This window comes from Tachypleus tridentatus, chromosome 12, assembly GCF_004210375.1.
Source record: "Tachypleus tridentatus isolate NWPU-2018 chromosome 12, ASM421037v1, whole genome shotgun sequence".
In the NCBI taxonomy this organism is placed as follows: Eukaryota; Metazoa; Arthropoda; class Merostomata; order Xiphosura; family Limulidae; genus Tachypleus; species Tachypleus tridentatus.
The window spans coordinates 114,313,980-114,602,337 of NC_134836.1; the positions used below are offsets into that span (position 1 = coordinate 114,313,980).

The 288,358-nt window shown below is 33.9% G+C and overlaps 3 protein-coding genes and 1 long non-coding RNA gene across 20 annotated transcripts in view; 3 read left to right on the forward strand and 1 right to left on the reverse strand.

Annotated features, from left to right (window-relative positions):
* Positions 1 to 21,105: 21,105 nt before the first annotated feature.
* On the forward strand, positions 21,106 to 55,470 carry LOC143234401 (cocaine esterase-like). 3 transcript variants are annotated; one of them, XM_076471754.1, is made up of 11 exons: positions 21,106 to 21,220; positions 21,859 to 22,012; positions 33,149 to 33,289; positions 34,245 to 34,401; positions 39,308 to 39,493; positions 41,394 to 41,584; positions 47,294 to 47,459; positions 47,824 to 48,014; positions 50,210 to 50,366; positions 54,137 to 54,266; positions 54,682 to 55,470. In XM_076471754.1, the coding sequence occupies exons 2-11, from the start codon at positions 21,896 to 21,898 to the stop codon at positions 55,070 to 55,072; spliced, it is 1,827 nt and encodes a 608-aa protein (XP_076327869.1). In that variant the 5' UTR covers positions 21,106 to 21,220; positions 21,859 to 21,895; the 3' UTR covers positions 55,073 to 55,470. The 3 variants fall into 3 exon arrangements, with proteins under 3 accessions (XP_076327869.1, XP_076327867.1, XP_076327868.1); XM_076471753.1 differs by having other exon boundaries at positions 21,178 to 21,618; XM_076471752.1 differs by having other exon boundaries at positions 21,176 to 22,012.
* A 6,167-nt stretch (positions 55,471 to 61,637) lies between these two features.
* LOC143234402 (nuclear factor NF-kappa-B p100 subunit-like) lies at positions 61,638 to 159,897 on the forward strand. 7 transcript variants are annotated; one of them, XM_076471756.1, is made up of 19 exons: positions 61,638 to 61,815; positions 121,083 to 121,371; positions 131,493 to 131,626; positions 138,780 to 138,934; positions 146,730 to 146,854; positions 147,254 to 147,424; positions 148,499 to 148,603; positions 148,899 to 148,993; positions 150,065 to 150,203; positions 150,492 to 150,644; positions 151,292 to 151,402; positions 152,546 to 152,984; positions 153,316 to 153,445; positions 154,251 to 154,473; positions 154,694 to 154,860; positions 157,144 to 157,368; positions 157,818 to 158,025; positions 158,444 to 158,622; positions 158,898 to 159,897. In XM_076471756.1, the coding sequence occupies exons 1-19, from the start codon at positions 61,801 to 61,803 to the stop codon at positions 158,985 to 158,987; spliced, it is 3,153 nt and encodes a 1,050-aa protein (XP_076327871.1). In that variant the 5' UTR covers positions 61,638 to 61,800; the 3' UTR covers positions 158,988 to 159,897. The 7 variants fall into 7 exon arrangements, with proteins under 7 accessions (XP_076327871.1, XP_076327873.1, XP_076327874.1 ...); XM_076471758.1 differs by lacking the exon at positions 61,638 to 61,815 and adding an exon at positions 99,473 to 99,803; XM_076471759.1 differs by lacking the exon at positions 61,638 to 61,815 and adding an exon at positions 99,759 to 99,866.
* On the reverse strand, positions 159,712 to 206,471 carry LOC143234404 (uncharacterized). Of its 9 annotated transcripts, none has more exons than XM_076471766.1 (23): positions 205,991 to 206,471; positions 200,972 to 201,382; positions 198,648 to 198,720; positions 191,029 to 191,221; positions 189,873 to 190,053; positions 188,677 to 188,863; positions 187,042 to 187,175; positions 186,621 to 186,664; positions 185,668 to 185,858; positions 184,038 to 184,283; positions 182,248 to 182,704; positions 179,487 to 179,583; positions 174,889 to 174,942; positions 173,823 to 173,882; positions 172,509 to 172,570; positions 172,304 to 172,362; positions 171,931 to 172,012; positions 171,220 to 171,407; positions 169,675 to 169,920; positions 168,114 to 168,250; positions 167,902 to 168,000; positions 161,767 to 161,821; positions 159,712 to 160,405 (listed from the first exon to the last, which is right to left on the reverse strand). In XM_076471766.1, exons 3-23 carry the CDS (start codon positions 198,705 to 198,707, stop codon positions 160,337 to 160,339), a joined length of 2,901 nt encoding a protein of 966 aa, XP_076327881.1. In that variant the 5' UTR covers positions 198,708 to 198,720; positions 200,972 to 201,382; positions 205,991 to 206,471; the 3' UTR covers positions 159,712 to 160,336. The 9 variants fall into 9 exon arrangements, with proteins under 9 accessions (XP_076327881.1, XP_076327878.1, XP_076327880.1 ...); XM_076471763.1 differs by having other exon boundaries at positions 171,199 to 171,407; XM_076471765.1 differs by having other exon boundaries at positions 198,648 to 198,723.
* Positions 206,472 to 278,726: 72,255 nt separating this feature from the next.
* LOC143233265 (uncharacterized) overlaps positions 278,727 to 288,358 on the forward strand; it is a 9,957-nt gene continuing 325 nt past the window's right edge. The window contains exons 1-2 of the long non-coding RNA XR_013018075.1: positions 278,727 to 278,805; positions 283,255 to 283,332. This is a non-coding gene — a long non-coding RNA (uncharacterized LOC143233265). The remainder of the gene's footprint in view (positions 278,806 to 283,254; positions 283,333 to 288,358) is intronic.

Below are 288,358 nucleotides of genomic sequence, written 5' to 3' on the forward strand. Positions count from 1 at the left end.
TGTAGAGGGGATGATTGTATGCACCATACTCCTCACCTAAAATGAAGAGGGATGTATACCCCATTCCCCCAGGATCTACGCCCCTGATTATTGATACAACTTTAACATCGCAGTGGGCTTTAGCAACTTTTAAAATATTTACTGTAAACACTCGGAATCAAGAAGGAGTATTAAATATACATAATATTCAACAAAATAATATTTCAACTAAATGTTATGTAAATGTCTAAAATGCTTGTAATGTGAAGCCACATCGCTAAGCCTAATGTAGGCTTAACTCAAATAGCGTCTATATTAAACCAGCAAAATTCGAATAAACAGTAACACACACAGATTTTGGTTGTGAATAAGGTTCAAAGTTGCTCGTTGGTGAAATGTTCTACAAACTGCAGATTTTCTTACCTGTATTAGAAACTAATTTATTAAAATATCCACTAATATCAAATTGTTTTATCCTTATTAAGTTAACTGGCTCTATACCTGTACTTTCAGGAATAACTACTAACATGCTGATGAATTTTATTGTTGTTTTGTCGACACCAAAGAATTTTCTAATTAATTTTTGAGAACGGCCCATATTTGAAATTAAAAACAGTATAATAATTCTTAAACTTATTTCCTCTCGTTATATCTTATGTATTTCTCTTGGTCTTTAGATAATATTACTTGTTCATTCCAACAGAAACCTAACCTAAACAAAATGATTAGAAGGTAATTTACTAGTCAACGGAAAAAAGAAGGATTGAGTGTTATTTGTAATGGAATTACCATATGTTTTGGGGGAGGGGAAGTTATATTAAAGTAATCAAACTTTGTCAAAATGATCATAACACTATACTGTGATAGTTTGCACTCGAATTACCCCTGTCTTATTACGAACTTGGAATCAGAAACGACTAAAAATAGAATTTCCGATATGGAAGTTCTTTCTGCAACAATTCACAGCTCGGGAGGCAATACGTTCATAGGGTTACTTTCCACCCACCCACTGAAATCCGAAAACATATTTGAATTATTAAATATCAAGGTAAAATTTTATAAGTGTAAATAAAAAAGGACTACTTGTCACAACACGAAGTATGTGATTCATTACGATCGTTGATTAGTTAGAAACCACTAAATGAACCTAAAAGTCATACTACGAATTTTTAAAAATTGTCCTTACCTTAGATTTTCCTAGTTTAATATGCTTATGCGAAATGTTTATGTTGAGAAAACATTCATTCTGGTTTAATATTTAACAAGAGTGACTAAAATCACACTATAGTAAGAAACTACTAATAGATGCTATACATAATAATAAATAAAAATCACGGTTTTCTAATACGTCCGTGTTATGAAATGCGGCACGCCGGAAACGGCTTATTCTTGTTTAAAACGTGTAATATCAATGAACTGTGACACAGAAAAACATTAATAAAACCGTGTTTCGAAAGGGAGTAAATCGTATAAAATGTTTACATAATAATGCATAAGACATTTACTTGATATGAAACATTGGAATAAAAAATAATTTACTAAAGTAATTCGAATTTACCACAGAGAGAAAGGCCTGAAACTAAAATATGATACTGGAAGGTGAAATATATTGTTTTAAATAAAAATTATGTGTACGAAACACCATCGTTATGGTTTCGTAATTTCATTTAAAGGAAATATTTGGCATTAGAATATTATCATGATACACGAGATGTATCATATTGTTATTGACTGGTGGTTAGAATACCATCATGATCCATGAGATGTTGTTAACTGGTGGTTAGAATATTATCATGATGCATGAGATGTTGATATTGTTGTTTGGTTAGTGGTTACAATATCATCTTGATGCATGAGATGTTGATATTGGTGTTTGGTTAGTGGTTAGAATATTATCATGATGCATGAGATGTTAATATTGTTGTTTGGTTAGTGGTTAGAATATTATCATGATGCATGAGATGTTAATATTGTTGTTTGGTTAGTGGTTAGAATATTATCATGATGCATGAGATGTTGATATTGTTGTTTGATTAGTGGTTAGAATATTATCATGATGCATGAGATGTTAATATTGTTGTATGGTTAGTGGTTAGAATATTATCATGATGCATGAAATGTTGATATTCTTGTTTGGTTAGTGGTTAGAATATTATCATGATGCATGAGATGTTGATATTGTTGTTTGATTAGTGGTTAGAATATTATCATGATGCATGAGATGTTAATATTGTTGTTTGGTTAGTGGTTAGAATATTATCATGATGCATGAGATGTTAATATTGTTGTTTGGTTAGTGGTTAGAATATTATCATGATGCATGAAATGTTGATATTCTTGTTTGGTTAGTGGTTAGAATATTATCATGATGCATGAGATGTTGATATTGTTGTTTGATTAGTGGTTTGAAATATTATCATGATGCATGAGATGTTAATATTGTTGTTTGGTTAGTGGTTAGAATATTATCATGATGCATGAGATGTTGATATTGTTGTATGGTTAGTGGTTAGAATATTATCATGATGCATGAAATGTTGATATTCTTGTTTGGTTAGTGGTTAGAATATTATCATGATGCATGAGATGTTGATATTGTTTGATTAGTGGTTAGAATATTATCATGATGCATGAGATGTTAATATTGTTGTTTGGTGGTAGTTAGAATATTATCATGATGCATGAGATGTTGATATTGTTGTTTGGTTAGTGGTTAGAATATTATCATGATGCATGAAATGTTGATATTCTTGTTTGGTTAGTGGTTAGAATATTATCATGATGCATGAGATGTTAATATTGTTGTTTGGTTAGTGGTTAGAATATTATCATGATGCATGAGATGTTGATATTGTTGTTTGGTTAGTGGTTAGAATATTATCATGATGCATGAGATGTTGATATTGTTGTTTGGTTAGTGGTTAGAATATTATCATGATGCAATAGATGTTGATATTGTCCTTTGGTTAGTGGTTAGTATATTATCATGATGCATGAGATGTTAATATTGTTGTTTGGTTAGTGGTTAGAATATTATCATGATGCATGAGATGTTGATATTGTTGTTTGGTTAGTGGTTATAATATTATCATCATGCATGAGATGTTGATATTGTCCTTTGGTTATTGGTTAGAATATTATCATGATGCATGAAATGTTGATATTGTTGTTTGGTTAGTGGTTAGAATATTATCTTGATGCATGAGGTGTTGATATTGGTGTTTGGTTAGTGGTTAGAATATTATCATGATGCATGAAATGTTGATATTGTTGTTTGGTTAGTGGTTAGAATATTATCATGATTCATGAGATGATGATATTGTTGTTTGGTTAGTGGTTAGAATATTATCATGATGCATGAGATGTTAATATTGTTGTTTGGTTAGTGGTTAGAATATTATCATGATGCATGAGATGTTGATATTGTTGTTTGGTTAGTGGTTAGAATATTATCATGATGCATGAGATGTTAATATTGTTGTTTGGTTAGTGGTTAGAATATTATCATGATGCACGAGATGTTGATATTGTTGTTTGGTTAGTGGTTAGAATATTATCATGATGCACGAGATGTTGATATTGTTGTTTGGTTAGTGGTTAGAATATTATCATGATGCATGAGATGTTGATATTGTTGTTTGGTTAGTGGTTAGAATATTATCATGATGCATGAGATGTTAATATTGTTATTTGGTTAGTGGTTAGAATATTATCATGATGCATGAAATGTTGATATTCTTGTTTGGTTAGTGGTTAGAATATTATCATGATGCATGAGATGTTGATATTGTTGTTTGATTAGTGGTTAGAATATTATCATGATGCATGAGATGTTAATATTGTTGTTTGGTTAGTGGTTAGAATATTATCATGATGCATGAGATGTTAATATTGTTGTTTGGTTAGTGGTTAGAATATTATCATGATGCATGAAATGTTGAAATTCTTGTTTGGTTAGTGGTTGGAATATTATCATGATGCATGAGATGTTGATATTGTTGTTTGATTAGTGGTTAGAATATTATCATGATGCATGAGATGTTAATATTGTTGTTTGGTTAGTGGTTAGAATATTATCATGATGCATGAGATGTTAATATTGTTGTTTGGTTAGTGGTTAGAATATTATCATGATGCATGAAATGTTGATATTCTTGTTTGGTTAGTGGTTAGAATATTATCATGATGCATGAGATGTTGATATTGTTTGATTAGTAGTTAGAATATTATCATGATGCATGAGATGTTAATATTGTTGTTTGGTGGCAGTTAGAATATTATCATGATGCATGAGATGTTGATATTGTTGTTTGGTTAGTGGTTAGAATATTATCATGATGCATGAAATGTTGATATTCTTGTTTGGTTGGTGGTTAGAATATTATCATGATGCATGAGATGTTAATATTGTTGTTTGGTTAGTGGTTAGAATATTATCATGGTGCATGAGATGTTGATATTGTTGTTTGGTTAGTGGTTAGAATATTATCATGATGCATGAGATGTTGATATTGTTGTTTGGTTAGTGGTTAGAATATTATCATGATGCAATAGATGTTGATATTGTTTTTTGGTTAGTGGTTAGTATGTTATCATGATGCATGAGATGCTAATATTGTTGTTTGGTTAGTGGTTAGAATATTATCATGATGCATGAGATGTTGATATTGTTGTTTGGTTAGTGGTTATAATATTATCATCATGCATGAGATGTTGATATTGTCCTTTGGTTATTGGTTAGAATATTATCATGATGCATGAAATGTTGATATTGTTGTTTGGTTAGTGGTTAGAATATTATCTTGATGCATGAGATGTTGATATTGGTGTTTGGTTAGTGGTTAGAATATTATCATGATGCATGAAATGTTGATATTGTTGTTTGGTTAGTGGTTAGAATATTATCATGATTCATGAGATGATGATATTCTTGTTTGGTTAGTGGTTAGAATATTATCATGATGCATGAGATGTTAATATTGTTGTTTGGTTAGTGGTTAGAATATTATCATGATGCATGAGATGTTAATATTGTTGTTTGGTTAGTGGTTAGAATATTATCATGATGCATGAAATGTTGATATTCTTGTTTGGTTAGTGGTTAGAATATTATCATGATGCATGAGATGTTGATATTGTTGTTTGATTAGTGGTTAGAATATTATCATGATGCATGAGATGTTAATATTGTTGTTTGGTTAGTGGTTAGAATATTATCATGATGCATGAGATGTTGATATTCTTGTTTGGTTAGTGGTTAGAATATTATCATGATGCATGAGATGTTGATATTGTTTGATTAGTGGTTAGAATATTATCATGATGCATGAGATGTTAATATTGTTGTTTGGTGGTAGTTAGAATATTATCATGATGCATGAGATGTTGATATTGTTGTTTGGTTAGTGGTTAGAATATTATCATGATGCATGAAATGTTGATATTCTTGTTTGGTTGGTGGTTAGAATATTATCATGATGCATGAGATGTTAATATTGTTGTTTGGTTAGTGGTTAGAATATTATCATGATGCATGAGATGTTGATATTGTTGTTTGGTTAGTGGTTAGAATATTATCATGATGCATGAGATGTTGATATTGTTGTTTGGTTAGTGGTTAGAATATTATCATGATGCATGAGATGTTGATATTGTCCTTTAGTTAGTGGTTAGTATATTATCATGATGCATGAGATGTTAATATTGTTGTTTGGTTAGTGGTTAGAATATTATCATGATGCATGAGATGTTGATATTGTTGTTTGGTTAGTGGTTATAATATTATCATCATGCATGAGATGTTGATATTGTCCTTTGGTTATTGGTTAGAATATTATCATGATGCATGAAATGTTGATATTGTTGTTTGGTTGGTGGTTAGAATATTATCTTGATGCATGAGGTGTTGATATTGGTGTTTGGTTAGTGGTTAGAATATTATCATGATGCATGAAATGTTGATATTGTTGTTTGGTTAGTGGTTAGAATATTATCATGATTCATGAGATGATGATATTGTTGTTTGGTTAGTGGTTAGAATATTATCATGATGCATGAGATGTTGATATTGTTGTTTGGTTAGTGGTTATAATATTATCATCATGCATGAGATGTTGATATTGTCCTTTGGTTATTGGTTAGAATATTATCATGATGCATGAAATGTTGATATTGTTGTTTGGTTAGTGGTTAGAATATTATCTTGATGCATGAGGTGTTGATATTGGTGTTTGGTTAGTGGTTAGAATATTATCATGATGCATGAAATGTTGATATTGTTGTTTGGTTAGTGGTTAGAATATTATCATGATTCATGAGATGATGATATTGTTGTTTGGTTAGTGGTTAGAATATTATCATGATGCATGAGATGTTGATATTGTTGTTTGGTTAGTGGTTAGAATATTATCATGATGCATGAGATGTTGATATTGTTGTTTGGTTAGTGGTTAGAATATTATCATGATGCATGAGATGTTAATATTGTTGTTTGGTTAGTGGTTAGAATATTATCATGATGCACGAGATGTTGATATTGTTGTTTGGTTAGTGGTTAGAATATTATCATGATGCACGAGATGTTGATATTGTTGTTTGGTTAGTGGTTAGAATATTATCATGATGCATGAGATGTTAATATTGTTATTTGGTTAGTGGTTAGAATATTATCATGATGCATGAAATGTTGATATTCTTGTTTGGTTAGTGGTTAGAATATTATCATGATGCATGAGATGTTGATATTGTTGTTTGATTAGTGGTTAGAATATTATCATGATGCATGAGATGTTAATATACTGTTGTTTGGTTAGTGGTTAGAATATTATCATGATGCATGAGATGTTAATATTGTTGTTTGGTTAGTGGTTAGAATATTATCATGATGCATGAAATGCTGAAATTCTTGTTTGGTTAGTGGTTGGAATATTATCATGATGCATGAGATGTTGATGTTGTTTGATTAGTGGTTAGAATATTATCATGATGCATGAGATGTTAATATTGTTGTTTGGTTAGTGGTTAGAATATTATCATGATGCATGAGATGTTAATATTGTTGTTTGGTTAGTGGTTAGAATATTATCATGATGCATGAAATGTTGATATTCTTGTTTGGTTAGTGGTTAGAATATTATCATGATGCATGAGATGTTGATATTGTTTGATTAGTGGTTAGAATATTATCATGATGCATGAGATGTTAATATTGTTGTTTGGTGGTAGTTAGAATATTATCATGATGCATGAGATGTTGATATTGTTGTTTGGTTAGTGGTTAGAATATTATCATGATGCATGAAATGTTGATATTCTTGTTTGGTTGGTGGTTAGAATATTATCATGATGCATGAGATGTTATATTGTTGTTTGGTTAGTGGTTAGAATATTATCATGATGCACGAGATGTTGATATTGTTGTTTGGTTAGTGGTTTAGAATATTATCATGATGCATGAGATGTTGATATTGTTGTTTGGTTAGTGGTTAGAATATTATCATGATGCAATAGATGTTGATATTGTTTTTTGGTTAGTGGTTAGTATGTTATCATGATGCATGAGATGCTAATATTGTTGTTTGGTTAGTGGTTAGAATATTATCATGATGCATGAGATGTTGATATTGTTGTTTGGTTAGTGGTTATAATATTATCATCATGCATGAGATGTTGATATTGTCCTTTGGTTATTGGTTAGAATATTATCATGATGCATGAAATGTTGATATTGTTGTTTGGTTAGTGGTTAGAATATTATCTTGATGCATGAGATGTTGATATTGGTGTTTGGTTAGTGGTTAGAATATTATCATGATGCATGAAATGTTGATATTGTTGTTTGGTTAGTGGTTAGAATATTATCATGATTCATGAGATGATGATATTGTTGTTTGGTTAGTGGTTAATTTAAACAATGACTACTGCCAACTTATTCTGGGTTAATTTAAACATCAACTACTGCCACCATATTCTGGGTTAATTTAAACATTAACTACTGCTAAGTTATTCTGGGTTAATTTAAACATCGACACCTGCCAACTTACTCTGGGTTAATTTAAACATTAACTACTGCCAACTTATTCTGGGTTAATTTAAACATTAACTACTGTCAACTTATTCTGGGTTAATTTAAACATCAACTACTGCCAACTTATTCTGGGTCAGTTTAAACATTGACTACTGCCAACTTATTCTGGGTTAATTTAAACATCTACTACTGCCAACATATTCTGGGTTAATTTAAACATCAACTACTGCCAACTTATTCTGGGATAATTTAAACATCAACTACTGCCAACTTATTCTGGGTTAATTTAGACATTAACTGCTGCCAACTTATTCTGGTTCAGTTTAAACATTAACTACTGCCAACTTATTCTGGGTCAGTTTAAACATTAACTACTGCCAACTTATTCTGGGTTAATTTAAACATCAACTACTGCCAACTTATTCTGGGTCAGTTTAAACATCAACTACTGCCAACTTACTCTGGGTTAATTTAAACATTAACTACTGCCAACTTATTCTGGGTTAATTTAAACATCAACTACTGCCAACTTATTCTGGGTCAGTTTAAACAATGACTACTGCCAACTTATTCTGGGTCAATTTAAACATCAACTACTGCCAACTTATTCTGGGTTAATTTAAACATCAACTACTGCCAACTTATTCTGGGTCAATTTAAACATCAACTACTGCCAACTTATTCTGGGTTAATTTAAACATCAACTACTGCCAACTTATTCTGGGTCAATTTAAACATCAACTACTGCCAACTTATTCTGGGTTAATTTAAACATCAACTACTGTCAACTTATTCTGGGTTAATTTAAACATCGACAACTGCCAACTTACTCTGGGTTAATTTAAACATTAACTACTGCTAACTTATTCTGGGTTAATTTAAACATCAACTACTGCCAACTTATTCTGGGTCAGTTTAAACATTGACTACTGCCAACTTATTCTGGGTCAATTTAAACATCAACTACTGCCAAGTTATTCTGGGTTAATTTAAACATTAACTACTTCTAACTTATTCTGGGTTAATTTAGACATTAACTGCTGCCAACTTATTCTGGGTTAATTTAAACATCAACTACTGCCAACTTATTCTGGGTCAGTTTAAACATCAACTACTGCCAACTTATTCTGGGTCAATTTAAACATCAACTACTGCCAACTTATTCTGGGTTAATTTAAACATTAACTACTTCTAACTTATTCTGGGTTAATTTAAACATTAACTACTTCTAACTTATTCTGGGTTAATTTAAACATCGACACCTGCCAACTTATTCTGGGATAATTTAAACATCAACTACTGCCAAATTATTCTGGGTTAATTTAAACATCAACTACTGCCAACTTATTCTGGGTTAATTTAAACATCAACTACTGTCAACTTATTCTGGGTTAATTTAAACATCGACAACTGCCAACTTACTCTGGGTTAATTTAAACATTAACTACTGCTAACTTATTCTGGGTTAATTTAAACATCAACTACTGCCAACTTATTCTGGGTCAGTTTAAACATTGACTACTGCCAACTTATTCTGGGTCAATTTAAACATCAACTACTGCCAAGTTATTCTGGGTTAATTTAAACATTAACTACTTCTAACTTATTCTGGGTTAATTTAGACATTAACTGCTGCCAACTTATTCTGGTTCGGTTTAAACATTAACTACTGCCAACTTATTCTGCGTCAGTTTAAACATTAACTTCTGCCAACTTATTCTGGGTCAATTTTTATATCAACTACTGCCAACTTATTCTGGGTTAATTTAGACATCAACTACTGCCAACTTATTCTGGGTTAATTTAAACATCAACTACTGCCAACTTATTCTGGGTCAGTTTAAACATTAACTACTGCCAACTTATTCTGGGTTAATTTAAACATTAACTACTGCTAACTTATTCTGGGTTAATTTAAACATTAACTACTGCCAACTTATTCTGGGTCAGTTTAAACATTAACTACTGCCAACTTATTCTGGGTCAATTTAAACATTGATAGCTGTCAGCTTATACTGGGTCCGTTTAAACATTGACAGCTGCTAGCTTATACTGAGTCAATTTAAACTACACTCATATTGTAATGTTCATCACACTTACTGTACTAATAATGTGTTTATTTATTTCTTATTTTTGAGGATATCGTTAAAAGATGTGATGTTATTTTGGATTGTAAATATTAGTTGATTATTATTGTATGTGCTGTGAGTCTTGGAGATAAATGAGAACACGTGCTTATGGTTAATTTACTGTTGATTAGACTAAGTTATCCTGCCAGGTTATTTTAGATTTATGTGTTGTTCAGTGCAAACCTGTACGATGAGATATTTGATCGAAATAAAGTGCCAAACATACATAATTATATTAGGCTTGTTTGTTGTTAAATGCAAAACTGTGCAATGAGTTATCTGTGGTACTTCGTTCATCACAGGGATCGATCCCCAGGCTTTAGCTAAAAGCCCTCAAGATTACTGCTTGAGAAGGCAATTTCATCTCAACAATTTGTTTTATTATATCGTCTTCACTAACAAAATAAAAAAAATAATATTTTATATAAGTAAACTTTTAACTAAAGAACAGGTATGGATGTCTAAATAGAAGGTAAAATGTAGTGAATTAGCTAATTTTTTCATGCTAGGTTCAGCTACATGTATTCAAACAGAATACTAAGCGTACTTTAGAAGTATAATCGGGTTAGAATACATGTTGCTAACATCGAGTAAAAGATGAAAGGTAATGCTAATGACCTGAATATGTTTAGCTTAGAACCTAATTTTCCCTAAAGGGGGCCAAAGGCAGCCTTGAGGGTTCACCTATACAACCACTTGCGCTAGTAGACAGTAATATGTTGTCTGTCTGTCAGTCAGTAGACACTAAAATAACGTCACATAAGGTACGTTTAATGATGCAGTTTGTACTGTCATAAGGTCAGTAAAATGTGCGCTTGCCATGAATCACGAGAAGAATTATGCACTCTGACATGTGAACTTAAAAAGCAAGAGACGAAAATTTCTTGCTCTTAATTTTGGTTTTATTTACTCCTGAAACAGAAATAATTCGGGGATCCTACAAAAACAGATCCGGTATACGATGAGTAAACAGCATTTCAGTTGATTGAGTTTGTTTACATAATTCATGAATTTTGGTTTCTGTAACAAGAGTCACATGACAGTCGGTTATAATATTATCATCATGCATGAGATGTTGATATTGTCCTTTGGTTATTGGTTAGAATATTATCATGATGCATGAAATGTTGATATTGTTGTTTGGTTAGTGGTTAGAATATTATCTTGATGCATGAGATGTTGATATTGGTGTTTGGTTAGTGGTTAGAATATTATCATGATGCATGAAATGTTGATATTGTTGTTTGGTTAGTGGTTAGAATATTATCATGATTCATGAGATGATGATATTCTTGTTTGGTTAGTGGTTAGAATATTATCATGATGCATGAGATGTTAATATTGTTGTTTGGTTAGTGGTTAGAATATTATCATGATGCATGAGATGTTAATATTGTTGTTTGGTTAGTGGTTAGAATATTATCATGATGCATGAAATGTTGATATTCTTGTTTGGTTAGTGGTTAGAATATTATCATGATGCATGAGATGTTGATATTGTTGTTTGATTAGTGGTTAGAATATTATCATGATGCATGAGATGTTAATATTGTTGTTTGGTTAGTGGTTAGAATATTATCATGATGCATGAGATGTTGATATTCTTGTTTGGTTAGTGGTTAGAATATTATCATGATGCATGAGATGTTGATATTGTTTGATTAGTGGTTAGAATATTATCATGATGCATGAGATGTTAATATTGTTGTTTGGTGGTAGTTAGAATATTATCATGATGCATGAGATGTTGATATTGTTGTTTGGTTAGTGGTTAGAATATTATCATGATGCATGAAATGTTGATATTCCTTGTTTGGTTGGTGGTTAGAATATTATCATGATGCATGAGATGTTAATATTGTTGTTTGGTTAGTGGTTAGAATATTATCATGATGCATGAGATGTTGATATTGTTGTTTGGTTAGTGGTTAGAATATTATCATGATGCATGAGATGTTGATATTGTTGTTTGGTTAGTGGTTAGAATATTATCATGATGCATGAGATGTTGATATTGTCCCTTTAGTTAGTGGTTAGTATATTATCATGATGCATGAGATGTTAATATTGTTGTTTGGTTAGTGGTTAGAATATTATCATGATGCATGAGATGTTGATATTGTTGTTTGGTTAGTGGTTATAATATTATCATCATGCATGAGATGTTGATATTGTCCCTTGGTTATTGGTTAGAATATTATCATGATGCATGAAATGTTGATATTGTTGTTTGGTTGGTGGTTTAGAATATTATCTTGATGCATGAGGTGTTGATATTGGTGTTTGGTTAGTGGTTAGAATATTATCATGATGCATGAAATGTTGATATTGTTGTTTGGTTAGTGGTTAGAATATTATCATGATTCATGAGATGATGATATTGTTGTTTGGTTAGTGGTTAGAATATTATCATGATGCATGAGATGTTGATATTGTTGTTTGGTTAGTGGTTATAATATTATCATCATGCATGAGATGTTGATATTGTCCTTTGGTTATTGGTTAGAATATTATCATGATGCATGAAATGTTGATATTGTTGTTTGGTTAGTGGTTAGAATATTATCTTGATGCATGAGGTGTTGATATTGGTGTTTGGTTAGTGGTTAGAATATTATCATGATGCATGAAATGTTGATATTGTTGTTTGGTTAGTGGTTAGAATATTATCATGATTCATGAGATGATGATATTGTTGTTTGGTTAGTGGTTAGAATATTATCATGATGCATGAGATGTTGATATTGTTGTTTGGTTAGTGGTTAGAATATTATCATGATGCATGAGATGTTGATATTGTTGTTTGGTTAGTGGTTAGAATATTATCATGATGCATGAGATGTTAATATTGTTGTTTGGTTAGTGGTTAGAATATTATCATGATGCACGAGATGTTGATATTGTTGTTTGGTTAGTGGTTAGAATATTATCATGATGCACGAGATGTTGATATTGTTGTTTGGTTAGTGGTTAGAATATTATCATGATGCATGAGATGTTAATATTGTTATTTGGTTAGTGGTTAGAATATTATCATGATGCATGAAATGTTGATATTCTTGTTTGGTTAGTGGTTAGAATATTATCATGATGCATGAGATGTTGATATTGTTGTTTGATTAGTGGTTAGAATATTATCATGATGCATGAGATGTTAATATTGTTGTTTGGTTAGTGGTTAGAATATTATCATGATGCATGAGATGTTAATATTGTTGTTTGGTTAGTGGTTAGAATATTATCATGATGCATGAAATGTTGAAATTCTTGTTTGGTTAGTGGTTGGAATATTATCATGATGCATGAGATGTTGATGTTGTTTGATTAGTGGTTAGAATATTATCATGATGCATGAGATGTTAATATTGTTGTTTGGTTAGTGGTTAGAATATTATCATGATGCATGAGATGTTAATATTGTTGTTTGGTTAGTGGTTAGAATATTATCATGATGCATGAAATGTTGATATTCTTGTTTGGTTAGTGGTTAGAATATTATCATGATGCATGAGATGTTGATATTGTTTGATTAGTGGTTAGAATATTATCATGATGCATGAGATGTTAATATTGTTGTTTGGTGGTAGTTAGAATATTATCATGATGCATGAGATGTTGATATTGTTGTTTGGTTAGTGGTTAGAATATTATCATGATGCATGAAATGTTGATATTCTTGTTTGGTTGGTGGTTAGAATATTATCATGATGCATGAGATGTTAATATTGTTGTTTGGTTAGTGGTTAGAATATTATCATGATGCACGAGATGTTGATATTGTTGTTTGGTTAGTGGTTAGAATATTATCATGATGCATGAGATGTTGATATTGTTGTTTGGTTAGTGGTTAGAATATTATCATGATGCAATAGATGTTGATATTGTTTTTTGGTTAGTGGTTAGTATGTTATCATGATGCATGAGATGCCAATATTGTTGTTTGGTTAGTGGTTAGAATATTATCATGATGCATGAGATGTTGATATTGTTGTTTGGTTAGTGGTTATAATATTATCATCATGCATGAGATGTTGATATTGTCCTTTGGTTATTGGTTAGAATATTATCATGATGCATGAAATGTTGATATTGTTGTTTGGTTAGTGGTTAGAATATTATCTTGATGCATGAGATGTTGATATTGGTGTTTGGTTAGTGGTTAGAATATTATCATGATGCATGAAATGTTGATATTGTTGTTTGGTTAGTGGTTAGAATATTATCATGATTCATGAGATGATGATATTGTTGTTTGGTTAGTGGTTAGAATATTATCATGATGCATGAGATGTTAATATTGTTGTTTGGTTAGTGGTTAGAATATTATCATGATGCATGAGATGTTGATATTGTTGTTTGGTTAGTGGTTAGAATATTATCATGATGCACGAGATGTTGATATTGTTGTTTGGTTAGTGGTTAGAATATTATCATGATGCACGAGATGTTGATATTGTTGTTTGGTTAGTGGTTAGAATATTATCATGATGCATGAGATGTTGATATTGTTGTTTGGTTAGTGGTTAGAATATTATCATGATGCATGAGATGTTGATATTGTTGTTTGGTTAGTGGTTAGAATATTATCATGATGCATGAGATGTTGATATTGTTGTTTGGTTAGTGGTTAGAATATTATCATGATGCATGAGATGTTGATATTGTCATTTGGTTAGTGGTTAGTATATTATCATGATGCATGAGATGTTAATATTGTTGTTTGGTTAGTGGTTACAATATCATCTTGATGCATGAGATGTTGATATTGGTGTTTGGTTAGTGGTTAGAATATTATCATGATGCATGAAATGTTGATATTGTTGTTTGGTTAGTGGTTAGAATATTATCATGATGCATGAAATGTTGATATTGTTGTTTGGTTAGTGGTTAGAATATTATCATGATGCATGAGATGTTGATATTGTTGTTTGGTTAGTGGTTAGAATATTATCATGATGCATGAGATGTTGATATTGTTGTTTGGTTATTGGTTAGAATATTATCATGATGCATGAGATGTTAATATTGTTGTTTGGTTAGTGGTGAGAATATTATCATGATGCATGAGATGTTGATATTGTTGTTTGGTTAGTGGTTAGAATAGTATCATGATGCATGAGATGTTGATGTTGTTTGGTGGTGGTTATAATATTATCATAATACATTAGATGTTGATATTGTTGTTGACTGGTGGTTATAATATTATCAGAATGCATTAGATGTTGATATTGTTGTTTACTGGTGGTTAGAATAGTGTCATGATATATGGCATGTTGAACTATTGTTGGGGGCCTGGGGTAGTTGGTGTACATTATCAAGATATTTGCTTTATCTATCATTGCAAGGTAATGCAAGGTTGTCCACTTTGAAAAGGTAGTTAATGTTGTTATTGTTATTTTCTCAGGAATCGTAATGTACTCTGGAAAATACCAGTCAGTTAAAAATTATACGAAATACAACTTATTACTAAGAAAAAAATTATAATGTTTTGTTATATTAGCTTTATATCATGCTGGCTTAAACTAATACTTAAAACAAGGAGAATCAAATAAGAGATTTGAGTAATTAAAAAAGAAAGCTTGTCTATTTGTTTTTAAATTTCGCGCAAAGCTACATGAGGGCTATCTGCGCTAACCGTATCAAATAAGACTAGAAGGAAGGTAGCTAGTGATCATCACCCATCGCCAACTACTTGGCTACTCTCTTACCAATTAATAGTGGGATTGACCGTCACATTATAATGCCCTCACGATTGAAAGAGCGAGCATGTTTAATGAGATGGGGATTCGAACCCGCGTTCGAATTACGAGTGGAGGGCCCTAACCACCTGACCATGCCGTGTGAAAGAAGAACGTTTCAACACTTTCATAATAATATATACAAACATGTAATTTATCATTCTTTAATTCAACAATACCCAAGTCGATTATCTCAAATATTAAGTGCAGGGAATTATGAAAAGAATAACGAGTCTGTTCACGATTGGTCAGATTAAGTCAAATGGAACCACACTGTTATCTTTATAACCAATAGGTAGTCGTTAACTACGGTCTTCCTCCACAGTGACTCCATCTTGAAAGGTTATTTGACCTCTTCCAAGGAAGAGCAGAATAGCTGAAATACTTCCATATCAAAAAAGGAAAGTATGTAACGGAATCCTCGTGGTGTTCACATGATGATCGATAACTCCCACCAATCAAAAGACAGAAAAATAATTTCAGAAAATGGTAAAAAGAAACAAAATTTTGGGTTGAGATTTCTGAGAAAAATAAATATTTTTTCCTAAAGCTGGTCTGAATCTTAGAGTGGTTTTTGTTTAAGAGAAAACAGAAGATAAAAAGAAAGTAAAAATAGAGATTCACACATCGTCAGGTTTTATAAGGATCTGTCACGGCTAGAGAAAGAAAACGTCTTCCGTTTTATTGTGAGAGTGTATGTGTGTGTTTTAAGGGGGAAGGGGGTGCATGGGAATAAGTTGATTCCAAGATCGTCAATATTCCAGAGTGAGGTTGGTGATCACAATCCAGAATCCTCAGCACTGTAGATTGGAGTGAACTGGACAACCTTTAATATTATCGTTACTCTGGGTTACAGTAAACTACTCGAGTTCCAAGATCCTTAGGAGTTTAGGAGCAAACCCACGGTGAAGTAAACAAAGCAAAAAAAAACGTTTCATTACAATGGCCAAAATGAAACAGGATGGCCAAAATTTATAAAAAAAACTAAAACAAAAAGTGTTTTTTTGGAATGGTCAAAATTATAAAAAGAATGTTTTTTTTAATGACCAAAATGAAACAGGATTACCAACATTTATAAAAATATTTCTTGACAATGGTCAAAATGAAACATTATGACCAATATTTATAAATAAAATATTTATAATGGTCAAAATGAAACAGGATTACCAAGATTTATAAAGAAAATATTTATAATGGTCAAAATGAAACAGGATTACCAAGATTTACAAAAGGAAAGAGAAAAACGTTTCTTTAAAAAAGTCAAAAGTAAACAGAATAACCAATATAAAAAGTCACCCTAGAATTATAACACATGACAAGATAAGCGAATCGTTTCGTTTCAGTGGTCACATAAAAAAGCAAAACGATTTTCAGCTTTGCAATAAAGCAACTCCCCATATCACATCACTTTGACTGCAAGTTAAGTAACAACTTTTAAATTAAGACCAAGAATTTTAAGTGATTCCATATATCAGAAACTAAACCAATAAATAAATATATATATATATAAGAGAATGTTGTAATTCACTACAGTCTGTGAAGCCTGGTTGATTTTATTGAAAACAAAAAACTGCCAGAACACTTACTGAACAGACGTCACGATAAATGTAAATCATGTTGGGAATATATTTGAACCGAGTTCTTTGTAAGTAAAACAGATTTTCAACCAAATATCAAGAAGTTGCTCAAACACGTACATCGTGACAGTATGCATGTCCAACTGTTTGAAACTACTGGTTCTTGTAAAGACATTCATTGTGACAATATACGTGTTTACCCACTTAAAACTATTGGTTCTTTCAAACACACACATTGTGACATTATACATGTCCATTTTTTCAAGGAGAGTCACTTAAAACTAGTGTTTTTTTTCAAGCACACACAATGTAATATTATACATGTCCATTCTTTCAAAGAGAGTCACTTAAAACTACTGGTACTTTCAAGCAGATTTTTCGTAATAATATGTCTTTATTAACTTAAAAACTATTGGTTTATAAAAAACGTTCATCTTAATAATACACGTGTTAAGTCACTTAAACTACTAGTTACTGCCATTTCTTTTCCAAATAATCTTTGAACAAATAGTAATCACATTGTGAGTCTGTGAGAAAAGTATTAGTTTCTTTTCTCTGAATATAGGAAACTTGTGTATGACTTATTTATATGTTAAGGCTGGTTGGTAATACAATAATTTGTTGAACAGGTGGCATTATCTTGACACATGTTCATTCATTGGTTTGATTTGAATTTCCTGCAAAGCTACACGAGGTCTATCTGTACTAGTCATCCATAATTTAGGAGTGTAAGACTAGAGGGAAGGCAGCTAGTCATCACCACCCAACGCCAACTCTTTTATCAACGAATAGTGGGATTGACCGTCGTTTTATAACGCCACCACGGCTGAAAGGGCGAGCATGTTTGGTGTGACGGGAATTCGAATCTGCGACCCTCAAAGTTCGAGTCGAGCGCCCTAACCACATGGCAAAGCGGGCCTACAGATCTTAGACGTAAAGAAGGGGCTATATATTTTGTTTGTTTGTTTGTTTTAAATTTCGCGCAAAGCTATACGTGAGCCATCTGTGCTAGCAGTTCCTAATTTATCAGTGTAAGAGTATAGGGAAGGTAGCTAGTCATTACCACCCAACGCCAACTCTTGGGCTACTCTCTTACCAACGAATAGTGAGATTGACCGTAACTTTATAACGTCCCCAAAAATCGAGCATGTTTGGTGTGAAGGAGATTCAAACTCGTGACTCTCAGATTATGAGTTGAACACCTTAACTACCTGGTCATGCCGGGCCTTACGCTCATTTAAAAATCTCTTAGAATTAGTCGAGCTGAATTAAACTTTTGAAAATTTGGATAAGTTTTAAAATTAATGTTCTAGCTGTTCACGTGACTAAATATCGTATTAATTGGTCACCTCAGTATAATTTCAAGAGTGTTTTCTTGCGATAATTAGAAACGTGACTTTGAAATATCTATGCATGCAGACACCACTAATATGTGAAAATGTGTTGCTTTAATCTAATAAAATCGTGTCCTAAAGTTAAACACTGGAATAATCGCATGATCATAGTATTATAGATAATATTAGGTTACTATATACACATATGAAAAAGACAGTAGATGGTATTGTTTTGGTTTCGGTTTTACAACATGTGTTTCTCAATACTCTTATTGAACGATAATGTGGAACACATTATACGAATAACGAAGCTTTTCAATTTTGTTTACCTTTATATGACAAAAAAAAATCATTAATCAACACTAGGCAGAAATTTTAACGATAAACATTCAGTTTATATATATATATATTCCGTGTATATAAAACTGTAATCACGTGTCCTTATTCTGCCCGTCCTTCCAAGCATCCGGGAAGTACGGACGAAGAGGTTAAGCTTCCTTTTTGGATTTTGTAAATACATTTTTTTTATTAAAACAATTTACCGAAGAAGTTTACACAAAAAAATAACACTATGGAAATCAACAGTTAGAGAAATAACTATGAAATAATGGGCGGTTTCAGAACGTTAGTATTAGAAACGCTAGGCCAGCTGCGTGTGAAGGTCAGTTCTGTAATCAATCAACTGAAGATGAGTTACGTAACCCTTGAAGAAAAACGATCTTCAGAAAACACGTCCTGTTTCATAAAGCTACTTTATTTCAACATCAGTACAATTAATCAATTTTCGGTTATAACATATTTTTAAAGTCTGGAACGTAAAAGTGGATGCGAAAAATGATACATTTTTCTCACTGAGACACGTGTGTATTTCTTTTATGTTTTAACATCAAGATTCACATTGGGGTATTTGCACGATATTACACATTGGGGTATTCGCACGATATTAACTCGGGACTGTAGCTTTATAAGTGCGTAAGTTTTACCATATTATGTCAGAAATCTGGAATTCTTAAAAGACTTTCACTTGTTTCATAAATATTAGTGTTTTTACATATTATATATAATTTTTACGTCCCCCCCACCCCACCTGGTGGCTGAGCGGTAATATTGGGAACTAAATCGAGACTCGATCTTCGTGATAGGCACAGCACCAACAACTCATTGTGAAGCCTCATGCTAAACAAAAATAGTAAAGAATCACTCTTAATTTGTTAAGGTTTTCAGCTGACAGTCGTTTCCAGGTTTAATAGTTACTATAGATTTGTTTATAACATTATTAGTTGACAGTCGTTTCCAGGTTTAATAGTTACTGTAGCTTTGTTTATAAGATTATTAGCTGACAGTCGCTTCCAGGTTTAAGAGTTACTGTAGATATGTTTATAAGATTATTAGCTGACAGTCGCTTCCAGGTTTAAGAGTTACTGTAGATTTGTTTATAATATTATTAGCTGACAGTCGCTTCCAGGTTTAAGAGCTACTGTAGATTTGTTTATAACATTATTAGCTGACAGTCGTTTCCAAGTTTAATAGTTACTGTAAATTTGTTTATAAGATTATTAGCTGACAGTCATTTCCAGGTTTAATAGTTACTGTAGATTTGTTTATAATATTATTAGCTGACAGTCGTTTCCGGGTTTCTTTGTGATTTATAAGAGGTGATATAAGGAATGTGAACATTACCAGTTCCTTTGGGTGTCTATTGTTTAAATATTAAATTCATTCTTTAAAAATATCAGTTACGAAATGTGTTTTTATTAGCATTTATTTTATTTTATTAAATTTTAAAACTTTACATATTTACAAAGTAGGATCACAGAGTTTAGTGTTTCTATGACTACCGTATAAACAAAATCACTTATAAAAGTGATGCCGTACATGTGGCAAATCGGTCATTGTACGATCCCTTGTATTATTTACCGTACACTGTTTTATATATATAAGAATAGAGTGAGTGAGAGAAAAGGTTATAGACCTTCTATGTACACATATCAACAATGCAAATACGTTTTCATGAGATTACACGAGCTGGCGAAAATGACCATTAACAAATATGCCTGGATGACAGGAGATAAAGTCATAACTGAGTGACAATACGTAACTGGAATGCTCTTGGTTATTTTTCAACAATGTTACAAACACGTATTACTGTTATTCACACGTCTGTAACTGAAAGCGGTTTGATTTTGGTTTTTGTATTTAATTTTCTAGTTACCCACTTTCACAACCTAATAACCACAATATACCGCATATCATCTACGCAACGTGTTTACCCTTAGAATTAGTTTATCGCATCGAACAAAACCGTTTGGCAAATACGCATATATTTCGCCTAAACACACAAATGTATGCGTGAGTGAAGGACATTAATACATTATGGGCGGCAAAAGGCGTCAGTTCCAAAGAGGAAGCGGCCGGTAGTGATTTGGAAAGTCAAAAGGTGTGTATCCTGTGTTACCACTACCTAGCTATATATCAGTGTTCCCGGTAAAGCACACAATCGCACCATTGTGAACACCATCATTTCCGATGGCGTACTGATGTACTTGTAGAGTCTGCATTTTATTAAAACGTTTCATCTATTACTGGTCTTGTCACTTCTATACCTTCCTCACAATCCCTGAAAGTCGATGCTTTAATAAATGTTTAAACCTCAGAATGTTCTACGGACTGTAGTAAGTTTCGGACTTACGTTTCGAGGTCAGGAACTGTAAACAACGACAATGGTGTAAATAATATAAGAAATTTTTTTTTTCGGATGTTGATTCTTCACTTTAACCGTTGACCAGTTTCAGTAAGGAAATCTGATGACGTGATATATATACACACACACATTTGGTAAGTTAGAAGGGATGCATGTTTAATTGAACCTGCGACATTTTCGAAAAGTTACCAGGTCATTCAGTGACTGTTCGACCTTTACTGGACCAGGGTCTAGAGGTCAGACAGCGAAAAGTTAGAAATAACCTTTAGGATATGCGCATATTTAGAGTGGTAGGAATACCGGTTCAACCACAAAACAATGCAATCAATGTTTTTATTAACGCACTTTGGCTTCATCGGCGTTTTATTCCTCAGCTGGACATCTTGCCAAAGATTTGACTCCTCAGAACTGATGCTTCCTCAAGGACACATTCGTGGTAGATTGTTACAGACCAAGAGTAACCGACGGATCCATGGGTTTCTAGGGATTCCCTATGCTACGGCTCCAATTGGTCCATTTAGATTCAAGGTAGGTTTCTCTCTCTCGTCTCAAAATAAACCTATGCGTTTGCAGAATCTTTGGTTCGGGGTTTTTGCATTACCTTTATTAACTAAACTTTTATACACTCTAGGTTGGAGTGATGACAGAAAATGAAGAAGTAGAAAAAAAGCGAAATATTATATAAATTTAATAATTGTTATCTGATCCATGTTACAATGCAGGTCTCAATAATTACATTGTTCATGGTCTAAGGTGTTACACGTACTGCTCTTTGTTCATTATTTTTTATAGATATAACATTGTTTTGAAATAAGGTGTTATAAGTACTGCACTTTGTTCCTGATTTTTCTATAGATAGTACATTGTTCATGTTCTAAAGTGATGTAAGTTCTATTCCTTGTTCCTGATTTCTCTACTGATATTACACTGTTTATGATCTAAGGCGTTGTAAGTGCTGTTCTTTGTTCCTAATTTTTCCATAGATATCACATTGTTCATGATCTAAGGTGTTGTAAGTACTGCACTTTGTTTACGATTTTTCAACAGATATTACATTGTCCATGATCTAAAGTCATATAAGTACTGCTCTTTGTTCTTGATTTTTCTATAGATATTACATTGTTTTGATCTAAAGTGTTGTAAGTAATGCTCTTTGTTCCTAATTTTTATATATATTACATTGTTCATGATCTAAGGTGTTGTAAATGCTGCTTTTTGTTTCTCAATTTTTTCATAGATATTACAATTTTCATGATCTAAGTGTTGTAAGTACTATTCTTTGTTCCTTATGTTTAAATATATTACATTGTTCATGATCTAAGGTGTTGCAAGTACTAGTCTTTGTTCCTGATTTTTATAGGTATTACATTACTTATGATCTAAGTGTTGTAAGTACTATTCTTTGTTCCTGATTTTTCTACAGATATTACATTGTTCATGATCTAAGGTAATATAAGTTCCGTTCTTTCTTCGAGATTTTTCTACAGATATTATATTGTACCTGATCTAAGGTGATATAAGTACTACTCTTTGCTCCTGGCTTTTCTGCAGATATTACATTGTTCATGATCTAAGGTGTTGTAAGTGTTGTTCTTTATTCCTAATTTTTCCATAGATCTTACATTGTTCATGATTTAAAGTGTTGTAAGTACTATTCTTTATTCCTAATTTTTTACAGGTATTACATAGTTTTATGTAAGGTGTTGTAAGTACTATTTTTTGTTCCTAATTTTTTATATATATTACATTGTTCATGATCTAAGATGTTGTAAGTACTACTCTTTGTTCATAATGTTTCTACAGGTATTACATTGTTCATGATCTAAGGTAATATAAGTACTGCTCATTGTTCCTGATTTTTCTTAGATATTACATTGTTTTGATCTAAGGTGTTGTAAGTACTGCTCTTTGTTCCTAATTTTTCTACAGATATTACATTGTTTTGATCTAATGTGTTATAAGTAATGCTCCTTTTTATTCATAATTTATGTATATATTACATTGTTCATGATCTAAGGTGTTGTAAGTACTATTCTTTGTTCCCGATTTTTATAGATATTACATTGTTCATGATCTAAGTGTTGTAAGTACTGCTTTTGTTCGTGATTTTTCTACAGATATCACATTGTTCATAATCTTAGGTGTTGTAAGTACTATTCTTGGTTCCTCATTTTTTTATATATATATCACATTGTTCATGACCTAAGGTATGGTAAGTACTGCTCATTGTTCATAATTTTTCTACAGATATTGCATTATTCATGATCTCAGGTAATATAAGTAATGATTTTTGTTCCTGATTTTTCTACATGTATTACATTGTTCATGATCTAAGCTAATGTAAGTACTGATTTTTCTACAGATATTACATTGTTCATGATCTAAGGTGTTGTAAGTACTATTCTTGGTTCCTCGTTTTTTATATATATTACATTGTTTCTGATCTAATGTGATATAAGTACTGATTTTTCTACAGATACTACATTGTTTCTGATCTAATGTGATATAAGTACTGATTTTTATACAGATATTACATTGTTTCTGATCTAATGTGATATAAGTACTGATTTTTATACAGATATTACATTGTTTCTGATCTAATGTGATATAAGTACTGATTTTTATACAGATATTACATTGTTTCTGATCTAATGTGATATAAGTACTGATTTTTATACAGATATTACATTGTTTCTGATCTAATGTGATATAAGTACTGATTTTTATACAGATATTACATTGTTTCTGATCTAATGTGATATAAGTACTGATTTTATACAGATATTACATTGTTCTGATCTAATGTGATATAAGTACTGATTTTATACAGATATTACATTGTTTCTGATCTAATGTGATATAAGTACTGATTTTATACAGATATTACATTGTTTCTGATCTAATGTGATATAAGTACTGATTTTATACAGATATTACATTGTTTCTGATCTAATGTGATATAAGTACTGATTTTTATACAGATATTACATTGTTTCTGATCTAATGTGATATAAGTACTGATTTTATACAGATATTACATTGTTCTGATTTAATGTGATATAAGTACTGATTTTATACAGATATTACATTGTTTCTGATCTAATGTGATATAAGTACTGATTTTTATACAGATATTACATTGTTCATGATTTAATGTGATATAAGTACTGCACTTTGTTTCTAATTGTTCTATGGCTATTACATTGTTCCTTTGATCCTGATTTCTTGTACACTGACCATGCTCTATGGTGTTACAATACCTGCATTTTCGTCCTGTTTATGCTACTATTACTTCGTTGGCCATGCTCTATGGTGTTGTAATACCGGCATTTTTGTCCTGTTTATGCTACTATTACTTCGTTGACCATGCTCTATGGTGTTACAATACCTGCATTTTTGTCCTGTTTATGCTACTATTACTTCGTTGACCATGCTCTATGGTGTTACAATACCTGCATTTTCGTCCTGTTTATGCAACAATTACTTCGTTGGCCATGCTCTATGGTGTTGTAATAATTGTTCTTTCGCCTTCAGTATAGTAAGGAATCTTCTTTGGCGTCGTTGTTTGTGTTCTGTGATTATTATAAATTACTATACGAGCTGTGCTGTTTGATGTTGCTTATAAAGGAATTAAAAATAGTTTTACAGAGTGAAAAGTTGTTATTTGTTGTTAAGCACAACCCCTGTTTCTAGCAGTATCGGTCCGCAGTCATCCGTTTGTTTCACTGGGAGAGCGGAGTGAAAATAGTTCAAACTGAATTCGTGTAGTTAAGCCAATCTAATGCCATTGGTTTCACTATTTCAGTCATAATCTATATTTACATATAAAAGCTATGGATTTGTTTATACAGTTAGTTTATATCAATCGTCATAGCTAAAAATGATATTTCATATAACTGTGTATATCCTTAAACTTCACTGAATTACTAGTGAAGCTGATAAAACTTAAAACAAGTGGTTATAAAACCTTTCTTATTATTACTTAAGTGCGGTTATTTAATAACTTGTAGATTCTTGATAATCTGGAACATAAACACATAGATTATATATATTTATTAAATTATTCTAGAATGTTATCTTGAAACAAATCATTTTGTCCAATATTGCGTATTTCCTGAAATTACACATGGTTTAGTGCAAAACGATTAATTAAACTTCAAAATCCAGTGTTTGTTTTTTAGATATAAAACGTATAAAAAGTGTGTATCGTTTTGTAAAGTAGAACGAAGTTGGAAGAAGATAATTAGATGTTTCAATGTCTGTTTCACACTTTCTGTTTCATCTCCGAAAAATTGTTTTATTTCATATCAATCTGTTTTAATAACACAGAAAAAGAATTCTGTGAATTTACTTGTTTTACCTATCTACGAAGCTGTAGCAAAACTGGCGTGTTTTTTTTTTTTCGAACCACCATTTTAAGAACAAAACGAAAAGTGCGATTGTATAAGCACCCTTTGTGGGTTTTTTTGTAGGAATCCGGTTTTAACCTCTCTATATCATGTTTGTTAACTTGTTTGTTGTCAGGCACAAATCTATACAGTGAGTTATCAGTGCTCTGCCCGCTGCAGGTTTTGAAACACGACTTTTAACGGTATAACCTTCAGGGTTACCCCTGGGTCACGGGGGGGGGGATGTAACCAGTTACAGTTCATTTATCGTATCGGTCGGCAAGATATTTCGTCTGAGAAAATTGATGTTATATAAACGGGAATTTTAAATAACAACTGTTGACTTACAAACGTTTTATAACTATTTTAATTAAAAAAGTTAAACATGCGGATACTTTTTGTTATCCCCAAAATTAACCATTTTCATTTTTGTTAAAGAAACTTGTCAGATTTTTATTATTCTCTCTTTCTTCCTTTTTTTTTTTTGGTTTATTACCTGTTTGTTGCTTAGTCTTTGAAGAAACTTTTCCCTATGTTACGTGCCTTTTCCTTCTCAAGACCGTGAACAAGGCCTACTGTTGTTACTTATATCAGAGTAGTGGAAAACCCACGGAACTGTTGCCAAGCGTGAAAGTTGAGCAGTAATACGATGTTGAAATAACCACCCAAATACACGAAATGTGGGTTTTTTGAAGGACTCGTCGAAAAGAGCAAATATTACTTTTATGAAGAGACAGCTGTAGTTGTCCTGGTAAACAGGTAGATTACTGAATAGGAAAGGCACTGAGAGATAAGACGGATAACCAGATAAATGTTATAGAAAAAAAAAAACCACAAGATAGAAAGTTTCCCTTCCGGATACTACAAAACACTTATTTCAACTTAACGTGATAATAATAATAAAAAAACATGTAATAACCTTAAATTTCTTTCCAAATCACGCAAATTCTGTATCCCAGTAGGACTTACAAGTCATAAGGCCTGCTTTTAGTAAGGTTCCGTGATGGAAGTGACTTTGCTATACTTGAGAATGTTATCATGTTTGAAACACTAAACGCGATTATTGGTAATTAAACCAATCTAAAAATAACATTCCGGAACCTGAAACAGTAGTTGAGTAAATTATGATTACAAGTTACCTTTACAATTCCCCCCTTTATTTTACTTCAGAAATTAAGGATAGCGTGTATATTAAAAGGCTGTTGTATTTTTTATTCAACAACTCCCATTTAATCTATCTAACGCTTTGTTCACCACGGGGAATCGAAACCCAGATTTTAGTACTGCGAGTCCGTGAACTCACCTTTACCTGTTGGTATACGTAAGTCAGGGAAACGAAATTATTTTAATACTTTAACAGCAAGACACACGCACAGACAAACCTATGGTATATATACTTATGTGAACTCTAAACATTAAGTTCAAAGCAGAACAGCGGGAAAGTTAGAACAGTTTAAGAACGTTGCTTGGAATACTCCATGTTATTATATTCTGATATGGTGTTATTAATATTAACCTGAATAACTAGGATTCATTAGTTTCTTACAAACTGACCAACGTTTTGAATGGATTTGCATTGTCATTACTTCTTTGTCTCTCCATTTTTTATTTTTCCTTTTTCATAACACTGCCGACTCTGAAAAATAGGATATATATATACACATACGTGTGGGTGGGTTCAGTGCTATATTCTGTTGGTTTTTATTTTTGACCTTTGACCTGCTAGAATTCGGTTTAAATCCTTATACTGTGTACACCTACCGTTTTACATTTCCGTAGACACCCCAAAACCCAAATACACATTATAGCTGTCCACACTATGATTTGTAACATTTTCTTTGTGTTTTGTTTCCTGTTAAGTTTTTTGGCCTGATTTTTACAGTTTACACACAAAACACTCATACATACGTATAGATAAACACACATACAAACACATACATATACAAACACACACATATACATACACACTCATAGAAACATACACAATATACATATACAAACATACACATACATACACACACACATATACAAACATATACATATGAAAACAAACACACACATATACAAACATATACATATGAAAACATACACACACACACATATATATATATACACATCCATACACACATTAACAGCCAAGTTAAATGTTCACTCTTATAAAATTTAAGAATCGCTACAGATGTCTTGTCCAGTGATACGTTTTAAACCATCAAGAATCAGGTAACTAACAGAACAATAGCGACGTTTGGAAGTGGAATCTACATGAATTATCCTTACTGAATATTCAGTTTATAAATCTATTTAATAAAGTGTTTTTGATGAATTTGTTGTTTTAAGAAAACAAGGAAGAAAAACATTTAACTGGACAACACAAGTATGATCTTGTGAAATATCATAACACATCAAACACGTTTCAGAAGAGACTTCAGCTATAACTTTCTGTTGTTTTACAGTGACAGTTTGTTTGTTGTTTGTTCTTTGAATTTCGCACAAAGCTACACGAGGGCTATCTGTGCTAGCTGTCCCTAATTTAGTAGTGTAAGACTAGAGGGAAGGCAGCTAGTTATCACCACCCACCGCCAACTTTTGGGCTACTCTTTTACCAACGAATAGTGGGATTTATCGTCACGTTATAACAACCCCACGGCTGAAAGTGCGGTCATGTTTGGTGCGAGCGGGATGCGAACCCGCGACCCTCAGATCACGAGTCACACGCCTCAACACGTTGGGCCATGCCGGGCTTTAAAAAGAGTTACTCTGTGTTTGTGTGTTCTCTTATAGCAAAGCCACATCGGGCTATTTGCTGAGCCCACCGAGGGGAATCGAACCCCTGATGTTAGCGTTGTAAATCCGAAGACATACCGCTGTACTAGCGGGGGGCTTACGAAATTGAATTTTTTGTGTGTTTTTTTTTGTTAATGATAACCGAAAAACAAATCAGCCAGGGCAGGAAGATTCTCCAAAATTAATAATCGTACAAATGATTACTTGGAACATGATAGTAGCCTTTTGTTTAGCCTATCACTTCTAAATTAGCGCAGATAGCCCCCTGGTAGCTTGGTGCAAAATTCCAGAAACAAAGAAACAAATAAAACTCATCGTAACCGATATAAGGTACCTAATAAAATCAGTTACCCGGAAAGTTTTTACAGACCCGGAAAACAACAGACGATGTACCATATCTAAAAAGAACATAATGGATTCAATTATGTTAAAGGGTTAAAAAACAGAAACAAACACGATTCAGAAAAGTCAAAGAGATTTTGCGGCTGATAAGCAGTTTCTAGGAAACTCAAACGTTTTGACCGAGAGGGACCATTGCTTTATTTTAGTTTTCATATACTTTTTGTTATTTTACTTTTTCGTGAAAAAAATATCTTCTATACAAAGATTATCCTTTCTAAGAAGTGGAAGAAATAAATGAAAGTTCATTCGCAGATATTTGTCTTTTAATGGTACATAAAATATAAAAAATACTTTACTGTAATTTCATCCACTAGTTGAGATAGCTGTGAACGTTTCATAATCACGGATTCAACTGAGACATTGGTCGCTTTCAAACTGTGTATTTGAACAAAATTATTCTGGTATAGTTTGTTTGATTTTTGAATTTCGCGCAAAGCTACTAGAGGGACATATGCGCCAGCTGTCCCTAATTTAACAGTGTAAGACCAGAGGGAAAACAGCTTGTCACCACTACCCACCATCGACTTTTAGGCTGCTCTTTTACAAACGAATAGTGGTATTGATCGTCACATTATAACGACCCCACGGCTGAAAGGGCGAGCATGTTTGGTGTGACGGGGATTCGAACCCGCGATCCTCAGATTACGAGTCGAACGCCTTTACCCCCGTGGCCATGTAGGGCCCACTGGTATAGTTTAATTGGACTACAAATTTAATAAACGAGACCACAGACTTCAGGCCTTGAGACAGCTTAGAATTTAATCCCACAAACATTCACATGTGCTGATGTAGGATGAAGAAGGCAGGTCTCACATATCATAACCAGAGATGTAATTGCAGTGATTAGATTCTTGTTTTCAAAACAAAAATAATTTTTGAAAGATTTCCAAACATCAACATTATTCTAGTCCTGTACTTTTGTATCTACTACTACTCTTGAAGATTTTCTCTAGTGACTCAGTCCTAAAGTTATGGAGTTACGATAGTAGTTTCTCACGATAAACAAAGATCTCATATTCCTCTGTGTAACTCCGCGCTAAAGAAAACAAAACACCAACCATTTACATATACTTAATTTGTAATTTTAACTCAAAAACAAGACGAAACAAAAGCAAATTAAACAAAGAAACGTTGCATCAACTGAAAAAATCCCAGGATACAAGTTACAATGTGGGATTATAGTTAGATCCAAGGGTACAAGTTACAACGTGGGATTATAGTTAGATCCAAGGGTACAAGTTACAATGTGGGATTATAGTTAGATACCAGGGTACAAGTTACAATGTGGGATTATAATTAGATCCCTGGGTACAAGTTACAATGTGGGATTATAGGTAGATCCCAGGGTACAAGTTACAATGTGGGATTATAATTGATGCAGCTTTTTGTTTAATTTGTTATTGTTTTTGAGTTTGGATCTGCTGTTTTTAACGCAGTGCTTCCTTCTGATTTTACTTATTTTACTGTTTAACTTTATTAAAATGTATTTTCACTAACATACATACATATATATTATGTACTCCAATGACAAACCTTGCAGATAAACGTTTCTGAATTTGCACATAAATACCGTATATAAGATGTTTTATTTTTTTTAAAGATTAAATCCGTAGAGCAAGCGTTTTGGAAATCCGGATTCAAACGATACAAGCGGATGACAATGGTAACTCATTCACCACCACCCATAGAGAGGGCGCCAATCCATCGCATGTTAACTAACTCCCCAAAGACACGACGGTATGACACGAGCCAGTTTCGAATTCGCAGCTACTCGATTACGAATCGAAAGAGCGGGCCACTGAGTCACGTTGTGTTTCTAAACATCTTCATACATCGGGTTTTGTCTGGTGTCTCCTAAAGTTTGTATTACTACGTTCTGACAGAAAACACCAGCAATATATATTAAGAGCATAGAACACATAAGTAAAATCTTGTGTGTGTATGTGTGTGTTGAAATATAATTTTAAACGTGATAAGTAGTGAGAGTACAAGGTTACCTCTGATCCAGTTGCGCGTGCGCTCGTATGTGCGTACGAAAAATGAAATGCACAAATAGCAACTACTCTGTGAAACTGAACATTATGTCTTTTCTTTCAAAACTCTCATTTACGTCGCGAAATACAAATAAAATACAACGGCAAAAAAATTCATCCGTCGGTCGTACAAAATGTAACCTGTTTCAAGCAGGACTTGTCGGGTCATGCACCACGTTGTTTCCCTGTTGATTCTTACAACACAATCAAATAAACCCACTTTATTTCTCGTTAAGAAGTTAAACAGGATTGTTCTGACTTTGACAGGGCCCGGTATGGCCAGGTGGTTAGAACGCTGGACTCGTAATTTGAGGGTCGCGGGTTTAAATCCCCGTCACACCAAACATGCTCGCCCTTTCAGCCGTTGGTCGTTATAATGCTACGGTCAATCCCACTATTGAACTTCACGACACGTGTAACAGTGTTTTCTATAGATTACACAAATTTACAACACAAGGATCCGATATTTCCTACAAACTTTAGAATTTTACAGTACAAGGACCAGATGTTAAGTATAGATACTATAGCTTCACAAGACAAGGACTTATGTTATCTACAAACTTTAGAACCTTACAGTACAAGGACCAGATGTTAAGTATAGATACTATAGCTTCACAAGACAAGGACTTATGTTATCTACAAACTTTAGAACCTTACAGTACAAGGACCAGATGTTAAGTATAGATACTATAGCTTCACAAGACAAGGACTTATGTTATCTATAAACTTTAGAACCTTACAGTACAAGGACCAGATGTTAAGTATAGATACTATAGCTTCACAAGACAAGGACTTATGTTATCTACAAACTTTAGAACCTTACAGTACAAGGACCAGATGTTAAGTATAGATACTATAGCTTCACAAGACAAGGACTTATGTTATCTACAAACTTTAGAACCTTACAGTACAAGGACCAGATGTTAAGTATAGATACTATAGCTTCACAAGACAAGGACTTATGTTATCTACAAACTTTAGAACCTTACAGTACAAGGACCAGATGTTAAGTATAGATACTATAGCTTCACAAGACAAGGACTTATGTTATCTACAAACTTTAGAACCTTACAGTACAAGGACCAGATGTTAAGTATAGATACTATAGCTTCACAAGACAAGGACTTATGTTATCTATAAACTTTAGAACCTTACAGTACAAGGACCAGATGTTAAGTATAGATACTATAGCTTCACAAGACAAGGACTTATGTTATCTACAAACTTTAGAACCTTACAGTACAAGGACCAGATGTTAAGTATAGATACTATAGCTTCACAAGACAAGGACTTATGTTATCTACAAACTTTAGAACCTTACAGTACAAGGACCAGATGTTAAGTATAGATACTATAGCTTCACAAGACAAGGACTTATGTTATCTACAAACTTTAGAACCTTACAGTACAAGGACCAGATGTTAAATACAGATACCAGAACTAAAGATCATAAAAGCTGAGGTTAATATGCACTTAAGAACTTCACAACACAAGAGACTTGTGCTGTCTACAGACTAAATAAACGCGCAAGAGAGTTAAGTGTAAGCAATCCTAAACTTTCAAATAAGACCAAAACCATCTATGTCACGAATTACAAACAGTAGAAAAACACAACGATGAGAAATAACTTCTCAATAAACTTTATGCAATTCCTAAAAAATTAATAGAGGTAAGACACAGATGTTTAATTTGGTATAACACACGCAGGACTCTTCGGGGAACCTAAGAAAATGAAGGAATATTTTTAAACACATTTCCTATCTAAAACTTGATACGTTTTATAAAAGTTGTGTTTCTATAGTATGTTCTTCTGTTCTGCCTCATTAACGTTGTCGGTCACTGAAGCTCGGAAATGGTATCTTTTATTCACTCATTTATTGGTGTTTGTTTTTTGTCCACTGTTAAAGTGCATCTTTCACAAATGTCTATTTTTGTCAGAGGAAGAATAGATGTCACAAGCCCTAATATTATCGCTCTCTTTATTTCCTGAACATAAACTCTTATAAATTCATCTTCAGCATTTTAAACTATTAAATGTTTATTAAACTTGGATTTAGGCTTCCGTCCGACACCCAGGCTGGAGCGACACACTCGACGCCACAGAATACAGATCCAGTTGTCCACAGGTTGATCCAAGAGGGATGCAGACAGGAGGTGAGGACTGCTTGTTTCTCAACGTCTTCACTCCTAGGCTTCCGGTACGTAGCATTTTCTCTCATTCAGTAACGCCACCTATATTCGTATATAGTGTCACAGAGACAAACTGAATGGCTCCCAGATTTATTTGATTAATGTTAGCTTTCGCCGCCATATTTTAAATTTTTTGTTTGTTGTTGAGCGCAAAGCTACACAACTGGCTATCTGCGCTGTGTTCACCACAGGTATCGAAACCTAGTGTTTACCATTACAACTCCATTGACTTAACGCTGAGCCATTTTGGGGAAAGGTGGAATATGTTGCTCAATTGTAATAGTTTTAACATATGTCACTAGATGTCGCGTTACTCCGTATTGGTTTATAAAAAATGTGTAGTTATTTCGGATATTTTATATAATATTTACAACGTTTTTGAAGGAATCTTAGAAATACGAAAGAACTATAACTGTTTTTGTCTTTTGAAAATTTTAATTAAATATTTCTATTGTGTTAACCAGTGCCGTAGTTATTACATATAATGTTCAATAACATATCTTTCAAAAAAAAAAGTTGTCGTTTTACGTGTAATATGTTTCAGAAGAAGGATGGCTGTAACAAAAAACACACAATCTGAAATATATAAAGATACAAGCACAAGTTTATGTTCTACAACGCTAATGAAGAGAACATTCTGAAAAAATGTTGAAACATCAACATAAATCTATGATCCACAATGAACATGAAGAGTTCACACAATGTGAAAAATACTGAAGCATCAACATAAATCTATGATCCACAATGAACATGAAGAGTTCACACAATGTGAAAAATACTGAAGCATCAACATAAATCTATGTTCCACAACATTAATGAAGAGATCACACAACTTGAAAATTACGAAAACAGCAACTTCTCTGTTGTTTTTATTATGTAAATTTCGAGACTGTTTTTATTCAATAAATATACATTTTCAATCCCATGGACTAAACATCAATTGTTTTTTTAATATTTCTGAAGAACGATAACTACCGTGGGTCGTCTACAAATTACCCGGTAATGGTCTTTATTCACGGTGGATATTTCGACAGCGGTTCCAGCAGTCAGTATGGGCCAGAGAAGCTAGTGGACAAAGGTGTGGTTCTGGTAACCTTTAATTATCGTCTGGGGATTTTGGGTAAGTTAAATATTCCTACAGAACTTACTGATAGTAATATATCGCTATTTCAATTTAGTTTGTTTTGTGATTTTTACACTAAAATGAAAGGACGAGTGGAGGAAACGTTTTACTCATTCTAATAAAATAATAATAATTTTCCAGCTACCAATTGTAGGCTGTGAGGAATTGAAATGTGACTTACCATTCAGTGAAACTATTCATCCTTGTATTAAGAAAATGATGTTTTAAAAAAAAATCTTTCTCGGATTCCTTTCTACCAAACAGTCATTAGATAAGAAGAAATCATTTGTTCAGCGCGAAAATTCAGGGTTTGTTTCCCTAGAGTGGACAGAGAGCATTGTGTAGTTTTACGCTAAAATAAAGAAATTTTTTCCTCGGTAAAACAAAACAACGGTGATATAGTTAAAACATAAACAATAACAACAATAATATGGTTAAAACATGACAACAATAATATATTTAAAAATAAACAATAACAACATTAATATATTTAAAACTTAAATAACGACAACAATAATATATTTGAAACATAAACAACAACAATAATATATTTAAACCATAAACAATAACAACAATAATATATTTAAAAATAAACAATAACAACAATAATATATTTAAAACTTAAACAACAACAATAATGTATTTAAAACAATAACAACAATAATATATTTGAAACATAAACAACAACAATAATATATTTAAACCATAAACAATAACAACAATAATATATTTAAAATATAAACAGCAACAACAATGATATATTAAAAACATTTTCTCTCAGGTTTTTTATCTCATAAGAATATTTTGGTTTTTTGGTTTGTTTCGGAACTTCGCGCATAGCTACGCGATGGTTATCTGCGCTAGCTGTTACTAATTTAGCAATGGAATTCTAGAGGGAGGGCAACTACTCCTCACTACATGCCGCCAACTCCTGGGTTACTCTTTTACCAAGAAATAATAGGACTGACCGTCACAATATAACGCCCCCACGGCTGAAAATGCGAGCATGCGAGTCGAATGCACTAACCACCTGGCCATGTGGGGCCTCTAAAGAGTAACCTGTGACGGGAATTCAAACCTGCAATCTTTCAATTGGAAATCGAACGCCCTAACCACCTGTCCATATCGAGTCTCTAAAGAGTAATCAGACAACAAGAGTCGTAGCCTAAATCTGACGCAGTACCACCTCTCCCCCAGTAACAGTGGTATGTCTGCGGACACACACCGCTAAGAACCAGGTTTCAGTACCGGTGGAGGGTAGAGCCCAGATAGCCCATCGTGTAGCCTTGTGCTTGTTTCAAAGATTGATTTATATTTTGTTCTATATTATCACACGTGTCTGATATTAATTACATTTTCTTATTTTTCATCTTTAACTAATAAGTCGTATCACATTGTCTCACAGTGGTACAAAGTTATGTCTGGGGATTTACAACGCTAGAAACCGAATTTCGATACCCGTGGCGGGCAGAACACAAATAGCTCATTGTGTAGCTCTGTGTTTAACCACAAACAAACTAATAAGGCTATGTTCATTCTAAATGTTTTTAGTTGTTCTTTCTCGAGTGCATATTCTGAAATTATTTCTTTCAATAACCTGTTAACAGGTATCAAACATCTGATATCAAACTCAAATTGCACCCTAGCGGCTCAGCGAAAAGTAAGAGGGCTTACAGTTCTAAAATATGATTTCGATACCCTCAGTGGGCATAGCGTAGACCGCTGTGCAAATTTATACTCAATAATAATAAACATTTTACCACAGAAACAGGTCAATCAATTGTACCACGTACCTATGACATAACGCCCTCTGTGGGAAAGTTCTGAACTATATTCTCATGACACATAACATGCAGTTATGGTACAGTGGCTCGTCTATTCGTGATTTTAGCGGTTGTACTTACAGAGTCATTTCTATTGCATTAACTCGGACATCTTTAAACACTAAACATCTATTTATTACATACTATAGTTTTGGTACAGCCCATGTAAAAATAAAGTTCAAACTAGTCATTTCCTTTACGCGTAATAAATCATTTAAAACTGCTTCTATATGTATAGTTAAAAATAGTTAACAGATAAACATTTAGAAACATGATGAATATGTTACTCTCTAAATATCAGGGGCTTCAGTGGCTCCGCGGTAAGCTCTGAAACCTATGAAGTTACAATATTAGAGTACCCACGTTGGACACAATGCTGTTAGACCATTGTGTAGCTTTGCATTAAAGATAAAACAAAAACCTAAATATCGAGTTTAATAGGAACCTAACCCTAATAGAATGAATAAATAGACGTAATACAACTAAACATAATTGATATTTTGTTTTTCCTTTCAACAATAAAAATAGTTTCTCGAAAAATAAACCGTTATACTTTCATTTGCATTATTTCTTTTGATACAGAACGAACTATCAAGAAAACAGCGTAAGTCCCGTGGTAATATGCTATTCTACACTACAGCTCCCTCTGGTTTCAGACTGTCTTAATGTCAATAAATACAAAAATAAAATTGTGATTTCTCATTTTTTACAAGCACAATAGAAGCAAACTCTCTGCCCCCTAATTTTAGCGTTGTAAATCCGTAGACTTACCGCTCTACTAGCGGTGGGCTCAGCAGATAGCCGGATGTGGCTTTGCTATAAGAAAACACAAACGCACGCAAACCCCCAACCAGTAAATACAGCAACATTACGTTTCTTTTAATTACAGTATTTTATTAATGAAAACTAACAATTGCAGATATTGTCAGGCTAAAGTGCTTCAATTATAAAAAGAAAGAAAATCTTCATTTTTATCAAAGTATTTTTCAAACTTTCACAAAATTCCATGCTTATCAACCCTTTTTCTTATAAACTTTAGAATGATTAACTTTGATCTTATGGCATTCTATTGACCTGATTTTATAAATAATTGCTGCACCGTCCATAAGTTTGTAAGTTACGAAACGCCTCCTTCTAACCCACTAAACAATATCATAGTACTTTATTTATGAATAGCTTAACATAAATGATTCAAAGTAAATGTCGATAATAAAGTTAACTTCCATGTGTGGTCGCGTTTCAAATTCTCGTCACACCAAACATGCTCGCTCTTTCAGCCGTGGGAGCGTTATAATGTTACGGGCAATCCTACTATTCATTGGTACACAAGTAACCCAAGCGTTGGCGGGTAGTGATGACCAGTTCCCTTCCCTCTAGCCTTACACTGCTAAATTACGGACGGCTAGCGCAGATAGCCATCGTGTAGTTTGTGTAAAATTCAAAACAAACCAAACCTTCGGGGGTGGGCAACATTACGAAACATATATATTGTTCCACTGTTGTGTAGAATGGTAATTGTCAGTTTGCCTACCATTTTGTACCAAGATCCGAGTCACGTTAACGGTGAGAGTGACAACTGACCTATTCACAGATCCTTAAGTAAAAACCTCACCTTACGACAATTTCCAAACCAAACAGAACCACTTCTAGACTCTCAACCGGAAAGCGAAGTGACATCAAGTCACGGTCCCACTACATCTACCTGAAGTTTTATTTTCCATACTTAACTTAGTTTATTCAATTTGTTTATTAGACTAATTAACTTCTTAAACTTTTATGAATTTTCTTGTTCTTGTAAAGAGATAAAAAATAGTTTTAAGATAAGAAAAATCTCTGACATTAGATAACAAGACAGATTATACGGACACATGTCTGAAGAAAACCAAAAACGTGGGGGCGTTATAAAGTTACAGTCAATCCCACTATTTGTTGGTAAAAGAGTAGCCCAAGAGTTGGTGGTGGGTGGTGGTGAGTAGTTGCCTTCCCTTTAGTCTTATACTACTAAAGTAGGGACGGCTATCACAGATAGTTCTCGTGTGGCTTTGCGCGAAATTCCAAAACAAACAAACAAAACAAACGTTTCGACCACTTTCGCACAGGATACCATTCAGGTTGAAAGTTCCGGTTATTTCTAGTTTTCGCATGACTTCTAATGATTGATAGTTAGTCTTAGAACTTGCGGTCATGCTGTTAAAGTTATCAAGTACTTTTTGAAAAGTTCTTTCGTTTTTGTGTTTTTTTCGTGTCGACAAAACAGCAAATTGTTAAAAATGCCATTTCTATTGATTAGATCTGTGTCCATTTTAAAACTGTGTTCAAACAGTTTTTGAATTCAGATCTTTGAGAACTGACATTCATTTCTATGACTCATTAAAAATAAAATAAAAAGGTATTTATTATTTAAAGTTACATAGCTTCATTTAACTGAATTTCCGAATTCAACAACGCTCATCTCTGAAGTTCACGTAGAGCCCGGCATGGCTAGGTGGTTAACGTACTCGACTCGTAATCTGAGGATCGTGGGTTCGAATTCCCGTCACACCAAAAATGCTTGCCCTTTCAGCCGTTATAATGTGTTCGTCAGTCCCACTATTTCATTGGTAAAAGAGTAGTCCAAGAGTTGGCGGTGGTTGGTGATGAATGACTAGCTGCCTTCTCTCTGGTCTTACATTGCTAAATTAGGGACTTGTAGCGCAGATAGCCCTCGTGTAGCTTTGCGAAAACTTTAAAACAAACTAAGCCAAACTGAAGTTCACAGCTTCCCGGATTTAAAAGAGGTTCTACTTTGAAAATAACCAGAAATGTAACAAATCTTACTTTTCGTATTCCATCTTAACCGTTGCGGATTCTTCTGGAGTCGTAGAGTTGAAGAACCGAGCACGGGGCCCGAAACGTCATCCCAGAAACAAATAAAACCAGAAGTGTATGTCCATACAAATTTCAAGCAACAAGACGCTCAGATCCATTGAAGTTATCTGTGTCCAAGTTTTAAAACAGTGCTTCAAGTAATTTAATTCATTAACTCACTTTAAGATCTACGACCAATTCTTATCTTCTTGTTTAAGTATGTTTCTTTCTAGGCTTTCTTAGTACTGGTGATGAGGCCTCATCTGGAAACTGGGGACTCCTAGATCAACGACTGGCTCTTCAGTGGGTTCAAGAAAACATTGGAAACTTTGGAGGCGATGCTACTTCAGTAACACTGTTTGGACAAGGAGCTGGTGCTGCCTCTGTTATATACCACATTATATCTCCAGTTAGCCAAAGTAAGACTGTTATATACCACATTATATCTCCAGTTAGCCAAAGTAAGACTGTTATATACCACATTATATCTCCAGTTAGCCAAAGTAAGACTGTTATATACCACATTATATCTCCAGTTAGCCAAAGTAAGACTGTCATATACCACATTATATCTCCAGTTAGCCAAAGTAAGACTGTTATATACCACATTATATCTCCAGTTAGCCAAAGTAAGACTGTTATATACCACATTATATCTCCAGTTAGCCAAAGTAAGTCTGTCATATACCACATCTCCAGTTAGCCAAAGTAAGTCTGTCATATACCACATTATATCTCCAGTTAGCCAAAGTAAGACTGTCATATACCACATTATATCTCCAGTTAGCCAAAGTAAGACTGTTATATACCACATCTCCAGTTAGCCAAAGTAAGTCTGTCATATACCACATTATATCTCCAGTTAGCCAAAGTAAGACTGTTATATACCACATTATATCTCCAGTTAGCCAAAGTAAGACTGTCATATACCACATTATATCTCCAGTTAGCCAAAGTAAGACTGTTATATACCACATCTCCAGTTAGCCAAAGTAAGTCTGTCATATACCACATTATATCTCCAGTTAGCCAAAGTAAGACTGTTATATACCACATTATATCTCCAGTTAGCCAAAGTAAGTCTGTCATATACCACATTATATCTCCAGTTAGCCACAGTAAGACTGTCACACTGTTCTTAGTACCTCCGTAACTTTGAAAGAGTTTCTCTATCATTTTACATTTCGTACGGCTCGGCGGTAAGCTACAGGCAAGGTGATGTTAGAATTTGAGGTTCGATACCTGCAGTGTTTATCCCATTGTTTAATACTTCATGCTTAAACGAAACAAACGATCACTTGGAAAACATATTCCTATCTTTTAAAAGTTGCCGAGATTTATCCATTACTAGGTTCAGGTGTGGGAAACGAAATACTTGCATTTCAAGTTCTCTGCTTCATTGTCAAGTGGTTAAGGAGCTCCATCCGTAATCCGAGGGCCGTGGGTTCGAATCCTCGTCACACTAAACATGCTCGCCCTTTCAACCGTGGGGGCGTTATAATGTGACGGTCAATCTCTCTATTCGTTGATGAAAAAGTAGCCCAAGAGTTGGTGGTGGGTGGTGATGACTGGCTGCCTTCCCTCTAGTCTTACACTGCTAAATTCGGGACGGCTAGCGCAGATAGCCCTCGTGTAGTTTTGTGCAAAATTCAAAATAAACCAAACCAAATCTTGTTTGCTTCGTCTCACTTCTCAAAGTTCTAGAGAATTAGCATCACTCAGGTAAAATCGTGAGTTCAGACATACTTGTAGGATAGAAGAGCCACTCAACCCGCTGGAATTCACCACTCAACAATTTATCTTTCTTTACATGAGCTACTTACAATAGTCTGACAATTATAATTAACGGACATCCCTCCTGGAGTTTATAAATCTGAGTTATCCATCACCAAGCGCTATTTATTGCATTATGTACTCCAGTGTTTCTAATGATTGGGGACAGATATATGATATAAAACCAATGAAATTCGAGAGATTGGTATAGAAAACTATAGATCAAAGATCACACGTAAACTTTTTTCTCGTAGTAAATTGAACACGAAAATATTAAATATTTGTCAGTTGATTACTTTTATTAAACTATTTTAAAGTGGGTGTATTTTATTCAGTATTTCTAATTTGATAAAACATTTCTAAAGTAAGTTACATTTATTAAAGAATTCTGTGATAACATGTTTCTATTAAATATTTCGAAGGTAAATTGTTTTCACATTTTAAATACAAGTTACATAATGACAATGTATCTACTTCTGATATTACTCGATTCTGATGAGATAAATGCGTCTATAATTCTATAACTAAAACAGACATTTTTAACAGGGTTATTTCATCGAGCTATAGCAGAAAGTGGATCAGCTTTATGTCCGTGGGCTTTAGAGCGTGAGCCTCTTCAATACGCCCGTGAGGTGGCGCTTCTATTGAAATGCCCAACTGAGAGTTCTTTCCAATTGGTGGAGTGCATCTCTAGAAAATCTACGGGGGATATACTGAGAGCACAAACGGAAGGAAAAGTATGTTCTTGGATCATTTGTAAATAGGGCCCCGGCATGGCCAGGTGGTAAGGGAGATCGACTCATAATCTGAGGGACGCAAGTTTGAATCCCCATCACACCAACCATGCTCGCCCTTTCAGTTATAATTATAACTGAATGTTATAATGTTACGGTCAATCCCACTGTTCGTTGGTAAAAGAATAGCTCAAGAGTCGGCGGTGGGTGGTGATGACTAGTTGCCTTCCCTATAATCTTACTCTGCTGAATTAGGGAAAGCTAGCGCAGATATCCCTTGTGTAGCTTTGCGCGAAATTAAAAAACAACAACAAACAAAATCAAATAATTTATAAATAATTCATGCTAGTCGTCTGTTACGTAAGTGACATTAATTTGTTGTCTTCCCTCTGGTCTGTCATTTCGAAATTCGGGACGGTTAGTACGGATAGTTCTCGAGTAGCTAGTAGCTGTTCGCGAGCTAATATTTTACCAACGAACAGTAAGACTGATCGACAAATTATAACACTCGCAGCAAGCCATGTCAGACTGCTTTCGAAAACTAAACTTTCGACTAAAGTTATCTCGTTATTTTTTAAGTAGATATTAGTGGTCAACAAAAAACTAGAAAGGAGGAGACGAAGGTTTAGTAATTTTTACGTCTATTATATTCGAATATTTCTATTTCTACCAAAATGAAAGAAATAATTTAATAATATTACTAAAAAATAATTCGCCGTCCGTCATACGTTCAGCATACGATGGAATTGGAGAATAGGTTTCTCGATAGAGCTGTCGCGAGATTCAGATAAAGTGTAAAATATAAAAACATTTGATGTGTAAACAACAGTTCATAACAAACATTTTGATATGTAAGTAACACTCCATGACAAACATCTGATATGTAAGTAACACTCCATGACAAACATCTGATATGTAAGTAACACTCCATGACAAACATCTGATATGTAAGTAACACTCCATGACAAACATCTGATACGTAAGTAACACTCCATGACAAACATGTGATATGTAAGTAACACTCCATGACAAACATCTGATATGTAAGTAACACTCCATGACAAACATCTGATACGTAAGTAACACTCCATGACAAACATGTGATATGTAAGTAACACTCCATGACAAACATCTGATGTGTAAGTAACACTCCATGACAAACATCTGATGTGTAAGTAACACTCCATGACAAACATCTGATACGTAAGTAACACTCCATGACAAACATCTGATATGTAAGTAACACTCCATGACAAACATCTGATATGTAAGTAACACTCCATGACAAACATCTGATATGTAAGTAACACTCCATGACAAACATCTGATGTGTAAGTAACACTCCATGACAAACTACTCTTCATTCTCAAATGTGTAAAGTCATGCCACAGAACACTGTCAGAGATCAAGACGAAATATGATTCGATCCCTTTGGAGGATACAGTACAGATATATTATTATGAAGGTTTATATTTAATAATTAACAAGGAAATTAATTGAATTATATTATCAAGAATACAAATATTACTTAATTAGCAAGAATATTGTTGGTTATTAATAACATTGCTATTATTTAATTATTAATATTGATAGTATTATTATTAGTAACCAGCATTATTCTCAATTATTAAATAATAACAGTACTATTTATAACTAACATTATTCTTTATAATTAAATAATAACAGTACTATTAATAACTAACGTTATTCTTTATAATTAAATAATAACAGTACTATTAATAACTAATATTATTCTTAATAATTAAGTAATATAAATGTCATTATTGAATTAATAAGAATATTGTTGGTTATTCATAACGTCCCCCGCTAGTACAGCGGTATGTCTCCGGATTTACAACCCTGAATTCAGGGGTTCGATTCCCCTCGGTGGGCTGAACAGATAGCCTTTGTGGCTTTGCTAAAAGAAAAACACGCACAAGTTATTCATAATACTGCTGTTATTTAAGTAGTAATAATATTGTTAATATATTATTAGTAAGCATGTACCAACGACCTCAATACCTATTGTACTGTTGGCTGTGGGGAAAGCTGGCTACAGATAGTCGTGTGTTTACTATGTACAATGGTTAGTTTGGCTATAGACAGAAAGTAATGTGTTTGGTGTGTCCAATGATGCGTCTGGTTATAGACGGATAGTCATGTGTTTAGTGTGTCCAATTGTGAGTCTAGTTATAGACAGACAGCCATGTGTTTAGTGTGTCCAATTGTGAGTCTAGTTATAGACGGATAGTCATGTGTTTAGTGTGTCCAATTGTGAGTCTAGTTATAGACAGATAGTCATGTGTTTAGTGTATACAGTTGTGAGACTGGCTGTAGACAGACAGTCATGTGTTTAGTGTATACAGTTGTGAGACTGGCTGTAGACAGACAGTCATGTGTTTAGTGTGTACAGTTGTGAGACTGGCTGTAGATGTGTTGAACAAGGTAGGTTGTAATTGGTCAAATTTTACATTACAGTAAAACAGTATGGACAGTAATGTGATTGTTTAAAGATAGACGCGTGTTATTCGCTAGAATAAAACTCAGATCTACATACTCAAAATAATGTTACCTTTATATTCTAAAGTTTTAACTATATATTATACTGTTTTACCCTTATATTCTACAGTTTTAACTATATATCATACTGTTTTACCCTTATATTCTACAGTTGTAACTATATACTATATTGTGTTACCTTTATATTATACAGTTTTAATTTTGTATTATACTGTGTTACCCTTATATTCTACAATTTTAACTATGTATTATACTTTGTTACCTTTATATTCTACAGTTTTAACTATATATTATACTGTTTTACCCTTATATTCTACAGTTGTAACTATATACTATACTGTGTTACCTTTATATTATACAGTTTTAATTTTGTATTATACTGTGTTACCCTTATATTCTACAATTTTAACTATGTATTATACTTTGTTACCTTTATATTCTACAGTTTTAACTATATATTATACTGTGTTACCCTTATATTCTACAATTTTAACTATGTATTATACTTTGTTACCTTTATATTCTACAGTTTTAACTATATATTATACTGTGTTACCCTTATATTCTACAGTTTTAACTATATATTATACTTTGTTACCTTTATATTCTACAGTTTTAACTATATATTATACTGTGTTACCCTTATATTCTACAGTTTTAACTATATATTATACTGTGTTACCCATATGTTCTACTTATTTCTACTTATATATTCAATAAATCCCAGTGAAGTGACTAACGTGTTGTTTGTAACGGTACCGACTGGATTCTGTCAGTCTTTTGTTTTCATTGTGTTTTTTTAGTGATTTTTTAAAATCTAAAGGTTTTTTCTTTCATATCAATAGATTGTTCTAACAGTTAGCAAATAGATTGCGTAGATTTTGTAACAATCTTCGCTGTTTGTAAAAAAATAAAGAAAAGAAGAAAAAACACATAAAAACATCAATGTTGCCCCGTCACCCCACGTGCGTTTAACGTGTACCACAGGCATCCACGCTATTCACACACCTGTTCATCTTAATCTCACGTTTTTTGGTTTTCCTAGAAGTTTCCCTCTGCTGAGTGGTAAAACAATTCGCCACTTTTGGTAATGAATGCTTTGCCACACAGAATTTGTCTGGATAAAGGGCGGGTAATAAAAGTAGAAAGTTAGATAGTTTCTCTGGCATCATCGTGTCGGATTTGTGAGCAACATAACAGAACATGTTAACATAGTGTGAACTGGTGATCTAGATTATACAAAAAATGAAACAAAAACAGCATATGCCAACTAAACATGTCGAAGTCAATAAAGGTTATTTTTCATGTTCTGGTTTCCTTTGACGTTAGAAAAAAAAAACATCAGAGAATGAATGATACGCGAGTTTATTGAATTAAAAAAAGAAAAGAATTCTGTAAACCTGAATTTATTTGGTTAATTTAAAAAGGTTGTTCAAATATGGTGTCAGTCCGATGAAAAAGTTAGGGCAAATATCAAACTGTTGTTTAAGAACCAAAACCTTTAACCCTTGATTTTCAGACTAGTTTCTGATCAACAGAAAGGGAGACACCCTTTCAATATTTAACTTAGAAAGAGAATTGTTTTCCATGCCTAAAATTCAAGATGAAGAGTCGATATTCTGACACTTTAGTCATGGAGGAGAACTCCTTCCATGCCTAATATGTAGAATAGGACATTCATCTCATATCTAATATGTAGAATAGGACACCTATTTCATACCTAATATGTAGAATAGGACACCCATCTCATACCTAATATGCTGAAGATGACAACCTTCCAATCCATAATCCAAAAAGAAAGGCACACCAATGCCTAATCGATTTAGAGTTTCTATATCCTTTGATACTTTTGTAACTTTGGTAATGATGGTACTAGTAGACCATCTCTTCTAGCTGGTGACGTTGTTTAATGTAACACGTAGTTAATGCGGAACTGTTTTTAATTTATTATACAGATACACATTTTACACTGTCCACTGTTCGGATACTAAACCAGTTGAACGTGGCCCAGTGTTTATCGCATCGGGCAATGAACCTGTGTGTCCAGCGTTTAAGTTCCGTTACTAAAACAATAAACGCACTCCGCACTTTGGGGCTATGGATGCATTATAAGGGTAACCGTCAAATTCCACTATTCAGTCAGACAAGAGTTACCCAAGAGATGACAGAGGATGCTGTTGAAGATGATTGGCACTGACAACCTTTGAGTAACTTTGCACAAATATCAGAAAACAATCACATGTTAAAACATTACGTAATTACAGGTTTTAATAGATGGTACCTAAGAACATTGTGAAGAAACGAGAAGACACAACAAATACCTTCATATAATAACGGATAAAAATTGTTTCGCTGTTCCAGGAATGATTTAGCGACTTATTTGCTCTTTAAACAAAACAATAAGAAATGTGAGGTGAACTCGTTCATCTTGGTTTGCATACTGGACTTCATTCAGCTGTGTTGCACGTGAACCTGGACACTAAATGGTCATAATAAATCGGCCATCTTCTCGTAATTCGAAAAGTTTAATCAGAACGTAATTGACTATTTGAATGGCGAAGTTTGTTTTTTATTACTCGTGTATTAATAATTGATATATTTTAATACGTAGTTTCATGGTTGTAAGGCATTATGGGGAGTTAAGATTTTATATAAGCTTTTGTTGCAATAATTTAAAGTTTATATTAACAAAACTCTAATTTAATATTTTAAGGTCAATACAGAGGACCTCAGGGTAATCCATTTAAAAGAATTATTAAGTAAGTTGAACTGAACCGATTGATCACGGGGAACATCTGTTTGTTTGTAATTAAGCAAATAGCTACACAATGGACTATCTGCGCTCTGCCCATTACGGTACTGAAACCCGGATTTTAAAGCTGTAAGTCCGTAGATACACCGCTGTGCCACTGTGGGATCATAGATCATCTGTAACTAGCTTTAACAATAAAAATGTAAAAAGTTGAAGAATCTGTACTGCTTGTAAGTTGTTTTAGTTGACTGCAGGAATAGACCAATCGTATCTCTGTAGTTTCAGCTACCTGTATCCATATAACCCGTTATTACTGTTGCACGTCTTATCTTTACGGCCTGCAGTCCGCCAAAAGTAATGATTATTTTTCCTTATTTCTTCCACTTTTTTATAAATTTAATTATGACCCCTAATGGAGTTTTTTTTTGTATTTTTTACAGAGCTTAGGAAATTTTCCAATTCGTGCTGTACCCGTGATAGACAGACAAGGAACAGCCAATCCGGTTATCCCAGACGATCCTCTTAGCCTCCTCCAGCGAGGGAATTTTGTAAGAGTGCCGTTGGTGATTGGTATTAATAGGGAAGAAGGTGCATTTTTTTATCCATGTAAGAAAAGGGTTAATAATTTTTAATTTTTCTTAAATTAAATTATTTTCAAATACGGAAGAAATTACAAAACATATGATGTAAAATTAACAACAGAAAATGGCGTAGCTTTGAATGCTTTAAACTCAAACTGCTAAACTTGACACTACGGTTATATATTCAGCTCAAAAGTAAATAATGAGGGGTCTGTGCTCTGTTTACAGTGGGAAATCAAGACCTGTATTGTGTTGTTGTTGTTTTTCATTAAAAATTCAGAAAAGTAACGCTGGCCTACAGAAACACTACTTGAAACTTTTAAAAATGCAGTTAGGCTTAACTATCTTACACATTTAATAATGTTTTGTTTGTTTTTTGTATCCAACAGTGCTAAGAAAAGGATACATGGAAAACTCCCTTCGAAATTCGGGTTACCTCCGAGACATTCTCATACCCAGCTTTCTACAGTCAACCTCTGACCTTGCGATAAATTCTGCTGTAGTCGAGGCTATTATGTTTGCTTACTTCATCGGAGTTGATACTGCTAACCTAACTCAAGTTCTTAAGCCTTTTATTAACGTAAGTAGCTTTGACATAAGTTGTTATCAACATCGATACGTAAACTGCTGTTGGTTATCAACGTAAAACAACTTGTAATCATGACAGTAAGTTCTGACAGTCATATGTTACTTTGATGATCACAATAGTATGCTGTAAACATTTTTATTCTTTTGTTGTTGTTAAAAACATCACATAGATTAAATTAAAACTCGAACAATGTACAAAAGCAGTCGGTAAAAAACTTCCCCTGAAAGGGGCCCGGCATTATCAAGTGGTTAAAGCATTCGGCTCGCAATTTGTGGATCGCGGTTCGAATCTTCGTCACGCCAAACATGCTCGCCCTTTCAGCCGTGGGAGCGTTATAATGTGACAGTCATTCCCACTATTCATTGATAAAAGAGTAGTCCAAGAGTTGGCGGTGGGTGGTGATGACTAGTTGCCTTCCCTCTAGTCTTACACTGCTAAATTAGGGACGGCTGGCACAGATAGCCCTCGTGTAGCTTTGCGCGAAATTCAAAACACAAACAAACAAACACAACAATGTATTTAAATAAACAAAATTTTTAATTGAAGGCCACGCGTCACTTGCATTTTTAGAAAACACAAGAACAAGAATGTATTATAGCTAAAACAAGTTTGTCTTCGAGGGAAGATAATCTTGTGAAATAACGAATCTTTGTACTAACTTACAATACAAATTTCTTTTCTAACGATCAGGAATTATCAACAAACATAACCGTACAGAGCTGAAAGAGATCAATAAATAGACATCTCACAAAATGTTCTTTTAATTGTTTTTGAATTTCGCGCAAGGCTACATGAGAGCTATCTGTGCTAGCCGTCCCTAATTTAGCAGTATAAGACTAGAGAGAAAGCAGCTAGTCATCACCACCCACCGCCAACTCTTGGACTACTCTTTTACCAACGAATAGTGGGATTGACCGTAACGTTATAACGCCCCTACGGCTGAAAGGGCGAGAATGTTTGACGCGACGGGGATTCGAACCCGCGACCCTCAGATTACGAGTCGAACGCCTTAACCTACCTGGCCATGCCGGGCCACTTTTATTTGTAATTGAGCACAAAGCTACACAATGGGCTATCTGTGTGCTGCCCACCACGGTTATCGAAACCCGGATTCTAGCGTTGTAAATCCGCAGACACACCGCTGTGTCACTGGTGGTCTTACAGAAATAGGTTTTAGCTGTTGAAAAACAATTTAATCAAAAGAAAATCCAGAGTTCTGCTTTAGCTGAAGCGGTAGATGTTGTAACATATACACGGAAAGCCATAGCAACTTAATGTTACTCAAATTCTGTCGTTTTATTAGCTTGTTGTAAAACGAAACTTACATTGAGTTCAGCCCTTACTTCACCAAAGAATCATCATCACCAACCGATACTGGATAAAACGTAATTTGATGAAGTAGGGGCTAAATTGAACATAATTTCAGTTTTACAGTTAATTAATACGGTCATGCAACATAAATAGTACCAAGTTTCTTTAATTTTTTATGTTGATATATCATTTACTCTTTGAGCTAAAGCAGAATATTCTTGCGTTTCTGGTTAAATTTCTTATGTTTGTTTACCATTAAGTCAACCAAGACACTTACGCTGTAATTAGTATTGTTTAACTCGACCTTTAAGAGGAAGCAACTCATATAGGGTGGTAATATGTAGACCAGAGTATTGTTAAAATTGCACGAATTATCAAGTAATTTACATTACATGGGGGCGAAGAGTGCATTACTTTAAGGATAACATGAGAGAAAGAACCGAACGTAGCTGTAAATCCTGGTGACTCTCCCATAGGGTTGAGCTATGTGGAAAGAATTCTGAGAACGAGAATGACTGGATGTTTATTTAAGTTCAAGCAACTAAGAAAAAGCGACACCTGCACCAATATTACTGTTGCACCGAAAATGTTTTAAAAATTTCTGGAAAACATCAAATGGCTCCAGAATTAAAAGATGGATGATCTTTAGAAATAAAAGTTCGTATACCTGTTGGGACAGGACATGATATTTAGAATGATATAAAAATAAAAAAAAGGTCACTTTTCATTCTGTAAAAGAAGTACAAACCAGTATATTTAGGTATAATAATCAAACTGTCCAAAGAGAGAAAACCACAGTTCTTTTGTTTTGCTTATAAAACTACCGTTTTTGTTGGGCTTTCTTTTTTTAACACTTTGCGTGTTGATTCGAACAGATGACGACTGATGCCATGTACGTGGCGTGTAACGACTTGACCTCCAAAACTTACTCCCAGTTGAACATACCTACTTATATGTATGTGTTTGAACACCGTGGGGTGAACAGCATGACTGACCTCCGGCTGAATCAACAAATGTCAAAGATCGATGCAGGTAATAAAAACTGACATCTTCCTAGTTTTAACGTATCTACCTAAAGTGTCTTTCGAATTAAACTGTAAACTTATAATTTTCTTTTTTAAAAAAAATAACTATTATTGTATGTAAAATGATATTTCTAAAATATTTATATAACGTTAGGCTTAACGAATATTATACATTTTCTTGATGTCGGCTGTAGCAACTGATCCAATATGGATTTGCAATCAAATACTTAAATAGTTACTGGTATATTTAAAAGGAATACTACGTATATAAATCATCGTAAAGACTGAAAAATATTAATACGTGAATACATACAACGTTTAACATTTACACGCTACATTAAAAAAGTACACAACAGATAAAAAAACGCATACTAAGTTAGCAATATAGAAGTGTTGTCTTACCTGAAAATTGGTATTAATGACGTTTCTTTGCTACAATAAGAAATAAATAGTCGCATCAGCGCCACCTTTGTTAAGTAAGAGAACTAAATATTCAGTACCAGAATCTGAGGAATAATTGTTTCTCATAATTTCACCTGTATCCGATACAGTTACATAACCTAGCATCTTAAGTTTTATCAGAACTTTAACATTATCACTCTAGTAATAAAAAACGATGAAACAATACTTTAACAATGTGCTTGTTTAGTTTATGGCAGTGGACAATGTGCAAGAATCAAACTATGTATCTTAGCGATGTAAACACTTGAATTTTTCGTTGTTTTAGTGGGAGATCATCTTAATAACCAAAATAATTTGTTTAATACATTATGAAACCAAACTTTAATAACAAAATAAATATGTGAATAAGTTACGAAACAACGCTTTAATAGTAAGAAATAATTGTTTGAATAAATTATGAAACCATGCTCTGATAAGAAAATTAATTGTTTAAATAGACTATGAAACAACACTTTAGTAACAAAAATAATTATTTAAACAAGAGGTCTGAATAATAGTGTGAACAAGCTTATTAAAAAAAAATGGCAGGAGAACCAATTGCTTGGAAACAAGTGGTAACAAATGTCAAATATTTTTTAGCTTATTGGAAGAGTTTGTTTGTTTGTTTTGAATTTCGCACAAAGTTGCTCGAGGGCTATCAGCGCTAGCCATCCATAATTTAGCAGTGTAAGACTAGAGAGAAGGCAGCTAGTCATCACCACCAACCGTCAACTCTTGGGCTACTGTTTTACCAACGAATAGTGGGATTGACAGTAACATTATAACGCCCCACGGCTGAAAGGGCTAGCATGTTTGGTGCGACGGGGATTCGAACCCGCGACCCTCGGATTACGAGTTAAACGCCTTAACCAACCTGGCCATGCCGGGCCCTATTGGAACAGAATTTCCCAAACATTATCAGTACAAAACTTCGTAACATTACGTACCATGATTAAGGACTCCCACTCAGTGAGATTCCCGGATTTACAACGATGTGGCTTTGCTATATGAAAACACACACATACCCCACCCAATGAATTAGTGGTTGTTGAGTGCCTTAAGAGTATTGTGTAATTTGATACTTTCCTGAGACCCCTCGGGGGATCTTCACCCTCAATATTGAAACTGCTGCAGTAGTGAAAAGTAGTAATCATGCCAATCTGCGTATCGGAAGATCCCAGGTTAGAGTCGCGATGTGTTGCTAAACGCTCTGCGGCCTTATAGCTGTGGGAGTATTATAACCTTGGCAGTCAATCCCGCTATGTAAACCACGTGTGTTACTAATTAGTTTAATTTCCTCTAGTTAGTAGCTCTAAATTACTGGCAGCTATGCCTCAACATTGTGAACTCTTGACGTAGCTTTTACCTCTCTATATCACACAGCATATCATTCAAGGTAAGAACACAAGTGTTTGGAATAGAAGCCCAGTAAATGCGCTTCTTGTTCTTTGTTTTTTTACTTTGATAATCTAATAAATTAACTAACTGCTTCATCTCTGGTGCATTTTTAACCCAAGACTAATATCACCAGTATAGTCCGTTATGTTTTTTTATTTTTTCAGCCGCGGTATAGTGGCTCATTGAACGGCTCTGAGTTTGTTTGTTTTTTGTTTTGTTTTTGAAGTACAAACTTTTAGCTCTTAATCGATGTGAGATATAATTAGTTTTGTATTCACAAGATCAAACCCTTTCGAATGATATATTTGACCATGCTCAAAGTCTCGTATATTTAATTTACTCTAATCCTGCTTAAAAAGTGCCGCGACTATTGAAGATTCTCTCTTGTTTCATTTTCAAAATGTCTGTTTTCTATGAACAGTTAGATATATTAGTTAAAGGTTTTTTTTAGTATTGCGACGTACTCTAGGTTATCTGATAGTATTGCGTTTAGAATTAATCTGACAATAAATTAGACAGTAGTCACCAAAATAGACTATTTATTATCACCTGAGGCAGGAAAACGTGTTTTACGTTATCAAAGTTCGAAGTTTAGAGCAACATTTCTCATTGATATCAAATGCTATCTGTTTGGGAGGTGGAAAATGAGCCTGTAAATGGTTTCAGTTTCAGTTTTATATTCGTGCGCTGTTCTTTGTTCAGTGACAAGCGGCTGTCTGTTATATGTCAGAAACGAAACAACGTGGTATTCGGAAACTTTTTGTTTGAGTCATTATGAATGAAATGTGTTTTTGAGCGAATTATCAAAGTGACAAATACTAGTTTTGTGACTTATTCGTCTGAGCTGTTTCATAGTACTCATTGTCAGAAACTTGAGCTTGCGTTATTCCTCCAAATCATTATAAAACCGTACAGTTTTAAGCAGCATATTTGGAGCCAGTTTATAGTTCCACTTTGTTGGCCCGGCATGGCCAAGCGCGTTAAGGCGTTTGACTCGTAATCCGAGGATCGCGGGTTCGAATATCCCTCGCACCAAACATACTTGCCCATTTAGCCGTGGGAGCGTTATAATGTGCGGTCAATCCTACTATTCGCTGGTAAAAGAGTAGCCCAAGAGTTGGCGGTGAGTGGTAATGACTAGCTGCCTTACCTCTAGTCTTATACTGCTAAATTAGGGACGGCTAGCGCAGACAGCCCTCGAGTAGCTTTACGCGCAATTCAAAACAAACATCCACTGTGTCAAACGATTTAACTTCAGCTGATCTTCTCAGACTATTATAGATTTAGGCTTCGTTAAATATTGAAGTTTAAATCTGTTATAAGCCTAAACGTTTCGAATACTTCGGTTTAGTGTTGCACATCCGGGAAGTTGAGAATATAAATGAATCATCATTCTCACGAAGTATTACTCCGTTTCTTTCTTATTAAGCACGAAGCCACACAACAGGCTATCTGTGCTTTGCCCATCTAGAGTATTGAAACACGAAGTTTAGCGTTGTGAACGCTGAGACACTGGTGGAGGCTGGAGACGCATGAAATATTAAAACCACACACAAACACAGTGGTCATTTTAGTATTCTACTGTGAAATTAGAGAATGATTATGTATTCACTATCAACGCCACCTTCTGTCTTATGTACATATTAAACCAATAGAATAACAAGAGACATTAGAATACAATAACAAACAAATACGAAACAAAAGTGTCAAAATAAACAGGATATTACAAAAATTAACGTCTGCTACCCGAATCTTACATTATAAATTACCACAAAGACATTTCATGCATGCATGAAAGTCTCGATCAATTTTACGTTTGTAATAATTTTATTTCATTTTACGTTCATTTCATTTTAGGCCTCTAACATAAATAAACATGTGCGATAAATTACTCTCAGAAAAACGGTTTTCCTGAGGTTTTTCGTAATTTTTCTGCAGGTGTTTCACATGGTGATGAACTATTCTATCTTTTCGACTTACAAGTGGATGGAATTCAACCTCTTTCGCAACTGGATAATTTGATAAGTAACCGGATGGTAACATTATGGACGGACTTTGCAAAATTTGGGCAAGTATTTGAATACGTGTGTATCAGCACGTAAGACACATGAAATTGTAAACCTTAAAATTTGAAAAGAAGTATTTCCTTAAAATTGATAGTTCTTGAACAGTACAGTTTAACAGTCTAGGCCTTTTTCAAATAGTTAAACAAGCAGAACAGTCATTTTGGGTAATTACTTTTTACACAGAAAGATGGCGCATTTAAAAATAAAATTTAAAGTTTGCTTATTTTCTTTTGACTGAGCACAAATTACATGTTCATATTTACTTACAATAAACGATTAATGTTTGTTGCTTTTTTTTTAAAAAAAAAGACCTTAAGTTTAATACGTAGAAAAATGAAACTCTCAAAAATTGTCGAATGTTTGTGACGTTTTTTAAAGAAACGTTGAGTTCAACAAAAAAATGAAATTATTTTTCAGAGTTGCGCCGCATTTTGTGAATTACGAATACCCTGCAAAATGGCCTCGTCTTCAGCCAAACAATCTCTCATATTATCGTATAGAAGGACATCTGAGAATAGCCCGAGATTACCGCCAGAGGGAGTCCGATTTGTGGTTGCATCACCTTCCATCTCTGGCAGAGATTCATACACTACCTCCAACAACAAGTCCTCTGGTTGAAGAGAAAGTAGAGCCCGTGTACCGGACTTTGGCTTGGGCTATGGTGGCTGTTGCAATAGCTCTATTCATTCTTGTAATCGTTCTCTTAGGTTTCTTGTACAATCAAAGAAAAAGTCAAAGTTTCAAGGCCAGTCCAGAACTGGGACATTCCAGGATGTCAGGGTCCATGTCTGGTTCCACGCTGTATTGACGACGCGCCGAGCCCACTCACTTGTGATCCATCGTGGATTCGAATTAAATGTTCTTGAGGTTGTCTTAGTTAAAACTGTGGTAAAAGAAGACCACGTGGTTGCGTCTTGTAATCTTTCTTCAGAGGTAATTTCCAGTTTTCCACTTGTAAGTCGTCGTAACATAAAAACGAATATTACCGTCCAGTTATTACAAATAACGGTAAAATTACTGATGTATTATTCTATAGATCGTATATCCTGTAAAAAGTGTGTTGAAATAAAACAGAATACTTTATTACGACTTTTCTGCTATAAGCAATGACTAGGTGACAAAACAACGTTCAGTTGAAATATCGTAATAAGTAAACGTATTTTATCTCAACCATCTTTGCTGTGAGTAATAAAAATCAAACTCCGACATTTTGTTTTATCCTTTGATACATTTTAAAAATTTCATTTCGTTTATAATCTTGTGTTATCAAAAAACGTACATAAATCCCCGTTTCTTGTAAGGTGTATAACTTGTCTGCTTCACACCGCGCCACACTTTCACACTTTGACTATGAACACTACAGAAACCAACTTTTCATGCTGTTTTACCTACACACTACTTCACTGTTCTACTTACACACACACACTACTTCACTATTTCACTTTCATACATACTGCTTTACTATTCTACTTACATACACACTACTTCACTATTCTACCTACACTCACACTACATCACTATTCTACTTACATACACACTACTTCACTATTCTACCTACACTCACACTACATCACTATTCTACTTACATACACACTACTTCACTATTCTACTTACATACACACTACTTCACTATTCTGCTACTTACATACACACTACTTCACTATTCTACTTACATACACACTACTTCACTATTCTACTTACATACACACTACTTCACTATTCTACTTACATACACACTACTTCACTATGCTACCTTCACATTGAACACTCCACTATCCTACCTACACAGAGAATAGTCCACGTTACTGTTCACACATGAAAAAGAAAGGGATAACATCCGAATGAGTCATGCTACGGAAACTTGAAGCTATAATTTAAATGCAGTTTAGACACATCTGTCATCGGCCATCATTTTTGTTATTGTTTTCTAACTATCTTATAGCTGTTGCGTGTTTATTACACGTGCACAATTCGTTCACAGTTACATATTATATCTGTTAATTTCTGAATGAAAAGAGTGATTTTCGTCATGGCGGGCTTTCTTTTCAGAGTTATTTCTAAATGCGATTCTTTAAGTTTTTGTCTAAATAATTAAAATTAATTTAAATCCTTGTATTTTTGAAGCGATCAGAGAAAAATAAAAATGTTCAGATCACGTACCCTAAACTAGAAAGCCGTGGAAGGTTATTCAAACACATAACACGTGGGTGAGAAGCATGGTTAGAGAAGCAATAATTAGTTATTTCAGTATAATTTTCTGTAATACTGATAGCTGTCCTATCGTGGAAAGATACTTCAAAATACCGGTATTTCACTTCAGTTTTGTCTATCATAATACAACGCTTTCACTCCTATTACGCACATACACACACGCGCGCATATATATATATATATATTACATTTCCTACAATAATAAACATACAGTGGAGCGCCATTAAGCCGCGGACCAGTAAACCGCGAAATCGCTTAAGCCGCTGTAGCAAGTCTTGTGAGCGAGGATTATCGCGGCTCACCGCTAATTTAAGAACGTGTAAAAACGAGGCTTACGAATTTAATCCTGGCTTTATAACTTTAAGGGGATATTTAAAAAGGATTTGCTTTAATTTGGGAAATAAATAAAATATATTACAATAGAAATCGACCATTAATCTACCTTATCCGCTCTCTATGTCAGCTTTATGGAGGCCGCCATTGTTACCGAATCACACCTCTCCATATATTAAAGTTAATCCGCGGTAAATCCGTGAAAAAAGTGATCAATAATTAAAGTATTATTTTTAATTCGATAATCCGATATAATGATCACGCAATGGCCCGGATGAGGCTCCTCGGCGGAGCTGTTGGTGACTTCGGCTTTTCAGTCACAAAGGTTTAAGCCGCGGACCACTTAAGCCGCGGTTAAGCAGGTTGACCCCCCAAATACCGCGGCTTAACGGCGCTCCACTGTATATTGCAAATCCTGGCTACTTAACCTTTAAGAAGACATTGTTTAATGACAATGATCTAACGTAATGAACTGTTCACTGTTTGTTTTATAGGTATATATATATGATATGTATGTTGCATGCTCAAACCTTTTAATGTAATATTTCCAATCTCAAGACTTGGAATGTAAGGTCAGAGTATCATGCAGCATAAAAATGAATATATTCACTCTTATATTACCGCTTTTATTTTGACTATTATTTATATGATTAATAGGTTATAAACCCATACAAGTATAAAAAACCATACAGATTATCTTATGTTTCTTATAAAGGCCACATATTATTTTGTAAGATATAAAACTTACGGATGGTCTTCTAAGTTATAAGTTACACAGAAAATTTTTATTTGTTAAAAACGTACAGGTAATAATCCTGGGTGTTGGTATGTCATAAAACGACAGATAATCGTGTATGTTATAAGACGATAAATAATCATAATAGAATTATGTTAAAAATTCTAAAGATTTTGTTGTTGTGTGTTATAATTAATGCATATATTGTAAAACGTAAAGATCATTGTTTAGGTTCAAAATCATAAAAGTTATTTTGTGTGTTATTAAATATATAAATAGTCCTTATATGGTGAAAGGCCTACAGGTGATTTTATGTGTTATAAAGCATGTAAATGATTTTGTATGTTATGAAAGATACATGAGACAACGTGGTTTAGAAGCCACGTAAGAGATATTTTTAAAACCAGGAATAACTGAGAATGTTATAAGTCATGTGTGAGTTAAATACTTCGAACAACATTTGCAATGTTATGAACAGTAAATACAAACAAGGCTTATTGCAATGTTATGAACAGTAAATACAAACAGGGTTTATTGCAATGTTATGAACAGTATATACAAACATGGTTCATCACAATGTTATGAACAGTATATACAAACAGGGTTCATTACAATGTTATGAACAGTATATACAAACAGGGTTTATTACAATGTTATGAACAGTATATACAAACAGGGTTTATTGCAATGTTATGAACAGTATATACAAACACGGTTCATCACAATGTTATGAACAGTATATACAAACAGGGTTCATTACAATGTTATGAACAGTACATACAAACAGGATTCATTACAATGTTATGAACAGTGTATACAAACAGGGTTCATCACAATGTTATGAACAGTATATACAAACAGGGTTCATTACAATGTTATGAACAGTATATACAAACAGGGTTCATCACAATGTTATGAACAGTATATACAAACATGGTTCATCACAATGTTATGAACAGTATATACAAACAGGGTTCATTACAATGTTATGAACAGTACATACAAACAGGATTCATTACAATGTTATGAACAGTGTATACAAACAGGGTTCATCACAATGTTATGAACAGTATATACAAACATGGTTCATCACAATGTTATGAACAGTATATACAAACAGGGTTCATTACAATGTTATGAACAGTATATACAAACAGGGTTTATTACAATGTTATGAACAGTATATACAAACAGGGTTTATTGCAATGTTATGAACAGTATATACAAACATGGTTCATCACAATGTTATGAACAGTATATACAAACAGGGTTCATTACAATGTTATGAACAGTACATACAAACAGGATTCATTACAATGTTATGAACAGTGTATACAAACAGGGTTCATCACAATGTTATGAACAGTATATACAAACAGGGTTCATTACAATGTTATGAACAGTATATACAAACAGGGTTCATCACAATGTTATGAACAGTATATACAAACATGGTTCATCACAATGTTATGAACAGTATATACAAACAGGGTTCATTACAATGTTATGAACAGTACATACAAACAGGATTCATTACAATGTTATGAACAGTGTATACAAACAGGGTTCATCACAATGTTATGAACAGTATATACAAACAGGGTTCATTACAATGTTATGAACAGTATATACAAACAGGGTTCATCACAATGTTATGAACAGTATATACAAACAAGGTTTATTACAATGTTATGAACAGTATATACAAACATGGTTCATCACAATGTTATGAACAGTATATACAAACAGGGTTCATTACAATGTTATGAACAGTATATCAAACATGGTTCATTACAATGTTATGAACAGTGTATACAAACAGGGTTTATTATATTCTGAAATATTCCATTCATATTTCAATTTGTAAAATGAGAATTTGTGTTTTTAAAATCATAAAGACGATTTTGCGTTCCATAACATGTTAAAAATATTTCGAGAGTGAGAAACGTTAATGGTAATTGCATATTACAAAGTGCACCTGGATACAGAAGCTTGCGTCAGTTTCTTGAGGCCGAAGTTTTACGTGGACAAAACTCATGGTGAAGAGAGAAAGGCTTTATGAAGGAAAACTGACACTTTTCAGTGAAGATATAGACTTAAAATCTTGGTCCTCTTTTAAACTTTTACCGGCTTCGAAAGTAGGACAGGTGAAATAAATAGTTACATGTTTACTGCCAGCAATGACAATCATATGTTTATGGAGGAACGGATTCATTTCTAAGCAGAGGAAAAAGTGATCTTAAACGGAAAGTGTAGTTGATTTTTCTAAGCATGAATATCTTAACTTTTATGTGCTGATCATAACTGCATGAAATGAATACAGAAGAGTAAGAAATCACATATATTAAAGAAAACTCAACTGTTTCTGTCTCTGGTTTCGTTATATAATGTTCTTTAGCCAACATCCATTTTAACTTTCTGAAGGGTAGAGTGTGCTCTAATGCTTAACATGTCAGCTTAAAGAACAGAAGATCCAAGGTCAGAGCCTGTGAAAGTCGTTAAATAAACTCTATCATATCAGCTAGGGCTCGTTGTAAGAGTAACAGCCAATAACTCTGTTCTGTTAAGAGCAGCCCTATACATTTAAAGATCACAGCACAAAGTCGTTATAAACTCTAACCCGGATCATTACTCTGTAAAGCAGCCCGTAACAGCCGTCATTACGTAACTGTTCGAAATGCTATTTACCTATCGTTTGAACTGAGAACAAAAACTTTATTACTTTGGTATTAGGATTGAGAAACGTTATTACTTTGGTATTAGGATTGGGAAACGTTATTACTTAGGTATTAGGATTGGGAAACGTTATTACTTTGGTATTAGGATTGAGAAACGTTATTACTTTGGTATTATGATTGAGAAACGTTATTACTTTGGTATTAGGATTGGGAAACGTTATTACTTTGGTATTAGGATTGAGAAACGTTATTACTTTGGTATTAGGATTGGGAAACGTTATTACTTTGGTATTAGGATTGGGAAACGTTATTACTTTAGTATTAGGATCGACAAAACGTTGTTTGTTTTTGCAGAGTCTCAGTTACGTCTGTTTTCTTTCTTAACATATTTTGTTTAAGAACACATTTCTCAGCTCTTAATTTGTTCTCGTGTTTCTAAACTACAAATATACATACAACAACAATTTTTATAGATTTGTGTTTCACAGAATTCTAAAAGTAAAAAAAATTAATTTGTTTTAATTTTTTAATAATAAACTTACTTTAACGTTATTCTCATAGCAGTTTATTTAAGTGTTATGAAGGTGTACGTATTACAATATTTCAATGCTAATAAAATTTTGTAGCATTTGCTAAAAAAGTTTCATGGCGTGTTCGTTTCGGCACGTAATAAAATGTTTATTAGAAAAAGTCACTTGGTAAATCAATAATAAGTGTACGGACTTGTAACGCTAAGACTGAGGGTCCGATTTCCTGCGGTGGACAGCGCTAAAAAAAACACAGAAAAAGTAAGGACTGTGTTAATATGGCATACGTTCTTTCTTAGTTTACTCTTATTTGCCGGCATGGCCATGGAGTGGAGTGCTTGACTCTCAATCTGAAGATCGAAAATTCGAATCCCCATCACACCAAAGATGCTCGCCCTTTCAGCCTTGGAAGCGTTATAATTTAACGATCAGTCCCACTATTCGTTGGTAAAAGAGTAGCCCAAGAGTTGGCGGTGGGTGGTGGTGACTATCTGCCTTTCCTCTAGTCTTACACTGTTAAATTAGGGACGGCTAGCGCAGATAGTCCTCGAATAGCTTTGCGCGAAATTCAAAACAAACAATTATTCTTATTATAGCATTAAAAACGATTTCCACCGTATATTTAAGTTTATAATAATATTACAAATTAGCTGGTTAGATTTTCCTCATTTTAATATTCCATTCCCCAAACCTAATCTTCAGATAATAACAATAAAAATAGTCTAATGCACAAAAGGTTTACAGACGTGACGAGAACTTGTTGAATAATTTAATAAGTTAAGCTCGAAGCTTCTGCCACCAGATGCCGCTGTTACGTTATACCTGTCTCAGCAAGCACGTGCAGCCAATGACTCAACGGCAAATACTGACAACCTCCGCGGCTTTGTCACACCTGATTTTAAAGCAGTTTTATATACATAGAGAACTTCAGAAAGCCAAGTAAATGAACTGAAATGAAAATAGTATTGAAGGCACATTTTTAAACAACTGATAGCGAGAACTGTGACAATAATTTCCTTTCGCCGTGCCTAATTGAGCTTTCAGTAATATAATGGAGAACCTAAGGGTAAGTGTTTCTAAATTTGATTAATATTACTGTAAATGTAGGCGTCTATCTACGCTGAGTCAGATATTGAAATTCCGGATGTCTTACCAGAAAACCCACTTCATTATTTAAGTATATATATGTTACACTGACATCTGACTGCAAAAAACTTAATTTATTGTATTATGTTTGATCAATTCAAAATCCATAATGTTACGAACTACGAATGATATTTTCGTTTGAGTTTTTGTATAGCAGTTTTCATTATTTTGTCACTTCCTCAAATTTTTTAAGAGAGTTAACACTTTCCGTAATATAACATGTTATAAAGTAACACTTTCCCTAATATAACATGTTATAAAGTATATATATTTGTAAAAATAATCAGTTTAAAAGTTTTAATATGTTTCTAGACATTTTTATAGATGTTAAAGTTCCTTTTAAAATATTTATATTTTAAATTTATTAATATTCCATAAAGGCCCGACATGACCAGGTGGTTAAGGCACTCGGCTCGTAATCTGAGGATTAGAATCCCGTCCCACCAAACATGCTCCCCCTTTTCAGCCGTGGGGGCGTTATAATGGCGGTCAATTCAACTATTCGTTGGTAAAAGAGTAGCTCACGAGTTGGCGGTGGGTGGTGATGACTAGCTGCCTTCCCTCTAGTCTTACACTGCTAAATTAGGGATGGTTAGCCCAGATAGCCCTCGAGTAGCTTTGTGTGAAATTCAAACCAAATCAATATTCCACAAACTATTAAAATTCCCGTTTAAACCTTGATTGAAATAGCACTTTTTTAAATGTAACTTTAAAATTCAATACAAAGCATATTCATTTTAGGTTTTTATTATTTACCATTTTAGATTTTACCATAAACTTGACAAAAGAAAAACATGCTTTAAACTAGTTAGTATTTTCTATTAAAATTCCTGTTTCAAACCTTCATACAGAGTAGATATTTAAATATAACATTTTGCAATAAATAAGGTATCAAAAACTTGATGAAAAACAATTATTTTAAGCCCTTCGTTGTTTTCTTTTATACTACTTCCTATAAATATGAAAAGAAACACATTTCTAAACATGTTAACATTTACTATTAAAAATCGTTTAGGACTGATACAAAACTTTATTCAGATCTTGCTCGGTGTGTTTGACAGTGAACATATTTTTTTCTTTTAAATAGGTCAAACTCTTCAATCATCTGACATGTCATAATAGTGGTACAAAAAGTACATATTTTAAACATTTTTTATTATTTACTATTATATAATGTATCACAAATTTAACATAGAAACCAGGAAATATTTGATGTCTTGTTTACATTTCCACTTCGTTTTGAAAGGTTAAAACTTCCCTAAGAAACTTTTAAAAAATTCAAACTATACAACAGAAATGAAACTTGAACTGATGTAAATACAAATACATTATCAAAGCCTAAACTCAAATACTAAACTCAAGAGAACAAACAAAACAACAAACTCAAATACTAAACTCAAGGAACAAACAAAACAACAAACTCAAATACTAAACTCAGATAACAAACAAAATAACAAATTCAAATTCTAAACTCACAGATAACAAACAAAACAACAAACTCAAATACTTAACTCAGAGAACAAACAAAACAACAAACTCAAATACTAAACTCAAGGAACAAACAAAACAACAAACTCAAATACTTAACTCAGATAACAAACAAAACAACAAATTCTAAACTCAAATAACAAACAAAACAACAAACTCAACTCAGAGAACAAACAAAACAACAAACTCAACAAAGATAACAAACTAAACAACAAACTCAAATACTTAACTCAGAGAACAAACAAAACAACAAACTCAAATACTTAACTCAGATAACAAACTAAACAACAAACTCAAATACTAAACTCAAGGAACAAACTAAACAACAAACTCAAATACTAAACTCAAGGAACAAACAAAACAACAAACTCAAATACTTAGCTCAAGGAACAAACAAAACAACAAACTCAAATACTTAACTCAGATAACAAACAAAATAACAAATTCAAATTCTAAACTCACAGATAACAAACAAAACAACAAACTCAAATACTTAACTCAGAGAACAAACAAAACAACAAACTCAAATACTTAACTCAGAGAACAAACAAAACAACAAACTCAAATACTTAACTCAGAGAACAAACAAAACAACAAACTCAAATACTTAACTCAGAGAACAAACAAAACAACAAACTCAAATACTTAACTCAGATAACAAACTAAACAACAAACTCAAATACTTAACTCAGAGAACAAACAAAACAACAAACTCAAATACTAAACTCAAGGAACAAACAAAACAACAAACTCAAATACTTAACTCAGATAACAAACTAAACAACAAACTCAAATACTAAACTCAAGGAACAAACAAAACAACAAACTCAAATACTTAACTCAGATAACAAACTAAACAACAAACTCAAATACTAAACTCAGATAACAAACTAAACAACAAACTCAAATACTAAACTCAGGAACAAACAAAACAACAAACTCAAATACTAAACTCGCAGAGAGCAAATTAAACAACAAACTCAAATACTTAACTCAGATAACAAACAAAACAACAAATTCAAATACTTAACTTACAGAGAGCAAACAAAACACATACGCAAATAGTAATACACGAAGAACAAATAGAACATAATACTAACCTACAAACACAAACATTAAATTTGCTTAGACCAAACATAAAATATCAAACAACAAACATTAATATCGATACTAAACTCACTGAGACCAAACAGAATCAAATCACACACGACACAATGAATACGAAATCAATTATAGCAAATAGAACTCAGTAATTCACGACAAGCAAACAAAGAACAAACGCTAAATTTGTCGCAAGCAAATACAACAAAATAACGTTAGACAGAACACAAATACCAAACTCAATTAGAGAAAAATAGAAGAAATATCTCCCATTAAAACTTGAGACGTTCATAGCCAAAAAAAAACCGTAAAAATTCAGAAAAAAAACTCTTCCAAAGGATGGATAAAAGTTTGTTTTTAAACTGTAAGCCAGTACAAGAGTCACAAAAATATCACATTTTGACTTAGTGTCACAAAAAAACCAGTTATACTCTAATTTAAAACAACCTGCTTCAAGTATTGCGTTAACATGCCTTATTGTTTTTCTAAGTTTGTTTTTTGAATTTCGCGCAAAGCTACTTGAGGGCTATCTGCTCTAGCCGTCCCTAATTTAGTAGTGTAAGACTAGAGGGAAGGCAGCTAGTCATCACAACCCACCGCCAACTCTTGGACTACTCTTCTTAGCAACGAATAGTGGGATTGACCCTCACATTATAACGCCCCCACGGCTGAAGGGACGAACATGTTTGTTGCGACGGGGATGCGAACCCGCGACCCTCAGATTACGAGTCGCACGCCTTAACCCACCTGGCCATGTTGTGCCGCGTTGTTTCTAAGATTTTGTTTTGAAGGTCGTATCATGAGACATTAACACAAATATATTAATACTTATATCTAAATATATAAGAGAAAAAAAACAGACTCGATGGAAACCAAACTAGAAAATGATGTTCGATTTCACGAGAATGTTTTTTTTCTTTCTTGTCGTTTGTGTTTTTAAACATCACTTTACTTGTTTTTTTATTTTCCGTGAAATATTGACTCTCGTTTCGCGTTCAGTTGATCGCCACTAAATCACTTCATCACCTGGAAACGAGACTATATAGGCCGATTGGAATACGACAGCAACATAACGTGTCAGGCAAAGCTAAACTGAATTTAATATTTTGTTAGGACACTCTTTATAACTGCAGACGTCGCAGTAAACATGCCAATACTTTAGCTGTTTTTTAATTTCATCAATTTATTAGTTATATAGTGCTTGATGATAAATCCGTAATTTGTCTGTTAACCGTTATTCTTACCTTGTACATGACTTTGCGCTTTTACTGATTGACGCAATACTTAACACAGCGGTGAAAATGGCACATAAAGTTCTTACGACCCAATTAATGATACCAAAACATAAAAAAATGGTGTTTTCATAATGTTAAGTCATTGTGGAATGATTCATCTATCAATTCTTTTCATCGTAAACATTTGTATGGAAACATTTTTTTATTCGTTGTTATGTTACGGTCAATCCCACTATTCTTTGGTAAAAGAGTAGCCCAAGAGTTAGCGGTGGGTGGTGATGACTAGCTGCCTTCCCTCTAGTCTTATACTGCTAAATTAGAGACGGCTAGCTCAGATAGTCCTCGTGTGGCTTTGCGCGAAATTCAAAACCAAACAATTATTTACATGAATATTCTTAAGTTTGTTTGAAGCTAAGCACTAAACAACGTAATGAGGTACTCAAATTCCAATATAAAGTGACCGCTGTGACCACTAAACCCAAAATGCGTTAGTGAAATAGCAAATCTCAAAATACTGTGTATCTTGGAAAAAAAAGTTTTTTTTTTAATTTCGAGAAAAGCTACACAAGGGCTATCTGCGCTAGCCATTCCTGATTTAGCAGTGTAAGACTAGAGGGAAGGCAGCTAGTCATCATCGCCCACCGCCAACTCTTGCGATACTCTTTTACCAACGAATAGTAGGATTGGCCGCACATTATAACGCCCTAACGACTGAAAGGACGAGTATTCTTGGTGCGAAAGGGATTCGAACCCTCGACCCTCGAATTACGAGTCGAGCGCCTTAACCACCTGGCCATGCTGGGGCCCAGATGATTGAATTGATACAAACACGTGAGGACATCTCTTCCTACATTTCTGCTTTTATACACGCTCACTTGTTTCAAATGTTAATTGTTGTCTTGTTTTGTTAATTTTGTAATATGTCTGTTGTTATTTGTGATTCTAAAGGCAAAGCAAAACTGTGTTCTTAGAAAGTTGTTACAATATGCATTTGGAATTATGGAATCGACTTAGAATCGTCTGAGTATTTGGTTAAAAGGAATATTTGTCGTCTGACGAAATAAAGTAATGATTAGTAGACGATATGTATTTCGTCAGATATAACAAGTTAAGTTTGATAGAGACCTAACTTACTTTGTTGGGCATATCTAAGTTCAAGCTAATAGATTATATATACTTTGTTGGATATATATTGTTGGTCAATAGTAATATGTATCTCGTACTATTTGTCTTTAGCGATTCCTACGTATGTGTTTTTTGTTGTTATTGTTTTGTTTTGTTTTTGCATTTTTAAGTACGGCAAAGAAACTCCTTGGGATATATGCAAGACCAACAGCCATATTTCATAAAGTATGTTTCACAATTAGATTAATTGTTTGTTTTAGGGCAACGCTACATAGGCTATCTAAATTCACTTAGGGGAACCTAACCCTGGAATTTAGAGACGTAAGCTCGTAAACCTATTGCTATCCCATCGGGGACCGTTACAACAAAACAATTTCGATATAAAACGCATTTTAGCTGGTTAGTTGGAGTCCTAAAATTCTGTACCCTGATCCTTGGAAATTTGTTTGCTTGTTTTGTTGTGAAGCATAAAGCTAGAGACTGGACTATTTGTGTTCTGTCTATCGCATGATCGAAACTCGATTTTTAACCTTTTCGCATTGCAAGTCCTAATACTTAGCTGCTGAACAACCGAGTGAACATTTTTTAAAATTTTCATCTCTATTCTGATATTTAAAAACTGTTGAAAAATGTAATTTTGTATTTGTTTATTTTCACAGGATGAACTGATAAGTTTGGTCTTTCATTCGTAATATGATTTCAATGATAAAAAACACACCTTAATTCAACCACTTCAGTTAAGATTTTGTTGCTGTTTTTGTTTGTTGAATTTTGCTCAAATCTACTTGAGGGCTATCAACGCTAGGTGTCCTTAATTTTGAAATAATAGACTATAACAAAGACAGCTACTCTATACCACATATCACCATCTCTTGGGCTACTTTTAATCAAATTATACTGGGATTTGACCGTCACTCTTATAATGCACCCATAGTGCAGAGTGTTTTTATTGTTTTTATTTTATGGTAACGGATCTCAAAACCACAGAACCCTAGGACCACAGCCCGACACGCTAACAACTAGGCAGCACTCAATTCCTCGAATTGAGTGGTATCATAATGCGGTTTATGGTTGCAAAACTGTTGTAGCTTTTGTGGACAAATAATTAATTAACAATTAATTAATATTTATATAAATAGAAACATTTAAATATTCCTTGACTTCATTCTATTTTAGCCCCCTAGTGGCACAGCGGTATGTCTGCGGACTCGCACCGCTAGAAACCAGGTTTCGATACCCGTGGTGGGCAGAGCACAGATAGTACTTTGTGTAGCTTTGTCTTAACAACAAACAAACAATCAAAACATTCTATTTTAACTAATATGAGAATCGATCGGCTGGTTATTTTAAAGCTGAGCCACATTAGATTATCTGCTGTGTCCACCATGGGAAATCGAACCTCGAATTGTTACGTTGTACATCCGTACTCTTAGCGCTGTCTTACCGGAGGACAATACGAGGATGCACCAGAATTAATCAACAGAAAGTATTGAAATAGAGATGTTGGTCTAACGAGATATTTTGTGTTTTGATACAAAAACAGACATTAAGAGCGGCTCAATTTCAGTTTCTCAGAACGACAAGTGTGTGTTTTTTTTCTCCTTAGAGATCGTAACATGCACTATTATCGTTGAAAATAAGGAATTTCAAGTTGTTATTATCGTATTGTTTTTAAATCCATTTTTTTAAAGATTGTTTGCAACTTACACAACGTTTTATGATAAAATAACAATAATATTAGCCACCAGAAGAATAAGTTATTAAGTCATTGGCCTGGCATGGCCAAGCGCGTAAGGCGTGCGACTCGTAATCCGAGGGTCGCGGGTTCGCGCCTTCGTCGCGCTAAACATGCTCGCCCTCCCAACCGTGGAGGCGTATAATGTGACGGTCAATCCCACTATTCGTTGGTAAAAGAGTAGCCCAAGAGTTGGCGGTGGGTGGTGATGACTAGCTGCCTTCCCTCTAGTCTTACACTGCTAAATTAGGGACGGCTAGCACAGATAGCCCTCGAGTAGCTTTGTGCGAAATTCCAAAACAAACAAACAAAACAAATTAAGTCATTAAAAACTAACAAGCATTCGCCTTGTACGATTTGAAACTACCGTTGGCAAGAGACGCAATAGAATTGCACATTATCAGTATCGTGTCTCAGCGCCATCTACCGGAGCTATGTAACTGGAAATATCTCTTTATATATATATATATATATATATATTGATTATTGAGTTGTTTCATTTGGCTAATTACTGCGTCAATCGTGGAAGCTCGAAACCACAATTTTATAGCTGTAAATTCGTAAACTTTCCGCCGACCCAGTTGGGGGGATAGTGATTTACGAATATCGCTTTAGTATTTGTGTATATTTAGATTCTACCAATAATACCTTATATCGAGATTTATCAGAAATACGAAACATTAGTCACCGCAAGCAACGTATAAAAGAAAGAAAAATAGACAAATAAACAATTCGAAGATCGTAGAACAAAACACGTTTGACTAATCTTCAGAATTCATTACTGTTTTGTGTTTCAAAAGAACTGTTTAAAATGGTTTCTCGAAGGCCATACGTAATTACAAGCAAATATCAAAATTATCATAATCAAGTTAAATCACAGACGTTCTCAGGAGAAGTTCAAACCTGATAAAGGTGCTGGACTCGCCCAAATTCGTGTTCAAATGTGGTTCCGTTTGGCGATTTCTTTTTGTTTGAAGGTTTATGACATCAACTCCAGTTTTGATACCCAAAACCGTGGAACCTACCTTGCGAATACGACGAAGTAAAAACAAACCTTATTTCATTTTACGACTTTTCCTGAACACGAACCGCGATAGATTTATTTACCAAAACAATGTGTAGGTTTGTATAATCCAATATAATGATTTTAAAGCTAAAAACTTGTCCTACTTTTGTTGGAATTTTGCCTCACTGGCTTGTCACCTGTACGGTATATAAAAGGTTAAGGTTTACTGTGGATGTAATTGAAAATATTAGAAAATAACATGAATTTTTATGTAACATAAATTACTTTAACTTAACACTGAAGGGGGTTAACTCGGAGTTCGTGTACTAAACAATGCTTTTGTTGTTGTTGTATTTTTTATTTAAATCTACGACATTTATAAACTGTGAACGCGACATCGTGTATTTAAAGTAATTATAACAGTTAGGCCACTTGTCTAGGTTAGGTGCATAGAGTTCTGAACGAATCTGGTGGCTGAGCGGGGCTTCTCAATAACTGCGAAGTTAAACCTGTTCCACACCAAGTAATACCACCAAATATCTCTGTTACAAAAAACATTTTTAGCTGAATAGTCTGGTCAAAAATGAAAAACCGATTGGCTTGTCTATTAAAAGACACCAGATCGAACGAACGCTTTTGAAACCTGGATATTGACGGTAAGTGTTAAGACTGAACGTGGTACTCTGTGTTTATAAACAAATTACACAAAAACCTTAACACATAAATACTACTGTCTGAGATGGGAATCTGAGGGATGACAGATCCATTCCCCAAATGCCTTTAACTTTGCAACACGTTGTACTATCCACACCCGTCCCTTCCTTTCGTATATGATGACGTCATCCGTACTTCGCCACTCCTATTTTCATTTTTAAAGTTTACTAAAGTTTTAAAAAGCTTCCCAACCACGCAGTTTTTATAGATACACAGTTTTCTCTTCTAGGAAATTAGTACCAAGAGGTGAACGTACTACACGAGTTTTCGTCTTCTATTTCGCTACTACGGTTTTCATGAAAAGGAAACTGAAACCAAGCGGGATTTAAATCGTCCTGGTTTCTCCAAGTAAACTGACGAAGTGATAAACTGTATTAGTACTTATTATTTGTCTATCCAGCTGTGTATATAGATATACATAGTTATACATAGATAACTATATAGTATATATAGTTCCATAAAAAGGATGTGCGTTGCGATCTTTCAGCGTAAAGTAGAGATGGATAGAAACTAAATATCGAATAGTGTCTGTGAATCTACGATGGACATTATTACTTCGTGTAGAAAGACATCTTGTTGAATAATGTGCCATTACAGTATGAGTGATTGTGAGTTACGACATCATTCGATCAGCTTATTTTTGCTCGAATCACTAGTTATCATAAATATACATCGACAGTCCATGCATGACTAATTCCACGTGATAAAAGGAAAGTATTATCTCGTTTAATTATCCAATATTCGTGATTCATCTAAATTTATAACCACAGAAAGAAACTTCGGTCATACTGACCAATTTACACAAGTGATATTCTTTCTCTAATAAGTACGCAGTATTTTGTTCTGGATATCTAACTTGTAGATTGTGTGCCTGTTTATAATGGTAATATGAAGAATTTCTGTTTAATTACGGAATGTTTTGCGCTCGTTCTAGTCAAGTGTGATTCTTAATATTTTGATAAGGGATGGAACAGAGGAGCACTGGGGATACCTGCCCCCCAGATTTTGGTATCTTACCAAGAAAAGTCTCTTTCAAATCCGAATTCAATGGTCACGGTTAACATAATAAATATTAAAGTGTTCCCCCACAAAACAAAATTATAATTTTTTGTGTCGCCTATGAATTTTTTTCCAATACTTCGTAAAAATATGTTTAAAAAGTATTCATAAACTGATTCCACCCACTAAAAAATAAAACCAGTTAATTCTCTTCAAAATATATTTCTTCTGGGGATTGTTTTCATTACTTCAGTGACATTATACTGACGTAACCCTAAAGATTAACGAATTTGTCTACCATAGACTCTATAGTTATAATGCCATATAGCATTGCACAATCACTTTGTAGGCCTTTCCTGAATTAACACATTGATACGACACGTTGAAACACACTAGTCATCTACAGTCGGTGGACTCAGCAGATAGCTTGATGTGGTTTTGCTATAATAAAAACACGCACCCACACTAGTCATCTATACCAGTATTTGAGGTCCAATTAATAAAGAAGCAGAGTTTAGTCCAACATTTAGTTTGTTTGAATTATGGAGCTGACGTTCTTTGCTTTCGTCCCGTTAATGCTGAAAAATTACGCTGCGATATTTTGGTCGTGGATGCATTATAAGAGTGACAGTTAAATCCCAATACTTCGTATAATAAAGTATCCCCATGGCTGGCGGTGGGTGATGCTGAATAGTTACCTTCCCTCTAGCTTATCACTTTAAAATTAGAAATATATTAACAATGGTAATGATAAATAACACAACGGTATAGTTCAAAGACAAATCATACAATGTTGGATGTTAACAGTAAAGGAAACAATGGTATATTTTAATGCTAAAGAACATCGCGGTATATAGATATATTAGCGGTGAATAAGACAATGTTGTATCTTAAATGTATGTTAAAGGTATAGTACACGACGGCATATGTTTACCGTACAGTAAACAATACTATAAAGTAACTGTAAATAAAACAACAATGAATATTAAAGGTACAGTACACAATAGTATGTGTTTACCATACACCAAACAATACTATAAATTAACTGTAAATAAAACAACAATGAATGTTGCAGGTACAGTACACAATGGCATATGTTTACCGAAAAGCATACAATACTATAAATCAACTGTAAATAAAACTGTACACAATGGTATATATTTACCGTACAGAACGCAATACTATAAATCAACTGTAAATAAAACTGTCTGTTTGTTTTTGAATTTCACGCAAAGCTACTCGAGGGTTATCTGCGCTAGCCGTCTCTAATTTAGCAGTGTAAAACTAGAAGGAAGGCTGCTAGTCATCACCACCCACCGCCAACTCTTGGGCTACTCTTTTACCAACGAATAGTGGGATTGACCGTCACATTATAACGCCCCCATGGTTGAAAAGGCAAGCATGTTTTAAAACTGTACAAATGGTATATGTTTACCGTACAACAAACAATACTATAAATCAACTGTAAATAAAACAACCATGAATGTTAAAGGTACAGTACACAATGTTTTAGTGTTCAAAACAAAGCTCTGTTCACCTCAAATCATGTAGCTATGAACATAATTAAAACAAACTTAAACATTCCAAATAATCTAAAAGTAATAAAAAATCTTGTTGTAGTGTTTTGAGAAAAACTGTATTTAATCAGTTCAAACAGTTGTTTAATTTTGAAATTAGGAAAAAAATTAATAAACGTACCATTTAATGAGAAACTAATTTTGAAAGAGTTAGGGACGTACGTATTAAGTTGTGATACACTTAACTGTTTTTTTGTTGTTGAGTGCAAAGCTACACAATGTGTTATCTGTCTTCTACCTATAGCAAGTATCGAGACCCGAATTTTTAGTATTATAAGATATAAGAGTGGTATTACACTTGATTTGTTTGTTTTGGTGGTAAGCACAAAGCTACACAGTATGAATTATTATGTTGTTCTCACCACGAGTATCAAAACCCAGTTACTACGTTATAAGTGTTCTGGCTAACGGCACAGCCACGTATAGTTCCTTTCGAAGAATTCCAGATCGGGTTTCATTATATCGCATATTTCTGGAAATATAATAGCTTATCTGCTTTGTTATTTTATTTAAATTATCCGGAAGATAGTCAGAAATGGAAGGACGAGCTAAGAAGCGAATAAACACAAATTTAGTGTGTGCTGTTAGCTATACTGTTCAGATCCATATTACTTTTCCTTTCAATAATCAATAATTATTTTTATCGGAAAGAAACAAGTATTATGTAATAAATATTTCCTGTTCTTTCTGACGCAAATTCTCTGAATAAATATTTCCAACTGCTCTACAACGCTCACAAGTTGCTTGGAACAGGCGTAAAGAAAGAGTTCTTTGAATCATAATAGTTTCAACAGCTGTTTTAAGCTAACAGATAAGTTTAATTTCAAAGAACTGGCTCTATTGATATATACCGGGAAAACTCGCATGCACTATGGCGCTAAACTCATTTCCTTGAAAACTGAAAATAATAAGAATAGAAAAAAAAATGCCTTGTGTTGTATTCCCACTACGTATATACTTGTGAGTTCTCACAAAAAGGCTTAACTACGTGTACATTGCAATCTTCAAATTGATTATTTTAATATATATTTTTATACAATTATATTTATACAGAAGCATAGTCTTTTAATTTCATCGTTGGGTTCGTAGAGGAAGTTCTGTCGTTTAGAAAACAACTTTCGCTACAAAGAGAGCATTATAACAAAAATATTACAATATTAATTATATGTCTCGCTCTTTTTTATGACTATTTTTATATATTTAAAAAAGAACATATTCTAAGTATTTTCTGTTTGACCTATGAATACGAAAAACAATTGTATTGTAGGTAAGCAATTGACTAATAAAACATGTTAAACTTGACTCTCTGAAACGACAAATAATTCTACAGATAAAATCCTTTGCATAGTTAGACTCGAAGGTTCTTTCCACACTTAACGGTGACTAGACAGAAGAGAAGATGGGGAATTCCCGGATTAAAAGCCGTGGTTTTCGGAGGTCATCTGAAGCTTGCTAACTTTGTTGTTGATTTAGTAAATGTTCATGGGTAATTTTCTGTAACAAATATGCATGGTAGCGAACACTCTTTTGTACTAAATGAATCTCCCTGCAGGAGAGACCTACGAGTTTGGTACAGTTTCATTGTTTGTTTGTTTTTTCTAGAACGTGTACATTTAGATCCCAGACGAGACGATATATAAACAATTATAAGCCATGCACTTTCATGCTTAGCCAGTTTTTACACGTCCTCATAGTCTGTAGAATATTAATAAGTTGCCTTCTATAAATTTGTCTCTGCAATTGTCTGTCATGCAGTTTCGGTTCGGCTCGGCATAGCCAGAGGGTGAAGGCGTTCGACTCGTAATCTGAGGGTCTCGGGTTCGAATCCGCGTCACGTAGTGGCGGCGCCCAGGGAGGCTTGGGGGAGCTTGAGCGCCTCAAATGAGCCAAGCCCCCCTCAGCCCCTCAATATTGCTACCTACATATATTCATCAAATATGGAAAACACAATCGTTATCGTTGCTTAACAATTAACATATTAGCTGGCCTCTGCAGAGGACCTAGTACAATCTGTCATCTCTGGTATCTCAGAAATGAGAATTGAAACAGCATGGAAAGACTTGGAAGAGTCTGCTGAGGATATATGTAAGAAAGTGGGAATACGCACTGAGACGTCAAGATGGACAGGGATTTGCCCCCAAACACCTGGACGAATTAATATCACATCTAGTACATGCCAAAAAGATGAACCAACACCAGATGCCAGGAGACATACCTTCTACGCCATCATAGACAGGATGCTCAACGAGCTGAATAGAAGATTCTCCTCTGATGCCTGCAGTGTTCTGATGGGTGCAACTGCATTGAACCCAAAACACTCCACATTTCTGGACAATCAAGCACTCTTAGGAATGGCAGCAAACTATGGTGTGGCAGAGGATGACCTCGCAGTGGAGGCCCACCAGTTGAACCGGCTAATTGCCAGGAATAAAGTATCCACACCATTGGAGCTTGCAACCATGCTGGAGCCATACAGGGATGCCTTCATGGATCTCCACAAACTTTTATGCATCGCTGCGACCCTGCCTGTCACTTGAGCTTCCTGTGAGAGAAGTTTCTCATGTCTGAAGCTTCTCAAGACATACTTGCGCAACAGCAGTGGTAACAACCGCACCAGTAAACTACAGGAGGGCAAAACAACCCGATATTAATACTGTTATAGACATATTTGCTGCCAATCACCAGAACAGGCGCATTGTTTTGAAGTAATATTGACTATAAACACAACATGATGAAAGATAGTTAGCCTGATAGTGACCTCACTTTTCCTCAGAGTGTATTAACTTCACATGGGATAATTCGTTTCTGCTATGTAAACTATGTCTTTATGTCATATTTCATTGGATTTGTAGCTTTACTCTTAATGATATATTAAATCTTCAATCTAAGCTAATCTTGATTTTTTTTATTATTACGTATTACCTTGGGTGGAATTTAGGTGAACTTCCTGTTTTACATATACACATATTTTCATAAACAGATTATTTCTAATTTGTAATAATGAATTATTAACCAGAGTATGAATTTCCAATGAAAACTGCATTGAAAACGCAGTTCAAAATAGTACACCTTTCTGAAATGTACCTTGGTATTTACATTATTATAATTTACCATCTATACTTCATATTGATGACATTTTGGGAAGCCCCTCCACAGTTTATCTCAGCCCCCCCCCCAACGAAAATATCCTGGTGCCGCCACTGGCGTCACACCAAACATGCCAGCTCTTTCAGCCGTGGGAGTGTTATAATGTGACGGCCAATTCGTTGGTAAAAGAGTAGCCCAAGAGTTGGCGGTGGGTGGTGTGATGACTAGATGCCTTCTCTCTGGTCTTACATTGCTAAATTTGGGACGGGTAGCGTAGATAGTCCTCGTGTAGCTTTGCGTGAAATTAAAAAAAAACAAACAAGCAAACGGACAAACTGTTTAGGTTCTGCAACAGAGAAGATAATTTAAAAAAATCATTATATGAAGATGCGAACTTCCAAAATATTTTAACCTCTCTAAGAGGTACTTTGGCCCCGGCATGGCCAGGTGGTTAAGGCACTCGACTCATAATCTGAGGATCACGGGTTCGAATCCGCCACACACCAAACATGCTCACCATTTCAGCCGTGGTGGCATTATAATGTTAGGTCAATCCCACTATTCGTTGGTAAAAGAGTCGCCCAAGAGTTGGCAATGGGTGATGATGACTAGTTGCTTTCCCTCTAGTCTGGAAAATTAGGGACGGCTAGCGCAGATAGACCTCTAGTAGCTTTGCGCGAAATTCAAACAAACAAAAGAAAAAACAGTTTGGACTATGCGTACAGAGCGTTCGGCATCCTTGAGAGTGAAGATATTCAAATATAATGGGTGGTGACTTCGAAATGTCAAAAAAATTAATTTTCAGTTTATGGACAAACAAATAGTAGTGCTGGTGAAGGAGTAAGCTACATTCGATATCAGTAATTCCGATAGTCAGTTGAAAGCTTGAGGCTTATAACGTTAAAATGTGGGTTTCGATACGAGCAGTGAAATGAACACAGGTGGCGCTTTTAAAGCTTTGTGCTTAACAACAAAAGGCAACATGGGACTCTAACACCGGCTGAACTAATCCACTTTATTGAGCATCTGAGCCACAGTAACCATCCCATCAGACTACTGGCATGTGAATAACCACTATATAATGTCAGTAACCATCCCATCAAACTACTGGCATGTGAATAACAACTATATAATGTCAGTAACCATCCCATCAAACTACTGGCATGTGAATAACAACTACATAATGTCAGTAACCATCCCATCAGACTACTGGCATGTGAATAACCACTATATAATGTCAGTAACCATCCCATCAAACTACTGGCATGTGAATAACAACTATATAATGTCAGTAACCATCCCATCAAACTACTGGCATGTGAATAACAACTATATAATGTCAGTAACCATCCCATCAGACTACTGGTATGTAAATAATCACTATATAATGTCAGTAACCATCCCTTCAGGCTACTGGCATGGAATAAACACTATATAATGTCAGTAACCATCCCATCAGACTACTGGTACGTAAATAACCACTATATAATGTCAGTAACCATCCCATCAGACTACTGGTATGTAAATAACTACTATATAATATCAGTAACCATCCCATCAGACTACTGGTATGTAAATAACCACTATATAATGTCAGTAACCATCCCATCAGACTACAGGAATGTCAATAACCATCCCATCAGATTACTGGTATGTAAATAACCACTATATAATGTCAGTAGCCATCCCATCAGGCTACTGGTATGTGAATAACCACTATATACTGTCAGTAACCATCCCATCAGGCTACTGGCATGTGAATAACCACTATATAATGTCAGTAACCATCCCATCAGGCTACTGGTATGTGAGTAACCACTATATAATGTCAGTAGCCATCCCATCAGGCTACTGGTATGTGAGTAACCACTATATAATGTCAGTAGCCATCCCATCAGGCTACTGGTACGTGAATAACCATTATATAATGTCAGTAACCATCCCATCAGGCTATTAATATGTAAATGACCACTATACAATGTCAGTAACCATCCAAGAACTTTTCGCTCTGTGGCACTGCCATTGTCATAAATAATATCAAGTACAGTGAAATGAGTCATCACGTTTATCTCAAAACACAAAGACGTCATTGACGTCCATTTCTAGGAGTACTTGCCTCGTCTTGACCATTACGATGGCAACCATCTTCTGTGGACTGAGGAAGGTCAAGCAGCCTCGACTAAACTGAACACAACAAGTTAGGTCATATTTTTTCGGGTCATTTGTTACGGTTGACACATTAATCCGGATGCTGACATTACAGAAACGACCTTTGGATGCTGTTCTTTTCCAATTTCATTACGATGGGTTTTATTGTAATGTAAGATACTTCTCGACTATTTAGTACTGGTAACGTTAGTGCTTATATTAATTAGGAAGCTGTAATAAGAATGGATGAACCAATATTAAACCTTTCCTTTCAGCGGAGAAGCGTTTCTAGTTCTCGTTTAGCACATTTCTTTTCAGTGGAGAAGTGTTTGTAGTTCTCGTTTAGCACATTTTTTTTTCAGTGGAGAAGTGTTTCTAGTTCTCGTTTAGCATTTATTTCAGTTTTTGTAGTTCAGCGGAGAAGTGTTTCTAGTTCTCGTTTAGCACATTTCTTTTCAGCGGAGAAGTATTTCTAGTTCTCGTTTAGCACATTTCTTTTCAGTGGAGAAGTGTTTCTAGTTCTCGTTTAGCACATTTATTTTCAGTGGAGAAGTGTTTGTAGTTCTCGTTTAGCACATTTTTTTTCAGTGGAGAAGTGTTTCTAGTTCTCGTTTAGCAGAAGTGTTTCTAGTTCTCTTTAGCACATTTCTTTCAGCGGAGAAGTATTTCCAGTTCTAGTTCACGTTTAGCACTAGTTCTCTTTATTTTCAGCGGAGAAGTGTTTCTAGTTCTCGTTTAGCACATTTCTTTTCAGTGGAGAAGTGTTTCTAGTTCTCGTTTAGCACATTTCTTTTCAGCGGAGAAGTGTTTCTAGTTCTCGTTTAGCACATTTCTTTTTAGTGGAGAAGTGTTTGTAGTTCTCGTTTAGCACATTTTTTTTCAGTGGAGAAGTGTTTCTAGTTCTCGTTTAGCACATTTCTTTTCAGCGGAGAAGTGTTTCTAGTTCTCATTTAGCACATTTTTTTCAGCGGAGAAGTGTTTCTAGTTCTCATTTAGCACATTTCTTTTCAGTGGAGAAATGTTTCTAGTTCTCGTTTAGCATCTTCCCATTCAGTGGAGGATATTGATTCCATATGGTACGAACTCCTTCTCCAAACTGGCAAAGCGCGAGTGTGACTGATTATTCTTGCCATAAGACACTAGCAGTAGGTACATCATAACTTCTTATCCTAAATCAAGGAATTATTTTTGACGTTTTAACAAATGGCCTACACTACACACGACAGTGTGACAGGAATATTATGATTATACACTTCTAATTATTTAAAGTCCCTAAGGAATCACATAAAGAGCGCAGTGTTAAATACATAATCTTAACACAAACAAGCATATAAAAGTAATGTATTACTACAGTAACAAAGTGTATACATAGAAAGACACTTTAAACTTTCTAATAACTTATAAAAATATTTTAGAAAGTATGTTAGCAGAAGTGATGGAGAAAAGATAGAGCACCGTATGTGTGTACTGGTTTGAACTTGAAAGCTGAAAAACAGGTATGTTTTTTAATGGCCTTGATATGATATATAAATAATAAACCGTAATATCTAACTGTACCTTACGTTAATACCTCTAAAAGTTGTACCTTAAAATCCCAAGCTTTGGAACATTATTTTGTGTTTGTGTTTCTCTTCGTATGTTTATTTATTGTCTGTCGTTCTTCAGCAAACTATCACACTTTAGAGTAATACCACTCCTGTCACCCCTTATCTTTAGTTCTTCTAAATACATCGCCACCTTTTATCTCTTTACCACATTACCACTTGTGTTCATTTTTTGAGTATGTCAATAACCTGTTACTTGTCAGTTAACTGCAACCGATATTTTGCCTAACGTGTTATCTGTTCTTATGCCTGTAACTGTTTTACATTTTTTTCGCCTTACTACCTTTCCACTTCTGCTTTTAGTTCGTATATTGCGATCTTTGTTCCATCCAAGTGACTCTAAGACAAAATACAGTTTAAAATCTTTTTGATGATTGTTCTGTGTATTGTAACAGTTCTGATTCATAGCGATGTAGTTTAATCTCGTATTGTTCCATATCTTAAGCCTTTACGTTCATAAAGGGTGTATATTGGTGAAAATAAAGGTTACTGCATAAGATTATTCGCATTTTATAAGTATTCTATTCCACGTCCCATAGTGACCTCAGACTTACTTTTTCAGTCGTATGTTTAATGAACAGAGAACAGATAGCTCATTGTGTAGCTTTGTGCTTACCTTAAAAACAAACAAACTGTTGGTCATAATTAAACTGTACGACACGCAATACCTGCTGTAATACACTCCTGCAAAACAAAACAGGGAAAGGTCTCTTGGACTACACGTCTTGATAAATTTTCTAAACACCATCCATTGTACCCGAATGTTGGTTTGAATATTACAGTTAGAAAAACCAAAGGCACTAAAAGCTGCTTGAAGCCACTTGGTGAGACGTAACATGTCTCAGATTGCTGCGGTTCTCGTTATATCGACAATCATTGCTACGTAAACAAACACCATTTTTGAGGTGTGGCTGAAAGCTTTTAAGTATCATCACCTTCAAATTCTCGTTTGTTGTCCTACTGGTAAGAAGAGATGTGCTCATCTTCATTGCAACCACTTTTTGGGTTGAAGGATGCTTCTTCATTACCGAGATCTTTTCAGCTTCACGCAAAGCTACACGAGGCTATCAGCGCTAGCCGTCCCTAATTTAACAGTGAAAGACTAGAGGGAAAAGCAACAAGTTACAAATCAGGATAGCTGGGGCGCTCGACTCGTAATATGAGAGTCGCGGGTTCACCATATTACACGTTCACCAAACGTGATTGCCCTTTCAGCCGTGGGAGCGTTATAATGCGACAGTCAATTCCTCCATTTGTCGGTAAAAGAGTAGCCCAAGAATTGGTGATTGGTGGTAATAACTAGCTGCCTTCCCTCTAGTCTTTGGCCAAGCATGTTTAGGCGGGCGACTCGTAATCTGAGGGCTCGCGGGTTCGCATCCCCGTCGCGCTAAACATGCTCGCCCTTTCAGCCGTGGGAGCGTTATAATGTGACGGTCAATCCCACTATTCGTTGGTAAAAGTGCAGCCCAAGAGTTGGCGGTGGGTGGTGATGACTAGCTGCCTTCCCTCTAATCTTACACTGCTAAATTATGGACGGCTAGCACAGATAGCCCTCGAGTAGCTCTGTGCGAAATTCAAAAAACAAACAAACAAACAATCCCCTAGTCTTACACTGCTAAATTAGGGACGGCTAACGCAGATAGCCCTCGAGTAGCTTTGCGCGAAATTCAAAAACAAACAAACAATTATTCTCACAATAAGTGATGCTATAGTGATAATATACTGTTGTGATGTACAAACAGTTAAACCTTCAAACAGTAGCTGATGTGGTAGAAACGAACGTAATATTTACAAAATACGTGACTTATTAAAACAATATGATATTCAAATAAAATGTGATCTATATAGAAAACGTAAAATCCAAACATTTTATCCTAAAAGAAGTGGCACGAGCATCTGTTCCAATGTGTTTATCATTGTCACAAGCGTAACAAAACGTTACAATAAAACTACAGTGTTTAAAGCCACATTTCTTCAACATAGATTTTTAGTAATACTCTTCTCACATATTTTGTTGAAAGTTGTTAACTTTTAGACTCGACACCTTAATTGAATGGCAACAGTCAAGTTTTTATGTAAAACTATTCGTATGAGATTGCAACGAAATGATTAGATACTTAATGGTAAATCGCACAATAACTGGAAAAACATGGTAATTCTTAACCTGAAATGAATCGCGTCTCGCCGCTTAAGTAGATTTCTGTCTGTCATCCATAATTTTATCGGCCCGGGATTCGTGGGTTTGAATACCTATCACATCAAACATGCTCGCCCTCCCAGCCGTGGGGGCGTTATAATGTTACGGTCAATTTCACTATTCGTTGGTAAAAGACTAGCCCAAGAGTTGGGGACTAAATTAGGGACGGCTAGCACAGATAGCCCTCGAGTAGCTTTGTGCGAAGTTCAAAACAAACAAACAAACCCTTGGAATACGATAGTCTGATTAGATAATCACATTTTTAATGCGTTGGGTCTTCTTCTCTGGCATGATACACAGAAGTTTTCAGAGACCCACATATACTAGTTAAGTTTTTCAACTATAAAAGACGCCATTTCAATTGTGGAAAAGATACAAATTACACCATTTTGAAGTGTAGATTCAACTTCAACAATTTATGAGTATGTTATTGGTAGGAGACGTGTTCTGCAGTTTGGGTATTAATTATTTGTCTATACTCAAAAGCATTGTTTGTTTGTTTTCGAATTTCGCACAAAGCTACTCGAGGGCTGTCTGTGCTAGCCGTCCCTAATTTAGCAGTGTAAAACTAAAGGGAAGACAGCTAGTCATCACCACCCACCGCCAACTCTTGGGCTACTCTTTTACCAACAAATAGTGGGATTGATCGTCACATTATAACGCCCCCACGGCTTGGAGGGCGAGCATGTTTGGCGCGACGCGGATGCGAACCCGCGACCCTCAGATTACGAGTCGCATGCCTTAACGCGCTTGGCCATGCCGGGCCTACTCTAAAGCAACTAACTCATCTGAGGTATGTATTGAAATAACCACATTACCTCTTAGCGATGATATACTCGGGATAGTTAAGTAGCCAATCATTGTAGATATTAATATCTGGTTAAGAAAGAAGACTGGTTAGTTTAGACCCATTGCGTTAATGTTAGCATTTCCGTTAACATAATTAATTAATTTTCTAATACAATCAAATGTGTTGAACAAGACTAAATTATCGGACGGGTGGTCGAATATTCACTAGTGCATGTTTGGTATAACTAATTTGTTTTAAAGTTGTAGTTTCGAGTATTTACATATCGGTTTTCCTACAGTGTTGATTGTCCTCTAATTATTCCAAAGTTGCCCAGAAAAAAGTTTCCCACGATCATTTTACGTGCCTGAATGCATTTTACTACAACTTAACGACTTCGATGTGGTTTATTCATCCAAGATAAAAATACACGCCCTAATTCTGTAAATCTCTTTTCGTGTCTTCGTCGCTCGAGTTGGAAGGAAATTTCGATTTTCCTTGGAAAAGAGTAACGACTCCTAAATACACGCAGTGCATCGAATTAACAAATACTCGTCCTTTTTCTAGTGAATAAAAATTGTAGAATCAGTTACGCGGAGATTAATGTTAAATAACCTGGTAGTGAATGAGACAGTGTAAGAAACAGTCATTAGTAAACAAAGATTCATGATAAGAACGTAATATACGTCACAACGGAAAGGATAATATAATATATCAAACTCAAAATAATAATAATAAGATAATGAATCCAGTTCTGTGTAGCAGCTGCCGAGAAAAATGTAATGTGTTAAATCAACACATAAAGAAACCAAAACCTAAAGTTATCAGGTTGAATATAATAGAAGAAGATCGACCACCTTGGTTAATTTTATACTTTATTCATATAGAAAGTTAATAATATAAAATTATCTTCACGAATATAAAAAATAATATTAATTAATTAATAAATAATAATAATAATGTTAAAATTATTTTCCAACATTTTCAATGAGGAAATTTTTCCTTCGTGTTAAACAGACATTTTTTTTCCAGTTATGAATTATGTATTTATATTTCTGTCTCGAGACAGCTGTCTCTATAACCTAAAACACAAAAACTTCCAAACAACAATATCAATGAATAGTGGCCCTAACTTTATAAAGTTACGGTCAATCCAACTATTCGTTAGTAAAAGAGTAGCCCAAGAGTTAGCAGTGGGTGGTGATGACTAGATGCCTTCCCTCTAGTCTTACACTGGTAAATTAGGAACTGCTAGCACAGGTAGCCCACGTGTAGCTCTGCGCAAAATTCAAAACAAACAAACAAACAAAATATATAGCCACTTCTATACGTCTAAGATCTGTAGACCCGCTTTGCCATGTGGTTAGGGCGCTCGACTCGTACTCTAAGAGTCGCAGAATCGAATTCCCGTCACACCAAACATGCTCGCCCTTTCAGCCGTGGTGGCGTTATAAAACGACGGTCAATCCCACTATTCGTTGATAAAAGAGTTGGCAGTGGGTGGTGATGACTAGCTGCCTTCCCTCTAGTCTTACACTACTAAATTAGGGACGGCTAGCACAGATAGCCCTCGAGTAACTTTGTGCGAAATTCAAAAACAAACAAAGACCTGTAAAAAACGTGAATAAACTCGTAGATGTTGATATGTTACACTAATGCATGTCCAGTAAGTAACATTGTTTGAGACACGAGAGCCATTCATCCAATGAATTAGTGTTACTTCTGTAAATAGTAACATTAATTAATATAGTGTTTTTTTTTATGTAAAAACACCATACGTCATTGTTGAATCCGTGTTACTTTTATATACGTAGCTACCTTTTTAATGTACATACACACTTCATTCATTAAATCAGAGTGTCTCTTTTAAATATACTGTTACGTTTTTGATGTTAAAATAACCTTAACTCTGAATCAGTTGAGTTACTTTTGGATGTATTGTTGATACCATCATCCTTCTTGGTTGTATAATCTGTTTTGTTTTTTGTTATTGTTTGTCTCTAATATAGTTTTTTGTTTTTTGGTTTGAAGCTAAGCACAAAGCTACACTATCTGTTATCTGCTCACCACGAGTATCGTAACCCCGTTTGTAGCATTGTAAGTCTACCGACAAACCGTCGTGCCACTAGAGGGCGCTAATAGTGGAATCTTATTGTTTACTATTTTTGAACTATTATTTTTTGTCGCTAATCGTGGAACATTACTGTTTACTGGGCCTAGTGTGATTTTGTGCTGCTAATGTTGAAGCCCTATTGTTTACTGTACCTCGTGGGAAGTTCTAAAATTAGTTATCTACTATCGAGAAGTGCTAATTTAATGTTTGTAAAAAAAAGTACTTTTTATCTTATTGTACGTGTGTGTTTGAAAGTTAATAGCTTGCAATATGCACAATCCACAACTTTGATATAAGTAACAACTGTAAATTTTACCTACCCTTTTGCCTAGATAATGAACCGCGTTTACTGTAGGGTTGTTAAACAAGTGTTCTTACAGAATGAAAATATTTTCGACAGAATATTCCACAGTTCAGGCTTCCTCTCGAGTTGAAGCCAAGAACGTTTGATACGAAAATTCTGTAAGAACGATCAGATATTACCAGTCTATTCGAATCCAGATCTACGAGACGCTGTCCCTGACGTCAGCAAAAATCACACGGAGACTCGGTTGTCAATCGTTGTGTTTCAAATACAGGTTTCTGGTATAAAATAACATGATGGGTGCGGTAATCCGATGCAACTGGGAATGAGATATTACTCCGACTCACGCAAGCTGACATTGAATGTGGTAAAGCGAAACTAATTCCACAGATATCTCAGTGTGAAATACAACCATCTGAATTATTCGGGTAGTGCATAAAAACTATTATAGCTTTTCAGGAAATTGTAGTATCGGCAAAAAGAAGTCCATTATCACCTTAAAATAGCATGAGCAACAGGAGTGAGTCAAATAGTGCCTCTGTAATTCGGAAAGTATCAATATATATATATCATAAACGTTACCTGGTGAGCTAGTTTTATTTACGTTTACATACTTATAACGCTGAAACCCGAGGTTCAATTTCCCGTGGTGGATACAGCAAATAGCCCGATATGGCTTTTGCGTAAAAACAGATAAACGAATATACCCTATAAACTTGCAACACAGACTGTTTGGCCCGGCATGGCCAGGTGGTTAAGGCTTTCGACTCCTAATCTGAAGGTCGCAAGTTCGAATCCCCGCCGCACCAAACACCTTCGCCCTTTCAGCCGTGGGGGCGTTATAAAGTTATGGTCAATCCCACTATTCGTTGGTAAAATAGTAGCCTAAGAGTTGGCGGTGAGTGGTGATGACTAACCGCCTTCCCTCTAGTCTTACACTGCCATATTAGGGACGGCTAGCGCAGATAGCCCTTGTGTAGCTTTGCGCGAAATTAAAAAACAAAACAAAAACAGACTATTTCATGACTAGAATTTTTTTTTATATTAATGACACATAACCTGTACAGTTTATAGTGAGATTGTGAATTACATTACATTACTTTATCACATCTGTACCGTAATATTCTGTTTTACTTGAACTATTTATGACCTTGTGGGGCAATATTATTTTGTTGTCCAGGACACTGCATAACGAATGATTAAAACGAGCCACTCGTCGTTCTTAACTTTGTCTCCCAGCAGCACCGCCAGATAACTGGTGGCGAACAAAGGGTTAAACGGTTGATCTAATTCACTACATCAATCTCACTTTATTGTCAGTCGAACCCTCTTGTGGTACAGCGGTATTTCTGTGGCATCGCTGCTACAGAACGGTTTTCGATACCCATGGTGAGTAAAGCACGAATAGCCCATTGTGTAGCTTTGTGCTTAATTCCAAAGCAAACAAACGAAGAGTGTGTTTATATATGTAAAAACGGCTCGTTTGGGTTGAGAAATTATTTCACGTAGAGGAGCGAACAACGTTCGATCTTCTTCGGTCGTCGTCAGATTCAGTGTGTTTGCTGTTTATAATTGCATCTCTGATTTCGAAATAACATATTTGAAAAAAGTATTAAAGTTATTGATTTTAAACTCTCCCAAGGTGTTGAAATCTTGTGTAATTTTCTCTTCGATAGTTTCTTGTCTCGATGTGAGAAACAAGTAGTAGAAACTCGTAATCTTGTGCACGTGCTAGTGTTTTTTTGGTTTGTTTGTTTTTACGAAACCGCGTAAAACCAGATCCAAAACTTGCTTGTTTGGGGGTTATTTAGTATATATAGCATAAAGTGAAACTCGCTTGCATGTTAATAATTACGATATCCAATTACCAAGATTTCAGCTTCTGTTGCAAAACTGAGCCTAGAGAGCTTTCTTTGTTGTTGTTGTTTTGTTTTTAGTCGATTTCTTGAGACTGAAAAATTATATTGCATTATTGTTACTCAAATACACCTCTTGGTAGCGTGGTGATATGCTGGAAACCAAAAATATCCAATTACCAAGATTTCAGCTTCTGTTGCAAAACTGAACCTAGGGAGCTTTCTTTGTTGTTGTTGTTTTGTTTTTAGTCGATTTCTTGAGATTGAAAAATTATATTGCATTATTGTAACTCAAATACGCCTCTCGGTGGCGTGGTGATATGCAGGAAACCAAAGAATATCTGCATAGCAACTTATAAAGAACACATATACAACATACGTTATTAAAAGCTGTAATAAATCTTGCTTTAGATGCTTCCGGCCCGGCATGGCCAGGTGGTTAAGGCATTCGACTCAGATTACGAGTCGAACGCCTTAACCCACCTGACCATGCCGGGCCGTGTCGATTAGTCATTGAACGATCTCGACTTTCGAGCTCATGGGGTCAAGTAAAAGTTAAAGTTTAATATTGATTAGCTAATAGCCAAAAGCTACTTTTAATATCATTGGATTTAGGTGCAAGTCCAAGTTTCACCACACACTCTGGTCAGGTTATGATAAAAATTGAAACGCAAGGATACAACCAAAAACTAATTAACAACACGTATAGATTAACATTCGAGAAATTACTAACGTTTTTCGTCGATAACACAAACATTTTTTGAAATATTTCTCATCCTATTGTAGTAAACAAAGAGAAAGCTAATTTTAATAACACAAATTCGACACCTTCGACTTCACCCATCTGTCGTAGAAGCAATACAAAGTAAAACTTTGTACGTTGTAACAAAACTTGTGTGTACTCGATTCCAGTATATATAAATATTGATTTATATATAACATCACATCGAAAGTTATTACAGTATAGAAGAATTAATTGGTACCTTGTAATTAACTTGTTTAGTCCGACTAAAGTTAAAAGTTTCAAGACTATCCTTTGAGATGAAAGAAAGACTATATCGCTAGACTGGAACCTAGATTTTGGAGTCCTTCCTACTTAGGCCCAGCATGGCCAGGTGGGTTAAGCCGTTCGACTCGTAATCTGAGGGTCGCGGGTTCAAATCCCCGTCGCACCAAACATGCTCGCCCTTTCACCTGTGGGGCGTTATAATGGTGCGACCAATCCCAGTATTCGTTGGTAAAAGAGTAGCCCAAGAGTTGGCGGTGGGTGGTGACTACTAGCTGCCTTCACTTTAGTCTTACACTGCTAGATTAGGGACGGCTAGCGCAGATAGCCCTCGTGTAGCTTTGCGCGAAGTTAAAACAAACAAACCTTCCTACTTTATTTTCGTCGTGACTGGTTCTGGAGAAATTTGTCGCGAGAGAAGAAAACCTGATGGTCTAGTCACTGATCTAATAAAGGCAATAAGTCCAGACTCGGCTTAATTTTGACTACAGTGATACGATTTGATAGGTTTTTATCGTGCTTTTGTCTTATTTCATACTCCAGTTTAGTGTTCGCAACGAAATCGCTCTCTTAGTCACTATAGTGACTATGCAATTAGCGATAATATGTCAGTGTAAATACGCCTGTTATTTAAACGAATCCAAAACAACTGGGCAATCGGTCACCTAAAAAGTGACAAAGGAGGACATTTAAACGTCTCTTGTTTATTACAAATTAAAACAATAAATACAAAACATTTATTCCATGTACAACACTATATAACCATAAACATACGCAAGACATTTATAAACGTAGGCCTATTACATTACCGGTTTGATTTATTTCTTTATCTGAAAACATATAAAACTATTGTATATCGTTGGACTCAGCGAGGATTCCATTATCTTGTCATAACTGGTGTTATTAAAGATGAAATGGTTTAGTTTTCATACTTTCATGGACGCAAATAGTTACAAAAGAAGACCACGTAAATTCAAACCTGTCTTTCATTACATGAACAGTTGTCCTATACCTAATTGTACAGTTACCTTTATAAACATAAATAAATATTTATTTTTCAGGGAACACTTTACATGTTTCGACAGAACGCTGTTCTCTTTTCTCTTTTATTTAATTTAAATTCTAATTTTTATCTCACCTGATAATTATATGAGTATATTTTAATCCAGTTTCTAACGATTAATATAATGCATGCATTATAACAACGAAAAATTAAGTGTGGAAAATGTCGTGGAAGGCTATAAAATGTGTTTCATTTTATACAATCGTAAATATTGTTATTTAATGAACACACGCCAACTCCATCGCATTCAAACCACAAAAGTCGATTGAAAAATACATACAAATATATATATGTCATAATTCAAAAACAAGCCGAAACAAAAACGCTGCTTCAACTGAAAAGATCCCAGGCTACAAGCTACAATGTGGGATTATAAAATAACCCTAGGATTTGGAGGTGACTGCGGAATTAGGACCCATATTACAGTCACTTTCCCACAACTGTCCGCAGGCAGTGAAGGGTGATACAGACATGGGACGTTGTGGGCTTGAGCACCCACATCTCGCTCTCCTAATTTCTAATTCTATATCTATTGCTACTCTTTATTTTGTATGTGAGACTGGCGAATGGAGATTAAGACTGAGAGACGATGCATCCCCACCGCAAAGTGGGTCCTATTTCTTCAGTCATCTCCAAATCCTAGGGTTATTTTATAATCCCACGTTGTAGCTTGTAGCCTGTGATCTTTTCAGTTGAAGCAGCGTTATTTTTTGTTTTTTGTTTTTGTTTCAGCTTGTTTTTGAGCTATAACAAATTAATACCTCGGTGGACTCAGCAAATAGCCCAATGTGGGTTTGCTATAAGAAAACAAACACAAACAAACATTATAATTAGTCAGAAGTTTGGATCTGCTGTTTCTAAAGCAGTCCTTTCTTCTGATTTTACTTATTTTACTGTTTAACTTCATTAAAATGTGTTTATTTTCACTAATATGCTTTTTCTTTCTGTCATTTTTTTACTGATTTTTATCATTTCTTGGGTAAAATGTTTGTGTCTTTAAATCTAAAAATAATTTATATAAAATATTTTAAACTTGAATAGAATGTCATCTTAGTGTAGTTTATAGTGTTGTATAGAACTAGACTAACAGACTTCCTTTCGTACTTATGTATGTATTTACAAAAGTTGTTCACGTTTGTACATACAAAAACAGTAACTGGGCTGAACATGCCCCAAACCGGCATCGTTAAGCGTGGGTAATTAAAAACTTGGTTGACCTACATTAAGCCTAATTTGCTGGAAGCGTGGAACTGTGATGAACGTGATTTAAATATAAAAGGCCAGTCTTTCTTTTCTTTCTCTTCTAATTTCGATCATAATTATTCTCACTTCGAAGCCAAGTTACTGGATAACAATCATTTTTATTTTTATTTTTCTCATCATGATATTTGAGGGTTTTGTGAAATTCATTATTTTTTTTCACCATCTCTACCGACACAGAACTTTGTGAAATTTTCGTTTAGTTTGCTTCTACGTAAGTTTTAGGATAACAACGCTTGATGTAGAACAGTTAGTTTCTCCGTTCAAGTGTGACGTGATTTTTTTCTCTCTCTCTCGTTATTTTTCGAATTAAGAGTAATTTCCTGTACTAGCGAAAAGATAGACACGTACTTTTGTTGGCTGTGGAGAGAATATTCTGGTGTCTACGACTACGAATACAAGAGAGAAAATGACAAGTCGTGGTGACACCAACAACACAGGGAAGCTAGCGGTTTTATGTAGACATGAAACCTTCTCATTTTTAGCCTTTACTATTTCGGTCCGGCATGGCCAGATGGTTAAAACACTCGACTCGTAATCTGAAGGTCACTGGTTCAAATCCCCGTCACACCAAACATGCTCGCCCTTTCAGCCGTGGGAACATTATAATGTGACGGTCAGTCCCACTATTCGTTGGTAAAAGAGTAGCCTAAGAATTGGCGGTGGGTGGTGATGATTAGTTGCCTTCCCTCTAGTCTTACATTACCTAAATTAGGGACGGCTAGTGCAGATAGCCCTCGAGTAACTTTGCGCGAAATTCAAACCAAACCTCTACTATTTGGGTCTCTATGTGACTCATTCTGCAGGGATTCAACTTGAGGAAAGAAAACTTGGAGATCTAGTCACTGCTGCAGTGGAATACTGTCCATTTATCTAGATCCCTGTCACTGAACATGTTCGTCCTTTCAGGCTTGAGGTCTTTATTATGTGCGGTCAATTCAACTGTTCGTTGATAAAAGAGTTGATTAATGGAGTTGACTAGCTGCCTTCCCTTAGTTTATCACTGCTAAAGTAGGGACAGCTAATGCAGATAGCCCTCGTGTATATTAATGTGTACTAACCTTTGTTTCATCTCGTGCTCGATAAGAATTATCAGTGTTACCTTTACAGAAATAACGACTTGTTTTGACATAGAAGTTCTCACAAAGACCGAGACAGAGAGAGCTTATAACGACAGGGTCAACAGGGGATAACCAATAATGATTGAACATACCACTGGTGGTTGACCTCAACAGGTAAGATCCGTTTTACTGACCAAAGAAAGCAGCATTTCTTGATTTCTAAAGAACTGAGCAGAGTTTCACCGAATGAGATACTCACAGTATATCAGATGTTATCCGTTCAAACATCAACAGTCACTGATCTGCACAATTACAAACTTTTTTAGTTATCATAGTTATCTACCCGAGTAGTAAGAACTCTACGGAATATACTGCCTTGTACTCACTAAGCTCTTGACCTAATTACCTGGGAAATATGCCAAACCAATGTCAAACAAAAAAATTGGTGACATAGGATTTCTTCTCAACGATAAGAATTCATTAACAAAAGTTTAACTATACCGTGTTTCTCCGATAATAAGACCTACCCATAAAATAAGACCTAGTGTGATTTTTGGGGATAGTTTTAATATAAGCCCTACCCTTAAAATAAGCCCTAGTTAAGAGTGGCAGGAAGAGGAAAGAAATAAAAGAAAATTAATTTATTAATTAGTTTAATAGTTAGTTAATTAGTTTGTTTAAGTATTAATCAGTTAGTTTAATAATAGTTTATTTTAAATGGTTAGTTTAATAGTTTTACTTTGTAACTTCATTTTTTTTAATATATCAAAATAGGACATCCCCCGAAAATAAGCCCTAGTGTCATATTTTGGAGTGAAAATTAATATAAGCCCTGTCTTATTTTCGGAGAAACACGGTAGTAGCTGACCTAACAAGTGTTATTATTATTATAAAACGCAAGTATCTGTTATTTACGTCGATACCAGAAAAAGGATATTGCAATTTTGACGTTGAAATTTTTGGACAGGAAGTAAAATTTCACTTAAATAATAAAGTCAACAAAAAGAGGTCCATGCCACGACTGAAAGAAATATAGAAGAAACACAGCATCACCTCTAGTTTTTTAAGAAAGGGTGCTGCAGAAGATGTTTCAGCTGGTTTGAGTTGAAATATTTATGAGCACATGAACTTATTGTTTTTGTTTTTGAATTTCGCCCAAAGCTACTCGAGGGCTATCTGCGCTAGCCGTCCCTAATTTAGCAGTGTAAGACTAGAGGGAAGGCAGCTAGTCATCACCACCCACCGCCAACTCTTGGGTTACTCTTTTACCAACGAATAGTGGGATTGACCATCACATCATAACGTCCCCACGGCTGAAAGGGCGAGCATGTTTTGGTGCGACTGGGATTCGAACCCGCGATCCTCGGATTACGAGTCGAACGCCTTAACCACCTGGCCATGCCGGGCCTCACATGAACTTATCAATAGTAAATGAAATTAAGGTGCTGTGGTTTAGATATCACAACAAATGCATACATGGGGTGTACCCTGTGTTCTGTTTGGTTTTGAGTCGCTGTTTTCTTAGTGCAAAGCTACTCAATGGGCTATCTACACTTTGTTCACCATGGACAATCAAACTCCAGATTTTTGTGTTATAAGTCTGTAAACTTACTATTGAACCACGAGAGAAGTTGATTTTGAAAGAAATATTTTTAGTCATGTAATCAAAGGTAAGGTTGATATTAACTCGAGTAAGATTGAATGCGTAGGAATAAATTACAGTCTCGACTCCCGTTTCGTCCTACTGTAACCTGCTACAGTATACATACAGGCAAACGGTAGGAAAAGAATGAAGCCGTGTTGAAGAGTATGGCATGTATCGTACTACAATTGTCCAGAAGGAATATGAGCACTGACACAGATAGCTGGTCAGACAGAGGATATGAGTTCCACAGGTGAGATGTTATGTGAATCTATGCCAAGCCCATAACTTTATTTAACCAATACCTGCCATACTTGTTAAGGCATAACCGTAAATTATAATTCACTTTAACGCACAAACTTTACTGAACCTTGGACCAATGGAATAATTCTGGCTTTACATTGGAATATGGATGTTTGTAGAGAATATCTAATCCTGGTTATCACGTTCCATAACTGTTCAGCGGTTTTCAATCACATTGCTTGGTGAGTATTCGCAGAGCATTTGCCATAACCTGATGGACCATTGGCACGACTGAAGACCTCCCCATCTTTTACAAGACGAATTGGTAAAAGTTAAATCGTAAGTTTGCCAAAGTCGGAAGATTGGTGACAGATGATGTCCACGAAAGATCTGGTTTTAGAAGAAATAGTGGTGACACTTCCTTGTTAGGATCATTGATGGCAAATGTCCACGAAAGATCTGGTTTTAGAAGAAATAGTGGTGGCACTTCCTTGTTAGGATCATTGATGGCAAATGTCCACGAAAGATCTGGTTTTAGAAGAAATAGTGGTGGCACTTCCTTGTTAGGATCATTGATGGCAAATGTCCACGAAAGATCTGGTTTTAGAAGAAATAGTGGTGGCACTTCCTTGTTAGGATCATTGATGGCAAATGTCCACGAAAGATCTGGTTTTAGAAGAAATAGTGGTGGCACTTCCTTGTTAGGATCATTGATGGCAAATGTCCACGAAAATCTGGTTTTAGAAGAAATAGTGGTGGCACTTCCTTGTTAGGATCATTGATGGCAAATGTCCACGAAAGATCTGGTTTTAGAAGAAATAGTGGTGACACTTCCTTGTTAGGATCATTGATGGCAAATGTCCACGAAAGATCTGGTTTTAGAAGAAATAGTGGTGACACTTCCTTGTTAGGATCATTGATGGCAAATGTCCACGAAAGATCTGGTTTTAGAAGAAATAGTGGTGACACTTCCTTGTTAGGATCATTGATGGCAAATGTCCACGAAGAATCTGTGTCTTAGTAGATATCGTATTGCCACTTAGTAGTTAGAATATACCTTTAGATTCATTTTACCATGTGTTTGTGTACTTTCATTTGTTGGAGATATTTCAATATAACACTCATTGAACATGAATGTACAGTTACTTATAGAATGATTTCTTCTGTTGCTTAAGTTTGTTTCAAAGGGTATTAATTCTGTTATTCTTTTGGTAATTTTTTCTAGTTTTTCGTTTGCTTGCATGTTTTTATTTCAGCATAAAAAGTTGTTTCATTTGTTAAAGTTTTCAAATTTAAGAGTTTTTTGTCTACTCTCCATTTTGTATTTTATTATTAAAATGTTTGTAATCGTTTATTATAGTAATTAAAGGATATTAATGTTCCTTGTATGTACCTTCTGTTATGCACCTATTGCAACTGGATATGTCTACAATAAAAAAAATGTTATTCAACAGAGATATTGTATAAAATATATTCTTATTTAAAACAACAGTTGTATTGTACTACAGGTATGTCACAACAGCTGTATTGTACTACAGGTATGTCACAACAGTTGTATTGTACTACAGGTATGTCACAACAGCTGTATTGTACTACATGTAAGTCACAACAGCTGTATTGTACTACAGGTATGTCACATCAGCTGTATTGTACTACAGGTATGTCACAACAGCTGTATTGTACTACAGGTATGTCACAATAGTTGTATTGTACTACAAGTATGTCACAACAGCTGTATTGTACTACAGGTATGTCCCAACAGTTGTATTGTACTACAGGTATGTCACAACAGTTGTATTGTACTACAGGTATGTCACAACAGTTGTATTGTACTACAGGTATGTCTGCATTAAAACCATATATTATTAAACAATAATATTGTAGACAAGTCTGATTTCGTTACAACAAGTTATCATACAACTACTGTATTGTATTACAAATGTTCAATATAAACACGTTTACCAACAGAAGAAATGTTATTTCTCATAATACGACGTCAAAATCTGATACGTATCATGCCTAAATAATTTGTATTTGTCATACTAGTGTATCATACCTGATGACGAAATTAACAGTAAAATTTGTTAAACTTTTGTTATGATTTTAGTAAAATAAGCCATTTTTATGGTGGCGAATTGCACACATTTTCTGCAGATTTGTTTCCATAATTAAAATTATACCTCAAATTATTCAAATAAAGCTAACAATACAGATATTGAAAACCATATTTTGCCCCCCAGTGGCTCAGCGATATGTCCGCAGACTTACAACGCTAAAAACCGGGTTTCGATACCCGTGGTGGGCAGAGCACAGATAGCCCATTGTGTAGCTTTGTGCTTAATTCAAAACAAACAATACAAACAGAAAACCATATTTTACCTTGGTATGCCGACGTTAGAAGAATATTTAAAATTAATACGACGAATATCTGTCCGGGACAACTAAACTATTTTAAACGTTGTCCCCACTTTTAAGTTGAAACTTTTAGCACACGTTGTTGAATGATATTTTGTTACAAATATATATGTATATATACGCCGTTCAAGAGTGAACGTTACCCGGTATAGCCAGATGGTTAACACACTCGACTCGTAATCCAAGAGTCGCGGGATCGAATCTGAATCTCGGTCGCACCAAACATGCCCGCCCTTTCAGAGGTGGGGGCGTTATAACGTGACGATAAATCCCACTATTCGTTGGCAAAAGAGTAGCCCAAGAGCTGCCGGGGGGTGGTAATAACCGGTTACCTTCCCTCTAGTCTTACACTGTTAAATTAGGGACAGCTAGTGCAGATAGCCCTCGAGTATCTTTGCGCAAATTAAACAATCAAGAGTGAAATTGTAGAATAATAAAGTATTCATTAGGTACTTTAAAAGTCGTTCATGTGGTTAGCTTCCAACGTTGTGCACGAGTTATTTTACTTAAATTTTCGTTAGAAAGAAATGTCATTCGGCGGTGGCGTCGTATAACAATTAATTACTAAAGTTGCTGTAATTGTAATGATTATATAGCTGTTTAGCCTATACCAAAAACAAGTTTTTTTTTTAGTATTACGTTATTTTAACCTGATTAGTTTAATTTATACTTGTTTAAAAATAATTTTAAACGTCGTTTAAAGGTCGATATGAAAAAGGAACCTTTAAAATGAGTGATTATCATTCTGATATTTTATGAATAATATATCGCTTTAAATGTTACGTTTAGAAAATTCAAATGATGATTGTAAAATAATTTCTTTTTTCGAAACTTAACGTCTTTTCAGTGACATTTTCAAAGAAAGAATTGTATTCATTAATATACTATCTTGCACACTAGATGGCAGTACGCGAAATGTCTAATAGGTACAGTAAGAAAGTGGTCGATTTATTCGAACATTCCTAAAATATTAAGGGGTCTTTCAAACAATGTTTGAATGTCCAAGAACCTCCTTCGTTATTTTATATACTTTAAGGACGCACTTGGACCTTAATAAAGTGTTCAGCTTACAAGGACCGGTTCTAACTGTTCCACTTCTAGGACCTTTTTTTAAAGGTTCATATTACTGGGGGCCCGGCATGGCATTATAACTGAAAACACATAAACTTCCAAACAACAATATCAATGAAACGACCTTAAAGAAAATGGAATGTGGAATGTGCCTTTACTTAAAAACACACAATCAGTTCTTTATGTCTAATACTTGCAGGCCCGCCTTGCCACGTGGTTAGGGCGCTCGACTCTTAATCTGAGGGTAGTAGGTTCGAAACCCCGTCACACCAAATATGCTCACCCATTTCAGCCGTGGTGGCGTTATAATATTACGGTCAATCCCACTATTCGTTGGTAAAAGAGAAGCCCAAGAGTTGGCGGTGGGTGATGATGACTAGCTTCCCTCCCTCTAGTCTCACACTGCTAAATTAGGGACGCTAGCGCAGATAGCCCTGGTGTAACTTTGCGCGAAGTTCAGAACAAACAAACACTTTACTTGGATGTCACAAAGAGTTTCTTTTCGTGTAATTACTTTCCCATCTTGAAAGAGTGCATGATATCAAACTTCATCAGATAACGAGATAACTAAAAAGGGGAGACAGCAATTGGAGAAGGGCGAGACTTTTAGGTTTTGTTGACTTAATGCGAAAAGATTGAAAAAAATCACATTTCATATTTAACTGAATGAACCCTGAGTTCACTTTGAATAGTCATATTGGAGCCATCTTCGTCCCAGATATTACATAATTTTGGTGTGATGCTACAGCATAGAATAGATAGATGTAAGAATATTAAGTGTAAGACGAAATATCATCAAACCAGGGATTCTCAAACTGTGGTACGTGGAGTAATGTCAATATTACACGACACAATTAATATAAAAAAATCATAAAACTTGTAACAACCCATACATAAGTTTACCACTCCCCTCACTTATATACCCATCAGATTTTCTTCTCTTAAAACTGACAAAAATGGTACCATATATTTTTTAATCATGTTAGAAAAAACAATGGTATCATTACTGGATAAGTGTTTAAAATGTTAATTTTTGTTACTAGGGTTTATATTCTTTTTTTTTATATATATATATAATTAGGCTTATGTTTTCAGTTTTAAACTATAATACAAAAAGTGGTACGCGACCCTCAAACGTTTGAGATTCACTGGTCCAGCAGTTCCAAAAACTTTAATGGATAGAACCTGCCTGTTTAATGACAAAATGTTGTCTTCTCTTCGTTCCACAGGTAGATGTAGTCCATTAAAGTTTTCAAACCTACCACGTGTGCTCTGCCTAGACTTCCATAAAAAATCGTTTAGTAATAAATTCTGAAACAAAAATATATCTATCTTATCAATATTCCAAGGACAGTTAAACCTTTTTCGAGTGAAGGACGCAAATGTTATTTTATTTGTTAATTGAAAGTGTGTTCATTATGCTGTTATTGTTGCTTTGTTTTTGTTTTAAAATACCCACGTGTCAATATGATTGATAAAAGTTTATTCTCAAACTTTTTCTTAATTCTTATGAAACAAGTTCTTCTGGAAATAATATTTCACGAAACACGTGCGTCTCTAGAACGTGAAACGCGCACGCAGTTTATTCGCTTTCACAAGACGTTCCTTCCTTACTTTATAAAACTACTTATGAAATAAATGGAATTGTTGAGTATTAGTTTAGGTTAAACTGCACATAAGCAATTAACAGTATTGTGATATACAATAAAAAAAACAACCTTTAGAGCATTTCACAAATTCCTGTTTGTTATCTTTTTATTTGTTCTTTAAATCAAACGAAGTTTTAGGATTGGCCTAAACTTACGGAATTTGCCATCTTGTCGTGTCATTTTATTATATTGTAACAAATATTGCCGAAAATGTCTGGTAGAAGCTAACTTTCTTTATCGTTAGGTTTTACGTTTATTTGAAATATATTAACAAAACTGTTGCAAGGAAAGTGGTATTCCTTGAGGACGCATAACAAATGTTTGATTTGAATTTTGCGTAAAGCTTTATAACGAAGATACATTACTTATATCCTCAAATTAAACTAAAATTGTATCAAACTTGGAATATTCTACGTTTTTGATGATTATATATATATTAGTAAGAAGTACTCTAAGTGGCTTCCTAAATCTGTCCTGTCCCGCCATGGCCAGGTGGTTAAGGCACTCGACTCGTAATGATTAGGTAGCTGATCACTGTTTCCTTTAAATATGATGTTGTTGTTGTTGAGGAAAATTCAGATGTATTTCGCGGGTTCGAATCCCCATCACACCAAACATGCTCGTCCTCTCAGCCGTGAGGACGTTATAATGTGACGGTTAATTCCACTATTCGTTGGTAAAAAGAGTATCCCAAAAGTTGATGGTGGGTGGTGCTGACTAGCTGTCTTCCCTCTAGTCTTACACTGCTAAATTAGGGACGGCTAGCGCAGATATCCCTCGTGTAGCTTTGCGCGAAATTTAAACAAAGAAACCTAAATCTGTCAGTTTGTCTCGTGCCATTCATTTGATAATAATACCTGTTAATTGCTACACAGTTTGTAGAAATCCATTTTATAAGAAAACCGAATACGTGTATGTCAAGTAGCATGAAAAAGTAAAATAAAACAGTGAACATTTCTTTCCAACTCTTTCGTCAGAGTTTTAAGAGTCTCCAAGACTTTCAGTATAGTGAGGAATACATCTACAGATTCACTGATAATACCTACTAACGTATTTTCGGACGTGTAACTGTTGGCGCACCGCGGGCGAACTAGAACTACATGGGGATTTCCAAATCCTGGGCCATGGCCTTGGCGCTGGTAGCTACAAGAAGTACTAGCCCCCTTCTGGTGACGTCATTTGCTCACGTGAAGGGTCGGCATGTACTAGTGCGTGGGATTTCCCACACAAACTGTCATGGCGGCGTCCTTCTCCTACAGTTTGTCCGAGTCGGATGCTTAGCAGCTCAAAGAAAAAAACATCTGATCCTATCATCTTCAATGACGATGTAATCATAAATACTGATATATACGGAAGAAGCTTTTTTGCCCGATAAAAAAGAGGAACGTTTTCAAACAACTGCCAGAAACCTCGCAAGTCAAGGTCAGTCCATTTTTCTTCTGATATCAAAACTGTACCAGATTCTGTTTTAAGCAACAGGATCACGTGAGTAGATTTTCAATAGTCTTATAAGATGCCCCTCACGCTTTGAACACGTGCAATAACCATTATATTTCGATTTAAACTTCAATTCGAAAACGAAAATCAAACTTGCTAGTATCCACCACCATTCCTTCTGTGATTCAGCACTAAGTTTGAGAGTTTATGACGCTAAAAATCACGATTCTATACCCGCGATGGGCAGAGCACATATAGCCCATTGTGTAGCTTTGAACTTAACAATAAACAAATTTGTTGCGTACGCAAGTTATATTTAATTTATTTGTTCTATTTTTGCCTTTAATGGCCTTTAATTGCCTTTGATGGATGGCCTTTAAGTGAGAAGTGTTGAATTACTTTTATACATACAGAAATTTAGACATGACATAGAACTAACTTTAGTGCCATTCAGTGTGTCTTTTTGATGTCAAAGAAATAGTTATTCCGCACCGGAAAAAAATAACCTTTGCTATTAGCTTTACTGTTATTGTCAGTGACTTAACTGCTATCTTATCGTTATGCATTGTGACTGAATAGCTAACTTCAAAGGTATGCGCCGTTTATCTTCTTTTTTTTTTATAAATAAACCGTGGGTAATTTTTATAATCAACACATTTTTAACGTATGGCTTTACGGTTAAGGAATCAGTCTCCTAAAATAAGTTTTAGTATCTTCTCACCTAATTCTTCAAAAATAATCTATACTGATATCGACAGGTTTATAACGAAACTGAAAGGTGTTAGTGTGGCGGAGTTTCTTCAGACACCAGAAAATTAACTGTCTTATTTTAGTATTTCAAATTGGTTTGTGAAGTATATTTTCTCATTTCTAATACCATAAAAGGTGCGCGTTTCAACTATAATATAATATGTAGAATACATGTATAACATTGAGCACATTGTGAGAGATAAAAAAATTCGATAAGCTGAGTTAATTATAAACTCACATGTAAGTTTTAATTCAAACAGTCTACCACGCACTCTGAACCATACACAGTGTTAAAAACAGTTAACGCAAGGTTTAAGTTAGAAGAAAGCTTCAAGACCCGTGAATGCTTTAACGTGGTATCTGCAGTTGTGGTTATCATTACAAATTAACAAACATTCTGCAAGATATTTTCCTTATTGTGCGTGAAGTGGACAACTACATGGAAGTTCCATGTAGTAGGGATACTCATATCATGAGAAGTGACAGGTTCCATGTAGTAGGAATACTCATATCATGAGAAGTGACAGGTTCCATGTAGTAGGGATACTCATATCATGAGAAGTGACAGGTTCCATGTAGTAGGGATACTCATATCATGAGAAGTGACAGGTTCCATGTAGTAGGGATACTCATATCATGAGAAGTGACAGGTTCCATGTAGTAGGGATACTAATGTCATGAGAAGTGACAGGTTCCATGCAGAAGGGATACTAATGTCATGAGAAGTGACAGGTTCCATGTAGAAGGGATACTCATATCATGAGAAGTGACAGGTTCCATGTAGTAGGGATACTCATATCATGAGAAGTGACAGGTTCCATGTAGTAGGGATACTAATGTCATGAGAAGTGACAGGTTCCATGTAGTAGGGATACTCATATCATGAGAAGTGACAGGTTCCATGTAGAAGGGATACTCATATCATGAGAAGTGACAGGTTCCATGTAGTAGGGATACTCATATCATGAGAAGTGACAGGTTCCATGTAGTAGGGATACTCATATCATGAGAAGTGACAGGTTTAGAGACTATAATTCCAGTTCTTGTTTTACCATATTAAAAATCCTAGCATCTCTTTAAACAGTGGAAGACCTGTTTATTGTTAGGTTAAGCTACACCACGGGTATTAAAACCAAATTTATAGCGTTATAACACTAGAAACTTACTGCTGAGCTGTGGAAAAGATGTTTTAATTTCCATTTCGCTAAGTTTTGTGCATTTACTTACAAACTCTTTTGTTAATATATACTTCTTTGATAGATTATTTAGGCAGAGTATTCATCAAATATATACTTATATAAATGTGTATGTTAAAATAGGCCAGTTGTTTCAAAATAAAACAATTAATTCGCATGTTAAAACTCTGGCTCATTTTAAAGGTTTTCTTGTATATTTCGTTCTTTACTACAAGATAAATGTTAAATGTTCGCTTTAAATCACTTGTATCGTACGTTAGTACACCTCCGGTGTTCCTGGATGATAAGGAACGTGAGAAACGTTAGGAAGTGAATTACAAACGTTTATCATTATCGCACAAATCTTCGGTACGCGTTCAATTATCATGCGATCTTCCTTCTATTATTTAACTTCCATCTATAAGCTCAGTTCCTGTGCCAAAGTATAGTACGTTTGGTAAAACCAGGATAAACAGTGACATTCTGTTTATTTACTAGACAGGATGCAGTAAGTCGACTGTCCATAAGGCTACATTCTCGGCAGGACGTGGTTTGTAAGGATATGTTTTAGACAGGATTTGACTAGTCTAATGTCCATAAAGGTACGTTCACGACAAGACGTGGTTTGTAAGGATATGTTCTAGATAGGGGGTGATTAGTCTAATGTACTTAAGGGTGCGTTGTAGAAAAGATACAGTTAATCTGCTGTCTGTAAGGGCTCATCTGCGTAGACAGAACACAATATCCTGTACATATGTTTTCACATCGGTAAGACACAGTTAGTCTATAGGGTCTAGTTTTAAACGGGATACAGTTAATCTGCTGTATACAAGGATTCGTTCTAGACAAGACACGGTTAGCCAACTGACAGTAGACACATGATTATTTCTGCCACATACAAAACTTATATTATCTTTTTAAAACTCCTTTGTTAAAATAAAACACAAATTATTGAAAATGTCTGTTTTAAATCGCCATGAAACTCAAACTTCTCAAGTATTTCTGGTTTCTTTTTATTCCGTCATCATTTTAGAATTTAACTAAGAATTATATTTATATTCTATAAAGACTACGGCCCGGCATGGCCAGGTGGGTTAAGACGTTCGACTCGTAATCCGAGGGTCGCGGATTCGAATCCCGGTCGCACCAAACATGCTCGCCCTTTCAGCCGTGTGGGCGTTATAATGTCACAGTCAATCCCATTATTCGTTGGTAAAACAGTAGCCCAAGAGTTGGCGGTGGGTGGTAATGACTCGCTGCCTTCCCTCTAGTCTTGCCCTACTAAATTAGGGACGGCTAGCGCAGATAGCCCTCGTGTAGCTTTGCGCGAAAATTCAAAATAATAAATAACAATCTATAAAGACTGGTGTTTAGGGCTGGAAGTGACAGATTCAGTTCCTGGGACCATTACAGTTTCCACTTTCTCTGCAACTTTATTAAACCTTCATTTTCTACATTTTGAAATTCTGTTTTCTCAGAACTTTTAACTTCTCGTGTTAACCAACATATACTCAAAGCCAAGCATGTACTTCACGTGCTAATCATCATTTTACTTTAACGTGTAATTCATTCTTCTGTTAATCAACACATACTGTAATTCACTTTCATCCTATTAATCAAAATATATACCAAAAAACGTAGCCGTATTTTGTCGTGTTAACCATAAAAGCAAACTGTAATTCAGTATGCTGATGAACACGTAAGCAATATTAACGTAAGCCTGAAAAATGCGTGTGAGCAAAATATATACACGTATCTAAGCATTGATTGTGTTTTAACTCGTTATTTTGCTGCAACGATAGTTGCAAAAGATTAGTTGCTTAAAAATAGTCATTTCAATTCAAGGTGATCCGGTGGGCAAAACGGAACACCTAATAATGGCGTTTTACTTACGTAATCACGTATTTAAGGTGATCGCAGTTAGTAATAAGAATATGGAGATATATGGCACTAAAGAAACAAATAACCTATAAAGACTGCTTTCAAATAAGTAAAGTTTTTCGTTGAAATGTTTCTCAACTCAAAGAATAAGTAACAGTGCTTTTAAACTATATTATTTACACATATTGTAATTCATAGAGAATATGTAACTCGAGTGAAATTCATTTGACGTTTTCGATTTTTATTTTTGCGACATATTTAGTCTGCAAAGATGGTATTTGTATGGTGATGTATAATATTTCGAAATGTAAAAGCTAATCAAGTTTAAAACTCGTTTTAGTGTTAGCCTTACATATGCGTAAGGCTGTTTTAAACTGTTTTAAAGGCTGTTTAATTAAACTAATACTGTTTAATTAGTTGATAGTGGAGCATTTCTACATTATGTAAAACATGTATTTTGTGCAAGTAATGATTGACATTTTATCGAAATTTCGGTGGGTAGGAAAATTGATTCAGTTGAGTTGTGCTCACAAATTAGTATCGAAATTCAATTGTTTTACAAAGTGAGACGTACGATTAATTTAGAAAGGTAATTAGAAACACACGAATCTTTGTTTATTATGTAATCTTAGAAAACATGGAGTTACATTTCTGTTTATAAACAGTTTATTCTACTCTGAATGATAATTTATTATAAAAGGTGCCTACATGCAGTAGAACTGTAACACTGGTATAAGGTGTTAAAACAAATATATAGTAAATACTCATAAGACAATTATAACCTGGCCAGAGACAGACAGGGTTATTTATATGAAAACTGGTTGTGGAGAAAATAAAACGAAAATATTACTAAGAGTTTATCTCATGAAACACGATTAAATAAACAGTATAGTGCTAATGAGAAATATGCCTGGTATAATAAACCATTTACCCGTGTTCCTAGCTTGCATTCAGCAAGACTGCAGTGAAAAAAGACTGTTAATTTTATATAAATCTTAAGACCATTTAAAGCAAGCGTTCGTTGTGTTAGCAATAACGTTCCTCGTAATTTTATATAAAGATGAGCGAATATCTTTTATTGTATTTTTTTATGAAACATATTAAACGTACGTGAATGAGAGTGCGTTGAAAAATAAATTATAGAGTGTTAGAAAGGATCGTGACCACATTAAGTATCAAATCAGATATCCTCACGCATTTTAAGGGAACTTACGTCACCAATGTTCTGAGAAAGGGGGTGAGTAAAAATAGGATGTCCTGTTACAAAAACGTGTGACCTTATATCCACTGAGAATGATATATATTTGAATATACGTTTTCTGTTTTATTCCAGACAGTGTGTGTGTACATTTAACACTCCTACGAAAAGACGTTTCTAGTCCTGATTTCTCCAAGCCCGTTCCCCTGGCTGTGGTTTCGCTAGATAGTAGATAGGGACAGTGGGAATCTCGTTAATCCATTCATTAATGGATTTAAATGTCAATTTCATTTAAATACAAAATTATTAGCCTAATATTAATAATCTTTCAAGTTGCTTTGGGGCCTATTAGGCCCCACTTTTCGTAGGAGTGTTAAGATTAATAAGATTTTAATGTTTGTATTGAGGGGGGCATGTCCCCTAAATTTCGATTTCAGTATAGGCCTAAGTCATACATACATGATCTCTTTGTAAATGATACTGTAACAGTCATACGTTGAATTATCCGTATGACGTAATACGATGAGAGAATTTTTCTTTAGGTTATTGGACGAGGCACGAACATGGAATTAAGACGTGTATATAGGCGCGTCTGGCACCAGTTGTTTCAGTTGAAGTTTTAGTTTCTTATAAAACTATTGAATTCCTTTGGAGAAAACTTTGCAGTAAAATGTTGAAAGAGCATTTTTATACCGTTAAAATGTTCTATCTGTTACTTAAACTTTAAACTTTTCGACACATCTGTTGAGTGTTCTTGTAATTAAGTGGAATGGCGAGGTATTAAAAGATTATTGGTTACTAACCTTTAACAAATCTTTGCATTTGACATTTTCAATCTGAATTACACTGTATAGATCACATGGACCAAATGGTCATATGAAAAGACACCAGAGTTGTTGTTTTGAATTGAGCACAAAGCTACACAATGGGTTATCTGTGCTCTTACCCACCATGGGTATCGACGCGGTTTATAGCGGTGTGAGTAAGCAGACGTATCGCAGTGCCACTGGGAAGAGACACCAAAGTTTAGGCATGCCTATCTTTAATTTAAAACTATTGACCCAAGGGAGAGCAACTGGCCAGCTTACACGTTACAATTAAGTAAGTATCGGGATTGACTGTTACAATTTTAACGCTTCCACAGCTGTAAATGCGTAGCATGTTCAGTAACGTATCGCGTGCTCGAACCTTGGACTTTCCAGGCTGCTAACGAGTAAACTAATCATTAAGACACACTTCACCTTGTTTGTTTCAAAGTATATCAACTTTTAATATCGTACATAAGTAAACTAAATAATTGAAGTAAAGTTAGATGACAGTTTGTTATCAGAAAAGAAAAGAAAAAGTTAACACGTTTCAGTAACAACTCAAACAGTCACAGTGTCAAGTATTTGGGAGATAAAATTCTAGTCAAATTGCTTTTTAAGTTGTCCCTCGGTAGGATAACGATAGGTTTACGAACTCACAACGCCAAAGTCCGGGACTCGATTCCTCACGGTGAACACAGTGGTCAGTCTATCGTGGCTTTGCTCTGACACGAGCAAACAAGCTTTAAAAATGTGTTTTAAATAAAGCGACCTCTGATAATTTTTTCTTACAGTAACAGTTGGAAATCGTAACTGCTTAACTAATCTCGCATACCGATAGCACAATACTATATTCTCTGTCTTTTTTTTTTTTTTTTATCAGCGAGGGTGTGTGTGCAAGTTTGCGGTAAAGCTGTGTGCAAGTTTGCGGTAAAGGTAACATCCTGTGGACAGTTATCTAAAAACTTGGAGTAAATCTAACATCCTATGAACGGTGGTCTAAAGACTTGCAGTAAATCTCATATCCTGTGAACGGTGGTCTTAAGACATCTAGTAAATTTAACATCCTGTGAACGGTGGTCTAAAGACTTGTAGTAAATATGATATCCTGTGAACGGTGGTCTAAAACCTTGCAGTAAATCTAACATCTGTGAACAGTGGTCTAAAAACTTTCAGTAAATCTAACATACTATGAACAGTGGTCTAAAAACTTGCAATAAATCTGACATTTTGTGAACAGTGGTCTAAAAACCTGCAGTACATCTAACATACTATGAACAGTGGTCTAAAAACTTGCAGTAAATCTAACATACTACGAACAGTGGTCTAAAAACTTGCAATAAATCTGACATTTTGTGAACAGTGGTCTAAAAACCTGCAGTAAATCTAACATACTATGAACAGTGGTCTAAAAACCTGCAGTAAATCTAACATCCGGTGAACAGTGGTCTATAAACCTGCAGTAAATCTAATATCCTGTGAAAGTAATTTTAAGCACAGTTCCTTTTGACGACGAATCACAGTGAAATCATTTATTAGCTTCTGTGTAATCTGATGAAGCAGGCGTTACAATAGTTATAACTGATGTAGTTGGACACTTCCTGAAAACACTGAATCTGTTATAATTGATGTAGTTGGACACTTCCTGAAAACACTGAATCTGCAGTGAATGTTATTACTCTCACCAACGCACGCATCTGTCCTACTTTTCTCCTCTCACTTTCACGGTCAGGTTTTCGAACGCAGGTAAATTTTGAAGGTTTCGCGCACGGGGAGGTCACGTGGGGTTAAAAACCCAAGAGAATCTACGTCATGACCTGGTTTCTCGCTGGTTGGTGGCAAGTTGTACTGCTTAAGGCTGAAAGTATGAGATTAATCTTTTGTAATCTTATGGTGTTAAAAACTTTCTTTTTTCGGGGAGTGTTTTAATAGCGATTAATAGCAAAACCATATGATTGGCCTACTGTTTGATTGTTCAAGGTTTGTCATACAGGAAAGCTGCCCTTGCAGTTCCGAAATTATGCAAACTAAAGAATCTTCATCACTCAGCTCAGCAACTATCTTATCCCCCCCTCTACATGTAAACCAAAAGGTGTGTTTATTAAATGTTCTACGCATGTCATAATGTAGTTAATATACCTCTGTTTTATCACATGATGAGAAATATAAGTACGACGTATACCGGATAATGTACCATTAGTGGATAGGGCACGAAGCAGATTTGTCGTTCAACGTGATATTAGCTTACGATATTCGAGACTTTAGTCCTGTTGGCTTATATCTTAACGAATTATATTTTATCGCCAGATATATTAATATCGGTACCGAAGGTGTGTTTTGATACTGTGTCATATATATGTATTGATAATCGATAGATCAATACGATAATGTGGGCGTACGGGATATGAAGGGAAACCCGTTCGAGCGTGAAGTCATAGAACGGAAATTAGTTTGTCTTTTTCGGTTCATTCGTACGTTACCTAGTTTTGGGGTGCAAGCTCTAAGTTTCAGTGTCGACTTCGCAAACTATGTATAGTTACTGTTAATCCGATGACCGATAATGACATGATAAAATTTCGATTTTAAAGTCGACTCGTAGAATTAGCCGTCAACGGATTGCGAAGTAAAGTCAAGTAAAGATAAGTGACTCGCAGCTTACAATGGCAACTTACGCCTCGTGCATATTTGCCTCGAGACCGCAACATGAGATCAACTATATGGAGTATCATGAACCAATGATGGTGAGTTTTGTCGTTTACATAACATTGTACTGGTTTGGAAAAGAAAAAAAAAATTAAATCATTCGCTACCTTCGATGGGTTGGTAATTCTGTTTCTGTGTATTTAAAGAGCTCAAATGTTATATTTTTATAAACCTTTAGGGTCACCGCTGAACCGCTGGGTGGATGAGGGGGGCAATATCGTTAAGAAAAGGTGTTATAATTGTTAAATACAAAGCTGCGTAATGGACACCACTGGGTGTATGAGGGGGCAATATCGTTAAGAAAAGGTGTTATAACTGTTAAATACAAAGCTGCGTAATGGACTACTTGTGTTACGGCCAGAGTGGGTATCAGAGTCCGATTTTTAACACTGTAAGTCCGGAGACTTGACTCAGAATCACTGATACTTTGAGCTGATATCGATAAAAAACTAATTGAAAATCAATATCGATCCAGTTTAACAAACGATGATCACCATAGACCAAACTCAATAAATAATGACGTATCGCTTTGATCAGTATTGATCAAATTCAACAAACGATGCCACATCGCTTTGATCACTATAGATCAAATTCAGCAAACGATACCACATCATTTTAGTTTCTCATTAAAAGTGTTAATCACGTCCTATGTAGTTAACATTAATCGTTCTTTTTTCTTTTGAATTTTAATACTTGACACATGGTCAAAAGTTCACGATTTTTGAGCTGCTACGTCTCCAACAGTATCATTTAATATCTGTTTTCTGTTTATATCTTTCAATGTGTTCTAAGAATCGAAACGCCAAATCTTTACGATCTACTAACTTTCGTATAGTCATTATTAAACTTGTTTTGTTGTTCACTGACAAATGTTCATCGCATTCAAAATTAGTTCACAAATAATCGTAACAATAAAATATTTTCAAAAGCGAAATGTAGAAACGATAAATACTTGATAATGTTTCAAATATTTTCTCCATGAAAAGGAGCCGTTTTAAACTTTTTAAACGTCCCCCCAGCGATGTCTGCAGACTGGGTTAGAAACTGGGTTTCGATACTCGTGGCGGACAGATCACAGATAGCACATTGTGTACCTTTGTTGCTTACTTACAAGCAAACAAACAACGTCTTAAGTGTATGTGCATTCGCAATTGTAATAGATGAAAAAAATAAAGAAACCTGCAAATAAGACGTGTCTACAGCCACAGTCTCGTGAAGTGTGTATCGTCTAGTTGTCCCGAAACGTTAATATGTTAGTAACTTTATTACAGGTTTTGTTATTTGAAATGTTCGGGAAATATTGTTTAAAACAGTTCCGCACCCGTTCAATGATTAAGAAATATAATATAAAAAATATCATTTACGTGAATTCTTTATAGCAACACTGCAAAATTCTTTTCTTTACCAACACCACAAAAGTCCTTCTGCTAAGAATTACCACACTGATCCATTCAGCAAGAAACACCACATCAAGAGAGCAAAAATATATCTATTAAGATACACCACACTGGTCCATTCAGCAAGAAACACCATATCAACAGAGCAAAAATATGTCTATTAAGTAATAACAAATAACTCCTTGTAATCATTACTCTATGGGAAAACAGTGTTTAACTCTATTTATTAAGAAATACCACAAGCTTCCATTCAGCAAAAACACACTTCATTATTTAATTACGTATATTTAACACTATAGAATTAAATTCAATGAAAAACACATACGAAATACAACTGATTAAATTCTACAAAAAATACTCTACGATTTAACTCAACAAAAGTTACTACACAATTTAATTCCATAAAAAATAGGTATGGTTTAATTTAATAATAAGTGTGAAAGGGTTTCATTTTGTGTCAAAATTATAGATATTTTTATTTGGTTTGAAATACCACGATATTTGATGCCGTAAGAAACGCTATTGGAGTTCAATCGTGTCCTTTTTGGAAAATAATAATAATAAACTTAGTATCATGTGATATTATATTATCCGTCCCCACATATATTTCCTGGTATTCACTCTAATATTTTTATTCGTCCTGTATATTCAGCATATAACCGTCTTATTTTGCATACATCACACGAAGGGACCTATCTAAACAGCATCCGGGTTTTTTACATCAGTCAGAACATCGGGAAATGGATGTTGAGCCTTCAGTAATAGAAGAAACATTTCCTAAACCGCACAAAAGAAACAGACAGTTGTGTGTAACACGAAGTGTTGTTTTGAATACCATTTCTGCATCATTGACTCATTCGAACTTACCGACAGATTCAACTATACATATTTATAAAGTAAGCCGAGCTTATTGATACCAAAAGGTGGTCGTTTGTTGCTGAGCTCAAAGCTACACAAAGAGCTATCTATCTGTGCTCTGCCCACTGCAGGTATCAAACCTCGATCTCCGTCACTATAACTTTGCAGACATACTGCTGTACCAGTACGGGGTGATTAAGAGGTTAAAACTTTTATATGCATGCTATTAAATGTACTGGTACGTGTAAGTTATTTCAGACCTAAGCTAAAGCTGTCTAGTTCCAAGCATATTTTAATAATAAAAATTGGGATTTTTTACACAATGAATTCTGATTCTAAGGACTATTCCAGGTGGACAGGGGTTTCGAATCCTCGTCACACCAAACATGCTCGTCCTTTCAGTCGTGGGGGTGTTATCTCACTCTCACTATTCGTTGGTAAAAGAGTAACCCAAGAGTTGGCGGTGGGTGGTGATAACTAGCTGCCTTCTCTCTAGTCTTACACTGCTAAATTAGGGACGGCTAACACAGATAGCCGTCATGTAGGTTTGCGCGAAATTAAAAAACACAAATCTGAAAACTATTACCACGTGAGTTATACTATAAAATTTTCGAGTTACCTTTGAAAGTGAATGGAGGTTGAAAAATAATAGTAAAGTAACACACTCATTGGTTGAGACTTTTCAACAGATTGCTTTTTAGTAAGTTTTATATGCGTTCCGTGGGTCCGATGGTTTCATCTCCCGAAAGGGTGTTCCTGGTTGAGAAGGTTTTTCTGGAAAAATCACTAGAAAAATACCTTTCACGATTAGCTAATTTTGTAAAACAGCTGAGACTCGTGTTAGGACTTTGAAGTCTGTTAGTATTACTGGTTAATAGCACGATTAAAAACATTTTATTGTTATTATTGGAAATTCCTGCAGTGGCTGAGCGGTAAGTGCGAAGGTATATAACTATGGAACTTCGCGCTTAAGAGCAAGTAAACACGTTCAACTGGAACTGATGTGTCCTCCGGTGGGACAGCGGTAAGTCTATAGACTTACAACACTAAAATCTAGGCCTCTATTCTCCGCGGTGGAGAATGTTGATTTGGTTTAAGACGAAAGAATGGAAGTGAGATTTAACATTCAGCTAATTTTTCATTTTACAGTAATAAAAGAAAACTTAGAAAAGTAAAGACTTTGGTTAATGTCTTATTTGTACAAGTTTGCTGGTGTGAGCACCATAAGTGACATGTTAAAAAAAACAACACTCAGTATCAGGTATATGGTAGGGATATGAGTAAGACTTCGGCTAATGGCATTCTTATTTGTACAAGTTTACTGTTGTTAACACCATAAGTGGATTGTTAAAAAAGTGAATGATCACACGTTGATAACACTGATAACACTGCATGATTAGGGCTCGAACACCGTTACAGAGGAAACAACTAAAAGTGTCATTTAATTACAGATAAATCCAGTTTCCGTACGTCATGGGATGACGTGATTACCGATTTTCATTTTGCGTCAACATCCAACTTTTGTATGTCTATGTTCCAACCATCATTGAGAAACAGATAAAACTGTGTTCATTTATAAGCTGACGATACATTCTGGTTGAGAAGAGAATATTTTTAGTTTAGCGCCACTCTAGCATTGTGGGTCCATAAAGCCACCGCTGTCCCAACAGGGGAAGGAAAACTGAAAACACACGATACTTTCAAAGCGTTAAGATTTGTGAAGGGTTACTTGTTACAGCTATTAGACTGTTTGTAATTTATATATATATAACTTCAAAATCTAGTTCACGTAGTCAAGTATAACTGGCTAATATCAATAGTATATAGAAACCCACTATATCTGTCTTATCCTAGCAGGCCTAAAGAGCGTTGTTATTGTGCCAAAAGCTTCGTCTGTGATAGATATGTCATTTAGGTGTGGATAATATATTGTTTTATATTGTCATTTAGCTGTGGATAATATATTGTTTTATATTGTCATTTAGGTGTGGATAATATATTGTCATTTAGCTGTGGATAATATATTGTTTTATATTGTCATTTAGGTGTGGATAATATAATGTTTTATATTGTCATTTAGGTGTGGTTAATATAATGTTTTATATTGTCATTTAGGTGTGGTTAATATAATGTTTTATATTGTCATTTAGGTGTTGTTAATATATTGTTTTATATTGTCATTTAGGTGTTGTTAATATAATGTTTTATATTGTCATTTAGGTGTAGATAATATATTGTTTTATATTGTCATTTAGGTGTGGATAATATATTGTTTTATATTGTCATTTAGGTGTGGATAATATATTGTTTTATATTGTCATTTAGGTGTGGATAATATATTGTTTTATATTGTCATTTAGGTGTGGATAATATATTGTTTTATATTGTCATTTAGGTGTGGATAATATATTGTTTTATATTGTCATTTAGGTGTGGTTAATATAATGTTTTATATTGTCATTTAGGTGTTGTTAATATATTGTTTTATATTGTCATTTAGCTGTGGATAATATATTGTTTTATATTGTCATTAGGGTGTGGATAATATAATGTTTTATATTGTCATTTAGGTGTGGATAATATAATGTTTTATATTGTCATTTAGGTGTGGATAATATAATGTTTTATATTGTCATTTAGGTGTGGATAATATAATGTTTTATATTGTCATTTAGGTGTGGTTAATATAATGTTTTATATTGTCATTTAGGTGTAGATAATATATTGTTTTATATTGTCATTTAGCTGTGGATAATATATTGTTTTATATTGTCATTTAGCTGTGGATAATATATTGTTTTATATTGTCATTTAGGTGTGGATAATATATTGTTTTATATTGTCATTTAGGTGTGGTTAATATAATGTTTTATATTGTCATTTAGGTGTTGTTAATATATTGTTTTATATTGTCATTTAGCTGTGGATAATATATTGTTTTATATTGTCATTTAGGTGTGGATAATATAATGTTTTATATTGTCATTTAGGTGTGGATAATATAATGTTTTATATTGTCATTTAGGTGTGGATAATATAATGTTTTATATTGTCATTTAGGTGTGGATAATATAATGTTTTATATTGTCATTTAGGTGTGGATAATATAATGTTTTATATTGTCATTTAGGTGTGGTTAATATAATGTTTTATATTGTCATTTAGGTGTAGATAATATATTGTTTTATATTGTCATTTAGCTGTGGATAATATATTGTTTTATATTGTCATTTAGCTGTGGATAATATATTGTTTTATATTGTCATTTAGGTGTGGATAATATAATGTTTTATATTGTCATTTAGGTGTGGTTAATATAATGTTTTATATTGTCATTTAGGTGTGGTTAATATAATGTTTTATATTGTCATTTAGGTGTGGTTAATATAATGTTTTATATTGTCATTTAGGTGTGGTTAATATAATGTTTTATATTGTCACTTAGGTGTGGTTAATATAATGTTTTATATTGTCACTTAGGTGTGGTTAATATAATGTTTTATATTGTCACTTAGGTGTGGTTAATATAATGTTTTATATTGTCACTTAGGTGTGGTTAATATAATGTTTTATATTGTCACTTAGGTGTGGTTAATATATTGTTTTATATTGTCACTTAGGTGTGGTTAATATAATGTTTTATATTGTCATTTAGGTGTTGTTAATATATTGTTTTATATTGTCATTTAGGTGTTGTTAATATATTGTTTTATATTGTCATTTAGGTGTGGTTAATATAATGTTTTATATTGTCATTTAGGTGTGGTTAATATAATGTTTTATATTGTCATTTAGGTGTGGTTAATATAATGTTTTATATTGTCACTTAGGTGTGGTTAATATAATGTTTTATATTGTCACTTAGGTGTGGTTAATATAATGTTTTATATTGTCACTTAGGTGTGGTTAATATAATGTTTTATATTGTCACTTAGGTGTGGTTAATATAATGTTTTATATTGTCACTTAGGTGTGGTTAATATAATGTTTTATATTGTCATTTAGGTGTGGTTAATATAATGTTTTATATTGTCATTTAGGTGTTGTTAATATATTGTTTTATATTGTCATTTAGGTGTTGTTAATATATTGTTTTATATTGTCATTTAGGTGTGGATAATATAATGTTTTATATTGTCATTTAGATGTGGATAATATATTGTTTTATATTGTCATTTAGGTGTGGTTAATATAATGTTTTATATTGTCATTTAGGTGTTGTTAATATATTGTTTTATATTGTCATTTAGCTGTGGATAATATAATGTTTTATATTGTCATTTAGGTGTGGATAATATATTGTTTTATATTGTCATTTAGGTGTGGATAATATATTGTTTTATATTGTCATTTAGGTGTGGATAATATATTGTTTTATATTGTCATTTAGGTGTGGATAATATATTGTTTTATATTGTCATTTAGGTGTGGATAATATATTGTTTTATATTGTCATTTAGGTGTGGATAATATATTGTTTTATATTGTCATTTAGGTGTGGATAATATAATGTTTTATATTGTCATTTAGGTGTGGATAATATAATGTTTTATATTGTCATTTAGGTGTGGATAATATAATGTTTTATATTGTCATTTAGGTGTGGATAATATAATGTTTTATATTGTCATTTAGGTGTGGATAATATAATGTTTTATATTGTCATTTAGGTGTGGATAATATATTGTTTTATATTGTCATTTAGGTGTGGTTAATATATTGTTTTATATTGTCATTTAGGTGTGGATAATATATTGTTTTATATTGTCATTTAGGTGTGGATAATATATTGTTTTATATTGTCATTTAGGTGTGGATAATATATTGTTTTATATTGTCATTTAGGTGTGGATAATATATTGTTTTATATTGTCATTTAGGTGTGGATAATATAATGTTTTATATTGTCATTTAGGTGTGGATAATATAATGTTTTATATTGTCATTTAGGTGTGAATAATATAATGTTTTATATTGTCATTTAGGTGTGATAATATAATGTTTTATATTGTCATTTAGGTGTGGATAATATAATGTTTTATATTGTCATTTAGGTGTGGATAATATAATGTTTTATATTGTCATTTAGGTGTGGATAATATAATGTTTTATATTGTCATTTAGGTGTGGATAATATAATGTTTTATATTGTCATTTAGGTGTGGATAATATAATGTTTTATATTGTCATTTAGGTGTGGATAATATAATGTTTTATATTGTCATTTAGGTGTGGATAATATATTGTTTTATATTGTCATTTAGGTGTGGATAATATAATGTTTTATATTGTCATTTAGGTGTGGATAATATAATGTTTTATATTGTCATTTAGGTGTGGATAATATATTGTTTTATATTGTCATTTAGGTGTGGATAATATAATGTTTTATATTGTCATTTAGGTGTGGATAATATATTGTTTTATATTGTCATTTAGGTGTGGTTAATATATTGTTTTATATTGTCATTTAGGTGTGGTTAATATATTGTTTTATATTGTCATTTAGGTGTTGTTAATATATTGTTTTATATTGTCATTTAGGTGTTGTTAATATATTGTTTTATATTGTCATTTAGCTGTGGATAATATATTGTTTTATATTGTCATTTAGCTGTGGATAATATATTGTTTTATATTGTCATTTAGCTGTGGATAATATATTGTTTTATATTGTCATTTAGCTGTGGATAATATATTGTTTTATATTGTCATTTAGCTGTGGATAATATATTGTTTTATATTGTCATTTAGCTGTGGATAATATATTGTTTTATATTGTCATTTAGCTGTGGATAATATAATGTTTTATATTGTCATTTAGCTGTGGATAATATAATGTTTTATATTGTCATTTAGCTGTGGATAATATAATGTTTTATATTGTCATTTAGGTGTTGTTAATATATTGTTTTATATTGTCATTTAGGTGTTGTTAATATAATGTTTTATATTGTCATTTAGGTGTTGTTAATATGTTTTATATTGTCATTTAGGTGTGGTTAATATAATGTTTTATATTGTCATTTAGGTGTGGTTAATATAATGTTTTATATTGTCACTTAGGTGGGGTTAATATAATGTTTTATATTGTCACTTAGCTGTGGTTAATATAATGTTTTATATTGTCACTTAGCTGTGGTTAATATAATGTTTTATATTGTCACTTAGGTGGGGTTAATATAATGTTTTATATTGTCACTTAGGTGTGGTTAATATAATGTTTTATATTGTCACTTAGGTGTGGTTAATATAATGTTTTATATTGTCACTTAGGTGTGGTTAATATAATGTTTTATATTGTCACTTAGGTGTGGTTAATATAATGTTTTATATTGTCACTTAGGTGTGGTTAATATAATGTTTTATATTGTCACTTAGGTGTGGATAATGTGTTGTTTTATATTGTCACTTAGGTGTGGATAATGTGTTGTTTTATATTGTCACTTAGGTGTGGATAATGTGTTGTTTTATATTGTCACTTAGGTGTGGATAATATATTGTTTTATATTGTCATTTAGGTGTGGTTAATATAATGTTTTATATTGTCATTTAGGTGTTGTTAATATATTGTTTTATATTGTCATTTAGCTGTGGATAATATATTGTTTTATATTGTCATTTAGGTGTGGATAATATAATGTTTTATATTGTCATTTAGGTGTGGATAATATAATGTTTTATATTGTCATTTAGGTGTGGATAATATAATGTTTTATATTGTCATTTAGGTGTGGATAATATAATGTTTTATATTGTCATTTAGGTGTGGATAATATAATGTTTTATATTGTCATTTAGGTGTGGTTAATATAATGTTTTATATTGTCATTTAGGTGTAGATAATATATTGTTTTATATTGTCATTTAGCTGTGGATAATATATTGTTTTATATTGTCATTTAGCTGTGGATAATATATTGTTTTATATTGTCATTTAGGTGTGGATAATATAATGTTTTATATTGTCATTTAGGTGTGGTTAATATAATGTTTTATATTGTCATTTAGGTGTGGTTAATATAATGTTTTATATTGTCATTTAGGTGTGGTTAATATAATGTTTTATATTGTCATTTAGGTGTGGTTAATATAATGTTTTATATTGTCACCCCTAGGTGCGGTTAATATAATGTTTTATATTGTCACCCCAGGTGTGGTTAATATAATGTTTTATATTGTCACTTACGCGGTTAATATAATGTTTTATATTGTCACTTAGGTGCGGTTAATATAATGTTTTATATTGTCACCCCAGGTGTGGTTAATATATTGTTTTATATTGTCACTTAGGTGTGGTTAATATAATGTTTTATATTGTCATTTAGGTGTTGTTAATATATTGTTTTATATTGTCATTTAGGTGTTGTTAATATATTGTTTTATATTGTCATTTAGGTGTGGTTAATATAATGTTTTATATTGTCATTTAGGTGTGGTTAATATAATGTTTTATATTGTCATTTAGGTGTGGTTAATATAATGTTTTTATATTGTCACCCCAGGTGTGGTTAATATAATGTTTTATATTGTCACCCCAGGTGTGGTTAATATAATGTTTTATATTGTCACCCCAGGTGTGGTTAATATAATGTTTTATATTGTCACCCCAGGTGTGGTTAATATAATGTTTTATATTGTCACCCAGGTGCGGTTAATATAACGTTTTATATTGTCATTTAGGTGTAGTTAATATAATGTTTTATATTGGTCATTTAGGTGTTGTTAATATATTGTTTTATATTGTCATTTAGGTGTTGTTAATATATTGTTTTATATTGTCATTTAGGTGTGGATAATATAATGTTTTATATTGTCATTTAGATGTGGATAATATATTGTTTTATATTGTCATTTAGGTGTGGTTAATATAATGTTTTTATATTGTCATTTAGGTGTTGTTAATATATTGTTTTATATTGTCATTTAGCTGTGGATAATATAACGTTTTATATTGTCATTTAGGTGCGTGGATAATATATTGTTTTTATATTGTCATTTAGGTGTGGATAATATATTGTTTTATATATGTCATTTTAGGTGCGGATAATATATTGTTTTATACTTGTCATTTAGGTGTGGATAATATATTGTTTTATATTGTCATTTAGGTGTGGATAATATATTGTTTTATATTGTCATTTAGGTGTGATAATATATTGTTTTATATTGTCATTTAGGTGTGATAATATAATGTTTTATATTGTCATTTAGGTGTGGATAATATAATGCCTTTATATTGTCATTTAGGTGTGGATAATATAATGCCTTTATATTGTCATTTAGGTGTGGATAATATAATGTTTTATATTGTCATTTAGGTGCGGATAATATATTGTCTTTATATTGTCATTTAGGGTGTGGTTAATATATTGTTTTTATACTGTCATTTAGGTGTGGATAATATATTGTTTTATATTGTCATTTAGGTGTGGATAATATATTGTTTTATATTGTCACTTAGGTGTGGATAATATATTGTCTTTATATTGTCACTTTAGGTGTGGATAATATATTGTTTTATATTGTCATTTAGGTGTGGATAATATAATGCCTTTATATTGTCATTTAGGTGTGGATAATATAATGTTTTATACTTGTCATTTTAGGTGCGTGATAATATAATGCCTTTATATTGTCATTTAGGTGCGGATAATATAATGTTTTATATTGTCATTTAGGTGCGGATAATATAACGTTTTATATTGTCATTTAGGTGTGGATAATATAATGTTTTATACTGTCATTTAGGTGCGGATAATATAACGTTTTATATTGTCATTTAGGTGTGAATAATATAATGTTTTATATTGTCATTTAGGTGTGAATAATATAATGTTTTATATTGTCATTTAGGGTGTGGATAATATAATGTTTTATACTGTCATTTAGGTGCGGATAATATAATGTTTTATACTGTCATTTAGGTGCGGATAATATATTGTTTTTATATTGTCATTTAGGTGTGGATAATATAATGTTTTATATTGTCATTTAGGTGTGGATAATATAACGTTTTATATTGTCATTTAGGTGTGGATAATATATTGTTTTTATATTGTCATTTAGGTGTGGATAATATAATGTTTTATATTGTCACTTTAGGTGTGGATAATATATTGTTTTATATATGTCATTTAGGTGTAGTTAATATATTGTTTTATATTGTCATTTAGGTGTGGTTAATATATTGTTTTATATTGTCACTTTAGGTGTTGTTAATATATTGTTTTATATTGTCATTTAGGTGTTGTTAATATATTGTTTTATATTGTCATTTAGCTGTGGATAATATATTGTTTTATATTGTCATTTAGCTGTGGATAATATATTGTTTTATATTGTCATTTAGCTGTGGATAATATATTGTTTTATATTGTCATTTAGCTGTGGATAATATATTGTTTTATATTGTCATTTAGCTGTGGATAATATATTGTTTTATATTGTCATTTAGCTGTGGATAATATAATGTTTTATATTGTCATTTAGCTGTGGATAATATAATGTTTTATATTGTCATTTAGCTGTGGATAATATAATGTTTTATATTGTCATTTAGGTGTTGTTAATATATTGTTTTATATTGTCATTTAGGTGTTGTTAATATATTGTTTTATATTGTCATTTAGGTGTTGTTAATATAATGTTTTATATTGTCATTTAGGTGTTGTTAATATGTTTTATATTGTCATTTAGGTGTGGTTAATATAATGTTTTATATTGTCATTTAGGTGTGGTTAATATAATGTTTTATATTGTCACTTAGCTGTGGTTAATATAATTGTTTTATATTGTCATTTAGCTGTGGTTAATATAATGTTTTATATTGTCACTTAGGTGTGGTTAATATAATGTTTTATATTGTCACTTAGGTGTGGATAATATAATGTTTTATATTGTCACTTAGGTGTGGTTAATATAATGTTTTATATTGTCACTTAGGTGTGGTTAATATAATGTTTTATATTGTCACTTAGGTGTGGTTAATATAATGTTTTATATTGTCACTTAGGTGTGGTTAATATAATGTTTTATATTGTCACTTAGGTGTGGATAATGTGTTGTTTTATATTGTCACTTAGGTGTGGATAATGTGTTGTTTTATATACCTAGGTGTGGATAATGTTTGTTTTATATTGTCACTTAGGTGTGGATAATGTGTTGTTTTATATTGTCACTTAGGTGTGGATAATGTGTTGTTTTATATTGTCACTTAGGTGTGGATAATATAATGTTTTATATTGTCACTTAGGTGTGGATAATGTGTTGTTTTATATTGTCACTTAGGTGTGGATAATATAATGTTTTATATTGTCATTTAGGTGTGGATAATGTGTTGTTTTATATTGTCATTTCCTCCCATTCAAGAGTTCTTAAGCATAACACACACATCACTAGTTTTAGTAAACATGGATAAAGTTTGAACTTTTTTAGCGTTCGTTTACTACATGGATATTATGTTACTTCATAATTTTTATCTTTGTTTCCAACAGGATAGATACATGCCTTCCTCAATGGGGGAGCCAGCAAGTTTGCTGCTTCCAAGTCAGGGAACAGCCGGAATGATCCCCGATTGTGTTCCGGATAACACTTCAGGATCTCCTTTCCAACACTCGTTTTCTATCACTTCCACCTGTAATCCTTCCCCACCTTTACAACCCACTGGACCAACGGCTCATCACGTGGGAGTTAACTCCAGTCCTCCTTTGCAGCACGTGCAGAATGGTTATAGCCCGTCTCTTAGTCCTGAACGCATACACACTTTACAACCACCGTGCACAGGTAAGAAATCCTCCATCTTAGAGTTATTCTTACCACAGCATGTTCTATTGTAAACCCAACATTTAGGAAAATCAATCTTAGGAATTATTTTATTGAAGTAAAATAGCTGACAAATATTACTACTCCAGAACATCAATGTGTGGGTCACGTTGTGGTATTTCTAATTCAATTCAGTTATTCGAATAGCAAGTATTATATATATTATCACATTTCAAACCAGTGCCGGATTGTTTAAACCTAAACTTTCAAACCCATCGTATGTTTTTTCTCAATTACGATCTTTCTCAACGATCGGACTTCTATTGAAACTGGCCCGGCATGGCCGAGCGCGTAAGGCGTGCGACTCGTAATCCGAGGGTCGCGGGTTCGCGCCCGCGTCGCGCTAAACATGCTCGCCCTCCCAGCCGTGGGGGTGTATAATGTGACGGTCAATCCCACTATTCGTTGGTAAAAGAGTAGCCCAAGAGTTGGCGGTGGGTGGTGATGACTAGCTGCCTTCCCTCTAGTCTTACACTGCTAAATTAGGGACGGCTAGCACAGATAGCCCTCGAGTAGCTTTGTGCGAAATTCCAAAACAAACAAAATCTATTGAAACTCACCTGTGGGGAAATCAATATGTTAAGTGATAAAAACAACGAAACAAATTTTAACGACCCCCTCCTCCCCATGTGGTCGCACGTGGTCCACACACATTCGTGAATCCGCTAATTAATTTCATTTTTCATCGAAAAAGAGTTTTAAAAATTATGAAACAATTTACATATAATCATAATAATTAAACCTAATTGGAGTATGCACATAGATTAAATCCAAATTGAACTGAAACATCAGATTCGGCGAAAAACGTTTATGTGTGTGTGAACGTGTGAAATACTGCATGCAACAGTACTGACAAATAACACAGTTCCTGTTGTTTCTCTGACTCTGGGAACACTGGTTAATATGGCTGTTTCAAATCATTGTCACTTTTAAGTGTTATGTCTGTTTCAACAAGTTTGATATTATATTACATTCTAAGGAGTCTTACTGCTAAAACATAGTGTTCCTTTTCCCTTCCTTTGAAATAAAAATGTTATTTGTTCGCTTACTTAATCAGTTCATTTTGGGTGATGAAGCTTGGTTAAGCCTAATGATGTTGTTACGCAACATGGACATTTAAATGCCCATAGAGGGCGTTCCTTGTTCCAAAATGACCAAACTTACTGAGATTTTGTCAAATTCTAAAATGTTTTTATTCCTGATAATATAGTTCCCGATTATCTCCTAATTCCAACACAGATATTTAGTACAACAGTGTGCACAGTGTGATGTAAAAAATGCCTCCTGTGTTTTTAAAAGAACATAGAAACATCTTTCTTAATGTCGAGTCAGACACATTTCTTTTAAAGTGGGGCTGTAATTTTAATTGATATAAGAGTAAACGTCTGTACACCAGGGATAAAGCTAACACTTTTATTAAAAAATATGTCGTATTTAGAACTGAACAAAAACTTGGGTATTTTTTTAATAACATAATTTAAACTGAAACTGATAAAACAACAACAACAACAACAAAAGTTAGCACTGATCTCCAACACACAAAATTCTGATTGGATAGAGCAGATGTTGTCATCATTAGAAAATCAGAAACAGAAATACCCGCCCCTAATGACGGGAAAAGTTTAATGTTTCAGTTTAAATTATTTCGTGGGCTTTATACCATTGAATGTTTTGCTCTGTGTTGCGAACTTTGCTTCTCCGAGTTATACTTTCGAGAAAAAAATCATTCAGTTTTTAGAACCACTATCTTTAAAAAAGTTAACTGTGTGATACTCTTGGTTTCACTCAAAGTTCTGAACTACTTATACCACCCACCTCTAAAAGTAATTGTTGAAAATTTCAGTCATGCTAAGAGCAGTAAGTTGACTTTTTTATTCTTTAAGTTACGTTACATTTTGAAATGACACCATATTTAATCCTAGTGTAGAATATCCTGATTGCAAAATACAAGTCGTGCCAGTTATTCTGTTATTTCAAAAGTAATTGTTAGGCCTACTTGTGTAGCTTTTACAACTGAAGACACACGAACGCTCAAATAGATACCACGGTTCGCAATATATATATAATTTGATGATGATATCTATTGCAGTTGTATTTATTATTGTTATTTTGAGTTGGAGATAACATTAAATAGTAAAGTTTATATGAAATGAATATTACACAGTGTATTTAAGATTAGTATCATATATTTCTCATAACAATTAAATGGGATTACATTTTGTGATGTCATACCCGTGACAAAGCAGAATTACTGTTGAAAATAATAAAAAAATTAACCCTCTCGCACACCCTACGATGAAACACGTGACCTAAAATGCAAGTGATTGGTCGTTCATTTCTTAACGTATATTGTGACCACAATAATCTAGTCTTATTCCACAATTTCAAGTGGTTCCCCGGTGGGACTGCGGTAAGTCTTCGGATTTACAATGCTAAAATCAGGGGTTGGATCCCCCTTGGTAGACACAGCAGATAGCCCGATGTAGCTTTGCTACTAGAGGACACACACTTTCAAGTGAAACACAGAGTTCAAAGTATTTTTAAGTGTTCATGATTCTTGACCAGCCAATCACAGCAGAATTATATCATTAGTTATGTGTAATTGCCTTCAAATCAATGGAACGGTTCTTCGAACTCTTGTACATTACCATGTAACACAAGAAGGCGCAGGTTACATGACTGATCGATACTGACTCATCGCATTGTAAGTTACGTGTTTTGAGACTGAATCAAATGTTCGCAGACGAAACTGAACGCCTTACCAGTAAGCAGATGTTTAGAAACAATCTACAAGGTCAACCTCTGTTTCAAACGTCCGGCGAGATACATTTTACTCATAATAAGGAACAAAACAGCTTCCCTGAAATGTTGCCAATAATATGTCCATTGGACCAACATTATTCTTTTTTTTATAGATCAGTCGCATTTCAATAAGCACCTAAGTATTCATTTCGAGGGATTTTAAAACCAGATCCACCCCGTTTTTACACTAGAGCGTGGCACATATTACAGAGGTGGTAGTATAGTGTGAGAAGAGATTAATACTGATAAACTTGTAAACTTCTACGTTATACTGAATGTGCTATTAATGCTACACACGATACGGACCACACCTTTCGACTCTGACCTGTTATATGCTGGTGCAGTTGACCTTGACCTTAGCTCAATGGTCGACAACGCCCATCCTCTCACCGTGAGAAAAAAAAAAGAAAAAAAGATCGACACGTTCAATAAAGAAGATATTTACCGACTCTCGTGCTCTCCACGCACATCGAGCTTGATCCATTTTAGTGTTTACAAGCTACTCTTGACTCGAGAGACGCGTTGAATTCCATCAGATGACACCACGTGTTAAATATGTTCTGCAAATAGTTATGTCAAAGGAGTGGTCGGGGTTAGCTCAGTGCATTCTTATTTTAAACAGGCAACATCGACGCCTGTTTGCTCTCTCCCTCTTCATACTGAACTATGGCATCCTTAAATTGTAAAACTTTAAAAAACCACACATAACAAATGTTCCTTGAGGAACATAAGCTGAGTGGCTAATTATTTACATTTCTTGTCGTATTAGTAGCAAACTTGAGGGTTTATAGCGGTAAATTTCGTGGCTTGATTTCAGCGGTGAATCCACTATAGATAGCCTATTGTGTATCTTTGCGCTTAAACACATAAAGATCTCTTTGCATTTCAAATCATGTGGCTGACCGTTAGAGTCATGACTTGCATAAAACTAAGAGACTCTTGAAAATTATTTTATAACAATGAAATGTCTTGTAATATATAACAAATTTACTTAATCTTTAATTTTTGGTACCAATGTATATTCAAAACAACATCCATTTCAGGAAGTAAGTTAATAAGAATGTGCTATTAATTATTAATTTGTAAGTTATTAATAACATTGAAAGTTCGAGCTCGCTGTGTTACCATTAAGAGTCGCTGGTGCGTGATCTCCTCGCTAACATTTAAGATCCCAGTTGTCTCTATGTTTCGTTACTTGGACTTGCTTACAAACTTAAAGATCCTAGTTGTCTGTATGTTTCATTTACTTGGACTTGCTTACAAACTTAAAGATCCTAGTTGTCTGTATGTTTCGTTACTTGGGCTTGCTTACAAACTTAAAGATCCCAGTTGTCTCTATGTTTCATTACTTGGGCTTGCTTACAAACTTAAAGATCCCAGTTGTCTCTATGTTTCATTTCTTGGACTTGCTTACAAACATAAAGATCCCAGTTGTCTTGGACTTGCTTATGTTTCATTTACTTGCTTACAAACATAAAGACTTGTCTCTGTTTCACAAACTTGAAGATTCCAGTTGTCTGTATGTTTCGTTACTTGGACTTGCTTACAGACTTGAAGATTTCAGTTTTCTATACGGTACACTCTACCTTCAGAAGGAATAGTTGAAATTGCTTAGGATATTGTATATTTTTTCTTGGTACGTACACTACCTGGAGATCACATTCACATGTATTTGTTATTTAACTTGACCAGTGATGAACTTGGGTGTTAAAATGTCTGAGATCTATTATTGTTTCCTTTTGTTGATCATATCAGTAATACTTTGTTATTTGACCTTTATATGGAAGTATAAAAACTGAGGTTAGATATGCCCAAATAACTGTTATTGCTTATATTTATATCAAATACAGAAATTGATAATTTATTACTTTTATAGTGTTTTATTACATCTAGAAATGTTTTAATTATATTCCCAAACAGCTTATTTACTGATACAAGAACGGCCCAAAAATAGGTTTCGTTTAGTTTTCTGTTAAGTGTCCATACCAAAATTAAAACTACATAAGACTGCTTCATACTGTTCAAGTTTTCTGTTAAATACGTCGTGATGTGGTTAGAACTACATAATATTATTTCACTTTCACGTCAGTACACGTAACGAGGGTAAAACTACATAATATTGTTTTGCTTTTGGTTTTTCTTAATTGCTTGGCACTTGTAAAATTCAATGTTAAAAATTCACATTAGAAAAACCGATTATTTTGTACACAATTCTAAAAATGATACCGTTTTCACTTTCAAAGTGGCAATAAAGTACAAATAACTCGCTGTATGTGATAAAAATTACAAAACGGTTGAGACTAGAAAAACAATCTCATGTACTCTACGTGTTTCAACGTATATCCCTGCATCATCCTCAGTGTCACTGTGTTTTTTTTTTCTAAATTTTACTCTGTACAGTGAGATACGTTTATTTTATTGTAATTTTGAGACTGAAAACAGTCTCACTTTTAGAACTGTGTTTGAAACAACCGCCATTTTTGCGTGTTTTTTTTAATTGTGAGTTTTTGACATTGTTTCTTGTTTTATTTTCTATTAAGTATACATACTAAAGTTAGAATTACATAATACTGTTTTTTGCTAAAGTTTCTTCTAAGTATATATACTGAGGTTAGAACTACATAGGATTACTTTCTATTCTTTGATTTTTCTATTAAATGCGTACTTAAAAAGGAAGACTTGTACTTTGAGTATGAAAAGTTTGAGCTGTAGATTTTTTTTTTTATTTAAATGCATAAAATTTATAAAAATTTATACTGCTCGTGTAATAGGTTAGGCACGTTGAGTTCTGATGGCCATGCGTGGCTTCTCAGTGAGTGCGAGGCCTGGCATGGCCAAGCGCGTAAGGCGTGCGACTCGTAATCCGAGGGTCGCGGGTTCGCGCCCGAGTCGCGCTAAACATGCTCGCCCTCCCAGCCGTGGGGGCGTATAATGTGACGGTCAATCCCACTATTCGTTGGTAAAAGAGTAGCCCAAGAGTTGGCGGTGAGTGGTGATGACTAGCTGCCTTCCCTCTAGTCTTACACTGCTAAATTAGGGACGGCTAGCACAGATAGCCCTCGAGTAGCTTTGTGCGAAATTCCAAAAAACAAACAAACAAACAGTGAGTGCGAGGTTAAACCTATTCCACAATACGTGATACCTATCAAACATCTCTAGTGCAAAAGACATTTTGAGTCAAATGGTCTGATCAAAAGTAGGAAAACTATCGACGTGTCTGTTAAGAGACACCAGATCTAGTGGCGCTTTAAAAGCTTTGTGATCGGGGAGCAAGTGTTAAAACTGAACAGGGGAGATGGACCCTGTACTCTGAGTGTATACAAACCAGTGAAGAAACTCGCATATTAATACTTCTATTTGAGGTGGATATCTGAGGAATGACAGATCCATTCCCCAAATATATTTCCCTTTGCAATACTTTGTACCATCTACACCCACCCCTCGCTGACATATATGGTGACGTCATCCGTACTTTCTTACTCGTAATTTCATTTTCTCACGCACGTGCAGACATATTGCCCTTTTAATTATATATACAGTAAGGCTGCAACAACATTGGATTATTTTTTATTGTTTGAGCTTTCTGTTAAGTTTACACAGTGAGGTTAGAACTACATAGGGTTATTTCTTAGTACTTAACTTTCCTTGTTAAATACACATACATATAAGGATATTTTATTATGTTCCAGGCAAATTACATTGAATTAGAAGAAATGTACTGAAAACTTGATGTGTCTAACTTCTTGTTGAAATATTTCAACATTAAGAGCCAGTATTCACCAGTCATTGATGTGGCCGTGAACAATACATCTATCTCGTTCACTTCTATCCGTTCATTTTTAAAATGAAAATTGAAAATAAATGTTTTTGAATTGTTGTTTCATAACATTGTAGTTTCTAAAATAAAAATTAATTTGTAATTTTGTTTAAAGTGTGGACGGATAAATAAATATACGCGAGAGAATATATCTTGAGTTCACTCAGTTTGAAATCGAAAAGATTTCTTGTTACTTTACCCCTGAAATGTTTTTTCTTTTTATTTCTTTCAAACAAACGAAAGAAAAAAAATGCTTTCAGAGGTAAGGTAAGGCCTATATTTTAGATTAAGGCCTCCTTCTTCAATTTATGAAAAAAATGTGAATTCATTTGTTGAAGGTAAACACATTTGAAGCTTTTTATTGTTATATTTTAAATAATATGTACACATAAGCATTTTATAGTACCTTGTATTTGTCACGAGGTAAAAACATTAGGCTTATCAACCGCACGTTGCCATTTCTACTAGCAACGACGCATTACACTCAATACCATAACTCATCAGGATGGTTGGGATACAACAAACGTAGTTCTGGTGGGAACGCTATTCTCTCGTGACAAATAAGATCTATTATAATCCCGCTACGTCAAGAGAGGCTTTAAGACCATAATATAAGAACTTTATGTCTTTTTAATTTCTGGACTAAACAGTACAGAAGATTTGCGCAAACACTGAACATTAGTTGAAAACCAGTTAATTTGCGTATGCGTAATTTAGGTTTACCGGCTAGTAAGTCGAAGTGTATATAGTGAAGAAATTATACTTAAGAGATATATCCAGAGTAAAATGAATAAGTGCAAAAAAACAGCATAAAGAAACTAAAAGTTACAAACGGTTGTCGTTATAACTATATATTCTTGATACGAATAAAATTTCATGTACAAATAATGACTTAATCACCATTATTCCAGTCTGATGCTTGTACCTAAAGCCATGAATGGGATACGTTTATTTTATGCCTGAAAAATAACTTTTAAATTGGCCGTTATTAAATTGGTATCTACATGTTTCAGAGAAGAAAAATGGACGTTATTAATATGGATTCACTATACAACACTTCAATTGCACACCGGATGTATTTGTGATTTATCATAATACAGCTTTATCTTTGAAGGATAGTCATTCATTTGGAAATTGATTAGCCAGTTGCTGAAAACTAGCAGTATTCCACGCCACAACTAGTTTCTTTTTAGGCCGTAGTGCAAGAAGTTTCTCAAAACGATGCCCCAGGTTGTTCTTGTTACAGGTAATTACGACTTAAGGCAGAGCAAATATATCTACTAATCAACATATTTCGTACGTTCGACAAGATTCGCAACAGTAACTCATTTTCATTGGTTAGGTTTGAACTCAGATTCGTTCAACAACAGCAACAAAAAAAAATCTAAATATTTTAAAGTACATAAAAAGGAGGGTCACTGACGATTGGAGCCACCTTATTGGCTGTGTTAGTCATGACCACTGAATTCAAAGATGAAACGACTTCTTCCCATGATAACTCTACCCAAAAGCTTCTATTTCACGTTAAAGGAACACTTTGCTACCGAAACAAAATGTGGAGGGAAAATGTCCTCAGTGCCCCCCCCCCCTGGTTCTGCCATCTATGTCAGGGTTAATACGTTCTACGGACGTTAATGTGTTTATAATTCAACTATAAATACTGAATACATCAAGGAGTGAGTAATGCAAAGTACTCGAGCTTTGAACATGTATTCTGTTAATTAACGCAAATACGACGCACTAATTTGTATAGATAAATGTACTTCTGTACAAAAATGTATTTTACAGTTATAGAAATTCAACGACTTCTTTCTGTATGAGATAATAAACCACTTAGCTAAGCAAGAAATGACTAATACCATAAATTACTTGCAGTCAAACGCGATGGAACAAACACGGTAGAATTGCGTCACCCGTTAAATAGCAAACCTGAAAATCCAGTACCCGCTTACCTCGTCGAGACTAAACACATGTTTGCTGATGTTTAGACGCTTTGACACGTGACATAATCGTCTAGAGAAAGAGATATAAAATGTTCCCAGAACTTGAACAAATTTCGATTTTTCGGCATAATTTTGAATTCGATTAATCTGTTTAAAATGTTGGAGGTGGTTTGTGTTTATATTAGAACCTGTTGTCGATCAATAATTTTGTTTAGAAAATAAACTTAGTTTCTAAAATATTCAGGTTTAACAAACCTGTGTAAAATAAGTGTTTGAACAGATTATACGTTAGTTTGTATCAGATTTCAATGAAATACGCCCCCAAGTAGCACAACTTTATTCTTGCGGATTTAAAACGCTAGAAACTGGGTTTTGATACCCGTGGTTGGCACAGCACAATAATGCATTGTGTGGCTTTATGTTTAACTTCAAACAAACAGCTAAATACAAATAAACAAATAAATAAATACAAATGAAACTAATGTCAATTATATGTCATCCATAAGAGTTGAACATGGCAGAGACGTCGCTTGAGGTGAGCCTCCTTTTAGACGAAAGAAACATTAATTCTACGAACCCACCTAGTCAGCGAAACTGTGTCGTGTGGAGCGTACAGTGGTCCCGTTTCTCAGTGCAAAGTACAGTAAATAGACAACGTTTTAACCTGGCAAACACCATAGGGTAAAATGACGCTTTGGTCAGGATATATCCTTCATATTTTCATTTACAATAGGATAACTGAATACACTTAAAAGTCTATGGCTGTTTTCCCACCTACACATTTCTAGCCAGTTCGATACGACATATAAAGTAAAGGATTCAGGTTACAGCTATATTATATAAGGTAAAAAAACAGTTGTTGATGATGGATGAATACAAGTATAAATGAGACGTACACATTAACTTCAATTAATAAAGGCGTATATATTTAGTATTCAGTTGAATTTTAAAACTTGCACGAATATTTATTTTAACATAACTTCTTCCTGATATTTTCTTCGATGTTTATATAATTGAACAAACTTGTAACTTGTAGGCCTAGTATTGTAATAATAAATGAAAGAGCCTTCCTCATATATTACTCGATGTGTATATAATCGTACCTAACTTGTATAACTTTTCAATAAATGAAATTACGTTTGCGTCATTTTGTAATGCTTAAAACCATGCATATTTAATTATTAAGAAATTGTTTATATTCTATACAAACGCCTGCTAACTATAATATTAAGCTATACGTCGATGACGTAAAACTGCCTACGCGAAATGTTTCCCGCTAATTCTTCGACTAAGGATTCTCTTTTTTCTCTCTGTCTTTCTTCTTCTCTATTCTTCAATTGAATTTTACAAGTCGATTGAAATACATTTTTATCTAAAATATAAAGAGGTGTTTTACTGGTACCGTTAAATATTTATTCTTCTCTCTCTCTCTAGTGGAAAGTAATTATAAGTGATGTTATAATTCACTAAGTTTGAATATATGCTTAGGTTGTTTTGTTTTTTCTTGTTTTCTGAATAAGATCAACCGTATCTTCGATTTTTGGAACAACCAACTAACAGAATTCGGTATCGCTACAAAAGCGAAAAAGGATCTCACGGGGGTTTGACAGGAGAATTCAGTACAACCACCAAAAAGACCTACCCTACGGTAAAGGTAAGTGAGAGAAATTAGACAACGGTATTGTTTTAATCGTATTAAAACGCAAAATTAATTGTGTACGTATAAAACGTTTTCAGCTATTCATAAACTGTTTGTTTATTTCAAAATATCATATACATCAATGGTTACAAAACGTCTGGACATAAGTAGTTTACTTTTCGGACATCTTGTCACTAATATGCGGCCCATGTATTAGTGCAAGCACACCGGAAACGCTACTGTAGCCTGGAATAATGAAGTGGGCTATTCCCAGTTAAAGGCCGTCGTTTTGAATTTGCTTTCGCATCCAAGCATGCAGATAAAGTTTTAGTCATATGCCTATTTTATTGATGTGTGGGTTGTTGGCTTATCTAAAGTCCCCAGGTGCAAAATAATCTCAAAACTGAGGTTACAACTCATTATTCAGATATTTGATTATGATTAAGGTACTTTATCCTAGGCCTAACCTATTATTTAATAGTTCAATGCGTAGTACAATTTACAATTGATTATATGTTATGTACGTGTACCAATACAGAATAATCACTGTGTATATAGGCTACTATAGTATGTGTTGTTTATCACAAACTGTTTTGGAATACTTTCTGGCTCACCGTGGATTTGCACATTACCCTTGTATTTGTTCCCTAAGTAAATCTCATCTTCAGATATGTTTATATTATTACATAATCACAAGGGGATACATACATGCCCAAATACTCATAGGTTACATGTAATCTATGAACGGTGGCATTGCTACAGTGGTATTCATTTCTAAAAATTTTTCTTTGTATGATAAATTTCAAAATATTTACTCACACGCAAAAGAGTTTGTTTGTTTGTTTTTACAGCAAGTTGTTTGAAGCCAAAAAAATTACGGCTCAGAAAAACTTCAGTGAAAACACACTTATAAAAATATTACAAAACACACAAATAAAGCAATACTAACGCAAATAAAACTAAAACAAGACAATAATCCAAATATAAGGCACAAAAACAAAGCCGAAAAAACATTAAACTAGCCACGTCTCTGTACACATCTGTTACCATTTCGTTTGACTTATGTTTCTGTGTTATTATTCTCTTTTGTTTCTGTAGATGTGACTGAATAAAGCAGTAAAAGATAAAACAAAACAGTTCCACTGCCTATAATTTCTTACAAATAGCCACAGCAGAAGGAATGATTGAGAACATTTTTTCATCTCCAAGGTCAGACGTCATAACACACGATCATCTTTTACCTGAAGTTTTATCAACATTTTGTACTGTGCTTTACAGTAATCTTTCGCAAATCAATTACTTCTTACTTCAGATACATAGTTTAGTAGTTCCTTGATTCTTCAGTCACTCATCGAGCCAAAGAAAGTTTTTTTTTAACAATGCAGAGTAAAATCGAACACGGCAGATAAGGATAATTACAAAAAGATTGACTGAAGTTGAGGGTGGCAGTGAAAGAACTAATGATATGATAGATAGCTGGGGAAAAACTCTATGGTGCCCCCTTTCCTTGGCGCCCTAAGCACGTGTTTATTTTGCTTAATGGTTAATCCAGGGCTGCTTCTTTCGTCGATTTGCATCAGTTATCCCTCTAACATCATCGTAGACTGATGGCTCAACTGTAAGTTTGAGGATTTATAATGCTGAAAATGAAGGTTTCTGTACACCGGTGGGGCACAGCATAGACAGCCCCTTATGTAGCTCTGTCACTTTACGGATCAACAGCAACTTTACGGACGTTCAACGCCAAAATTAAATAAAAAGTAGTAAAATAATCAAAATAAATATAAATTAGGAGAGTGCGATGTGAGTGCTGAAGCCCACAATGTCCCACATCTGTACTACCCTTCACTGTCTGCAGAACGTTGTGGGAAGATGATTGCTTTCCAAAATAAAGAATAAAAAAAAACCTCACAAAATAAGGTATTACCACTTTGAAGGTAATTAAGACAAGCTTACCCCCTGAAGTTGGCATTCCAGCCCTCGTTATAGTGATTAAGTATTAATTAGTAGCACAGTAGACAAATTATACTCGCATAATTAGTGATTTATCACAAAAACATGGGATGGAATGTCAACTTTAGGAAGTACGTTTATCTTACTTACCCCAGGGTAGTAGTACCTTATTTTGTGCATTTTCTTTTTCTCTTTTTTTTTTTTAACTTTGAAGAGCATTCACCATCAGACCACTGTCTGAAGGCAGTGAAGAACGATACAGACCTAGGATGTTGTGGGCTTGAGCACCCACATCTCGCTCGCCTAATTTCTATTTATTTTGTTTATTTTATTATTATTATTTAATTTCGTGAATTTATTCATATGAGACTGGCGAACGAAGGTTAAGACTGGTATATGGTGTATCCCCACCGCAATGTGGGTCCTACTTTCTAGTCACCTCCAAAACTTAGGGTACATTTTATATTCTACATTATAGCCTATACTCTGAGGATACTTTTGATTTGTGCAGAGGTTTTTATTTTTGTGACTTGTTTATTAGAAAACTAATATATATAAGTTTCTCGTTTGGTCTTCAAGACTCTTCGGAAGTTGTTTTGTTTTTCGTTACACACAATTGGAACAGCTAGATGCATCATATAGCAACCATATTTGGCAATATAAATACACGAAAAATTTTCTTTGATCATGGATGAAACTGAATAACTACTGTTATCATACCATTTGTTGTATCACTATAAAATTCAGTCCAATTTTTCAAATGAGTATGTTGTTTTAGTATTTAAATGTTTCCAGACCCATCTCGACCACTAATGAAACCTACAATATCAACTTCAGTTTCAAAATTATCATAACAGTAAACTATATACGTTTTTCACTGTTTTGGTTTGGTCTAAATTTTGTTAAAAGCTACAAAAGGTACTATCTGCACTAGCTGTTCCTTATTTAGCAGTGGTATACTGGAGAGAAAACAGTTAGTCAACACCACTCACTGTTAACTCTTTTAACAATAAATAGTGAGATTCACCGTTACATTATAACTTTCCAACGGCTGAATGGGCGAGCATGTTTGGGGTAAAGGAAATTCAAACCAGCGACTCGTAGATTGCGAGACGAGCGCCATAACCATTTTCCAACTCTTTATTTGAGCTTCTATCCGTATTTTAGTTTACGATTATTGAATAAGTTGTAGTTCTTTTCTTGTTTTAACCAACATAATGGTACAGGACCTTTTTATAGCGAGCTTAAATACTTTCTGTTTAGCTAACTTCAAGCTACTGACTACTAGCTCGAAAGGCTTGCTTAGCTTTAATACGATTTTGAATTCCAGTTTAACCGTTATAACATTAAACTAGGCTTTAAGTATTACTGACATTTCTCCATCTATCGCACGATTACAAGCATCACACGAATTTCGACATTATATTTACAATGCGATTTATGACTCATCGTTAGACAAGTTTCTAGCAATATCTATAAGCATTTAATGTTAAAATTAATTAGTATGCAAGTACACTAATGTACGTATTTCTGCCCTCAGTGTATTGCTTGCTTGTTGAATTTTGCATTAAGTCATGTGGGAGCTAACTTCACTAGCTGCCCATAATTTTGAAATGACAGACTAGAGGGAAGGAAACTCGTGAACGTCACTCAAGGCCAACTCTTAAGCTGCTTTTGTCAAACCAAATAGTAAGTTTTAATTGCCACTCTTATAATTACACTCAGAGGCCCACCAATGTAACTTCCATTTCTAAGTAAAATGTAAACTACACTTACACATTTTTTTTTCTTTTAAGGGTAAACAAGTCTTTCACATAGTTTATCTTGAACTATTCTTATTGAAGTTGGTGAAATCTTGACATACTTGTGGAAATCCATTAAAATCTGTTGCAAATTCGGCCGATATCCTGAAAATTGCAAAAATATTATTTGAGAGCCATAAATCTTATAAAGTGGAAAGGTGATTACAACCGTTCGTGATCGTTTGCTGGGTCATAAAGACTTGAAATTAATTCTATAAAAACTGTCATTCTTATAGTTCTTTTTAATGCGGATTTGAAACCCACGAACTTTAGGTTGCACTATAAAGATAATTACCATGGAGCCTTCAATTATTATCTGATTTTGCTAAGTGTCTTTACTTTTAAGTATTGGAAGTACGGAGATTTGATTTTCAGTATTCTTTGATAGATTGCTTAGGCAGAGTATTCATAATGAAACTTTGCAGAGTTGGTGCAACTGCCTGATTTTTAGTATTACAAGTTCTCGACCTCACCTCTGAGCGACCAGCCTTTTATTAGGAAGCCAAATTTAAGATTTTTCCAAAAAGTATTTCTTTGGTAAACAAATATTAAATAAATTATCTTTTTTGAAATTTTATAACCTGTGCGTAAAATTTTCGGACAGTAACAGTAGTGTGGAATTATTAGTATTTGTGCTTGTCTTTTGAAATATATTTTTTAATTCTAACAATAAAGTATTTAAGTGATATTTTTAAAAATGAATAAAAATTGCAATTATCTCACATTAGCTCAAAACACTTGGAGATAGTATAGCAGAATTCCAGCTATACGACTAACAATAACGTGACTTTAACATGTGAAAATACCACTTAAATAAGCTTGAACGCCCATTACAAAAACATTGTTTTTACAGAGACAGTTTTACATGTCTTTGTAATTTCCTGCTAGAACTGTTAGGAAATATGTTGGAGACCATAACTGCAAAGAAATGTTTGCAGCATTATCTTAGTAACTGATTTTATTAGTTACCCCCGGATACAATTGTTTTTGTTAAAACCATCGATATATGTTATATAGGAATGTTCAATATTCCACAGATATTAACCACTAGACACAAAAACTAGACGGTAATGAGACTTTTATTTTACTTTTATTCTTTATTTTAAGAAAAACACAGGGGGGTGTTCAATACTGACAAAACTGGGTTATTACAAATATCGTAGGTAAACGTACTAAAGAAATCGAAAAATTCGTGTACGAACACCAAAAAAAAAAAAAACTTAACAAAAATGTCAGTATTTTAAATGTCAAGATGTTAAGGAAAATTTGAAGTATTAATATGAGCAAACTTAACAAAATCAACCTTTATTAACTGATTGGCTCTACTCTGTTTGATTCCTCGGCACCTGTTCCCCATACTATTGGATGGCTTACTAGGACTAGAACAATACAGTTCATTCCTGGGTGAGAATGACTCTGAGTTCATAGAAACAGGTTGTCTGTCGCTAACTGCTCTCCCCTGGAAGTCTTGCACATTTTCAATCATATTTAGTTTCGGTGACTTAGCTCATGAAAAAAATTGCTGCGTGATCCCGGCGGTAAGAGAGTGGTTACTATCCTGCCGATGTATGAACTCGTCTACGACAGCACCAGCGGAAGTATAATGGGTAGCAGGACCCCCTGCACGTGACGCCTTGCTATTAGGAAGGTCTTTTTACGCCCTTACATGCCGACACCAACCATGACATAACTGAGCCACCCTCAAAAACATCACAGCGGACAAAGTTACAGGCTGAATATCACTCTCCTTCATGTCTTCACTCGCCAACCACTTGAAGATACACAAAATTTGCTCTAATCTGCAAACAGTACAGGAGCCAATGCTCAAGAATCCTGAGCAAACGTCAGTAAGGTTGTTCGGTACAAGGGCTCTAACTGGTATCCTGAACTTGAGTCTAGCCTTATGAAGTACGTTCTTGACCGGTGGGCACGATACCCTCACTCTAGTGATTTGATGAAGTTCGTTCGTGAAGCCCTGAACGCTGATGGGGCGGCTTTTAAAGATTTGTTTGTTTGTTTGGGAATTTCGCACAAAGCTACTCGAGGGCTATCTGTGCTAGCCGTCCATAATTTAGCAGTGTAAGACTAGAGGGAAGGCAGCTAGTCATCACCACCCACCGCCAACTCTGGGGCTACTCTTTTACCAACGAATAGTGGGATTGACCGTCACATTATACACCCCCACGGCTGGGAGGGCGAGCATGTTTAGCGCGACGCGGGCGCGAACCCGCGACCCTCGGATTACGAGTCGCACGCCTTACGCGCTAGGACATGCCGGGCCTACTTTTAAAGGATAAATTTAACATATATCAGTTGTCTACTGCAATTTTAGCCCTTCTTAAACCCTGATCTGATCACTTGGTGTGTTATTATTTGGCCTGGTATTTGTACCACAATTTACTAGCCACAGATTATGACACACAATGATTTGTGTCACTTCTGCGTCCTTCCTGAAACATTGTGACGACACTACCAACTTCACTATCAATTTGTTTCTAACCGTTTGCAAACCCTTTGTAAAGGTCAATACCAGCAAAAAATCCCATAAATCTAGCATTATTTGGACGGTATAAATTTTCTTTAATCAATGAAACTTACCCTTTGGCTTTGAGGAACTTGCGTTTTTTTTGTTTGTTTTTTTTCATAAAGAAGCTATTACGTAACCAGCAAAAAGTCCCATAAACCTAGCATTATTTCGACAGCATAAATTTTCTTTAATCAATCAAACTTACCCTTTGGCTTTGAGGAACTTGCGTGTGTGTGTTTGTTTTTTTCTTCATAAAGGGCTATTACGTACGGAATCATTGATACTTAAACTTGTTAACCTTACGTACGATTAATGTAATCCTCTATCATAAGGATGCTGAATTTGAAAACAAAAATTGATTGTTCGAAATATACACATTAAACAAACCTCATTGTCTTTTAATTTTTGTAAGTCATGTATTATAACGACAGAACTAACTATAAATAATCGTGTAGAGTTTATCTGTCTGGGAAATAAATGGATATTAATTAGTGTTATTATTCACTAAGACGCTCTCTGCTCACCTAGTTAATATTTTACTATGTTAAAGTTTTGTTGTCAAATATTTTCTAAGGATACGGAGGTTGTTTTGGGATCTCATATGTTACACGGTATCTAAAAAGAAAGAAAAAATAGTTTTTAAGCGATTTGTTGCACATAAAAAACTTTCATTTCAAACCGCAAGAACATCGTATATACTGATTGAAGACGTAATTACCAGTAACCGTACGCTTGTCATATTATTGAGTAAGCCAGTTCGTAACGAATTAATGTGTTTAACATTTGTCGGTAACTAAATACCGCAGAATCAAACTATCTTTAAAGATGTATTTATACTGTTTTTTTATGTTCACTAACTAATACTTTTTTTCTGTTACTTTCGTAGCTAGAGAATTACCAACAACATAATTGTCAGGTGTATATTAAAGCTATACTGTATACTGTTGACGACCAACCAAAGCCACACGTTCATAAACTGATGGGTAAACATTGCCAAGATGGAGTGTGCACTGTTACAGTAGGTGAAGACATGGTCGCCAGGTGATTTAATATTTATATAATTTGTGTATATAAAAAAGTACATAGGTGAATAATGTTTCAGAGAGGCTAATAAACTTGCTGATTATATTAAAGTCATAGCTGTTGTTAGCTGTGAAAGTGATGGATCTGCTTTAGTAAATTATTTACATTACGTAGTGGAGTGTCCAAATAAATGCAGACGGTTTTTAATTACAATAAATGCACATGGAACATCATCATAACTTGCATTATAATTTTGTTTGGAATAACCTTAACAGTGCTGTGGAAGAAAAAGATTTTTATGTAGTGCTTGATCAGTCTCTTAAGCCATCTGAGCAATGTGCTCTTGCTTTGCCAGTAGTATGGCAAATAGGATTTTAGATTTATATGTATAAATATTGAATAAAAGGCTGAAGAGGCTACAATTTCTATGTACAGGTTAATTACTACCGTGTTTCTCCGATAATAAGACCTACCCATAAAATAAGACCTAGTGTGATTTTTGGGGATAGTTTTAATATAAGCCCTACCCTTAAAATAAGCCCTAGTTAAGAGTGGCAGGAAGAGGAAAGAAATAAAAAAAAAAATAATTTATTAATTAGTTTAATAGCTAGTTAATTAGTTTGTTTAAGTATTGATCAAATTGAGTTTCTGAATGTTTTTCGTAATTTCTATTTATTTAGAGGTCTTATAATTTTTACTTTGTAACTTCATTTTTTTAATATATTAAAATAAGACATCCCCCGAAAATAAGCCCTAGTGTCATATTTTGGAGTGAAAATTAATATAAACCCTGTCTTATTTTCGGAGAAACACGGTAGTTACGTAACATTTGTAATGTTGTGTCCAGTTTTAGGTTTCTTGTGTTAGGAAAGAAACTGAATTATTGGAAAGGATTTGAGGTAAACCTATTAGGATGATAACTAGGATGGAAAAGTTGTTATATAAGATCTGTGAAGTTTTCTCTTTAAAATAGAAGAGTAAGAGGAGATCTGATTGATGTATAAGATTCTCAAGAGAAATAATAGTGTTGATGCATCATTTGTTTCCTGTGTAATGATGAGAATGGTGAAGTTAGGAAACAAACACAAATTTTGGTAAGGTACAAGTCATATTTAGCATATATATATATTTTAATTTCTCTGACATGATAGTTGGCTTTTGGAATGGGTTGCCTTTAGATGTGGTGGATAAAGCTAATTTAAGGGAGTTAAGAGAAGACTTGGTAAATATTTGAATGATAAAAGCTGGCTATGAGTTTTATAGTTTTGTGGCTAGGACAGCCTAGATGGACCAATTGATTACTTGTTATCCTTAAATTGTATGTCTCTAACTGTCTATGGATGTGTAAATATAAGTAAAATGTCCTCTGAAAATGGTATGTTTCAAAGTAATTATCTTCTAAGTTTCTCTTTGTACTTACTCTAGAATGTTTGTTTCTATTACAGTTAATTATATGTACATCTCCAATAACTTGTCAAGTTATTTTTTGAGAAACACTGGCTTTAAGATTTTTATTTTATTTTATAACTCTATTTATTTCATAATTCTAATTTACTTTAGAGGATGGAACAGCCAAAATGGACCAATATATCCCTTGTTGTCCCTACACATTATGTTAAAAGCTTGATAAATTATCACATGCTACAATACTTGTAATGATTTCCTTTTATTTTACACTCATTTTAAAATCAGTTATTTTTCTACTACTGTCTTATGAAATTGGAGCACTTAAGATTTAAGGTTATATGGCACATCTACTTATCTGTCTCATGTTAATGTTACAAATTTCTAGAATCTTGTATTATTTCTGCTAACCTTTCCTATGTTTACAATTACAAGTTTCTAGAGTCATAAACAGTTCCTATTATTTTTTCTGAAATGAAAGTCATGTAAAAACTTCTCAAGTCAAAGAGGATTTCTACTAGTTTTCTTGGATTTTGAGATTTTCAAGTTTCTACAGCAACTTGGATAATACTATTGTTTGTTCAATTATCATTTTGGTAGTACTCATATTAAGCTAGTCATGATTGGTTCATCTCCATGTATAATTTGAAATTGTTTAACTGTAAATTGTAAGGCTTCTCGGTGGATGGATTCCCGTACCTGGTGAGGGGACCTCCCAGGGAAGGTTCTGTTCTTTCAGTTTACCCCCTCTGGGATCTAAACATCCACCCACGTGTTTGCCGTGCCTGGTGACCCGTAAAGGGGAAGAGAGGATCCAACCCTAACACACCACTTTGGCCTTTAATTCCTGTAGACGGGCAGTCTTTGGGTGGCCCTCCTAGGGTCAGTTAGCTGGTCCACTTGGGCTAGGTTCAGCCAAGTACCAGTGTTTTTCTCAACAGGTGTTGTTGACATTGTGTCTGATGCTGGTGTTTGGGTATAGTGCTCACGTAATGTTACAATGTCCTTGTTTGGCATTGTAGTGCATACCCTCGTAGAGCTCCATGGTTGGTAGGGTAAGTGGGCACCAAAACATTCTCTTTTTCTATTATGAATCCTCCAAATGAAAACTTAAATAAAATAGTGAAAAAAACAGTCCATAGGTGAACGACTACATCTTAAAGATTCTGAGCAGCAATCTTTAACATCTGTATCACCTGTACCTTATTTTCATATATTACATTCTCTTTCAGACAAATTTTTAAGGCAGGTGTTTCCATTTTCTATCAAAAGGGACCAGAGGGACTTGCTGGCTCTCCAAAGTCAGTTAAAAAGCTTCACTCTAGTGACATATTAGTGGAAACATCCACATCTAAACACAGTGAACTCTTCTTATATTCAAAGGGGATTGGGGATATACCCATTGAGATTACGCTCCATGCTACTTTGAATTCGTCACGAGGAGTTATTATTGTGAGGTATTTGACGAACATCCCCGAGTTAGATATTCTCGCTGGTTTCTACACCTAAGAAGTTTCTGCAGTGAGGTGTATCTCCATTCGTACAAATGGAATTATGATGCTGACCAATGTCCTCATTTTAACATTTACATCACCACGTCCACCTGTCACCATCAAGGAAGGTTATCTTAATTGTAACGTACGGCCATACATTCCAAACCCTTTTGGATGTTTCCAGTGTCAGCAGCTCAGTCACTCGAAGATGTCATGTAGTGGTTCCTTGACATGTGCTCGTTGCGATGGCAAGGACCACAATGGCTGTGAATGTGAAACAGACCCTCATTTCATTAATTGCAATGGCTCTCACCCATCCAACTTTCGTTCTTGCCGTAAATGGTTGGAAGAAAAAGAAGTGCAGCGTTTGAATACGATTCATAATCTTACTTACCCTGAGGCTCGAAAGTTGCTGTCCACCACTTCATCTCTGACGTCTGCTGCTGCACTTCGTTTCATTATTACAGAGGGAGTGCAGACGTATCTCTTTCCAAAAGAATCATTCTCAAACCATATGAAAAGTCTTTTGACCTGTATGGTTAAAAAAGTTGATGAATCAACGTCAACACCCATCTCTGCCCCTAACATTCATTCCAGCAAACCCCAAATCCACATCCTTTGGTTCCAGGTACGGGCATTTCCTTGGGTACATATTCTCCAGTCCCAAAATGCAAAACGATCATTCGTCCACATCCTCAGTCGCTGGAGTCCTCTCCAACAACAAAGACCTGCCCAATCGACCAAGGGCAGGATCCATGGAGATCGACAGACCTCCCTCGAATAAAGAAAAAGACGTCGTCAAAAACAGAAGGGTTCTGGACCCAATTCGCCTACACATAAATAAAAATGCCCACCTTGATACAGTGGAACTGTCAAGGTTTAGTCCTAATCTTGATTACATCAAAGCACTGATTGCTTCCTACAATCCTGTATGCCTTTCTTTATAGAAAACATTTCTGAAACCTGCCGATACAGTCACCTTTCGGCGGTTTTATTCGTGCAGAAATGACAGTCTGTGTGATGGAAAAGTGCATGTTGGTTGATCAGCACGTGTCCACCTTGTCTTTGCCACTGTTTCCTTAGGTTATACCATCACTGTTTGTTCTTTCTACATGCCGCCTGAAGAAACCCATGATCAGTCAGACCTTGATGCTCTCGTTGAACAGTTGACATCTCCCTTTTTAATCCTGGGAGACTTTAATGGCGATCATCCTCTCTGGGGAGGTACTGATATTGATGGAAGGGGTTGCTCCATAAAGTACATGCTCTCAGATCACTACCTTTTTTTTCAATACTGGTTCCTATACCTATTTTCATGCACTTAGTCAGTCCTTCACTGCTATTGATCTCTCAATTTGCTGCCCTTCACTATTCTCCCACTTTTCATGGAGGGTTGACAACAACCCATGAAGCAGTGATCATTTTCCTATAATTTTGAAAGAGACTGGTCGTGGTGACACCCGACCCGCGTGCCTCAGTGGAAGCTGGATCAAGCCAACTGGCCCTCTATCATTGCACTCGCAGAACTTGATCCTGCTTGCCACATGGCACGAAAGGCTCAAAAATGGGTCTGGGATGCCTTTTGTAGATATCTCACATTCTCGAACCGCATCGCTTTCCAGCAGGCCCGTACACATTTTCGGTGGGTAAGATGTCAAAGCCAGAAGGAATCTTGGATTAAGTTCACAAGCAGAATATCTTCTTCACCAATTCCAAAGTCATATGGGGCAAGATTCGAAAGGTCATTGAACGATATAACTCCGTCCCCTCTCGATCTTGCTCTCTGATGGCCAGGAAGTAGCTGATACCCGGAGTATCACCGATCCTCTTGGTGAAAGCTTTTGCCAGGTATCTAGCACTTCTGCTTCATCCTTCACATTCTTAGCCATCAAGACTCGGGCAGAGCGATCACCTCTTTCCTTTCAAGCTGATTCTCTCTGACTATAATCGTCCCTTTACACTGGTGAAATTCAAACTGGCTCTTTATCAGTCTGGCAGTACTTCTGCCAGACCTGATGATGTACACTACGAAATGCTGTGATATTTATCTCCTGCTTCTCTTGCTATTCTTTTATTTTTAACCGGATCTGGCAAGAGAATGTTTTTTCTTATGCTTGGCGCCTGGCTATTTTCCTACCTTTCTTTAAGCCTGAGAAGTATAGCAGGATTCCTTCAAACACCGTCCAATTGGTTTGACGACCTGTCTCAGTAAAACCTTAGAGAGGATGGTTAATGCTCGTCTTGTTTGTTTCCTCTAATCAAACCACCTGTCCACCCAGTGTGGGTTCCAACGACAATGCTCCACCAAGAACCACCTGTTGGACTTGAAACGTCAATCAGAGAAACCTATCTCAAACGATAATATCTTGTATCAATATTCTTTGGCATTGAGAAGGATTATGATACTACATGGAGGTATGGCATTCTGCGAGACCTCCATTTATATGGGTTACGTGGTCATTTGCCCATTTTTATTAAAACTTCTGTAATGGACAAGCGATTCCAAGTTGTGTGGGTTCGATACTTTCCCGTTCGTTTCTACAGGAACTTTGAGTCCCTCAGGGCTGTGTTTTGAGTGTCATACTTTTCAGTATAAAGATTAATGCCATCACTGAACAACTCTCTCTCACTGTTACAATCTGGCTTTATGTCGACGACTGACATGAGACGTGAAAGTCTCATGTCAGTCTGCTTTCAATCGTTTACTGAAGTGGACCACAACAAACGGTTTTAACTTTTCTCTCTCTAAAATCCGTTTGCATGTCCTTTTGCCGCCAAAGGGGTTTCACCCTGACCCTGAGCTCCGTGTCGGTGAAATTGTGCTACCTGTGGGTAGCAAAGTTTTTGGGGCTTATCTTTGATCGTAAGCTGACCTATATACCACACATCAAGCAGCTACGAGACAAATTTACAAGAGCACTGAACATCCTCTGTGTCCTCTCCTCCACCAGTTGGGGAGCAGATCGATGTTCTATGCTAACGATATATTGTGCTCTTATCGAACAAAATTAGGCTATAGGTTATTGGTGTAAGGTTCTTCCAGATGCTTGAAGATGCTGGACCCAATTCATCATCAGGAACTTCGGCTCTTCACTGGGGCTTTCTGCGTTTTCCCAGTCCAGAGCTTATACACAGAGTTTTACGAACATCCTCTACACCTCCGCCGTTTGCAACTGTCTTTACAGTATGCTTCGAAATTTCGATCCTTACCACACCATACCACCTGGGGTTGTGTTTTCTTCGTTGGTGAGCCCTGCTTTTTCAGAATAGACGATCCTTTTGGTCTTCGTATTCGGGTACTGTATTCACTGGTTAGCCCATCCCACCATGGCGTCTTACAGCCCCCAAATGTGATCTTTCTTTTAAGTCATCTGAGAAAAGCAGATACTCCCCATTGAAAGTGCTGCCTGTTATTTGCTGAAGATCTTTCGAACCACCCTTTCATTCCTATTTATACAGACCGATCGAAATCAGGTGACTCTGTGGGATCTGCCATGGTTTGTTGTGGTTCGATGTTTGCGCGCAGAATCTCCCCTACAGTTTCTGTATTCACTGCTGAACTGTACGCCATTTTTCTTGCCCTGGATCACATAGAAGCTAAGCAGTACTCAAATGCACTATTTATACTGACTCGCTTAGTTCTCTACTGGCCCTGGAACTGGTTCACGTTGGTTCTCACCCTGTTCTCGCCGATATTCAAAACCGACTGGCCCATTTCTCTTTAACATCTACTTCTATCCAGTTTTTATGAATACCAGGCCAAGTTGGTATTTGCGGGAACGGGCTTGCCGACACCGCAGCTAAATGTCAGCTCTGGCATTATCACTGCTGTGATACATGGACTATGGTCCTATATTCAATGCTCGGCTCTGTGTCAGTTGACAATCGACTTAGAGTTAGCAACGTGAAAGCAAGCTTTTTCAAATAAAACCCTCTATTGGACTGTGGCCGTCTCTTGCTTCTGTAAAAATCGGAAAGAGGAAGTTGTTCTAACTATACAACGCATTGGTCACAGTTTTTTAACTCATCATTTTCTTTTATCTGGGACTGATGCATCAATGTGTTGTCTGTATGATACTCAGGTCACAATAAGCCACATTTTACTGTCTTTCCGTCGTTATGACTCTAAACGACGGCACCATTTTCAACATGTTTTGTCCCAAGATTTATCCATAACGTTAGACAGTGTCACCATCGCCAGTGACACTGTCCACCTTACAAATGTTTTTAATCTTTTAGAGGCCATTAATCTTTTTAATGTTATTTAAGTTTTTAATTTATAAATTCGACCCTTTTTTAATGTGATTCCCTTTTGAAAATTAAAGTTCGATTTGAAATTACAAAATGGCCATAACGTCAAATAACTCGAAACTAGGACTGGAAAGGCCAACTTCAGGTGACTAACGCAGATTTTTGAACTTACCCGTCAGTCATCCTGGCGAGTTATGATGATTACAATTACGGTACAGAAAGCCCTTTACAACATGTATTACTGTAGTTTCTCTCTTATTGTTGTAAACTAGATATAAAAATTGGATTTAATGCTATTTATGTTTTTAATTAAAAATTAAACGTTGTTTTGTTTCACCTTAATTTATTTGTATGAATTTTAATAATTTTAATTTAATTTTAACTTTTTACTGGAAGTTTGGCGCAGATAGCCTAGTTGCTATGAGCCACAAAGCGCCAAACCAACCAAACAAATTGTAAAGGCTCTTAATATCTTTTTACATTCTATCTCGCATGTCAGTTAAATTTTGATTTGTTAGAACTGATTGAAAAACAACAAAATAAGTATAGTTTTTGTTGTTGTTTTTTTGTGCATGATGGTTTTCGAGAATCCGTTAAACATTTTTCAGTACATTTAATACAAGTTATCAATTTCTTAAATATTTAATATGATATATTTTTCTTAGTTTTCAGAACCTGGGAATTTTGTTTGTTGGGAAAAAAGAAGTTCCAGATATTTTGTTCAGGAGGAAATTAGAGGACCAACATATATTGAGTTGTTTAATGCAAAATGGCTCTTCGCATCTAGCTGGTAACAAATTATAGTGCTTGATAGTTTTTGAACAGTTACACCCCTACCTAAACAATCACACAATTTATATAAATCCAGTCATGTCAAGTAAAAATATCAGCTCTAAAATTTTGAAACATAAAATATTTTTTTGTGTAACAAAAATGTTAAAGATAACTGAATACAAATGTACTTATAAATATGAAGTTGTTAATTGTTTTATTGATGGAAGAGTAATATTTCAATAACTGTTAGCACTAAAGAACAAACATTTTGTGCTTTTTGGTTATTAACATTCAATCTGTTAAAGGACTTTTTAATTGATTTGTTTTTAGATAAACTCTTAAGAAAATTTCTCTATGTACATGTTGAAGGAATTTATAATTATCTGGTTTTTGTTCTAAATTAATTTCCCCATAGAAACTGATAAGCATCATTTAAGAGAAGAGGCAGAACGAGAGGCTAAAGATATGGATTTAAACAGAGTGAGAATTCGTTTTGAGGCTTTTGCCGTCTCTCAAGGCAATAGTTACCCTGGACATTTGTATCCCATTTGTGATGCTGTATATTCAAATATCATAGCAAACCAAAGTAAGTCAGAATTACTTTTGTCTTTTTTTTTGCTCTTAACTTAAAAAATGTTTCAACAGAGGTGTTGTAACAGTTGTGAGAACTATAAACTTTTTATTAAAAAGTTTTTCTTGCAATTAGTGGTCCATTAAATTTTCTGTGATTTAAAAAGAAAAGAAAAAAGCAATGTTAAGCTATGTTGTGATTTCTTTCTTTAGCAAACATTTGTACTTCTGTTCTTTGATTGCAATTCTCCAATTTTATTCCTACTTGGTGTTTCAAGCAAAACTTCTCAACAGCTATTAAAATTCTCTAGGTATCCAGGAAGTTAATGAAACGCTTACTCTGTATTTTTTATATCTAAAGTAATTTCTTGCTGTTTAAGCCACATTTAGTTGTTGATGTGTGAAATTTATTATAAAATTCTTTCTGATAAGTTCATGTAAGTAGAAAATGATATTTAAATATATTAATGATTCTTTAAGACCTCTGTATGCTGTTTCAAACTACTGCTGATGACATCTTGAGTTTAATAAATTTTTATGTATTTGCAAGTTAACATGATCACAGTGGACAGTTCGAATCCCTGTCACATGAAACATGCTTGCCCTTTCAGATATGGAGGTGTTATAATTTTATGGTCAATCCCACTATTTATTGGTAAAAGAGTAGCCCAAGTGTTGGAGGTGGGTGGTGATGACTAGCTGCCTTCCCTCTAGTCTTACACTGCTAAATTAGGGACTGCTAGTGCAGATAACCCTCAAGTAGCTTTGTGCAAAATTCAAAACAAACCAAACCACTGTGGACATGCATGTTGAAGTGGACAGTTAGATTGACCATTATAGTAAAATATTCACTCCTTCCTTTTGATTCAGATAAGACTAACTAATATTGATGTCTTGCACCAGTTACTTATATTTTTTCAATGTAATATATGTTCTTAAAATAATGCAGCTGTTCTGATTGCATTTATAACCACTGTGCAGGGTTAGGTCTCCTTAAGAAGTTTATAAAAAGGCTATTCTTGTTGGAAGTTTTACTTTAGTTTTTCTTTTTTTATTTTTTAAGAGTGCTAAATAGTGATTACTTTCTCAGAGTGTCCTGATGTTGGAGAACTCAAGATTGTACGGATGGATAAGTGCTCTGGCCTGTGTACTGGAAGTGATGAGGTGTTTTTACTGTGTGAAAAAGTTAACAAAAGTAAGTCCTTTATTTCTAGTAATAATATTCTGCATAGAAATTTATGAAACTAACAAACATGAGCAGCAAATTTAAAAAGTGATATTTCTTGAAAAGCATTACTGAATGAAAAACTTGTTGTATAAAGTTGAAATAGGGGTGTTAACAAATAATCAGTATTCAGTAAATTACGATGAATATGCTGATTTACAATTAATATTATTATGTTTAATAATTTGATATGTTGAATGAAATCTTAAATTTTTTTAAACCATACCTTACTCCTTCATTTTTCTTTCCTTTTTTAATATGATAGAAGACATCAAAGTTATGTTCTTTGAGGAAGATGAAAATGGAATGATACTGTGGCAGGATTTTGGAAGTTTTACTGAGGCAGATGTTCATCACCAGGTTGTTTTCTTATTTTATTAAATAAACATATTGAGTCCAATTTAAAAATGTATAATAACTTATTAGGTAGAAACCATGTTACAGAGTCATCCATGAATGCTTTAAGATTCTAAAAGACTGACATAACTCATCCAATGTAACTTTCCCATATAATTATTCAAATACTTGAGGTGGGCTTTCCACACCCTTTTTCAATGGTCTGTGGTCACTTTTCCCTATGATTATTTAAACAATGTAATGTTGTTTCCCTATTATTTTCTTAACTATCTATCATAATTTTCAAAACGTCTGAACTTGTCTTTCTTGCAGTTCCCTGTCCTTGTTCAGCCTTCTTTGGCAAATTTTTCTATCATTATCCAAAGATCTTTTTTTCTTCTGACAACTGACATATTATTAGGGTTAGTGTAATGATGTTTTCTGGCAGTAATATGCTGATTTCTGCCACCACCACCATTTGTTAAACCATTGTGTTGACTTTTCTCTATCACTGTTCATCCTTCTGTCTAGTACTTTGTCTTGTCATTGAATGATTATTTACATAATACCTTGATAATTTTCTCTTTTACCCTTGGTATAATTTTATGTGGTAACTACCATGCTCAACTTTCTTTTATTTTTTTACTGTCATTTAACCTGTTGTGGTACTTTTCCTATCTTTGATCAATATTGTTAGAAAATTTAGCAATAATCCAATCCATATGGTAATTTTTTTATCTCTACATTTCCGTTCTGATCTTTCTCTGTATTTAATCAATCATATAAGGTGTTTACTTCACCACTTTAGCATATTATGGTGATTTTTATGAACGTTCACTTATTGAGGTGGTCAGGTAAACTCAGTTTCTATCATTATGTATGATAAATATGATATTTTTAATGATTTTTATTGGAAAATTTCTGCTAATATATTATTAAATATGTACATTTAATATGTTTTTGAGCCATTGAACATTCCATTAAAATATAATAATTTTGAAATGATTTAACTGGAGATCGTTTATTTTATATAACTCTTGTCTGTTAACCAATTTAACACAGACTAAGTGAAATGAAAATCCTTCTTGACTCTAGGTTGCCATTGTGTTTAAAACTCCCCCATATCATGATCCAATGATAAAATTTCCAGTAAAGGTGAAACTCCAGTTGTATCGGCCTAGAGACAGAGAGTGCAGCAAACCGAAGGACTTCGTTTACATTCCGGTCGAACATGGTAAGAGTTTGTTTTTAGATAAAGTTGCATCATAACCAAAATAACAATTGCAGCCTAAAAATGCAATTTAGGTTTCTAGTTGCCTCATCTAGAATAAATTATATCAAACCAACAAATGAGTTATTTTTTGTCTTATAACTAAGCTATTAGTGACACTTTTAACATTTCTAATGGCAAAATCTTGGCATGAACTTCAGTAAACTATGTGACATCAAGAACTTTAAATATTGGTAGGAGATTCTGTATAATTCCTGATAAGATGAACTAGTTCTTGTTTCTACCATTCAGACAGAGAAGGAATTGAAAGGAAGAGAAGAAAGGTTCACAGTTATCAAAACTTTCCTGGATTTGATGGTGGATGCAATAATTTTGGACCTAATCACTCGTTTGGAAGTACTGGTGGATCTGGTTCTTCAGGAGGTAACAATAGCAGTTTTTTTGGTAAGTTGGTAGATAAACGCAGTTCCTAGTACCAACCCTATAACTGTTTAACTATTTCTTTTCATTTATGTGCACTTCTCTAATGGAAAAGAGGATTAAACATCTTTAATGTAGATTTAAATATTAAAGTTTATTTTGAACTTACAAATGAAAGTCACTTTGTTTATATTTATGCATTATAGTTTTATTTCACCTGTTGATAATTTGAAACATTGAGATCCAGTCAATTTTCTCTAAAGCTAAAATTGTTTACAGACTTGATAAAGAAGATAAGCTGTAAAACATTTAGTAAGATTTAAAGAGTTCGTTAAATATTAGAAATGAGTTAATTGACATCAGTGAGGATCATTTCAAACTATATTTTTTCTCAATGTGTGTATCCACCAAAACAATACACAATCAAATTTCACAATATATACATTGTATCCTAGAATAAACCTTTTGTTCTGTCTATGTGAGACATCATCTACAACAGGAAGACATATGAATGTTCTAGTGTGTGTTACTTATCTTATGCAAAAGTGGAAAATTCCCAAATAATTTCTAAAGAACTTGGATTATCACTTTGGTAGTAATAATATGTAGCTATAAGTGCCTATTTAGAATTTTTTTGCAATTAATTAAATCCTACTTTTGATTTTATATAGGCCATGGTCAAGGACCTGTAGATTTCCAAGGTCAGAATGTGCTAAGCACTAGTCAGACTAGATTATTTCAGTCAGAGGAAGTAATTATCTCTCTTCGAGAGGAAAGAAAAGGTCAGAACCTCAAAATTTTTTTATGATGCACAACAATCCCATAAAATATTGGATACTTTTGAGAAGTAAGATATAAAGTTTGATATTATTACTGGAAAAAGACCTTTACTATTTATAAAGTACTCGATTAAACTTCTGTCTGCACGAAACTCTATACAATATGAATTGCTCAGAGTAAATTTGATTCATAATGTATAAGGTGAATAGTGAAAGTGTTTTTTTCTGTTTTATCATAGTTAGAAAAGGTTTCATAATTTTTTCCTTTATGTTTTAGAGGAGAGTTTTCATGGCAGCTTTAAATGATACTTGTTTTATAACATGTACCTGTCTTTATATGTTATAAACGTGAATTAAATTTTAGTTTCCAGAATATAACTTATAAAAAAAAAAAAAAAAGTAATGAGATGCATCATCTATCACATTTCAGTAACCATATGACTAAAATAATGTTTACAACTGCCCTCTGGTGACTCAGTGTTGAGTTTGAAAGCTTATAATATTAATAATTGGATTTCAATATCCACAGTTAGGAGAGCATAGAGAGTCCACTGTGTAGCTTTATCTGTGAAAATAAACATTTAGAACTGTTTAAGTATTGGTAAACATAGATTTGATATCACTGTGTTTGATAAAATACCAACATTGTGAGACTATATACCATGTAAAACTTGTTTTTTTTTATCAAGTATACTTTTTATTAAATATTACATATTCTGTAGCATTATATCCATAGAAACCAAACTTAAAATTATTTTCAGATTTTTGTGCACAAAATCTCTTACAGAATAAAAGGTTACAAAGTGGCAACTTTCAGTTTTAATGATATTTAAAGAAATTGGTAAGGCTGAACTTAATGGTTATCTTGCTTGGATTGTGAATCTGGGGGATTATGGCTCACTGCCACAAAAATGTATTCCTAATTTTGGAACTATGGATGCACTTAAAAGAGTAGCAGTAAAATCCCATTATTTTGTTAGGCATGAGTAGGTTAAAACTTGGTGGCAGTGCTGTTGACTAGTGTCTTTCCTCAGATTTATAAATTAAGATTAGGAAGGGCTAATACAAGTAGCCCACAAGTAGTTTTGCATGAAATTCAAATAGTTAATCACTGCCTGATTACTGATGTAATATATTTTTAAACAGTGAACCAGGAACTGGCCAGTGGAGTCTCTCTCAGTACAGAAAAATCACTGGAAGCCTCTCTTGACAGGCTTTCTCTGGTTGAACATGGTGTGAGGAAAATGGGAAGCCAAAAGTCTGAAAAATTAAGTGGACAAGTTACCTCAGCCTCTCAGTCACACTATCCCTCAGACAGAACCTCACCTAAAACCCAAACAAGGGGACAGCGTAGCTCTGGTATCACACAAGAAACTCCAGAAGTGTTGTATAAAGCAACTGATACAGGTGTGTTTCATCATCCAGAATCAACAGCTGATAGCGATAGGCCTGACTTGTGGCCAGTTAGGCAACTTGCTTTACAGATGAGTCTGGCTTTGAGAGAATTTATTTGTTCTGGGGATCTGAGAAGACTCTTGGTCACAATGAGGCACCTGGTGGCCATACAGGACACTGAAGGCGACAAGTAAGCTTTAAAATATTGACTGTATTCACATACTTTATAAACTTTCATGCATAGAATTAAAACGTACTACCTTTTACATTTGTGACTTTAGAACTTCCATTTACTTCTAAAACTTGTGAAAGTTAAGTTGTTGGACATAAAAAGAAAACTGTTAACATAAAGAACCACCACCAAGCAGTTTTACATTTTTCAGACATAAAAATTTTTTATTATACTTGAATATGAAAAACAAAGCTTACTCAAGTTTATTCTAAATGAAAGAAAAAATTAAAATTCTGCATAATTATACTGTAAAGTACTGATTTATATGTAAATATATATTTCATTTTAGTCTTTTACACCTGGCTATAATACATCATGCTGGAAATCACACAAACCAATTAGTGTTGATTCGGTGTCTTCTTCATGTACTAAAAGATTTACCCAAAGATGCCGTCAATCAAAGTAACAACTTGCATCAGGTAAGCTAACAATGTATGCACTGTCTCAGTGTAAAGAAGCAGTATTTAATTAATGACTTCTAACTGTAGCAACAGCTTTAATTAACATAATTATGCAGCTGACCAATTGTTATAGCAAACAGTATGATCTTAAAGCTAATAACCAGTTGTATAAATAGCTTTAGACAGGTATATAGTTTAAATTCTAAAACTTAGTGACCAGTTCCCAAATTGCTTGATACATGTAGTAATTTTACAGCATACTCTTAAGAATATAAATTCTAGTGTAGTCCCTTCATGTGGGTCAGTGGTATGCTTATGGATTTACAATGGTAAAATCCTGGGTTTGATTCCTTACAGTGGATAGAGAATAAACAAAACAATACTAAATGCTAGTGTAATACTGATATAATCTTGCAATTAGAAATTGTTTGGAGCTACATTTTTTTAAAGCATTCAAAGTTTCAGTTATATTAAGGAGTTTATAGCTATTTAACTCACTTATTTCCAATCAATACTTGGAAGTCCCAAACAAAGTGTTATTGCAAATGTGAATTGATTTGTAATAAAAATAATTTACAGTTTTCACAAATATTATTACTATTGGTGGTTTTAAAGTTTAATTTTTCTTATGAATGCAATGTACCATGAAAATGACTAACACAGGAACCCTTTGGTCATAATGCAGTAATACTCTTGTAGCATGTTATAGTGTATGTAAATGAAAGAGTCCAGACAACTTAAATAAAAACCTTTCAAAGGCAAATTCACAGTACTGTCCTCAGTTGTTAAGAAATGTCTACCTTTAGTTCTTTCTCTCCTGCAGACTCCCTTGATGTTAGCAGTAATGACTAAAAGCCCTTACATAGTGCAAGAGCTTCTTGTTCATGGTGCTAACCCTAACATCACCGACGTGGAAGGGAATACTCCATTGCATATTGCCTCTCATAACGGGGATGAAGTTTGTCTGTCTGTTCTCTTGGATCCCAAGAATCACCCAGATGAAGTGACAAAAATGTCTTCCAGTTTAAATAAACTGAATTATGCAGGTACATTTGTATATCATCAAATATCAATCAAATTTACTAACTTTACTTAGTGTCATAAGACAGATATTGCAAGAAATATCAAAACAAAATGCTGTGTATGTATAATGTTTGTAAAAGAATTACTTTAAATGATTATAAAATATATCATGGGTTGTTATAGTTATAATTGATTTGAACAGCTTCTTTAGAATTGCATGGTTTTCTATTACCCATTATTTAGGATTTGCACCTCTTCACCTTGCTGTGAAACAAGGTCATAAGAAGTGTGTGAAAATTCTGTGTGCTAGGGGAGCAGATGTAAATGTTATGGATGGAACAAGTGGGCACACTCCTCTTCACATGGCTGTAGTGTGGAGCCCTCATCTCATCAGGACCATGGTGAAAATGGTTAGTTAGTTCTATGGACATTATTTAAACATTTAGTTTATAATTACAACTCTGAAACAACATGACAAAACAAAGTGATTCAATCGAAATCTGATATTTAGCATAGTTCTACAAGTATTTGGAAATATTTTGTTTAAAGTGCTAAATAGGTTTTCAATATAGCCGGGCAAAACATGTTGACTATTTCACGTTAAATTGTACTTTTAAATAGTTACATATTCCGACAGTTATGTTATATAACCTCAACTAATACTACAACATTGTATAACTGGGTGTTTCTTTAACCCAAGGAATACCACATACAAACAAAATTACATGAAGTACCAACAGGGTGCAAGGGACTCACTTTGTTTAAAAAGTCTGAATAGTATACAATAGTAAGTTTTATGTATGTGAATAAAAGTAACAAAACGTTCAAGTTTTTATTTTTATAACTAAAACAAACTACTGTAGTTTGTATAAAATTCTTGTGTAATGTTTTCATGCTGCTTGTGAATTTTTATTATAAACGTTGAGTTCTCTACTAGTGTTTTGCGAGGTTTTAATTTTTGTTTAAACATTATTTATTCTTGATTGTTTTTCCATCAGCCTCTGTAAGGTAGATAAGATTTTCTGGATGTGTTGGGGAAGCTCTATTCCAGCAAGTTTTTTCACAAGTTGAATGAAAAAATGTGGGCACTTTTCCTCGAATACATTGAGACTAACCTCTGTCATATTATAAAAGCACATACTGCACTAATCTCAATTATAGGTCATCTTCAGGTGTCATTCTTTTCAAACTGTAGCATAAAACCCTTAAATGAAGCTCATCTATGCAACCTTTGGTGTTGTGAATCAAAATAACCTCTGTTGTTTTTTGTCAATTGTTGGTTGAGAGTGCATAATGGTACAGGTGTGGGACAATACGATGTAATACAAAAATAGTATTTGTCAATATTCTTCCTTCAGGTGGAAGCTAGTCTTTCTTCTAATTGTTCTCAATTGTCAACTGCTTGGCAAGCAACTGCCATGCCAATAAGGTCAAATTTTTCCCAAATGATTATTTTGACCATATTTTCAATTTCTCTTATCATGCCCATAATAATTTCCCTTTTAACTGAACTCTATTCTTTGCACTAGATATTTTGTGTGGATATATATGCATTCTCCAAACATGGGATGTCTTATTATTGCATAGTATCCAAATCTTAATTCCATATTCTCCTGGTTCTGATGGTAACTGCTGTTTAGAATGAACACCAGTAAGTGTTGGTTCCAGATTTCAAAAAGGCCACAAATATGTTGTAACTTAGCTGTATTTCTCTATCCCCCTTCTTACTTCTCTATTATAAAAACTGAAAAATTTCTCAAATCTTTGGTGGTTGAAAATTGGGTGGTCATCTTCCCTCTTTTACTGCTGTGAAACATTTTCATTTTTAGTTCTACATCACCAATTTCCTTCCAGCTATTTTGGTACACAATTTGTTCATCAACAAACATCAATTAAGCATGGTCACAAAGGAGGCAATATAGAAATGACCAGGAACTTATCACAAAATGTTACAGATTCATGTTCTTCCTATTGCTTGATTTGGAAACTTTTATACCCATGTCTCATATTTGTTTTTAAGAGACAAATTGCTTAACTTCTGCATGACCGCTGTTGTTCATTTCAATATCTTCATCAATATTTGGCCTATTAGATTGAAAAATGTTACTCATTCTCCAGTTTGTCATCGCTTTCATCATTCTCTTTCAGAAGAAAATGCACTAAATGATACGGTTTATGTAATAAGTTACTTAAAAAAAACAAAACATGGCAAACAATTACGTAGGCAAGTATTTAATGTTTATCTCATTCTTGTTCTAATTTGGGTTAATTGGACCCACATAGTAAATAGCATTTTTTATTATTATTATTATTATTAAAATCTGAGTAGTTTTGCAATTGCAAATCATAAAATTTCAAGCTTCATCACAATACGATGCTTGGATAACAGCTTGAAAAACTGAACTTTATTATGTCCAATGGACTCGGAGGATGAAAGGACAGAGTAACTTGCCCACAGTACCTCTTTCAGTAAGACACTTTACTGTAATTGCTTCAGTCTATTTGGCTGTATAGAGCATGAGTGAATAGCTGGGGTTAAACTGCAATAGAATGGCATATCATAGAGGGGAATATGCAAGTCACAGTTCTAATCCACCTGTGCCACAGTAAAGTGTAGTTAAGCATCAACTTCATCATGAAAGTTTAAATCTATGGAGTTGTATATATTTTCAAATTATTTTGTTCTATTACAGGGCCATTTGGATATCAATGCACAGAACTTTGCTGGGAACACTGCATTACACCTGGCTTGTGCTTATGCTAATGAAGAGGTTGTCTCTGTTTTGGTGAAGGCAGGAGCCAATGTAATGATTGAAAATTATGACACCTGCAGTCCTAATGATCAATCAGGAAATGAAAGTGATGTGCCAAACAGTAAAGGCAAAACTCCACTAGACTTTTCTGGAAACCACCACCAGGTAAGTTATTTGTTTGACAAAAGAGGTACCTAACAATATCACTGGTTAGATGTACAGCTCTTAGCAAAAACAACCAAGATAAGCCCAAGTGAACTACTTTTCACAGGGAATTGGCACACGGAGCCTGTACTCTAAATCTATTTTACATTTCCTCGAATCTCCAGGTGGCATCTTGAAAAATCAAAATAGAAAACCAGGATGACTATTGTAATGAAACAGAAAATTCCCGTATGCATACACTATAACTACAAAGTCATTAAAATGGCACTGTAGTCTTAAACTTGGTGTTCACTGCCAGTGCACACGATTCTACTGGCTCACGTAACCTTGATAGATTGATCTCTTTTTCTGTTATTTGAATGATATGGGAAAGTTGCTTGATCTAGTGTTTCAAATTTTAATATATTCTTGCTTCCTTTTTTTTTTTTTTTTTTTATGTCCTCACACAGCTGAAGAAACTTCTTTTAGGCCTTTCTTCTCATGCTGAAGATACATTTTCCAGTATTAAGTCTTCACCCAATATATCAAAGTTATGTTCCTCCTCCGTTAGTGACTTGAAGAAGCCTCGTGATAGCAAAATAGGGAAAGTGGAAAGAGATGAATCCACAAAGTTTATTACAGACACACTTACACCTTTTGACTCTGGATATATCAGTGGTGAGTGCATTGTTTTTGTGGAGAGGTACAATGATTCTGATAAACACACTATATATTGGGCAAAGTGCAAGTTTTAATAATTTTAAATAACACTGTTGTTCCATGTTTAACTTTGTTAATAATGCCTCAGTCATTTTATGAAGTACTTGTAGAATATTAGGACAACGAAAACTTTCCTTTTCATCATCTCAGTCAAAAGTATGATATACAACACAAAACTGTCCTTCTCTATCCAATTTTTGTTAGTTACATATCTTTAGTAATATTTTTCTTTAAGATGACAAAAGGAATGGTTTTAAGAATAGTTATATATAAAACTAGTTCTCCTTTTTCCATCTGTTCTTTGCCGTTTTCAGTTCTAATTTAAGAAACATCAATTTTCTATACACAATTAAGTCGATAAATAAACTCTTGGCAGGTGAAATTAAGACAGAAGACCTAGACAAAATGGACCTGCTTTTCATAGAACTGGATCAGAACCGGCAGTGGAAACAATTAGGAATGACTTTAGGATTTGAAGATACAACAATTAATTCCATAGAAAGGTTATGTGGGAAGGACCAAAGTCCTGCTAAAGCTATCATTGAGAAATTTAAGGTAAAGAGAATCTATTAAAAGTGAGCTTCATTTGAAATTATAGTTCAGAGTGATCAAGAAACTAAGTGCAATAATTGTGGGGTTAACAGTGTAATCTTTAATAGCAGCTGAAAATACAGTTTTAACAAGGTGCAAGAGATTGACAATCAATATTTAACTTATGGCACTAGCATAAGAAATTCGTTGAAAAAGATACACGTTAGATTTGTTTCTTGAAATGCAAACATTTAAGGAGATTTATGTACCATATTAAATTTTTTCCCTTTTCGTTCTAGGAAGAACATCCCCACTGTGATTTGAAAGAAACACTGACAAATGCACTGATTGCTGCTGCTCTTCCCACAGCTGTAGAAATTATCCACTAAGACTACAAGTGTCAATTATTTATCCTGGTTGTTTCAAAACATTGAACTACCATAATCTCAATCTCCAAATATTACCAACACCACTATAGGTTGGGGTTTCAGCAATATTTCTTGACCTTGTTTAAGATGTATATAGAAGGGTACTTGGCCTTTACAAACTGCTTTGGAAAAATGTGCAAGTTAAGACATTATAATAAGTTATGTTTATGTTTTGGGGGTAAGTAGATATTTCCAATAAGCTGATTTCATGACAGGTATTTATAATTTAGCTGTGGATGTCCTCATATTTAAAAAACATAACATGAATCTGTTAACTTAAGACCAATAATTTTGTTGTTTATGACAGCTATTGGTTTTATACTAAGTATACATATGAAGTAAATACCTAACCTAACTTCAATTCTCAGAATTGTCATTTTTCGGTGGATTCTAATAGCGGGTTAAAGAGTAAGTTTTACCTCCAAGTTTTTGTTTTCCTTCTTGAAACATCTACAAATAATTTTCTATAAACATCACTGGAAGAATGCAGGCCATTCTTAACCTTCAGATTACTACAGCAACTAGTGCAAGAGTGGATTAGTGAAGTTTTATTTCTAAGTCAAAACTGTATACAACTCTACAGTATAATGTCTTAGACTCTTAAGTTATTGTGGAACATGTGATAGAGCATTTTATTGCTAGATGTAAGTACTTATAGCTGTCACTAACTTGGGCAATTGCTTCATTTCTTTTTATTATTTTTGTTATAAAATTACAAGTAATTAATACTGTATAAATGCATTTATTTTAAATCATATAAAGTAGTTTGGATTTGCTTTTTTCTTTATATTAGTATTTTCCCTGGATAAAAAGTGGAATCTAATAAGGGTTGTTTACAGGATTAATAATAAATAAGCTATTTACATAGAAAGTGTGGTGGATCTGTCTTCCCTCACAACATATAATTAACCCAAGTTCTAAAGAAAGAAAAGGCATTTAATATATATTCATTAATGTACATCTGAACCCACTATGCTGCAACATCTCACCCCATAATATTTTGTAAATATATCAGAGAAAAAGTGCTCTACACTAACAAGTACTTATTAAAAAGTAAATACAATATCTTGTTTAAACATTTAAGTTAACAACAGCAGAGAAGACAAATACTGAGAAATTTACATCTCTTAAAAATATAATATTTAAAGGTGTACAATTTGACAAAAGTTAAAATCAGAGATAAGCATTCTATATTTGTCACCTCTTAATTAATACAGGAAAAAACTATTTTATTAAATCCTACTAGGATGTGATTTATATTTGTGTAATTTAGATAAATGCATGCTAGAAAGAAAGATCACATTGAACTCTCAGATCCTACGATGAAGTTCATGTTTTGTCATGAGTGCTTCTAAGAGTTTTAGCTTTCCTTTGGCATGCTGTAAAGATAAACACTAAAATGGAGTAACAATTACCATTTTAATTTTTGTAACCTTAACGTTAATAACATAAACAGTACTAGACCTACACAAATTCAAATTTTTAACTTTACCAAAACAAGTTTACCTTGCAAATTAGTTACCATTACCAACTCTAGAATTACAAACATTTACACATGGAGAGGAACAAGTGGTCAAAAACCGGGAATTACATTGTTGATCTCACTTGAACGTTTAAAATATATATACACACGTGGAAACTAAGTAAGTACTTAAATATTATACAGTTAAATGGCTCAGTATAATTCCAACACTGATTATTACAATGAGCACAAGTGATCTGGACTAAGCCACTTCACACGAAACCAAATAGGTATTCCTTCCCTTGTTCATGTAAAGGATAATTTCCTGTTCTTGGAAATAGAATTGTATTGGAACAGAGAATTTAAATCTTATTGAATATCAGAAAAGATTATTTATCAGTTATTAAATTTACAATCACACATTAATAAAAATGCAAATATTAAAACTATTTAGTCTTACTGAGTATAATAAAAATTTAAGCTGCAGTGACAAAAATGTAAAGTGATATTTTTACAAACCTCTAGACTTTAAATCTGTTATAGCTAGACATGGAACAGAGATTTTTATTACAAATATTAAACCTTCTACTATCTAATTTAAAGAACAAACAACCTGTTCTTCCATTTAGGCTATCCTATCCACTACATTACATGCTGAAGCAACAAAAAAAAACAACACTCAAAGCCAACTCTTATCATTTACATATTTATCAAGCCTTCCCTTAAATTAAATGCATCTACCACATCAGAAGTCAACCCATGCCAAAGATCAATCACCCTGTTAGAAAGTTGTTTTATCCTACCATGCTAAATTTTGTGTCCCCCATAGCCTTATTAAGTACAAGAAAAAACAGTTGCATGAACGCTTTATTAATTCTCTTAATGTTAAACACATCAATCAGATCACCTCTAACTTATTTTTAAGAGATTTTTTTTTTTAACTTCTCCTTTATCACAATCTTTCATGTCCAAGGCACAATTTTAGTAGCCCTGCTTTGAATCCCAAAACTGAATACAATACTCCAACAATGACCTATAAAATTTAATGTAACCTCTTTTAGACTTGTATTTATTGTTTTAGTAGATAAAAACAACTCCAATTTACCTTATCTCTAACAACAATACGTTGCTTGGATGGTTTAAGAGACTGACGAAACAGAACACAGGTTTTTCTTCCATAACATTTAAAATTATATTCAATCATATAGTAATATTCCACACGCATTATCTTTCATCTATTAAACAATTATTTCCAGCAACTTCTGTGGTAAGTCTTACCTTGTATTCACTGTATACTGGTTCCATTGAAATTCTGTGTTCTTGAGGCATTTTCCTGAAACAAAGTTTCTCTCAAAATTACTTCCTATACGTATGGGTAAATTTACATGGAATATGAAATCCATCTACGTTAACACTAAAAGAAAAACAGGAGTAAAATACAAGTTGAAAAAAAGTTAAATATTATTTAACAGAAAATGTGAGAACAAATTAACAAAAATAAAACATACTGAAATCAAATCAAATAAAAATTAAGAAAAACTTTAAATGAATACTTCTAGTAAAAATGATATGCAGAAAATTATAAAAGTTTCATTTCAAACATATCCATTAAAGCCTTAAGTAAAGCAAAAGCACTGAAAGCATTATATGAAAGTTATCTGTATAAAGAAACTATAGAACAAATGTGAAATGAATGTACTCTAGAACAAAGTCCTACCATGAATCAGAATATTGAAACAAATGTTTTTAAAATAAGCAACCACAAAAATCGAATATAATTAAAGTAAAAATTAGGAAACATGAAAAACTTCCAAAAGTATCAATGTTAAAATAAAATTAATACACGATTATATCATTTAACTTCATTTCAAATTTGTATAAGGAAAAGTGACCCACTTATCCATCTAGGCAATCTCATCCACTAAAATTAAGTTTAAAATAAAGACCCAAAATCAGCCCATGTCATTCAACATTTATTAAGCCTTCACTTGCACTCCTTTAAATTTACTGCACCATCCACAACTAAAAGCCAACCACCCTACTACAAAAGATTTTTACCTGTCTTTATATGACAACCTTTTCATCCTAAGCATTATTCCTTTCCAACAGTTCAATGTTCTTATAAGGTAAGAAGCCCAAGACTGAACATAATACCCAAAATGTGGCCTAACCATTAGATTTTTAAATATTTTTTGTAAATATGTAAAAATCCTGCCTGATGCACCACTAGCAAAGTCACATTACTTGAATGTATACCAAGATCAACATCTTCCAAAAATATCAATGTATGTATATCAAAATTATAATAACTCACATGCATTGCTTTGTTATAATAAGAAACCCTTTGCCATTTATTTGACAAATTTTTTCAAGTGACCTAAATTATTTTTATATAGCAGTATCTCCCTCGCAGACAGAAGACCTTAATATCAAAGGAAAATTTAATATTGTATTGACCATTTCTTCATCTATGTTCATGTAAGTCGAAAAGTAAAAAGGTTCTAACACTGAGTTTCAAAATGCCTCACACTTTTATATAAATGTGGTTTGGATAAGCTCCATTTATAACAATCTGTTAATAAGTCAATTTATCCTCCATCCCTATAGGCTTTTATTTTTAACTAAGCCTTTTAAATAGGAACTTTTCAAATGTTTTCCAAAAATCTGCTTACATCAAATACACACTTACCCTCAAATCTACATAAAGTAGTAACATCTTCAAAAAATTAAGTAAGGCAAGATTTTTGCCCTAGTGAAACCACAATGACTAAATAACTTTGTTAAATAACTTTGCACAGCATCTTTTATCAGAGTTTCTGCCATTGATATAACACTAATGGCATTTAATTACTGGGATAATTTTCATCATTTTCCTTGAAAAGAGGAGTTACAATAGCTAGCTTCCAATTTTCTAGTACCTGCTCACTTTAAGGATTTGTAAAAATAGTACCAACACTCTTGGAAAAACATTTCTAGAATTTTCATTATTCAAAATTGATATAAAATTGAGTATCCTGCTACCTCAATTATCAGATACAAGCCTTTGTTTAGCTCCCCTATAATGTCCTATTCCTATCCTAACACTTTGTTTACACTTAATGTATACTTAAAGCAATTCCAATTCCTGCTATTAATTTTTACATTTTCAGCTAAACTTATATCACATACTCTTAGTGATTTTCTAACTTTGTTTGACCACTCTTAATTTTGTGTGATCATTTGAGTCAATTTAAATTTAAGTTCATAACGTTTTCTTTAAATTTATCGCTTATACTCTACCAGCCAACATGTTTTTTTTTCTTCACTAAAAACTAGTTTTTTCTTCTTGGTAAGGAAAATGCATGTTGAATGTCTAAAAAAATCTTTTCATATTTTTATCCATATCTCCAATTAACTGTTTCAGCACAGACTCTGTCCCTGGACCAACCTCATAACCATTTTGTGGTTGTTTTAGTTATAGCATAAACTTTCACATTTGTAAGTGTATGTTAACAAAATCTGGCAGGTTATCAGTAAAGTTTACAATGCATACAACATACAATAATAATAATTATTATTATTAAGGTTTGTGAAGCAATGTTTTTCTCATGGTTTTTATGTTGCCAATTCAACATGCATAGTAAATTTCATTTCAAATTAAAAGTATTCTATGTATCAAAAAATGTTCAAATTTCACAAAAAGTCTTTATAACATTATGGTAGATACAAAACATTTCTTTGGAAAATAACTTTTTTTTTTATATTTTCACTAGTGAATCTCTGTACAGGGTTGGTCAATTTGATCAATCTTGTAACCACCATAAAAAATTAGGAAATAAATATAAGTGCCTTTTTTGTTCTAGAATGACTAAATATTACAAAATGAAAACAGCATTCAGACTAAATAGCGTAAGTCACATATTATACCTATATATATTATTTTTATTATGCTGACCTTCCAGCTATGTAAGGCTAACAATATAGAGCATGGAGCATGTTCACTGATATTACAATATCCAGTAGTATAAAACTGACCTTTTAGTTTTAACAAAGTGACCCATCTTGGCTGTGTTTTAGTGGACTAGTATTTTGTAAAATACAGTCACATTTCAGTTATAATACATTATGTATGTATGTATGTACATTATAGATTTTAAAAGTTAGCACAAAGAGAATGTGAAATAAAATGTTTTTTGGGGGGGTTTTGTACACTGCTGGCCAAAATCTTAAGGCTAATGAACATAAAGAAAAAATATGCATTTTGCATTGTTAGACTCAACCACTTATTTGAGTAGAACATCAAAAGATGAAAACAAGAAAAGGGAAAATAAAAATAAATTTTTTTAGTATTTAATAGGGAAAATGTGAACACTATGAAATTAGCCTAAATACTAGCTGGTCAAAAGTTTAAGACCATACCAAAAAGAAGTCCTAAACAGGGTAGGAAATGCCCAACAAGAGGTCTCAGTAGTGAGTTGCACGGCCGTCATTGCGAATAACTGCAAACATTTGCTTTGGCATGGTCGATATAAGCGTTTGCAGAAGGCTGGCTGGAATGTTATTCCCAGTGGTGAAGATGACTTCACGAAGATTGTGCAGTGTTTGGAATTGACGTTCATTTCTGTAGACTTCCCTTGCCATCCACCTCCAAACATTTTTTATTAGGGTTCAGTTCAGGCAAACATGCTGGATGGTCCAAAATAATCACGTTATTTGCCATGATAAAGTCCTTTGTCTTGCAGGCATTGTGGATTGAAGTGAGGGCCTTCAGTCAATAAGGATGCTCTCTCCAACATGCCAATGTAGCCAGCTGCTGTTTGATGCCCCTGTATAACCTGAAGCTCCATTTTCCATGGAAGGAGAAAACACCCCAGATCATGATGGAACTTCCTCCACTGTGTAGTGTAAAAATTGTTTCCAGTGGGATATCCTTATCGTGCCAGTAATGTTGGAAGCCATCTGGACCATCTAGGTTAAATTTTCTCATCAGGAAACAAAACCTTCATCTACTTTTCTACGTCTCATGTTTGGTGCTTTCCAGCAAAGTTTAACCAAGCTGTTTTGTGGTGTGGAAGGAGGTGTGGCTTTTGAAGATGTTTACGGTTTTTAAAAGCTTTTCTTTCGTAGATGCCGTCTTATTGTTCTTGAGCTGCATTCTGCATCTGTAAGAGCCATAATCTGGTTCGATGATTGGTTTGTGTCTTGCCGGACAACCTGTTGAATCCTCGTGCTCAAAGCTGGCGAAATTTATTGGGCCGACCACTTGAAATTCTCGTTCCGTATCCCTCGGGTATTTTAAGAAATTTGCAACAGCAGCTTTACTACACCCAATTTCACCAGCGATGACACATTGAGAGAGACCTTGCATTTGCAGCTTGATAATTCTGCCACATTCAAACTCTGTCAACTCTTTAGCCTTTGCCATGTTTTTACCCAGTGTAACACAGGAGATGTCAATGAGAGATGTTGACAACGCTAATGCTTGGACACAAATGACTAAATTTGGTTACGTGTTTACCAATTAATGCTTCATTTCAGTATGGTCTTAAACTTTTTAACCAGCTGGTATTTAGGCTAATTTCATAGTGTTCACATTTTCCTTATTAAATGCTAAAAAAGTTTATTTTTATTTACCCTTTTCTTATTTTCATTTTTCAAAGCTCTTCACAAATAAGTAGTTGAGTCTAATAATGCAAAGTGCATGTTTTTTTTATGTTCATTGGCCTCAAGATTTTAGCCAGCAGTGTATATGAAATTAAATAACCAGAAAATCATTAATTGCTGTACTGATACCATGGAATTCCACCATCATTCATCAAACTTGGTAAACTAAACTGTATTTCACCACAAAAAATATGAAATTTTAAGCAGATTAGGGACTCAACCTACCTCCCTACACATGCATGTAGTTTTTTTTCTGTGCTCATTGTAATTCTAGCAATATTTTTTTTCCTAAAGTATCCCATAATGAGAATCAGTTATTCTAGTGATAGGTATAGATGCAAATCTCTGTAAGCAAATTTCACCAATTACATTAGCCTCTAAAGTTTGGCTTATCCCACTATAAAGCTTGTATCACTTATTATTATAGCAATAAGGCATACTGATACCTGGTAGTGCAAATTCATTGACTGTCATGCCTACAAGACCTATAACAAGTTATCTTACTCTGCTTGAATTGGACGAGTTTATATGTTTACTAGTTCTTATCTATTAACAGTTATATATGTTATAAGTGAAATATAAAGTAAACAGTTAACACATTCACTCCAACAGTCATATTTATGTAATTTCACTTTGACTCTTTTCTTCAAATACCAATTAGTAATTTTTTTCCTGATTTAGGGAATTAGGTATAAATATAATTGTTCTAACAAGTGATATTTTACTTTTGTAATAAAATTGAGGAATAAAAAAAACTAGGATTTACCAATCAAATGTTTGTTTTGTAATATATATAGCATGCTTTATATTCTTACGTTGTTAGAAAAGCATGTAGGTTCAAGTGTTGATAGAAATTAAATAACACTATAACCCAAGTGCTTTCAAAAGGTCCACCTTTAGACACTGCCCAGATTATAGGGTTTTTATTTCACTCTTTGTATTGTTATGTAATACATGTTGTATACAAGTGTTTTCCTGCCTAAACATTATTTAAAACCATAACAAAATAAGCCTTATGAACCAGACTCAAAAAGCCCCTTACAAATTTAAAGTACTGTGAGAGACATCTGCATGACAACATATTGTACATCACTCATGTGAGTGATGCAACACATTACCATAAACCTGTATTGCTCGTACCTGTGAGATGGAAGTAAAAGTGTCAAGTCAAATTAATGTGTACATTATGATTCTATGTTTTTAGGTGTATATTTATAAATTCTATATAAATTATAATATTATATTTTAACCAAATTAATGCTTTTATTGATATAATTGATCAATGTTTTACATACAGTTTTTAAGTCTGGCAATGCCCCTGACTCCAGGTACATACACTCTCTAAATCTAATTTGACATTAGTAATGTTTACACCACTAAGCCCTAATTTAAAGGTTTAGTCCTATTAATAAGATTTAATAATATTATTATAACAATTTCTTTTATTATTAACATAATATTACTACAAATAAGAATATTCAGCAGATCCTTACAGATTTAAACAAGATGTTCCAAAAATTACAATAGCTTAGGTTTCAAATGTCTTCTTCATCCTCAAAGTAAACATGCAACCACTAAATACATTCAACAAAGGAAAGGGGAAATTGGCAAGATATTTATGGTAGGTAATAACTGCCAAATTGGACAACCCAAGTAGAACAAAGATCCTTCAACAAGCCTTTTAGCTGCTAAATGTTTTAATTATACAAACTATAAAATCAGCACAAATAAAAAATATTGTGATGGGCATTTTTGAAATAATAAAAATACCTTTCATTTTCTTGTTGAAATCCTTCCATTTCACGTAGCTCCCTCCTAAGCCTTTTTTTTTCAGCTCTAGTCTGTCTTTGTTGTATAACAAGTTCAGGCCTTAAAATACAAATTTTAAAAGTTTTCTTTAAAAAATTACATAAAAAAATATCCAAAATATTTTAGTTTGGATTAAAAATAACACAAATAGTATAAATAAGACTTTTACTTACAAGGATAATTTGTGAAGCTTGGAGTTGCTGAACCTTGAATTTGCATGATCTTTTACTTCAAACCCTTTGTAGTCATAGGAACATGACAGGTCATTAGGCTTAAGAGTTCCATTCAAACAGGGTAAATCTTCTTCCATCTGCAAATTATAGAATTTAAGTGTAGTCTATTCTAGTCTTAAATTGATTTTAAAAATCTCATTCTGTAATGACTTATTCCTTAAATTGGTAACTGAGCATAGCTTTAGGAATTTTTTACCTTTATAATACATCTGTTACTTAACCCTATCATGACAGGTCAAGAGTCAAAGGTCATGTCATCTCATTTGTTGATTCCCATTCATACTTTCATTGAACTATCATTTTATACATTTATATCAATAAGTTTGGTATCAAATTCTATATTATAATTCAAAATTTTCTGTATAAATTTGAAAATTTATATTCTGTATAAAATAGCATATAAACACTATTTGATTTCTTAATTTAAAAGTAAATGTTTGAAAAAACACCTAAGCATCAATTTTTTGTGTATCACGTGATATGTCGGATAGAGCACTGGTTGAAGTTAGATGTTTGTGATGTCAAAATAGAATGTGTACAGTTTTGTACAAATTATGAACTTGAATTACTGGTATTTAAAAACTAGAATATAAAATAAAATATTCCTATATTTTCTTTATGCTGAGATATTTGCTAGAGTATTGAAACAAACACAGTAGTCCTGCCCATCTCCTCCAATTTTTGTAAACAGTTCTTGTATACACTTAATTTTATATATGGCATATGAATAACCAATCAAAATTTCAGAATGTTCCACAACTGGTTTTCTCAGCCATTTTCAAATATGGCAGCACCGATTCTTTCCTTCAAGACAAACCTTCATGCTGGTAAGTTGAGTCTTTAGCCTGTTCGAAATTTCACATTTTTACCCAAATACAGATTAGTAATTAAAGTTGATAAATTATAATGGAATCCTACAGTATGGATACAGTAAGTTATGATTTTTTTATTTATTTAGATTAAACATTGGTATTTGAGTTACTATTTGTAGTCACTGCAGAAAGAAAAAAACATTTCATATTTACTTTCTAATTTTTTTTATGGTGGTTACAAGGTTGGTTAAATTTATCACACAAATATACAGATTCTGATTCAATAGTAAAATTAATTGATAAAATATATAGTTTCTTTTAACAAAACATTTGATAATTATCTGAAGATTACAAAGATTGCACGTGTGAAATGTAAAACTTTTCTGATGCTTAAAAAATGTTTACATTTGTATTAAAATGAAAATTACTCTACATGCTGCATAGTCAACATTTTAAATGCAAAAAAGTATTAGAAAATCTTTCAAATATCTTAATTCTTAACTTAAAAACCTGATATTTTGTGCACAGAAGACTTGTAATTTTTACCAATAACCTGCATACATTACCAAAAATCACAGTATAATTTCTCTCATGGATAATACTTTTATGTTTATGAGCAGGGTGGATTCCACCTAACTCATAATGAAAGTTAATAATATAATGACTTCTAACTTAAAGCTCATACTCACCATTTGATCAGTTGTTCTTTTTATGGATACAAAGTCCATAGCAACATGCTCCAAAATAGGCTGTAGCTCCTTTCCCTGTTCTTTTGCAAAGAAGTTGGTTCGACCAAACAAGCGCTTCGTATGGTCCTGAGTAGGACGTAATACATTTTCACCAGCCTTGTCAAATGTTTGATCAACAGTCATTTCAAACTTCAACCCATTTTTCTGGCTGGCTAAATTCTTCAATACTTTGTCTTTTGTAACAATCTATTAACAAAAAACATATCAATTTCTAAATTTTATTAAGAATAACAACCTCTTTTGTAAGTTACAAAATACCAAAACAAGTAATTAAAGAAAGTATTGCTTTAAAATTCAGATATGCTCAAACAAAATATAAGTAAATAATTTTGCAAATTGATGAAATAATAAAGATGGTGAAATTATTAACATGAAGCCTAATTTCCTTTACATTTTTGAATAACATATCACATTAAAAATATTCTGTATATAAAAAATACAGAAAATGGATTAACTACCAAAGTACCTTTATGTCAGAATGTTTAGTTAGTTCTACTGTTCAACATTAAACTTTTGAATTAACTAGAGCATACTTTTTAATTTCTTTGTCTGGAATATTATATTGCAGCATTTATGTACTTCAGAATTAACAAATAATTTTAAATTATCACAAAAATACACAATCCAAGTCTAAAGGACAATATTCAGATTTCCAATTTATTACAACATTGCAGAAGGTAAGTGCCACCCACAGTACTACTTTTTAGCCTCCGATTAAAACAGTATTCCTAACAAATGGAATGAAAAACGAAATTCTGAATAAGTTAAAAAAAATTGATCACAGATTAACTTGACAATATAAATTAAATGACTGTTGAAACTCGGATTTTTAAGGCCAATTAGCTTTTCAAAATTAGATCTTCAGTCCATTAAAAATGCAAGCACACTCCCCATAAGCAGTTTCAATAAACAATTCAACAATATTTGAGGTGCTTTATATAGTTATTGGGTGGGAAGGAATTGTGTAAAATAATAGGTTACAATGTGATAATATAGCAAAAAACTGGAAATTCCTGGGAACTTAAAAAAATTGAAGATATACTTTTTTCATAGTGAGCACTGAAATCACTATAGGACTATAAAGAAAACTACAAAGTTAAAGAAGGTAGATGGACTTCCTAGCCTAGTATTATTTAACTAAAAAGACACACGTTACATTTTACTGGCTCACTGGTTCAAACATTCATTTCACATGCAATATTCCCAGTTATATTCCCATTTTTCTTATTGTGATACCCGTTTTCTCAAAATGACTGTCAATCAATGTCATACCCGTTACACTTTATTTATGGATGTACAAGTTGCACAGCCAATACCAAACTTGTTGCTCATGGTTTGTAAATATATATGAATCAAAATTAGTTGTGTAAAACTTATCAATAAATAGAACATTTTGGAGATGCACAGCTCCACTACCAAAGTATATCAATTATTTACATTAAAAATCATTTGGTACATATTTACACAATGTGCAATTTCCACAACCTGTGATCCATGAACAAAGTTTGTCTGGTATAATTCTGTCACTGTCTCTTTGAAGGAAGTTTCTTTGAAGTATTTATAATTGTCTACATCTAACACATTGGTACAGCCAGAATTCTGAATCCTGCCAGTGAAAACTAGAGGTGAAGAGTCATGAGAATATCGTTCCAACTGCTGCTCTTCTCGCAAACCTACAGAAAAAAAAGCAATCATTCAGATTTTCGAAAAAGCTACACAATAACAATTTACAGTTGTGATAAAACTACTGTGGATTATATAAGAATCATTTCATTCTTAATATTTCTAAGTATTCTTCAATTAACAGTTCAAATAAACTAATAAACCATTATGTTTTTAACAACTTAGCGAACAAAGCTGCGAGTGAATCAAATTCTTTTTATCCCTTTGAACTGCTAAATGTAATATTTTTTCATGTGAACCTCACTAACCCAAGTGATTAAAAATCTAATCAATTAACATAAAGATGCACATTATTAAGTTCCTCACTAATGATCAACTGTACAATAGCATTTTTTTTGCTCTTAAACCATGTATCATAAACTGAGCCATAGCCATTATAGTTGAAATGTAAACCATGGAAAAGCATCTTATGTTAAACAAACTTTTTTTTATTAATTACCAAAGTTCTTTGCTGGGAAAAAGAACCATCATACATAACAGTTATATTAAAAACATCAAACTACTTGTAGTAACCTTTTAGTTCCTTTCTGACTCTGTTCAGTTCTGTCATCACTTTCTTCACCTCAGAATATTTCATCTTGTCAGCATGAGAGGGCTAAAAATATGCAACAACTAAATTTCCATAAAGAACAATAAATCAGCCAACATCAAGACACTTATACACACATCTTTAGTTCATTAGTATGTAATCTACTATAAACATAAAATACAAATCTAAGAATGTTTATGTTACAGCCTTAATAACTGAACTAATTATATTGCACTTGCAACTTAGAATTGTTTGGGTAATAGCACATCAGATCAGCTACCACTACATCAATTCAGGTATGTTTACATACCAGATCAGATACTATGACCTTATCCGTTATAAAACCCAAACACTCACTTTAAAACAGTGATCTGATTCGAAAGCTTCCTCAAATTTTCTAATCTTCTTTTTCATACCTGCAAGGAAAAACAGTTTAAATCAGTCTGTATACAACATTAACATATACATAACTGAAATGTTACATGCAAGTCAAACTTCGGTATTTTTTGTGTCTGTTTTTTCATTATAAGAATAAGAAAAAAAAATTTCATATACAACTTACTATGTATTTTCTTCCTCAGTTGTTTAACTGTTGAAGACATTTTATCTTCATTTTTAAACGACCTAGAAAATCATGAAAAATCAAAAAGACATTTATATAAAAACATCATTCAAATACACTTACTGCCACAAGCAAACAACTTCATTACATTTCAGTCTAAAGAAATATCTCTCAAACAAGATGAGTACAGAATCTTAATATTCATAATAAAAATACTACAGACTGAAGTTATTACTCTTAATTTATTACTGATTATAAATTTCTCACCAGTCCACTGTTACACTGCTTCTTCAGGAGTAAAGAGTTAATAATCTAACAAAATTCCTGCTGTACTACTTAGAACAGGGATGTGAAAACCTGTGGATTTCATTGGGTGCAAACTTTAGTTGGGTCATTTGTAAGATCAGTGAAAAAACCCTGAGACTAGCAACTGTCACGTAATGAAACAATGAACCGTCTTGCTGAGACTAGCAACTGTCACGTAATGAAACAATGAACCGTCTTGCTGAGACTAGCAACTGTCACCTAATGAAACAATGAACCGTCTTGCTGAGACTAGCAACTGTCACCTAATGAAACAATGAACCGTCTTGCTGAACAGAAAAAACTTCCTTATGTAACTAATTTTAATAAAAAGACATTTAGCAACTATCCTAAAAACTAATTTAACACTGTTACTGGTATTTAAAACAGTACTGTCAATTGACAACTTCCAAACAAATCATTTCAGATCAGGGATATTCTCCTTATTTACACAGCTGGAGTTTAACTCACAGGAATTGTTAGGAGTATTTTCTTTGTGCTGCATATTTTTTTCAGTAGTCTTATCTTCAGTTTCAGTTGTCAGATAAACACAGATCTGGAAAGAAAATCTGGTGATGGGGAAATGGGATAGGCATATGTTTTACAACTCCGAAGCTAATTTTCTTGGTTTCCCTGAGGCCCACTTGATGGCTATTAGAAGCAGTTATCTTCTCAGTTTCATGTAGTTTTAGAAACACAAGTAACTACTAGAAACAACATTGTATAAATATAAACTCCTATATTTTTGTACCATTGAGGGCTTGCAAAATTTATTAACTAAACAGATTTAATATATAAAACAAGTTCCTCAAACTTTACCATGAGCTCACTCTGTAAGAATTGTTTCTCCTAACTTAATTCGTGTAAAAAATATATATATATAAAGGAATGAAATCAACACCTTATACATAAATTTTTGTAACAACCTAAAACACAGAACAGCTTCTACGGTATACACATATAAAAGATATCTTAAAGCAGTGTTTATAAGATTTAAGTAAAAGTTCTCACCTGTTTAAAAATTCACATTGGTCTTTAGGTGGAGAAGGAGGTAAGTTTGGATCCAAGCTTCTAATGTTTGAGAAAAAAAAACATTATATACAATTTGCCCCACATGCAAACATTTCAAAGAAATTATACAAATATAGAAAAATTGATAAACCCAAAATGATTTCACATCTAATAAAACATTCCAACGAACAAGTTAGTGAAAACAAAAGTTATGAGAAATCTAATAATAATAAAATGTAGCATGATACATCATTTTTGAAGGTACTTCAGTTACATAATTTATACATCTATAAGTAACTGGCACATCTAGGACAGAGGGTGACACTTGAGGATAGGTTGCTACAGAAGTATCTGAAGAATACAGATTCAAAAAGCAGTGAAAATACATCACCAAATGAGTTAAAACATCTCAGATATGCAGGGTCATAAAGGTCATATGAAAATAAAATTTAAGGACTTTGCACAACTTTTTCCAGGACCAATTCTCAAATTCCCAAGGACTCTTGAATCCTGTCGCATAGGATTAAAACTTGTATTTTCTTGGCATTTTTGTTAAAACATGTCTGACGATGAAAACTTAATTTCAAATTTTACAAGACAAAAGATTCACAATATCCAACATCACCACGTTTAAAATAAATTTAGAACACGATTCCACAAATCCTTAGACATTCTACTGATATCTTGAAGTTTGAATAACCTAGAGTATTTTCTTTCAAACAAATCAACCATTTAATAATTATCAGATGACTTTTGAGATTACTTTCCAAAACAAAAATCAAGAATAAAGTAAAAATCATATCATTAACTTCAGAAACCGTCACAGTGACCCTTCTGTAACTTCGGGAATTTCCAAGAATATCTATCATATTAAAAAGCAAGTTAGTGACATTTATAATGTACTATTAAGTACTTGAGTACTTAAACCTTTCTGTGAAAAATATGCCTCATTAATGACACCACAACTGTCCAGGTGAGAAGCATAATTACAATTATAATTAAGATGGAGGTTCCTTAAACCAATTTGATTCCATTTTTTAAATGGACTTACTAATAGTATACCTACTCAAGATAGGGCAGACAATTTCCAGCACTTGGTGATAAAGGTGCTTCAAATAAGCTATAAATGAAAAAATGCATTTAATCCAGGTTGGAAATGTGAAAGTTTATTAGAAGAGATGATTTTATTTAAAGTGAATTTTTTCATACTTATCATAAACAATAAAATTTCACAAGTAATAGTTTATACAGAAAAAGGTCAAACAGTTCACTGTCCAATCAATCACTTCAGGAGGTTTTTATAGTCTGACCTCTTTCAATTGTGATAGTAATTAGCAGATATGTTGTGTCAGAGCTTTAAGATTTTCCCAAGTTTCACATCTCTAGCTAAACAGTTTTTACATAAGAGCTTATCAAATATTTGACTACAAAATAACTTTCAATGACAAAGTACCAATAACTACTTTTAATACCACAGTAAAAGTAAATTATTGTTGGGAAACACATTTTCTAACCATTTATATCATTTTACTAATTTTTCAGAATTGTGACTTTTGAGCTTGGTTGTACTATCAGCCCCAACATAAATGACCAAAATAAAGACTGGATACTGGAGTCTATTCATTATGATAGTATGAAAAATTAGCCTAGGATTAATTACTCATAACATTATACAATTGTAGTTTCAAGGTTGGTAAATGTAGGAATGACTGGAAAGAAAATGGTAGGGATTCAACCAGTCTCTAAACAATTTATGAAACTTTTAGTAATGTCTACCAACAGTTCAGTATCATGTACCATGCATTATTGGAATGAAAAATAAGGGTACAATTATATTCTTATGTTATGGTTTTCAAACTTCCTGACAAAACACACCACTGCATTTTACATGTTTATGGAGGGGTTCCCTGTACATCTGGAAAAAAAACAAACAACAAACAACTTTAGGTTATGCTGCACATCATTAAGATTAATTTTTTTTAATTTACTTTATACATATATATATAAAATCAACCTTTTATATTACCAAAAATATTTCAGAATGGCACAGAATTTTAGTTATCCTGAACTCCTTGGTCCTATATACACAAGAATTTGTCAGAATGCATCAGGTTTGACCTCTGGGTACCAAATACACACTGCAAAATGCCCCATATATGCAAGGCAATCCCAAGTACTTTACTTGGAATTTTGTACCACAACAAACTAAACAGCATACAAGTTTGCATACAGCTGGCTGTATCAGTTTCTAATAGATTTGATCAATGACAATAAATTGCACAAATATAAGGCCAGGCAAAAGTACGACATAATTAAACCTTTTACCTCAAGTAGGTCACAGTGTACATCACAACCTTTCACAGAACTAATTTTAAAATTAAGATAAACTACTTTATTACCAACATACATGGATAAATTCAGAATCAGAATGCAGATAATAAAGTTTAGTATTTTTTAATTTTTATGAGAAAATATTTTTGAACAATTCTCAATCTCCACTAGTGTGAGAATTGTACTGTTTTATATCTATCTTCTTCAATAAAGTTCTTACCACCCTCCAAGAAGTACAAAATTTTATTTGTACTGTTTTATATCTATCTTCTTCAATAAAGTTTTTACCACCCTCCAAGAAGTACAAAATTTTATGTAAATTACTATTTATAATGCCATCATTCAAGCAAAGCATAATTTATATAGCTTTCAATTTTATGTAGTTACAGAGCAATGAAATCAGACTCTTCTTGCCACATCCACCCAACACATCTCCTCTTCCAGATCTCACCACAGTTCCAACATTTAGATTATTATTTACAACTAATAGAAGCCAAAGTTTTTCTCTAACAAATGACGAATTATATTAAGCTGTTTTTCATACAATGAATTGTCAATTTTCCTTCCAGTTCAAACTTCATTCACACAGTAAAAACATCAACACATCTGTCGCACAGTAAAGAGGAAAAACTGTAATAGTTATGGAACGTAGTTTCCTTTTTTGCATGTTATTATTTATTTTTTGGTACATTACTTAAGTAAACAAATTTAACGCAGTAATACCATTAGTGTAAATAGTAGGGTTACATTTCATCAACAATGGAAAAAAACCAAAACAACCAGGAAATTGCTTTCTTTTGTTTTTCATGTGCATTTTTTATTATTATAAAAAAATAGCTAAAATCTAAAAATTGTAGGTTAGATAAAGTATGATAAATGATTTTTTTTAATGAGGTATGCTCATGAGTAATTTGTGCATTGTGTAATTTTATACTGTAATATGCTGACCACATTTCCACATGACTTGCAATTTATATGGCACAATATAGTAGAGACAGTTTAAAGGGCAATAAAATAATAAAATGTATGGATAAATAGATGTATATTGTTACAAGCTTCAAGCTACTTATGGTAACCATTGTAGCTTTCCATTACAATCTGCAGTCATTCCAGAAAGAAAACAGGGGAACTTTAGAATTATTTTTTCATTTTTATGGTAGTTATAACATCGGTCAAATCAACCAATCTCATAGAGTTAGGATAAAAAAAATAAAAAATAAAGTTTTTCTGGAAAAAAAAAACATTTTATATTTATTTAGGATGTTTTAAGGGTTATGAAAATGATACATGAACATTTTCAGATGGAAGAATATTTTCAATCTTATGAAAATTACTTTGCACTCAGAGAGAAACATTCAGTGTAAATTGTAAATAATGTTTTTCCCTGAACATTAACATGTTCTTTCCTAATTGCAGAAGGTGAACATGTAACATACATAGTATATAAATTTTTTATTCAAACTGACATGCTTTTTTCTTAAGTTTATTAGATCCTATCCATGGGATTCTTGAAGAAACAGTTAAGAGGGAAAGATCCTTCGCCATGATACCCTACAGAGATCACTGTGGCACTTTTTTGGAACCATCAAAAGAAAGGGTCCTATGGTGACACTGGTAGAATCTTCAAGTGGATCACAACAAAAGCAAGTCTTCAAAAACCAAGTGATCAATTCTTATCCCAACAGCCATTTTCAAATGGTCTAGGGAAGATCTCCAAGGCTTTCATTTTTAATAGGTGATACTGACAACCAAGGATAACAACTTACAAGTTTCATTTAATGGATCAGTGACAATAAAAGGAACAAAAAGTTCCATTTTTTCTATCCAGTTGATGGATCCCTCTAAAAATTGACTGAGGGATTATTCTGTCCAAAATGTGCAAAAAACTGAAAAGCTAGCAGCCTAAGAGAGCCTTATCCCAGTGGAAGATAATGTGAACTCTTTTACCTGTAAATATAGTGGCAAATGATGGCTAGCTTTTGAAAGTCCAACTGTAAGAAAGTAACAAGGTCAAATTCTGTATTCTGCTGGTCCAAAACAGTTTTTCATCATCTTTGTTGTTTATTATAAGACTAAACTAAATCCTCCTGTTGTAACACTTACTATGGCAACAGGAGGAATGTAGAAACTGTCAGAAGAAAAAACAAGAGACAACAGCAATACTCAAGAATGTCATCAAGTGTATCAATATAAATAGTAACAAGTTTTGCCATTTTTGTTAACTTACCTTATTACACTAGCCTTTCCATTATATGTATGAATCATAACAATTCACATCCTGTGCTCTGACAATGTTATTACATTATTAAAAGCATGATTTGAGAAAGTTGTTTTTTTATTTTCCAATCATTCCTAAATTTATCATTCATGAAACAACAATGACAAAATGCAATGAGTACCTACCTCCTCATCATATCACAATCCCAGATAGAATTTTAGTACAATCTTGGAGAATGGTATTAATTTGAGTATCTCTTATTTTGTGGTTATCTGTGTTGTTGATAAAAGTCCAAATGAGCTTAAATGTCAACAATGTAAGGTCCAAGTTATAAATTCTGAATATTAGAAAATACAGCATATTTGACTGGGGCACAAAAATGGGTCTCCAGTCACAGTGTATGTTTTTACTATGATTGCCAAAAGACCATTTTATCAAGACATAAATCTTAGCAAAATCTTATCTCTATGGTGCCAGCATCCCTGCCAAAGAGCACCAAAGTTAATAAAGCTTTGGCTTTGAGGTTAATTGACCTGACATGGACTAACCTGAGAACATTATCTGTAGACATTAAAATGAATGTCAACTATTAATGTCTTTCCAGTTGATTCTGCATGTAGAATGAAAATAAGGTGAGATTTAACTACCTTTGACTTAAAAATACTAAGGATCTCAAAAAACAACAACAAATGTAGCTAGAAAATCAGCCTATTATATTGTTTTTCCTGTTTAATTTAGTATTTGTTTGAGAAACTGGTTTTGTATAGTTACTTTGTATTTTTATATTTACATCCAGTTAAAAAATCTATAGTATCATTTTTTGCATAGAAATACTTCTTGTTATAATAAAGCTTCATATCAATTAAAATATTGTAATTATTTTAAAATATGCAAATTAAACCTCAAATTCCCATTCCAATACCTTGCACATACTTAAAATGCCTTTAATTATCTTTTTCATGTTCTACAAACTAAGCATTTTTCTCTATTCAGATAGTGATGTAAAAACGATTTAACAAGTTATTTTGCATTTTACCAATTTGCTATGATATTCACAGCTGACAAAACGATCAACATGAAAAGTTGGGATCTGAATAAATACACGCAACACTTACTGCACTTCTGTATTATACAAACATGAAGAAAGCGTTGGATCTTCTGAACAACTATTTCCAACTGGCCACCTGTGTTGGTGCTTAGAGAGAACTGGTTCTGAAGGAAAAAATACATCACATTTGTAAGCTAAGTAGAACTTACAAATGTTCTTCATTTACAAAAATACATACTATTCAGAAATAATTATGTACACTCAGACTACTACTTATTCCTTAACCACTGAACCTCAAACATTTTCAGAGTATAGGCCAAGGTAAATGTTCTTAAACAAAAGCTATGAAAAAAGATGTTTTACTGAAAAATTATTTTGACTAACTCAGATCAGTAAGCTAGTAAACTAATGACATGAAATCAAGTTTGGTGTCAGCATATGTTGCTTAAACCTTCTCATGGAATTTTTAAGTTAATAAAATTTGGAGTATATATGCATAATTAACAAAAACATAAAGGAATGATCACATACTTCATTACAAATACAGTTCTACATAAGACTGACAACAATGTCTAAAGATGAATTCATACTTAAAACTATAGGTATGATGTTATGTAACTCTCAACAAGAGGATTTAAAAACAAAGAAATGCCTAGAGTCTATTAAAGAGAAGTAAGCAGCATCCTTGATAATATTTCTTTTAAATGATGGCACAACCTTAACCACAATACACATGTACATTGAGTTTTATTTTTAATATAGTAAACATGTCTCAGTTTTAATGCTGAATCTCAGATATCAATCAGTAAAATAAACTTTGCAGTAGATATCTAATAATAAATCTTCACTAACAGTCATCTAAAACACCAACACAATACTGTATTCAGATATGAATAACCACAAGAATAACAACACTGGTATTTATAGGAAAGTTAGAGTTTGTATGCAGTATGCAGAGTGGAGGGCATGACTGAAAACTAAGGATGTTTAAAAGTTAAGCTATTATAGATATTTAACAGTTAATATTTTTATTATAATTTGGGTTAAATAACAATAATAACTAGATATAGTAATTTTGGTAAAACCAAGTAAGACTGCAAATGTTTTAACTTAGTTTAGTAGTGTAAATTTGACTACTATGTTAATATATTAAGACAGGCTTAGTACACGAACAGTACACTTTATTGGTTATTACACATTAGGCTTAGCAAAAACAGTGTTAAAAATATGCTGCTGGTATTTGGTATTAAGTATTAATTTTCAGGCTATAAGTTCAATGGTTAAGACGAGTGGAGGAGTTAAGCATTCACAGGTTTTAGGTGTAATTGGTACAGTTAGTGGGTTTTATTTGGGAACTTAAGACTGGCATCTGGTTTTAAAAAACTAGTAAAGAAGATATGCAATTTTTATGTTGAGTTTGTAGGTTGGAAAAGTTGTAGGTTATCTTAATCAAAGTAGAGGCAATAGATAAAGAAAATAATACACTATGGGAAATGGCAGCCAGATTTCGTGATGAGCTTAAGCATTTACATGCAAGGAATACATCTGCTAACAATGACATTCAAGAAGTTAGAAAGAGTACTATTAGAGTAAAAGTAATGAATTAAGTTATAATGAGCTTATTCTATTGAACAACAAATCAGCCCTTAGCATCTGAAGACAAACTACTGGAAGGAAGGATATGGATGGTAAGGTGATTCCTTGACAAGACATGTAGATAAAATAGTGTGGGGGTAAATACATAGAAAATAGTCAGATTATACTACCCAGGGGCACAGATAGAGAACATAACTGACATAACAGAAAATATAATAAAAGGACTAGCAGAGATCCAATTTGAAGTGCCTGTAGGTGCTAATAATATAGGAAAAGGCAGGTCAGAGGATCTAATTGATAAGTACAAAGGGTTGATAAAGGCATTTAAAGAAAAAAGCCATAACTTATTTTTGTCTAGAATACTGCCCAGAATTAACTGTGGGAATGAAGTTATAAGTAGGTCATTAGGGTTAAATGAAAGGCCTAAGTCAGTGTATATGGATGGGTGGGATTAGCCAGTTGGACTCGTAGAATCAGTTGAGTAAAAGAAAGGAGCTGTTTTTTGAATGGATGGTTTACATTAAAAAAAAAAAAAGGTAATGGCCAGCTTCTTTGTTAAGGCTATTAATTCAACTATAAGAAAAGTTTTAAATTTACTAGGACTAGATAGTGATGCAGGCCAGGAAAAACAATGAAAATAAGAAGCTAAGAAAAATTTAGCATAGGAAACAAGTATATAAGTAGTTAAAAGGATAGGCTTAGTTGTTAATATTGTAATGTTAAAAGTATTAGAAATAAAATAAATGACTTCAGAGCATTAGTAGGAATTGAGGATTTTGATTTAATGAGAATAAACCAAATATTCTTAAACAGATGATTCTGACAGAAGTTCCTCTGAAATACAGGATTACAGGCTATTTAATAGGACTATAAAAGTTTAAGAAAAACGTTGATAAATATATGAGTGATAAGGGCTGGCTTTGGTTTCTCTTCTTAAGTCAATTTGGTTTAGTGTTGTCCCAGAATGTTATATGTTATAATCAGGTGGCACTAGTTACTGAAAAAACCTCACTGGTACATAAAGTAGGATATCAAACTATATACAAACTAAAAGTAATTTAATTAATTAAGTTATTTTTAATTTATAACAAAAATAATTAATACTGTTACAGTTCTACTTCATCATTAACTAAGTAAGATAGACTCTTTTCAAAACAAATGCATCAATATGTATAAAAATATGTTCACACAGTTGTGAGCTATGCACAGATTTAATAACTCGCAAAACATACCTTGTTTATTTTCATGATCATCTGAAAAAGTGAAATCAAATGAAGGAACACTGTTTCTCTCACTGAACACCTCATCACTGTTATAGTTCAAGTTTGTATTAATAACAGGATAACGTTCTAACAAAGGAGGAGAAAGCTGACTGCCACTACCTTGACTGGTTTGTTCTTCTTGATGTCCACATAAATGGAAATAATTGTGCCATATGCTATTGCCACTGTTGCATTTAGAGTTTGATGTGTAAACAATCTCTTCCTTGACCTCTCTGCCATTTTCAAAATTCTCTTTAACATCATCAACAATATGTTTGCTAGATTTTGCTGTGTTTTTGGAAATGTTGGAAACCAAATGATCACAACGTAATTCCTTGTTTTCACTACCATGTTCCTCAAAAACTTCTTCAGAAGGTTGTACAAGGTTCTTCCTTTGGCCATTTCTAGTAGTACCAGAGAGCTTGAACTGTAAAGAAACATTTTAACAATGAAATTAGCTGGCAAACAAAAAGCTTCTAAAAACAGATCAGAAGCTTTACGTAAATATATTTTCAACTTACATCAACTATCTCCAGTAGATGAAGAAATAACAGCAATAATAAAAATGCACCATTCAATTATTTTTTTACTTTCATATTTCCTTTCTACATTTCTCCCTAACTTATAAGTTTGGTTTGTAAACAAAAAAATCAAAATGAAACTTAATAATTTGCACAGTGTAATTAAATAAGTTGTGAATGCACAAAACTACATTGACCAATATCATGTCAATGAAAACTACCATGTCTGTTTAGTAAATGCTTTTTTATTGTTTAGGTACACGTAGCTGGATATAACAATTTCTGATACCAATTTAAACCTTTCTTTTAATATACAAAGTATATGGTAAGCAAAACTCGGTGGTTTACACCTTGTTAAGAGAATCATTGAATTGGATTATACAAGTACGAACTAAATCAGAAATGAAGTGTTCCAGCAGCATACCCTCCTTTATACCAGATTTTTGCTATACAGACCAGAAAATTGAAAACAAAGTTCAAATGTACTTATAGTACAGATATACAAATAGCAATCTTTACTTCTTTTAACCAACCAACAGACAAACTTAGCAAAAACGAGAGAAAAAAAATTGGCCAATATATAGAAAACATATGATTAAATGAACACCAAAATACTATCCAGTTAATGAAAGCACACTCCTCTAATTGCACAATGTGATCTCAACAAAGCATCCCACAACTTGAAAAACTAGCACGACTTTGACTTAAAATTAAAAAATGGTATAAATGAAAAGTTTGCCGTAATAGTAACATGCCATCAAATACAGTCAAGAAGGGAAAAATATGCAGTCTTTGTATTTCATTGATCTAGAAACAACACAACAACAGTTATTCCAATTACACACATTGACTAATAAAACTAATAACTATGGAAAGCCACCAGACTAGCCAATATGATTGTTTTGTTCAGAATTTATGTATTTTTTATCTGGTCCTTTTAAGTGTAATATATATCAGTTTTCTTTGTTGTTGTTTTTTCATGAACAATCAATTTTACTTTCTATACATTTACAATTATCTTACTTATATGAGTTTCATTAGTTTACTTTTAGTTACTCTTTGTGCATTACTGTTCTTGTTTTATAATAATATTATTTTCTACACTTACTTATAATACAGATGTTTTAAATTTCTAGTTTACCCTAATTTTGTATCCATTATTTATTTGTTAAGTTTTTCTTATCCTATTTTTACATCACTTACTAGTAGTCCTATGCTAAAAAACAAAAGTTAACTTACCCTGTATCGTTTTTTAGAAACAAGTAGCGATTCCCTGAAACCTACTGGGGCAAAGCGTTCTGCACTGCACTGAACTTCGTGAAAGTCATGCCTGTCAAGAAATGCAAATGAAGAACCTGAATTACCCCCATGGTCCAGGACAGGTTCTACATCTGAAGAATCAATTTCTCGACGCTTCGCCTCTGGAGGAGGAGGACTGAGCTCTGCCAAGTTCTCTTGATGAAAACGATCCCACCAACACTTAGTCTACATGTTTTCAGAGAACAAATGTTCTCATTATTATATATTATACAATTAGGTCAGATTTGTATTAACACAAATGTAAAAAAATGTTCAAGATAGTTTCTAAGTATATCCATTTTTTATATGACTAAACTATAATTATGTATTTCAACTGAATGAAGGATTATTCATCATTTTTTAAAAAATGAAAAACACTACAAGTTTTCCCTATTCATACACAGTTTCCATGCTCAAGAGAACTTCAACATTTCTGAAATACATAATGTTATAGATCTGAAGTTTATACAGTAAAGTAATTCTACAATATGAACAGTGCATATTTTGAAAACCTTGAATTTACTTTAATGTTAAAATCTTATCTCACTTAGACAGTATTGAAGAAACTGCTCAATTTCTTCAAAGCTTCATAGCATAATGTTATAACCTTATTACTGACAAACTTCTGATAACAATGTTGGCTTACTATGTAAATCAGAACATAAATAATTCAAATTAACACTAAACAAGTCTTTTCCCCCCTCCATCTTCTGAAAGTAGTTTAAAATAAATTGTTGTTGTCAATTGGACTTTCTAGAATCTTGCCTTAAAGTTTATAAATTGCAACACACAGAAAGACAGTTTTATAATATTACTGGTCTGCTACAGTCAGTATACTATAAACCTGGAAGCTATAAACGTGATAAATGCTTACTAATAAAAAAAACAAACAAACACTACATATATTTGAACACGAATGTTTAGAGATTTCAAACATTACTTCAGTGAATTAACTTCAAATGTTAATATTTCTACAAAGATATCCCACAACTTCAGCAGAAAAACTCACATGGGAGTGGTTTGAGATACCTTACCCATTATGTTAACTGTAATGATAGTAACATTAAATTATTTGTTCATCACAAACCATCAATACAATATTCAGTTCCAGACCAAACAAAATACTCAGTATTGTTTGTAAAATTCTTATATATAAACCGTTGTTTGCAATAACTGTTATTATATATTGTATTCTTATTTGTATATTAAAATATATTTATTCTAAAGAAAATTGTATGTATCAATCTTGTTGGCAAATATCATAAAGTTGATACATAGACATTCAATTAACTTCTAAATTAAAATTAAAATGTGTAGCTATTTGAAATCATAACATCTAACATACATAATAAATTGGAGACTTGTCCAAGATGAATTATAATATGTAACATTCTGAAATACAATCATAATTATTTTGACTTTAATTTTAAAACTTAATATTCAGATGGCTATTCTTCAAACAAGATAAAGTAAACCAAATTATTCTTAGTTACCACCAAAATTATACTGGAAAAATTATATAAATTATAGCATAAGTATTTGTCTATCATTCCACGAAGATTTAACTTACAATAAGATCAGTGTGCTTCTTCTCACAAGTAGTATATCGTGCTATACTTTCTGGTTCTTCGTAGCTTGTGCCACAATCCAGACACCATGTCTTGATTTCATCATCCTTAAATACTTTACCCTTTATGTTAGATTGGGGTTTTTCATCACAAGATCTACACTCTTTACGCTTCCTTCCAGGGTGAGGGTTGACTATTAACGAAACCAAATGATTAACCCAAAAATTTAACTTGACAGTTATTAACATATTTCTGATAAGTAAGATAATTTCCTTTCTTTTTTTAATTCAAAAATTTGTTAAAATACTTGGAATTAATTTTATAGTCATTGCAACAATCAACTAGACCAGCAGAACCAATAACAGTACTGTTAGAGTAATAGTGGTAATATGCTGCATTAGCTTAATGTTGAACATTCTTTAGTAATGTAGAAATAACGTTTACAACAGATATATGAATTCATGAGTCATCACTTCATTATGTAAAAGAGCTTTGGCTCATCTGTTGCCAAAACAGACCAAGTTCTGACCAATTACAACAGCACTGTTCCATCCATATTACTATGTAATACATAAACCTTATTACCTAATAAAGATGACTTTCAACTTGTTTTCCTCCATTACCATCTTCTAGTCAAGCTTTCTAGATAATTAATCCAAAACCTCAATGAATGAACTCCACTGTGCCTTACAATGCACTGCTACATAATAGTCGAAGCTTTCATCTATTGTACTTTATGCATTTGTTTTCTAATAAAATATGACTTTCAAATAAGCAAGGAAAATTATGCTTTATTTGACAAAAACTAAACACAACACACACATTAAGATTTATCATGGAAAGTTAACACAATAAAATTAAAAAATACTCACAGTAGAAGTGAAAATGTGAATGTTTTCCAAAACATTATTAAAACAAATTCTATTTACACTACTTTGAAAGAGAAATGACTTACTTGTATTTTCCATCTTTTGCTGACATGGTGTTTCAACTTGGTTACTATAAGCAGAATATGATTTGTTACTTGTCTCGACAAGAATATTATCTTTAACAATGAGTTATTTCTCTTAGATCAAACAAATTGCCTCAACTTAGTAAAATATACTTCCTTATTTATTGAATAATTTGAAGCCTTATTTAGTCACATTTAATTCCTTTCTGCTTTATGGTTTAAAACTTTGAACATCTATCTACTAAGTGTTACATCCCAAATTTTGAACGTGTTAGAAATCTTTCTCAAAGAGCAATGAATTACCATGAACAAAAATCCACTACAATATGACCATTTCAGTAAAAATGAATATAGTTCAAATCCTACTTCTTAAATATATGATAAAAACCATAAATTTTACTATCCACTCATTATTTCCAGTCACCTGTTAACAAGGAGTGTTGGCACTTGGGAATCCACAGAAACAATGTCAGTAATGTAGTCCTCCACAGGTGGAATAGTAATTGAGAGTGGTTTAAGACTGTCTACTGGACCAAATGTTGATGGGTCTGAACTTGTCTGGTACAAAAATTCAGTAAAATTTACTTAGCTGGAACATGCTTCAAGGATATGTCTAGTTTTATCAGTCAGAAGTGAAAATATACTGCTTAAGAACCTCAGTAACAAATAGTTTTTGTTGAACACTAATGTATTTTTCATAATTCAAAGACAATGTAACAAAATGGTTCAGACATTGCATTTAAAAACAAATTAGTGAATATGTATCAAACCAATTTTGTTTTGTACTTTACAGCAATATCAACATTACTAATTTGAGATGAAAAATATAATAGTAAGTCTTCTCTGTGACACCTTACAATACACAAGATAAAATTGCATCTAACAACCATTTGTTCAAAAGGCATATTTTTCTAGTAAATAATACAAAATGATTCATTATTTGTAGCTGTAGATTAAGGCATAAATGTATAAAGTAAAAAATAATTGAAAATGTAGTACAATTTCATTGCACAATATTTGCTGGAATCAAGATGGTGATCATATGACTAAAAAAAGGCATTACTTCTGGGTTACCTCTTGGCACATTTTTTTATTATTCACCCAATTTGACATCAGGAATACTAAAAAATATAATAGTATAAAAGCACCACATGCATTAACCCCTAAAGTTCCTAATTCTAAAAACCAGTTGTCTCACAGTTGCATCCTCAGTAAGCAAGCATGTAAATATTGTATCCGTCTGCACTAATCTTGCCTGTCTCAAACATTTCATAACTTCAATTAGCTTATTCAAGACTACAGTGAATTATGTTTTTATCTTCACTAAATGAACTACTCTGTAATAATAAATCTAATATAGACTCACGTAACTCGTTAGTGGCAAATAGACACACAGCTTAAAGCCACAGGTTCAAGGCTGTAAAAGTTATTGTTCACTTCATTTCAGGCATTAAAAGATGTTTTAAAATGAGCCCTTGAAGTTTGAAAGTTTTTTCAGAGGGAATGGAGGTGTCTGGTGTATGTAAGTGTCAAGTACAGGAAAATGGGGAACACTGAATTGGTTCTTATTTGTGTTAATCACTTCAGGCTCATGCTTTAAGCTATTCCTGAATTTAAACAACTGATGAATAACACAGCAAACTTGCAGTTAACCCCATTGCTCAAAACCAGTATTCATGGTTTTAGTTATCGTTAAAAACAATTCAGTTTAAGATACAATTCCTCAAGAATACATGTCTATGGCTTAAGCTTCACTCCATTTGAAATTAGTTCAACAAACTCACATTTTAAATTTTTTATTTTATTACCGTAAAAGATATATACACATTTTAAACAGCTAACACACAGTTTTAAAAATCCATAATAGGCTAACAAGCAAAGTTTTCATTGTAATGCAAACAGTTTCTAACCAGCCAAAATTTATACGTGTCCCTTTGTCTTACTATTAACACTGCAAGCAAAATTATACTTTTAAATGTTGGTAACAATAATTACACATTGCAAGAAAACTAAGTGAATGTATTTATAAACTCTGCCTATAGCTACAAATAACACATACCACAGGTTTAACATCATTTGAATGTAAACCTACATTCAACAGGTCACTTTTTCTTCTCAATAAATATTCTTTGTCTCTAAATGCCAGCTTAGCATCCTCTCCAAAAATTATACTGTAATTACTTATGAAGAGACTCAGCTGCTTAGTAATCAGCTCATTTCGACACCTATCTTCTTCATCACCAAGTCTGTAAACAAACATAACTAATATTTAAATTTATGTTGGTTGAAAGTATTCATTAGTCCAAATTTCACTCTAATCAACCCTAACCCTTACTCATACAAGACTAATAAGCCATTTTAAAGAAAACATTTATACGTGGTCAAACTTAGGCCATACTGTTTTCCACCAGAATAAGTAAAGGTAATTATGGAAAACATATGGACTATTTTTCCCCCTTTCTTTAGCAGTTTTACTAAACCCTACACTTTCAACTCATAAAATCTTAATTGTACGTATCCATTAGTTCCCTTACAATTTTAAAAACTTGTGTAAGCAGTTTCAACTAAATTATTTACCGCGTTTCATGTTGTCAACTCATTTATATTTATTATTTCAAACTCCCTGCAACAGAAATGGCAAAAGACAGGGAAACATCTCTTTCTGGAATGCATAGTATAGGTTATCAGCATTTTTACCGAGTTAAACAAAATATTATGTTACTGGAAATGTTGCAAATTAAAAATTGAAGCAGTTCCATCTTTTCCTTAGTGTTATAACTAGAAATTACAAAATATATGTTTAACAAAAGATCCAGAGAAGCATATACAATTAGTTAGGTATGCAAGAACAATAATGGCCTATATCAGGTGTACAACAGTTATGGAAACTTATTTACTATGATATGATTTTAGTAATCAAGTTAGTGAAACCACAATATTTTGTCCAATTCTTTCTATGATATCAAATACTTTAAAATCAAGTTATGCCCAAGAGGACTGATGACAATGGCAACAATAAATTTGAAGTTTTTTTTTCTAATCTCCAATAGCTTTAGACTGAGAAAAGCACAAGTTTAATTGTTTTATATTTTCCCGTACCTGCAGCCTTTTAAATAATATTAGTTCTTTAAATGGTTCTAATTATGAAAAAAATTTAAGTCTAGAAGTTAGATAAGTTTTGCTAGTCACTTTCCTGACTACAAAAAGTTAAATTTTAATTCTATTAAAATAAATTCATCCATACTTTTGACCCACCTGAATATCTCTGGTCCCAGAACAAAGGACATTAATGAAGTCAGTTTATTTTTGCTGTACTGTTTAGTTGAATGTATGATAAAACTCAAAATAAACTTCAGTGTGTTGAAATTCTCAAAAGGTAGCTCTTCTACAAGACATTTCAACTGCAAAACACAACCTTCTTTGTCTCTTTTGATATCTAATTTTGGTAAAAATTAAATAAAAATGGTTGCGAGTAGTAAGAAACACAAACAGGACTATGCCACAACTGTATTTTATGTTCTACGTTTGTTCTAGAAGATATTAGAACATAAGTAATTCTTTTAAGATCAGAATCATGGAAAAAAATTAGATAATTAAACAAAATAAATGCTATTTTGTTTTTGTTAAGATTTTTCTTTCTGAATTTTATTTAGATATTGAATATTGATGTACATAAAATATGCATCAATATTTCCATTAAAATTAAATTTACTGAGGATTAATTCACTTTCTGGCAGTACAAACATTTACATTACTTTGAACTGCACGAATATAAGCAGCACAAAGCCCTTTGGAACAACAGGATCTGGTAGTTCTCTGAAAAACATCAACAACATTGTGGCAGTAACCACATCACATTTCTTTTCCAGCGGAGCATCTCCTGTCTCATAAAAGGATATCCTCAAGTATTCTACAAGCTGGGTATTTCCCAACATCGGATGCAGATCTACCTCGTCCAAACCTGATTGTTAATTTTATAATCTTAGAAATTTGAGCCCTCTGGTGGAAAGTTTCTTGAAGTTACACAAGATCATTTTTTAACAAATTAATTACTACAAGTGTAGTAGGTGCTGCATACAATATTTGCATAACAACCATAGTGAAGGTTGTTTTAGTATAGAACATACTGAAATATTTAAAACATACAACACTCGTATTTCCATACTTTAGCTTAACGTTACTAATGAAATATATAAACCTAAAGGTAAAGAGTTGTGCTTTTCAACTTTAGATCACAATATTTAAAAATCATTAAATGTATTAAAAATTTTTAATTGTGCTGCAAAAGGTACTTGCATAGCTTGATATTTTTTATTTTGAACAAATTGTTCATTACCAACTAATATCCTTTACATTACAGATTCTTTATATTTGTATATAGATAAAAACATGTGATAAATTCAAGATTTACCTTTGTCTTCAATTAAACAACAAATTCTTATCAAAATGAAAGGAATAGAGCATTCTACCAGCATTTTCTCAACTAATTTAGTTAGTGGAATTCCAAAAGTTTTTGGTCGAATGACTGAGGTGTCAGTTGTAAAGGGTGACACAGTTACATCTGGCATGTCATCCAGTTTCTCCCTCTTATCATTTTGAAGATCCTAAATTTAAAAAAAAAAAGTATTTACTTTCATGATGACGAGAAACCCACTTGAAGTAAAAATGTATTCTAGAGATGGCTAATATGAGTATTAGCACTTTCATCAAATAAAATATAAAACATTTTTAACTTCTTTGTTAACCTGAAAATGACCTAAGAAGGTTGAAACGTTGTTTTATACTTTATTTGAATTAAAGTGCTAATACCCATACCAGCCATCTTGAGAATAAAGATACTTTGTTTTTCTCTCATTCAGTAGTATAAAACTCAGTACAACTGCATTTACAATAATTTTCTATTACAAACTTATATACAAAAAAAAAACTTGCTGATGCATTATTTTAAGTACTGTTGCAAATTAAAGACTGAACTAACACTGATTATCAAGCTTAGCCATTCGTTACTTAAAATAACATTCAATATCTCCATTTGAATAAAAGTAACAATAAAGTTTTTCATAAAAACTTTAATTTCTGACAAGTTCAGCTTCTTTTGACTTTCCATAATATAATCTTGAAAAAGTTAGTGTAGATATTTTCAACTCTATCAACTTTTATAATTTTTTAAAAAATATTTGACTTTATAAATATACTGTTCTAAACTATATTTACTTACAATATTTTTATTTAGTTGTTTGCTAAATGAAACTGCCAACACAGTAATACATATAGAAAGTTTATAAAAGTAGTCCTAGAAAATCTAGTATGGTCTTAAATTTTAATGACTAAGATACTTCAAAAAATTTCCACGAACAAAAGTGTGTTACAAATACAAAAATTGGTGAAGCATTCAGTCAAGTTTCAGTTATGGTAGTGATTGAAACATTAGAGAAGTATCTAAAGCAGTGTGGGTTTTCATGTATATTCATTCAATTTACTAGCCATGAAACTGTACAAGTAAATTTATTTTGTCAATTGTAATATCATTAGCAAGTGACTTTTCTTTTGCAAGTGAAACTATTTGTGAACTAGGACCTACATCTGTGTTCAAATGTTGGTAACCTAGAGCTATCAAAGAGGAAACAGTGATGTGTTATCATTACATGAACTGGACTTCAGATTTTTTTTTCAAATAACTTAAAAGAACGTAACAAACAACAGAAATAACGTATAACAATACTGTATTTGAAGTGGAATTATTTTCATAAAAACAAATAACTTAAATTTCAACATGACAACCAGATCCAGAAATGACATTGAAGCTTTGATAAAGATAATGAAACAATTAAATAATGTTCATGAAGAAAGAGAAAATTAGAGAAATAATATAGAAAGTTAAGAGTAAGAAAAATAAACAGAAAATCCAAACACCAATAACAAAGAGACACGATTTAAGAGAAGCATTAAAAGGAAGGGAACTAAGAACCAAATAAATGACTGAATACAAAAGTGATGAAATAATTGGAAATGCACAAAAGGATTCCAACAGTGACTGTAATGACGAACTTAGAGATCACCGAGGTACGAAAGTACATCAGCAACAGAATAAAATACCTGGAAAAAGAATTGTTGAATGCAAGGAATAGTCACACCTCCTTCTACATCTGCCAAAGAATTCCGACCTAAATAGTCATCTTCTACAAAATATAAAAAATGAGAATTTATTTGGTCTACAAGTCATGACATTAACAAATCCAGTTCTACAATTTTGTTTGACAATTTAACAGCATTACCCAATTAAGAAACCAATGAATTATGATGAAAATGTACTCTATGAGTCAAGGGCTTAGGTGACACTGGCAAGACCACATCTTTCTCTTTGATGACCCCTGAGAGAACTGTAATGTCCAGTTTCAAAAACAGCTACTGTGATAGCAAAGTTTATCAATATTTAGCTACAGGGTAGATATCTAGAGATTTTAAGTAAAGCTACTGATAAACCAGATGACTTATTAGAATTGAAATTTAAGTGTAATAAGCAGCATGAAATTGTGAAGAAAATAAAACTTGTAAATTCATATACTAGCTAAATGAACAAAGAATAATTTCTCATTTTCTATGGAGGGGCAATTGCCTCCCTTGCTTTCTCCCTTACACATACTCATGCTTACATAAGTTTATCCAAGTATATCCCCACTGTTGCAAAGGAAATAAGGTCATTATCTAAAGACGATAATCCACAGGTTTGTTGTTGAGAAGCTTTACAGTATGTTAATCTATACTGGTTCTCCAACTATGACAGTTTGACATGACTGGCTAAGTATGAGCAAACTTTGACAATAATGAAAAGATTAAATGATACAAACAGCAAGCAGGCATGAAGTTCCAGCAATAGGAAAGTTGAAAGTTACCCTTAATTTAACACTAACATCTCATGATGTTTGGATATCTGACAGAAGAACAGTTCACATTGGGAACTGATTCTGTGCAAAGACATGAATGCAAAGTTAGGCTAACTTCAAACAGCTTGAGTATTACATAACAGTTATCATGCCAGAAGTTGAACTTCCTGTTAACATGAAAAATACAGTCAATGTACTACCAAAAAGTAAAATACTCACATTAAAACTTATTAAAAATAAGTTAACAACTAGTAACTGGACTTAATAACCAAATACTCCAGATTATTCTAACGTATTAATGGTCGACAGAAGTCTCATGAATCCAAAGAATAAAGATTGTCATTAGAATCACAAACACAGCAATAAAATTTGAGTTAAGAATGGGTGGAACATTGCAAGATTAGATCATACAGACAAAACTTCTAAAAACTTTCATTAGAGTTCCAGCCATGACTGGACCACTTTTTTGATAATAGAGGTCATTAAACTCCATATGAACATGTTTTTAATTAAACTATGTGAGGTTATCATCATGTTTATTCCATTTTTCATACTTTCATATATTTGGAATTGGGTGGCAGGGACAAAGAGGCTAGAGGATTAGAATTTTTGCCCAAAAATGTCCAAACCACTTCAATACTGTGGATGACAGCTTTTCTTCCACATCTAAATATGCCAAGAGTAGTCACTTTTGGGGACAGATGTAGGACATATGATATCAAATTAATTAATTAATTACAAAAGTTGTAAAGGTCTCACAACTGATCTATATTAGAGATTATGTGATTTGTTTACAATATATCAAGCTACCTTTTCCACTGGCACACCCACTTTAGACCATACAAACTTCTCACAAAACTAATACTGGAGATGCAGCCCCAATGCATCAATTAGCAAGGTAACTACCACTTGCAAGACAAGTTTCAGCTTTCAAAGAGATAAAAACCATGAAGGAACATGGAGTAGCAGAATCAAGTATTGGTCCTTTGGCATCACCTATTGAACTCATGAAGAATGATGGATCCACAAGGTTCTTCATGGACAAATGGAAGATTAATGAAGTCACAAAGAAGGATGCCTAACCACTAGCTAACAAGGATCGACTAATTTTAATGCTCTATCTGGATAAAAAATGATCTTCAAAATTGGTTTTTAAGAGTAGATATTGGCAAAGGAAGTTAACAAAGCAAGGAGAGAGAGAGAACAGCCTTTATGAAAAGAAATGGATTATGGCAATTTATGTCACTATTAAGATTGCACAATGCATCACCTACCACATTTAATAGTGTGTGCTCTTTTTGAACTACCACAGAACCTCATATTCATAATAGCACATGGAAGGACTGTTGATAAATGTGTACAGTGGATTAAGAAGTGTTATGGATTGGTTGAGGAGAGAGAGAGAACCTAAAGCTCAAGAAGTATGAATTATTCCACCAACAGATGAGTTTTCTGGGACATAGTTAGGAAAGGAGTGTCTATAGATCTATCAAAAAAGTGAATGGCCAATACCAAATAACCTGTAGGAGATAAGAGGATTCCATTTACTGTTATCTTACTACCATTGTTTTAGAATATTCTTCTCTGACATAACTCATCCTTTAAACAAATTTCTTGAAAAGTCAAACAAGTTTTATTGTACTGTTCATATGAACAAACATTCAACAAACTCACAAAAGAACAGACCATTACTCCCGTATTCACCTTCCCAATTCTTTGAATATTCACGCAGTTTAGATACAAATGCTAGTGACTTTTAGCAGGAGCAGTGGCATCACAAATACAACATGGTAAAAGAACTACAGCATAAAGGAAATAACTACAGTGTTGTTTGAACCCTATATGTCATCACTGCCTATATGGGTAAAAGTTTACACTGATATTATCATACAGAATTGTAGTGGATAGTGAATTTTTGCAATCCAGAAGGTCAGCTAGCAAGATGAGTCTAAAAACTTCAAGAATACAATATTAACGTTATACATCACCCTGAACAAGACCATGGAAATGCTGAAACATTATCCCAAAAACTGTGTGTTACTGACAAATGTGAAGAATGTGGAAAGAGGGAAACAAGATGGTTTAGATTACCATCCTTATGTACAGCAGAGTATAATAGAAGATGTGACATCTACAAGCAAGGATGAAGAAGTAATGCGATTCAACACTCAAATGAAAGATACTTTGGTAAAAGATACAAATATGAAACCAATTACTAAGTGTATTGAGAATAAAGCAAGAAGGCTTGCATGGTAAACAGCCACTCCATATGGCCTAAAAGCAATGATGTATTGGACACAGTGGGATTTAAATTGCCTACCAAAGAACTCAATGTTGAAAACCAGAGATATCAGTGGATAGAAATAACTACAGTCAGTACTTTCATTCTTTACACTAAGATTCATTCATCTTCACAATCTTCCAAACTGGAAACTTGTGTTAAGACTTTGTAGCAAGCAAGAAAATGCCTCTACTGATTTGAGTGTCTGGGATATGTAGAGAATTAATGTAAAATATGTAAACTATGCTGTGAGCAAAATGGTCCATGAAAGAAGCAACATGGGCTGTAAAAGTAATATCATGTTGGAGCACCACTTGAGAGGGTTGCTGTTGATGAGCTTAGCCCTCTATCACAGAGTAACTGTTGTAATAAATACATCATGATTTTTTTTTTACTATTTCACCAGCCAGCCATGAGCATATGTTGTTTCTAAGTAGGAAGTGTAATTTTCAGCAAGAAAATTCACAATTTTGTTGGTCCTTTTTTTAAAGATTTGATGTGCAAAAAATATGTCTGATCATTGAGATACAGAATGTCAGGACAGAAGCCCATCATCCATCTGACAGTGCGACAGACACAAATGTACATTATTAAATCAATTAGCCATTTATGTCTATAAATATCTGAAAACATGGGATCAAGGTCTCCTGCTGTTTCTGTTATCATCCAGCAGTAAAGGAAATTTACAAGTAAAACATCATCATCACTGATGTTTGAGAAAACTTAGGTTGCTGTTGAGCCTTATGTACTGTAGTACAAAGATCATTCTCTCAATAAGTCTTAAGTACAATATGTAGATTAAGAAACTCAACTGAGATATTACACAGCTTTATCCTAGAAAGACTTACATCAGCTAGTTATAAAATTAAAAGTTGCTATGATGTTAATGCTGATAAGAATGGATTTCATTAAGGTCACATGGTATAGTTGTACACTGCCCACTACAGAAATGAAACTCCAAAAAATGAAACAGATGTTGGGAAGAGCCATACGAGGTCTGTTCAAAAAATACGCGGACTGTTTGAATTGCGCGGCTCCAGTTGGTTCCAGGGAAATCCGCTTGGTGTCGCTAGGTTCGCACAGATCAGCTGATTACGACGCCATTTCCCGATTGTAGATATCTTCATTTGTGTATTAGCTACGCGGTTTTAAGTGAAGTGCGATTTTTTCGTTTGGCGGATTTCAGAATGAATGACCTAAAGAAGCAACGACTTGCTGTGAAATTGTGTGTTAAACTTGGAAAATCTGCGACTGAAACTTTTGCTATGCTTAACACGGCTTACGGTGATGTTGCTATGAAGCGTACGGCATGTTTCAAGTGGCATGAACGTTTTAAGGATGGTCGACAGTCCATTGAAGATGAGCGTCCTGGACGTCCTTTCACGTCAACTGACGACCCACACGTCGACAAAATCAACACCCTGGTGCGGGCAAATCGACGTCTCACTGTCAGGGAGCTTGCTGAAGAGTGTGGGATATCAGTTGGATCTTGTTACGAAATTTTGACCAAAAAATTGAAGATGCACCGCGTTGCTGCGAAATTCAGCCCTCAGAACTCGTGAGTTTTTGGCCAAACACTCGATCACTATTCTTCCCCCCCCCCCCCCTACTCACCTGATCTTGCTCCTTGCGATTTTTTCTTGTTCCCTAAACTCAAAAGACCCTTGAAAGAAAGAAGATTTGAGACGATTCCCGAGATTAAGGCAAATGCGACGAAGGAGCTGGAGGACATTACAAAAGGAGCGTACCAGGACCGTTTCAACAAGTGGAAACACCGTTGGGATAAGTGTGTGCGTTGGGGAGGGGAGTACTTTGAAGGGGTCCCAGACCTGTAACTTCTAAATAAAGTACATTTTGTTTTATGACGTCAGTCCGCGTATTTTTTGAACAGCCCTCGTATATTGTACTGAAAAGAATCATTGACATGGTTTACAAAATTCAGATCAAAAGTCATCCACTGTGATAGTTTTTGAGAGTATGACAGTGAGAGGGCAGCCAAATGGATTACTCCAGAGAATAATTTATCAACAGAAAGTCAACCTGATACCAAGGAACCCAAGGTTCCTACCAAAATAATTTCTGAGGATCAACAAATATAGAATCAATAAGAGAACCACTAGTGAACATACACAGCCACTTGTCCAGTGCAAACTCCCCAAATGACAGGACAAATGCTGGCAAGGGAAATAGAGGCTATCCTATCTGATTGCCATCCCCCTCAATTGTTAGAATTTTAAAACTGATGAAAGGGGCATTGTTATATACCATATTTTCATTGTTTTAATTTAGCTGTTTGTTAGAGGGAGCTACTACTATGATGGTAATAGATTTATAAAGTTTACATAAGTAGCCCTAACGTATCCAAAATATTTGTGAATGTTGCTGATCATTACTTTGCAAAATATCTGGAAACAAGAATAAACTATAAATATGAAATTCAGTGAAGTATTGAGATAAGTTTCAGTTCATTCTGTAATATGAAACGTTAATGAAGTATTCATAACATTGATTTAGTAACTGAATCAGTTGTGAAATCGTAAAAGTATTTTTATGTTAGCTACATTAACATCTCATGAATGTGAAAACTATTAACTAAGGCCTACAGTTCTGTACATGATAGGAATCTGTAGCAAATGTTAAGGAAGAAATAAACTAATTTGTTATCATTATGTGGAATGACTTCCAAATCGTTTTCACCAAATTTTATATAAACCAACATTCTCATAGAAGTGATAGAATACATTATAACAATACTGATGACTTTATTAACCAAGTCACACGTACTGTTTCCAGTAATTTAGGAACGAAAGCCAAAACTAATAGTGTTGTCATACAAAAGCCATCTAAAAACATCTGAAAATCTACCTGACGAAGAACCACAGTGCCATTCGATGGGCTATATGCTGACCACAGTGGCTTCCTCATCTTCCGCTTGATACTACTGAAATACCATAGAAAATATAGTTACACATAGTTGTAGAAATTTCTTTATCAATACTAACCTAAAGAGAACTATTGAAGACAAATAAATGGACAAACTGAAACTGTTCTACACTTAACACCAGTTTGAAACTGACATTTTTTTACATTAAATTGGAAAACATTCCCAAGATTTCATGCAACTTGACATTACACAAAATGCTATTTTGAACTAAAGCTTGAATTAGTAACAATTTCACGAGGTAAGACTTAGCACATAACACATTTAACAGAAAGACCTTCATTCCCAAATCTCTTTAAAACGCGTTTCTTCTTAGTTATATAAATTACAGAAAGACAGTTTCATTGGCACGAACTAAACATACGAGACTAGAAATTCCGAACACACGGAATTAAATATCAGAATGGTTAAAAATAATGGTCGTCTACGGTCGCAACACTGTATCAGTTATACCTAATATACATTCTTTTAAATATATATATTAGCTAAATCAGTTGTCGGGACTGGTAGCCCTTAATACTCACTAATTTTAAAGGTATTGCAAAGTCCAATCGCGAAGTGTTAATACGGAATACGTGCTAATGCCCATGGTAAGTTCTACAAGGAGCTGAAACAACGCACAATAATGTCTTTCGATGCCGTGCACGTCTTTTATTCAAAATATTTGTTTACTTGCCAGAAATAAGCAAAAACAAATGCACTCACGCTCAAAGCCAGGTGACTTAACTACCTTACCCTCCCCCACCTGATATATTTTCTTCATCCCAAACTTCAGTTATGAATTTGGCAAGATGCCAAGTAATCGTAATAAAGGTGTTATAGAAAGAACGGACTGAATTTCAGTTCTAGCACCGAAATAAAAACATGTTATATTGACGTCTTATTTAATTACTAATTTATACTAGTTCAAACTTCTCTAATACCTATTTGGCCAAATCTTAGTTCAACCTGTACTACTGAATGAATCGAGTATCTCATATCCACAGTCTATTTAAAAAAAAAAAGTAACCTATTAATGAGTCCGCATATTCGTTCTCACACAAATAAATTATTGCAAGCTTAAAACAAACTTAGAAAACAGGTTCTAATTGTTATTTGTTAAAATTAAATCACTTTCCTAAAATACTCAGATTCAAAATTATTACATATATTAGCTACCATTCACTTTTCAACAACCTACGATTATTGAAACTTAATACAACTATATAGGCGTTTACATTTATGGTATATAATCTTACGTTTCATTCCATCAAGAATTGTCTTTAGATAAAAAGTTTCCAGAGTGGTATTTTGTAGGAATAACCAATAAGGGATAGAGTTTTTCTCTTTCCCATACAGCATTGATATATCTATTTATTATCCAATGGAGAGAAATACTCTTGACTTTATGTAACTCAAACCGGTTGCTACATATTAACAAGGCATGCACCACAGTGTTTGTTTTTACATATGGGTGCAAATAAGAGAGTATTTTGAAAACACACACACGATCGTGGCCACAGTGACGGAAGTGGAGTGCAGTTTCGTGTACCGAACATTGTGGTATGCACGTGTTCAGGTGTGTGACTTAGCAGATAGGTGGAACTAAGTAATACTAAGTAAAATGTAATCTTACTTCTACTATATGTTTTACCTCTGTGCTTTCAGCTGTGTGGAATTATATTATGTCTTTGTTACAACAGTAACAGGTCATAACGAACTAAAACTATTAAATCAACAATGTAACCCACTGCATGAACGTTCACTAATTATTAACCTGATAAATTAATGATGGTTTTAACTTTTATAGTGGCATTAAAACAATCAGGGAGTCACATTTAACGTTACATGCAAATAAATACAAGTGTAACAAAAGCTCGTTTACTAAACGTTGGCTAGCGTTGTTTCTCGAGTAACACCAAACACGAGTATTATTAATATGAATTGTTCTGAAAATTGGGGATAATACGAACATTGAACATTTTCTAGAAAATGAGTTTTTGTTACACTTGTATCGTAAATTTATCGTAAATGCACGTTTATGTTCATACACGTATGAACAGTTTTCCTGTTGTAATCGGTATTATATATATATTATTACTTGAAACAGACCTGTAACACTTGAATCCGATACTTTCTTAGAGTAAAATTTGAATATCTAGTAATTTAAATTCTCCAATTTTTACACAGATCGACAAAACTAAATTAGCATACTCTCGAAGTATATTTTATTATTGTGTGGGTGTACTTGAACATAAATAATACTCACCACCAGCTGTCAGCGGCTAGTAGTTTGATACTGCGGATTTATAACGAATTTCTCAATGGACAGTAAGTCACCGGCTGCTGAAAAAAATCTTAAAAACTCACACTTATATTATGTGAATAAATCCTGCGTTTGATAGTTTCGTGGTTTACACTTTATAGACCTGGATTTTATAAGTACTGAACAGGATTAATATCCGCTACAATTAGATTCAATGCCTGGCGAATAAACATGGTAACGACCTTTTTATGGTTGCTTCAGAAACCGACAAGATACTAATCTCAATGACAGCATTCGTAGAAAGAAGCTGCTCCTATAGGAGAATGTAGCTGGTTTCAGCCAGCTTCGGGAGGTTGCTAGCAGCGGTGAACGTAGCCTGACGAGGTTCACCATACAAAACTCAGACGTCGAATTCTGAAATGAAACAAATTTCGATTATCTTTCAAGCACGTGACATCATATTTGAGTATGTCATTACGTACACACACTAACGTTTATATACATTAATGATAATGAAAAATTAGAATTTTTAAATTATATTGATTTACTTATTATATGAAAACATGAAACAAGTTTTCACTTTTGTATACATATTATGACGATATACTTGTCAGAAAGCTCGAAATATGAAAAACTAATAACTTAAAAACATTTCATGGAATGGAAACAAACTGACAGATCTTTTCTACTATATTTTTATGTCTTAAAATTTATTCTTCAAACATTTAAACAACGTTTTGCGACAACATGGGGCCTATTGGCCCATCTTGGTTGTTCCACAATATAAAGCTAATATTTAAAGAAGTTAGTTCTTATCAGTCATATACTTAAAGCTTTTGGGTAAACTCGTTTAAATTTACTGCTTCTACAACATCTGGAGGCAGCCCACTCTAAAGGCCAACCACCCTGTTAGAAAAATAAAACCGTCTTAGCTGAAGATTTATACCCGTGTCCCCTGTCTTATTCTCACTGTTAAATATGATAAAAGGTAATGCTACAACACTAAGTTCCCTTTACAATGTTAAACACCTAAATCAGACCGACCAACCCCTAATTCGACTTTTTTGATGGAGCAAACAATACTGGACATTTACACGCGTTATAGAAAGAAAAAGTGAATTTCATTTAAAAATTTACGTAATTTCTTATTATACACTGGGAGTACGGCTGATTAACGCAACAACTAGACTTGAAAAATGAATAACATATTCGAACCGCGTTCATAACTCCTGCACTAAGAAGGTAAACACCACCTACACAAGTATGTACAACACGAATTAGCGAAGTCCACATTAAACCAACTTCACTGTTATTATATTTATCAGCGAAAATAACTCTAGAAATCTTTGCTCTGCTATAAAGCCACTTTTGCAAGGGCCATCCATTTTAGAACAATCACAACTAGTCACTAAAGTAGCACGTGCAACATAACCATCATTTACGAGTAGAAAACATGTATCCATTAAGAAAAAATTATTTCCGTGGCTCAGGAGTTATTGTCAAGGTTTGTCATCGCACTGAAACCCGAGTTGATCAAGCAGAGTACAGATTGCGTAGTTTTTGTGTTTATCTACAAACATTCCAACTCAACGTTTCATCATCTCATACACGTCATAATACTACTAATAAAAAAGGACGATATTTCGCAGCTGTTATCACTACATCGCTATATTTAACAATTTATATAAAAACGTTAGCACAAGTTTAAACTATGAGATCTGAAGATTCATTAACTACAATGTACGAAACAAGTTCACCACAGAAAAAAAAAAAACGCTTAAAACATTTAATAGAATAATTCCAACCAACCGTAAGTAGCCTGCTTTCAGTTTCATCTTCATTAACTTACCCCATCTCAGACACTTTTGTATTATACATTTTAAAACAATGTTTTTGTTCATTATTTCTAGCCTGATTTTAAATTAATTTCAATATTCTAAAATATATAGATAATTTTGTTCAAAATATTTTTTCCCTTGATTTACCACATGTTAAAACAGCTTTCGAATTTGTGAATTTCTAAGTTACTACAAGATTCAGTTGAGGAAACTTATGACGGAAGTAACTTTGGTAGTGTTATGTTTAGCTTTCCTTCGAATTCAAGTTTAATCCTGAAAAATATCGCGCTGTAGAAATGAACGTGTAGAGACGCTCTATTTGCTCCATTCATACAGCCGAAGAACATTGAATTATCATCTTTAATTTTGACAACTTGTAATTCATAACTATGATGGAAAGGTTTCTTTTATAAAATTTTTTGTATATTACACTACAGCGTATTTTGGTTCCAATAATTTTGATCTCACAGGAGTCAAATTCATCCGATTTTTAATGTGTCTCGACTAATATTGTTGTATATTCAAACAAAATCTAATACATACTAATTATTCTAACTAGAATGCAAAAAAAAAAAAAAAATTATTCGTGGTAATATACAGGATGACCCGTAAGTCCCTACCCATCCATATGTTATTATGTTATATTCAATTACGCATGTATTAAAGTTATTTCTTTTTTTTTTCATAGAAATATGGTCGATGTAAGCCCATTTACACTTGAAAATGTCTCACAGAACATGGCGTCGCATAATATTATGCAGCGAGAATGAGGAACAGCACACAGATACACTGGATACGTAAGATACACGGATGGGTAGGGACTTACGGGCCACCATGTGTGTGTGTGTGTGTGTGTGTGTGTGTGTGTGTGTGTATATATATATTGGGAGCGTGTTTCAATTTCTTGGACCAATATTTTATGTTAAGTTCCTTGAAAAAGCCAGTCATAAATCTTAATTTATACAATAAAGATAACTGCAGTACACTGTGCAAACCTACGTTACGGATTTACAAAATAAAATAAATACCGAAAATGAGGATGAAACATATGTAAAAAATAACAAAAAATTAAAATAAAACTGATAAACAAAATCACTCATCCGGCTATTAAAAACGATACTAATCATCTTTGTATAGCTGTTAAAGTCTGGAATTAATTTTATATCGTATGAAACATATACTTATGTATTGCTGTTAAAGTCTAGATTAAATCTATATTGCATGAAAGATGTTTACACAAAATGAATGCTCACTAAAAGCACATTTCGTTAATAAACCTGCTGAGCGCGTAATAATTACATTTCCCTAAAAATGGGTGAGGCCTGTCGCCATCACAGGAGAATACAGAAAAAAAAAAAAATTAAAGGATAAATAGGATATTTTAAATCTGAAAATAGTCTTGCGGTTGTGCATTTTTTGGGTCGAGTTTGATATATCAAAGGGAGTTCCCCTTGTTAATACGCGGAGAGATAATATTGATAACGGAAAAACGAGTACAGCTCACTACCAATTTCAGCTCTTCAAAATACGTTTTCTATTATATTTCAAATTCAATTGTCTGGTTGTTTCTCATCTGGTAACTGATGCAACAAATTAGAATAAAAGATTTTCTTACACTCTTCCTCCAAACTGTTTTCGCTCTAGTTAATTTTAAACCTATTGTTATAGCAACCTATCTACATAAATTCAAATTAAAAATTAATTAACGTAACAATTAATATGACTAATTTAATATAACGTTCTGAGCAGAAATATGGAAGCTCAAAACAAAAACACTGCTTAAATTAGAATGTATTAAATATACTATTATTTCATAAGCAGCAGAACATTCATAGAATAAATTGTCAAAACTGTAAAACAAAAATTCTATATTAAAAAAGTATGTTCTTATGACATCATGCAAACAGGTTATACAACGTAAGAGGTATACTGCTCACTAAACAGCTTCAAACAATTGTTTAAACTTTAATTTAAAGACGTTGCTCCTTATGATAACCTAACAGTAACAACTTAAAAAGCACCAGATGTTTTACATCAAACTATGAGCACGATTTACCATACAGTGAATAGAACGGTAGTGTCACGAATGATTGAAAGTTTTTCCTCATAAAACTGAAAAGAAAAAAAATCAAACAAGATCTGAAGAAACCCTGTAATTAGTCCTTAAATCAATGACTACTTACTTTTACATTATTTTCTATTAATTCGAGTTTAACCTATCAAGGGGACAAACTAGCTTTTATTAACTTTAAAGTTAGTTCATAATAAGTTATTAAAATTAGATATTTGCAGTGTATGTCTATCGCAGTTTTACCGTTCAGGCTTAATAATAACTTGAATATCGTGAACGAATGCCTACATTTCAAATTCGGTTAAATAATTTGTTTTATTTTCATAACACTAGCAGGTAGCAATATTATTACTAATAACGTTAGTATTACTAATGAAGAATACAACACTGTAAAGCCACTGAGGTCGTGGCCAGACCACTTTTATATTGCATGTATTAAAACTCGCTTTACGAATTGAGTACATTACATTGTATGTATGCAGCATTTGGAGTTAAACTGGCTCAGTCAATCTCAAAGCATTAAAATTTTCAAGAATTTTCTGGGGAGCATGACTTCCCCTAGTAATAGCCTTACCACTAAAACAAAATCTTACGGCAACGAATGCTACAAAAATAAATTAATAGTTTTGCAAATAGCCTAACAATTTTATATTCTGAAAAGTTCCTAACGACTTGTAAACTCATTTTCTTCTGTGTCGCTTTTGTCATAATACTTATTCATGCGCCCCCAATGGCACAGCGGCATGTCTGTGAATTAACACTGCTAAAAACCGGGTTTCGATACCAGTGGTGGGCAGAGCACAAATAGCCCATTGTGTAGCTTTGTGCTTAATTCTAAACAAACAAACCAAATCACGTTTATGAAAAATATTTAACAAGCACTGTATACATAGAATTAAACATATTCGTACATTCAACTTGAATTTCAAATTATTTTATGCCCACATAACTTCTTTAAAAAAAAATACTTCACCTACATTATTCAACAGCCTATGTCATATACATATCAAAAACACCGACAGGCTACCACCTTTCGTCTAATTTTATTTTGTATTACGTAAGTTATATTATAAACATAATTTCTAGTTTGAATAAATTAACAGGGTTCCTTACCTGTTTTTCCAATTACTGAATTCTTCTCCTGCGCGTTAGAAATTTTATTCAAATTTGCTACCGAAAAAAGATTGAATTAAATTACAACTTTCAATTAATCTTTCGTTCGGGTAGTTCTAATAATTATGTCTGTGGATTAGGCTTCAGCAAATTTTAAAGTGAGGTGATAGAACAACTGCTGAGAGTACAGTAAGTTTCTCTTATTAGAGATTTATTCTACTTCTGTACTTAAACTCTAAACTACTCATAGACGTTAGCCTTCCTTCACCTTAGATACTAATACTTTTTTATACATTTTCTGAGAAATATTGTTAATCATATAAAAACTTGAAATATATTTTACTTATATATGTGGCATCAAATTCTCAACCCAAACACAGACGAACAGTCCTTCGTACGCCAATACCTCAAAGTTCTTCCTATTACAACAAACTTCCTCCTAAACCTTGAATGCTGAATCGAAATATTAGGCTCGGTTAGTGTGATTCTAAGGGCAAATCGATACAAATGCGCATGCGTTTTGATTTTGGTATTTGCTACGCGTACTTCGTGCAACTAGACCTTGTCAAAGAAATCACGTGACCGCTGCCTTATTTGAGCATGTACAACACGGTTTTCTTCAAGAGTTTAACGTTTTTCTAGAAAACATTCTAGTAAGATAAACGATTTAAAGGCCTAGTATTTGTTGTAGAACTCACGAAAACTGTACTTTTATTTTTTCACACTGCTTTGAATCGTTCATTTCGAAACTTATCACAAATATTAGGCGCATCGATTCCTTGAAGATAAAATTTGACATAAGTATCTTATGGTAATTTCTAAAAAAAAGAAAAACTACAAATCACAGAACAACATGAGAAAGATTCATTAATCAATAACATAATTTAGCGCAAATATACTTAACATTATTATTGCTTAATAGTAGCATGGTTTCGTTTACCAAAATAAATAAATCAACAAATTCTGATACAAAGATTACTCTAAACTGACAAGAATATCTTTCGTATATTATATTTTTGGCAATCTCTGCTTTTCTAACAGGAAAAGTCTGTACAAATTATTTAAAAAAAATAAAATGCTATTGCTGGTGTCCAAGAACTTATCTTTTCTCTGCGTAAGGTACAAAATGTTTGATTTAAACATTTTATTTTTTTATTAATTAGCACAGTTTGCACATGTAAAATCACGAAGGTATGTGTTAAAGCTTTTTTTTTGTTTGTTATTAAGCACAAAACTACATAAAGGGCTATCTGTGCTCTGCCCACCGCGGGTATCAAAACCCGGTTTCTAGCAATATAAGTCCACAGACTGTCGTTGTGCTACCAGAGGGAGTGTTAAAACAGAAAAGTAAAACCATTTTAATTTTGTAAATTCTGTGTGAGAGAATCCATCGTACCACATGAGAATTTAATACCCCCCCCCCAAGCAGAACAGTTATACAATACATCAGGTATTAGATAGTTATAGCACTAAACCATACTTAGTATGGCAAAAATAAAATTACTTATAAAATATTGATAGATATTTACTAATAGGTTTTTTATTCTCAAATACACAAACAAGCATCAACTTCCCAGTAGAAGTTTTCTTTTTATATGACTTAATTAATATAATTGATATTATCACAACTAAATTTTATATAAAACTACATAAAAATGGCCGCTGTACATGATTGCTTGTTTTTGAATTTCGCGAAAAGCTACACGAGAGCTACCTGCAGTAACCGTCCCTAAATTATAAGTGTAAGACCATAGGGAAGGCAGCTAGTCATCACCAACTCTTGAGCTACTCTTTTACTAACGAATAGTGGGATTGACCGTGACATTATAACGCCCCGCGGCTGAAAGGGCGAGCATGTTTGGTGTGACAAGGATTCGAACCTGCGACCCTCAGAATACGAGTCGAGCGCCTTAACCACTTGGCCATGCCGAGCCCGCTATACTTAAGAAACAGTTTATTTTATGTTTTTGCTTTTTTTCTTGGCTACTGTTTATTCTGTTACGGTATTCACTACAATTCTTATTTTTTAGTACAAGGCTACATTAAACAGTGTTGACTGTTTGCGCTCTGTCCATTGCGGGGAGTTGAATTCCGTATCTTATAATGGAAAATTCACAAACACACTGCTGACCTACAGGATGGCCACTATATTGGGAGACTTGTAATATTGTCATAATTTCATAACTTGCAAAACGAAAAATTCTTGTTGCAAGTCTTAAAAATGTTAATACGTTTAGTCCAAAATGTTTTAGAAAATTACTGAAAGCGTGATAATTTACGAAATAACTCTCATAAAACAAATGAGTAAATAATTAATGTAATTAGTTACAGGTAAACAAATAAAGAAAAAAGTTTTCAAAAAAGGAAGTAATTGTAGGAATGGGTAATATCAATCATTAAAAAACAATGTAAACAATATGGTACGGATGGTGTTTGTATCATCTCTACCTAATATCATAAACAATATGGTACGGATGGTGTTTGTATCATCTCTACCTAATATCATAAACAATATGGTACGGATGGTGTTTGTATCATCTCTACCTAATATCATAAACAATATGGTACGGATGGTGTTTGTATCATCTGTACCTAATATCATAAACAATATGGTACGGATGGTGTTTGTATCATCTCTACCTAATATCATAAACAATATGGTACAGATGGTGTTTGTATCATCTCTACCTAATATCATAAACAATATGGTACGGATGGTGTTTTATCATCTCTACCTAATATCACAGACATACATTGCAGTAGAATGTTAACAGAGAGAAACAGGATAAACTTAAAACAGTCGTGATTGAATAGTTTTATGTGTATTGTTATATGTTAATTCATGCCTGTACTATTACGTAGAGATGATACAAACACCATCCTTAACATCTGTTTACATTGTTTTTGAAGGACTGATGTAACTCATCCATACAGTTCCTTTTTTGAAAATTTTTTTTTGACTTGTTGTCCTTTATTTAATGCAGTGTTTAAATATACACAGAAAGGTTGTACTTATAACGAAGTTCTAAGTACAATGATGTTCCAATTGTAATATCTATTGTTTATCTATTATTGGCTAACAATTCCCGTTTTAACCTGTATTTAAGCTACTAAAAAGAACACCGAATGTCTGTAAGAAATCTAGCTAACTTCAACAGAGTAAAGATAACATGGTTTACACTAGAATTATGATGTTTTAAAATTACATCTTATTATTAATAATACTTACGCAAGCTGATACTTTGTTTGAAATTACGTCATCTCAGTGAAACTGAATAACACCATTGTTTCGGTGTCTGAATTATAACATAATAAAAAAATATTCAAACTTTTTGTTAAGGTATTTACAAACATTACCAGAACTTGTGACTTAGTCATTACATAGTTATTGTTATAAAAGAAAAAACCGTATAGAAGACGTTCTAAAACGTTTCAGGCTAGTATACTGCATTTTATTTAGTTTTCTAAAATTACAAATCAAGACATAATTTTAAAAAAAGATAAAACCCAGTAAGAAAATTTCGTATTTTAAACACTTATCCATCAATACGGAGGATGCGATTGTGTTTTATTACACGATTAAAGAATATGTGGTAACATTTTTGTTAATTTTAATAGAAGAAAATACTGGTGAGTCTATGTAGAGGGTGAGTATATGAGTGAGGATAGTAGTTTGTGTATAACCGTGGTAAATCTATATAGAGTGAGGATAGTAGTATGTGTATGTACGTGGTAAACTTGTATAGAGTGAGGATAGTAGTATGTGTATGTACGGGGTAAACTTGTATAGAGTGAGGATAGTAGTATGTGTATGTACGTGGTAAACTTGTATAGAGTGAGGATAGTAGTATGTGTATGTACGGGGTAAACTTGTATAGAGTGAGGATAGTAGTATGTGTATGTACGTGATAAACTTATATAGAGTGAGGATAGTAGTATGTGTATGTACGTGGTAAACTAATATAGAATGAGGATAGTAGTATGTGTATGTACGTGGTAAATCTATATAGAGTAAGGATAGTGGTATGTATATGTACGTGGAAAACTTATATAGAGTGAGAATAGTAGTATGTGTATGTACGTGATAAACTTATATAGAGTGAAGATAGTATTACGTGTATGTACGTGATAAACTTATATAGAGTGAGGATAGTATTACGTGTATGTACGTGATAAACTAATATAGAGTGAGGATAGTATTACGTGTATGTACGTGATAAACTAATATAGAGTGAGGAAAGTAGTATGTATATGTACGTGGTAAACTAATATAGAGTGACGATAATAGTAAGTGTATGTACGCGGAAAACTTATATAGAGTGAGGATAGTAGTATGTGTAATGTACGTGGTCAACTTATATAGGTATTATTACAAACTTTATGATTTTCTGTATTAATTATGTCATTATGACATTAGCTCCACATACCACAGTTTGAGAATCCCTGTTGTATAATATTGTAAAGTTCTGTATCTCAGAACGGCTGGTATGGGTATTAACACTTTTACTGATAAGGAGAGAACAACGTTTCGACCTTCCTAGGTCATCTTCAGGTTACAAACAAGAATAACACTTAAAACAGTCTTGGTGTTTGTAAAGCAGAATGTTGTAAAAACCAGAATGACACTAAAAAGTCTTTTTTCTTAACCTGAAGATGACCTAGGAAGGTCGAAACGTTGTTCTCTCCTTATTAGTAAAAGTGTTAATACCCATACCAGCTGTCCTGAGATACATTTTTATTTCAAGTGGGTTTCTCGTCATCATGTATTGTAAAGTTCTGATGACCCATTGAAGAGATATTTGAAATACCATTTCAACGAACACTCCGAGTCATCCCTACATAGGCCATGCTGCCAACTGCCTGCCTGAAAAATGGACGAAACAATCGAGTTGAAAAGACTGCCGCCTCAACTGGTTAAGCATTAAGTTTGAAGACTTAAAAAGCTAAAATTCCAGTTTCTATACCTATGGTGGGCATAACATAGGTAGCCCGCCTTAGAGCTTTACGCTTATCAACAAACAAACATAGAGCACAGAAAATGTTAATTTAACAAACTCATTTTCAACTATCTCATGGTCAGAACAAGGCGCCTTCCTCTTTTCTAGTGATAAGTTCGACATGTTGTGTTGACTTGAGCATGCACAAGTATACGCCAAAAACAGGGGAAAAATAAAACAGAACAAACAAACAAAATTTACGATTTTTTCCTTAAACACTAATTTTGCTTAGTTTTGACTCATGAATTTTTTTTCTGGGGGGGGGGAGAATGTCCCCTTTGTATAAAACACCAATTAAATTTTTACTTTCTTTGTTTATTAAGGGTATTAAAACCCGATATTCAATGTTATAAGCTTGTAGGCTTTCTGCTTAGCCACTGGTGAACATAAAGTAGCATGAAAAAAAACCTCTTAGAGCTTTGAAAGATACGAGCATTTTAGTGGGTATGTTTTCGTAATTTATTGGAGTAACTTTTCAGTAAATGAAAGTTTCTAAGAGAAACTTATCAGCAGACTAGCAGTGAGGGATAAAATAAGAGAAACAAAGAAAAGCATGTGATTCTTAGGAGTGACTTAGTTTATCAAGTATTGGAGACCCCGGCATGGCCAGGTGGTCAAGGCACTCGACTCGTAATATGAGAGTCGCAGGTCCGAATCCCAGTCATACCAAATATGCTCGCCCTTTCAGCCGTGGGACGTTATAATGTTGCGGTTAATCCCACTATTCGTTAGCCCAAGAGTTGGAAGTGGGTGTTGATGACTGGCTGCCTTCCCTTTAATCTTACACTTCTAAATTAGGACGGCTATCACAGATAGCCCTCATGTAGCTTTGCGCGAAATTCAAAACAAATAAAAAAAAGCAAGTGCTGGAAACGTGCCTGTTTGAAACTGGATTACGTTTTCTCCTGTACAGACGTGAAACGCCAACAATTTACTTCTATTAATAGTTTTATTTTGATGTTATTTGCTGATCATAGATATTATTTTATTACATGTTACAGCTTTGATAGCAAGGTAAACAGTTTTAAAACAAATACGACGTTTAAGTTACTTGTGTACTTAAGAATGATCGAAACGTCGGACCCATTTTTAAACTTCTTCAGTTTTTTACTGTGCATAAGTAAATTTGGAGTATTCTAACTGACATCAGAGTTCATAGAAACAAAATTTGAACCTCAAAATATAACAGCTACAGGAAAACTAACAAATTTGCTATACCCTAATCCTTTTTCATTCTTTTTACCAACAGCCCAGAAATTTCACCCAGTGTCTATTCCAACCACCATGCTCTCAACTCACGGAGTTCCAAGATATCCATAATAACATAGTTTGTATAGCCGTGTTATAAATAAATTAGCAAAAAGTAGCAAAAATGAGTTAGCAATAAATGACCTTCATATCTCGAGCTAAGTAATTCACTTTTATTAGATGGAGGAATACATTATAAGAACATATTATCACTGCAGGTATAACAGGCCAAAATCCGAAATAATTTTGGATTTGGATAAAAATAAAACGGAAGAAGATAAGGCTACAACCAGACAGCGGTGATTTAATTAATAAAGAAATATCTCTTTGATAACACAAATATTAATTGTTTCACCTTTGTTAACAAAATCATGTGCATGGAGGAACGTTTCGAAAGTGAGGCTACGATGATTGATTCAGCCTAAGCCTAAAATGGAAGCACAGCTACAGTTTCATAGATTCTTCTAGTACCAAATTTTATCTCCTTGAAACACTGCTGAAAGTGGTTTTAACTTGCACCTAATGTACTCGTGCATTTACAAAAAGTTATTATTAAATCTTAATTTCGATCTAATTAGTGACTGACCAATGAGATAATTACATTCACGGCACGTGTATAAGAATATAGGAATAGTGTACATTTCTTTCATTACATTTATGGAGTTCCCTTTTTTAAAATGCTTATAAATAAGAGTGCTGTTATTAAAAACAAACAAACATCCCTAATAAAGTAACCTATAGGAAAGATTAGAAGTAACCCATGACCGGATCGCTTACCGAGAGCTCGTTTTGAGTGGGATTCGAGAGAAGAACAAAAACCTAAATACGGTCACTGGTTAGAACGACAATGCAGAACGTTTTTCATCTTCCTCTCACAAAACAGATCTGAAACACGAATTCGCTGGCGCCTGATCGACTCATCGATCCTTCTTAAGACGAAAACAAGCGCATCCGACTAAATCGAAGTAAATCCGCTACTTTCAGAGAATTTCTAAAACTCTCTGTCAAATAAGGACGTGTACTTACGTTACTTATTTGGTCGCTAACGGGAAACGAGCTTTATTTTACCGAGACTTCACTGTATAACACAATTACTTGTTTAATATACACGCATACTCTTAATTAACACTGGACACATTTCCCCTGTGTCCAGGAAATAATTTGCGGCGTTAATGCTACTCACATTATTTTTAAACATGCTGTACTGTTTGTTAGAAGGTTAAACAATCTTGCGCTTGATGTTTGTTTTGTTTGTTTTTGAATTTCGCACAAAGCTACTCGAGGGCTATCTGTGCTAGCCGTCCCTAATTTAGCAGTGTAAGACTAGAGAGAAGGCAGCTAGTCATCACCACTCACCGCCAACTCTTGGGCTACTCTTTTACCAACGAATAGTGGGATTGACCGTCATGTTATAACGCCCCCACGGCTGGGAGGGCGATCATGTTTGGCGTGGCAGGGATGCGAACCCGCGACCCTCAGATTACGAGTCGCACGCCTTAACACGCTTGGCCATGCCGGGCCATCTTGCGCTTGAAGATTATTTCGTTACCGTGAACATACTACATATTTCTTTCTACAAATGTTGGTATTGTTACAGACCACACGAAATATATCTCAATTTGTTAACCATATTCTACTTCTTTCTCTATATAATTTTGACTTCATTTGAATCTTTCGAAAATTCAACAAGTTATCACCTAAATAGATAAAAAACAACAACACTAGAATTATTAAAAAGGAACTTAAGTATTTCTGTGTTTTTTGAGCATTTTTCACCGCAAAAGCCACAAAATATTTCGATGTAAGTCACTACAGTTTATTTTATTTATATTCAACCATTAATTTTATTGGGCATGAGGAATTTCGATTTTAAATTATTTTTATTTATTTAAAAAAAAGCTTTTTTTACTACGCTGTACCTTAATTTGTCTTTTTCCTGAAAAGCCAAATCTGCTATCTGTCTGTCTAACACTTTATCTTACACAGATGTTGAGAGCTAAAATCCAGGGTTCGATTATCCGCGGTGGACACAGACGATATACCAATGTGGCTCTATTCTAAAAACATGAGTGGCCCGGTATGGCCACGGAGTGAAGTGCTTCACTCTCAATCTGAAGGTCGCAGGTTCGAAAACCTGTCCCACCAAACATATTCGCCCTTTCAGCCGTGGGGAGGTTATAATATTACGATCAATCCCATTATTCGTTCGCAAAAGAGTAGTCTAAAAGTTGGAGGTGGGTGATGATGACTAGCCAGCTGCCTTCCCTCTAGTCTTACACTGCTAAATTAGGGATGGCTAACGCGGGTAGCCCTCGTGTAGATTTGCGTTGTAAATTTACCTTCATAAGAAGAACTGAATTTCCTAAAATTAGAATAATAAACCAGATGGGGAAGCGACGAATCACGTTTGTGAACAGTCTCGTGGCGCTGCAACTTCCGACAGAAATGTCTGCTAAAATCGTCTGGTGAAACGCTTCCAACAGCGACTGTATCGATTAGTTGAACTTGTCAACAGTTAAACAAATCGTTAAACAGCAATAACACCATGAAAGAATAAGAATATATAAATATATTTCAACTGTACAAAGCACAACGACGGATGCAGATAGTTAAAAAAATCGTATTAATAAGAAAAAGAATAATAGTTACATTCAGTCATTTCACAATTATTACAGTGTGTAATCTCAAGGCTCGGAGAGAAATGACGTGGGCGCCACCAACTTACAATCGTGCACCCCAGTGGCTTACCGGTAAGTCCAAAGACTTATGACGTTAAAAATCGGGTTTCGACACCCGTGGTGAGAATAACACGAATAGCCTATTGTGTAAGTTTGCGTTTAACAGCAACAACACCTCAGGCCCGGCATGGCCAAGTGGTTAAGGCACTCGACCCCACATCCGAAGGTCGCGGGTTGGAATCCCCGTCACACCAAACATGTCCGCCCTTTCAGACGTGGGGGCGTTATGAAGTTACAGTCAAGTCCACTATGTGTTGGTAAAAGAGTAGTCCAATAATTGGCGGTGGGTGGTGATGACTAGCTGCCTTCCCTCTTACCTTATACTGCAAAATTATGGACGGCCAGCACAGATAGCCCTCGTGTAGCTTTGCACAAAATTTAAGGTAAACAACAACTAAATCAAGAAACATAGAAACTTTAATGACGCTTATCTGTTTGCTTATTATAGAGCAAAACCACATTGGGTTCTCTGATGTTTATTTCGTGAGGAATCGAAGCTCCAACTTCAGCATTTTATGTTCGCAGGCTTACTACTGACCCACTAGGGGGCTTGCTTGTTGTTAAGAACAAATGTTAAGGTACGCAAAGGGCTCTCTGTGTTGTTTCCACCACGAATATATAAACCTGGCTTTTAGAGTTATAAGCTTTCAAACTTGGAACTGAGACACTGAGGGCTCACCAAGAGGGGATCTCTAAGTATTCAACGATCACCACAACTTGAACGCAGTTCTTGCAAACAACTTTGATACATTTAACTTGTCCTGTGAGCAACGTGCATTAAAAACTTCCACATGTGATATTCTTAGAAGCACTGATTTCCTCAGTGGTAAGAAGACCCACTAACTGTAAATAACTGGGGGATCCATTAGATCAAAATTACACAATGGGTTATCAAATTCGTGGCCTATAGGGATATCGAACTACGAGTTTTAGTGGTATAAACTTCCATCTTACCGTTTAGCTGCTGTGGGGCACAGCAGGAGGAACGATGGTGAAGGCATCACACATTAGAAAAAAAAAAAAAACACGGTCAAATTTACCAAACAACACTATTCAAAGGGGCGAGTGCGCATGGGCGATTGACAGACTGAGAAGTAATTCGTGATGACGAGAAACCCACTTGAAATGGAAATGTATTATCAAGACGGTTGGTACGGATATTAACACTTTAATTAAAATAAAGTAGAGAACAACATTTTGACCTTCTTAGGTCACCTTCAGATTAACAAAGAGAGTTTGTAACTGAAAAGTCGTAGAGTCAAGAAGTGAAACTGAATAATATTTGAATGAAATTGAGAGAGTGTCTACCATAGCATGCTCGTTGTCCATGTCACTGATGTCACTCTTGAAGTAAAGATAGGGAAGACCAGGACTCACTAAATAGGCCAGACGGTTAATTTTGTTATAACAATCTCTTCCAGTGAGAGGGCCGAAGTGGTACAAAAGGCAGATGACCTATGAAAAATTAGTAACTAGGGCGCTAGTAATTTTTAACTGTAATCCATAACCAGTTCAACATTGTTAAAACTTGTTCGCGTGCCTAAAATCCTTATGTCTAAACTACGAGGAAACGAAATACCTGGTATAACTTTACTCACACAATGCAATGAGTCTGTCAGTCTGTTTGTTCATTCAAAGTGTTGATGTAAAGATACTGAACTGTCTCTACGCCTGTGGGTCGGACGTGGCCCAGTAGTTAGTGTGTTGGGACACTATCGTAAGCTCCATGGTTCGAATTGCAATATACTGATGAATATTCTCAGCTGTGAAGGAGGCTATAATTGGGACAGTCGAGTATGGCCGTGTAGACGTTGGAGGCTGGTGTTCATTGGTTGCTCGCTCTATAGTCGACTGATCTAAACTAGGAACAGCTGTGTTTTAAACTTGGAGACTCTGACCTGGCCGTTTAGCTCATGTATCGCACAAGGTGACTTGTAACTACCTGCTTGAACCTTGGAGGGTCTGACTTGGTTGTTTAGCTTGTGTTTCGAATAATGTGACGAGTGACTAGTTGTGGCCTATAAGAGTAGAGATACTAACATTATGAAGGCAATGAAAACGAATAAATATTTCTCGGACTTTCAAAAGAAAAAGAAAGAATTAAACTATACTCTAAGTCTCCTTTTCCTAACGTGCCCTAGTGGTTAAGGCGCTCGACTCGTTATCTGAGAGTCGTGGGTTCGAATCCTTCTCACACCAAACAACTCGCCCTTTTAGCCGTAGAGCGTTATAATGTACAGTCAATCCCACTATTCGTCGGTAAATGAGTGACTCCAGAGTTGGCGGTGGATGGTTATGAGTAGCTGATTTCCATCTAGTCCTACACTACTAAATTAGGGACGTCTAGCCCAGATAGACCTTGAGTAGCTATGTACGAAATTCAAACCTCTTCTAGCATTTTGGTATTTAATAGGTCGAGTATAAAACAAAACGTGCTGACACCAATATGTTGTTATCCGCGACTGACTCACACTGCCAAATATAGTTAAGCCTTTCCCAAAGAGAAGGCATAATCTAATAATTAGTTTTAACGATATGCATTATATGTCTAAAGTTATCGAGGCAGCACCTCAAGATAGGGATGATATGTTTCGTCTCTGGAGTCTCGCTTTTAAAGAGAATAATACTTTCCTAAAACTCTTGCTTATATGATACTGAAAAAACTTTCTTATTACGCAGTGTGCAACCCCCAACTTCGCACAGTTTTTTATTTTGTGTGTATGTAGATTTGCAATAGGGGTCACGATTTTCCCGTTTCTCCTCGTTTCCTGTCACAGAGAACTTTATGTTTCTTAATTTGAAAAACAAAATGGCAGCTGAATTTGCTGCGCATGATGGAGCAAAACGAAGGTGAAGAGGTCACGCCTATATTCTACGTTACGGAATTATAAAGTGATGAATAGCTTCAGAAACAGTTCTGTATTATCAGTTTTCCAATTATCTTACGAATATTCAAGCGAAAAACTGTCATTTTTGGCCAGAAATTGAAAAAAACGTGAAACAATATTCTCGAAGTGGTGATTTTTGTTTGCAAAAACGCAGAGTGCAGATATGACATTATGAATACGTTATACGCGGATCTAATGCACTGGTACCACGGGTAATTGGCTAATAGATCTAATGGATTCGTAATGACGAAAAACATACTTGAAGTGAAAATGTATTTTCAAGACGACTGGTATGGGTATTAAAACTTTAATTAAAATAAAGTACAGAACAATATTTTGACCTAATTAGGTCATCTTCAGGTAAGCCTGAACGTTGTTCTGTATTTTACTTTAATTAAAGTTTTAATACCCATACCAGTCGTCTTGCGAATACAAGTCTAATGGATGTTAGTCACAAGTCTTGACCCTGTTACTAACACATGCCAACAACCATTGGTTCACATACAGATAAGTAAACTACTACATTTTTTAAAAAAAGCAAATCCGAGTTATGAAATTTAAAGGTATGTTCTTTCCATCCCGGAAATGACATTTGAAAAAGCCCTAGGACAGTTAGATTGGACTTTAACTATGTCTTTGGTTAAGGCAACTGCTAAAGCTATTTATTTAAAACATCTGCTCGACATGATTTGTGCTTCAGCGTGACACATTATTGTTTAAAATTAGTGTTTTTAAGTTGATTCCAGAACAGATTAATTTATATTTCCACTACTTTTTTAACGAATGGAACAGTACACACTACCATATCTAAAGGCCAGGTGGGTTAAGTATACACTATCATATCTAAAGGCCAGGTGGGTTAAGGCGTACGACTCCTAATCTGAGGATCGCGGGTTCGCATCCCCGTCGCACCAAACATGCTCACCTTTTCAGCCGTGGGGGCGTTATAATGTTTAGTTTGTTTTGAATTTGGCGCGAAGCTACACAAGAGCGATCTGCTTTAGCTGTCTCTAATTTAGCAGTATAAGACTAGAAGGAATAGTTGGATTGACCGTGATATTTTAACGCCCCAACCTGGCCATGTTCAATTATGCATTTAGTTGATTATTAAGTAACAGCGGCAACTTACGTATTCATGAACGTTACCTTTGTTTATCATGGCCAAGCGCGTAAGGCGTGCGATTCGTAATCCGAGGGTCGCGGAATCGCGCCCGCGTCACGCTAAACATGCTCGCCCTCTCAGCCGTGGGGGCGTATAATGTTAGGTCAATCCCACTATTCGTTGGCAAAAGAGTAGCCCAAGAGTTGGCGGTGGGTGGTGATGACTAGCTGCCTTCTCTCTAGTCTTACACTGCTAAATTAGGGACGGCTAGCACAGATAGCCCTCGAATAGCTTTGTGCGAAATTCCAAAACAAAACAAAACAAAACCTTTGTTTATTATTTCAGAATTTATCGAAAGCTATACAAAGGGCTATCTGCATATAGCCCTCCTAATAGTTCTGATTAACTATAGGGAAGGTAGTTAGTTAACAAGCTTGCTCCTCTTAATTAATTCAACAAATAATGTTATTTCATCGTCACGCGTATATCTTATCTATGGCTCTAGAGAGCGGAGCGCATTTTCGCGGCCATAGTATTTGAAACGGTTTAACAAACACGTTTACCACTTGGTCACGCCCAGCTCGCAGAAATTATGAAAAATCGGAAAATGCTTTTATTATACATTCTCGCTTTCCGTGAAAAAGTAAAAATAAAAATAAAAAAATGTTCCAATTAACATATAACATTTCTAAGTCACTTTAGAAGTCACTTAACAAAATAACAATGTGCGGAGCAACCACTTGATCGTATTTTACCCACAACCTTCAATAACAGCATAAGCCATTATCGTAGGAGTATCTAAAAAAAAAACAGTCGTTAAACCTGAAGGAATGTGTACAATATGCGCTAGTTTGAACAAACACGTATGAAAAACTTGTACAGACCACAAAAACGCGAAACGGCTTTGAATGCAGTTAGACCAGTCCTATTCAAAACAAAAATGTCCTTCCCAATGTCACATTGCGACCTTCATTCACGCGCCGCAAAATTTCCAATGTCCTTGGATAACAACTGTTATGGTGCCTTATATCATTAGAAAATTTCGTGCCAGGTGGCTTTGGTTCATACGACCTTGAAACTATTGTCGGGTTGATGTGGGCTATCTCCTGTTTTCCACTCGAAGTTGTTTTTTATTTTTGTTTTGGAATTTCGCTCAAAGCTACTCGAGGGCTATCTGTGCTAGCCGTCCCTAATTTTGCAGTGTAAGGCTAGAGGGAAGGCAGCTAGTCATCACCACTCACCGCCAACTCTTGGGCTACTCTTTTACCAACGAATAGTGGGATTGACCGTCACATTATACGCCCCCACGGCTGGGAGGGCGAGCATGTTTAGCGGGCGCGAACCCGCGTCCCTCGGATTACGAGTCGCACGCCTTACGCGCTTGGCCATGCCGGGCCTCCACTCGAACCATGTGGAGGTATAGAGATATCACAGACGGCCACCTTTCTCATGCGAACACATCCCGCAGGATCAACCGTCAGTTTCTTAACTCACGAAATAGGATTACGATACGCGTACAATAAATAATAAAAAGTTCCTAGCGTGAAATATGTTTATAAACTACAATATATTTCTGCGAGATAAACGTGGTATAATACACAGTTTCTCAAGTACAATATATTTCTCAAGGATGTGACAATAGACAGTTGTTGTTGTTCTTTCCAATACAATGTGTCTTCGATTCCTTCAACATAATATAATATTTTAGCAGTTTTCAGTAAACGCTCAGTGATTTTTTTTATTAAAGCAAATCGTTTTCAAGATTTGTATTTGTAAATAATAGTGCTATTTTATAAGGTCCTGTTATCGTTATTATTGTATATTAAGTTGAAATTATACTGTTTTTATTTTCCTCTGTAAACGCTGATGTATATAATTCATATCGCGTGTTTGTTTGTATAAATAAACGTCAAAATGTTGGTTTGTTTTCTGAATTTCGCGCAAACCTACTCGAGGGCTATCGGCGCTAGCCGTCCCTAATTTAGTAGTGTAAGACTAGAGGGAAGGCAACTAGTCATCATTACCCATCGCCAACTCTTGGATTACTCTTTTACCAACGAATAGTGGGATTGACCGTCACATTATAACGCCACAACGGCTGAAAGGGCGAGCATGTTTGGTGCGACCGGAATTCGAACGCCTTAACACTTGGCCGCGCCAAAATGTGTGCACATCCCTTCCTTAAACATTTTCAAATTTCTTGATCATACAGGATGTCACAAGGAAGCTCGGAGGTGGACCCCCAATCTAATTTCGGGGAAACAAAACTACCAATGTTTTATATCGTTCAGTTTTTAAAATGAACTACGTGACCACTGTTCTTAGAATTACTGAAAACAGTTTGTCTTTCTTTTCAGTATTGGCACCTTTATGTATTTTTATCGTACTTTTAATGTTAAGGAAACAAATAGAAGCAGAATTTCCTATTCTTTGTTAGAAACGAGTTTTATTTCACACCATGAACGGACAGGTACTTCAGTTAGTATGTTATGTGCGTGTTGATAAGTATCAATAAATTTCACTTTTATATTGAATATAAATATCATTCGTGGTGTGTGTGTGTGTTTTAGAAGGATTAAATAATAACAATAGTTATGTCATAAGTCATTCGGAGAAACACAAGTTTCAAAATCTGGTACTTTTTTTGACCGGGTAAACAAGCCCATTATCCAAGTCATGCATTACAAACTCATTAAGCCCTTTGTGAAAATATGGCGGGAAAATGGTTTCTAAGGTAAACATCGTTGGCTTATTTGTTGAAAAACAAAAATTATTCTCTTATTACGATTATAATGGCTTGCACGTGTCTATTCTTATTGGCCTAATGAGAATTTCGGAACTGCGCATGAGTAAATCTAGAAATATCAGATCACGCCTGGAGCACGTGCGTTTTACTGCAGGCTTCAGTTGTTTCACACGCTGTTGTTTTTTCTTGTATTGTACTTCAGTTTAAAGTACAGTTGTCAATAAATTGATAATTAATAAAACAACTGTAATGACTGCAGTTGTCACAGTACTCACATTGAGACCTCGTGTAACTTTCTCGTTTTGTTAAAAGACAAATTATGAACATTCATTAGATAATCCGTTGACAAATCAAAAAAGCAACTTTTGCGTGTAAACGTTTTTAAAATATTGTATTGTAATATATTTTCCCTCCTCTGGTAGTGAGATAGGTTCACTAACAATCTCACAGAGTTGAGACTATGTTTTATTGCAACACTGTTTTGCTGTTTTTAGTGAATCCCTCCAGAAGAAAGGGTAAGAAAAAACGGGTAAAGATGTGGGATATTTTTATTTAGCATTATTAACACTTACTGCTTGCGCTATTAATTCAGTTACACCAATTACAATTGTACTTGTTATGATCTTGTTGATTCTACTCTCAGGACCGGGCATTTCTTACCTTTAACTATAGAAAATTAAAGACAAACGTATTTACAAATTATTATTTTCTTATTGAAATATATATATATATATATATACATTTACATTATATTTACGTACTTAAACACAAGCGAGTCAATTTTATTCGTCAATATAACAGGTATAGCACCAGAACCGCTGAGAGAGGGTGGGGGAAATTACTTTGGGACCTGGGAACTCTCAAGGAAATCGCCAAAAAACAAACTAAAAGGATTGTTTGTTTAAAACTAAGCACAAAGCTACCCGAGGGCTGTCTGCGCTAACTATCCCTAATTTGGCAGTGTAAGACTAGAGGGAAGGAAGCTAGTCATCTCTACCCACCGCCAACTCTTGGGCTATTCTTTTACCAACGAATAGTGGGATTGGCTGTCACATTATAACGTCCCCATGGCAAAAAAGGGATTCAAACTCACGACTCTCAAATTACGAGTCGAGTGCCTTCACCACCAGGGCATGCCAGACCACATAATAATTATAAACCGGCTGAAAGGCCGGCCTGGCATGGCCTAGCGCGTTAAGGCGTGCGCTTCGCAATCCGAGGGTCGCGGGTTCGCGCCCGAGTCGCGCCAAACATGCTCGCCCTCCCAGCCGTGGGGGCGTTATAATGTGACGGTCAATCCCACTATTCGTTGGTAAAAGAGTAGCCCAAGAGTTGGCGGTGGGTGGTGATGACTAGCTGCCTTCCCTCTAGTCTTACACTGCTAAATTAGGGACGGCTAGCACAGATAGCCCTCGAGTAGCTTTGTGCGAAATTCCAAAAGAAACAAACAAAAACTGAAAGGCCAGTAGGTTTGGTGCGATGGGGATTCCAACCTTCGACCTTCAGATTTCGATCCGAGCATCTTAACCACCTGGCTATGCCGAGCCCAAATGTGAGTAATAAATTGTAATTACTTAAGAGGAATAGATATGAGATGGGAAAAGTAACACTGGGCCAGCATCAAAATGTGGGTCGTCCATTGGACGAGACATCTGACAGATGTTAGGGAGGTGCTCAGCAGGTGGAAAAAGATTCGGGATTGGATATACAGACAAAGCATGTCCACAAAGACAACGTTAATGAAGCACTAATACATGTGTGTGGTTATAGCTTATACCTTCACGAACAAAGGATTATAAGCATAAACAAAAAGGAGAGAGTTAATTCCCAGTGGGTTCAAGTGAGGCTATTTGAGAACAACAAAACGTGAAATAAGGTCCTTCAATATCACTGCTAGCCTCTTCCAAGAAGGCATATAAATAACAAGAAACATGCGAGTTATACGAAAACCCATTCATAGAAATGGAATGAATTTTGTTGACTCACTGTCAACATCAGAAAGCTATAAATAAAAGTATATATTATGAACTGCATGACAGTCTATAGAAGCATGGTCAGACAGGAGTGTATTTTCTTATAACAAAGCCACATCGGCCTATCTTCTGTGTTCCCCGCGAGGAATAGAACCCCTGATTTTAGTGCTGTAACTCTGAAGACTTACCGCTGTCCCAGAGGCAGACGGTCAGAGAGGAATGAAAGGAAGTAAAGAATGAACATCCTGGCCATCCACACAAAGGAAGTAAAGAATGAACATCCTGACCATTCACACAAAGGAAGTAAAGAATGAACATCCTGGTAATTCACACAAAGGAAGTAAAGAATGAACATCCTGACCATTCACTCAAAGGAAGTAAAGAATGAACATCCTGACCATTCACTCAAAGGAAGTAAAGAATAAACATCCTGACCATTCACACAAAGGAGGTAAAGAATGAACATCATGGCCATTCACACAAAGGAAGTAAAGAATGAACATCCTGGCCATTCACGCAAAGGAAGTAAAGAATGAACATCCTGGCCATTCACACAAAGGAAGTAAAGAATGAACATCCTGGCCATTCACACAAAGGAGGTAAAGAATGAACATCATGGCCATTCACACAAAGGAAGTAAAGAATGAACATCCTGGCCATTCACATAAAGAAAGTAAAGAATGAACATCCTGGCCATTCACACAAAGGAAGTAAAGAATGAACATCGTAGCCATTCACACACACACGTCTAAATAAATACCATTCTTTCTTCAGTTTTTGGTATTGAAGGTTCTAATGCAAATATAAATATTTAGTTTGAACAACAAAAACAAAAACTTGCTCTGCAATTTCATCCTTAAGCTAGTAAAGATTTGTAGTACAGTACCTAATACCGGCGAGAGAATTTATAAATCTCAGAAAATAAATTGCAAACGTTTTTATACTGATTTACAACACAAAAATAAAACAAAGATAACTAATGGATTGATAAGTTTTATATTTATATACATATGGGTGTGTTATACACCCACGCGCACACATTGTATAGCTTATTGATTTTTTTAAATGTGCGTGTATAAATATTTTTAACGGACTTGAAATCAATGTCACAGGTGATTTTTCAAAAAAATATCTTTGGTGAAAATAATTTTATATTTTTGGTTGAAGTTAATCATAAAACTACTCATTGTTTCTATGGCGGTTTCTATTAAATCCGCATATATTGCGCTGTACCATTGGGAATGGGGAGTGAAAAATAAAACACACGCAATATCAACCAGAAATCAGCTACACGACCTAGTCGTTTCAAAAATAATAGATTACCCTTGAGTAACTAACTGCATATCTGTTTCTCTCGGAAGAACTAGAGCAGGGTGGACAACTTATTTTTCTTAGTGGCCACCACTGTGGCTAATGAAAACAACGTTGACCACACTATTCAAAAAAAGAAAGAAAGAAAGATGTTAGTTTAATCAAAATAACTGTATTTCAACTAACCTTCAATGTGAAAATTGATGGGGTTTCATCAACAAGTTTCGTGAGATTTGACTTAATATCTATGCTCAATGAACATCTTAGTTCTGCATCTAAATTTATATCAGTAATCTAAGATCTGTATCTAGACTTGAGAAAATCTAGTGTAGAAAATGTTGACTCACACGCCGACGTGGATCCAAACATGGAAAATAATATTGAAATTGCTATCTTTAAATTTGGAAGAATCTCATTTATCAGAATAGAGAGCCACATCTCTGATAGAACATTTTTGTTTACCTTTTTATGTGTCATACGCTTTGCAGGGTAAACATCTCGTCTTCAATTACACACTTATCCAAAGACAAAAAAAGATGTAATTTTCTTACTGAAAGTTCCTAAGTCAAATTGAAATGGATCATTCGAAAATTCAAATATCAATTTCAAATTTTTAAATTCGGAGAAACGTGATTCAAATTTTTGAGATAGATTTTTGATCCAGTTTACATAAAGATCATTTTTAGCATCAGAGTTTGGTTTTGGTTTGGTTTTCGGAATTTCGCACAAAGCTACTCGAGGGCTATCTGTGCTATCCGTCCCTAATTTAGCAGTGTAAGACTAGAGGGAAGGCAGCTAGTCATCACCACCCACCGCCAACTCTTGGGCTACTCTTTTACCAACGAATAGTGGGATTGACTGTAACATTATAACGCCACCACGGCTGGGAGGGCGAGCATGTTTGGCGCGACTCGGGCGCGAACCCGCGACCCTCAGATTACGAAGCGCACGCCTTAACGCGCTAGGTCCTGCCAGGCCAGCATCAGAGAAATCATAGTCCTTATTGTTTTCTAGAAAACTATTCAACTTTACAAAATGTATCAAATTATTCTTTTGCAATTGTTCCGCAAGCTTTAATTGAAATTCATGAATAGACTGTGATTGCTCGCTTATTATTTTACCTCTTCCCTGAAGCTTTGTATTTAAATTATTCAAGTGCGCCATCATGTGGCACAGAAAGTGCAAATCACACTGGCATGACAATGTTTCAATTTCAGAGAAATTTTCAATCTTACATTTTTCAACAAGATACTCTTTTATTTAAGAAAATAAGGAAGTAATCATTCCAAGACTTTTCTTCTACTTAACCATCTTACATTTCCAAACTCAGTAAGATCATCAAAAGTACAGTCACTGCTTTTCTTCAGAGACTCAACAAACTGTTGATGGATGAGAGAGCTTCCACTTCTAATATAATTCACAATTTTTACAACAATGTCCATTAAATGTTTCAATTAATCATTTTAGACATCTGAGCACATAAATATTCCTGATGCAAAATGCAATAGAAAGATGGCAGCGTGGGTTTCACATTATTTTCAATTAAATGCTACTTCAAAAGAGAAACAAATCCTAATTTTGCCCCAGTCCTGACGGGACCACCGTCTGTTGTGACAGAAACCAGTTTTTTAAAATCCAGATTGATTTTTTTTTGACATTTCAAGAAATTTTTCACAGATGTTTTTCCCACACATTCAATCTCGTAATCCACAAAGGCCAAGCATTTCTTCCCTCACTTGAAAATCTGAAGTTACATATCGAACACAAAATATCAACTGTGCAGTGTCAGTAACATCTGTTGATTCATCTAGTGCAAGAGAAAAATACAAACAGTCTTTTAGTTGTTCAATCAACTGATTTTCTATGTCTTTCGCTAACTCTAGCATTTTGCGGACAATTGTTTTTCGACTTAATTGCAAATTGTTTATCTTTTGAAGAATATCATCTTTTATTTTTGAATCATAATTCTCCAACGAAGTTTTAATTGCCACAATCAATATTTCTTTTACTGGTACAGCATCAGAAAATGATTTCTTTTTTTGAGCTAGAATCCAAGCTACTTTATTACTAGTTCTATCCACGATAGACCCGACATGGCCAGGTGGGTTAAGGCGTTCGACTAGTAATCTGAGGGTCGTGAGTTCGCATCCCGGTCGCACCAAACATACTCGCCCTTTCAGCCGTGGGGGCATTATAATGTTACGGTCAATCCCATTATTCGTTGGTAAAAGAGTAGCCCATGGGTTGGCGGTTGGTGGTGATGACTGACTGCCTTCCCTCTAGTCTTACACTGCTAAATTAGGGACGGCTAGCGCAGATAGCTCTCGTGTAGCTTTGCGCGAAATTAAAAAAAATAAAACAAATAAACTAACGACGATTAAAATCTTTTTAGGCCTCCATTTGTTCATTAAATTGTGTTTTCAGACGGCTAATTTCATTCATACGATTTTTGCTATCAACTGGAAATTTTACATCAAATTCGTTGTGAAAATTGTTAAAGTGTTGCTTAAGGTTGTATACTTTATTATTACTAAAATCTTTATTACACAAAAGGCACACTGGTTTATTATTTACTTCAATCATTACAAATTTCAACTCCCAACTTTCATTAAATTTTCGTTTCACGTTTTCCCAGTCACGCGTCATTCTCTTATCGTCAGTAATGACAGAACAATTAAATTGTCTTTATTTTCTGAGTGTTCACCATCGTCTGGATTCTTTCGTTTTCTAATTATCCACATTATGGGATTAAAAACAAAATATATTTAAACACTTGAAAGTTGTACAATAAAAGTACGTTTGCAAGCCCGTACACAACTACGCACATTCGGTAATAAACATCTAAACCAGACCGACATTACAAAATGGACGGAGTCTGTGGCAGTGATGAGGTGCGCGACATTAGCGATGACGTGAGGCAGTGCAGTTGCTGATTGCCAAATTTGTGATGAAAAATAAATGATGTAAAAAGTTGATTCCTAAACTCGAACTGGCCACAATTGTGCTATCCACTGGCCACATGTGACCAGTGGCTATGGAGTTGCCCACCTCTGGACTAGAGTTTCAGGTTCCGCATACAAACACAACACTTTATAAAGGTCGTTCATATTATGATAGCAGGAACCTGATTGGCTTAAAAATAAGTGAGGATTTAATGAGATTACTAGATAACCACGTTGTATAATTTACTCGAATTTGTTCGTTGGTTCGAGGGCGGAACTATAAAGGTCATGACGGTTCTTATTAAATACACTGACCTTTAACGGGAAGAATATAGTTTATAGCCTTTATTCGAAGTTTGTTTTCTTAAGTACTGAAGATATGTAAAATATGCAGTTAATAAATTATTTTACACTTTTTTTAAATCAATATTAACATTGCTTATTGAAAACGAGAAGAAATTCTCAATAGCCGTGGCATTTCAAATTCTTTTACGCAGGATTAGATTTCATTAATCGCGTATACCCGAATCGATTTTATTACTCCTAAGAATCTTTACCTCAAATTGAAATTCTTTCAGACAAGATTAAAGAGTATAAATCTATGAGGCATTAGGGGTGATCAAATAGATTAATTAAAAGGATTTGACCTCCTTAGTCCAAAACTGTAATTAAATCTCAGACTGGTGAAGAGATGACGGAGCTGTGAGCTGAACATTTGTACTGGAAAAAAACCAAAAACAACAATAGAAAGCAACAACTCAGAATCATCATATGAGCCGCTTAGCCGCGGCTGAAAACTAAAAACTAGACAGAAAAAAAAGGGACAGGTCACAGGAGAAATTCTGAAAAAAAAATCTAAAATATTTTGTAAAATAAATTAAATTTTATGAATAACAATAACAAAATCGAATAAAAGAATTGGTCAGATTTTCATAATGTCACGTTTTCTTTTTTTAAAGAGATCATTAAGTGATCATATGAAGCATACTTAGACAAGTCTTATGTGTAATATGAGAAAGTTGGAATTTTCTGATCAGTCTATATGTCAATCGATACTCATCAATCGGATTCAAATTCTTATGAAAAGTAAGTTTCGCTTTTAACGATATATCCATTGAATTGTCTGGTTAAAAACTCCTAATCCTAAGAGACCTTAACATCACTTGTAATAGATTCGATGGTTGTAGTAGTCCGTGTTTAATTTGATGGTTGTAGTAGTCGTGTTTAATTCGATGGTTGTAGTAGTCCGTGTTTAATTAGGTGTTTGTTAATATCAAAGTTCAGAGGAAATTTTTTCTGTAATTTTTCCAGCCACTACGTAGTATAAGTGTATGAAAAGGAAGGAAAATATAAAGAAAGAACAACAAACAAGTTTTAATAAACCAGTGATTCTAAAAGTATGGCCTTGGACCACTGGTGGTTCGAAGGTTCCTCCGTATGGTCCATAATACGATTCATAACGCGCAACGGGCAAATTTACGCTAAAATAAAAGCAAAATAGATAAATACGAAATACTTTAGGCTGTATTAAATATAGGTTTTTGTTGTTTTTTTACTACTTGAAAAGGTTTCAGTGGCGATGCCAGGGGGGGACTTGAGCCCCCAAAATGAGCCAAGCCCCTTCAGCCCCCAGTGTTGTTATCTACATATATTCATAAAATATAGTAAACACAATCATCGTTGTTGCTTAACAATTAGCATCAAAGAGACATAGATTTGTTGAACTCAACGTCTTCATTAAGACGGAAGTATGTGTCATGCGTCCCATAGCAACGTACTGAATACACTGAAACTCATGCGCCGTATTGCTGCTCCATGTGTAATGCCATTCTATCTTGAGCTTTGACGAAGATTAGACAACCACGTTGATTTTAAGTTACAACAGATATCATCAGGGATTTTACTTGATAAACCAAAGGTTTCACAGGTATTTACCCATTAATTTCATTTATCTTTTATTGAAAAGTAAAACATAGCATGCATGTATAAGTTTACTGTGTATAGGTCAAAACTATGAAACATTTAGCTGGTGTTGTGTCCTCTGTGAGATCATTTTGCATTGTGTATCAGCCATCCAAAATTGTACTGATTTGGTATCAATGGAGATACACCCATTGTGACACCCATTGATTCACAGCAAAGTTATTGTGACATTTGACGATTCGCAGCAGAGTTATTGTGACATCCGACGATTCACAGCAAAGTGAATGTGACACCAAATACCTCAGCAGTAATATATGTAAAACGCAAATTACTGCAGGTTTAGTCTTTAATTATTTGTTTTAACGTTTGCAATTATCAAGAGATTAGTTTTTTGAGGACACAACCAAATTTAATACTAACTTAAAATTAAAGATGTAACAATGATACTTCAGATGGTAGTTACTTCTGGCAGACTTCGATTCCATGGGTTCCTTGAATTCTATTTGCCATATTCCATTCCCTGGTGTACACAGAATCTTGTTTCAGAAGGAATGCTATTGTTTTAAAATCGATATGTATTCGTTTCGTGATATTGATATAGGCTCCCTTACTTTTGTGACAATTAAAAATATTATTATGTTTAATCATTCAAAACTAGCGCTTAATATCTTTGTTGAAATATATTTGTGTATGTGTTCTGCATGTCGTTAAGATATCTTGTAAGGTCGATGTGAACGGGTAGACTTGCTCTGTTCATTTACCTTATAATAAAATTACAAACTACAAAACTTTTTCTGTAGACTGATATTCAGTTGTTACTGTTTTAATTTGCCACGTTCTAGCCCAGTGGATGCATACTCAATACAAAAGGTGATACATAGATTTGTACAAACTAGTATGAGGTGAAATTTGTCTCCCTGAAATATATTTAACGAGTACGATAGCTGAGTTGGTAATTTAAGAATCGTAAGATACCGCACTTGGTCCAAGGTTGACTTTAAAGTGAGTGTATTTCAGTTAATTCTAAATATTATTCTTCGTCCAATCCTTCAAAATTGGCAAATCGCATATAAACCATACTAGTGAGCAGATTTTTTTTTTTTTTGGCTGACTATGTGTAAAACTTCTGGAACATAAATTTTGCAAATGACTGAACTTGCTGGACATCAGATTTACTTTTACGCTGAAAATGTTCATTTATCTATTCCATCCTTCAGATTCAGTAGCCACAGTTTCGCAATTCGGTATGGAAGAAACCAGTCCAGTTTTGAAAATATCTGTGAAGTGAAAAGAACAACTTTAATGAGAAGAAACGAGCTACATACCTCATGCACACGTGCGTAGAGCATAGCTGTCTGTTACCCACCAATAAACAAATGAAGGCCACATTTTTGGCGATAAGCCATGTGTGTGTGCGAGTTTAATAGAACAAGTAAGATTTTTCTTTTTTTTTTTTACAATAGCGTGAAATGATGATGCAATAAATAACCTTATTCTGATCATTTTTTCGAGAAAACTTTGTTGGGTTTCACCTAATACCGAAGTGTTTGAACGATTTTAAAAGTGTTGTTATTGGTTATTTTCAACCAATCAACACCCACCACTATGGTATTATTTACAATCTGACTTTCGCATATATTAAAAAAAAGTCACTAACAAGTTGTATTTAATCTGACTGACATAATTTGACGAAAATAGGTTTAGTTAACCTTTAAGAAACATGGAATGCTACACGATCGAAGTTTATTGGACACAGCGTTTAATCAGACCATAACTAATTTGTTTTTATACCGTTCGCTACCTGTGTAAAACATGAGTAAGACATATAAAGTTATATTAAGTAATTTAATATATTCACCTATTGGAACACTCAGTGTTAGAAACAAGCATAAATAAAATTAAAAAACAGAGTGAAAGCTCTCGTTTTCTTTGTAAAATTCATAAGACATCCTATCAGTAATTAGTAGCAGTGATTACAATACGTTATGGCTGATCTATCTTTCTTGTTATGCGACTGTTTGGACAAATCCGTTTAAAACGTCAGGAAGACACTAATTCCATATGAATTTAAGCAATGAGTTATGCGACTCTGTTCTTATGATTTCTAATTAAAAAAAGTCAGATTCAAGTTGATTTTATTCAGAGTTGTGCAACATTTAAAATGGGTTTTCGCCCAATTTTAACCTTTGAATTACTCATGTAATACATGGACTTCATTCCCTTCTTAAGCCCACTTTTGTAAACTATTTACGAACCAAACAGGTCCATAACTTTGAAAGTTACAGAGCCTAGTAATATGAGTTACATAAAAATAGAACAAAAACTTGCTAAACGTGTAAATTATATTGTTATTTACGACATTAGATAGTGGGTGATGTCGCTTACGTTGTTCTTGTCTTTTTTTTTAAATAAGTTCCACACTCTTAGCATTATTAGAGACGCTATAATTTGACCCTTCATACGTCATTTCTGAGGTCATCAACGAGCCGTGTGAATGGGTACATCAATTGGCAAAAAATAAGAAAGTATTGTTTGTTTAAGAACAAAGTCACACTGGGCTACCTGCAAGGACCGAGCCCCCGATTTTAGTATTGTAAGTCTCTAAACTTGCGCCGTGCAGAAAATAACAACGTAAACGTAACGCAAATATTTCTCTAAAATGCCTCCCCCCGCTAGTACAAAAGTAAGTCTACGGATTTACAACGCTAAAATCAGGGGTTCGATTCCCCGCGGTGGCCTCAGCAAATAGCCTGATGTGACTTTGCTATAAGAAAACAAAAACACTTCTCTAAAATAAATGACAACACTGTCTCTAATGTAACAAACTTAAAGTCAGTAGCCAAACATCCAAGTAGTAAGAAAGGTCTCCGATATATATAGTACAGCAGCGTTAAGTCTGAGAACGTATAACACTGAAAATCGGGTTCCGATACTCGCGGTGCGTACAGAACAAACAGTCCGTTGCATCTCAGAACAGCTGGTATGGATATTAACATTTTTCACCAATGAAGCAGAGAACAATGTTTCGACCTTCCTAGGTCATCTTCAGGTTAATATCAGCCGTTCTGAGATTATCTCAAGTGGGTTTCTCATCATCAAGAAGAGAGTCCATTGTGTAGCTTTGTGATTGAATTAAGTAATAAACCTACGTAATCACACGCATATGTATAGAATAATTATTCCGTATATAATTAGAAAAATACAAAAGAGAATGTCTTACTGAAATAAAAGAAACTATTAATATACATCTTAAATAACAAGCTGGGTGTGGCCAAGTGGTTAGCCTGCTAGGAATGTGAAAGGGTTCATGGCCTGTTACTGCACAAACACGCTAAGTACCTTGGATCTGTGGGTGTGATTTTAGTGACTGTGAAATCTCTCTTTTTCGATCAGACAAGAGTAGCATAAGAATTAGCAGCGATAGCTGTTTACTGACTGCCTTCTGGCTCTAGTCTATCACTTCCTAATAAGGGTTGACTGATATTATTAAACGTACTTACAATCACGTTATAGTGTAAAATATTCCTGATAGAAAAAAAACATGTCTGTTTTAAAACTTGAAAACGGGTCAAACATCACACGTAAAATTCAATCATAACTTATACATGTAGTAGGTGGGCTAAATTAAATATGTAACCCTAGTTTATTGTAACTGTAAGAGAAATTTTAAAAGTCATAATGGTCCAGCATAAAAGGAATTTGTTTCTGTGACTTTTTGTCACAGCCGTCCTTAATTTTGAGCCCGTAATCTACAAAGACTGGGTACATTATAGTAAACCGAATTTAAAGTCACCATACGTCGTTACTGTCCGTGTCGCAATGTCCCGTCATACTCTATCTGACGAATATGCCTCTTGAACATATTACTGCGGCGCGGTTTTTATTGTAAAAGGTTCCATCGTGAAGTGTGTCAAAGTCATAGCTCACCACTGCTCCTTGAGTGTGTGTTCATCACTTTTCCATACGGTGTATAAGAACATCAGTTTCCCAGGATTCATTTCAAACTTTCGATCATACAGAAACTCATCGGTACTGCTTCCTGTGACTTGTCTAGTGTTATGTCGCGTGGAACAGCATGAAGAACCCATTTTGTTTTCCAGCTGCTTTAGGTATGCGATGGATGAATTGATATGTTAGAAGCAACTTGTGTGCGCGTGACTTTTGTCACCTTTCCAGATGAAGGATCATTCTGATTGTGTTTTGTGCTGTTGACTTTGATACGCGGTCGTCTTTTGTCACTGACTTTTCTGTGTTCGAAGATTTTCACCTGTTACAAGATGCTGAATTTTTCGTATCACAAGTGAGGTACGTATTGTCACATGTCTCTTACTGCATGGCCCTAGTTCCTTCTAAGTGCATCCATACTACTTTTGGTTTTTAATGTCATTATGAACAAGGAATATCCCGTCTTAAAAACTCTAAATTCTTGTTATGAAGAGAGCTTTATGATGGAAGAATACGAACATTATACGTTAGAAATGGTTTTTACACACACTTCTCAAAAACGACCAATTTTCAGTGGTTTCACACAATCTACGATCGCCATTATCAAAATGTTATAGGACCGCCATGGCTAGGTGGTTAGAGCGTTCGACCTGTAATCTGGGGGTCACGATTTCGAGTCCCCGTCACACCAAACATGTTCACCCCTTCACACGTGGGAGCGTTATAATGAGAAGGTCAATCTAACTATTCGTTGGTAAAAATAGTGGCCCAAGAGTTGGCGGTGGGTGGTGATGACTAGCTGCCTTGCTTCTCGTTTTACACTGCTAAATTAAGAATGGTTATCGCAGATAGCCCTCGTGTAGCTTTGCGCAAAATGTAACGAAAAACAATCAAAATGTTGTTCTGATACGTGCCGTTCAATCTCGGGTATATCATACATATATCGACTGTGGTTGTCACTTGACTAAACGATTTGTATATTCAAAATTGCTTTTAAATATTATACTCAACTCTCCCCACAAGGAGACATGAAAAGAACTCCTAAATGTTTGAAAGTTTTTTGTTTTTTTTTACTTTTTCACCATTAAATCAAATTAACAATAAGGAAAATAGAACAGAAATGATAGTCAAAGAAGGCTCATAGGGGCGAATGGTCAATAGTGCTACTCTAGTCTGACCGAATAGAGGAGATTGTCCTGTCACTCTTTTACAGCAATCAGAGCCCCAGAGTGCGGAGCGTGTTTTTCTTATACAAGTAATATGTTTTATAACAAGTTCCAAGTTCCAAAACGAAGTTGTTGTTGTTGTTGGCAACTCGACGAGTTTGTCATTTTATCCCACACATATCAGTCCTGGATTACCCAACAGACAAATCACATTCCTTGGTCATCGGCAAAAGCAGGGACATAAAAGAAATAAGATTTCTTTTAAAAATAATTTGATGTTTCAAAGAAAGCAAAAACTTTATTACATTCCATCACACACTCTATTTCTATTTTTGTTCTATTTTTATTACTTATCCCTACCTGAACCAGATCTGTACTAATTAATATAATTGTTGTTTTGAATGAAGCAAAAAGCTACACAATGGGCTATCTGTGCTCTGTCCACCACAGATATCGAAACCCGGTTTTTAGCGTTGTAAGTCCGCAGACATACCGCTGAGTTACTGGGGGACTAATCAATATAACATTTATGAAGCTGTTTATGTGTTTTGTGTGTACAGTTCTGTAATTTAGTACAACTTTTCTCAGTAGAATTAATTATGTCACTCTCGAACAACAACGTGTCAGGACAGAGTTGATTCGCTTTCTCTACTGTGTACAGAAGTGGACATGCTTCGTCGACCCAGCTTCGATTAAATTATCCAGGATCTTGCAACCAGAATATCTAGAAATAAGCTCTTTTAATTATAGCATACACATCTAAGTTTTGTTTAATTTCGAAAGATAAAAATTTATCCGACGGTTTATTATTGTTTTTCGTTTCAAATTATATATATATATATATGTGTGTGTGTGTGGCACTATAACCTTTTCGGTGCTTAGGGCCTATAAAAGTCTTAATCCGGCCCTAACTCAAGTATTAAATAGGCTTAATTCTCACTTAACAAAGCAAAACAAAATATCTCAATGACTATCTGTTGATAGAAAGTCGTCCAAAGTTAGGTAACCATTTAATCAGCTTGACTTACTCTGACCATTTTACACAATGCTTGCTGTTTTGTTACACAGTAAAATCAAAATCTAATTTCTCCGAATAGTTATTTCTAAGGTTGGAAAAGTTTTTATTCGATTCTTTGTGTGAATTCACCTTACCTTGACTTCCTTATGATAGGGCATATCACTTGTGATGTGTACTACTTTAACTATGGTAAAGAGGACAATAGTTTACCAGGGCACAAGTGACTTTATTTTTACTTGTATTTTTAGCATTGGAGAAAGACAACATAAGCCATTTAGAATCAGATTATTCATATCATGTGTGAACGAAACAAGTAAATAACAAAGAAACAACATCCGCTACTTTTAAATGACTTTCTTTTGTTATTCTTATGTCATAGAATAGGCTCGATTTAATTAAAATTATATGAAACAAAATATCGCGAAATATTATTTCACGGACAATATTTCACATTAACTGATTGTATTTTTATCTGTTGTACTTAGCGCAAAACTTCTCCACAGTTATCTTCGTTACCTGTTCCTAATTTGATAGGTTAATGGGTTTCATTTGTCTTGAATTTCCCACAAAGCCACACGAGGGCTATCTGCGCTAGCTGTCCCTAATTTAGCAGTGTAAGACTAGAGAGAAGGCTTGTTTGTTTGTTTGTTTTTGAATTTCGCACAAAGCTACTCGAGGGCTATCTGTGCTAGCCGTCCCTAATGTAGCAGTGTAAGACTAGAGGGAAGGCAACTAGTCATCACCACCCACCGCCAACTTTTGGGCTACTCTTTTACCAACGCATAGTGGGATTGACCGTCACATTATAACATTCCCGCGGTTGAAAGAGCGAGCATGTTTGGTGCAAGCGGGATTCGAACTCACAACCCTCGAACTACGAGTCGAACGACTTAACTCACTTGGCCATGCCGGGCCAGAGAGAAGGCAGCTAGTTATCACCATCCACAGCCAACTCTTGGGCTACTCTTTTACTGACGAATAGTGGGAATAATGAAGGGCGAGCAAGTTTGGTGTGACGGGGATTCAAATCTGCGACCCTCAGATAACGAGTCGAGCGCCCTAACTATCTGGACATGTTGAACCTTCAGGTTAGGTGGTTATCGTGGTAGTTCTCTCAGTGTTGGATTACACACTCCTACATCATGGTAATTTTCTCAATACAAGATAACGTATAAGCGCAGTAGTGATTAATACGTAGGGAAGGGGTGAGAAAAACAAAATGGCTGCTGCATTCAGTCTATTACTCTATGACGTTTACAAATAACTGCCTGAAGTTGAGTTATAGCTTTATTTGAACACCTATTTGTCGTTATCTAGTAATTCATAGCTTGTATAACACTAATGTTATTTTGTTCTTTCACCACACGTATATTTATATGGAAACAATAAAAAGGAAAACTACTACTTAGCAGTGGGTTCCGTTTAAAAGCATGTATTATTTCCAGTTTCAATTCTGATTGTTTTGTTAGATGGCAGCTCAAGTCGTTCTTATATGACGACCGTTTGTAAATTTTCATTGCACGAAATGATATCTGCCAAAACAATTTCAGTAAAAAGCAAATAAATAATAATCTAAATTAATATTCAAGGCATTAAGGAAATAATGTGTTTAGGCAAATGACAGATTTGTGTACATGTTATTGATGTATAAATTCCAAAAGACCGGTTTCTTAATTATCAAAGTAATACATCTATCTCGGGAACTGATGCTAATGGACTCTAGTACCAGTATCCTGAACCGTGCTGGCCTCCTTGACTCCCGATCGTTACACCAACCTCTCCTGTTGCTGCTTAAGTCCCCCGTTTCCACCTTCTTTGAATACTTTGATTTTTTATACATTTCTTATTTCTTTTCTCCTTTTTTCCATTTTGGTCGCTTGGCGAAGAGAAAATTTTGTTTGTTTGTTTTTGAATTTCGCACAAAGCTACTCGAGGGCTATCTGTGCTAGCCGTCCCTAATTTAGCAGTGTAAGACTAGAGGGAAGGCAGCTAGTCATCACCACCCACCGCCAACTCTTGGGCTACTCTTTTACCAACGAATAGTGGGATTGACCGTCACATTATAACGCCCCCACGGCTGGGAGGGCAAGCATGTTTAGCGCGACGCAGGCGCGAACCCGCGACCCTCAGATTACGAGTCGCGCGCCTTACGCGCTTGGCCATGCCGGGCCTAAAGGATAAACGTGTGTGTTTTTCTTATAGCAAAGCCACATCGGGCTATCTGCTCAGCCCACCGAGGGGAATCGAACCCCTGATTTTAGCGTTGTAAATCCGGAGACATACCGCTGTACTAGCGGGTGGCACGAAGAGAAAACAAAACCCTCTACTGGCCAAGTAGTCTCTTCTTGGATTGGAATGAAATAACACGTGTTATTGCTGTTTATTCAAATATTTAGTAGAGCTGTATAATCGAATGTGTACACTTATTGCTCTTCTATATTCATTAATATATCACTTATAATGCTTATGTATCAAAATTGTCTGGTGTTCCAGTAACCTAGAACCTTCTTAACCATGGCCTGTTCTATCATCTGTTCTAGTACATTCTGCTGGCTTAAACTTGAAGTTGGTTACAATACATTTTGTCCCGTCGCGCCAAACATGCTCGCCCTCCCAGCCGTGGGGGCGTTATAATGTTACGATCAATCTCACTATTCGTTGGTCAAAGAGTAGCCCAAGAGTTGGCGGTAGGTGGTGATGACTAGCTGCCTTCCCTCTAGTCTTACACTCCTAAATTAGGGACGGCTAGTACAGATAGCCTTCGAGTAGCTTTGTGCGAAATTCAAGAAACAAACAAACATTTTGTCCCCCTGTAAACTCAACAATGACACAATTGTTCCCATTCTTTCATCTTATGATCATGTAATCCACATAAATCACAAACACTATTCTGGAAATTCTGATGTTTTCACTAGCAACCTTCGTGTGCATGTGGATATGGCTTCTCCAGTCCCTAACTTTCTTCCTTTGGACCAATATGTTCTTATAATAAATGACGCTAGCATGATACATCTGTGTTAATGATGTCATTATGAAGAGCATTTCTCGAATTATTATGTCACAACTAAATGTTCAAGATGCACGCTTTGTGGTCATGACTCCAAGAATTATTTTCTTTTGTGTACAATTTGCAATGATGACCATGGAATGGTACTTTGGCTATTGCAACAAAAAGACCAAACATTTCCCTTGGAAGAGTTGCCGAGTAAGGAGGTTTTATAAGTCCCTGTAACGGTTGTTTCATCTTCTGCTTGTTTTGCCTTGGAATCTCCAGTTTTATCTATTTGTTCATCACATCTTCTTCCCTTGGAATCTCCAGTTTTGTCTATTTGTTCATCACATCTTCTTCTACATGGGAAAGTTCTGAGTTCCCACCATTGTCCCATGAGTTGTTTCAGAGTGATTCCCCTCCGACCCAAGTCCTATGTAAACCATCTTCAGCACAACTGGAGGTATCCAAGCTGAAACCTTCAAAATCTCATCTTCCAGTGGCTGCAATTCTTTTCCACCTTTATTCTTTGAATTTCATGAGACTGCTAAGTGAACCTGTTTTTCTGCAACATTCATCCATAGATGTCAATATCTCCTATTTACTATCTTCGTCTCAATGTCAGAAGACAGCACTTTCATCTTTGGTTAATGTTGAATTTAAAGTAAGAAACTGTGATGTTTTTTTTTCGCTTTCAGTTTTTCTCAATTTTTATAATGAGGTGTGATTGTGTTACTTTGAACGTGCATGGTAATATTGTTAAACAACGTTATGTGTTCTCATTGTTAACGTGCATGGTAATATTGTTAAACAACGTTATGTGTTCTCATTGTTAACGTGCATGGTAATATTGTTAAACAACGTTATGTGTTCTCACTGTTAACGTGCATGGTAATATTGTTAAACAACGTTATGTGTTCTCATCGTTAACGTGCATGGTAATATTGTTAAACAACGTTATGTGTTCTCACTGTTAACGTGCATGGTAATATTGTTAAACAACGTTATGTGTTCTCATCGTTAACGTGCATGGTAATATTGTTAAACAACGTTATGTGTTCTCATTGTTTTCTCACTTTGGTGCTGATTGTCCTTTTCTTTGGGAAATCTAATTTTACTCGTAATCACTTTCGTTTTGTTTCGCGTTTTCAGGTCTTCAGGAAGATTATTTTGTCTAAACCTCTCTAGAACAACTGTCAAGCCTCACAGTTATTCTGAGGACAGGATGGTGGTAGTGGACATCGTTCTTCAACGCTACTTACCTGGGGCATAGATATTGACTAAAAATACAGAGTATTCTGGGAGGAAGACTTTAACTGTGTTTTAAACCCTACCTTGGACAAGCCTGGTGGAAACCCAACGGTGGGAGTCAAAAGTCAGCTTATGTCTAGTTCACTAGAATGTTACGATTTTCGTGATGCTTGGCACTACTTATATGGACCAGTTTTTGGTGACATAGAAAAGCTATAGAGTTTATTTTGCAGACTGAACAGATTGAATCTATTCAAGTGATTATTCCATGGTCTGTTGAGGGTTAGGGCTTACCCTATAGGCTACATTTTTTTCATTATGTTTCTGATCATTGTGCTATTTTTTACTGTTTTTTGGGTACCTCTTTTCTAAACTTCGCGGCCCTGGGATCTGGAGATTAAATAACTCTTTGCTTGATGACACACTTCTCAGTAAAATCTCCCTTTTCATTTCTGACCACTAGAACTGTGATGTTGTTGATAATCAGTGGTGGTCTATTCTCAAGGAGTCATGCAAGACCCATTTTCGGTGTGTGGATTTGCTCCGGGCTCACCGATCTCATCACCTATTTCGTGAGAAGCAGAACATAGTGGCGATCCTGCTGCACAGTAACAGGGTGGAAACGACTTGCAAATGGACATTGAGTGTCTTAAGTTGAAGATTGACCAGGTCTATGCTGCTATGTTCCAGTCAGCAGTCATTCACTCCAGGATATAATCTCTTAAATTGGAGATTGATTAGGACTATGCCTCTATGTTCTGATCAGTGGTTATTCACTCCGGGATCGAGTCTCTTTAGTCAGATGTTCTAAATAGGCTGCAGTGTTCACAGTGCTGTCATATCTCGCCACATGAACAAGATGCAGTTACTTGATGGGACTATTTCAAAAAAGACTTCTGACATTTCGTCACAATGCCATATTTATTTCCAATCACTGTTTTCACCATTTGATGTACAATTTTCCTTGTAAGATGGCATCACCCAATTTCTACCTACTATCGACGTGGCTCAAACTTCCCAGCTAGATGCGTCTCTCCCAGTGGATGAATGTGAGCAGGTTCTTCGTCTTCTCTCCAAAGGTAAATGCCCAACACTGGATGGTCTCAATGCCGAGTTTTATTGTTTGACTTGGAATATCTTGAGACCTTCTTTTGCACAAGTGTTCAATGAATGTCTGCCTCATGATCATCTCTCCTGTGATTCTTCTGATGGTTTTGTTACCTTGAACTTCTGAAGTGTTATCAGCATGAAGTCTGATATCCCTGTTCAGTGTCGGATATATAATTACAGCTACAGCTCTTACTCTTTAACTGAGCAGGGCGTTAATCTAACTTGTCCAACTCACACAAATATATGGTGTTCCTGGTCTGAGCATTCGGAATAACTTGACGTTAATCAGGATTTATTTCATTATGTCGATCAGAAGAACTTTCCAACGACTTTCTTTGACATAAACCACAGCAAAGCATTTGATAGAGTGTATTACAGTTTCCTATGGTTTATCGTCGAGAGATATGGGCTTATCGAATTTTTTATTGCACATATTCAGTCATTATATAATAGTGCGACCAGCAGAGTCCTGGTCAATAGATTCTTGACTTAATCTTTTCCAATCCTTCAGGGACTTTACCAAGATTGTCCTTTGTCCCCTCTTCAATATGTCCTAGTGATTTAGTGTTTACTTTTCTATGCCTTACATTCTTCTAATTTCTTTGATATTCCCTTGCCTGGCTGCAATGACCTTAGTTTGAAGTTGGCCAGTCACGCTGATTACGTCTCTTTTTATCTTTCAACTCACCATTTCCTCGTGAAGTTGATGGATTTATTCATCTGTTTTCCTAGGCTAGTGGGGCACAAATAAACCATGTTAAGTCTCATTCTCCTTGGCTGGGTAAGAGAAAAGACTCACCTGATATATCTTTTTTCTCAAACTGGCCGAGTCAACCTAACAAGTGTTTGAGAATTTTGTATCAACATTCAGCTACTGACAATTGGCTTCGATGTTTGACTGTTGTCCAGGATGTTTTTCAAAACTATAGAGAGTCTCCTCAGCCTATTTCACTCCGTGCTATTATAGTTTACTTTCTTTTCCTTGATATTTAAGTATAAGAACTGGAACATTTTATTTATTGTTTCGTATGAGGTGAACACCACAATCAGTCTCTCGTTTGACATTTCAATTTCGAAGGAGCTGCGTAGTTTGAGGATACCATCTATTACTGGCAAGTGTCTGACTTCAAACATAACCTGTATTTTTCAGAGTCTGAACTGGCAAATGTCTGACTTTAAACATAACCTGTATTTTCCAGAGTCTGAACTGGCAAGTGTCTGACTTTAAATATAACCTGTATTTTTCAGAGTCTGAACTGGCAAGTGTTTGACTTTAAACATAACCTGTATTTTTCAGAGTCTGAACTGGCAAGTGTCTGACTTTAAATATAACCTGTATTTTTCAGAGTCTGAACTGGCAATTCAGAGTCTGATCATCCTTATTTTCACATTCGTGGCAGTTTTACTGACAATTCATTCCATTCTTAAGGATGATCCTGTCCTCAGTTTTCATGACACTCCTATATTATCCCTCCGTTCGGTCCTTTTCCCACTTCCTCCCCTAATGGTTGTTCAACAAGCTCCTCATATCTCGTGAAACAAGGTCTGAGGACGTATGATTACCACTGACTTTGATTGTCACCTTCAAGATTTATACTGGCACGTTGTGCATAACATTCTCTCTGTTAAGGAACTGCATTATGTGCGAGTGATGAGCGCAGCTGAAGCTTGTTCTATTTTGTGTCTTCAGCTGAATCTGTGTGTCATTTTTTTGTCCTGTGCCCTCTTTCAGTGTCTGTGTGGCAATGGCTCGCCCATCTATTTCGTTTACAATGTATTTCCCACCAATACTATTCTTTACCATGTACCTAACTGGTAGACAGGATATTATCTTTATTCTTTTCTCCGTTGTTTAGCTTTGGCTAAACACGTCATCTAGTTAATAAGGAACATACATGTTTTTGACCACTCATCTAATTTTTTCTCAATGTCTTTCGCCAGACCGCCTTGACTTCCATCTTGTAACTGACTTCTTTCATCTCTCCCAGTCACGTATTGATAAATTCTGGAGCCCTTTCAAAGTTCCTCTACTTGAAATTCTTCACGATTCTGTATTTCTTTTGATTTAGTTTTTTCTTTCTCACTAGTTTTGTTATCTTTTCTTCTGTGTATTTTACCCGACATCACTGAGTTTTACTGTACATGATATTATGTCATTGCATTTTTGAGTTCATGTGATATTCCATGTCAATTGGTACCTTATGCTATTTGTATGTTGTTTTTTGTGATATTCTACTTTTCGTATTGTTTGTTATTGATTGTTTATATTTGATTATTTATTGTCAGTTCTTTAGACATTGTTTTCTTGTATTTTGTATACCGTTGTAAATGAAATATTAAAATTGATATGACACTTCATGGTCTAGGATCTGTGTGATGTCCTCTCCATTAATCTGCATAACCCTAACGTGTGGTGGACTCGATTGTATGCACGTGCACTGAGCTGGAACAAAAGTTGGAATAGAGGAATCATTCCAGCTTCACTGTCTCCCGATATAATCCAAAATTAGAGGAAATTATAAAACTGATATGATATTAATAATATATATTACCAATTAATTACAAAAATGAAACAAATGTTCTGTTATCATCCTATTTCGACGAAGATGTTTAAAAAGCAGGGAGTTTTTTTATTGTAAAATCACGTATGATGTGTGTGTTTGCGTATAGCAAAGCCACATCAGGCTATCTGCTGAGTCCACCGAGGGAAATCGAACCCCTAATTTTAGCGTTATAAATCCGTAGATTTACCGCTGTACTAGCGGGGAACACATGTGATACAAGGATGGTAGTATCAAAAAGTACAGAAATAAAGAAGGTCTGAACACAGTAAACCATGCAAAGTGATGTAAATTGTGTAGTGCACTGAAGTGAAGTTAATAAAGTGACAGAGATGTGTTTTTTCAGAGTAGGGTTTTAAGTTACATATTGTAACACGACATAATAGCATTTGTAGCCCCACTGTTTTGATTTGTAATAAAGTTTGCTAAAGATAAATTTGAAATTCCTGTATGAATTTTCGTGGTTTTATAAACTCCACAAAGCAACGAAACTTATACTATATATTTTTTGTTACAATAAAGAGAGAGTTTTGAAATAATACGCATGAAAATGTCTATTGTTTTACTTTCCATCTTAAATATAACGTATTAAGTGTACTAAAATTACTGAGAATCGCTATTATGCCTCACACAGTTCACTTCTAAATACAGCGTATCACCATACTTACAGTACTAACACACCACCTGAAGCTCCGACATATTACTTCGCAATTTACTTACTACTTTAAATTATATTTATTTTCTCTACTTTTGTCATATATTACTCCACCTCTGTAGGTGTCCAAAAATTAAACTTATTAGGTTAGATAAGAAAAGACCTTTCGATCAAATATACATGATTTGCGTTTTTATAGTTTTATAAAAACAAATTCAATACAACTAGTTCGTGAGTATTTACTAATATTATAATAGAAAAACTTAAAGTTCTTTCAAATTATAAAAAATGTTTGAAACTATTTCGTCGAAATATTTATTTTTGTACGTTTTTCTTAATACCATATGAATTTTGTTTTGTATTAGTAAGGTAAATCTTTGAAGATTTCATTCATTCTTCTTGTGTACAGACTAGTCTAACATCCACAGAATGGAAAGGGGTGGAAAGATGATTACAAGTAAGCTCATATTAACCAACGAATAGTAAGAAATATAAAATAAATGGCAACAAAGAAACTGTTTTTTTCGTTTGTTGGTAGCTTAATAATTCAAATACACATAAATTAATATTGCTTAATTGTTTGTCTCTACTTTCAGTAGTTGGAAATCTATAAAATAAATGTTTTAATAACATCATTATTTTCTACTTTTTTCGATAGATGGTGCTACATTCACAAGTGAAAAAAAGTAAACGATAAAAAGGGCTGGCTTGGCTAAGACAAGGCAAAAATCTTAAGGTGAACTGCTTTAAAAAAACCACTTTTATCTCCTATATAATGATAGTTAAAAACATTTTATTCCAGTCAAAATTTCACTTTTGGGGCCTGATTAAAGTCAGTAATAAATGAACTAACATCGACCTTCCTACACAAATTGAGCTCATTAATATTACACAGGATAATCACTCAATTTATGGAATTCTAAGTCAGGAACTTTACTTTTGATCTGTAAAAGGGATGTTAAATAGAGGTAGGACTTCGATGCTGTATTCGTGTAACTAATTTCGGGAAATAATTAATGAAAAAATATATGACTTTCTTTCCTTATTGCAATGGGCCAGACTGTAGTGTAGAAAATTTTCATCTTTGGGTAAATACCAAATGATTAACAATTGTAGCAAAACAAAATGAAACTTCGAATAAAATATGCTGGTAAGTACAATTTACTTGTTATTTAACATAAGAAAACACGTTTTAAAATATTTCTGGATAAAAGCTAAAATATTATCATCATCGTGGTTTGGTCTGAATTTCGCGCAAAGCTACACGAGGGCTATCTGCGCTATCCGTCCATAATTTAGCAGTGTATGACTAGAGGGAAGGTAGGTAGCCATCACCGCCCACAGCCAACTGTTGAGTCATCATGATTATAAAATACCATTTAATTCAGAACTGAATCTTTAAAAACATACCTGAATCACTACGGGGTACACTCATCCTTCGCCCGGCACGGCCAGGTGGTTAAGGCACTCGACTCGTAATCCGAGGTTCGCGGGTTCGAATCCCAATCGTACCGTGGGGGCGTTATAATGTTACTGTCAATCCAACTATTCGTTGATAAAAGAGTAGCCTAAGAATTGGCGATTCGTGGTGATCACTAGCTGCCTTCCCTCTAGTCTTACACTGCTAAATTAGGGACAACTAGCGCGAGTAGCCCTCGTGTAGCTTTGCGCGAAATTCAAAATAAACCAAACATTCATCCTAGCAAATGTCCGATTTCAAGGTGATGTTTTTGTAGGGAATATTTCTTTTAGAGTGTATTTCTGTCTAAATCATATATATGTATAGACCTCGGGGACATATAGGTAGACAGATTAATAATATTAGTAAGGGTATGTAAAACTCGAATCTGCTAAAATTAATTATTTTCGATATGCATGAAATGGTTTACGTTTCAGGTGTTTGTGGATTAGGCATTTTAAACATTTTGGTGGTTAATGTCCTAAAACTGGCAAAGTTTTAGTAAAAAAAAAGAGAAACAAGTGATACCATGGTAAAAAGTTTTGCTACTAAGGATCTTTAAGCTCACCAGAAACCTAATGGTAAGGTAATCTCTCTAGAAGCCAAATAAAGTGGCTAAATGATAAACTTCATATTAGTGATTTTTTTCTCCAATATAATACAGTGAAATATGAACAGTTCTTGAGAATACACGAAATTCATTAACATTGCAGAAATACCAAACAAAATTGCCACAGAAAAACTTCAGAAGTGTTGGAAGCAAAACAAACAGTGAAAGAAGAAAAGGGAAAAAAGGATTTGTCACCATGAAACCTACCTGTCGTCTTACAGACAAAATTACTGATCATTTGGAAACTTTATGGTCAGAAACTGGAAATATAAATCAATTACAGAGCTTTCAAATTCTCCTTAAGCTATATTTATCTACAATTACAAAGAATAGATTTAAAGGTTAAAGGTACAAGTATGTTCTCCCAAATGTGTCAAATTTCTTAATAATATTAAATTTGTTTTAAAACTGAATAATAGCACATACAAGAAACCTAACGTAGTTTTTTTTTTAGATTAAAATCTTAAAGTCAGCATGAGGTTAGATACACTGAAAAGAAGTCTAATAATGACCCTAAGAAATCAGAAACAAAAATGTACGATAGGCCAACAAAAACATTATACTAAGAAATCTAAAATGATTAGTCGTAAACATAATGTGAAATATCTTTTAGGAATCGAGAAAACAAAGTAAATCATGACAGCTATTTCCAAGCCAGACAGAAATGTTACAATAAGAAGACTTTAAACTGGTTTATGAACTTTTGTTACATATTTAGTGAAAATAAATGTTTCAGTTAAACTGTTAAAAACAAATGGGACGATCTAGCTTCTTTAGTAGCAGCTCACTTGCATCATGAATGCATCCAAACACACTTCATGTTCACTAAGTCTTGTATTTAGTTTTCTTTTCGCTAATATTTTTTACATTGCTTAAAGCGTCATCTACCAAACACGACGTAAAATATTATATTTTTACGATAAATAATTTTGTGATATACGATTATTGAAGGTCACATGTATGATTCTCCCACTATTAGCGCTACAAAAACATCAGTTAGTTGGTTCTCTTTTTTTTATAACTCTTTGGTGTCATTGTTGGACTAGTCTACAAGCAAGAAGTCATAAACATTTAACAAAATTTTAAAAATTTGTTTTAATGTTACAAAATAAATTCATATGGTAGTAAGAATATATTTTAAAATATAATTATTCATTAGAACGATTTAAAATGGTTTAAAATGTTTCAAAAAAATTGCTAAATTTGTTGATAAACATTTTGTTGAATGCCTATTATTTCGGTTCTAGTTTTTGTTTAATAAATCAGCCTGGGGCATTTTTTTAACGTTTTGTTTTAAATCGTTTATGTGAGGAAGGTTGTACTTGTTTAGTAGCCCGTCAGCTTTTACTTGGAATAAAATGGTTTCTACCTATGTGTATGTTTTATAAAATGGTTTCTGTGTTCATGTTTTATACGATAAAATTATTCCCTAATATTCTTTTTATATCTATATGAACTTGAAAGGATGTTTTAATGAACTTTGTTTAACCTCCAGCGAGACAGCTTTAAGTTTACGGACTTAGAACGTTAAAATCTGGGAATCAATTCCCGCACTGAACACAGTACACACCCCAATGTGGTTCTATCCTTTGCGCATAATAACGTAAGGTTTGTGAGTGAAGACAATGGGCACACTTGAGAATTTAATGATTTAAAATGCAATTTGTATTTTTATCCCGAACTGTGTTCGAATTTCGTGCAAAGCTACACGAAGGCTATCCGCCCCTAATTTAGCAGTGTAAGACTAGAGGGAAGGCAGCTAGTGATCACCACGAATCGCCAACTCTTGGGCTACTTTTTTACCAACGAATAGTGGGATTGACCATAACTTTATAACGCCCCCACGGCTAAAAGGGCGAGCATGTTTGGTGCAACGGGGATTCGAACTCATGACCCTCAGATTACCACCTGACCTATTATACAGAGAAGCAACTATGTAATGATAACAAATATGTGTTACGGATTTCTTTTCTTCTTCATCATAAGTATAATTATAAAAACCATCTTTGACGCAGGATGTAACTACAAGGCTACCAGTATCTCAGTCATGTTGTTCATACTTGTGCTATACAAGTATTACGTATACAATATAATTCCAAGCCAATACTTTACCTAACAATGATACAGCACATACATTGGAACATCTTTCCTATGACTTCTCTGTATTTCATATCATTTATAACTTCAAGTGTTATTTATACAGTAAGGAAGAAGTGTAAGTACACTATAACATTAATAAATTGGTTAGGGTTAACAAAGGCTGTATTCTTCAGAGAATGGTTTAAAGTTATACATAAGACAACGTTTATAGCTACACTCTTTTGATTTAGTTAAAGTTAGGTTAATTTAGTAAAAGTTCCAAGGAAATGGTATTTAGGTTGCTCTTGTGAACGCGTGTTAACCATTATGTATGTGTGTTGTTTAAATTTTCTCTGCGATATTTTCAAATCATGATGGTCATGTTGTTGCAGCATAAAAATTGTTTCATAAGTAAACTAACAGACGAGTCCAATAATCACGCTTTTATATTATTTACGAAATATGCTTTTGAAAATCGTTGTGATACGCAACAACTAGCATACTTTCAAAATTAAACAACCTTGTTTATTATTAAAATACAAATTCTACTATCGAATAGCACCTTCATCTTTCTTTACCTTAAAAACATACACCACTCTGGTGTTCAAAAATTGTTTTACCGAAAAAAACTTTTGATATGATGCTTAATACGTTACGTTTTTATATTAAACATCTTTTGTCTCTAATTTTGTGGGTTTACTTTATATGTTGATTAATAAATTTTATCACTTCTCAGCAATACTAAAGTATCTTTAACATTTTATAGTAAAATATTTATTTTTGTACTATTTCCTTAACACAAATCCCAGTATATTTATATTAATAGAAGAAATGATTAAGAATTTGGAATACTTTTCAATTGTTTCACATAGATTAGTCTAACAACGTCTGTAGGGAGAGGGGTGGAAGGATGAATGCGGTCAAACTCTACCGTAAAATAGTTGCAACAGTATGCAAAAAAACGTTTTCCAGTAAACTGCTCTTTAGGACTTATACTATTCATATGAAAAATATGCATGTAAATTAATATTTTTTTCTCGTTTCTCTCGATTTTTAATAATCTTACATCTACAAAAATTTGTTTTAAATGGAATTATATTTTTCACTTAATCGGTAAATTGTACTTCATTAGTTATTGAAAACTAGAGGTTTGTAATGAGTCACAAAGCTACACAATGGGCTATCTGTACTCTATCCACCACGGGTATCGAAACACATTTCTTATCGGCGTGAATCCAGAGACTACGACTGTGTCACCGAGGGATAAAATGTTAAAGAAAACTGTAATATAAAACTAATTTAACCCACATTAGAATAGAACTGGTACAACCTAAGAGCTATAACTGCAATAAATAACAGGTAAATCTTGTTTGGATATGTATAGCGTGATGTATGAAAACAAATATGTAAACTAACAGAGTTCAAATCCCTCGAACACCATATTTACTTTCAATTTCAACTTCGAGTTCATAACATGTAGTACGAAGTCTGTTAGGCTTGGCATGACCAGGTGGTTAAGGCACTCGACTCGTAATCTGAAAGCCGCGGGTTAGAATCCCCGTCGCACCAAACATACTCGTCCTTTCAACCGTGGGGTACGTTATATCGTACGGTCAATTCCACTATTCGTTGGTAAAAGAGTTGGCAGGGGGTAGTGATAACTAGTTGCCTTCCATCTGGTCTTACACTGCTAGACTAGGGACGGCTAGCCCAGGTGGCGCTCGTGTAGCTTCGCGTGAAATTAAAAAAACAAACAAACAAAGTGTATTAGCTGAAATAAAAATAGTTCAGATAAATGAAGAATGTGTTATATCATTTAAATGTAAATTTCTTTAGACCAAAAAAAAAGGGGAAAAAGGTAGATAAATTGATACAGTCATCATTACGACTCCACTTAAGTGTCCGGTGATCATCGAAAAATATTAAATTATAAGAGACAGATCAAGAAAAAATGACGTTTCAGCGCTCTGTCACGTGCTTACCAACATTATGTAGCTACTGAAACAGTACATTAGATTTAAATATAGTAAAGAAACGGACACAGACAAATCAATCCTGTTGGTTAATTACCTCAAAACCTTTTCATAATATGTTTTTTTTTTTTTGAATTTCGCGCAAAGCTACTCGAGGGCTATCTGCGCTAGCCATACCTAATTTAACAGTGTAAGACTAGAGGGAAGGCAGCTAGTCATCACCACCCACCGCTAACTCTTGGGATACTCTTTTACCAACGAATAGTGGGATTGACCGTCACTTTATAACGCCCCCACGGCTGGGAGGGTGAGCATATTTGTTGCGACCGGGATTCGAACCCGCGACTCTGGGATTACGAGTCGAAAGCCTTAACACGCTTGGCCATGCCGGGCCCCATAATATGGTAACACATAATTTGTAATAGTGGCTGAAAATACTTTTTTTTTTGTCGAAAATGATGTGGAAGTTTACGGCGTCTTATAGAAGTGTTTAAACTGATTCTGGAAAATGGTTTTCAAGTTATTTTATTTATTTAAAAGCATATTTAAGAGACAGTTTATCCGAGAATAGCCTCCTACTTTTACTTTAAACAAACACTATTTTTTTACTTTAATAAGAATGTTAAATTACACATTTATGAAACACCAGAAAAGTTGTAATTAAAATACTTATGTTTTTTATTCAAAGTGCATAACAACAGATTTACAACTCAAACGTTTCACATATTTAAAGATCCAACATCCTGATACATCCTGTGTAATTTTGTCCAAACTGGATAATTAAGTGATGACAAATTTTCTTGATGACGAGAAACCTAGTTGAAATAAAAAATGTATCTCAGAACTGCTGGTATGGGTATTAACACTTTTACTGATAAAGCAGAGAACAAAGTTTCGGCCTTCCTAGGAAGGGTTAATACCCATACCAGTCATTCTGAGATACGTTTTTACAAAATGATTACAAGTATGAAAAGTGTAATTAAAATAGTTATTGCAAAAAACAAACTACTGAGACGTTGAACATAAGAGGGAACATGCATTTCATCATAAAAGGTGGAAACTTCCGAAAGAGAGACATTTTATGACCTTTTTCATTGTATTATATTTTACAGTAGATCACAGTAATTGATTCTCATATATAGGTTAAATCAGATCTGCGATCAAAACCCACGAACAAAAATTATATATTTTACGATAATGGTTAGCATTTCAAATTAAAGTTTCAATATCAAAGGAAAAAACTAATTTATCTCAACAACAGTGAAATTTCTCAGCTGGTGCCTAGAAAAATTAGCATTAGAAGAGATTCAAAATTTGTATAAGCAAGAGAACATGGGAGAAAACACGCGGCCCAGCATGGCCAAGCGTGTTAAGGCGCGATTCGTAATCTGAGGGTCGCGGGTTCGCATCCCGGTCGCGCCAAACATGCTCGCCCTTTCAGCCGTGGGGGCGTTATAATGTGACGGTCAATCCCACTATTCGTTGGTAAAAGAGTAGCCCAATAGTTGGCGGTGGGTGGTGATGACTAGCTGCCTTCCCTTTAGTCTTACACTGCTAAATTAGCACAAATAGCCCTCGAGTAGCTTTGTGCGAAATTCTAAAAAAACAAACAAAAAAAGAAAACGCGTAGGATGAAAGACAAGTAAATATCCCCCACGGTCAAGCCAAGGGGCTTAGTTGACTTGAGCTAGGCCTACATATGGATCCAAAATACACAACATAAGTAAATGTTAGTGTAGAACTCAGTAAATATTTAAGTCCACGTTTTCTGCAGCTGCAGCATTTTGTGTCACAGTTATTTGTGGTAAGTGCGTCAGATCATCTTCAGTAAACTTGCTGGTGCTGTGAGAAAGTCAGTCATGTTGTTCTTAATCTTCCAGTTACATTCTGTTGACTCTAGACCATCCACTGTTGCACTTGTGAATATACTCTTAGACTCTGGAACTGCACTGTTGCTGAAGTCACCAGAAAAGTGTGCACCTGCACAAACGTTGTTCCAACTGCCACTTTTGAAATGAACAGTCAGTAGCACAGTTCATCCAAACTCTCCTCTAATTTTCCATTGTACAGCCTTTTCATCCACTAATGTCATATGTTCAAGAGATTGTAGTTCTTGAAGGAAGCCATATGCAAGATTTTAAAAGTTTGCTTTTTTCTGAAATTGTATGAGCATCGAATCCTTCCCGATTCCAAAACGCCTTGAGGTTATGTCACAACCCCACAAAAACATGTAAATATAAGAGCATATGATGTAAATCTCTAAGAATAGTACTCAGCTGTTTCACATCCAAGTCTTTTTGTTTTCCCTTGTTTGTCAGAGAAGAGAACAATGTAATTTAAAACTACATCAGTGTGATGTGCCAAAAGCACCAAAAAATCTGTCTTCTCCAATGATGGTTGGGATGTTGTTTTTGGTAAATTTGTTGTTTCCATGATGATCTGCAAACCAGCACCACTCACGGAATGAATGACAGTACATGATGTTTCTCACAAATTGCCTCTAAATACATGAATAAAATGATACCTATTCTCCTTGTTGATCAGAAACAGGTATTTTGTGATTTGAATTATTATTTCAGGTACAAGGTGTATTGCTATTCCTTGGAGTCCTTCAACTAGTCTGAGATTGGTTATATCTTTTGCCAAGGTTAGTATTAAAGAACCTTCTTCATAAGTTACATTATTTGTTGCCACTAACTGCTGAAAGAGCAGCTGTGGGCTGATATGGAGGTCTCATCGACTTTCACTGAATTTTTTACCTAAAGTGTTATAATTTGGTCTTTTTTCCTCAGAGTGAGTTCTGCTGTAGTCTGACTTTTCACAGTTTTGATTATTTAAAGGTTGACTTCCTTTGTTTTGTAGGCATTTAAAAATTCATCATCAACACCAGTCACAATGTTTCTGAAGGTGAGGCTTGCAGAAAATGGGTTTCTTCCATGGGGGTATAAAAGAACCAATGTCATATTCACAATAACCTTTGAAATTTTTGTGGGTCTCATTTCTATGTGTTCCTCTGACATCACTTTGTTAATCTCAGCACATGCTTGTTTGAACAGGAGTTGGCTGGCATGCTGTGACTCAAGTAATTCTTTTTCCATGTGTTAATCTCTTGATTGATTTCACATTTCACATCAGAGTCTGCTCAGTGACTAAATCAAATGAAAGGTCATCTCAGTACCTGTTGCCACATCAAACAACATGGCACCCATCCATGAAACATTTGTGAACATCAGGGCAGGTTTTCTAAAGTGGTTCCTCAGTTGTAGGCATAAATAAGCAGATTTTGTATAAAGATATGTCCAGTAGCAGCTAGATATAGCAGCATGCCTTGTACAGCAGCCAAATGACATATATTGAAGCCAGAGTTTACTGGTTTTACCACTCAATGTCAGTTGTCTGTGATGCAATTTTGTGCTGATTTCGAAAGGCAATGGTTGTTCTAATAAGATGTAAATGACAGTTCATCCTGCAAAGCAGAGGCTGGTTCTATATCTTTTCTGCTCTCCACAAGGTTCTTCATCACACATTGGACAGCACATGGAAGTTCTAGTTTTGAAATAGGTTCCAGCTCAAGTAAGATACTAATTCCGAGTTGCTACATCATTGAAAAAGACAAGGAGTGGTGAAAGAGAGAGAGATTAATCCACAACTACAAACCCTTACATCTAAAGCTATGTAAATGGCAAAATACCAGTAGGTGTGGGTTAAAACAATATTGGAAGCATATATAACTTGCGCACATTACTTATCAGTGTTCACTTTGTCAGTATTAAAGTAAATTATTTATTTTGCGATTACGTTTATGTGAATTATTTTGTGATTCAGACTGATACAAGAATTACATAATTATTCACATAAACTATGATTATTAGATAAAAATGAAGCTTCCCTTATAATAAAATAGGAGTTTATTACAGTCAAAACATTTACGTTTTACTGTTGAAGTAACAAGTAGAAATAAGTGATAAAATAAAACAAATTAGACTGAATTGGTATATAAAACATTCAGTATTATTTCTTTCATATATTTTGAACAGACTAGTGACTATTTATTTGGTCTTTAAATAACATCTCATGCATGACCTAACAGCTTTTAGTCTGCTCACATTCATTTAAACTTCTTCAAAAAAATCTGCTTATAAAGCTATCTTATAAGTTTGTTCAGTTTCAGTATGTTCTAATAAAACGTTTATAAGTTCTTATTTCTCATAATTGGTACTTAGTGAAACTCCATAATTAAAGAAAAGCAAGTGAAATGTATTTATCATTTATTACAGCCATGCATCAACAGGTACAGAAATCAAAGTTGTCGTAAATCATATATTTGCAAAACATACAATTGCCTTGTTTTAACTCAATTCTTAATTTGTGTATTTTGTCTCAAGACCTGTTGCAATTTCCATTCACAGAGGAAAATTTATTTTGGTGGGAAAATACCAACATAAGCATTGTACCATAAATGGAATATTATTTTTTTGTTTTTATACATTTTTAACCAATGACAGACTTCAAATTAAGTTACTATGGTGTGATGCAAACATCATTGTAATTAAGTTGGGCAATTAAACTCAATGGAATAATTATTTTTATATTAATTTTTTGTAGAAATAATTTTAAATGTATTCCATTTCATGAAAAAAAAAAACCTTTGTATTTAAGTATATAATTTATGTGAGCAGTTCAACACAATTATTTAGAAGCTGAAAAATAAATATACTAAGTGAACAACTGGTTGTGAAGCTCCAATAAAAATATTTTGTAGAAATAATAAGGCTTACCAGTGACCTATGATACACACTGCTAGTTCATACCATTAAATTTTTGTTTCAATTCATATGACTTATTCTGATTATTTACTTCATAATAAGCATAATTTTATTTGATTGTTTAATATCATGCACAGCTACTCAAGGTTAAAATTGTTTCATCAAGTTCACATGTGTTGTTTATTAATCTCCAGACATAAAAAATTTGAACTTTTAAGTACATTCTCTTTGATTTGTGAAAGTGTGTAATAAATATTAAATTACTGAATTCATTGATTGATTGATTGTTTAGAATTAAGCACAAAGATGTATAATGTACTATCTCTGCTCTGTCCACCATGGGTATTGAAACCTGGTTTCTAGTGGTGCAAATCTGCCAACTTACCACTGTGCCACTGGGGAACAACATTACTGAAAACCTTAGTATTAACATTTTGTTTCACTTTGTTCATTACATCAGAATACATCTTTTATTGTTCAGAGAGGAGCCTTTTTTCCTGTAAAAAAATGTTTAGCAGAATACTGTATACAGGGTAAATGAAAACTTAAAATAAAATAGAGAGTATAATCTAAATACTGTGTTTATGGTTCACATATATATCCAAGAACACAATTTGGTTTTGCAGATCTATAATTGTGTTGTTGGTTTTGGCTCTTCTTGTTTGCAATTAATTTTTGCCTTACAGTCATAGTAACATACAAGTAAAGAGGTTCTTATCCATCAAGAGTGACAACCAATTGTCCCATTAAAAAGATAGAGTATATCTAGATCCAGATATACCCCTTTTTATTACAGAATGGAAGGCACTAAAATATTGTATTCCTATGTTCTAACTTAAGAAATTGTATTGTAGACCTATTACACAACTTTAGTCTCCTTATGGGTTTTGTTTCAGATGTTCAAATTTGGAATTGTTTAAAAAGGAAAAACTATGAAACAAATATTTGAAACTAAAAAAAAATAACTTTTACAGAAGAATAAATCAAGCTAAGTTGATGTTATTACTTCAAGTATACATTATAGAGAAGCTGGCAATGCTTCACAGAAACTTTTGTACAATTTCCAAATATAACTAATATAGAACTGAGTTGCATGTTTAAATCTAAATTTGATAAGTAATTAGAGAAGTACAAACCAGTGACAACCAACACAGTGTCTGTGCAAGAAAGCACATACAACTAATATTATGAAAATAATAGAGTAATTCTTAAAAATAGATATTAACTACAAACTTGTGTATTTTCACTAATACATAGGTCTGCCTTCATCAGGTATATCATGGAAATACACCTATGTTCAAGCATGTAGATTTACTACAGTTTCTAAATAAATGTTTGCTGTGTATTTTCAGCTTGTTTTATCACTTTACTAATAAATCAATGCACTAAGAAATAATCAAAACAAAATACCTCTAGATGAACTTGTATTCCTTTTCATGGCTAACCAAGAGACGCTTACATTATGATACATAATGTTATTTCATTTTCGTGGCTGGTGTCATCTCATATAATGCTTTGACTTTGCTGAAAATAGCACTGGGTAGCTCCTTCTTGAGGTCACTTGCCTCTTTATATGATTAACACAATTCCAGAACCAGCCCACAAGTGTGTGTCTTTAGTATGTAGTTGAAGCCAATTTGCTTATTAATACTTAATATAATTGGCAAAGGTACCATGGTATTTGTTGTTATGGTAAATCATTCATTATTTAAGCACTGGGTTAAATCATTTGAGCATATGCTGACATTATACTCAGCATTTGTGAGGAAGACCTCATTATTCTGAGTCTGAAAGTGGTTTATCACTCTTTATGAAGTTGGCTGAAGACTTTCATTCAGTTCCCATAGGTTTACTGTCCAGACTTTAAGCATTTGTGATGTTAGTAGGTTAGTTTTGATATACATTTCACATTGGCTAATTTCAATATATGTTCTCTCAACTTGTACAGAGTTCAAATGGAGGTCATACCAAACTTGGGAATGGTTCCAAGCAGCTGGTCTGTAGTTTAATCAGAATTCTTACCCTAAGGGATAGATATAAGGTGAGTTGGACAATTTAAATATGGCCAAGATTCATTTCAAAGAATTATTGTGTTGGAATAGTATATTCTATTAGCACATTATGTCAAGTTATGCAAACCTCTTATGTACCATAGATTAAAAGTAGTTCAGAAACTAATACTTAATTTATTTATTTTTTAATTTAAGAACAGAACTTTCTTCCAGGCAATTCACTGGAGACACTGCATTGATCCTATAAATAATCAACATTACACATTTGATTAATACATTATTTTCTTGTACATTGGTATCCAACAGGACAATATTATACCACCTTTCTCAACATGTTGAGTCAATACTTTATTACCTTGTTGGTTATTGCATTACAAGTTATATTTTTCAGTATTGGTTCAACACTGATTCAAATATTTTTCTTAATCATTTTTCATTTCTTTATTTTTAATCAATAGCTCATCACATTTTTTTCTTTGGCTTCATTGTTATACTGTCACTAACATCTTGTTTAATCTATGTGTTTCTATCTAATGCTATATTCTTTTCTTTGACAGATTTTTTAGGCAGAGTATTCATGATGAAATTTTGTAGAATGGACAGCAACTGCCTGTTGTGGAGACAGATGTGTAGAGGACGACGTTTTGAAAGTCTTCCACCTTTCGTCTTCAGTTGCTGTCCATTCTACTAAGTTTCATCATTACATTCTTTTCTTGTGTATTGTTTCCTTTCAGATCATCCATCACCTGTTAACCTTGTATACATCTATCAATCTACATAGTCTCATATGAGGTGTATTAAACGAAAGTCTAACCATGCTGGTAAACATACACAAATCATGCTTACATGAAGTGCTTTTCAATCCACCATTTGAAGTTCTTGCTTCAGCTGGAAATCCTGATTTCATGAAGTAATTCATAACAGTTTCATCTGATGGTGGACGGGAAAAATGTGACACTCATTGTAAGAAAAAGTGGTTTTGTTAGTAGGAGACCCATGTCTTAAAAATTAAGACCTTTCCTGCCACAAGTAAGGTTCTCCACAAATTTTCATTGAGGAATACATGAAACCTTGACAGGTTCACTGTAGAAACTTCATCTTGTACTTGAGGTCAGTAGGACACTAAAATCTCCCTTGTCAAGCCACCTGCATGTTTGCCAACTTCTCCATTGAACTTTAATCTTATGCAAAAGAACTCTAAGAAATGCATCCCCATCATAAACCTTGATAACATCATCAAGTATGCGATCTCTTTTCACTATCACTTCTACTTCCTCCAAAAATGTGTAGGTAACATTGTTTGAAAGAGCGAAAGAAAGTAACATTGACAATAAGAAAATTAACTGTTTTGACTGCAGTGTAAGAAGTGTGTTGTATAAACAATACATGCACTTTTCTGAAAACAAAAATTTTCTTTGGTGGCCCCAAAACAAAATGTTCACAGCATAAGCTTTCTCATTAATAGTTAATATCCCCTTGCAGAATATGCAAGTCACATTTCAGAAATTCCTCTTTATTCATATAATATAAAGATATTGGAATGATCACAATATATTGTGAAGTAATACTGAGTATATATAATATTTCAATTTCTAAATTTAAATGTTTCTTTTACATTATTAATGTGGAAGTGTTACTTATGAGCAACATGAAGACACTAGTCCAGAGTACCCATGGTGTATTGTAGACAAATCTGTGAAAAACATAATGCAACAAAGAGGATTTTAAAATAAATTATCAAAATGAAGCCATTTTGACGAAAATGAGATTGAAACTCCCACAGTTCATTATTTTGTATTCTTTTAACCTGAAACGAATCAGAAGGAATGTTCAAATAAATAAAAACACCAGATATGACATTAATAATAACTAGAAAAACTTTAATTTTGTACAATGTTTTGAGCTCAAACCCTTCTTTAGATAATGTTTGCTAAATTTGTACATATAGAGCCCATATGAACACGACTTGGAAAGGCAATAATAGGTTATACATATGATGCAACAGCACTGGTGAAACAACTGTTATGAAGTGATGACATTGTAATATCAGCAAATTGGCCAAAGTGAACAGAACTATATTTTTCAGAGAAGGGTATAAAGTTATACATCATCATAAAATGCAACGTTTGTAACTGTACTCTTTTGACTCAGTTTAAGTTGTATTAACTAAGTAAAAGTTGCAGTGATATGGTGTACAAATATTAGGTGCTCTTATGGATATGTAATAATTACTGCATATGTGTGTTATGTAAATTTTCTACTGCAAACTTTTCTAATCGTGATTTTCACGTAATGTCGTAGCATCAAAATTGTTTTTAAAAGTCAGTTTCTGGAGTATTGTTTATGTTAATAAAAGTATGTTTTTATATTTCAATTGGCCCAGCATGGTCAGGTGATTAAGGAATTCGATTGGTAATCTGAGGGTTGTGGGTTCGAATTCCCATCGCACAAAACATGCTCGTCCTTTCAACCGTGGGGGTGTTATAATGTATAGTCAATCCCACTATTCGTTGGTAAAAAGAGTAGCCTAAGAATTAGCGATTCGTGGTGATGACTAGCTGCATTCCCTCTAGTCTTACACTGCTAAATTAGGGATAGCTAGCGCATATAGCCCTCGTGTAGCTTTGCGCGAAATTCAAAACACAAAACATGTATTCAATTAGAAATTACGCGCAATAAGTTTTTTTCACTGTCGAATAGAATTGCTTTATTATTTTGTTTTTATCGTTTTTAGTTAAGCATAGCGAAAAAATGGACTATTTCTGCTGGGCTACTGAGGAGCTTTTCTTTTTAAATGCAGCGTTTTTACAAATTGTGAAAATTCTGATAATAATTACAAAATAATAGAGCATGTTTGACTAGCAACGAACTTTTGAAGTATGGTTGTAGTCTTTTATCCGTTACATACACTAAGAATAATTACTAGTAAAGACGTGAACACTCACTCGCAAAACTACCACCTAACGACTCTACCACGCTTCTAATACATTACTAAAATTACTTCACACGGTACGTACCCCAACACAATAACACCACTCTACTCTTGATTAAAACATAAACACTTAAAAAGTGTCCAAAAATTGTTTTACTGAAAAAAAACGTTTGATATCGTGGGCTGTTTGACATGTTTTTAATATAAAAACACTACTAAATGAGAGTGTTGGTGGGCATTAAGTATCAGTTAAATAAAACTAAACATGTCTTAAATAATTATAATTTTTAGAAAAATATGTATTATGCTATTTATTTTGTAGTATTTCCTTAATAAAACATAAAATATGTTTTATCTTACTAGACAAAATAATTAAGTATTTAGTACATTTCTCAACTGTTTAAGTTAGACTAGTCTAACAACGACCGTACGTAGAGGGGTGGAAGGACGATTAAAGTCAAACTCGTACTCAAGAACAGTTACAACTATGAAGAAGAAAGTTGACATAAACTGTTCCTTAGATTGATGCTAATAATATGATAAAATTCATGCAAACTAATATTATTTCTTGTTTGTCTCAATTTTTAATAATATTATATCTGTAAAATACCTGTTTTAAAGGGATCATATTTTCACTTTATTTGGTAGATGACGCTTTATTCGACATTAAAACTTATGAGTCGAAGAACCTACTATTGAAAAAAATAGATTTTTTAAAGCACACGTTACAAATATTATACTTTTATAACAATTGTAATTTTCTCGAAGTTTCAATGCTCTTAAAAAATCGAATACTTTACTTCAAAAATACTGCGTCAGGTACGTAATTAAATGTTTAAGATGTGTGTGTTTCAGCAAAGCCACATCGAACTCTCTGCTGAATCCATCGATAGAGTTTGTTTTGAAATTCGCACAAAGCTACTCGAGGGCTATCTGTGCTAGCCGTCCCTAATTTAGCAGTGTAAGACTAGAGGGAAGGCAGCTAGTCATCACCACCCACCGCCAACTCTTGGGCTACTCTTTTACCAACGAATAGTGGGATTGACCGTCACATTATAACGCCCCCACGGCTGAAAGGGCGAGCATGTTTGGCGCAACGGGGATGCGAACCCGCGACCCTCAGATTACGAGTCGCACACCTTAACGCGCTTGGCCATGCCGGGCCCCATCGAGAGAGAAAATGTTTAAGATAATTGTAATATGAAAATAATTTAGTTCACTTCACTTAGAACAAAAACCGATACAACCTAAGAACTATAACTACATTAAACAGTATGGATCTGTTAATGTAATCCATATTGAATGATTTAATACTTAATGATTATTTAGTTTTTAACACGTGTTAAAAGTAATTATTAAAAAGGCAAGATTTATGACAATTTTCGTTACGTAACTCAGTAACAATTGTACATTGTGTGTGGTTTTGTTGTTGTAATTGGAAGTAATATTTCTCCAAAAATTCTATATTTTTCTCGTTGCCTAAAGTGTAGAAATTTCGAGGCCTCACTTGGCTGTCTATGTGTATATAGTTAATAAAAGTGAATTCAAGACTCTCATTGTTATTTTAATGATCATGTAGTCTAAATCACTAGCTTATAACGTCCTAGACAATTTTTATCAAATACTTTAAATACTGGACTAAGTTTAGTCAACTTCCAATCTTCTAATACTCTTCCTTTATTCAGTGATCTATAAAGAAAATATTAGCTAGCAGTTCACGAATAAAAGTTGTCTGGACAAGACGATTTATGAATTTTTTGGTAACCAGCTTTTCTATTACAATTTCAGAACTTAAAACGATATATTTTACATCAGTATTTTATCCATACATTAATCGCTCTTAAAGTAATTCTATCATTCTGTACATCAACCGAAACAATTTCTAGAATATCTCCGACTTACTTGATCTGCTCTTTTCCCAAATTATAATAGATTTGACCTCATTTTATGTCCTTTTCGCTAAAAAGACGAGCACGTTGGTGATGGGATTCGAAGTCAAGTGCAGTCCCTAACAAGCATCTGAAACTAAACATTTTGTAGTCAGCAAAACAATCTAACCCATAATCTACTTCATGTTTAGTGTTGAGTCATATATAAATTTTTAACTATCGTTGTATTTCAATTGCTTTTGTCATAAGGTAATTTGCAGTTACTGTTTAAATGTGTTATTATTATTTTTACTATTCTTGATTTCGTTTTTTTAATTATTAGTCATTAGTTTCTATTATGTATAATTGCAGCTGTTTGATTCTTGTGGTATCCGAGTGCAGATGGCCCATTATATAACTTCTCATTTTGAAAACAACAACAGTCGTTGCTTTATGCGTATTAAGTAAATAAATAATGAAATGTGTTATCAAGTTTTGGATTGAAGGGTAGCTTTACATATCAGTCCCATATGAAATAAAAAAAATGAAAAACACGACATTTTTTAAAACCTAAACGATACCCATAAACTAAACTGAAAACATAAAGTGCAAGTACAACAATTAACTCAAAGAAATTACGCATACCAATAGGCCTATTGTATTCATAACACAGCTGGTATGGTTATTAATAGTTTAATTAACATAAACTACAGAGCAACGTTTTGACCTTTGGTCATCTTCAGGTTAACAAAGAGAGTTTGCAACGTTATTTCAATTAAAGTTTTAATACCCAGACCAACCATTTTATGAATACGTTTTTACTTCAAATGGGCTTATCGACATTATGAATAGGCCTACTGGTATATCAGATCAAAAACAAAATTCCAGTAAACACGAAAATTAGGAATAAACAGAAGAGTATTGAAGTCTTAATCACTAAAACAAGATTTAACACATACGTTAAAATACCTTTAATCACAATTCTTACTCATTGTGCAGGTTAGGGTTCTGTTTCGTAGAGTAGTGTTGAGATATGGTGGGAGTAGAAATTACAAATCGTACACTTTCGACAAATGTATATATTTCTGTCGTAACTTTTCACCCTTTTAACATTGATTGGGCATACTTTATTCCCAATATGTAAATAGAAATGGAACTGGTTACCTTTACAATGCAATAAAACAATATTTTATCAAGCTGTTGGCTACACATTTAAGGGTCCATAAGGTGGTGGATCAACAGCGTTGGTCTATATGTTACACCTTTGGCGTTTTGGTTTCCGCATAGAGGGCTATAACTTGTTTTACAGACTCAATACTGAGTCAAAAGGGGCAATAATGGAAATTGTTGAATCAATAATGTAAATACGGGCACGAATATCTATTGGGAGATAAGTTATTTCCTAATTAAAAGTCATGCCTATTAAAACCAATTTTTCTCTGCTACCAGTATTCCTCCAAACAAAGAAATAACTTATTTAGATGTAACAACTTTCTATCATGGTTCATAGTAATGAATAAGAAAAGTGTACTTTTTCTGCGCATAATTCTAAAAAGTTTCGCATGAGAAATATCACTATTTTCAAAAATCCCATGAGTGAAAACAAAGGCGAATTAATACGTTGTTATGTGGAAACGATAGGAGTAGTAGATTATTTGTTGTTTTTTTTAATTTCGCGCAAAGTTACACGAGGGCTATCTGCGCTAGCCGTCCCTAATTTAGCAGGGTAAGACAAGAGGGAAGGCAGCTCGTCATCACTACCCACCACCAACTCTTGAGCTACTCTTTTACTAACGAATAGTGGGATTGACCGTCACATTATAACGCCTGAAAAGACAAGCATGTTTAGTGTGACAGGGATTCGAACCCGCCATCCTCGGATTACCTGTCGAGCGCCTTAACCACCTGAACATGCCGACCCACGTGTTGTAGAGTAAGTTGGCTGTGACATGATAGTAGCCTAATCCCTAATACACATATCGTCTATTTTTCTGAAAAACAATTGTATTGGTGTGAATCAGATTAAGTTAGAAAACTTTAATTATTATCAATTTTGCTTTAAGTATTTACATATCAGATTTTTATGGTGAGTATAAAATACCCTACCCCTTTCACTATTACTATTATTTCATTTATCTTTAATATCATTTCGAAATGAGCCAATGATGCAGATATATTTTCAACTAAATTAAAACACACTTATATACAAAATCCATAATCTAATTATTTAATATTAACCAAAATTATAAATCAATCGTCTTTTTGGTAAGATGTATAGAACTAGCTTTAATTTGTCAAAAATTTAAAATAAATTAAACATATGTTTTAAAGCATAGTTTGCTCCTGAAGAAGAAATATTCACCTTTGGAAGAGCTCGAGTTATACGGTTCTTATTGATTTATATTAATACTTCTTGAACCTAGGTATTTTTCTGACATCATTAATGGTATAATACATATCCTTGACTTGAATATTCTACATCTACTAACAAAATTTACTGTTTTTGTCTGTCATTTTACAACAGATGTTATATATCGAAGTAAGCAAACTTTTGTGTACGAATAATTAAATATACATAGAAGTGCACGAGTGAATCTCCAAAAAATAACAAACTTCTCAAACACAAGCAGTCTGATGCACATTTGAACAAAGCGTGTAAATACAATGCTTATTTAGGATCAAAGTTTTTTTTAGGAAATAGTAGCAGACTGGCTTAATGAAGCTCTCCAACCGATTGTGGAAAAAGATAAAAAATACATCAAAATACTTGTACCAAGCTGCCATATTAAATGTCGAATTTTAAAAGTGAAATGTGAAACAAACACACTTTTTGTTGTTCAGTTTACTTAATCAAAATAAACTCCTTTAGACCCAATACACTTTTGCCAATGAATTGTAAGTTTTTTAATGTCATCTTTAAGGAACTGGACGTTTTTTGATGCAATGAAATCTTCAAAGGCACTTTCAATTTATCTTTATTTTGCAAACCTTATTTTTTTTACCTTTAAGAAATGTTTATAAAAGTTATAATCTGTAGGGGAAAGATCTGCTGAATATGGTGGATGAGGTAAAGTTTCAACCTGAAGTTCGCTTAGTTTTTGGACAGTAACACATGAGACACGAGGTCAAGCATTGTCATAAAGCAGTATGGGTCTACTGCGATTGACTCTTGCTGGATGTTTTCGTGACAACTTTTGATGCATAATTTCAAATTCACGACAGTATTTCTCCATTGTGACTGTTTCTCTTAGATTTAAAAATGAATACTCGATCACGCCTGCTGATGACCACCAAAAACTGTCCATAAGCTTCTTAGAATGAAGAGCTCGTTTTGGCTCTTCCTTTTTTTTACTTCTTCACAGTCAAGCCACTGTCCAGATTGTCGTGGATTGTCGCAAGTAATCCATTTTTCATCACAAGTGAGAATTGTATGAAGAAACGAGTCGTATTTAGTTTTACGTAAGGAGTGAGGACTAAATTTCAATTCGTCTTGTTTGATTGTTTTCAGTCAATTCGTGAGATACCCATTTATCGAGCTTTGGCACCTCAACAATTGCTTCATGATGTCGAGAAACTGTTGAATAATGAACATTAAGTTTGTCGGTAAATTTTCTCACTGTTTGTTGGCCATATAATTCAACTAAAGCCTTCAATTTTTTCCTCATTAATGGCTGTCTGAGGGCGGCTCCACGGCTCATTTTCAAGGCGAAATCTCCTAAAACAATGCTGTGCTGTGCCATCACTAAATGCATAGGCCTAGCATGGCCAAGTGAGTTAAGGCGTTCGACTCATAATCTGAGAGTCACGGGTTCGAATCCCCGTAGTACCAAACATGCTCGCCCTTTCAGCCGTGGGAGCGTTATAATGTGACAGTCAATCCAACTATTCGTTGGTAAAAGAGTAGCCCAATATTTGGCGGTGGGTGGTGATGAGTAGCTGCCTTCCCTCTAGTATTACACTGCTAAATTAGGGACAGGTAGCGCAAATGGCCCTCGTGTAGCTTTGCGCGAAATTCAAAAACAAACACTAAATGCACGACCTGCTTCCTCGATATCGAGAAAGCATTCGACACTGTATGGCACAATGGTCTTCGGTTCCGTATGTATGAAACGGGACTACCACGTGGAATTATTCGCTGATTATCAAACTTTTTGGAAAATAGAAAATGTAGAGTAAACGTAGAGGGAACTTTCTCGGAGTTCTTTACTCCAGAAGCTGGAGTCCCTCAAGGATGGGTGGTTAGCCCTATTTTCTTCATCATGTATGTAAGTAATACGCCACTAAAAGAACCAAACCATGGATACGCGTTTCAGTTCGCTGATGATGTAACAATTTGTAAACGTGCCCCTACACCAGAAATAGCAGCCGCCAACTTACAACCACAACTAAATAGATTATGGGAATATTGTGAAAAATATAGAATCAAAATAAATACAGCGAAGACGCAACTAGTAATATTTTCAAAATCTACGAAATATCAAAAAGTTCAACCTCAAATCTATATGAATGGGGAACGCCTTTAGACTGCTACATCTACAAAATTTTTAGGATTAACATATGATTCGAAACTTACATGGATAAAACATGTAAATAACATAAAAAGTAATATTTGGCGAAGAATAACCTATGCTAGGAGTCTAACTGGTAAAACCTACGGAACAACACCAGAAAACATCATTAAAATATATAAGTCATACATTAGACCTGTAATAGACTATGCAACTCCTTCATGGATCAATGTAAGTGTAAATCAAATTCAAACCAAACTCCAAACATTACAGAATACACTAATTACATCAGCATACAGAGTACCTAACACCACTTCATCAAAGTTCATGCATAATTACTCAAACACACAAACAATACCAGATAGACTCCTACAGAGTACAATAAAATATTTTGATAAAAATTAGCGAAAAATGAGTTATTATGCGAATTAGATAGGTATTGCATGTATGATGAAGAGAGACCTAAATACCTTTCCCCGTTAAATCTATACATTAGATCATTAAGACAAATCATTTAAAATAATAATAGTAGTATTAGAATATAAATAAAATAAAACAGGCCACCTGAGTTCTAGACTTATTAAATAATAATGATAGTAATAATAATAAAAAAAATCAAGAAGACTATAAATGGACATTGCCCTGAAAAGGACCAGACTAAATTTATGATATCACTCCAGCCATTTTGTATTTAAATTGAAATATATATTGATCTGGCCACTCTAACAAAGTTATGGAAGGAGGAAGAGGTCGAGTGTACCTGACCCTCCTGGGTATACACATAAATATACCCAAACACCAGAGAGACAAGCTATCGATATTTCGAGCTGGTGTCGCCACATTGTCCCCAAATCTGAACTCGTACAAGAAAAAATACACGAGTTGGCGGTGGGTGGTGATGACTATCTGCCTTACACTGCTAAATTAGGACGACTAGCGCAGATAGCCCCAGTGTAGCTTTGCGCAAAATAAAAAAAACAACTCACATTTTTTCAATTACGAATAAGGCACCATCTATCAAGTAAAGTGAAAAATGTGATCCCATTGTTGTTGTTTTGAATTAAGCACAAAGCTACACAACGGCTATCTGTGCTCTGCCCACCACTGGTATCGAAAACCCGTTTTTAGCGTTCTAAGTTCGCAGACATACCGCTGAGCCACTGGGGCGTGTGATCCTATTGAAACAAGTACTTATAGATATACGATTAGATAAAATATGAGGTGAAAAGAAAAACAAAAATTATTTTCATGTATACTTGTCATAACGTTAGCATTACACCATAGAAAAAAATTGCTGAATAGTGTTTCTTTGGTATTCTTAGGTGTAAAATTAATTTGATTGTAATCATGCTTCCACCCCTCAATGTACTGCGTTTGTTAAACTAAACTGCGAGTAACAATATAAAAACTACACTGAAAGCTAAATAGTATTTTTAGTACAAAATAAGCTCTCATTTTCAATAAGAAAATCGTTTAAAAATATATTTTTCAAGTTCTTTTATAACAAATAAATTTTATTTAATAAATAACGAATTTTATCGTTTGGAACCTTTTGAATACCTGCAATGTCTTAGCTACAGTTTTGTTAATATAAAACGATACTGTCACTCCGTTTAACTTTTAAACATGTTTTTTTAATATTAAATTTGTGATGGACTGAAAATAGGTATGATTTATTAAGTATATAAACTAATATGTAGATTTTGTGTCCAGTAAGTCTATATAATAGGTTTCGTTGGGAGTCCTGTTAACTCCAGCCATTTCAAATATCTAGGGTGAAGAAAGATTACGAATTTCGTTCTTACCATAAAAAAATATCTTAAGTAACACTAATAATAATTGCAATTTACTAGCTTAATCTCGTTCACATCATAACAATATTTTCAAGAAAATAGATGATAGGTATATTGGTATAGCCCACGACTATACAATATCGTATTATAGCCAGCTTTTGAAAGTCCTGTTACTGAACGAAATGCCTCATCAACACAAGAAATGATAGGTTTAGAACGGTATACACACAATAACGTAATTATTCGTTTTTGTTTTCACTTATAGATGTTTTGGAAGTAGTACTCTTTCACATGTGAAACTCGTCAGAAATGTATTGGGTTGAGGAATAATTTGTGAGCGTTTTTTCAAGTTAAAAAAATATATTCATAAATGAAACGCTTTCGCAAAATATTTCATGTCATTTGGTAGATAATTTTTGCTCTAATAGATGGTGTGTTTGATTTTCATATGTCTTTAATTTTGCTTTCATTTTCAGCTCATTAAATGGAATGTCAAGTGGACAAAATCGAGCATTTTCGACACCATCGGTTTTGATTTACTTTCTTGCAATTTCGTTTAAACAATGCATACTATATACCTAGGTATTACATGAAATAAATATCATAATAAATGTTTTGGGCGTAATGTGTTCATGCATTGAAGTATTGTAAAGTCTTGCATGTAATGCTTGAATGAAATTATTTAAAAACGCTCACGAAACATTCCTCAACCTAATACAATATTCTCATTCACTGCTATGAACCATAATCGAAAGTTGTTACATCTAAATAAATTGGTTCTCTGTTTGGAATAATACTATTCATAAAAAATCGGTTTTAGTTGGTATGACCTTTAATTGCGAAATAACTTATCACCAAGTAGATATTCAAACCCGTTATTACACTTTTTATTTAACAATTTCCATTATTGTCGCTTTTGACCAGGTATTGCTTCTTTAAAACGAGTTTGGCCCTCTAGGTGGTAATCAAAACGCATTACACGTAACATTGATTCGTGGTAATGATCCAACACTTCATGGTCTTGTAAATTTGAAGTTAACAGCTTGATAAAATATTGTTTCATTGCGTTGTAAAAGTAATCACTTCCACTTCTATTTAAATACTGCATTTGTTAGTCTTAAAGAATAAAAGCGTCATATCAGTTAGCTCCTTCTGGGAATATAGTAGGGACAATGAATGTTGGGAAGGGGAAAAAGTTACGACAGAAATATATATATTTGTCGAGTGTACGATTTGTAATTTCTACTCCCACCATATCTCAACACTACTCTACCAAACAGAACCCTAACCTGCACAATGAGTAAGAATTGTGATTAAAGGTATTTTAACGTATGTGTTAAATCTTGTTTTTAGTGATTAAGACTTCAATACTCTTCTGTTTATTCCTAATTTTTCGTGTTTACTAGAATTTTGTTTTTGATCTGATATACCAGTAGGCCTATTCATAATGTCGATAAGCCCATTCGAAGTAAAAACGTATTCATAAAATGGTTGGTCTGGGTATTAAAACTTTAATTGAAATAACGTTGCAAACTCTCTTTGTTAACCTGAAGATGACCAAAGGTCAAAACGTTGCTCTGTAGTTTATGTTAATTAAACTATTAATATCCATACCAGCTGTGTTATGAATACAATAGGCTTATTGCTATGCGTAATTTCTTTGAGTTAATTGTTGTACTTGCACTTTATGTTTTCAGTTTAGTTTATGGGTGTGGTTTAGGTTTTACAAATATCGTGTTTTTTCATTTTTTTTTTTAAATTTCATATGGGACTGATATGTAATGCCACCCTTCAATCCAAAACTTGTTTACACATTTTATTATTTATGTACTTAATACGCAGAAAGTAACGACTGTAGTTTTCAAAATGAGAAGTTATATAATGGGCCATCTGCACTCGGATACCACAAGAATCAAGCAGCTGCAATTATACATAAGAGAAACTAATGACTAATAATTAAAAAACTAAATCAAGAATAGTAACAATAATAATAATAATAACACATTTAAACAGTAACTGCAAATTACCTTATGACAAAAGCAGTTGAACTACAACGATAGTTAAAAATTCATATGTGACTCAACACCAAACACGAAGTAGATTATTGGTTAGTTTTGGTGATTACAAAATATTTAGTTTCAGAGGCCTGTTAGTTACGGCACTTGACTTACAGTTTGTGGGTGGTGACTTCGAATCCCACCACCAAACGTGCTCGTCTTTTCAACTAGCTATAGGGACATAAAATGAGGTCAAATCCATTATAATTTGGGAAAAGAGCAGACCAGGTATGTCGGGGATATTCTAGAAATTTGTTTCCGATGATACACAGTATATGTTGCTAATTTGAATGTAGTTTCGCTTGTATCACTATTGGTACAATTTCAATCTAGTAGGCTACCGTGGCTGTTGTGGACGGTGTGATAGAATTACTTTCAGAGCGCTTAATGTATGAGGCTGTTTGTTTTTGAATTTCTCAAAAGCAACTGGAGTGTAAGACGGTGTGATAGAATTACTTTCAGAAGCCCACGCTTAACGCGCTAGGCCATGCCAGGCCCAATATGAGGCAAATACTGATATAAAATATATAATTTTAATTACTGAAATTGTAATATAAAAGTTGGTAACCTAAAAATTCATAAATCGTCTAGTCCAGACAACTGTTATTTGTGAACTGCTAGCTAATATTTTTTTTAATAGATCACTGAATAATGGAAGAGTATTAGAAGATTGGAAGTTGACTAATCTTAGTCCAATATTTAAAGTAGTTGGTAAAAATTGTCTAGGACGTTATAATCCAGTTAGTTAGACTGCATGATTGTTAAAGTAATAGTCACTTTTAATAATTTAAGTGTTTTATATATATAATTTATATATTTTATATTGCGCGAAATTCAAATTATTGATGATAATTTTCGTTACATGTGCTATGCTTTTATCACCATATAGTGTGCTTGATTGTTATATTTAAAACGTTCCCACGTCTTAAAGGGTTAGCAAGTTTAGTGTGACGAGGACTCGAACCCGCGACCCTAACATTACGAATCGAGTACCCTCGCCACCTAAGCATGCCATGCCTTTGGGAAAAGTTTTGCCTTCATAATAATTACTTTTAACACTCGTGTTATTAAAATTAAATAATTACTAAGTATTAAATCATTCAATAAGGATTACATTAACAGATCCATACTGTTTAATGTAGTTATAGTTCTTAGGTTGTATCAGGTTTTGTTTTAAGTGAAGTGAACTAAATTATTTTCATATTACAGTTATCTGATATTAGGTTGCATGAATTTTTTCACATTATTAACATACATCTAAGGAACAGTGTAATGGAATTTTTTTTACTATTTATAGGGATAAATGATCTTAGGTATGAGTTTGACTTTTATTCATCCTTCCACCCCTCTTCGTACGGTCGTTGTTAGACTAGTCTATCCTGAAACGGTTGAAAAGAATTACCAAATACTTTATTCATTCGTCTATAAATACAAAATATATTTAATATTGTATTAAAGAAAACACTATAAAAATAAATAAAAATCCAAATAATTTGAAAGTTTTTAATTGTTTCAAGAACTATTAAGTTTTTATTTAATATATATTTTGTATTTACTCACAATATTATTGCAAACGGTTTCTAGATATAAAAACCTGGCAGTTTAATCGGCATATCAAACATTTTTTTTTTAGGTTAAATAATTTTTGGACACTTTAAAGGTGTTAAGTAGTGGGTAAAGAATAGTTTAAAATTTATTATAACAATACGTTTAGTATGGAGTGTGGTACTGTGTTAGTATTTTGTTAAGGTGGTTAATAGGATTTGCTTATTCAAATCTTTGATTAACAATTCTTCATAGTGTAGCCGCTATAAGATAACAAAAAAAAACTAGTCTAACACTTGGTCAAAAGTTTATTACTACTCGTACATACTCTGTTATTTTGTAATTATGAATTTTCACAATCTGTGAAAACGATGCATTTTAATTTAAAAACAATCTCCTCGGTGGCACAGCAAATAGTCTCTTGTTTAGCCATGCTTAAATTATAAAGCAATTGTATTCGATACGAAACATAAATGCTAATTGCACGTGCTTTCAAATTGAAATATAAAAACATATTTTTATTAGCATTAAACAACAAATAATACTCTGGAAATAGGTGAACCAAGGGTAAGTGTGCGAGCTTACAATTCAAATAATTGAGGTTTGGTACCTACGATGGGCACATCGTATAACACATGTAAGACTTTCTACTGTTTATGATATTTTATCATTTTAAACTGATAGACTTGAGAGAGAACGGTTAGCTGTCTGAGACGACACCCACCATTAATATTTAGGTTACCCCTGTCTGATTAAATTTTGAAATTTTAATACCACACTTATAACGCATTCACTACTTCAAAGTGCGTTTTGTGAGTTACAAAACATGAGCCCACGGATTTACTGTCAGGATACACAAGTAATTGGAATGATGGTATATCGTCTTCTGAAGAGGAATAGGCCTAGCTTAAGGCACTTGGTATTAAAATTATGAAGAAATAATCACGGGTTCGAATACTTGTCGCATCAAACATGCTCGCTGTTTTAGCCGTGGGGGAGTTATAATGTGACGGTAAATCCCACTATTCTTTGGTAAAAGAGTAGCCCAAAAGTTGGCGGTTTGTGGTGATGACTAGCTGCCTTTCTTCTAGTCTTACACTGCTATATTAGGGACGGCTAGCGCAGATAGCCCTCATGTAGCTTTGCGCGAAATTAAAAAAACAAACCATAAGAGCAGCCAATATTTGTACGCCATTTCATTGTAATTCTTACTTAGTAAATATAACTTAAACTAAGTCAAAAGAGTACAGCTACAAACGTTGTCTTTTATGATGATTTTTATATCCTTCTCTTTAAAATACAACTTTGTTCAGCTGCTACTAACCAGAAAATGAAATACGGTTTCAAAAAGGTAAACCCTGCAGCTGGTTTTGTACGTCTAGGACTAACAATAATAACGTCAAGCTTATTGCTGAAAATGTTCAGTAGCACAGTAACCTTGTTTCAGGTGATAAGCTCTCATAGTAGGACATTGGTGATGAAGCAGCCTTAAATATATTCTTCTTAATGTCTGTTGTATTAGTATACATGTTTTTTTCTTTCTTGGCAAGAGATGATAGTCAATAGGGGTTATCAGTTTTAACATAATTTACTGCTATTTTTATAACACCGATATCAGAGATTGTGAACATGTTAACCAATATTGCGTTTCGTAGCGTAGGTACTCAACCCGACACTAATCATTATAACACGCTCGGCTTGGAATTAAAACTGTTTATCTCTCTGAGATAGTTCTGTAGTTTTTCCCTAGTATGATCTTTGAGTTTATTAGTGGAAAAGACATGTTTACGCAGTAGACAATTGCAATCCACTGTGGCCACTGAGGAGAATCGAATTCCGAAGACTTGCCTGCTATCCTACCTGGGATTCTACTACGTTAATAGTTTATCTTCAGTATACCTACAATTAAAAACTGAATACCTGCTATCTTGGCCTTATTATGCTACACATTTTCAAGCCAATTCTGAATATCAGTCACCTCCTAAGAAAATCAATGGTTGATGATAAAGCTGGCACTCTTCGATCATGATGTTTTTGAATTTCACACAAAGCTACACGAAGGTTATCTGAGATAGCCGTCTCAAATTTAGCAGTGTAAAATTAGAGTGAGGGCAACTAGTCATAACCACCAACTTTTGAGTTACTCTTTTACTAACGAATGGTGGGATTGACTGACCTTTTATCCCCACCGGTAAAAGACGAGCATGTTTGTCGTGACGACGATTAGAACGCGCGACCCTCGAAATACGAGGTGAGCGCTTAAACGATCTCGCCCAAGATGGATTAACTCCCTAATATAACTTGTTCTGTACTCATTTTCACACTCTATATTCCTCTTACAATTTAAAATACCATTTTCAAAGTTTCATTCTTTTTTTTGAATTGTATTTTCCACCGTTACGGTGTTCAAAAATAATTACTAGATATATAAAATGAACCTCCTATCTTTGCCTTATAATCTTACTGGCTGACATATTAAGTGAAACTTGTAACACAGTTAATGGGTGTTTATTAATATGATTATTATAAAAGTTAAAAATGCTTAGACCTATGAACTTTATTTATTTTATATCAAGCACGTATTATTATATGTAAAATCTTCTTAATATCACATAAACTTATATTGTAAATGTAAAAGATATATTTGAGCCTTTGTTCGATATATGCGCTTTTATCCTTTTAGACTAGTCTAACAACGACAGCACGCGGAGGGGTGGAAGGACGATTAAGCTTAATATCATGTTATACCTAAAAGCAGTAACCAGCGGACTGTTGTTTTTTGTCATGTAATTCTTATCTATTTCACTTTATTACGATTTAAAGACAAGACATTTTAAGTTAAAACATGTTTCTATAAGTATTAACGAACAAGTATATGTTCCTCATGAATGAACTTTCATGTCTCCGGTGGATCAACGACAAGTCTGACGGGTGAACTCGTCAGACAGCCCAGTATAGTTTTACTCTAAACCAGCAACCGTTACATATAATAACTTAATGTTTGTAAGTGAATAAGACGGGCACACTTGAAAATGTAACGACTTTAAAAAAATTTGTAAATTTATTCCGAACATCATGTGTGAATGTAGGCTAAACGGCCTGGCCAGGAAATTATAAGATTCAGGTTTAGAAGTTCATAATTTTGAAATATTAATTAGTATGAAAACAACCATCTCGCACAGTGGTTCTTAACCTTGTTGGAGGTACTGAACCCCAGAAGTTTCGTACTTGCATTCACTGAACCCTTCGTAATTGGAAAAATAAAATATTACTTTTCAAATTCAAAACATAAGTAGATATTTTATTAGTGCACAAAATGAACCATGTATCAGTTGCACACAATATCACTGTGTTCAAAGAACAAAACCAACAAAACATGAAATTTCACACAAAAACAAAAACTTAACTCAATGAATATTTACTGCAAATCAATGTGACTTTTGTTGTTGCCTTTCAGAGACAAGTGCAGAAATGCACGGCTTCACCTTGGCAAGTACCACTCTCAATCATTTTCGCAACAAAGTATGTTCCTTTTCTTTATTTTTATGGCCCGGCATGGCCAAGCGTGTTAAGACGTGCGACTCGTAATTTGAGGGTCGCGGGTTCGCATCCCCGTCGCGCTAAACATGCTCGCCCTTTCAGCCGTGGGGGCGTTATAATGCGATGGTCAATCCCACTATTCGTTGGTAAAAAGAGTAGCCCAAGAGTTGGCAGTGGGTGGTGATGACTAGCTGCCTTCCCTCTAGTCTTACACTGCTAAATTAGGGATGGCTAGCACAAATAGCCTCTTTCTTTGTGAACCTGACGATGACCGAAGAAGGTCGAAACGTTGTTCGCTCTTCTATGTAAAGTGTTTTCTCAGCCCAAACGAGCCGTTTTTGCATATAAAGGGTACGCTACGATTTGGTGACACCAAAACGTTGAGAGCGTTGTTGTTCTGAAAAGTTGCTGTTGAACCTAGCTCTGCTGAAGTTCAATCATTTCGTCGAGGTATTCATCATTGACATCTGCTATCGCAACAATAAACGTGAACGGTTGTCTCACCCATGCTGGATATGACTCTCTGGTGGGGAAGTATCCGCCGAGAGACTTTGCGAGCTCATATAAGTGCATGACAATTGCTTGCTTCAGTTTCCCGGGTACAGAAATGTCTCCGCTTTCAGACACATCTTCGATCTTACTTACACAGTCGTCCAGCAGGGGAAAGTTTACAAAGTTATCATTCTCTGTTCATCGTTTCCATAATGGTAGCTTTTTTTGAAAAGCCTTCAGGTTTTCTTCCGCTTCGATGATGTTGACTCCACCGCCCTCTGTCTGTTGATTGAGATGATTGAGAGCATTGAAGATATCGGCCATGTACGTCAAAATGAGAATGAACTCAGATTTTTCGAAGCATTCTGCATGACAATGTTGGTGCTCTCGCAAAAACAGGGCTAATTCCACACGTATGGCAAAAACCCGATTCAGCACCTTTCCCCGGGATAACCACCGAACGTTAGAATGGTACAGAAGTACCTCGAATTCAGAGCCCATTTCATTACACAGATCTTTGAAGATGCGGTGCTTCATGGCACTATTTCGCACAAAGTTCACACATTCCACTACAATTTTTAATACTTCTGCCAATTTTGAAGGCAAGGTTTTTTGTTGCTAATGCATGCATGTGCAGAACACAGTGCGTTACAATGATGTGTGGTGCATCGGCTTTTATCAGCCCACCAAAACCAGAGTTTTGTCCCAGCATGACTAGAGGTCCGTCCGAACAAACTGCAGAAACCATATCCCACGAAAGATCGTTGTCTCTGAAGAAGTCATCTACAAGTTTCTTCACGTCGGCTGCCATAGTGGTTGTTGTAAGAGTCTCACAAAATAAAAAAAATATTATTTTATCTCGTCGTTCTTCACATAGCGCACGAATACAACAAGTTGGCTTAGATTGGAAACGTCGGTGGTCTCGTTGAATTGAAGGCTGAATTTTGCTGGGCTTGAAATCAGATCTGCAATTACTTGAGCCAAGATGTCATCGCTCATGTCATTTATTCTGCTGCTGATGGTGTCATTTGAAAGAGGAATTTGGGATAACTTATTTTCAGCAGCTTTTCCCAGAATGATATTCGCCATCTTCAACGCATCTGGTTTTACGAGTGCTTCACCAATGGTGTGTGGATTGCCCTGCTTTGCAATCAAGTATGCAACTTCGTACGATGCTGTGAGGATCGGTTTGTCGATGGGTACAAAGCCGAGAACAGGCAAAGTAGCTTTTTCATCGAACCTGGCTCTCTTTAGCTTGAATTCAGCAAGCGTTGTGTTCTTGTATTTCCATCTCCATGCAGCTTTAGGGAGTGTTCTCTTAGTTTTGCAGGTGCTAGACTAGAATTGCTCAACTTGGCATTGCAAATCATGCATTGAGGACGCTGACTCCCGTCATGTTCTGTTAAATACGTGAATCCATATTGTACGTATTTGTCCGACCACTTTCTGTTTTTGCTCGACATAGTTACTATGAAGGGATTGAATGATTAGGAAAAAAATCACAAATGACACACGATTACTACAGTCACAAGTCGACTGCTAAGCGCACGAAGTTCCCTGCAGCACAGATATTAAGGCCAAGTGATGTGATCAGCCGCAGCCAATGATGGCCAAGTGGAGCATGACGTCACGAATCGTACGAGTGGGGTGAACAAAACGGACACACACACAGTGTGTGTGTGTCTTGACCTCCGCCGAATCCCTGAGACTGACTCACCGAACCCTTGGGGCTCGATTGAACCCAGGTTAAGAACCACAGATCTAGTAGTATCCGCCACCACAAGGGCTTTGTTCAGCTCTTTGGACCGAATAGCAGGAATTACTGCCATTTTTGTAACACAGTCATGTCTGAAATTGTGGGCATGACCGTCGATGACGCGTTTTGAACTTCAATATTCTAATTATTATTACACGCTTGGAATTAAAAGTGTTTATTACTATGAGACCTTTTAGTTTACCTTAAGGTTACTTTAATATTATTAATGGGAAAGGTATGTTTACTCAACAAGAAGTTGGAAGTATGAATCTATTGGTATGTTATAACTTTGATTGTATGGTAATATTCAACACAACTATAACTGAAATGTGAGTACCGAACCTCTTACGTTTTCTAGCGTGACATCTAATTCGCATCATTTCTTACGTTTACATCTTACACAACTTATAATCGCAAATTATAAACGTTTCGTACCACATCCCAATGATTTTTTTCTACCCACACCTTTCACACTGTCTCATATTCAACTATTTTACACTATTCACACGTTATACCGACTCGGTGTCCAAAACTATTTATTAGTTATATAAAATGAACTTTGACCAACTAACAAGTTTTGGGCAGGGTATTATATTAAATAAAATTTCCAAACGAGTTAGTGGATGTTTTTTAATGTTTTTATGATAAGATTTACGGAATAGTAAAACGTTTACATAAGTGTTTCAATTCTTTAGTAAGATAATTAATTTTATAAAATATTCTTATTTTTTAATTTATTATTTCTTGTTTCTAGACTAGTCTAACAATGGCAACATGTCGAGGGTGGAAGGATGATATAAGTTAAACTCATATCTAACCGTTGTAAAGAAAACGTAACCATTGAACCGTTGTTTTTGTAATGGTAATACTGGGATAACAATATATATATAAGTTTATATTGTTTTCTTATTTGTCTTGACCTACAGTAATCGTACATCATAAAAAATATGTATCTGAAAGGGCTACTTTTTTATTTTGTTCGTTAGACGACGCTTTAAGCAATATTAATGAAAAGTATATCTTTGTTTTCTTATAGCAAAGTCACATCGGGCTATATGCTGAACCCACCGTGGGTAATCGAACCCCTGATTTTAGCGTTGTGAATCCTTTGAAATTTTTTTTTTTAAGCAGACAGTGTAAATATTTAATAGCAAATTTAATTTGTATTTTATATCTAGAAGTTCTAAGACTGTCAGAAATCAAACACAACTGTAAATTTATAATAAAAATATAAAGTTAGGTATCTAGGAAAATTGTTAATAAAGCTGTGATATGAAGCTAACACTACTTAATTAGACTAACGCTATTACGTCGTGAAAGATATATTACAACTGAATTAAATAGCGTGGATATGTTGATATCGGAATAAATTTTATCAAAAATGAAGTGAAGGTTTATAACATTGATACTCCTGAAAATATCTTTAAACTGGTCTTGGAGAACGTGTTTTCAAGCTCAGTTTTATAAATATATGTATACAAACTGTAGTAGATTATTTAAGCAAAACGTTAATGGGCAAACAGGAAGACTTACCTTCTGTAATAACAGTTAGTGTTTCTCCAGGAAATTAAATTAGGGAGGTGTTAGAATTTTAAGGGGGAAGACAGCGAAAGTGGGTTATGTGGCACCATAGTGAAACTGAAAAGTATTTTATGACCATTTTATCAGGTGAATAGCTTTTGTAATTAACTCTCAATATTATCTTAATATGCCGTTGGAAAACTGTTACTCTCCCGCTAGTACAGCAGTAAGTCTACAGATTTACAACACTAAAGTCAGGGGTTCATTCCCCTCAGTGGACTCAATGTGGCTTCTCTATAAGAAAACACCGCCTATCTAGAATAAAACTATATAACATAAAAAAGTATGAGCATAAAAGAAGTAGTTAATTTATTTAAGGTGATTAAGGCTGACCACTGATTATACCATATTTTCAATGTAAAAATACACCTTGAAACTTTTAAATAACATAATATTTTAAATGTCTAACAAAGTGGTTTTAACAGAATTTTTCCTTTGCACAATCGTGATGGTAACTATATGGAAGACAAGTATGCTAACACACTTTTGGAGAGATTTACCTATAGGATGGCATACATCTGGATAGAGGAGGACCACATATATAGGAAGAAAGTAGATAATTCGTACTGCAACTCAAGGTTTTGGCCATGCTTTTTCTGGTTATATTCATGAATTCTCAGAGTATCAGATTAACAAAACACAAGAGGCAGTGTGACTCCTTTTTGTCTTATTCGATACTACTCTGTTTGGGATCTTAATCACAACCATGCTAGGCTAAGCAACTTCCCATTTTATTATGGCTGGTTAGTAAGGAATAACACAGATGTTCCTCGACATATTCATTACTTGCGTCATTAACGATGGCCTGCCATAGGGATCAAGGCCTCCTTCTTCCATCATTGGACAGGTTAAAATGATATACTCAACTTCATAGAATTTGTCTTCATTGTTCTCTGCTTCTTAATAATGTAGTCAAGAAACTGGTGTTTCCTTGGAAACTAGCATTTTTAACAAGCCCTTGAGCTTCCTCATCAGTCGATTAGTTGAGTGAGTACAGTTATGAAACTATGAGGTAGTTTGCAATGATGTTAGTATATATCACAGTGAAATCTATATTTCCTTTAATCTTATATTGTTTAAACATACCCGAACTATTCTGGTTTGGTGTAGCTTACCTCGCTGCTGTGGGTGTGTTGCAGAGCCAAAATGACTAAGCTTAGCATTTTTTACCCCTTCTTATAATTCAATATTGTTTACTTACTTCAGTTTTCGAAAGATTTCTTAACTTCAATCAGTGGTTAACTTCTAATGCACTATCATTGGTGTATTAATAAGGAATGAAAGGAAATCATTAATGGCTTTTTTTTGCTTTCTTTGTTTTTGAATTTCGCACAAAGCTACTCGAGGGCTATCTGTGCTAGCCGTCCCTAATTTAGCAGCGTAAGACTAGATGGAAGGAAGCTAGTCGTCACCACCCACCGCCAACTCTTGGGTTACTGTTTTACCAATGAACAGTGAGATTGACTGTAACATTATAATGCCCTCATGGCTGAAAGGGTGAGCATATTTGGTGCGACCGGGATTTGAACCCACGACCCTCAGATTATGAGTCAAACGCCTTAACCTGCCTGGCCATGCCGGGCCATTTGTTAATAGCCACGACAACTGAAATTCTTTTTGGCAGAATTAGAGTAATTTAATCTATGAGATCTTGGACTTAATTATTTACATCATTTGAAAAGTGCTGACCTCTTGAGCCCAAAAATTTAAACAGATTTCAAATAAGTCAAAAGATGACAGAGCTAAAAGTTTGTACTTGGAAAAAAACAATAACAAAACAACTCAGAGCTCTTCTATGAGTCACTGTACTGTGGCTAAAAAATGGATTGTAAAATAGACAAGTCTTATTACAGTCTTATAATAACATTTCTTTAAAACAGTTATGTAATTCTATTAATTTTCATTCTTCACTATGAGTTCTGTAATGGCAGTTATTATATTCTAAATACATTAGTTAGGTGCTTGCTGTGATATTAGAAACTAAAAAGAGACTTAGTGGAGCACATCTCCTTTATGCTGAGTTGACCATATTCGGCTCTCAAAAAATACGATAATGTGTTTGTATGTCCATTGTTTTCAACGGACCCAAATCAGTTTTGGCAGCACAATAAGGTACAATGTTCTAAATATGTCCATCAAATTTCATCAAAAATATTGTGAAAAATTTGTTTCCATTTTAACAGATAAGAATTTGTTAGATTTTCATGACCCTCCAAAAAACTAATCACTTCTCTGTTAGTCATAGTCCACACGTATACCTCTATCGTCCAAATTAATTCAGTTGTTTTAGAGAAACAAATACACGTAAGGGTGAAACATAACCTCTGTTTAGTGCTAGTATGTTGTATTAAACTGACTGTAATTTGTAAAAAAAACAACATGATTACTACCTCATTTCTTTGCTACAGGTAACTGTTAAATACCAAAATATTAATTTATAAAATATTTAACCAAATCATTAATTTTAACTATTAAATAACAATACAGTTTATAAAAGCATAACTTTGTGGGATAACTTGAGGCCTGTTGGCCCATTTAGGCAGTTTTATCCTCTAAACTAATTGAATTAAAAACATACACACTTCTTTTTTGTTTGTTTGATTTGTTTTACATTTTGCACAAAGCTATACAAAGGCTATCTGCATTAGCCGTCTATAATTTAGCAGTGTGAGACTAGAGGGAAGACATATAGTCATCACCACACACCTCCAACTCTTGGGCTACTCTTTTACTAATGAATAGTGGGATTGATCTTTACTTTATAATGCCCCCACAGCTGAAAGGGTGAGGATGTTTGGTGTGATGGGAATTCGAACCTGCGACCCTCAGATTACCAGTCGAAGCCTTAATCCACCTTGCCATGCCAGGCCCAAACAAAGTTTAGGCCAGCAGTTATTATTCATATACTTATTAAGCACTTTCTTAAATTCACTGCCTCTAAAAAATCTGAAAACAACCCATTCCATGTTAGAACAATCAAACTTAGCTGAAGATTACCCCTATCCTGCTAAAATTGATACTTATGTCTCTTAGTCCTACTATTCTCACTGTTAAATATGGAGAAAAAAAACACGATGCATCAACACTATTAACTTCCTTTACAATCTTAAACACCTCATTAAGATATCCCCTTTAACTCTTCTTTTTTCAAGAGGAAACAACCTGAGACATTTAAGCCTTTTCTGATATGAAAACCCCCTCCATCCAAGGTGCCATTCTAGTGACCCTTCTCTGAAACCTTTCCAACAATTCAATGTCTTTCCTGATGTAAGAAGGCCAAGACTGAACACAATATTTCAAATGAGGCCTAACCAGTGATGTGTACAATGAAATTATAATCTCTTTAGACTTTATTCATTATTTCTGAAGATATAACCTAAAATCCTATTTCCCTAGGTTACTGAATTGTAGTATAGAAACCTGTTTATCAGTGGTTTACTTTTTTAATCGCTTTAATTTTTTATTAATGTTGATTTAATTTAATGTTGATGAACATATTTGTAACTTCTGATTTCCAAAGTTATATACTTTAATTGAGTTCCCTTGTTTTTATTTACACATTTGTGTGTTTATAAGGAGCTTTCTAAACTCACCTAGATAAGTATGATTTTGCAAATTATATTTAAATAATAAAATCTATCATTCTGAGAGGGTTATGTAGAACAACCACATACACTTGATTTTGATATATACTGTCACTGGAATGAGTTTCATACCATTTTCTTACCAGTTTCATGCATCAAGCAAACACTGTCATGATCAGTTAAGAAACCAATCACAATCATGGAATAAATACTCAATATCTCAGGTAAGTGAATGAATACTTTTATGATATTACACACAAGTACCATTTTATCATAACAATGAGTTTCTTATGACTACAATAAAATAAACACAATTTATTTGAGTTATGGTGAAAATTTATGTGAAGCTGTGCAAGAAGTGTTACATCTACAACTCATAAAAATAACTCACTAGAAATTATAACTGATAGAAATAGCTTCATTTGTTTATAAAAATTTAGATTCAATGTGACCACTAATATTTCCTTTATCAAATCTACTTTCACGTGTATCGGAAATCCTTTCTAATAATGGAGTGTTTTACACTGCCACAATAACATGTCTTTTGTTGTGCTAAAAGCTCCCAACTTTTCTTAGAGAACTCGCATAAAGTTAGTTGGTGTTCCACTGATTATAAAAATCTCCAATTTCATTGCACAGTTCCAACACTTTGAGGTGAGAGCTGCTTATCTTTCTCTTTCTTGTTACCTCTGTCAGGATAAGTCACTGTGAGCATCCTATAAATTGTAACCCACAAATAGTTGCATTTTAGTTACAACACATACCTGGTTAACAAAGTTTATACCAACAGTTAAATTTGAAGATACTCCATGCACTAAAATTACATTGGTATTTTAGAAAGGAAGAGACAAAGACTAATTGAGTGGACAACACCTAATCTTACTGATTTTCATACTATCTATAGATCATATATTATTTTTAGGATCACCCACACACCAAGTTTATTATTATATACAAAGTATAAATGGTAAATCAACAAATATGGACTTGTTAATTTACACATTTCTAGTTTTGGATCATGGAACTTCTTTTATAGAAGTAGTCTGAATTCAACTAATAATTTATGTGCAAAACTCATCAAACATTACTTTATAAAGTACAATTACACTTTATAGATACTGCTTAGTACAACACTGCTTTTCTGAATAAAGTACAATTTTGTTTCCAGTGTTTTTGGATATTCAATGTTGAAGACACAGTGGACATCAAACATAATTGCTGCAGTAACATTTGCTGCCAGAATGGTGCTTAATACAAACCAATCATCTTGGAAACGATATACTCTTGAACTGAAGTTAACATTTTAATATTTAAAAAACAATAAATTCTTAATGTATTAAAATTAATAATCATGCTATTAACTTTAGTAAATTATTAAATGATGGAGTTTACTACCATCAAACAAAAATGTTTTAACTAAAGATCTACACCCAGTAAAAAGAGTAAAATGTAACTATTCTTAGAGAAATAGAAAAATCACTCATAAGCAAATAATAGTGTATCACAATAAGTTTCAAATGAGAGAGAGAAAAACTGTTACATGTAATTGCTATACAGGTATGGTCCAGGTTGCCTTTGTCTTCTAACTATTTGCAGTGTTGGTTTCCTGAAGAAATCAAACATTTTAGGGAATCTCATAACCACCCCCAAATGTATTGTATATTTGATGTTAAATCTTCATTATTAAATATTATATTTCTGTATAGTTTATACAACATTTTCTTATTCCTTTACAAGTTTACAGTTATATATATATTAGTATCCTTCAAAATAACAGTTCAGAGTGACCTTCCACAAAACCTTAATTACTATTGTCAAAGCATATCTTTTCCCTAATTCATACACAGTCAAATCTTAATAATACAACAACAGATAAACAACTTTACACACTGGAACATAATTCTGATATTACTGATAATATTCTAGAATTATAGGTACAGACACTCGTATTATAAAATATGCAGTACCTACCTCAAATTGTGTGAAACGTTACCTCCGCCTTCTTCAAACTCAGAAGGGAGAATCCATATTAGTCTGGCTCTTTTTGGCATAATCTGAGCAGATTATGTGGCATACTGTAATAAAAGCCAGGTGGAGGAGCCAGATGCTACACTGCACCTGATGCTTACATAATTGGGCAAATCCTGCTTTCTATTCAAGCTCTCCATTTGTGATTGTCTAACTTTTTGAAATGTGATAATACCCATACATTTTGCTATAAATATGACAACTATGACACAACATTGTTTACAGAATGGTCCTCATTTACAAACAGTTGTTGGGTTGGGTCAGTTGCATCCATATACAGCCCTGATGAATCTTAAAGATCTCCTCTGCAACCACTAGTGGTCTTTTAGTTTTATGTATAGCTTAAGTTTCTTCATCTGGAAAATGTGATGGCTGCTAGTTTACAGAGCCAAGCATCTTACAGAAAAATAGAAGAATATTTCTCCTTGACATCTTAAGAGCCATTTTCTCCATATGTGCTGAGTCTCTTTCCAGAGAATTTTCAGTTTGTTGGTGTCTTTTGTTAAACTGTTTGACTAATTTCTTAAATAGTAAGTTGAACCTATCACTCAAAATAGCAACAGAAAGAAGTTTATCTGTAAGTGATTTTGGATACTGATGGACTATTTTCCTTCTTATTAATATAGAATTGATCTTTCTAGGTTTCCCATCAGGATGGCAGTTGTATATATATATATTTTTTTTTTGTGGGGGGGATGCATTTATTAAATCTCCTGGAAACTTATTCCATGGAATAGGAAAGTTTTGTACCCAATTTCGGATGAAATTTTTATGCACAGACTTTGATATGTTTTCTGATGAGGTAATTTGAAAGAAAATTTTCAATGTCTGGAGACTGTAGCATGGATTCCTCTAAATGGAAAAAGTAAAGCCAGTATTACTACTTCTACCATCAGTAACGTTATAAACAGCCAATTTCAAGAAAAAGGAAATGTAGCAACCTCTTGATGTTGCATGTGTGTCTCCTGTGCTCAGTTTTTGAAATGTTATATCAACTGTAATATTCTATGCAGAGAATAGGAGGAATCTCAAGGAAAACCAAATCTAAACAGCATGCACATTTATGTGTTTGCTGTTATTAGTAGTGGTTTGTTATTTGTTTCACTTCTTCTCACCTTAAATCATTACTGACCATTTTTTATATTTTATAAAGTGAATAAAATAAATATTGGAGTCAGACTTGACATTGCCTTAAAACAAATGCCAAAGATATGAGAGCAATCCATGTGAACCAATATAAAAATGAGTTAAATTGTAAAGTTTAGAACCAAGCTCTATACCATCAAGATGTAGTACACCCAACTCTGAAAAATAGCATAATGTATTTATGTAGTTATGTCTAATTATTTTTCAAAAATTATGTGATAGTAAAAAACCAACCTCAAAATTATCATTAGTAGCTATGGAAAAATAACTGTCTCGGAATTAAAGTTTTCCACAAATCCACCAATTGCATGTCTCGCTAAAAATAGATAAAAGCTATAGTTTTTTTTTTTTAGAACCCCCCATTGTTGTCTCATGTTTATTCCTCTTGTTACTAATTTCTTTATTTATTTACTAGTGGACTAAATATCACAGTTTCATTGAATTCCTTTAAATTTACATCTTTTTATACATTAGAACTAACTGCACTGTATCTATCACACTACAAAGATTTGTTTGTTTTGAATTTTGTGCAAAGCTACATGAGGGCTATCTGTGCTAGTCATCCCTAACTTAACAGTGTAAGACTAGAGGGAAGGCAGCTAGTCATCACCACCCAGTGCCAACACTTGGGCTACTCTTTTATCAATGAATAGTGGGATTGACCATCAAATTATAATACCCCCACAGCTGAAAGGGTGAGCATGTTTAGTGTGACAAGGATTTGAACCAATGATTCTCAGGTTATGAATCGAGTGCCTTAAACACCTGGCCAAGCAAGGCCACTACAAAGGAGTGGATGCATGTAACCAAGTGAACAGTACACTGCACGAATTTTGTATTTCTTTTCATCAGAGCCCAGAGAGTTTACAATTTCAAAAACATGATAGAATCTGGGTTATTTCTGAAACAAAATGATTTTCCTTGTGTATAAAACAATCTACAAAATCTGATAAGTCATTTCCATAACTCTCAGTATCATTTACATAACTGATGTTCATATCCTTGAATAAAGTGTACAGAGGTTCTGCATGATTACATTATTTCTCTCTCTTTACAAGTATTACATATCCCAGTTTATAAATTACAAGATCCACATAATGTAAACTACTTTTGTAATAGGAATTTGTCAGCTTTGATCTAAATATTTCACAGACTGAGTATATATTATTATTCCTATGATTCTATTAAAAAGCATTCAGGAAATATTCTACTAATTCGGGATATACTTCTGCTTCTTGAAGCTATTTTTAGCTGTATTGCAAGAAATTTATTTCCTGGAATAAAAGCTACACAACTGTTGTAGAAACATGGGGCAAGTTTTTGCAGCATGGCATTTTTCTAGACTTTCACCAGTATGAATTTAATAGTTTTCCAATTCGCTAAAACTCTTCATGATGAAGCTGTATAGAAACATCTATGTTGGTTTTAGTATCTTTGTTGTCTTTATTTAATGGTGTTTTAAATTTATTAAAGATATTTAGTCCTTCAGTGGCTGAAATTGTCCAACATTTAGGTTTATAGAACAAATTTGAGCGAAAAGAAGAGTAACAAAAGAGTTACAACAATGGAATAGGGACATTCTATATTGGATCTTTCCTTAATATGACATTTCAAATAACAACATTACCCTTTTCAACCCGATGCATCTTTCTAGCAATGAGAAGTGCTACACTTCAGAATTACATTCATAGAACATTTATTATTATTATTAGTGAGTTTGGTCAAATTTTAAACAGCTAAAAAGTGAAACTACATAAATCTTGTAATATAACCAGCCAATAATAAAATTTCATCTTAATACAGTTCATAATAAAACTCTATGCATTAATTTATTTTGATAAATGAAATGGAAACCTTTCAATAATTGTTAGAAACGAGTACAAAGTTATGTTTTGATCTACTAAAGAAATGACGAAATTTTGCATTCTCATTGATTTTAGAATATAACTTGAAGAAACATAGCTGTACTAAATTCTAGCCTTTCTACATCACTGCATGCAACAAATGAACCATTTTGTCTTCAGGTTCTAGTTATTATTATTATTTAAAAACAGAATTAGAAAGATAGAGGAAGCA

What these genes read in the sequence shown, in the direction of transcription:
- LOC143234401 (XM_076471752.1), top strand. Translation starts at nt 21,803, where the DNA reads ATGCAATCAATGTTTTTATTAACGCACTTTGGCTTCATCGGCGTTTTA. An exon ending in TTGGTCCATTTAGATTCAAG is followed by an intron (nt 22,013 to 33,148) that starts GTAGGTTTCTCT and finishes ACTTGGATTTAG; the next exon opens with GCTTCCGTCCGACACCCAGG. An exon ending in TTATCGTCTGGGGATTTTGG is followed by an intron (nt 34,402 to 39,307) that starts GTAAGTTAAATA and finishes GTTTCTTTCTAG; the next exon opens with GCTTTCTTAGTACTGGTGAT.
- LOC143234402 (XM_076471755.1), top strand. Translation starts at nt 108,289, where the DNA reads ATGGCAACTTACGCCTCGTGCATATTTGCCTCGAGACCGCAACATGAG. An exon ending in GTGTGAAAAAGTTAACAAAA is followed by an intron (nt 148,604 to 148,898) that starts GTAAGTCCTTTA and finishes TTAATATGATAG; the next exon opens with AAGACATCAAAGTTATGTTC. An exon ending in CTATCATTGAGAAATTTAAG is followed by an intron (nt 158,623 to 158,897) that starts GTAAAGAGAATC and finishes TTTTCGTTCTAG; the next exon opens with GAAGAACATCCCCACTGTGA.
- LOC143234404 (XM_076471763.1), bottom strand. Translation starts at nt 198,707, where the DNA reads ATGAGGAAGCCACTGTGGTCAGCATATAGCCCATCGAATGGCACTGTG. An exon ending in TGATCATGAAAATAAACAAG is followed by an intron (nt 179,584 to 182,247) that starts GTATGTTTTGCG and finishes TTTTTCCTTCAG; the next exon opens with AACCAGTTCTCTCTAAGCAC. An exon ending in AAGCTTCACAAATTATCCTT is followed by an intron (nt 168,001 to 168,113) that starts GTAAGTAAAAGT and finishes TTGTATTTTAAG; the next exon opens with GCCTGAACTTGTTATACAAC.